This window comes from Panthera onca, chromosome C1 (assembly GCF_046562875.1).
Source record: "Panthera onca isolate mPanOnc1 chromosome C1, mPanOnc1 haplotype 2, whole genome shotgun sequence".
NCBI lineage: Eukaryota > Metazoa > Chordata > Mammalia > Carnivora > Felidae > Panthera > Panthera onca.
The window spans coordinates 193038252-193324264 of record NC_138346.1 but is presented as its reverse complement, the minus strand read 5'-3'; the positions used below and the strand labels follow the sequence as shown (position 1 = coordinate 193324264).

Genomic DNA, 286013 nt, shown 5'->3' with positions numbered 1-286013 from the left:
CAAAATAAATAAAAAACGTTGAAAAAAAAAAAAATTAAAAAAAAAAAAGAAAGTAACCGAGACAGGCTCTGGGCAAGTTACGCGACAGCGCATTGAGGTTCCCTCAGACTCAAGTGGGGACAGGAGATCTGGCCTCAGAAACAGAGTGGAAGTGAGGGGGTGGCGGGCCAGACCGAAGGGAGCGTGTGCGCCAGCCTGGACAGTTTTGGGGGGTGCCGCCAGAGCCAGGCCAACAGTCCTTTCTACCATGGCATCCCTCCAGGAATCACGTGGCAGTGTGAACAGAGGCCCCACACCCATTGCCGGGCGGCCCAGGGAAAGAAAAAGTCATTCTCAAGGACCAAGGGCAGTCACCGGGAATTTTCTTCCTGCCGAGACAATGCTCAATGTGGGAGAGGTGCCCTCAGCCTGCTCCCTGTCGCCCCAATCCAGGAACTGGGTCTTGGGTGATCAAAACCCAACAAATATTCCACGTGGCTTTCATTTGGAAGAACCACAGAGGAGAGCCACCTGTCCACCATCACCTGTCCACCATCACCAGTGGCCCAGTGCCTCAGCTCTGCTAATGGTTTAATTATATGTCTCCCTTCCAAGGGCCTGTGTCTGAAGTTGGAGGGTTCTGGAGAGAGCACGGGTTGGGTGTGGCCTCGTTCTGAATGAGCTGCATTGCCTCCCCAAGCACTGAAGGGCTGTGGTGCTCCATGGCAGGTCCTCCCTTCCCCTCCGCTCGGGGTCTGCCTGGAAGAAGTCCTTCCTGCGTGGGGACTGGGTGGCTATGGCATAAACTGGGCGTAGCTGTGAAGTGGACCCTTGGGTGTCCCAGGTGGCGGGGAAGAGTGGGGAGTGGTGGCAGCAGGTGCCCAGCTGTGGAAGGAGGTGGCTCCTGTTGACATGGCTGACCTAATGTCTGAAGCGTGCAGAGATGAGAGATGGGAGGGAGCTGGGGAGCACTGACCCTGGGAACCCCTCCCCCCAGTGGCCCCATCGCAGTCCTCCAGCCGTCCTCTTCCCTCCCACCCTCCCGCTCTCCCTCTTCTCCCAGGGGCTCAGGCTTTCATTTCAGCTGCAGCGATATCTGCTCAGGCAATCGTCTCTCCCCGTCCTCTTTCCTCTGGCAGCTTGTCGCTGTTCACTCTGCAACCAGGACATATTTAAAAGAGAGAAACTTTAAATTAAATTTGGGAGAGTTTAAATGAAAGAAAACAAACCCTCACTATTATCACAGGTAAGAAAAAAAAAAAAAGCTTCTGGCTCCTGGTGGAGAATTGCGGGCTTTCCTTCATCTTGGAGCCAGGAAAAAAGAAAAAATCATGAAGTTTTTTTTCCTTTCCCTCACCCCCCTGCCACCCAGATGCCAGGTTAATTGAATAGGAGGCCCGTCTGTATCAAAGCTGCAGAGTACCAGTCCAGCTCTGGAGGACAAGGTTCCTCCTTGCATGCATTCACGCAGGGCTCAGAGGCTCTGCAGGGTGAGAGGGAAGAGGGTTCTTTGATTTCAGCATCCTAGGCCTCTCCTTGTGGGGAGGGGAGGTGGGCTTGGAAGGAAGGAAGGAAGGAAGGAAGGAAGGAGGCAAGCTTGGCCTCCACCTGTAGGCTACCTGGGCCCGGGAGGGGAGGGGCTATCCTCATCATCTGGGTGAGGGGCACCCCGGAAAGCCAGGCTCTAATGGGCTTCCCCATGTGCTCATCCCTGTCCAGGGTGCTGCTGAGGAAGCATGAAAGAAGGGGGCAGGTTTCATGGATCGCTCCATTTTTTCCTGCACCCATGGCCTTCCCCATTCCCGGGGCGGGGGGGGGGGGGTGGTGGAGGCTGGGCTGGAGGACAAAGACATTTGTCAGCACCGTGCTGGGATATGGAGCTTGACCATGCCAGGGATAGAGCTCAAACCTTCCACTAGGTTACTCCTGTCTCTTCCTCCCTTGGTTCTAGGCTCTTGGGAGCACAGACCTCTTGGGCTCATCTTGGATGGGCATCTCTAGAGCATCCGATGTAGGGAGACGATCCTGAGGCTGCCTCTCCCCGGCAGGACAGGGGGTGCGTGGTCAGGCTGGCTCTGCTCCGGGCATTGGGAAAACTGTTCATCCTCCTCTTTTTTCCACATCTCTTTTCCTGTCTGTGGTGAGATTTAGGGGGCAGGGATTTGAGGTGCGAATGCGGCAAGACATGCCAAACGACACTGTTGGACCTGTTCACTGTTGTCAGCCTCGGGTTGGCCTGTAAATGGACTTCGCCCCCTGGGCCCCCTGCAGTCGGTCCTCCTGGGCCCTCAGACGGCAGCTGGGGTTTGGGGCTGAAGTCTCAGTACTTGGGGAAACCCCTCTGTACCCCCTCTGGCCTAGCCTATGGTGACAGCTGGCTGCTAGGGGTTCAGAGGCTGTGTCTCTACAGTCCATCTGAAATATTAGTTCTTATGACGTGAGCACCCACTACGGGCCAGGTTCAGTCCTAGGAGCTTCACTGACGTTGTCTCCCCCTTTGTTATGGAGGGAAGTTTATAAAACATAAACTAGGTTACAAACACATTCCCCTATGTCTTTTAAAATATTTGTCAAATTTATTTTACAGATCGCATTCTTAATTCATCTGAGATCTGGTTTTGTGCATGATACGAGCTAAGAATCTACCTTTATTTATTTTCCAGATGGCGATCCAATGAACTCAACGTGACTTACTTTTTCTTCACTTACTTTTTTAAGAGTTTATTTATTTATTTTGAGAGAGAGAGAGAGAGAGAGAGAGAGAGAACATGCATGTGTGAACAAGCAGGGGAGGAGCAGAAAGAGAGGGAGAGAGAATACCAGGCAGGCCCCAAGGTGTCAGCACAGAGTCCAACATGGGGCTTGAACCCATGAACCATGAGATTGTGACCTGAGCTGAAACCAAGAGTCCACGCTTAACCAACTGAGCCACCTAGGCACCCCTTTCTTCCCTTATTTAAACGGCCACCTTTATCTTATGCTAAATTCATGTAGCCTTTACTTTAATATGCATTTATTGAATTCCTACCCTTTGCCAGGCATTATTCTAGGCAGTGAAGATACAGCAGTGGACAAGACAGACAAAAGAAAGCAGAAAAAAAAGCAGAAAACAAAATGAAAATGCAAAATTCTATGATCAATTTTGACAACAAATACAACTGGATTAAATTTCACTAATGTAAAGCAAGAACTCTTGGTGTAGATAAAAAAAATGTAAACTTAATTCTATTCTAGTCCAAGAATAGTCAAATAAGCAAGAGGAATCAAAAAGAATGCCCAGACACAGATCCTAGCACTTAAAATAATTCAGTTGGCCAAAAGGTGCCCTTTAAAATGTATGCTTAAGGATGGATTAGTTAACACATGACCTTGGGGCAACTGATTAACTATTTGAAAGGGAGAAAAGTTATATCCTCTACCTCACTGTTATCCAAATAAATTCTAGATGGATATGTAGCTTAAACTATTACATTTTATTTTGTATTTAATTTTTAAAAAATGTTTTATTTATTTTTGAGAGACAGAGAGAAAGAGCGTGAGCGGGGGAGGGGCAGAGAGAGGGAGACACAGAATCCAAAGCAGGCTCCAGGCTCTGAGCTGTCAGAGCAGGCACAGAGCCTGATGTGGGGGCTCAAACCCACAGACTGTGAGATCATGACCTGAGCCAAAGTCAGATGCTTAATCGACTGAGCCACCCAGGTGCCCCAAAACAAGTGCATTTTAGAAGAATCAGAAGGAAATAGGGGTGAACTATCTGATTTTGTAGTGAGGAAGGTATTTCTGGGCACGGTTTTTTGAAGAATGCAAAAAGAGAAAGAATGACAAATCTGAAAACATAAAAACCAAACCATTCTGGAGATCAAAATATCATAAACAAAATTAGAAATCAAACAACAAACTAGGAAGAAGTATTTATAATGTATACGTTAGGTGAGGTGAATCACTCTTACAGATCAATAAGAAAATCTGAAAACCCTATTAGCAAAACAAGCAAAGGACATAAATAAGAAATTTACAATAGAAAACTACAAATAACCAATAGATATATGAACAATTTCAGCCTCATTAACAATAAAGGAAATTCAAATTGGAACAATGAGACCTACGGTTTGCTTGTTAACTTAGCCAAGCTTTTAAAAAATCATAGTGCTTCAGGCTGGCAAAGGTTTGAAGGAAAGGAAATTCCTCTGCTCTATGGTGGGAGTGTGAATTGTCACAAACATTTGGAAGGGTAATTTATTTATATGGATCAAAAGCTTTAAAACGTCTAGACCTTCTGATAAAAACAATTCCATTTATAACCATTTCTCCTAAGGAAATAATTAGAGATGTGCACAAAGATTTATTTCGAAGGAGGTTCGTGGCAGCATAGTAGGCAATAACAAACGGATAAAAACAAACAGAAAAATAAAGATAATTTACTTAGGGTCCCCCCTACGAGGAGATTTGTTGAACAAATTATGTGAGACTCGTATGAGGGAATGCGATGAGGTCATCAAAAATCACGCTTCCAATCATATCTAGTTTCGGGGAAGATGCCCAAGATATAGAGTCAAGTGGAGATGAAATACCGGACTGCATTGATTGTATGGGTGATAAATTTCCAAGTAAGTCTGGTCAGTTACATGCCGCGTCTCTACTTCCGCCCACCCCCAACTGTCTGCTGCTTCTTCCAGGTGCTGCTCGTTTGCCCAGCATGGTCGTCTCTCCTGGGGTCTCTGCCATTACCCAGCATAACAGCTTTGCTGGGCACTGCCCCACTCGCTGGCACCTTTACCATCCACGGGCTGCCAGCATCTCCAGCCAGACCCACCGTCAGTGCGTTGGAATCACCCGGTACCAAAGCCTCGTTGGGACTCTGGAGTTCTAGAATCCCAACCTGCAACGGCTGGATGAGAAGAAGAGTTGATTGGCTCACCACCCATGGGAAGTAGAAAGATACACTTGGAGTACAGAAATGACAAGAGCTGGGAGTTTGACTGCCTTCCCAAACCTCCCTACTGCGTCTCTCCCCTCTGCTTCTCTTGGTGCATTGGCTGTGTTGTCTCCTTCTTCACACTGATCCCTCCCACAGGGTAGGAGAGGTTGTCACCAATAACTTTGAGGATCACGTGGCTTTGCCTTCAGGTAAAGACTGACCCTTTACCCTTAGTTCTGATTTGAAGTTCTCAGAGAGGATGCCTGGTTGGCCGGACCTGGGTCGTGTCCTCTCCCGTGTGGCTCTAAGGTTCCCTCCTGGGATTGACATCTCCCTCTTGAACTACAGGATTGGAGTTGGAGACGAAGCAGCTTCCCAGAAGAAGGGAAGGGGGGCAGGCAGACGGAGTATGTTAATGTCGCCGAGGTCTTAGGGGGGATTTTAGTCGAGTTACTCTTTTTACTTTTGCTTAAGTTCCCTCTCTCCTTCCCAGGACCATAGACAGGAGTCCAGGGGGCTGGGCCGTGGCCAAATCATTCTTCAGGCTGAGGCTCAGAACTCACACATTATCACTTCCACCCACCTACACTGGCCTGAGCTACCCAGATGCCCACGGCCAAAATCAACTGGGTGGGTATGATCACATCATTCTTTTTTTTTTTTTTAATGCTTATTTAGTTTTGAGACAGAGACAGAGAGAGAGAGAGAGAGAGAGAGAATGGGGGAGGGGCAGAGAGAGAGGGAGACACAGAATCCAAAGCAGGCTCCAGGCTCTGAGCAGTCAGCACAGAGCCCGACGTGGGGCTCGAACACATGACCCGCGGTATCATGGAGCCGAAGTTGGCGCTTAACCGACTGGGCCACCGAGGTGCCCCAGATCACATCATTCTTTATTACTTGTTTTAAAGTCACCTTGTAAAACTACAACCATATACTACTCTACTCTCATGACAATGGCTAGAGCAAGCAAACAAACAAAAAGCCCCGAAAAACAAAACCCACAGAAACCTGACAATACCAGGTACTGGTATAGACGGAGAGAAACTGGGAACCTCATGTATTGCCAGGAAGAAAGCAAATTGATACAGTTCCTTTGGAAAACCGTTCAACAGGTTTTTTTTTTTTTTTTTTTTTTTTTTTCGTTTTTTATTTATTTTTGGGACAGAGAGAGACAGAGCATGAACGGGGGAGGGGCAGAGAGAGGGAGACACAGAATCGGAAACAGGCTCCAGGCTCTGGGCCATCAGCCCAGAGCCCGACGCGGGGCTCGAACTCACGGACCGCGAGATCGTGACCTGGCTGAAGTCAGACGCTTAACCGACTGCGCCACCCAGGCGCCCCTCAACAGGTTTTAATCAAGTTAAACATACACTGACCATACGACCCAGCAATTCTGTCCCCGAGAGAAATGAAAACTTACACTAAGCTAAAGAAACCAGATTCAGAAAGGCTTTCACTCCGTTTATAAGACACTCTGCAAAAGGGAGGACTATAGGGACAGACAACAGAGAACGGATTTTAAAAAATGATTTACAGCAAAGGTGGGCCTTTCTAAAAACTCCTTTTGTTTCCTTTGGTGAACTGTTTTTGTTAGAAGCCTCTTCTCCTTAGCCTAGACTGATCGGGCCACTGTTTTCTGTCACAATATACTGTAGAGCCTGTGGGGCTTGGAGTTAGCCTTTCTACTATCAAAGGAAAAAAAATTCTCTCTACATCTAGTGTTTAACCGTAATCAGGGAGGGTGGATTTTCCTTGGTTCTACTCAGTCTACTTGGTTGCAATTTTTCTATCTGAGTTCAAACAAGGTCAGTCCCCAGCACTGCTTTTCCGGTCCGTCATAGCTGGGCCTGACCCAGGCCAGGGGAGCAGGTCCCAGACTCAGGGAATCCAAGTTTAAGAGATGATGGGTGGCGTCTTCAGTGCGGCTTGAAACAGAACACCAATGGGAGAGGGGCCCCGGGACAAAGGAAGCTCAGGCTCCAGGTGGCTAGGCTAGGTGACAGCGAAGCCTGAAGTTGTAGCCTGAAGGGGGCGAGGCTGAGGGGCTTCAGACGGGGACAGTTGGTCCATCCCCTGGCCTCGTCCCAAAGAAAGGCCAGGAATGAGGCAAAGGCAGGGCAGGGGGTTGTTATCCAGGCTTGCCAGCCCTTGGGAACCACGCCCCCACTGCCCAATTTCCTCTGTAATTGAAACCCTGCCTCCCCCCACCTCCCCCACCCCCCACCATGAGCCCCACACGGATCCTCAGCAGGTAGAGGGTTCACAGTGAGATTTGTGGCTAAGAAGGCTGCATGATTCTGCAGAGATGAGCTCCCCAAGGCAGCGGATGGGCTGGGCTGGTGCCCCTGGCTCCTTCCTCTTGTCCCTGAAATGATCTCTGGACAATCAGTCAGTCACTCTCTTCCACCCCCCGGTCTGCTCTGGGCGTGCAAGCAGCCTGCTGGTCTCCCTGGGGTGACTTTGGCTTGGAGGCTGGCATGGGGCAATGGCAACATCAGGGCTGAGCCAGGACTAGCGTGGCGTCCCCTCCCCCATCCCTGCCCCAGATATAGAGCTCCTCTCGATTACAGCCATGACTCCCTTATCCCTGGATGCCTCTCACTTCCCTGGATCAAGCTTCCAGCTTGGCCTGGCTGGGGTGTGATCTTGGGAAAGTCCCTTCTCCTTGGCTCAGGGGTCCTCTGTCAACCATCCAAGGCAGTGACTGGTCCTGGGAAGGGAACTGAAGAGAGCGGTGGTGGGTCTCGAACCCAGGGAGGGTCACCTTTCCCCACTAGGTCTGGACTGAGCTGAGCTGGCCTCTGTCTATGGGGAGAGGAGAAGCCAGGCAGAAAACTCTCTCTAAGGGACCTTCTGCGTGTGTGCTGAGTCTGTAGATTCAGAGAGGCCACATCCCATAGCGGGTGCAGGTTACTACGCGTGCAGTTTCCCTTCTGTTATCCTCGGACCTTCTGCGGAGCCTTAGTAAACATCCCAGACTGGTCCCCAATGTGCTGCAGGAAATGACGAAAGAGTCTCATCTCTGTTTGGGACAGAGTGGGGCCCTGTTTTTGCTGAAGCCCCCTCCGTGGTATGAGCACGGGCAGGAAGAAGGAAGCCTGGCACCCCACAGCAGGGGTGAGGTGAAGGAGTTTGCACAAGGGACTCCAGGGAAGCTGGTGGTGGGTGTGTGCTGGGGGGACGCCCTGAGCGGCACACTGGGGGCATTTTGAGGCAGGGGAGGCTTTTGTGAGGGTAGGTAGTGGCTGACGGTCCAAGTTACTGCCATTTAAGAAGTCCTGCGAATGGGGGGGCACCCGGGTGGCTCAGTTGGTTAAGCGTCTGCCTATTGATTTCAGCTCAGGTCACGATCCACAGTTCGTGGGATTGAACCCTGAGCTGGGCTCTGTGCTGACAGCATAGAGCCAGCTTAGGATTATCTCTCTCCCTCTTTCTCTCTCTCTCTGCCCTTCTCCTGCTCTCTCAATAAACAAATAAACATAAAAAAAAAAAAAAAAGAATTCCTGAGAGGGTGACCTCCTTTTGCAGTCCAGCTGAGGAGGTGGGGACATAGTGGCAGCAGAGGGAAGGGATATTAAGTGGCTCCTTCAGTCTGGGAGGGGAGGGGAGGGGACACTTTCCAGAGGGGCCGCTGTCTGAGTGGATCTCAAAGGGCACATCAGGGAACATCTTTGTTCAGACACCTTTGTGTCTCAAACTATTTCCTTAGGGCAAATTCCAAGAAGTGAAATTGCTGTGCCAAAGCATAGGGGCATCATATTCTTGCCTGCAGTAACAGAACGCCCTTCAGGCTGGTGTATCTAGACTAAACAAGTGTGGGCGGGCGGTGTAGTAACTCACCGCAGTGCAAAAGCCCAGAGGGTAGACATGACTTCCGTCATGGTGCCATCTGGGTCTCAGTCCATGTCACTGGGGGCTCGTTCTCTCTCCCTTTGCCTCTAGCTCAGCTCTCTCCCGGGACCAGCCCTGAAACTCCGGCTCGTATCCCGCCAGCTCAGCCATTGGCACAAAACGAGGATATCTCTTTCCTTTTCGGTCCTTGCAAGTCCTGGGCTGAGTCTCATTGGTGTCCCTGAATCAGACACAAAAGGTGGGGACATGACACAGTGTCTCAGTTGCCCCGAGTCTTGGATGGCGCGCCTATCCCTGGGAGCTGGAGGTATTGTCCACCCAAACCCAGAGTGGACCCAGAGTGAGAGAAGGGGGCTTCCCAAAGGCAAGTCGGGATCCTATTACCAAAAGATAACAGGAAAAGATTACAGCAAGCCCCACAGGTGTCCACCACGAGCAGGGACATTGCTAACCCTCTCAATATTTCGTCAAAATTTATTTTAAGCAATCCCTCAATGGCCGTAGAGAAACCGTTGGAGCAGAGGACCAAGGAAGGCCAGGAATCCTGGAGAGAATCCTTTGCTCCACGTGGGTGGAAAACCACTGCATGGCAGGAGTGTGGCCAGACATCCTTCTCACTACCGGCAGAGAACTTCTATCAGAGTCAGGGGGTCACAGTGGGCCTTGGTGGGGAGGGGCAGGGGGGCTTCCGGGGAAGGTGGGGCTTGAGACTTGAAGGAAGACGGATAAGACGGGAGGGGAGCTGTTTGTAGGGAGCTGAGCAAAGCCCTGGAGACCAGGAGAAAAATGCACAGTAACTCCAGGTGGCTGAGTGTGGCTGAAGGCTCGAGGGGTCAAGACAAAGGGAAAGAATGAGGAGGGAGGGCCTTGCCAAGGGGCTTGGACTTGACCTGGGGCCACGGGAAGGCAGTCAAGACTCCGAGCCGGAGAGTGAATCTCGCAGACGTGTGTCAGGCTGCTCAGGCTGCCTCGACAAACCAGCCCGGCTGTTTAAACAGCCGAGAGTTTCTTGCAGTTCTGGAGACTGGGAAGTTCAACATCAGGGTGCAGCCAATGCGGGTTCTGATGAGAGTCTTCTTCCTGCTCGCCTGGGCACCTTGGTGTGGGCACAAGGAGACAGAGGTCTCTCTCTCATGTTCTTGTATGGCCACTAATCCCATCGTGGGGGGCCCCACCCTAACCTACTCCTAATTACCTCCCACAAGCCCCGCCGTCAAATACCGTCATGGTGTGGGGAGCGGGGGCTTCGACATATGAATTTTAGGGGAACACAAACATTCAGTCCATAACAGATGGTTGGGGTAGGCATGGAGGGACTGGTGTCCTGTGGAAGCTGAAGGGTAATACAGGGTCACACACCTGAATTCCCCCACTTTCCCCCTCCTGTGTCTGTCCTGTCCCCACCCCCTCCCTCTCTCCCTCCCCCTCTCTCTCATTTTCCCTCTTCCCTTTGTCTCCTTGGAGGATGGGGGAGCTGCCTTCCCAGAAATAGAAGTTTATGGGGAAGTTTATCCTTGGCATGAGAGACATTTGCCTCACTCCAGAAAACCCCCGGTAAAATAAATCTAATTAAATCTGTTACTGTTCACAGAGACTAGTTTTGTGGGCAATTGACCTGTTTTATTTATTATGTAAACCATCATGAAACCCAAGCTCCATATTATTTATGCTAATGGAAGGGAATAGGTAATAAATCCCGCCTGAGGATGTGGGCAGACCAGATGGTGTGGTGGCATGTTGATGGCTGGTGCCGGAGGAACCCGTGCCAGACGTCACTCCCCACCCCGGGAGAAGGGTTGGGGGTGCCGGGAGGGGGTGGCACGGAGTCCTGGGGGCAACCTCACCCTCAGCAAATTGCGAAGTGCTAATGAGAACGGGGTGGGGGGGCGCTTTCTGGGTCATCTCCCTCTCGGAGGAAACTCCAATCTGTGTTATATCCCTTGGGGGGGGGTGGGAATAAAAATAGATGGTTCTCCTCCTGTGTGCCGCGTCCCAGGGCAGGCACCACCATCTACACGATCGCATTGGATTTTCACAATAGCCCTGAGAAGTAGGTCTTATTTGCCCTATTTTATAGGCGAGAAGAAGAATGCCTAGTCTTGGAACCGGGGTTTGAGCCCGATGTGTTTGGCCCTAAGCCTTCGGTCTTTCCAGGGTACATGAGGATAAAACAGATCCAGGGAAGGAGGCAAGGCATGAACCAAGAGAGGAGAGAGGAAGAGGTACTCTCATCTGCCTCTGAGCTCAGGCTGGCCCTAGATCTTCAGGGGAGACGGGAGTCGGGGAGGTATGCGAGGATAAGTGCAGGGACGGTCCACGAGCAAGTGGGAGAGGAGAACGAGGGCAGCTGCCTCTTAGAGAAAATGAAAAGCAGGGAACTTACTTACAGCTGAAAGCTGCGAGCATCATCTGTTGGAAGAAAGGAAGAAAGGAACAGGATTCAGGAGGCAACGGAGAAGGCTCCGGGTTTACGGGAGCCTTGCAAGTAAGTGGAATTGGCTACCAGCCCACAGCCGCTCCTCCCCAGTCTGTGCCTCCCCCTGCAGGCAACAAACACCAGGCAGACACAGCGCTCTCTCCGGCACGTCGTCGTCGTACAAATTCTTGTTTTCCTTGCTTGTTGTGTGGGTAAAGGGGCCCAAAGAGAGGAGCTGCATCCCCAGAGTGGTTTGATTTATTTTCAAACAGATAAGGCACAATCAGAGGGATACAGAGGGGGAATGAAATCAGAGAACAAAAACATTGGGTTTACCGTGGGGGCAGTGGGAGGGGTTTCGACTAGCCGCGGGAACTTGAACCAGTCACTTAGTGTGTGTGAGCCTCCGTCTTCTCAGGGGACAGCAGTGCCCACCTCCAATGTTGATGAGGACTGAACAGGACAAGGCAGCATGGTGCTCCGCACGGGCGAGGTGCTCTCTGAGGTGGGTCTCGGGGAGGCACACTCTGAAATGGGGAGTTGTATGCGGGGAGTTCAGTTGGGGCTGTGGGGAGGAAGGACCCTGGACTGGGCAGAGGAAGGAGCTGGGGAGTGATGCGCTTGCAACAAGGCCTTGGCTCGCAGGGAGCTATGATAGACTCGCCCAGGATCTATAGGGTTCCCAGGTTACAGGACTAAAACTGAAAAAGTCCTAGGTGAACTGGGACACACGGGTCATCCTATGTCACGGAGTTGTCCCGCCTCTGTGGCACAGGGGCTCGACCTTTGTATCTCAGTGGATGAAGGCTATCTCCAAGGAGGGGACTTAACTGTGGACAAGGTGACTCCCTTTGGCTGAGATCAGTTTCTGGAGAGGGACTTGGCTGTGAGCCGTCAGTTGCCCACACTACAGCCAGTGGGGGAAATGAGTGTCTTGTCTGTGAAGGTGACATCTGAGCGGCACACTATAGTATCCACTGCCGCGGCTCGGTAAATGTGAATTTTCTCCTCACTGCTCGTGATGGAGGTCAGGGTAGTTTCTAAAAAAATTCTCTAAGGTGTCACAACTGGCATCCACTGCCTGCCATATGTTTTTCTCTCTTTCTTTTTAAAAATCTATTTCTTTGCGGTCGTCCAATTTGTTGGCATGTAATTTCTCATAATATTCTCTTAGAATCCTTTGTATTTCTTCTCGTTTCTCATTTTGACTCCTCCCTCTCTTTTGATGAGTCTGGCTAAAGGTTTATCAGTTTTGTTTCTCTTTTCAAAGAACCAGCTCCTGGTTTCATTCATCTGTTCTATAGTTTTTTTAAATCTCTATTTCATTTATTTCTGCTCTGATCATTATTGCTTCCTTCCTTCTACTGGCTTTGCGTTCTGATTGCTCTTCTTTTTCCAGCTTTTAGGTGTAAGGTCAGATTGTTTGAGATTTCTTTATTTGTTTCTCGAGGTAAGCTTGTATTGCTATAATCTTCCCTCTCAGGACAGCTTTTGCTGCATCCCAAAGATTTTGGACTACTGTGTTTTCATTTTCGTTTGTCTCCATATATTTTATTTTTTGATTTCCTCTTTGATTTCTTGGTTAGCTCGTTCACTGTTTAGTAGCGTGTTATTTAACCTCCATGTATTCGTGTTCTTTCCGTGTTTTTTCCCTTACGAATGATTTCCAGTTTAATATTGTTGCAGTCAGAAAAGGTACATGATATGATTTTGATCTTCTTGAATTTATTGAGATTTGTTTTGTGGCCTAACATATGATCTATTCTGGAGAATGTTCCATGTGCACTTGAAAAAGAATGAGTGTTCTGCTGTTTTGGGATGCAATGTTCTGAATGTGTCTGTTATGTCCATCTTGTCTAGTGTGTCATTCAAAGCCACTGTTGCCTTGTTGATTTTCTGTCTGGATGATCTGCCCATTGATGTCAATGGGGTGAGCCACTGCCACCTTTAAGAGCTCAGGAGGGCTCCTCCAGACCCAAGCAGGCTCCGTGCTGACAGCAGAGAGCCTGACATGGGGCTCGAACTCTCTGAAGTTGGACACTTAACCGACTGAGCCACCCAGGTGCCCCGGGATTAGCAGATTTAAAAAAAAATTGTTTTTCAATGTTTATTTATTTCTGAGAGAAAGGGAGAGAGAGCACGAGCAGGGGAGGGGCAGAGAGAGAGGGAGACACAGAATCTGAAGCAGGCTCCAGCGCAGAGCCCGATGCGGGGCTCGAACCCATGACCCACAAGATCGTGACCCGAGCTGAAGTCGGAGCTTAAACGACTGAGCCACCCAGATGCCCCAGCAGATTTTTTAAGCAAGATATTCTTTTGCTTTTCTCGTGGTGATTATTTTTTCCTTCCTCTAGTCTGGGAGTCCCAGACTATCTTCAACTCAGATAATTAAAATAATTAAAAATTAGTAACAGTTGACATTTGTAGAGAACTTTCTAGTTGGTGTCCAGGCACTGTTCTAAGTGCTCTACATGTAACAAATCAGTTTATGCTTCCAACCGTCCCAGGGGTAGGTACAGTGATCACTATATACCATTGCAGAAACTGAAGCCCAGAGAGGTTAAGAATCTGCTAAAGGTCACAGTAAAATGAAGGCAATAAAATAAGGATACAAACCCAAATAGTTTGCTTCCAGAACTTGTGCTCTTACCCACTGAGCAACGACACCACTAGACTGGGATTGCCACATAAATTCAGACTTAGTCTGTTCCTGCTGGCAGTGCTGTTCCTGCAACCTTTAATAGTAATATTATTTTTAGGGGCGCCTGCGTGGCTCAGTCAGTTAAGTGTCTGACTTCAGCTCAGGTCATGATCTCACAGTCCATGGGTTCGAGCCCCGCGTCGGGCTCTGTGCTGACAGCTCAGAGCCTGGAGCCTGCTTCCGATTCTGTGTCTCCCTCTCTCTCTGCCCCTCCCCCACTCACGCTCTGTCTCTCAAGAAATGAATAAACGTTAAAAACAATTAAAAAAAATACTATTATTTAAAAAATATAAGGGGTGCACTTTGCGGGGACTCACCCTGTTATCAGACATCACGCTAACTTCTTCGCCTTTGTCACCTCTTTGATTATTTTCACAATCCTATGAAGTAGTCATTCTTATTATCCTCATTCTATAGATGACTGTCACTTGACCCAAGGTCACAAAACTGGTGGGTTACTTACTACAGAAGTAAGTTCTGGTTGCTTACTTCTGGGTAAAAGACTCTCACAAAATTGGTGGCTTAAAAGAGCCACCTTTTTTTTTTTTTGTATCTGACTATTTTGTGGGTGAGGCACTCAGGCAGGCTTCAGCTGGGTGATCCTTCTGCTCCACGTGGCATGGACTGGAGTCCCTTGAAGGCATTCAGCTGATTGCTGGGCTGGGCTAGAGGGTCCAAGGTGGTTTCTCTCATTTGTCCGATGTGTTGGGAGGCTCAGCTGGACCCCTTTCCTGGCCCTAAAGCCTCCCTGGCCCCTCCACACAGCCAGGTGCACCCCTTATGTGGCAGCTTGGGCTCAAGAATAAGCGTTCCAGGAGGCAGGAAGTGGAAGCCGCCCAAGGCCTGGGCCTGGAAACTTCCAATGTTCTCCATTGGTCAGATCCATCCCAGCTCACCCAGATGCCAGGGGGAGGGGACTTGGACACCCCCATGGGAGGTGGGCCAGAGAATTTCCTGCCACCTAAATCTCCCACGGGGAGTGAGTCTGTCTATCTCCCACATCTTCCTGCCTTCCTTATCTTGCTTCTCCTTTCCCTGTGATTCCCTCACTTTAAGACACTGGTCGGCCAGCAGACTCTCCTCCGCCTCCAGACCTCTGAGAGTGGCCTCCAGGATAGGGCTGTTCGGCTGGGGGCAGAGCCAGCCTGGGTCAGTGCTGCCGCTGGCTTGGGAAACTCCACTCCGGTCAGGTCCTCGTCATCCCCGTCTGCCTCAGGCTAAAGTCCTGCAAGACCCAAGGTGCCTACTCTGCACCTCACCCCTCCGCACCCCTACCTTGTACGTTGGCCGCACTTCCTTTTACCTGGGAGGCTATAGGGCTTGGGGTGACTGTGGCCATCTTAAAACCGTGAGAAGCCTGAGAGGGGAGCTGCTCAGGAGAAAGTTGGTGGGGGAGAGATGCATAGAAAACAGGGGAGGAGAGTGGACAGAGAGGGAGAAAGAGGATGAGAGGAGAAGGGGAGGGGAGGGGGAAGTTGAAGGAGAGGGGAGAGAGAGGGAGACAGGGAGAGAGAGAACCAGGACAACTGTCTGAGATCTGGATCAAGTCATACCTGAAGCTTCACCAGATTCATCCCGCTCCTCAGCCACATGAACCGGTGTATTCCCTTATGCGTTTAAGCCAGTTTCGGCTGGAGTTTCTGTCGTTTGTGACAAAAGAGCCCCAGTGATGGTGGGTTTGCAGAGGATTAGCTTGGATATTCAGGCCTGCATAATGGTAATGCCTCTCTCCTCTGGGAAAAGAGCATAGAATTTGACTGTCTGGGCTGGAAAGCCCCAGCTCTGCCCTGTATATATGGGAACCCGAGGTCCAGAGAGGCAAGATCACACAAAAAGGGACTGACGTCTCTGGACTTCAGTCCAGTGTTCCTTCTACCACCGGAGATGCCTCAGCAGGGATGAGATTTCAGGGCTAGGGCTGGTCGGCGCAGGAGGCTGGAGAGCCACAAGGCTGATCCCTGATGACGTGGGGTGGACACCACATTTTCTTGTTTAACTCACTGTAGTCCAGCCACACTGGCCTGCTCAGTTTTTGGAATGTGCCATCAGATTTTGTATCAGGGCCTTTGCACATGCTGTTCCATCTGTGTGGAAAGCCCTTTCTACCCTCCCCTTTTTGCTTTCCTCTCTCTTTCTCATTTTTCAGGCTTAAATATCACTTGCTCAGGGAAAGTGATCTGAGAGCATGAGAGCAGGAAACTGGCAGGGGTCACACCGTGGTCTAGGCAGGTATGATGGCTGCTGGGGCTGGGATAATAGCAGCAGGGGTTGGATTCTGGATACGGTTTCAAGGTAGAGCCGGCAGGATTTGCCAACAAACTGGACACGGGGCGTGAGAAAAGCAGGCAATGGTTTTGGCCTGAGCAACTGGGTAATGCCAGTGAGATGAAGAAGACTTAGGAAGACAGGTTTTGGGGGAAGCCGGGGGTTATATAAAATTTGGAATGACTCTCGGGCAAACGGGGAGGTCCAGTAGGCAGTTACATATATGAGTTTGAAGTTCAAGGATGGGGTTAGCTCTGGACACATGCATTTGGGTGCCCTCAGTTTACAGAAGGCATCTGGGGCCACGTCCTTGGGTGAGGTTGCCGAGGGAGAGAGGGTGGAGAGAGGAGAGGAAAGGTCTAAGGTCCGAGGCCTGGGACCCACCAGTGTTGAAGGTCAGGACTAGCAGGGCGTGTGGTAGTTTCCCGGGTGCCTTAAAACAACAGAAACATTCTCTCATGGGCACAAGTTCAAAGTCAGGATGTCTGCAGGGCCGAGCTCCTCCCAGATGCTCTGTTGGGAGAATCGTCGCTTGCCTCTGGGGGCTCAGGTGTTCCTTGGCTTAAGGCTGCTCAGTCCCATGTCTACCTCCCTCTTCATGGGGCCTTCCCTCTTCCTGCCCTGTGTCTCCCATTCCGTCTCTCCTCAGGACACTTCCTGGATTTAGGGCCCATTGGATAATCCAGGATTATCTCCTCTCGTGATCCTTACTTTCATCTGCAAAGACCCTGTTTCCAAGTAAGTTCACATTCACAGTTTCTGGAAGGTGGACACATCTTTCGGGGGCACCCTTCAACCTACTCCAGGGGCATGAGCAGAGGGATAGAGGTGGCCAGATAGGGGAAACGAAGCGAGAGTGACTTCTGAGAAGCAAGCAGAGAAGATTTGTGGGGGAAAGAGGGAATGACTGACTGGGTCCCGTGCTGCAGAGGGGTCAGGATGAAGTGTGGGAACTGACCAGTAGCTTTGGCCCGTGGAGGTCACCCAGGGCCCATTATATGCCCACAAAACAGCCTTCACTGTCCCTTGGTCCCACGCCCAGAACTACAGAGTTATTTGTAGATGCCTACCTCTCCTACCAGACCGAGACTTCCAGAGGGGCAGGAACTATGTCTGTCTTTAACACTCCTGGATTCTCAGGGCCTCCTTCAAGGCCTGGCACATGACAGAGCCTCTGTAACATTTTTAATGGATTCCAGAGGTGGAGGCTGGGAAGGCCTGAGGGCTGACACCCCAACCGAGAGCAGAGTAGGCAAGGCCAGCCGGCCATTTTGCACAACGTCTGCCCGTTTTCAAGCGATCTGACCTTCAGGACCTGCTCCCGGGGTGCTGACAGTCAAGGGTAACAGACCTCAAGGAATAGTCAAGAGCATCTGGGGATCCCCAGGGACCCCCAGACCATGGGTTTCCAAACTCTCCTGGAGCAAGCCTAGGGCTGCTAAGGTGCGAGCTGCCTCCCCAGGGTGAGGGTAGAGACAAGTACAGTCTCCCCGGGCCCCAGGGCAGGGTGTGAGACGGAGGGATGGGGCTGGAGGGAGCTGGAGGGCTCCACGGAACCAGCTGCTGGCCAGGCCTGGCCTGGGGAGGGGGGCGGGGAGGGGAGCAGGCGAGTAGGAGGGCTCCGGGCTCTTCCTCTTGCTGGATGGAAATTCACCCCAAATCCTTCCCTCACATCTGGGGCGTGCTGCCCACCCTCTTCAGCCCGGGTGCCAAATGCTAATCCTGGTCTGGGCCTCGGTAAGCTGCTGTTTAAATAGTCAGAGATTAGTTTTCAAATTGACAAATAAAGCCCATCTGGAGTGCTTGGAGCCGGCCCCTCCAGGGCTTGGCTGAGCAAACTCAGTTTAATTATCGGGTGCTCAGCCAGCAGGGGTGGGGACAGTTTGGGGTGGGAGGGTGTGGTGGGGGTGGGTGGTAGCATCTTCTACGTTAGATGCTGGCCTCTCGGAGGCAGCAGCCGGGCTCACCTCTGTCTATCTGTCCTAGCCCCTTCTGTCACTGCCTTGGGCCCTCAAGGGTCAAAAGACAGGCATGAGGTGGGAAGAACGCAAGGCCTCGCCGGTCCGGCCGCGAGGACCACCCTGATGTCCCTTCCCTGGCCGTCCGCGTTCACCTGGGCCCGTGTGCACGCCTCTTGGCTCGTCCGCTCACCCTTTCATGCATCTGTCAGAAGAGCACTGAACACCTACTGCTCGCCAGGCTCTGTTCTGGGCACAGAAGAGGGGAAGGCTCTGCCTCCTGGAGTTTTAGTCTAGAGGAGGGCAACAGATACCAGCCAAGCGATCACACAGACGAGTATTCAGTCGTCGCCTGTGAGATGTGCTCGGAGAGAGGCGGGCGGCATTGGGGCTTGCTGCGGTCGGCAGGGGTGAGGCGAGGCTCCCGAGGAAATGGCATTGGAGCTGAGACTTGAAGGGCCGTGGGGAGTCAGCCAGGTGAGGGGGATGAGTGTGAGCTTGCCCCGTGGTATTTCAAACACCGGGCGCCCAGGCCCCCAGGGGAGGGAGCATCACATCCTCGTGCTCCTGAAAGAAGGCCCATGTGTCCGCGGATGGGGAGTGACTCAGGCCAAGAGGAGGTGGGAACAGGAAGCAGGGCGGCCACCCCAGTCTCTGACCCAAAAAGTTGGGGGACCCTTGCGGGCTTCAGGCAGGTGCACGGGGCTTACACCTTTAAAAGATGGTGCCGGCTGCAGTGTGGACACCTCCCTCCCGGCTGCCTGGGATGCCGCCCCACCCACTTTACCCTGGGGTGGGGAGAGCTCATTTAGAGCCAGCTTGGCTCTCCCCTCCCCCTGTCTTCACCCACCACAGAGGCTGCAGGCTGCTGTTTCTTGCCACGTCTACGCTCCCTTTGGACTTGGTCTGTCTTTTCAGTGCCCACCTCTGTGGGAGATAAATGAGGAAGGAATGAATGAACGACGGAGGGAAGGAAGGAAGGGAGGGAGGGAGGGAGGGAGGGAGGGAGGAAAGAAGGAAGTCTTGGCTCTACAATGAGTAAAGACGGTTCCAACCGAGCTCGGGCCCTCAGATTTGCCCACTCTTCCCTTTCTTCACTCGCGGACCCTGCACAGACATCTGTCATCTCCCCCAGCCCCTGGGAAGTGGTGGTGGCCTGGCAAGCATTTACCAGTGTGCTCTTCAGAGCGGGGGAAAGAAGGTCTGATTGGTGGCATCTGCTGATTTCCGGAAACGTGCCCACCACGGCCAGCTTCGCTGGAAGCGGAGTCAGGAGGGATGCCCGCTGCCAGCGCTCAGAAGCTGTATGAGCCGTTCCCTCCCGCCACTGTCACAGGAACCTGGGCACGCAGTCTGATCCAGCCCAGCTGAGCCTCAGGCTGATGTCTTCCGGGCCCAATGGGGAACTTGGCTCTTCTGACTCCCCCTGGCGAGGCTGAACCCTGTGCCCGGCTGCTCCCCCTTCCCTGCTCAGCTGGCAGTGGGGAGCTCCCCATTTAAGATCTGCATGTCCCGGCTCAGACTCATTCCCCTTTAACATCCGGAACTAGGACCCAGGGCTCTGCGTGGCAGGAAGGCTGGAACTTGGGGGACACAGTCCTTGACGCCCCCGTTTGTCCTTCTCCCAAGTTTGCTCCAAGTCCCGGCGGGCAAGACGGTGGCTGGGGTATGCTGGGGGCTCTTACTCACCGGCGTCTCCTTGCAAACAGCCCTGGGGAGCCCAGCCAGGATCCAGGCTGGGCCTGGACATACACACACGTGCCCAGTTGACCAGCACTCTGCCATCCTTCAGGACACAGAGGGGAGGTGGCCCATGAGCTGGGAAGATGGCAGTCGGCACAACAGAAGTGGGGCCAGGCTGGGCGGAGGCCAGGGCTCCCTGACGGGTTTGCTTTCTGCCTGGTGATTACCCATTACCTCCCGTCAGTGCCTGATAAACCGTTATCATGGAATTATCCGCCGCAGGCTCCGGCATCGGTATGAAATCCATTACTGTCCGTCAAGCCCTGTGGCTAATGGGAAAAACCCGGCAGCTGCCCGGTGTGCCAGGCGGGGCTCGGACAGATCCGTTATCTGTCTATTACTTCAGCAATCACACCTCGTAATGGAATCTTGGATGGGAAATGACAAGAAGTCCCAGGATGTGTCATTCTGAAGGGCGGCCGGTGGGCGGGGCTGCCTGGCTGGCTCTGGAGTGAGGAGTGTGGCAGGGAGGTGACCCGAGGGGTCAGCCCTAGTGCCAGCCCCTGAGCTGGGAGGAAGCCCTTGTGGCTCGGAGCAGGGGCGCGTTACAGAGATACAGAGCCAGCTAAACATGTCGGATAGAAGGCTGGACGGACAGACAGACTAACAGACTGGGGCGGGGGGTCGCAGGCTGAATCCTAACACGCTGGAGTCTGTGCTTCATTCTGTCCCTATTAGCCCCCCTCTGCCTGGACTGAGCGCCACCCTGGCCCACGTTCAGGGATCAAGCTCTACAGCAGCTGGCAGGAATGTGGCACCAGAATCAGACAGGTGGGTCTGAAGCCCAGTTCCAGCACTTTCCGGTAGCACAGCCTCAGGCAGCTGACCACTGCTCTCTGCCTCAGTCCCCTTACCTGTAAAATGGGGCCAATAGCAAAGTAATGGCAGCTGGCTGATATTCTGTGTGCTGGGTGACCGGGGGTCATCCCCCATCTTGTCCCTCCCCGGGTATGACAGCCAGCGATGGCCGCGGCATAACCTCGTTAAGCGCGCCGACTTTGGAACCAGCCAGAGTTGAAGTCCGGGATCCTGCAACCTGACCGTAGGCCCAACACTTCATTCATCCACTTCTCCCATACCTCGTCTGTGGAGTGGTCCTAACGGTAAGTACCTTGCAGTGCAGTAGATGGGACTGTGAGAGACACCATCACTTGTAAGACCTCACTTCCTCTTCTCCCCCTGCTCACGCTGAGCCAGCCACTCTGGCCTCCCTAGTCCTCAAACACACCAAGTTCACTCCTACCTCAGGGCCTTTGCACTTGCTGTTTTCTCTGCCTAGAATGTTCACTCCTACCTCAGGGCCTTTGCACTTGCTGTTTTCTCTGCCTAGAATGCCCTTCCCCAGATCTCCTTCGGCCGATGCAGAGCTTCACCACGTGTCACCGTCTCCGTGAAGCTTTTCCCAGCCACCTGATCTCAAATGACAACCTCTCCCTGCGCCCATTCCCCACCCGCCTGTCTACTTTGTTTTCCTCCCCAGCAGCTGCCACCACCTGACAGCCTATGTATTCGCAAGAGCTGATTGCTCCCTCCCTCTAGAATGGAATCTGCCTGAGGGCAGGGAGTGTTGTCTCGCCAGCACCCAGGGGAGCAGCTGGTCCAAAGGCCTTCACTAAATGTAAATACGAATGAATGAATGATGGATATAAACACACAGCTCGCCAGGAGATATTGGAACTGCCACACTCTTGGCGACCCTGCTTTGTTCACGTGCGTCCTAACTTTTTCCTCCCTCCCCCTGGCCCTTCCTCTTTCTCTTCTTGCCCCGTAGAGTCCGTCGTCCACACAGCAGTTGGAGTGGATTTCTTAAAACACGAATCAAGGTATACATTTTCCCCTGATTAAAAGCCTCCCGTGGACTCCCATTGTAACCAGAATGGATTCCAGCCCCTTCCAGGCCCTTCATGCTCTAACCCTGGCAACCTCCCAAGTCTTCCTTCTCGCTCGGGCACGCTGTCCCGCCTGTACCCTCTGCCTGGACCGCTCTTCCTCCAGTTCCCTCCATGGCTGGCTCTTTCCCATCACCGGCTTCCTGTGCAGGGAGCTATTTCCTAGACACCCAGTCCAATCCCTTCCTTCTTTTCTTCATGGACTTACCGCTAATTGGAGTTCTCTTTATTTATTTGCTTCATAAAATAGTCTCTCCCCCACCAGAATGTAAGTCCCTCCAGGGGAGGGGCTGATTTATCTAGTTCTCTGCTGGAACCCCAGTGCTCAGTACATGTTAGGTTATGGAAAGAAAGAAAGGATGAAAGAAAGGAAGCTAAAGAGGCTGGAAGGGCGGGGGGGGGAGGCCTCCTGATGACTTTGCATCTGACTCTCATCTTCCTCTTCTGCAAGTTCTGCTACGATCCTGGGGGCTCAGCGGCCACATGGACAAGCAGTCCAGCACCTGGCCTCTGTCATAGGGGCCGTACCTCGGGTCCTCTCATTGCTCAAAGCAGATGCAGTTAAGGCGTGCCTGGGTGGCTCAGTGGGTTCGACTTTGGCTCAGGTCACCACCTCCCAGTCCGTGAGTTCGAGCCCCGCGTCGGGCTCCGTGCTGACAGCTCAGAACCTGGAGCCTGCTTCGGATTCTGTGTCTCCCTCTCTCTCTGCCCCTCCCCTGCCCCTGCTCACACTCTATCTGTCTCTCTGTCTCTCAAAAATAAATAAACATTAAAAAAAATAAAAAACAAAGCAGATGCAGTCATATCTGGTCTACCCTGTGTCTTTCTACAGCCTCCTAGTCTTTCGGTGTCCTTTTCAGTATGTCAGTGGAATTAGCTGTGTGATCCCGGGAAAGTCACTTGCCCTCTCTGAGCTCCTTTTCCTTACCTCTGGAATGGATCTACTGATCCCTGCCCTGCAGAGCAAGGCAGCAGGGAGCGTGTTAATGAGCACAAAGTGTTTCTCCCAGTGCCTGCGCTGGCTCCTGCCCCCGGCCAGGCTGCAGGTGCACACTCCACAGGTCCAAGGGGTGTGACCCAGCGGGCTGGCTCAGGCCCAGCAGAGAAGGCACAAAAGTGCTTGACGGAAAAAGGAAGCCCAATAGCAGGTCGGGGCAGGGCCAGCAGGGCAGATCAGAGTGCGGGTGCTTGAGACCACGAGCACGGTGCTTGGACTGAGCGCCCAGGGCAGTGGTTTGAGGCTTGCACTGTGATTCTCATCCCACGTTACAGATGAGGGAACTGAGACCCAAGAGGTTAAGGAAGCGGTGTAGGGCTGTGGGGAGCCGAGCTGGGAACCCAGGCGGCGTGGCTCCAGAACCTGGACCCTTAGCCGCGTCCTGTTCACGTGGCACACAGGCACACCGGGGGGCCCCCACGCGTGCACACCCAGACCCAAGCACATGCTCGCACCTGCCCAGTCGCGAGAATTCCTTTGGCCCTAATTTGCCCCCCTCCTCCATATCCCTGAAGTGTCACGTTGGGTGAATTCGCGGAAGCAGAGCAGGGACTGTGTGCGAGGAGCAGCGGGGGAGCACTAAGCAGCCCACCGGCTCCGCCAGGCCCCACGGAGACTCCGAAACCCAATTAGCAGTTTTATTAAGGACAATTGGATTAGACACGTCTGCAGCCAGCGTTTGCTTGGCTTGAGCTGGGGGAGTTTATTCATTTTTCATTAGCGTGTCTGCTCCCTGCTCCACTGTCGGTCCTTGGAGCTGGCTGGCTGGACACCCGCCCTGGCTGCTCTCTCCTCTCACCTCACCTCACCTCCTCTCCTGCCTCCCACTTTCCCCGCTGCTCCTCTCCAGCTCCCCAGGACAGCACCTTGCCTCCCTGGGCCCCCAACCAGCAGAGAGGGCTCCCGGCCAGTCTGGGGCTGGACCCAGGACAGGGGAGCCTGCGGGACTGGACTCTCTCCACTGTCCCCAGGCCTCCTCCATTGCCCTTGAAGCCGAGAGGGGACTTCACACGCTGGGGCCCCTGCTCCCTGCAGGGAAATGTGCCGTGCACATGACCACGTCTCCTGTATTATTCCCTCTGGGCTTTCGTACTTGCTGATCGTTCTGCCTGGAGGCTTCTTCCCCAGCTCTTTGCACGGCTCCTTCTTACCTTTCAGGTCTAAGCTCATATGTCACCTCTTCAGAGAGACCCTCCCTGACAACCCTACCTCAAGTGACCTCCCCAGGTTGTTTTTTTGTTTTTTGAGAGAGAGAGAGAGAGAGAGAGAGAGAGAGAGAGAGAGAATCCCAAGCAGACTCCACGCTGTCAGCACAGAGCCTGATGTGGCTCATGAAACCATGAGATCATGACTGAGCCGAAATCGAGTGTCGGACGCTTAACAGACTGAGCCACCCAGGCGCCCCTCCCAAGTTATTCTTTCGATCATCACCCTGCTTATTCATAGCTCTTATCCAGGTGGAAATTATGTGGTTTTGCATTTCTCGGATAAGTAAAATAATCCTCATGACAAGCCTGTAATGGTCATTCTCATCCCCATTCAACTGCTTGGGAAACAGAGGCACAGAGAGGTTAAGTAACTTCCCAAGGTCACACAGGAGGTTGGTGGTGGAACCGGGTGCGAACCCGAGTTCGGTGATGGCAGAGATATTACCCTTTCCCCGCCCTTCCCGCGGACTCTCTTCTTCGTGAACGTAGGGTCCTGAGGTGACACGCGCATACCCAACGTCATTCCAGCCCCGCATGCTGGGGATCCCTGGGGGATGGGGGAGTAGGCCAGCCGCCTCGCCTCTGTGCACCTAGCCTGTCAACCCCTCCAAAGCAGAGGTCAGGCAGGCTGTGGCCCCAGGTCCAGGAGGGGCAGCCACAGGCTGCGCGCCAGGAGGCTTGACCTCATCCGGCAGCAGTATATTCCCTCCCGCTGCAGATATTAATTTGGGGGTTTATAGAAAAATCCATACGATGTGAGTTATCCAGGGCGGCGGTCGCAGGGAGAGGCACAAAATCAATAGTGAGAGATTGTCGTATTCTGTGGCTTCTGTAAACGGGGCTGGCGGGCCACTCAGGGGTAGGTGCAGGCTGGCCGGCCCCGCACTGCTGTAGCCTGTGGCCCCAGCCCTTGGGGGGCGGGGGGGCTCGTCTCAGCGCCTGCTGGGGCTGATTTGTATTCTCCCTCGGCACTGTCAAAGGACTCGGTAAATATTTATTAACACTTCTCCGCGGGCAAGAGCGCCTCCTTGGCTCCCTCCTCTCCCTTGGCTGGGCCACTTGACTCCATTTGCAAGCTCAGTCCTGCTCCTGGCCATGTCGTAGCTGGGATCAGACATTCTAGAGCAGGCTGTCCAACAGATATATGAGCCACAAAGGTCAGCCATGTGTGTAGTTTCAAATTTTCTGGTAGCTGTGCTGCAAAGGGTAAGAAGAAACGGACAGAACTGAATTTGATACTATATTTTAGTTAGCTCAGTAGATCCCAGGTATCAGCATGTAATCAAAATTAAAAACCGGGAATGAGGCATTTTCAATTGTTTCTGTCACAGGAGGTCTTTGAACCTCGCCACGTTTCAAGTGCCCGAAAGTCACACGTGGCCACCGGGTTGGACGGCTCAGTTCTAGAGAGCACTGAATGAGATTCACGTCTATGCCCAGTGCCAACAGAGCCAGGCCCAGGGTGGGTGTGGGGGACTGAGCGGACAGTGGTCATTACGTTGTCCGTGAGATATTTCCAGTTCTGGGCACAGGATAGGACGGGACTCGTCCAGCCCGTAAGGGTAGAGGCGGTCACGTGACTTGCTTTGGCCCGTGGAGCTGAGTGGATGTGGGACCCGTAATCTCCAGGCAGGAGCTTTAAGAGCCAGTGTGCAACTCGCCCTGCTTTCCTGTCCTCTGCTGAAGTGACCAACAATGCTCCAGATCACCGGCGGCTGCCCTGTCAACCTGAGCCTCAGAGTGAAAGGCCAAGGACCCAGATGATTTGTCAAGAGCCCCCCCCCCCCCCACCAGCATGAGCAAGGAGTAGATTTTTGTGTTGAGGCCCTGACACCCTGAGGTTGTTCGTTACTGCCTCGTGTCCTGGCCAGTCCTTGCTGGCACCGATGGATGGAGGTACGGAAGACTTCATTCGCCCATCACCCGGCAATGTTGAATGAGTGCTTCCTAAAGCCGAGGGCCTGGGGGTGTCACAGAGACGCAGTCAAGCAAGGACCCTGCCCTCCAAGGGGACCCAGGCATTAAAGAACAGCTTTCTCAGGTATGCGTCTGGTAAGAATTGAGACGCACAATCTAAGAGGAATGTGAGAGGGGCGCCTGGGTGGCTCCGTCGGTTAAGCGTCTGACTTCGGCTCATGTTGTGATTCCACAGTTCGTGGGTTCGAGCCCCGCGTCGGGCTCTGTGCTGACAGCTCAGAGCCTGGAGCCTGCTTCGGATTCTGTGTCTCCCTCTCTCTCTGCCCTTCCCTCACTCATGCTCTGTCTCTCTCTTTCTCTCGAACATAAATAAATGTTAAAAAAATTTAAGAAGAATGTGAGGAGCAATGAGACACTTTACCTGGGGAATCAGGAAGTCTCCGCGGAGCAAGAGATTCTTAAGCTGGGTGCTCGCACTAGGGGGAAGGAGGCAGGTAAGGGGATCGGGGTGGAAGCACTTTGTTGGTCTTGGGAACAGCACGTGTGACCCTCCTGAGGTCTCAGGGAGAACCTTCCTCCCCCGCTAGGAAAGGGAGAGGAACCGTCTACCCCAGAGAGAGCAACCTTGTCCTTCTGTCCCCTGCTCCTTCCTCCCAGCTCCGATCGAGGGAGCAGGAGACACTCCTGTGTTGGGGAGCCTGGAACTTGCTCCATTCGGCCCTTTCCCCTCTCACCGGACTCACACAGGAATCTGAGTCTGGACATGGGAGGAAAGAAGGAGCTATACGTCCTTCCCTCAAACCTCAGCGGTGTGTTTGACGAGATGGCCCAGTGCCAGGGGAGCAGGTAGTGGAGACGAGGGCAAAGGGGCGGGTGGACAGGGGTCAGGTTCTGCTCAGCCTTGTCACCATGGTGAGGGTTTTCAAACATGATCATATTTGTGTTTTCAAACGTCCTTCAGGAAGGAGAATGGATTGGAGGAATCGGGAATCAGGAATCTGTGCTTCGGGGGGCTTGCGACAGGCGGGTGTCCAGGCAGGTGAGCGTGGTGAGCTGGGCAGGGGGAGGCCACGGGGATGGGGAGAGGGGGTGAGCCTGAGTGTGGTATCGGGAGGTAGAATTAACAGGACTTGTTGGTGGACGGGGTGTAGGGGGGTACACATGAGTCCCCAAAATGCAGGTTCAGTGCAGGCGGTTCGTCTTGATAGGCCACCCGTCTGTCTACAGATAGGCTCTTCTGTCTACACCGCCTTCTCTGTGTACTAGAGCTGGTGTTCTGACCCCCATTTGTCTCATCCCGGTGGGAGGAGAGGGTTGTCATTTATGCTTTCTGGAGCCTCGGTAGCATCCCCAAAAGCATCCTGTTAAAAATTAAAAAAAATTTTTTTTGAATATATTTATTTTTGAGAGAGAGAGAGAGAGAGAGAGAGCATGAGTGGGGGAGGGACGGAGACAGAGAGGGAGACACAGAATCCAAAGCAGGCTCCAGGCTCCAAGCTGTCGGCACAGAGCCCGACGCGGGGCTCGAACTCACGAACTGTGAGATCATGACCTGAGCTGAACGGACGCTTAACCGACTGAGCCACCCAGGCGCCCCAAAACTTTCAAAAAGGAAACAGATATGTATGTTTTTCAAGTCAGGGAGTTTTACAAAATGCTGGGTTCCAGATCTCGTGCCCAATGCCCTTGGTGCTTCACAGAAGATACCCCCCTGAATGCCAAGGATATTTTATCACGACGTGACAGGGCTCAGTGAAAGGTGCCCGAATGTGGTGAGGCCAGACATGTCACACAGCTTGCCGCTCACGACCATGTGACCTTGGACTAAGCACCTAAACAGAAGAGTGGGACGTGAACTTTGCGTCACACAAACCTGGGGTTGGAGCGTGACTTCCCTATGCACGGTGTGATCTCGGAAAAATCGCTTAACCTCTCTGAGCCTCAGTTTCCCTATCTGTCAGATGAGAGCAAAAAAGAGCTCCTCAGGGGGATCCCGGCACGCGGCTCGGGGTGCTAGGCACGCCCTGTGATGGGTGGTGACCTTCGAGGGGGCAGATGGGTGGAGGTAACCCAGAGACACGGGCCACGGACCATTCTGGAGGCTTTAGAGATGGGCTTGTCTTCCCCTCCCCTATCCTTTCTCTTCCTTATCTGCTTAGCATCCTTTCCAAAACTCACGCCGCCACCCACCGCGGAGGCACAGGATACGTCCCGTGGAGAGTGACCCACCTCCACCTCTGTTCCCGGCTGATTTCAGGTCAACCTGTCTCGGTGTTTTGGTTTTTTTTTTTAATTTTTTTTTTAACTTTTTTATTCATTTTTGAGACAGAGAGAGACAGAGCATGAACGGGGGACGGGCAGAGAGAGAGGGAGACACAGAATCGGAAGCAGGCTCCAGGCTCCGAGCCATCAGCCCAGAGCCCAACGCAGGGCTCGAACTCACGGACCACGGGGATCATGACCTGAGTCAAAGTCAGACGCTTAACCGACTGAGCCACCCAGGCGCCCCTGTCTCGGCGTTTTGACACCACCCGATCGAACCTCTTTATTTGCTTGCAGCACTGTGGGTTTTTCTCACCAAGTGTTTACTGGGTATGTAAAATATAATCACAGCCTTATGAATATGAACTAGATTATTTTAATGATGGCAGGGTAATTTAAAACTTAAGGGCAATCACATTTCCCAGCCATCTTCTGGTGCTTTAAAAGCACGAGCGAGTGGTTCTGGAGAGCCGTGGTCTCGCACGTCTGCCCCTCAGCAGCATCCCTGCTCCAGCCCGGTGTTACAGTTATCTGATTATTGTAATTGATGACATTAGGAATAAGGAATGCGCACAGAATAATACGGGCGCCTGTCATGCCAGAGTGGTTTTATTCATTGTCAGAGAAGTTCATAAAGTTGAAAGAAGCATCCACGTGGGTGAGGGCAGCACAAAGCGTGTTTCATCCTTTCTCAATTTGTGAATAAGACGATTAATTCCTGAAGCCTATTTTAACGGACGAGTGAAGTAAGCCCTGTACAGCCGCTCCCTCCTGCTTTGTACCCCAGGGAGTTACTAGCTGTCACCCAGCGTCTACGGGAAGCCCCTGCCCTGCTTGTCCACAGCCACCTCCGGGGCCCCTGCCTTTCTTTGTCCCGAGCCTCCAACTTCTGCGTTCCTTGTCTTTTTTTTTTTTTTAATTAAAAAAATTTTTTTTAATGTTTATTTTTTTTGAAAGAGAGAGAGAGAGAGAGAGGTACAGAGCACGAGTGGGGGAGGGACTGAGACAGAGAGGGAGACACAGAATCGGAAGCAGGCTCCAGGCTCCACATATGGGGTGGGGTGGGGTGGGGAAGGAGAGGAGAATTTCTTGATCAGCAGCACGTAGAAGGCATCGAGAGTGGAGGTGAGGGAGGTGCCTAGGAATCAGGAGAGACTCTAGGTCACATGGCGGTATGGTAAGCCACCAGTAGCCTCAGAGATAGAGGGGTGTGGACAGCCGCAAGGAGATGGGGTGTTGGGCCACCTCGTGTTCCTCACCTCGAAAGTGGCAGAAGCGAGAGTCACGTGGGTCCAGCCCGTTGACCGTAGGGGACCACACCCAGGCTGCCCCTACACCCCCATTCCCCTTCCCTGATCCTCCCGGAGCCACGTTCTGCAGGGTGACTGCAGAGTCCCAGCTCGGGGACACGGTTAAGGTAACACGATTTTCCTCTCATTCCTGCTAATTTGCTGCTTCTGCTTAAGCTCGTAAAAAGTTTCCCAGCAAAACCATTCCGGCCTGAGTTCCTGCTGGAGCCCGCTGAGTTGCTGTAATTAAGCTTTGATTAGCCAGCTATAAATTCCCTTTCGGAAGCCAGCACGGCCCTTGGAGGGCCTCAGCAGAGCGTTCAGGGCACGCGTGCCCTAGAACTTGGGTCAAGTTGCCCAGCAGTGATGGTCAGCGAGAAGGTGGTCAGGCAGGGAGACAGGGGGCGGCCTGCTGGGGCTGAGACAGGGACTGCCGTGTAAAGACCCAGGCCGGCCCGCCACCTCCCGGACGTGGGACAGCGGCGGGCTGGGGTTCCAGGCTCTGAGGAGGGCGACTCCGAATGGGAGGCCCCGGCCAAATATATTTTTCTACCGCCGCAAGCTTGTTGCAAAGTCGGTTTTATGGATGCACTAAACCTGCCTTTTAAATTATCGTCAAGTGTAATAAAACGGCAGAAAATCGTCAATTTTCCTGAGAATGTGAGTAAAGTGAAAGTTAGTTACATGTCGGCGTGGGAACTACGGTCCAGCTGTGTCTATGATCGGAAATTAAGCCCTGGAAGCTTTGCGGGAACAGCTGTTTGGGGACAGAGCAGCCAGGCTTAGACTTTATTCAGAGGAGGTGAGGAGGCAGAGAACCGAGGTTCCTGCATGGCCGCACGCTCACCAAGAGGCCAAGGAGGAGGCAATAGCCAAGGTCCCCACCTCCCACCACCGCAGCCCATCGGCTGCCAGCCAAGAGCCAAGAGAGCGTAAGACAGTCTATGAAACAGGGAGTGGGCAGTGGGGATGCTGTGTTTCGCGACCGGTTCCCAAACCCAACTCAACCCAACCAACCCCTGATGAGGTACAGGCATTTGCCGAGTTCCACGGTATAAATACGCCCCATGTCGAAGCACCGATGTGATGTCACTGCCCTCAGAATTGGGAAGAGACCCTCAGCGACACACCCTTATACAGTGTTTCTGGGTTCGGTAGATGTGAATAAGCTCATGGTCACGGATGAGGGTCAAATAACGAAACCTTGATGAAGGTTGAGCATTTATTACCTTCGCTCATAACATAGTTTGTTTAGTTGTTGGTTTACAGAAGTCAGTTTTTTTTTGTTTTAATTTTTTTTAACGTTTATTTATTCTTGAGACAGAGAGAGACAGAGCATGAGCAGGGGAGGGTCAGAGAGAGAAGGAGACACAGAATCCGAAACGGGCTCCAGGCTCCGAGCTGTCAGCACAGAACCTGACTCGGGGCTCGAACTCACGGACCGCGAGATCATGACCTGAGCCGAAGTCGGCCGCTCAACCGACTGAGCCACCCAGGCGCCCCTACAGAAGTCAGTTTTTAATGATGGCTCAGTTTAACAGCCGACTTGAACATTCGAAGAAAATTAACTATGGGCCCTGGCCGGCCGGCTCGAGCTCTCTGCCGCACCCCGCAGGGAGCCGGTCTGGGAGCGCCCAGCGGGAACGCCAAGTCTCGAGGCACGGCCACGGCGTCTTGGGTCTTGGTGTTGCTCACTGTCGGATCCCTGCCACTGAGCTCAGTGTTTGGCGCTCAGTAAATGATTCCAGAATTTACGAATAACAGGTGGCAGGAAATGTTCCTTGCAATGCGTTTTGCAGTGGCAGGACTGATTCAAAGCCAAATAGCTCTTCTTTCCTCCATCCCAGAGCTGTCGGGAGACCTCAGCAGCTATCCCTTCCTCTCCTCCCGCACCCCCATCCTTGGCTGGGGTCGGCTCCCCTCAGGGCAGCTAATGCTATGGAAAGAGAGTGGACTTGGGAGCCAGATGCCTGGGGCTCAAATCCTGGCCCCAGCTCCTTCCCGCCGCGTGACCTTGAACAGGGTGATGATTTCCCCGAGGCGCATCATCAGATCAACAGAAATAATCTCTTCTTCCTTCAACAAATATTTATTGAGCACCTACTAGGTGCCAGGAGCTCCCGTGAGTGCTGCAGGCACTCAGAAGAGCAGAGCACAAAAGAAAAGGCAGACATGTGTACTTAGCAACCGTTTATAAAGCATCATAAATTGTGATCATGCTACAGAAGGAAAGGGAATGGTTTATGAGAGAGAACCGGGGGGGAGCATGGTGTAGAGGTGGTCAGGGACCTCTAGCGAGGGAACAGCATGCGGGATGTTGGGAGCTTGTCCAATGGCAAAGGGGTGGAGGAACATTCCAGGCAGAAGGAGCAGCAAAGACCCAGGTGGGCAAGAGTGGTTGGGAGGTCTAAATCGGTATTGCGGATGCCTGGCATACGGGAGGAGCTCAGTACACATGCCTCCCTTGCCCTCCTCCCCGATTCCGATTCTCAGTGAGTCCGAGGGGGCGGGACAGCGACTTTCCCGGACAGGAGGCGCCAGCCCTGTCCACCAGCTGGAAGGGCCAGGGAGGGAAGCTGAATCTCCGGGGACAGGGCCCGGGCTCTGGATCCCCGCCATCTGTCCAGTGAGGGGGTGGGACTTCGGGCCCAGAGAGCACTGCCGGTCTACAGAGTCTGGGCGGGGTTCTGAGGGTGGGCTTTTCAGGCTGGCTGTCGTTGAGAGCATTCCGATATCTGTGTGTCTCCAGACCAAGAGCACATGTGCAACCTGTTTGCTTTTGTTTTGTGGACCCACCCCAACCCGCCAAATCCAGCAACAGATCCCGTCTCCTTCTGCTTTGGCCTGGAACCAAATTCCTTCTAGTAACTTATGGTTTGTAGTTTCTATCCCGACCCTGCTCTGAATTTGCCTGTTCTCATTTCTCCTTCCCTCAATGTTCATTCAGTGTATGTATTGTTTGAAGCCGCCTTGGATTCTTGATTTGACTGTGGTAGGAGAGATTGGGTAGGGAAGGAAGGAAGGAAGGAAGGAAGGAAGGAAGGAAGGAAGGAAGAAGGGAGGGAAGGAAGCAAAAAGGGGAGAGAAGGAAGGAAGAAGGGAGGGAGGGAAGAGAAGAGGGAAGGAAGGAGGGAAAGTAGGAAGGACGGGAAGAGAGAGGGAGGGAAGGAGAAAGGAAAGGAGAAGAGACAGAGACGGAGAAAGACAGAGAGAGGGAGAGATTGAGAAATGGAGGCACAGGGAGAGAGTTTATTGTGGCCCACCTCAGGGACCTTCCAAGAAAGCCAAAGACCTGGATCAGATGGGCCACTCTTACTCTAGGTGAGCCCGTTCCGGGCTCCTGGAGATGCTAGGCAGAGCAGGAGAGATAGAAGTCTCTGGGGACACACAGACCCTATATTCTAATGTCCAAGGTGTCTTGAAGACACTGCTGGGGGTGGCAGTATGGGGGTGGCACTACTGGGGGTGGCTCAGCATTTCTGGACCAGCAGCAGATTCCTGAGCGGACTGGCCATTCCTGGTACCAGGAGTGGGTGGGCAACCTGGGCTGGGTGTGGACCTGGTACCCTGTGGACTGAGCCTCTGTGGCCCCATCCCCACCTGCCCTGGGCCCAGTGGCACCACCGAGATGCTGTGGGCAGAAGCCGGTCCCTGCAGCCTGGACCTGCTAAAGCAGCCATTGGGTGTGACCCAACCCTGCCTCCCGTGGCGGCTGCCTGGCCGTCTCCTCACCTCCTGGGCTCAGCCACCACCCTCTCAGGCCCTGCTTGAGTCCGGGGCTGGGCTCGGCCCCCAGAGTCCTGACCTTGTGGTCCTGAACTGACCCCAGCCCCCGAGGGACGTGTCCTCGGTGCCCCATGCTCTTTCCTTCCTGAGGGATCTGATTCGTTAGAATTCTGTACAACATGAGGCTCTCGACCAGTCCCCCACCTCCTGTAGTAGGTGAATAATGGCTCCTCGGGGATGGCCTCATCCTAATCCCTGAACCTGTGCCTGTTGCCTTGTATGCCCAAACCGCCTCTGTAGATGTGATCCCGTTAAGGGTGTTGAGAGAGGGAGATTATCTTGGCTTCTCTGGGTGGGCCTGATGTAACCACAGCGGTCCTCGTGAGAGGGAGGGAGGAGGGGATGACGACAGAGCAAAGGGACAGAGGGGAAGGGCTTTGGGGAGGCCCTGCTGCTGAAGGCGGAGGAAGGGGACACAGGCTGAACAACGTGGGTGACCTCTGGAGAAGACAAGGAAGTAGATTCCCCCTGGAGCCACCGGGCCAAACCAGCCCTGATGAGACCTTGACTTCAGCCCCGTGAAGTCACGTCCGACTTCCAGCCTCCAGATCTGTAAGAATATGCGTTGGGTGGGGCGCCTGGGTGGCTCAGTCGGTTAGGCGTCCAACTTCGGCTCAGGTCATGATCTCACACTCTGTGAGTTCAAGCCCCGCATCGGGCTCTGTGCTGACAGCTCGGAGCCTGGAGCCTGCTCCGGATTCTGTGTCTCCCTCTCCTCTCTGCCCCTCCCCCACTCATGCTCTGTCTCTCTGCCTCTCTCAAAATAAACATTAAAAAAAAAAAAGAAAGAAAGAAAATGCATTTGGGGTTTTAAAGACCCAAAGTTGGTGATAGTTCATTAGAGCAGGATTAAGAAAATAAGAGACACACACCCAGCGTCTCACCTCCACCTCTGGCCTCTGAGCCTGACCCGCCAAAGGCTCACCTCCAACAGCTGGCCTCTAGGGATCCCATTTAAGCTCTCCCTTCTAGGTCCTTCTGCCAGCTCTGCCCTCTCAAGGCTCACTTCTGACCTCTGATCCTTGAGGCTCCTCTCTGACATCATACTCCCCCAAACGCACCTCTGATTGCCACCTCCTACGGTCCACTTCCAAACTCTGGCTTGCCCCCACAGCGTCACATTTTTACCCCAACATCTGGTCTTGGGGGCAGACCTCCAGCCTCTCACGTCCTGCGCTTGCCTGGGGCCTCCCCTAGGTGCCCCGCGGGCCAGCATGGGCAGAGCCTTGTGTGTGGATGGCTCTCAACCCCTTCTCCAAGGGTAGAGCGAGAGGTGGGTGGAGGGGGCCATGACTTCCGGTGACCCTGCCTTCCCGGGGTTTTATACGGTCCAGTGGCTGCATCCACGTTCGCACCAGAGCAAGTGGTCCAAGGGGGAAACATTCAGCATTTTCACCAACCAGGAGAAAAGAAGTGGCTTATTTTGACTACATGATGGATTCAACCAAGTGGTCAATAGGTATTGAGCTGAATTGACCTGAATAATCTAATAATAGCCAGGGCGACTGTGCATTGAGGACTAATAGGTCTGATGTGTCAATTAATTTTTCGTCTAAGTCCCGTAGTGACCTCCTGGAGAAGTACGATTATTTCCCTCTTATTACAGGGGGGAAAACTGGGGTTCAGAGAGGTCATGGGACTTGCCCAAGGACACACAGCTAGAAGATAGAAGAACCAGGATTTGAACCCACCAGTGTGGTCCTACAGTGCCCATGCTCTTCACCCCAGTCTTAACTATTTCCTCCCATTTGAGCCCCCGTTTCCCCAGCTGTAGAAAGGGAATAGAGACAGTACCAACCTCATGGCCCGGCATGTGGTAACTGGACTTGATCTGGGCTCTTGAAATGACAGGGGATGACGGTGCTGTTCTCTTAGTCTTTGATGCCAAGACCAGACTGGGCACTGATTGCCTCTGGGTCCCCAGGGACCCCCCTCGCCTCGCCCGGAACATGCCATTCCCTGGGAACAGCCACACGTCTCCCACGGCCTCCTCTGGGTTTTCTTTCAAGAAAACCACTCTGTGCCTGCCTGCCTGGACGATGTTCCTTGTGAAGTGCTGTTTGTCTCAGAGCACCGAGGAGGAGGGGGGTGCTGCCTGCTGCCTGAGAGCTGGCCCACTAATCCCCGAGCACTGACAGTTCTCTGTGCGCTCCCGCCGCCCCTCCACTTCTCAGAAATGCTTTTTAAGTGGCACATCTGTTTATGTGTCCCCTGTGCCAACAGGGCACCAGGACTGCGCACGGTCCGACTTGCAGCCATCCCGAGGTGCAGAGGCAGCCTCCGTGGTCCTGGGAGATGCAAACGCTTAGGGCAGAGGTCTTGAGGTGGGGACTCGGGTACTAGATCACGTAGGGGGCCCTGCCGACAAGCTGACATCTACGGGTACGGAAAGGCCCCCCCTCACCAAAATTCCTCCCCGGTCCCAGTCTTATCCAGTGTCTCGCATCCACCCCCCCATCCCCCACCGCCTGCGTGTGTGCCCTTCCAGTAAAGGGCTGAGATCCAGAGGGCAAGTCAGAATACAAATGTGGTATCTAAAATGAGTGAGGGGCACCTAGATGGCTCAGTCGGTTGGGCATCTGACTGTAACTCGGGTCATGATCTCACGGTTCGTGAGTTTGAGCCCCGCATCAGGCTCTGTGCTGACATCTCTCTCTCTCTCTCTGGAATCTCTCTCTCTGTCTGCCTGTCTGTCCATCTCTGCCCCTTCCCCACTCCCGCTCTGTCTCTCTTTCTCAAAAATGCACACACATTAAAAATAAATATAAACAAATAAATAAATAAATAAAAATGGGTGAGATTAGTAAAGCAGGATCTGGACTGGACCTGGGTCCCACTGAGGGAGGCACTGAAGCAGGGTCCACAGCCCTAGCTTAGGGTCAGAGGTGACCCAAGCATCCGCGTAGCCCGAGTCTGCCTCCTACCAGCCCGTGACCCGGGGCCAGCCTCTTAATGCCGGCCTCACCTTTCCTCTGGAGCCGGTGGTGGGATCCGTCTCGAAGAACAATGTGCAGATCGCATGGGAGAGTGTACATCACGGGTCTGTCTCTCTGGAAGTGACCAGCCCCAGGCTGAGACTTGGGCACGTGAAATTCACATTCCGCCTACCAGAGACCCAGGAGTGCCTGACCGCTGCTTTTCTTAGACGGAGCCCTTGAGCATCAAAGCTAGGGAGGACCCCCCCCCCCCCCGCTCCCCGCCCCTGAGATCTGTAGGCTCAACCCTCTCATTGCACAGCGGGGCACACTGGGGGCCTGGACAGGACGAGGACCCTCCCTAGGCCCTGCAAAATGCCGGCACATGGCCTGGACCTTCCGCTTCCTCTGTTTACCGGCAGAAGGTCTGGTTCTGGGGTTAGCCAGGGAGGGTATCGGAGAGGGACCCGGAAAGCCAGAGGAGCTGCCCAGGGAATTCAGGGATCTGGTGACTTTTGGAGGGCCCTGCCTCCAACGATGAGCTTTCCTGGAGATCTCAGTAAGAAGCTCTTCCTTCATTATTCCAGTTAGCCTCCAAGGAAATAAAAATATTTCACTCCTTTGACACGGTTTTTGTGCTATTTTGCTTTTACAACCATTCCCTTTTAAGTGCATTTAGTTTTAAGCTCCTCAAATCCTTTTTAAGGACATGGGGATAAGACTGCAATGAATGAAGCAATAAATAGAGAAATCCAAAGGGTTGCGAGTTTCCTCTTCTTCCCTGCTTTGTCTCTTGCTCTCCCCAAAGCTGGGCCCGGTGCCCTGACAACCACCAGATCTGGGCCGATCCCTCCAGGCAAGGGATCAAGGTTTACCCCAGGGCGCATGGCTGTATCTGGGCACGGGTCCGTCTAGCTGCTCAGCCTGGGACAGCCCCGGGTCCTGGCCAGCTCCAGGCCACCCCTGGACCTTAGATCTTGTTTCTTGGACCCCTGTTTGGTGTCTGTGTCAGATACTTTGGAAGCAGAGCATGAGATGGGGGTCTGAGGGTGCATAAGGGGTTGAGGAAATGCTCTCCAGGCAAGGGGAGGGAGGCAGCAGGGGCCTAGCTTCACACTGATCTTGCTGCCGAGCTCTGGAGCACAGATAGCATTGTGGCTTGGACCCATCTTAAGGACCCGGGGAGGCCTCTGCTCGTCCACGTTGTAGGTGACCGGCTGTGAGCGGCTCCAGGTGCTGGGAGATGGGGAACATAACGCCCTGGGTGAGGAGGTGCCTGTAAAATACGCCTAGAAGCCATTACCAGGTGATACCCACAGACGCAGAGGAATGAGTGCACCTTCTGGGTGATGGCGAGCCGGGCAGGGAAACTTCACCTACAGTGGCCCAACAGCTCTGGAACGGGCCTCTGTCTCTCTCTCGCCAGGCTTCTGCTTATGCGCGGGGGAGGTCTTGCTGTGGGCCACACCCTGTGCCGAACATTTCATATCCGTCTCGGTGCATTTTTCTAAGACGCTCACAAGGCACGGCTTCTGAGCACTTGCTTGCTGAGGCGGCTCAGAGAGGTTGAGCAATTAATCCAAGGTCACACAGCCGCTGCAGGGTAGAACCAGGATTCCAATTTAATTTCCAAAGACCATATGGGCATTGTGTTCTAGTCCCTGCAATTGTTAGGTCTGCGAGATTCTGCTTTGTGGGACCTTCCCAATCTCCTGCAGCCCGACGGCTTCGCATCTCCTAAATAGTTTCTCCTCTGGGTTGCTGCGTCCTCTTCACACACCGTCTTCTCCCACAGAAGCCACTCATTGCTGGTTTCTGGTTCCCTGCCCTTCACCCCGTGCAGCCTCACATATCTGCCCCCTGCCCCGACCTCCACTATCTCCAGAGCCCCACGTTCTGCCAGGAGCAGGAAATACCCGACTTGCCCGCAAACGACATCTCTCTGGGGAGGGATCCCGTTCTGTCACCACTGTCTTTGCGGGCACCTCCATCAACACAGATCTTCCTAAAGACAACAGACATTTATCCCTGACAGCCAGAGGTACGACTGTAATCAGATGCTGGAGGCCTGGATTTCGCGTTGTCAACAAACTGACGAGGCCTCTTCGATCAGTGAGTGGAAGGGGGCCGGAGGAGAGGGCTGGGGAGTCAATCAGAGATAGCCTGTCCTCGGCAAGAGCCGTTTCTCCTGGGTCAGGGCTGAACTGCGGCCACAGGGGCCACGGGGTGGCTCACAGGACACGTGACGGAAACGAAGGGGGGAATGTGGGGTCTTGAGCACGGTGTCAGCCGGGTCTAGGAGAGCCAGCGGGATATGGGGGCGGAAAAGTATGGCGGAAGGTGTTACCGGGGCTCGCCAGAGTTGTTCTTCCCTTCAGCCCGGCTAGGTGGGGACACACTACTACTCGGTTGGCCGTTAGGGACAGTTATGGGTCTGGTCTATGAGATGCCAGTGGAAGGAATGTGTGTCACTTCTAGGTTGAGGCAGTCAAGAGCGCTTCAATGACCCTTCCATCCATTTATTCCTCTGTTGAAGCAATTACAGAGAAGGAGGCCTTCTCTCTAATTGTAATGGTGGGGCCACACCATCGAGTCAGCCCGGATCAGCGATTTTCACAAGGGAGGACAGCTGTCTCAGAGGGCGGCCGGACCACAGAGAAAGAAACATTGTCGTATCGAGTCACCACGCCATCAGGGCTGTCTGTTGTCCCGGCATAGCCCAGCCTGGCCTGACTCACACATTTATGATCACCTGCCGTGTGCCAAATACGTGGTAAGTGCTTGATGTGGATCCTCTCTCTAAATTCAGCACCTCACCCTCCAGGAAGGACCCCGTTGTCAGTTGCCTCTGATGGACGAGGAAACTGAGGCAGAGAGGGATTAAGGGACTTCTGCACGTTGTCCCACAGCTGGTAGATGGCAAGCTGGAAGTCAGGCCCGGCCCTGTGTGATTCCGTATCTGGAATTCTTAACACGAAAGTCCCAGGGAGGCCACTGTAATTCTTCTGTCCTTACCGAGCTCAGGGCCCGGGGGAGCATGAGAAAGCTGTCCTCAGAGCATCGCAATCATTAGCAGCGTTGCTGACTGGGGTCTGTCCAAGGCCACACGCACATGTGTCTCTGCTCCCATGGTGCTCGAGGTCTGGTGGAGGCACGAGCCATGCCAAGTGTGGAGGCTGGAACGAGTAGTGTGTGTGCACGTGTGAACGTGAGAGGGTGGGACAGATGTGTTCCGTGAGCAGACTGGCCTGGCTAGTCTGCCGGAGGAGGCAGTGTGCTGAAGGGGAGGGTGTGCCCCAGGCCAGAGAGCAAATGGAGCCCCCCACCCCCCGCCCGCCCCAGCCTCTACTGGTGAAGTGAAGGCGTTGGGCTTACTGGGGGGTATGGGTCTGCCCTATATCCATCAATCCTTCCCAAGGGGAGCCGGTGCCATCAAATAAACCTTGTGTTTAGGAGGCAGGGGACTATACAAGTGTACCTCTTCCTGTTTCTCGGACTACAGGGGCTCATGACAAGCCCATCTGTGGACAGCGGCCCCACCTCCACCCCTGGAAGGCAGCGAGCCGCGGTGTGTGGTTCAGTTTCAGCCCCTGATGAATGGAAGGCTGAGCCCTGAGCTGGGGGGAAGACAGCACGTAGAATAGAAAGAGGCAGACAGATGTGGGTTTAAATCCAGCTTTGACGACTTGCCCCCGAGTGACCTTGAAAAAGTCTCCATATTTTCCATCATCAATATCCTCATCTGATAAGTAGGATCCATCACTTTTCCCTTGAAGGCTGCTTGTGAGGACTCACTGGCATGAGGTGAGTTTTTTCTCCCTCCCTCCTTTCCTACCCTTTCCAGAATGCTCCCTCCAGCAGCCCCTGGGTGACCGGGGCCAGGCCACAGGTCCTCTCTGGTGGGGGGTGGGGGGCTCACCTTGGATCCAGCAGACTGGACCATGGACGAGGCCTGTCCCGGAGGGTCACCTGGGGCCCAGCTGCAGGTGGCCCCTGCCTTCATCTGGAAAAGAAAGATCAACTTGAACATAAAGTACCCCCAGCATCTCCCAGCATTATGTTCCCAGAGGGAGTTTGCAGGCGGAGTAATGTATGGCTCCATTTTTAGATGTTGCTGAATTCCATTTGCCGGAGATCTGTGTTTTATTGCCGTATCAGTGTTTCTAAATTGCACTATATTTTCTTAGCTTGATGGGAATTTACAGCACCCGGATTGGAGCGAAATTGGGCTCTCCCCGAGGCTTGGAAATCACCGGGGTCGGTCGCTACGGCCTCTGCCTCCCCCCTCGGACTGTTTCTGCTAATTATTCATATTAGGAAGAATCTGAATCTGAGAAAGGACACCCGGGAGGTTCACTCGGTGAGACGTGTTTGAAGGCTGGGAGGTCTGCGGCGGCTCCCCGTGGGGTCTGGGGTGCCCAGATGAGGTGGGAGGGCTGTGGTGCAGAGGGCTGAGGCGGAGACGGATTGGCGGCTGGGGGGCCGGGGGGCTGGGGAGGGCCCAGCATTTCCCAGGAGGCACTGGACATTAGGTTGACAGCCCAGATCACAAGAGTAACAAAGCTGCACGGGGAGCATCCCCTTGCTGGGTCTCCAAGCACTTCCACGTCTTCTGGATTCTTCTGTGAGGAAAGGGGGACAGGGATTACCAGCTCCATGCTACAGATGAAGAAACTGAGGGCTCAGGGGACCAAGGCACGCAACAGAGCCGCGATCAGAAGCCAGGGCCGTCTGAGCAAAATGGTGTTTATTCTCCCCTGCACCCGTGGTGGGTTTTGGCCCCTCTCCGTGTCCACGCTGGGGGCTTGGAAGGGGTGCTCTCGTTTACCGAGCCTGCTACGTGACAGGCACAGCACTAAACATTCATGGCATCATCTCACCCGGCCCTCCTTGAGGTGGGTATTACTCAGCCCGCTTTAGCAGAACAGCCTGGGGATGTTAAACCACGTCCGCGAGCTCACACGGCGACCCGTAAGCGGCCAGGCTGAGATTCAGCCCCAGAAATATGTGATTCCAAAGCTCATTTTCAGCCACCTTGCTCCACTGCTTCTGGTGACACCAGCTAACACAGCTCCTGCCGCTGTAGGAATGAGTGCCCCGACCGTGGGGTGGGAATCCTGATGCATTCTGGGAGTCAGATGGCACTGACATTCAGCGGGCTGCAGGCTCGCGTGAGGAAGGAAGGCCGGCCTGCTCGGGCTGCACCTGCATTTGCAAATCACAGTTTCCCCCGGCTCCAGCCTCCCTGTGTGAGGCAGTGCCACTCCGGGCGTGGGGCGGGGAGAGGACCGAGTCCCCGCGACCCAGCTGCGGCCTGCAGGAAGTTCTGGCCTGTTTTTCTGGCAGGTCCTGGCAGTTTGTCTCACTTGGCAGTGATCCTCTGTCTAAAAGCACGTCCGACGTTTTGTGCAATAAAGTTAATGGACTTCTCCATCTTAGAGCAGCTGAATTCTCTTGGAGCAGATGCTGAGGGTTATGGATGTTCTAATTAGGACGCTGCCTTTGGCACTGAGGAGAGGAGGGGAGGCTCGTGACGTTGCACGTCCTGCGAAGATCCCCTGCCAGACTGCTTTCCCGGAGCTTGCCAGGGCAGACACACTGCGGCACAGGAGAGAGACATTCCTTTCCCCTCCCGTCTCTCCCTTCCCTTCCAGCACCAACATCCTCCTCCCTTCCAGAAGGGACCAACGGGCCCAGGCGGGGTGGCCACGGCCTCTCAAGTCTGAGGAGCCACCAACAGGGTTTTAGTGTTGCCATCAAATAAAACTTACAACCAAGTTAATCTGACACATTTATTGATGTGCATAATTGTTATTGGACTGCACCGCAATTAGGCATAAATGGTAGGTCGTTCCTGTGAGCGACTATAATTAGTAATTCTCATTTTTGGCCCAATCAAGTTTGGATTTTTTTTTTTTTCCCCTACAAGTGTAGAAGTTCCCCAGTGTCTGTAAACAGCACGGGTTCTTGACTATTTTCTGATTCACTCATTCGTTGATTCACGTACCTACTTAGCGAATCTGTGCAGCAGAGGTCCCGCCCCGGAGGCCTCGTGCCGATGCTTTCTGGGTGGCTGTGGGTGAGTTGTTCTACTTTTCTTGGCCTCCGTTTCCACATCTGTAAAATGGGCATGGGGTCTGGAGAGTGCTGGCACAGTGCTGGGTCTGGAGTTGTCGCTCAGCTGGCTGGAATGTCTTCTTCTTCTTCTTCTTCTTCTTGATTCATTTTTATTTGTAATTAATGACATCTTCTCCTAGCAAAGAAAGATACCAGCACTAAGAGCTCTCAAGCTTTTGGTCATCTGATCAGAGAGGGATTCGGAGGACAGAGCCGGCCCGTCCCCTGGACTTCGCAGGGAGCTGCAGGCAGGGTGTTACGAGAGGGCACAGAGCCAGTGACACTTGGGTTATGGCAACTGCCCCGATGTCATCGTCACCCACAGGTGAGCGGGGGTGAGAAACTTCTGGTTTTCCACATTTCTGCATTTTTTTTTTTCGGTCTCACCACTGCCCAGACCTTCGGAGATGTGGGGCCAAGTCAGACCTCCCCAAGGGGGAAGGTGCCCACATAGGGCGGGAGGCTCTTACTAAATGCTGGGACCTGCCTCTGCCCTAGAGGATGCACTACCCGAGTCCTCAGTCACCTGAGGCTGGATGAGGGAGAAGCTGATTACAAGTAAAGGTTTCGGGCCAGAGGGGCTGGGCAGAGGGGGGCGCTCTCTTGGAGGGAAATCTGGGAGCCCACAGAGTCCTGAGGAGAGTGGGTACTCCCCCGACACACTTCACACTGGGAGAAGTGACCTGGAAGACAGGCTGGAGCGGGCAGGGACTGCGGGGCTCTCGGTGAGGCCAAAGCTGCCGCAAGGAGCACGGGGAAGGCCAGGGCAGGGCGCCAGCAGGTGGCGAGGCCCCGGGGGCTCCTTGAGCTGGCGAGGCGAACAGCCCTGGGTGAACTCTGCGCTGCCACTGAGTCACCGGAGCTTGGGCAAGTTACGTGGCCTTTCTGAGCCTTAGGCTGCTCGTCTCTACAAGAGGGTCACAGGACATGCGGTCGGTGCCTCGCATGTGTCTCCTGCCTTTACCACTTCCCCAGAAATGGCCCGGTTTCCTACCCCTGTCTCTTGCATTGCTTTCCAGGAGGCTTCATGCTGCTGCAGAGCCCATCTTGCTGACTGTGGCGTGCCGGAAGCACCTGGGATTGACACCCCGGGGGACTAGCCTGGACCAAAGGCTGGCATATACACACTCCTGCTCTCTCCCCCTTGAATGGGAAACTGGGAGGCATGTTCCATGCTGCTCCCAGAGGTCCGTGGCAGGGCGAAACCCCAGTTGCCTTCCTCTTTTCCCCTTACATCCTGCTGGGCGCTTACAACTCACTATTCAAGGGCCTCCAGCTGTTGAGGAACTGGGGACAGATGCCCGGAGCCAGGCTGAGCTGACACTTACTTGGGTCTTCGGAAATAAGGGAGCGGGGAAGCCCGGGGATAGAGGCAGGACGTGGGGGCTGCTTTGGCGGGCACCGAGCATTCCGGGGCAGATCGGATGCTCTGAAAGTCATCTCCACGGGACCTCCTCGTCCCAGTTCTAGTCTGGAGGCCGAGGCAGGCAATAAATCCCCTCGGTGGAGCTGGTCCCAGCATGGGCCACCCTGCAGAAAGGCTTCATCGGCGGCCTCATTTGCATAAGATAATGAAACCGCAGTAAAAATAGTAAAAGAAAAAATGGCCTGGCAACTTTGTTTCCATAATGACAGATGCTTCTTAAACACTCGGCTTCTGTTTCCCAAGGAAGTGCCATCAAGGCCCCCGGGGGAGCCGTGTGTCCCTGCCGCCTGATTCTCGGAATGGTAACCTGCAGCTCGAGGAGTGCCCGGGCTCTGACCTCCTCCTGCTCCTCGCTCACTCCAGAGGGACCCGGAGGGGACGGAAGTGGAGAAGGGGAGGTGACTGAAAGGCAGAGAAGGACCCCCACAAACAGTAAGCCCGTTGCCTGACACCTGGCGAGTACTTTCATGGGAAGCCTTTCCTTTCTTTGTCCCATGAGCAACACGAGGCACAGGACTGGGAACCAAGGGCATGAGCAGTCCCAGGCTGCCCGCTTAAACCAAGGAGGCAGAGGGGACTGAGGCTTGCCTCTGATTCTGAGTCCCTGGGTCCTGCCATGAGTGACAGGAGGCCTGTGCCACAGGAGACGGCAGGAGAGAGAGCGGGTCTGTGACCTAGAGGGTGGTGGGGATTGGTAGCAGCCAGCTCGACGGGTCTCAGATCCCTGTGCTCCAAATGGGGCAAGACAACCAAGGTCAAAGGAAGGTGAGCCCTTAACATCAGGATATAGTTTTCTGGGATGGGACTCTCCGAGGCATAGAGGCCAAAGGATCTGCTTTTGGCCCGGGATCTGCTTCGGGACCATCTGGACCCATCATCTCCAGGCCACCAAGGCTCTGCAGGGACTGCATGAGAAGCAGACATAACAACCACCAACACAATAATCACGATGATGATGATGATGATGGTGATGAAGAACACAATAATGAAGAAGTGGGTTGTTCCCCCGGCTCAGAGGGAACATTCTTGTATAGTCCCACTTGGCTAGGAGTATATTGGGGGATTTCTTGCCATGCCACCGCATTCCCTCTAAGTGCTGAGGACAGAGGCCTGGTCCTGATTCAGTGAGAGAGGGCATGGCCAGAGAGGGTGGGGAGAACGGGGTCTGAGTGAATTCACAGGGTACAGCTGGTGCTTTGCTCACGCAACTTGGCCAGTGGGAGTCACCTGGGTGCTAAGGACACCTGGGTGTCCTTACGGAGGGGCTGAGAAGGACCTCTGGGGGGCACATCCCTGCTCTGGACTCCTGCAGATCCCCTGGGATCCACTCCCTGGAGCTCGCAGGTTGGCAACTGAACGTGGGCGCTCAGGCAGAAACTGAGGGTCCCCCGACATCTGACTCTGTTTCTGTCTGGTGGTTCCTCTTCTGGTTACCTCCTCGTCTTGGAATCTTTGGCTTAATTTGGGAAATGGTGGAGGGGGAGCAGGATCGTGTGTCCTTCCAGATGTGTTGGGTCTTAGACTGGGACCCAGATCTTTGCAATGAGTATTTGATCATCTTTGCTTTCTGATTCCTCTGTGTCTGGGCTCTTGGCAGGTTGGGGAGGGCTCTGCTCATTTGTTACTTTCCTCCACCATAAAAGCTCTCATTGGTTGAGTTGTACAGGTATCACATAATACAGGCTCTGCTTCCTTCCTTGGGGAGGGAGTGGCGAGAGCCCTCTCTGAAGGGACAAAAACAGCACTTCCTGCTCTCGGGGTTGAGGTGAGGAGGGAGAGACAAGGCCTAGTATCATTTGCTTGTCTCCTTGAGACAGGGCCATGGAGAGAGCTCAATGCCCAGGAGGGCCAGCCAGGCAGAGATGGGCTCTGAGAGGTAGAGTCGGGGGCTCTGAGAGGCTCAGCATATAGTAGACCTTAGTTCTTTTCTCTCCTTCCTCCTTTTTCTTAGTGAAAATTGCTGTCACTTATTGTTGGCTTATGTACTATGTCTGTGCTAAGTACTAACCATGCTTTTTCTCATTTAGCCTATACGACCATTCCATGAGGGGTGGTTTTCATGACTATGCATTTTAGATGAGGAAACTGAGGCTCAAGGATGTGAAGTTGCTTGTTCAAGGTTACACAGCTCGTAGGTGGTAGAGCTGGGACTCACACACAAAATATTTAAGTCTGTGAATGGATGGATGGAAGGATTGAGGGTGGTGGGCAGGTAGATGTATAGATGGATGGAGTAGTTGATGAATCGGTAGGTGGGTAGAAATGTGTTCACAGGAATGGGGATAGATGTGTGGATGGATGCGTGGATGGATGGATGGATGGATGGGGGAATGGATGGATGGGTAGGTAGATAGATACATGAATGGATGGATGGATAAGTGGGTAATCTACCTGTTCCTTCACCCTCAATGTGGGCTTCATTCCTACCCGGTCTCTTCCCTCTCTCTTATCCAAGTTATCCTACTCCTTGTTGGACCTGGAGTCTACCCTGAACCCCAGTGTATTCACTCCTAGGCGATGGACTTTACCTCTGTCTCCCAATGATAGACACATATATTTCAACCCAGGGCCTCTACCTACCTCTTACCTGGCTTAGACCCAAAACCTCTTCCTGGGTTGTGGCTGTGGGCTAGACCAGGAGCCCACCGGGTCCTGGCCTCCTCTCCATTCTATAGGGATTTCGGGGACCCTGGATTGGCACTTTGTCAGCTGACGGAATAGGAGGGTGGATATTTTAGGAGGTCTGCCCAACCCACGTAGCTTTCTTTGGAATTCTGGGTGCTCTCAACCCTCCTAAAGCAAAGAGCCTGGGTACCATGATTATATTATGAGACCCTTCACTCCCTCTGGCCACAGTTGATTGGACCACAGGTGACCAACGAACCAGAGCTAGTCTAATAATAGTCATTCTCCAGGGAATTAGAAGGGGGACACCGAGATACTGAGTCAATGGTGGTGGACATTCGGACTGAATGTATGGTTGGGTCTGAGCTGTGTCAGGTTCTAAGGCAAGTAGTAAAGGAGATAATAATATATGTCAAGAGCTTAGCATAGCACCTGCCACGTAGGAAGTTCTCAATAAATATTAGGACTTACGATTGCGATGGAGAGCATGGAGGGTTCTGGATGCAAATCAGTCTCTACCAAGTCGATTTGCATGAGCTGTGGAAGGCAGAAGAGAGGTGGAGGCCACCTTCCTGCCCCCTTATGGGCTATCTCTGTCGTGGAAACGTGAGAGTTTTCCACACTATTGCTTCCCAGGTGACGAGAAGCATCGTGATGGGGCCAGGGGTGACAGCAGCTTCCTGACCCAGGCTTTCTGAGCCCTGGATTACAGCTCGGGGTGTGACCTTGCAGCTCTAGTCCCAGAGTCTCCCTGGATAGGTCTGTTCTGTGTCGCTCTGGGAGCCACTGGGGGCCCAGCTGGCCCTTACTCCCTCATCGCTTCCATTGGTTTTGTACACATCTGTGTTCAATCCCCTCCTGCTTAACATGTCCTGTCCTGAGCCCTGGTTATATGTACGGTTTCCATCTCCTGAGAGTAACTGACTTACAGCTGCATTATTTCCACTTTGAAAAAGCTCAGGCAAGACCTCTGACTGGTCAGGCTTGGATAAGAGGCCCACCCAACATCCCCAGCTGTGGCCAAAGAAGCAGGGTCACATAAGGACACAGTAACTCCCAAGGTAGCTACGTGGATGGTGATGAGTTCGGGACAGATGTGCCCACGAGGAGACAGAGGTCAGACGCCATGAAGGACAGTCACCACACCCTTCATATCTGAAATAGGAACCAGGGGCCTGGGCTGGAGCCCCCCACCTGCTCACCACTAGGGGCTCCTGCCGGGACACAGTCAGTCGGGGGTGAAAAGGACATAGCTGCCCAGTACCCTCTGGTTCGAAAGAGAGAGAAAAGCAACAGAAAACACACCTCAAGGGGACCCTGTTTTCTAGAAACATGTCTTTATTTAAAATTTAAAACCATATTACTTCATACAGCAAACTGTGCACTTTAATATATCACAGTGTCTTAAAAAGGAAAATAATCAGATTTGTTTGGAAAGTTATTTACATCAGCCTAGAATGATTGGCAAGTAACACAGTTACTATGAAACCCAAATCGTTACAAAATGTTTACAAAAAACTATATTCATAGAAATTCTGCATGTCCACAAAGGGCATCCCCTGAATGGCCCAGAGACCAGTGTGTGGGAACCATGTTGAGTGGGAGAGGGGGGCATCCAGGCACTCTGGTCTGGGTGGTGGGACAGGCCAGGGGTCTCACATGGCGCTGTCTGGGGGCTCAGCCCTGGGGCGGGGAACCCAAGTCCCCGACAAGGGAGGCCCAGCCAGGAAGTCGGCCCAGGCAGAGATGGGGTGGGGGTTTGGAGCACAGTGGCATGAGGGCCCCTGGAGCCAGGACAGGCCCCTCCTCGGGGGCCAGATTCAGATGTGCTCTGGCGGGGCGGGGGGCCCAGAGGCAGATTAGTGCACACCAGCCTGACGCGTGGGACCCGAGCAAAAGGCGGGCTGTTGACCGCACGGAAGTCCACTCTAGTACCTTCTCCCTTGCAGACTCCAGAGGTGCTCTGACCGGTGGCAAGGGCAGGACCACTAACAAAAAGGCTGGCATTATGTAGAACAGGAAGACCCAGGCAGGGCAGGGCCGGAGGTCTGCAGGTATGGTGGTGGGGGGGGGGGGGGGGGGCGGTGCTCCCGGCCGACCGCCCTGCAGGGGGAGGTGTAGACAGGGAGAGGAGGCAGACAGATGGCGTGGGCTGTGCTAGGGCCAGAGGGCCTTGCTGGCTTCTCATCTTTCACCGGGTGTCACTGCACCGTTCGCATCTCTGGCTCCTCGGTCACTCCCTAACAGCTGGTCTCTGGGTCAAATGGGTCTGGGGACATTGTCTGCAGTGGGACAAACTTGCTGGCATGACTACAGCCGCTTCCCCGTATCGGGAGGCCCCAGAGTTTTGATCTGTAAAACAGAGACATACTGCAGGGTGGTTTGAGGTCTTCTGTTCTAGAAGGCAGGGGATGGGGACAGGGTCCATAAGTAGGGCACTGGGACATTGCACTGGCATGCTGACAGTGCCTCTGGGGTCATTCTCTCTGAAAAGTGTTTTTTTCCTAGCTGTGAACTGCGTCTCTGTGTGGGGGTGAGAATCTGAGGCAGAGGCCTTCGCCGCCTAGAATGTTCCAGCCTTTGAGGGTATTCCGGGTGGAGCCGGACACATGCCCGGCCACCGTGACAGGTGGAGGTCCCGGGAGCCAGGTCCCGGTAGGGCATTACTCCTCAGGCACAGGCCGTAGACACGCTCGGACTGACACAAGGCCTGTCGGTCTCTCCTGCCCTGCCCCCACCCCCAGCAGAGGCTGCCCGGGCAAGGCTCACCTCCCGGCCACAGGGTCCTCTTCTTCAGGGTTTGGAGCTCTGATGTGTGCTCCCCATCCCTGCGGGGCTCTCTGCGGCCCCTGCCCCAGGTGGCCTCCATTCCAGACTTTGCTGCTATCGCCCCATCCCTCACCTGGTCCCCACCCATACTGGCTGGGTTATGTACACTCTGTGTGCAGACGTGCAGGGAGGGGTGCGTATACACATGGGCTACGGGTCATATATACACTGTGCATATATATATACATATATATATACAGCATATATATATATATCTTTTTACATTCATATATATATGGTACAGAACATTAACCTTCTACCAAAAACAGTTTTGTGACGTCACATATGGCCTCAGCTCTGAAATCTTAACTCCAGGGCAAATCCACGACTGAAAAATGAGAGCTCGATTCAAACTGGCATGGGGACAAAGGGCAGGGCCCTTCTACGGCGGCAAGCAGCTGGGCCCCTTCCAGATGTGTCCACTCAGCCTGGGAGACTGTTCTGGATGCGTCTATTCCAGACCTGTCCACAGAACTGGGCTCATTTCTTGCATCTGTCCAAGGGGTTGGTCCGTCCCAGATGTTAGGTCCTTACAGCTGTTCGTCCAGATCCCTCGGCCCTTCCAGATGGCTATCCACACGGGACCAGTCCAGACATGGGCCAGAGTTTGGCCACCTTCCAGATGTTTGTGCATACATCTGAGAAAGGCTTGGGGAGGGACCGGCCTCATGCTGAGCCATGAAGCAGCAGCTTTGCAAAACTCCACACAGCAACCCCTGGAAAAGAAAGCAGGGAGGGAGCCTCTGACTGTTCTCCGTGAGCATGTGCTTGGGTCTGTCCCTTGCTCGCCTCCGGTGTAAGGAGGGGAGTGACTTCTCACCACGTGGAAACCTCATCCGATGCTGCCACACCCCTCCCCCATTCTGGGCCATCACAGTCTGTCTGCCAAGTGCATTGGGGAGGAAGCCGGGATGTGCTCTTCTCGTTGAGGCAGTCTTGGCCGTGAGGTGGGGGTGGGGAGGCCCTCCAACCCTCCAGAGACTCGGAGTCAGCTCACCTGCCAAGAGAGCCTTATTCCCCTGGAGAGACGCTCGCAGAGTAGGGCCGCCTGATGGCAACAAAGCTGTCGGGGTTTTCTTAACTATCCACAGCAGAGAGACCAGGAACGGGTTAAGGGGAGAGAGAGAGGAGGAGAGCTCATAGTCCCAAATCCCCAGGGTGGCTGGGGAGGGGGTGGCCCCTCAGTTTGGCCAGGCTGAGCAGGCTGAGAGGAGGCACTGGCATGGCGGGTGGGAGACGCGGGTGGAAGGTGGGGGTCAGTCTTCTGTGAAGGGAAGGCGTGTGGGGCCAGACGAGGGAGGTCCGGCAGGTGCTCGCGCGAGTCCCGTCTTCCGTGCCGTTAAAGCCAGCTTTTACGCTTCCATGGGCCAACCTCAGTGCCACCGTGTGTGGGCATGCCCACGGGCACCTTCTGCAGCCCCGGGGTGCACCTGCTGGCAGGGCGGGCCCAGTCTTGACTTCCTCTTGGTCCGCCTCCACGGGAAAACCTTCTGCCCCAGAAGTGCCGCCCGGCACCTCTTCTGCCCTGGGAGAGACGACAGCTCACGCTTGGGCAGAAGCGGTTTCCACTGCACTTTGAACACAGGGCTGGCCTCGACGCCAAACAGAGGGCACCAGCCGGAGTCTGCACATTCGCCGCACACACAGACATAAGGCTTGAGTGGGAGGGGGAGTCGGGCAGCATTGTCACCCCAATCATTTAAGTACTTTCTGGGGGAGGGGGGGTTCCTGATGGAATGGTGCCTCTGATGCCCACGACTGTTCACGCCACCGATGAAGCCTCTTCCCAGCCCATGCCACTTCTCTTTCTCCCCCTGCCAGTCCACATATGCGCGCGGCCCCAGAAGCACACGGCACGTTCATGGAGCGTCATACGCAAGAGCACACGATGTCGACAGATCCTTGTGACCGACGATCTCTCCCCCACAACAGAAGTGCAAATAGACCCTGGTTCCTTGCCTTGCTGATTGTCCATCTGTGCTTCTGCTGCGAGCTGGGAGCACACGTGTGAGTGTGAACACACGTGTGCGAGCATGTTCCCCCCAACACTGAGAAACTCCAGTTCCGCATGGCTTCTTGCATACATGCACTGAGCTGTGCTGGCTGTCTGTCTGCTTCTGTCCTCCCTCCTGCTCTCTGCTGCACACACGAGCCCACGCACACACCCACGTGCACCCCTTGATGACATGGCTTCTCCTTTTCAACATTTGGCGATGCTCCGGGTTCTATCCTGTCCTCCAACCTCTGCCACTGGCGCATAAATGTGCACGCACGTGCACACACACACACACACGCACACACATAAGCATACCCACTTGTGCACGCGTGTACACATATGTATACTCACCAGAACCCCATTAAGACATGGCTTCTTCTGTTTTTACGTGTATGGGGCTCTGCTGCTTGTCCAGATCTGTCTCCCTCATCCCAAATGCACACACATGTGTGCACACACACGTCAGAACCCAGGGACTGTGTTCATCTCGTGCCCTGGACTCTGTTAGACGTCCAAATCTGTCCTTCAGCCCCAGCCCCTAAAGCTCACGCACACACAAAGATACACATATATGCACGCACACACACACTCCTACACATGGAAGCTCACGACAGCATGGCTTTTCCTGTCATTACGTGTTGGCGATGCCGCACATCCAGCTCCCTTCTCCCGCCTCCCAAGCGCACAGCCTGTTGGAGCTGCTGGGATTGCGGGAGCCAGCTGGTCTGGTCCTGCAGCTTCACAGCTTGGAGGAGGAACAGTATTAATCACGAGTCAACTGCACTCTCCTGCTTTGGGAGTCCCTGGGGGGTGGGACTGGAGGTTACCCTTAACCCCGACTGAGAAGGCCCTCGAGATCTCAATGGAGCTCTTCCCTAACCAGACTCCCCGAGCAGAAAAAAGACAGAGGAGGAAGGGCGGTGACTAGTGTCTTCTGGGTCCCTGTCCGGAACCTCCAGCCCTCCCTCCCCTGCTCAGAGACTGCCCTCTGCCCTCAGCAATGGGAAGCCCTGCTGGCCCCATCATGTTCTCTTTAAGGACACTTTGCTCCTAACCCTTCCACGTCTCATTCCTTTTCTAGAATCGTAAGACTTCTAGAGCATCCATTCTACCTAGCTGGAACCCACAGATCATCTGGTCCACCCGACTGTTACCCCATCTGCGACTATTTCTTTGCTGTACCCCCCAACCCCACTAAGTCCAAGCTGCTCTGGACAAGAGACTGGGGCCAAGATGGCCTGTGTCTCTGTGTGGGGTCTTTGGTTAATTATCCAGGAGGCAGCTTTTCTTTCACCGTTCTTGGGGCCTCTACGAGCTCTGATATTCTGTCCCCGAAAACTTTCTTTTACTGGGGAGCATCTTTAGGTTTGGCAAGCCCAGGACACCAAGAGTTCTTTAGGGACCGTCTGGCTTTCCCCATCTACCCCAAAGTTAGCCTGTGCAGCAGGACTGTGATCCTTCTTTTGAGGAGGGGTGACGACGTTCACTTCAACCTAGGCTTCTCTTCTCCTTCCGAGATGACAGAAGGAGGTCAAGGTCAATTGGCCAGGAATGGAGAGTTGCTGATGAGTAGATGGCGAAGCGCCCAAGCTCTCAAATGCCACTAGGGTTTAGAAAACAGCCCAGTGACCAGCAAAATGAGACCCAATGGCTCAAGGGCCTATGGGATTTCCATGGAATCCATTGTTCTTCTGGCTTCAAATACTGACTGAATCTCTGGTCATCCTTTGTGAGAGATTCAGGGGGGCCTCTATCTTCGGGCCAGGAAGAAAATTTGCTCTGACCACTCCCCCCCACTTTATACTCCTGGAGACTTCCTTGAGGAATGGGAGCCACTGGACATTGTCCATAAGAATTCAAGATGGCGGCCTCTGTGCATTCTCCTCTCTCCCAAACCGCAAACTCCTCTTTTTCTCTATGGGGCTTTCTGCCTTCAACTTTGCAAAGATGGGGGCTGCCTGAGACCAGGACTATGTGAGCAGCCTCTGAGGGTGAAGGTCTTCCTTCTGCTCAAGACGTGTGGGGTGGCCATCCCATCTTCAGCTCCCAATGGCTGCCACACTACAACCCTTAAAGTACCCAAGGTTTGTCTCTGGTCTCACGGTCAAGGCCCAGGAGGCCTGGGCTCATGGGGAAAGAGTGGCAATATAAGAGCTGTTTCTCATTTTCTTTGGCCTCTGCAGGGCCGTGGTAGAAACTTCTGACTGTTGAGGAGAATTGAGGGGCAGGTGAGTTTGGCCTGAGAGGCATGTGCTTCCTTTGGCCTTGGCTGTCTCGGCTGGCAGCTTTAGAAACCCACAGAAGAAATGAGAGGCAAGTGGGGGCCTGCTGGTCTCCTGGTAGGTAAGGGCAGAAGGCTCCTGGCCCAGCAGGCAGGCAACGGCCCTGGTCCCCAAGCCCAGTGTGGGCACGGGGGAGGTGCCTTCCAGTCTCCTTTGCTTTCCTCTGCCCTGACCCCAGGCCTTCGGTCCCCACCCCACCTGTGCTTAGGGGAATACAGGGGCCAATGGTGTGCTGCAGGCCATGCTGTCCTTGCCCGGAAGCCGGCGATCGTTGAATGTGTGCATGTTGATGACAGCGTCTGTCTTGACCATCATGGGAGGCTGCGGCTTGTGCTTGACCCGACGCTGGCAGGTGAGGGAGAAACGGATCTCATCGGCTACGGTGCTGCAGAAGGAGCGCTGGGGTGGGGTGGGAGGGCAAGGGGCACATGGGTGAGGCTTGGCCTTGCAACCCCAGCCAGTGCCTCCCTTTCCTCCCCAGGCTGTGCCAAGGCTGCCTGTCTCTCTCTCACCTTCAGGCCACCCACCCGCTGCCCACTCAGGATGATCAGTTTGTGGGGCAGCCTACAAAGCATTACATTCTTGTTTGGAGACTAAGGGAGATAGGCCAGGTAGTATCATCCTATCCCCATTTCACAGAGGAGCAAACTGAGGCTCTGATTGGCACGTACCTTAAAGTTTGAGGAGCTGACCTGTCTGATTTTTCTCCACTAGATTCTGAGGGCAGGAACCAAACCAGCCTCATCCGGGTGAGCCCAGCTCTGGCCCAGAGTCAAGCTTAAGAAACACCCGGTGAATGTATGGGTAACCTTTCCCCTGGGAGGGCTTCCAACTGAGGGGAGAATCACTGTGCTCCCACTAGGGAAAGTCCAGCATGTTTCTCAAGGTGCGCAACTGGGAGGTGGGTCCCTGCAAGGCAGCAGGGTGGCAGTGGCTTCTGGCCTGGGTCCCTCATGGGCACCCAGAAGGGAAGGCAAAGGTACAGCTTTGCCTGCAGGTATCTGAGGGCAGTGGCTCCTCTGAGCCCAACAGACGGAGGCTGTCCTGTGACTTGTCTGGCAGACAGGGGGCGCTGTTGATAGCTCAACTTCTGCATGAGGTCAGGGTATTAGCACACCCAGGCACCTGTGGGCGGCCGGTGTGGTGCAGGGGAATTCCGAATTCTGGCTCTGCCTCTTACCCGCTTCCCCTCCAAGCTTCCCCTGTTCACCCACTAAACACAGAATAGCCTCCCTCTTACCTCCCTTATTCATTCTGAAAATATTTATTGCGGGCCTACTATGTTCCATGCACTGTTCTAAATGTTAGGCATACAGACGTGAAAAAGACAGGTCTCAGCCCTCAGGGAGCTTACGGTCTAGGATGTGATAGAAACAGGTAATAAACTTGCAAGCAAATAAATCACTTCAGGGAATGGTAACTATCTCTAAGAGAATAAACCAGTGGAATGGGATAGAGCTGGGCGTGGGGGCAGGTGGGGAAGGCTACTTGAGTGGTGGCATTTGAGCTGAAACCTGAATGGCTAGAACAGGCCAACGACAGGGTGCTCTGGGGCAAGAGCATTGCAGGTGGCTGGAAGGGCATGTGCAAATGGCCGGGGGCTGAACTGTGTTTGGTGTGTTAAGGACTAAAAAGAAGGCCGATGTGTGTGGAGCAGTGTAAAGGGGTTCAGTGTGAGAGGGAGAAAGTCAGACAAGTGGACCAGGACCAGGTCTTGTAGGCTTTTGGTGCAATGTGGAGCTCATGCCAATGGAATTCCTAAAGAATTTGGTGGTTCTTTTTTAATGTATTGTAATTTTTTTTAGCCATTCTTTTTTATTGGATGTCAAGGTTTCCCCCCCCCCCCCACCCCATTCTTCATGTGACAATTAACACTTCCGTGAACATCCTTGTAAATAAAACTGCATCTACCCTTGGCCACTTCCACTGGGTGCATTTCGAAAAGTAGAAATTCACTGTCAAAATGTGTGGCCACTTTTAAGACTCTGTCCAGACCGCGAAGTTGCCTTCCAAAAACGTATCCGCTTGGACTGATCCCAGCAATACGGGAACATGTCCCTTTCCTCCTGCCCAGGAGAAATGCGACACCAAGAATGATCTTTCCCCTTCCTCTTTGCTGACTCTGGCTTTCTGATGATAAAGGGCCCTATTTCATTTCTGATGGATGTAAAAAGCGCCTGTTTTGAATGGTCCCTTCCACACAGGACTTAACTGCAGTCTCCTTCCACACTGGCCCTATGTCCCTTTGAATTTCTCTGTGAGAGGGACCTCTGTCCAGCCCTCAACTCACGTGCACATTTAAATCACCCTATAAGTACGCTTTCTTAAGACACCAACGCCAGGCTCTGCCACAGACCAATTAAAACCGTCTCTGGGAGTGAGGCCAGGACATTAGCACTTAAAAAACTCTCTCCCTGTGATTCTAATTTGCTACCAGGACCCAGAAACATTGCTCAACCACACTTGAATTAATCAGATGGGTTGAGCAGACTTCTCCTGCATGTACACTTGGGCCAGACCTCTTAACATTCTTTTCTTTTTTAAACTTTTGATTATGGAAATTTCCAACTATATGCAGGAGAGGGAAGCGTATAATGAATCCCTATGTAACCATCACCCAGGTCCAACAATTACCATGGAGGGTTTTGTGCAGGGGAACGACACGGTTTGAATTAAGTGTGAAACAGGGCACTAGCTGTGTACGGAGAGGGGATGGGAGCGGGGAGGCAGGAAGGCCAGACTGGAGGCTGTCGCACGGTCCAGCTGGAGGCGAGGGGGCTTGTCCTGGAACGGAACAGCAGTGGTGGGAGTGTGTGCTCGGAGTCAGAGCAGGGGTGGGGCCGGCGGGCCTCCTGGTCGGGGGTGGGGGGGTGGGGGGAGGCAGGGTGGGCTCAGATACCCCGTGCGCTTGGGAGGCACGAACCCAGCTGGAACCCTGTCCTCCCTTCTCCCTCCCGTCCCCGCGCAGGTCCCGGTCCTCGAGGCTCACCTGCTCTCGCTCCGCTGTTTTGCGGAGCTTGTACACAAACTCGCCCACGGCCACCAGCACGGACAGGACCAGCCCAGCGGCCAGGACGATGAAGATGCCCCCGATCTTCTGGACGCCCAGGGCGCTGGCCTCTTTGTTTTCCTCCTCGGGACACCCGCTGCCTCGCCACCACTTCTCCTTCATGATGTGGAGCTTGTCTTCCTCCTGCAGCTGCAGGATGGCAATGGTGATCTTGTCCCGGTACGGGGAGCCTGCGTGGGGGACAGGGGTCCGGCTGGCAGCGGCATTCGGTGCCGTGTGCGTTCGCCCTGCCGGCACCCTGCTCGGTGCTGGCCACCATCTCCATAGGCTCACAAAAGCCCCTCTTTGAATGATCTACGGTGTTTGGGTGGGAGAAACGTCCTGATTTGGGGTGGGGAGTTTTGCCTAGGAGTCCCTGTCTCCACAGGCCCCTGGAACACACGGTGTATCTGGGCTGCATCAGCAGGGGAAAAGTCAGGGAGAACAGCCATGACCTCTGAACGGACCCCCCCCCCCCCACCCCCGCCCTGCCTCACCCCACCTCTGGGTTGGCCCCAGCTCTCCTCTGCCTAGGCCCCGGCTGACCCCGCGAGGTTGGGACGTACTCCTTGGTCTCTGGACTGAAGAAATGCCACCTTTTTAGATTCGGTGGGATGAGCTGGGAGAGGGGGCAGAAGACTGTGTGTGTGGGTGGATGTGGGGGCCCTGCCCATCCTCTGTCCCCCAAGCCCCACTCCTGCCTGCAGCCCCTCGCTCACCCATGGGTGTGCCAATGCCGTAGCCCTTGGAATCGATGAGGCCCCCGATCTGGGTAAGGTTGCAGTTCCTCTGGGTGACGTACTCGATGGTCGTGGACTCCATGAGCAGCGCATAGTCGGCCGTCAGGGTCCTCTGGATGCCTTCCTCGTTGTTCTTCACCAACGCCGAGGGCTTGCTGCTCATGAAGGCCCACATCTTCTCAAAGGTGGAGATCTTGGATTTCTGGGCCACGAGGGGAAGGGGGGATGCACACAGTCACCGAGCACACCGGGGGCCAAGTACCACACGCTGTACTTAACAGCGCTGTAGCCGCTGAACCCTGTCTACGGCCCTCAGAGGAAGGAATGCGACCCTTTGCTCAGACGTGGATACTGAGGCCCTGGGAGAGGAGGTCCCGACACACACAGCTGGGGAGTGATGAAGCCGGGATTCAGACTCAGCCCCCCCCACCCCCCCCACCCCCCCACCTAGAAACGCCTGGCTCTTTGCCGTGGCGCAGTGGTTTTCAGACTGACTGTTTTTTAAGTGAGTTTCCTTTCTCTGACATGTATTAAAGGTTTACATGTGCAGGCCTTGTTCTAAGAGCTTTATCTGCGTTAACTCGTTGATTCTCCACGACGATCTGAGGAGGCGGGTACTACCCTTGGCTCCGTTCTACAGAAACGGAAGCATGGCCAAGTAACTTGCTCAAGGTTAGTAGCAAATTTAGGCTTCGAACCCAGGCTATCTGGCTCTAGAGTCCATGCTCCTAACCACTGAGCTTCACTGCCTCATAGAAACCTCTGTGAGGGTAGACAGGGAGAAGTGGATGCCAGTGAGGGCAAAGCTTGGTGGGTTCTGGCCTCCCCCCACTTCCACTGCAGCCAAAGAGGGCTCCCCCTGTGTGCCGTGTTCCAGGGGAAGACGAGGGTTTGTCTGTTGTGCTTCATTGAGGGGGGGGGCGAGAAGTGGGGGCAGTCAAAGCAGGTGGTCTGCAGGCCCTTTATCTCCTGTGATTGTCCCCAGAGCATCCCGGGCTGGACGCTGCTGTGCGAACACAGCTAGCATGGCTAAGATCAGGCCTGGTGGGTGGGCAGCTGTGCTTGCCCCGGCTGGCTGGGGAGACTTAGAGAAGGTGTGGGGGGCAGGGAGAGGGGGCTGAGGTTGAATGTCCCCTGCTGCCAAGAAGAATGGGCAGATCAGGCTGCACAGCATTCCTGAGTTTTCTCAGGCAGTTACAGCCAGCCTGCTAGCTGCTCCCAGCGGGGGGAATGGCCCTGCCTCCAGGGTCCCCAGGGGAGCAGGTGGCTCTGTGGGCCCCACTGTGCCCGGCCGCTTCCAAGTCTAGCTGTGCCTGTCTGTGATGTCAGCCTGTCTCACTGGCACCCGGCCCAGCTCCGGTGTGCGTGACAGCAGGGGTGTGCTTGAACAGGCTGGTGCAGGGCCGGGGGGATGGGGAGGGGATGGGAAAGAAGCTGTGTTTGTCAGGAGTCAGGGCGGTGGGGGCAGGGGCTGGGAGGAAAGTTGTATCTACTATTCTGCGGGGCCTTCTGGCTCTGGTAAGGGCTGTCCCCTCCAAAACTGGCTCCTGGAGGCCCAAGCATGCCTAGGGGAGCGGGGTGCCCCAAAGCAGCAGGCAAGACCCCACTCCTCCGGGCCTGAGGGCACCTTCCCAGAGAAGCAGCCACCATCCCACCTGCAAATATACCTGCCTCAAAGCTGAGGCCCTTGGTGGGTTCCATTCGAGTGGCAAGCTGGCTGCTCCCAGCAACCCAGCCATCCGACTCCCTATTCCTGCTTGCAGCTACTCCACCATCAGCTACTCTGACCTCCTCAACCCTTGTCTCCAAACCCCGTGCTCTCCAGCTACTCCATCTCGCCAGCTACTCTCCCCCCTCAGCTCCTCCTGCGCCAACCCCCCCCCCATGCCCTCTCCCGACTAGCCATTCTTGCCCTTAAAAGCATTCCTTTTTCGAGACTTTCTGAGTCCTCAGGCATTGCTTATCTTCTAGATAATTTCTGGCATCCAGACTCTCCTTCTCTGGCTCCTTTTATCCCACAGGGCCTTTCTCACTCTGCCCAGGTTCACTGTGCTAGGAAGCTTCTATCTAGCTCCAGAGATCCCCGTCCCTGGTACTCATGCCCTTGCGTAATCCCCTCCCCTTGAGTGCGGACTGGACTACTGATTTGCTTTGAACTCCCCCTGCCCCCACCACGAGTGATGGGATGTCACTCCTAAGATTAGGCTCCAGGAGACTGGCCCTCTTGCTCCCACTCTCGCTGGCTGCTCTGATGGCAGCTGGCCGCCATGCGAGTCGCCCTGCGGAGAGGCCCACGTGGCCAGGAACAGAGGGCAGCCTCTAGCCAGCAGTGAACACAGAGCTGAAGCCTTCAGTGCAACAGCGCGGGAGGAACTGACTGCTGACAACAACCATGTGAACGAGCTTGGAAGCGCAGCTTTGGGACGACTGTGGCCTTAGGCAACACCTCGACCGCAGCCTGTCACAGTCCCTGCGCAGAGGACCCAGCTAAGCTGTGCTGCTTTCCGACCCACAGTCGGTGAGATCGTAATGCCATTGTTTTAGGACACTCGGTTTCAGGTAATCAGCTGTCCAGGAAAAGGTAACAAATACACTCTCTCACCCACATATGCCACAAGCTACTGCTGTTCCTCAGATTGTTGTTTTTTTCAGATAATCAGTTCCGATGATTCCTCTAACCAGGTCATCCAAGTCCAATCACCCCTAGTGCCAAGTATACATGCTCCTCAGATACTCTGTCCTCATGGTCATTATAACTAAGTACTATTATCCCATCAGTGGCTCTGGAACCTCAGCTTCTTTTCCATCTCAGTCTCTCCTGCTTCCAAATTCTCCTTCCATCAGAGGTGGGAACCAGGTGTTGACGAGACCATCAGGGCTCCCCTTATACCTCTTAATGCATGAATCCATCTATTCATCCATCCATCCATCCATCCCTCCATCCTACCAACCATCCAACCAACCATCCATCCAACCATCCATCCATCCATCCATCCATCCATCCATCCAACCATCCTTCCATCCATCCATCCATCCATCCTTCCATCCATCCATCCTTCCATCCATCCATCCATCCATCCATCCATCCATCCTTCCTTCCATCCAACCAACCATCCAACCATCCATCCATCCATCCATTCAACCATCCATCCATCCATCCAACCATCCTTCCATCCATCCATCCTTCCATCCATCCATCCATCCATCCATCCATCCATCCTTCCTTCCATCCAACCAACCATCCATCCAACCATCCATCCATCCATTCATCCATCCATCCATTCATCCATCCATCCATCCACCCATCCACCCACCCATCCATCCGTTCTTTTATCCATCTATCCATCACTCAACCATGCATCCACTTCTCCACCTCACCCATCTTACCCACCACTCTCCCATGAAACCAGGCATCCATCAGTAAATCCCAAGTGCTGGCAAAAGTAACTTGACAACGAACCACTCAGGAAGCCCTGCCCCACTCCTTCTGTCTCAGAAAGAGATGAGAACTCATCCTCATTCTGCAAACTCCTCCCCGCATCCTCCCCCAACACCTTATTCCTTCTTTCCACAGCAAGTCGAGCAGAAGCAGGCTTCTGCCATCAAAACATATGTTCTTTCCAGTAACACTCCACCATAAATGGAGACAGAAATTTCTTTCGGGGGTTGTGTGTGTGTGTGTGGGGGGGGGGGGGGTGTTGAGGCTGAAGGCCTTCAGCCTCAAAGCTGAAGGATTACAGGGAGGGAGCTGGTAAGAACACCAGGAAGCTAGGGCCTCTTGAGAGGAGAGGTGACAAAAAGGCGTGAAGACGGCTGTGATGCTGATTTCAAGAGGTTCAGCTCTCCCAGTTCCAGTGTCAACAAATTCTCACCTCCAAACTTTAAACAGGTGGTTCTGAAATCTGCCTCCCTAGAATGGCCACTGGCTGTGCTTCTGTATTTTGGGGCTCCCATTTTCAGATGCTCAGCCATATCCACTCATGGTCTCTGGCTCCCCTTAAATTCCTTCCTTCTGTCTTTCAGGGATTCTGTGATTCCAAGGCACAACTCTGAAAATCTCCCTTCTAGCAGGCCCATCTGAGGCAGGGAGGGATATAGCCAGGGCCCCTCCTGGAGTCTCAGGTCGGAGCTATGATCACCACCCCAGGGAACGGAGACCCGCACACCTATGGCTCCCACGTCATCCTGCCTGTCCCAGCTCCAGTGGGAACCTTAATAAGCATTGCTTCAGGGCCAGTCACCCAAATCAATTAATGGAATCGTTTGGAGCAGCCAATACAGGGCGACATGCCAGGACGGAGAGGCTTTTTTTATCAGTAAAATTGGCAAGAAAGTAAGTTTCAGGCTCACGACTTTCAATTCCAGCCTCCTCAAAGAAGTAAATTGATTTTCCCCAACTGAAGATACTTAATCTTGAGAATTTAACATTTCTGTACAAGAAAAATGTATATATATATATATATATATATATATATATATATATATATAAATTTCAAAGGGAGCTGAATCCCAGGGAACAGGTGCAGAGAGGCAGAAGCGATGTGATTCCATGCGAGACCTTGGGTATTTTCCATGTTGGAGAGGAGACCTTTCCTCAAATTAATTGGCTTGCTTATCCCTGGGTGTGGAGGCTTTGGCAGTTAATCATGTCTCCTGGATTATTTCCTTAGGGACCAGGCGGCTTCCCGGAGTCTGCTGCTTCTGCCCGCCATTACATGTCACCTCACCAGGACAGACTCACGGACCCTCCAGTCTAGCGGTCACCCTGCTGTCCGCACATGCCCCCTGAGGCTTGCCTGGGAAGGCGGGGGCTGCAGGCTGGGGATAGAGGCGGCAGGAGGGGTCAGCTCTGTTGCATGGACTCTGGTGTCATGCCAACCTTGGTTCAAATGCCAGCTCCTTCTGGGACCACAGGCAAGTGATGTCACACCTCTGAGCCTCATCTTCCACCTCTGTCAAATGGGGGCTGGCTTAGCACAGGGCTGGGTCCCTAGGAAGTGCTGGACAAGTGGATGACATCATTATTGCTCTTTAAGGCTAAGTTCTCTCATCTGGAAATCGGGGATAATAATTGCTATAATGCAGAGTTTCTATAGAAAATAAATGACGCAAAGCGCAGGGTAGGAAAGCCCGGTGCTGACGGGGGCCAGGGAGGACGCTGTAAAATAAGTAGGAAATGCTGAGTGGAATTGATAACACTGGAGAGATTGATACTTGCCTTTTGGCTCCCACAACTGGTGCTCAGCGAGAGAGCAGCTCAGTGATGCCAAATCTTTCACATTTTCAAGAAGCTGGAAATGTGAATTTTTTAAATGCAAAAAGCTCTCAATTTTAAAATGCTGGCAACTAACATAAGAAAATGCAAGCGATGTATGGCCCCCAAAACTGCATCTGTGGGCTGAAGAGGCCTGCGTATCTCCAGTTTCAACAACAAACAATAAACACAGTTAACACTTAGGGCATGTATGTTCCGTGTCAGCTACGGTTTTAAGCTGTTTACGTGAATTATCCCACTTAATCATCTCAGTAACTCTGCGAGATGGGTACTGTTATCATACCCATTCCATAGATGAGAAAATGAAGGCACAGAGAGGTCCTCAGGAACAGGAGTTTTCAGTCACTTCCCCTCATCACTGGCCCAGCCCTGCACCTGTCCCTGCCCCTCTGCCTGCCCTCTCGGGATCTCTCCTATTCTGAGGATCTCGGGGCTCCTTCTGAGTTCTTAGCTCTGTGCGGAGGCATATGACCATCCCGTGAGAGGCACCAAGGTCCTTCACAAAGCCCACAGACCCAGGGGAAGGGAGATTCACCAGGTGTCCGCTGGCTGGTCCCTCTCCAAATCCTTTGGGGACTACGGGGCAAAAGGAGAAAAGGGTCTGGTCTGCTTCCCAGTCTTCTGGGTCAGCCAACCAGAGGAGCATCTGACTTGGGTGCTTCTGCGTCCAGCACTGGGCTAACCACTGTACGTGCGGTAGCTCGTTGAGTCCTGTCGCTGAGTGCCGTCTGGTGGCAATCAGTACCCACGTCGTACAGGTGAACAAAATGAGGCTCAGAGAAGTAGTGACTTACCCAAGGTCCCCCAGCAGAGACAACAAGTCCTGGGCGGTCTGACTTTAAGACGGATGTGACTGGACAGGGCCAGGCTGCACGGCACCGAACCTCGCCCGGTCCTTGCGTTTTGGCCCTCCGACCCTCCTTCTGCTTGAAGGCAAGACTCTGACCCTGGACAGGCCGGCAGATGGGTCAGGAGAAACTGGAGGCTGAGATAGGGTGAGGCTTCCAGCTCAGGGAAGAGTCAGCTGAGCGGCTGGAAGGTGGGGGGCTGGACAGAGGCCTCTCCAGGAACTCTCCAGCCTCCCTTGCTACAGCAGGGCAGGCCTATACAAGAGGGAGGGGCTGACGGTGCCAGAGCCCCAGGGAGCCTGGAATTCTTGGCCCCCAGCTCTGGTCTCTGCCCTGAGCGGCTGTCTCTCACACGCAGTCCCTCCCTCTGCGATGTGCCTGCCTTGCGCCAGCACCAAAGGGGGCTAAATCCTCAGAGAGGCTGTACAGCTTCTCCTTTCAGAGCTGCCCAAAGAACACGCTTCCCCAATGTTCTTCTTTACATTTTGCCTACATATTTTTACAGCCAAACAGTGCTTTCAAAGACTTCCTTTTTTCATCTCCTAATTAATTTTTATCTTCCCAGACGGAGGGAGGACAGCACAGGAGACGCTGTTTGTGATGTCTGCTGCTCCCCGACAACTCTTCAAATGCAATTTCCTTTGGAATGCCGGGGCGCCTCGAGCCGCCCCGTCTCCCAGGCTGCAGGGTGGGCGCGGGGCTCTGGCGCACCCCCTCCCCTCCCCCCCCCCCCCCCCAGCCTGGCTTCCCGCTTCCCGCTGCTGCCTTTGGACAGGAGTGGGTTCTCTCCCTGGAGCTCTCCTCTCAGTCGGGGCGGGGGGAGGGCGCTCTGTAGGAGCACACGAAGTTCCCCTGCCCTGCACCCCAGGATGTTCAGGGAGCCACCTGCTCAGTTCCTGCCCTTAACACGTCTCCTGCACCTGCTCGACTTGGCTTCTGCCTCTTTTTTTTTCCAAACTCTAATTCAGCGACGGCATCTGCTCAACGTGTATCGCTTGAACAACTACGCGGGATGCAGTGGGACCGTGTGGACTGGGGATACGTAGGCGCACTGGCTGCGGCTCTGCTCTTCCCCAACCGAATCCCAGACCGTGGCTGACTCCTTAGAGAAGCCGCATGCACACAGCGACAGAGAGCACAGCCCCTGGCGCCAGACCGCAGGGGTTCAAATCCCTGCTCTGCATTTCATTAGCTGTTGATCTTAGGCAAGTCCGTGTGAACTCAGGCCACTTTTGAGCCTGCTTTCCTCAGGGGCAGAATGGGAGATGATCACAATGGTCTCTACCTTCCAGAGTTGTGAGGAGGACACACACGGATACAGGCCAAGTGCATGGAATGTTGCCCGGCACCCAGCGAGTGCTTGATAAATGTTACTATTATCGTCGACCTTGCTAATGTCTCCTAGGCTCCCTGTGTCTACTCCTGAAGCTGATCCCCATCCGACCCTAGCGCCATATTCACTCACAGGCAGGGGAGAGGGGAGGAAGCAAGCTTGTCCGGGAAACTTCTGGGTGGGTGTTGGCTTCTACCTCATCATCCGAGGTAGGGTAAGGGTCCCCATGTTCAAGCTCCTCTCAGCCTGGAAAGCATTCCCACTGCCGTTGCCAGAGAAAAGGGAGCCTGGGCAGGAAGAGCTGCATTTGGATTAAAGCAGGAGGCAATGTAGGGGCGCCAGGGTGGTTCAGTCGGTTGAGCGTCCGACTTCGGCTCGGTCATGATCTCGTGGTTTGTGGGTTCGAGCCCCGCGTCGGGCTCTGGGCTGACGCCTCGGAGCCCGGAGCCTGCTTTGCATTCTGGGTCTCCCTCTCTCCCTGCACCTCCCTGTCTTGCACTCTGTCTCTCTCTCTCTCAAAAATAAACATTAAAAAAAAAGCAGGAGGCAACGTAGCCAGACATCCAGAGGAATTAATTGGTGATCAGGAGAGCAGGAAAGTGGAGTTGGTCCCGCAGGAGATGCGGAGTTGCTGTTTCTGGCCGGCGGCCCTTGTGAGCATGGGCCCTCGTGCCCCAGCATTCCAGCTGGGTGACAGCATCTGTGTCCCTCCCCCGCCCTCCTTGCTGCACTGTTTGCAGGGAAGGTGCGTGAGGGTGGAGCAGGCTGCCGGGGGTGCTGCTTGATGCTGAGGACAGAGGCTCGGCGGGGAGCTGGAACTACGCTCTTGGAAGCCAATCTGAGCATCTTAGCGTGGAGGGAGGCAAGGGCATCCAATCAGCAGCAATGAGCCTGCACCGGCCTTATTTATGCCGCTTCCCTTTGATCGGGAGCCCTGCTTAGAGATGGGCTCATGTGTAATGCATGAGAGATGCTTTGGCACAGTCAAAGGGCTGGGCCACAGCCTGGGGACAGGCACGAGCAGGCACACTCACACCAGCGCGCGTACACACACACACACGTATGCGTGAACCATCACACGCACATGCAGACACACACATGCAGTGGCTATGAGGCGCACACACATGCACGGACCATGACATACACTTGATGACACACGCACACAGACACACACACGTGCAGGGGCCATCATGCACACATGCAAGCTATGACACACATACATGCGTGGGCTGACACAGAGGTCCACCCCCCCCCCCCCCATGATCACATTTGTCTAGACACACCCACGGGGACTTGTAAGCAGACACGCGCACACATAATCTCCATGCACACACACGTAGACATTCTGGCATATACACCTGTGTACACATCCACATGCCCAGACCACAGACATACACGCACGCATACGCTCGCCCATACGCCCACAGATATATGCAAACGCTTATGTCTGAGCACCAAGATGCACATAGACCTGCACAGGCAGACTTTGTACACGGGCACCTGTGTGCACCCATACGTGCCTAAATGCATGTTTATGTGTACCATATACTGTGATACACACACGCAGGCACACACATGCTCACATACTGCCCACACTCATGAACACCTACACGGGGTCCCAGAGAGCCCCCAGCATGCCTGCGATGACACTTTTATATGTTCCTCGCACCAGATGCATGATAGTGACCTCTCAGGAAGGCCACATTTGCCTCTTCTTGGTGGCAGCAGCGATGTTCACAAGGGGAGCCCTTTTCCTCTCTTTCCTCTTCACTAAACATCTGCTGTCCCTCAAGGAGGGACACAGGGGAGGCCAGGGTAGGGGCCAGTGCTGGTGGGGTTCCAGGAGGTAGAGGCTTTCCCTCCCTGCCCTCTCCTTCCTTCCTCTCTCCTCCCTCAGGCCCCTCTGGAGGCTCAACTCATCCCTCAGAGGCTTAGCGTGGAAGGACCCAAGAGCTGGGGGGATGGGGAACCAGGGCCCAGGGTTCCAGACTGATTGAGAGCAAGTGACTAATTAAATGGATGGATGCCTAGACCTACAGTCCCCGAGTTCCCGAATCCTAACCATTTCTGAGAAACCCTTAGAGTAGTGGTTCTCCAAGTGTGGTCCCTGGACCACCACCAGTGGCACCTGGGAATGCCTTACACATGCACATTCGTGGCCCTGCCCTAGCCCTACAAAACCAGAAACTCCGAGCGTGGGGTCCAGGAATCTGGGTTTTCCCCAAGCCTTCCAGGTGATTTGGATGCATATTCCAGTCTAAGAACAAACGGCCTGGAACGTGGGCTTTGGAGGAAGGCAGACCTGGGTCCTTCAGCTCTGAGTTCTTGAACGCCCTGCTTAATCACTCTGAGCCTCAGTTTCCACACGGGCAAAGTGGAAACAGTTGTGGTTCCCACCTCACAGGCCTTGTTCTGATGATTCAGTGAAGCCAAGCCGCTAGTCTGGCCCACTGTGAGCTCTCGGCGGTGGCCGCTGTTGTTGTTTTTACTTTAATTTCCAGAAGAACCTTTACTGGTTCTCAGGGTCAGTCAGTCTCCTCCACCATAGCTACTCTGGTAGAAGGTGGAAACCCTGGGGGAACCGAGCCAACACCCTACAGGAGGAGCAGGGAGGCCATGGCTGGATGCCCCTCAGGACAGTGACCGTAGCAGGTGGCAGGGGCTGCATCCGGACACCGGCATTCCAAGAGTGTAACACGCTAAGAAATGTTTATAGACGCCTGTTCAAGTTTTAACCTCCTCCCTTCCTTGGAGGACGTGCCCCCGGCCACGCTCTCCGTGGTGGAGAGCTCACCTCCAAGTGCAGGGCAGCCCCTTGGAAGATGGAGGTCATGAAGACCCTAAGCCAGGCGCAGGGAGCCCACTGCCCCGGCCCCCGTTTGGGTGTCCCGGCCACGCTTCTCCTTCCCCTTTTCCAGTCTCATCCTCCCACCTGTGACGATTTAAGAGAACAGCACATTTACCCTGCCTGTCCCAGGGGTGACAACGTGTACTGTCTGTGCCGGGACCAGCTCAGGTGGCCACGTCATCAAAGCTCCCTGAAACCAACTGGTCTCAAACAGGCCGGGCCTGAGCCCCCCGGGGTTCCTGGCCCATGGATTCTGTGCAGTTAGGGAAGGACAGTGAAGGGCATGGGAGGGTCAGCTTGTGGTGCTGCAAGGGAGGGGGAGGGTCTCACCTTGAAGAAGGTCATGGTGGCCCCGTCTTTGACAGCCCCATACTCGATTTTGGTTTGCTTGGCCAGGTCATCAGCAGAGTCGATGGGAGATTCCATGCGCTCCACGGTCAGAAAGGCGGCCAGGTTGGCCGTATAGGAGGAGATGATGATGAGCGTGAAGAACCACCAGATGCCGCCGATGATGCGCGTGGACAGGGCTTTGGGCATCAGTTCCGACCCTGGGAGAATGGAGAGGGCAGGCGGTCCCTGACAATGTCTAGGGCTGCTCAAGTCCTCTGGGGCCCAGACTCCACTGATAATCCAGTAAGAGCTGAGCAGCTGAGTGCTCACTGTGGTCTCTAGACCAGCAGCCTCAGCGTCACCCAGGAGCTGGTTAGACGGGCACGGCCCCAGGCCCCTTCCCAGGACCTACTGAATCAGTCATTGAGGGGTGGGGCGCCACAGTCTGGGTCTGGTGAGCCCTCTAGGGGATCCTGGGGCGGGCTAAAATTTAAGAACCATTGTTCTAGAACAACACGCACATGCACACCATTTCACAGGCTTGTCAGCCCCCTGCGGTCCCAGGTTCCGAGTAGAAAGCCCTGGGTTCCTGAGTGAATCATGCTCCTAACTCTGTGTGATTATGCCAGACGCTTTCCCCCTCTGGAACACTGCAAAGCACGGAGAATCGTCCTTCCTCTGTCCCAGCCTCGCACAAATAGTGCGACAGAACTGGAGGAGAATGTGTTGGAAATACAAGCGGTACACAAACACAGGATTGCCGGGTGGTGCTTCTCAGGAGGAGAAAATCAACATTTTTTGAAGCTTTTTTGCCGAAATAGATCACTCTTCCTCCCTGACCTTGGGTGCGGAGCACAATTTAGATGAAACCTTCTAACTGAAGTAATTAACGAGGCAGCTTTCAAGAGATTTAAATAGCAAGTGACTCCTGAACTTCCCAGAATGTTTGGACCTGCAATCTGAAAAGTGTCTGCTTTGATATGGATGATTTTTTTTTTTTTCCTCAAAGAAATCACTCAAAGGAGAGTTTTTCAAATACATAACTATTTTTCTCCCTCCTAATCAAAACCTCGTGGGGAATACATCAGGGGCCCATGCTTTGAATAGCAGCTGGAGAGAAGCTATTACTGCATTGAGGGGCTTTCCAGGTCTTTCCCAACTGTCACCGAGAAAAGATAACGATGGACAAAGAAGCAAGGTGAGGCTTCAGGGTACTCATTAATAGTGAGGACTGAAAGAGACACTTCCGTCAAAAGGCGCCTGTCGCTTCCCAGCTCTGGAGACCACTGTGAGCTCTGAGGCTCCCTTCCCCACCCGGCCACACCCAGCCTCATCAGATAGCTCCCAGCTATGGCGAGGGCTGCCCCCCCAAGAGGGAGAATGAATTGTTTTCCTTGTTTCCTTCGTGGACTCCGCCAGGCCCTGCTGGACCCCTACCGGGGCCCCTGAGCTGGCCTCTGTCGTGGCTGGGAGATCGTTCGAGTCGGGGGCAGATTTCTCTCTCCTCTTCCTCCGTTCTAGTGCCCAGCACAGGGCTTGGCACGTAGCGGTCACTCAGGACACGCTGGGATAATACCATTCATTTCGCATTCGCTGATCGAGGTCTACTGAGGACCAGGATTTGTAGTGGGCCTCTCGAGCACACACAGGTGAGCGAGGAACAGAGAATTCTTGCCCCTAGGATCTCTTTCCCTTCCTTGCCCCCTTGTCACCCACTGCCCCGCAGTGGGACCCTAACATAGGCAGAGACTTTGGTTCCACATTCCCCCAACACCTCATTCCCTGAATTAAGAGGCTTTAGACATGTGACTCGACAGGCAGAAGCAAGGAGCACGTGGCTCCTGGCCAGCAAGGCTGGCTCGCAGGGCGGCGGTGGTGGGGTCCTCCCCGGGAGTGTTTCCTGCCTGGGGGCTCCTCTCCTTGCACACGCGCTTCAGCCCGTGGCGTGTCTGCACCACGCTCCTTGCAGCCCGTGCAGGTACTCTGCTTTGTGAGACGTCTGAGCAGCTGCTGATCTGGCCAAAGGGGAGGCCACCAGGCTGGCGACAGGTGCGGTACACCAGCCCCCCCTACTCGAGAACACGGAAGAAAACGGTATCCTTCCGTGCATACCGTCCCTGACGCGCTCAGGCTAATGTCCCCACCTCAGCCAGGACCCTTCCGGTTCCCAGGCTCCCCAGGGCTGGGTGGTCACCAAGTCCTGTCCCTGCGACATCCTGAAGTTCTCTTGGTCCATCTTTGTGCTCCACCCCCACAGCCACGACTCCAGTTCAGGTCTCATGCTTTCATTCCTGCAGTGACCTCCCGCCCTGCCTCCCTGCCTCCAGTCTGGCCCATTCTCAGCTCAGCTTTGCTCAGCCAGAGTCTAAGGTGGCGAGGCCACCGGTGGGGCTGGCCCCCAGAAGCAGGATGCTGTTATGTCCACTGCAGCTAGAGCGGGAGAGGCTAGGGATGAACCCTGCACGCCACGGGTGGGCTGGCTTATCTGCTTTCGCCTCAGACCCTGAGCCAGTTCAGCCAGGGACCCGAGACAAGGGTACACACCTGACTATCCAGGTGTCTCCAACCTGCTGGCAGCTTAGCAGGTCTGAGGCTGCCCTGGAAGGTGGGCAGGCTCTGCGGACTCAGGAGAGGAGGTACCCCCTCCTGGAGAGGAGGCCCCTGGGGAGAGGCCACATACCTTGCTGCATCAAGGACCCCATGCCGAACCAGAAGCTGTTGAGCAGAGTGAAGTTGTTTTCCACCACCTCGGAGCCAGGGTTGCAGGGATGTGCATCGTACCACTCGTAAGGGCTGAACCTGCAGCAGGGAGAGGGGAGCGCTGGGGCGGAGCTGTGGGGAGCCGGCAGCGGGGGAAGGGGCTGCTTGCTTAGCAAACGTGGCCGCGCTGCCCCTTTAACTCCGATTGACTTAGTGTTCTGCTGGGGAGGCAGGGAATGGGAACTCAGGGCCATTTTGCTTCTCGTTCTTTATTGTTAATGCCCTTTTCTGGCTGTAAAAGTAATTCAGCAGTATCTCTTAAAAATTAAAAGTGCACATGCCCTTCAACCTAGCAATTCTGTGACTCATTATCCAGCCTAGAAAAAACTCCCATACACGAGCATAAAGAGGGTGTTTATCAAAGCATTGTTTGCAATAGCAAAAACTGGAAACAGCCTAAATGTCCTTCAACAGAAAAATGATTAAGTAAACTGTGTCAGAACCATACTCTGCAATGTCACACAGCTGATGGGAGAGAATGAGAGATGTCTAGATGTCCCGACAGGGAGAGTCCTTCCACACATGCTGTTGGGTTAAAAAAAAAAATAGATGATAAAAATACGAACAATATGATCACATTTATATAAATAGATTCCTAAAGACACAGCCCTACACCTCTTCACATACATGTGTATACAAACCCATTGGAAGAGTCTGGAAAGATTCCTGTCTAAAAATATCAGTGTTGCCCTCTGGGGAGGGGGTCAGAATGGTGGCAGGAATTTCAGGGAAGCCTGTTGCTTTATATGGATTATATTAATTTTTAAAAATAAGAATTGGTTTTTCTTTTTTTTTTTTAATATTTTAATGCTTATTTATTTATTTTTAATTTTTTAATATTTATTTTTGAGAGAGAGAGAGAGAGAGAGAGAGAGGTGAGTGGGAGAGGGGCAGAGAGGGAGACAGACACAGAATCTGAAACAGGCTCCAGGCTCTGAGCTGTCAGCACAGAGCCCGACGTGGGGCTCGAACCCACGAACCGTGAGATCATGACCTGAGCCGAAGTTGGACGCGGAACCGACTGAGCCACCCAGGCGCCCCAAGAATCGGCTTTTCAATTACTTATGTACTTAAAATGGAAAAAAAAAAAAAAAAAAGAAGCAAAACATGCTCTTCATAAAATATTCAAACGGTCTAGAAGAATACAGTGAAAAAGTGAAAAGTACTGGAGGGTTCCCACCCCCGGAGAGAACAATGTGTTACATAAGTGTTCAGATTTTTTCGCTCTGAATCTACAAATACCTGTATGACAAGAAAAAAAATTGTTACTTAAAGCCCCCCACTGCCTTCTAAGGAAGAGAAGTCCTGATTACGGAGGGATCTTTGTTTATTGCAAAAGGGTTGCAGTTGAGGAAGTGTAAAGCCGGAGGAGGCTAGAGTCCTGGGGGCGGGGAGACTGAGAGCCCGTGGAGATGGTCCCCAAGAGGCTGGCGTGGCTGGCGTGGGGTAGGATGCTGAGACGAGAGACCCAGAAGGAGAGACGTGTCCAGGGGAATTTTGTTTTGTTTTTTAATGTACGATACGCTTTAAGCATGCTGTTGTGACTTTTCCAGCCCCCTCTTTAAAAGCTTTAATGAATTATGCATTGATTGCCAAAGCTCACGTGAGAAGAATTTTGTCCTCACAAGGTGGGAAGATCCTACACGTGTGAAATGTTAAAGAGAGGCTTCCAACCAAGACGGGGATATTCAAAGGCAGTGGCCACAAACTGGCTAGGGGCTCTAGAAATCCAGAAGGAAGAGACTGAAGCCCGAGGAGAGTGGAGGCAGAGGCTGCTGTGGGAAGGTTCTGGGGAAGAGACCTCTGGAGAGCCGCGCATTCAGCGGTCCCCGGATCTCCCCGTGAAGTCTGGGGAGAGGGGTTCCCACGGGACTGCCGGGGGGAGCCCGGCAAGCGGCTCTGTAACGAGGTGGACCGCCGCCTGGGTCCATGTGTGTGTGGCTGAGGTGTGCCTCGTGGATGCACGCAGGAGGGCAAGTCCCTGCTGCATGGCATTGGCCTGCGTGCCCAGACACAGCCAGGTGTAAGGACCCTGGGCCAACAGGGCTTCCCTGGACCAGATGGGCCCGGCTCCACCTTGGGTCCTATCCGAGACGGGCAACAGGACCGTAACAGGGAGAAGCCACAGGGCCTGGGCTGTTGCAGGGCTGGGTGCTGAGTGGGGGAGCAGGCCGACCGAGGAGGCACTGCCCAGGCGGGCCCAGGTGCAGGCGAGGGGAGGAGTCTGATTTGTGAACAAAGGTAGAAATGTCTAGAAATGTCGAGGACTATACTGGACTCAACTTTCTGATTTTTTTTTAAGTTTGTATTTATTTATTTTTGAGGGAGAGAGAGTGAGAAGGGCAGAGAGAGAGGGAGAGAGAGAGAGAGAAAACCCCAAGCAGGCTCCGCACCATCAGCACGGAGCCCGACCCAGGGCTCGAACCAACCAACCGTGAGATCACGACCTGAGTCGAAACCAAGAGTCGGACACTTAACCAACGGAGCCACCCAGGTGCCCCTCAACCTTCTAGTTTCCGAATTGAAACAGTGTTTGTGGTTGGAGAGAGACCTAGGATTTCTGAGACCTGGGAGTGGGCCAAAAAGTGGCAGGCCCCGAAAGAACTTTCACCGAGGGCAAGGACAGCCTCACCTCTGAACACACTGGGAGGTGGGGGGTGAGAGATAAAGATGATTTCTGACGAGACCCCACCAGTCCTGTGTGCCCACATACACGGTACCTGTGATACTTTTTAAACACACAAAAAATCATACCATAGTACTCCCTAAAATCTGGATTTTCCACTGAATAAGTTACCAGCCTCTTTCCAGATCAGTTCTTCCGGATCTGCCTAACTCCCTGTAATGACTTCATAGGTGCTTTTAACCACCCCTCTGCTGACGAGTGCCGGCAGTCCTGTCCTCTGTGAGAATGCACACTCCCTCCTTTCCTGTCCTTCTACCTCTCCAGGCATGAAGCAGAACATTGTGGTGGTGGAAAAAGGCCTTAGTTAATGCCTCGACTCCTGGTGCCCGACAGACACAGGCCAGGCCACTTTACAAGACGGACGGTCGTGCGACTCAGCAGAGCAGCCCTGAAGTGGGCCTGGGGACCTGCCCACACTTCACGGACCCCACCTCTGGGGCAGCTGTGTCCAGCTTTCCAGCAGCCAACGTGGAGCGGTCTAAAGGACACAGGCCACATGGGAGGGGGGACAGAGGGCCACCTCTACCCTATGGATGTGCTGGGCTTGACCCTGACAGTGTTGTAAAAAAATCAAGTTAGTGGCTACCTATAGAAGTCATGAGCTGTCCGTTGAAAAATCTACATGTGTCTCTAAAAACCATGAACTCTGTCCTTCTGGCCCCGCATTCCTGCCCAGTGCCGTCTGCTGGAGCCCAGAGAGGCTGTCCTCCCCAGGGGAGCGTCCTCCAGTCTGCTTCCGTCTCTCCCCCTCCCTGCTTCCCTCCCTCTAGCTTCCTGTCCAGCCCCACGGGCACCTGTGTTTGCCACCCGACTCCAAACTAACAGGCCTCGCTCTGGGACCCAACTCTGCAAGAAGCTTTCTGACCTTAGGCACCGACTTAGCCGCTCTGAACCTCGTTTGCTACTTCTGCAAAGTGGGGAGAATTACACCCACTTCCCTAGACCTTTGTAAGGATCAGACGGAAAGGGTGTAACATGTGTGTTACCTAACGTGCCAACTGTACGATGACCCTGTTCGCGGCTCCGTGACCAGGTCCCTTGCCCCTCTCCTGTCCTGTCATTCCAGCAGCTGCAGAAATCCCATCTCTTCCAGAAAGTCTCCCCAGCCTAACCTTGGCAAGGGGGCCCCTTTCTTCCTCGCCGGGAGGCAGGTGGCGAAAAGCAGGCTGAAAGGCCAGGGGCTGGAGGGGGACTGGCCGCACACGGAATGGGCGGAAGGAACGCCAGAGAAACTGGCCCTGTTTTGCAGGGGGTGGGGAGCCGAGAGTGGGCTGGAGCTGCTAAAATTATAGTAAGAGCTCTGGAGAGTGGCTCCTGCTTTCAAAGGCTTGTTAGGCCATTAGAGAAAGAGGCGTGATAAAGGCCTCTCCGTGGCAGGCGGGCTGGGCAGAGCAGGCAGGCGGCACCGGCCAGCTGGCAGCCCAGGGCTTCCGAGGCAGGCAGATTTCATCCCTCACATCCTTCCCTTTGGTCTCTCTCTGTGCGGGAGGAGGGAGCGAAAGGGAGCGGGGTGGGGGGAAGGCTTTCAAAGAAGACTCCGGAGGGGGAAGGAAAAAAAAGGCCAAAACACCAAGTCCTTGGATCTCAAATTGCCTCTCTAGAGAAGCCCCTCTTCGCACCTCGTTAGGATTTAGAGAAAAAGGAACCAGGGCAGGGGCTGGGGCCGGAGCCTGGAAGGAGGGGGCAGAGGGCTCAGGGCCTGGGAGCTGCCACCTTGGGGCAGGGGCAAAGGACAAACGTCCAGGTGGTCAGAGATGTGGGTCACACATAAAGCACCGGGTGACCAGAGTTCAAATGCCCGATGTGTCACTTATTGCCAGGATGGCCTTGGCAAACATGGGACCTCTGTGAGCCTCAGACGTCTCCCCTTCATGGCAGACTGAGAGAATCACTTAAGACAATGGCTCTAAGTTCCAGAGCACGGTGCTTGGCAAACGCCAGGTGCTCAGTAAACACCAAGCTGAACCTGCCCCCTAGTGACCTCCTCCCACCAACCACCATGGACCATCCAGTGCACCTGAGTCTGTCGTACTGGGTGCCTGGCCCAGGTGATCAGCTCTGGGTGATGGCTTAACCCGCTCCCAGGGCCTGGGATACACCAGTTGCCTCCCAGTCATGGACACAGACTAGAGTAAGGCCTGGGGGAGTCATGCCCAGGGGGCTATGGAATGTTGCTTGAAGGATGTAAAGGGATCTGAGCCTCAGCAAAGGACACAGGGACAGGCAGCGCAGTGGCCTTAAACGTGGGCCTTCTGTGTGAAGGACTGAGGATGTAGGGACCAGTCTGGCTCCCTAAAATCCCAACCTTGGGCCAGAGCTCTGGCCAAGGCATTACCCTTACCTGGCAATGACAAAGAGGACACAGCTGACACCCAGGTAGGCGAGCAGCACGTACATCCAGATGTCTGGGGACAGTGGGTTGAGGAAGGAGAAGACACTAGGGTTGGTGCCATTGGGTTTTCGATACAGGATGCTCACACCGAGTGTCATGAAGGGCTTGGAGAAGTCGATGGCCTTCTCGCGGACATGGGTGATGGTCAGGGGGGCCACGGCCAGATCTGCCTTCTGCAATGAGACAGATATGCACAGACAGACGTAAGAGCCAAGCCTCAGACTAGCAGGGGACAGACACCTCTTCCTGGAGGAGGGAGGGTAAGGGAGCGGAATGGAGCCTGTCGTCTGAGCCTTGGGTCACTTGCCCACTCTTCAGTTTCAACTTTTACTAACCTTTGTCCTGCGCCAGGCCATGCCCAGCATGCTGGGGAGACCACGATGAATTAGACTTGACCCCCGTTCTCCAAGAGCTCTTGGCCTCCAGGAAGAGGACAGCGGTATCGACACGCAGAGAACGGAACCCTATTAAAGCTGTAACCCATGGGGGTTCATTCTCAAAATGGGGTTTTGTCAAATAAATATAGTTCAGCAATCTACAAACCTTCAAAAATAGCTCCTGCTCTTTCTCTGTGACTTTCAAACATCATGAATCCACAAGCAACCTTATTTGAATCTGTTTTCCTCTCCTTTCCACATCTTGACTGCTTCTCTCTGTTCTGGATATTCTGTACATCCTAAGAGCCCCCGAAGACCAGTTGGGCAAAAATAATACCCTCTTTGGAAGGAGAGATAAGTCCAGAGCCCTCTTCCATAGGGGAGGGGAGGGAAGAGAGCAAAGCAGAGGAAGAAAGGAAGGGGGTGGGGAAGGCTAGGAATGTTCCTATGTTGGCCAATTTTAGCTCACCACAATTTTAATGAGGGTAATAATTAAAGGTCTGTCTCTTCGGTCTGAGCTTTTCCTGATTAAAAATCTATAATCCCTCATTCTCCCACCTTTCCAGCCTCCACCCCACTGGTCTCCTGCTATGTGAGACCCCATGTAACTGCTTCCTGATGACCACATTCCCTTTTTCACCCTCCCGATTTGCACACATTGTGCCCTATTGAGAATGCCCTCTCCCTGCTGTCTCTTACCACCTACGATTTTTCTTTGCACAGGCTACCTCCTCCAAGAAGCCCTCCCTGATAGCCTCCAATTCTAAACTCCCATGAAGCTTGCTCTGCCCCACGGTAAGGTCCTAACCTGCTGAGGTTGAATGCAGGATGTGTGGCCATGTGACTTTCTGTCTTATCTGCCTATTTACCAGTGAGTTCCTAAGTGCAGCTGGGACTGTAGCTGATTTACTGCTTTGTTTGTCCATTCCCAAGCCCCATCTCAGCCTCTAGAATATTTGTTAGTTAATAGTGTTTTCCTCTGGGAGGGCTCCTGTGGCTATTTACATATCAGAATGTAAATCAAGCTATCACTTCCCTATCTCAGGTGTGGTCAGAACAGAGAGGGAGCTCGGGTCCTAAAGACCAGTACTAACGACCTTTTTGCAAAGGCGGGGTGGCTGCTTCTGAGATCTCTTTCCAAGGCAATGTGTCTAGGCAGCCACCCACTGGCGTGGCCCAGCTTCATTCATTCATTCATTCATGCGCTCATTCATTCGTTGTATGAGCTCCGCCAAGGACTAGGGATGCAGAGCTCAGCCAAACAGACATGGTTTCTGGGCTTACAATCTGGTGGGGGAGATGGACATTATACAAATTGTTTCCTAAATGGTAACTGTTAACACTAACTCTGACTTCACCAATCCTAGAACAGGAACGAACAACCAAGTTGAAATCAGATTCAAGGAAGGGAAGGCTAATCTGGGTAGAACCCCAGCTCGTAAAAGACTCTGCAGGTGCTCCGGGCTGGGGGCGGAGGGCAATGACGAACACACAACCCTGACGTTGCAACCCCCATGATTTTCCTTTCAGTGGCAGCCCCCTCAGCCGATTATTGACATTTGGAGCCCAAGGGTTCAGCGAACCTTGGAACCTGGGACAGACAGGGAGGAGGAGCCTAATACAAAGGATGTTTCATACTGGGACCTTCCTTTTGTAAGTGTCTGAACGCGTGAGTCGGAACTTGCCTAGCTTGGAAGGCAGAGGAAGACGAAATGCTGAGTGGCTCCCTGGAGCCCTGTCAGTCCAGGGTGTGTACAAAGGAATGCAACGAAAGGAGAGAACTATCAGGGAAGGTGCAGAGTGAATAATATGTGTCTTCTCAAGACCTACTACGCTCCGGTCTGGGATGCAAGGCTGAGCCGGAGACCCAGCTCCCGCTCTTACGGAGCTTCCTGTCAAGTGAGCCCCTGCTGGCGGATGCTGCTGGGACTCAAAGGGGTGGGGGCCAGGGTGGGGCATGCTGGAAGGTTCCTTTCGGTGCTCGTTCTAGGATCCTGTATAATGTTGGCATGACAAGAGTGTAGTGGGCTTCTGATTCTAGAACTTGGCTTCCCCTGGCCCCAAACCTTCAAAGCACATTGCTTTGAGGGGCTCTGCTCTGACTCCAACATCATCGTCACTGCTCATTTGGAGCTGGCCTCTGGGAATGGCCTCTGAGGCTTGGAGTGGGTTCCTGGCAAGAACCTCAAAGTCGATGGTGCCAGTCTTCCTTTGGCTTTGATGGCAAGTTGGATGAAAGGGCTAGTGACTGGGGATCACGGAACCTTCAGGATCTTCCCACCAGCCTCCCGTCCTCCGGCTCTCGCATGCTGGGAGGCGGGCGTCCACGGCATTCTGTGCTTACGGCAGAGAGTCAGCTGGTCAACCTGTCCTTCCTCAAGGGGGTTTTGATGTGTGTTCTCCCTTGGGGCTTCAGGAAAGCTGGTGTTGCGGCCGGAAACACTACATTTCACCGTTGGTTACGATTTCACTGCTAAAAGGCATTATTTTGTCCAGCTTCCCTTGAAAGAGGGGAACAGATGTCAAGCCTCTGCTGTTTCAGCTCATTACTCAGAACGAAAGGCCCAATCTTGGCAGGCTCTTCCCACTCGTGCCAGTTTTCTTTGAGGATGGTTGGTAAAATCGTGGGCTGTCGGAGCTGGATGAGAGACCTTCAGAAACCTCGATTCCAACCTCTATTTCTCATGGAGGGAAACTGAGGCTGCAAGAAGGTCCAAGGCCCTTGCCCTCATATTCACAGCAATCATGCCCTTGGCCAAACCAAACCTGACTTGTCCATCACGCTCATTGGTCTTACGAGAGATCTGTTGGTCCCATCTGCCTGAGGACCTTTCCATACCTTTCCTATACCTCTGAAACGGGCCGGACAACCCTTCCTGGGCATTACGTCATCCCCATAAGCAGCTTTCCCTTACCAAGAATCTGTCAGGACGCACCTGGCTCCAGCCTCTCCTACTCTACGCCATACTTGTGCGCGGCCACTTGTCGCCATTTGCTCCACCGTGTGTCCAACGACCAGAACTGAAGGCAAGAACCACTTACCCAACTACAGCTCCACAGTCTGGCCCTTAGCATCCCGCCCTCTTGGCTGCTGCTTGGATACTTGCCTCGTACCAGAAAGTGAAACCAGGGGAACCCGGCTCCGGGAACAGACTTGTGACCGTGGTCCCACCTCCGGCAACTTATTGCTGATCAGCCTTCTCTTAAGCCGGGGGTCCTCCCCAGGGAAGGATCTGCCCCCTGAGCCCCAGCTTGCTCCATGTGTCCGGTATTCCGGTTGGCACCTGCCTCCTCGCATTCCCAAGTATGGTCTCCATCAGATTCCCCACCTCTGTGCTCAGCCTCTTGGTTGGGATCCCCCAGGATGTCTTGTTACTCAGACTGTGACCTGCCCAGTTAAAACAGTAATGACCACGGTCATTCATGGATGATTCCTATACACCAATCATTGCAAAGCATGCTACATATACTTTACTGCCTTATATGACCCCCCCCCCCCCCCAGCTGCCTCCTGTGGCGGTAAATGTTATTACCACATTCTAGATGAGGGCACTATGGCTCATTCAGGCTAGGAGATTGCTTCGACCTCTACTGGTCTGAGTGGCAGGTGGTGTTTCCGGTACAGTAGCGAGCATAGCTGCCTTCCAAGCAGGTGAATGGCTGAGCCAGTACCTGGACCCCGTTCACCATGACCTCAAACCCCAGTGCTTTACCACACTACCATGCAAGTCACGCGTAGGGGGTTGAATTGCGCGCGCCCTCCAAATACGTTCAGGTCCTCGTCCCTAGTACCTGGCAGTGTGACCTTACTTGGAGATAGGCTCTTCCCCCCCGCCCGCCCGCCCCCCCACCAAAATAGTGTTTTATTACTGCCACTGATATTAAACGGCATCAGATAAATTGCTGGGAGAGTGTCTGGGGCTGTGCAAAGAAAGGACATACTCTCACTTCCCCAGAGATCTGTTTCCGGCTCCTGCTGGGTGCCCCCAAATTCATCAGTGTGCCTAACAGCCGTTCCCGAGCATGTGGCACTGGGGGTGCTAATTAGGGAATGGCTCCTGGCAGGCGCCTGTGTTTATCTGGACTCCGCATCACAGTAGTTCAGATGTCCCCAGCAACACTCCCCAAGTGGTGTAAAACTCTCATAATACCACTGCTTACCTATCAGAATAGCCAGAAAAAAAATATTGATGATACAAGTGTTGATGAGGATGTAAAGCAAGTGAATCCCCCGCGCCTCCCCCCCCCCCCCCCCCCCCCCCGACTGTTGGCAGGAATGCAAAGTGGTTCATCCGCTTAGGTCACCAGCCATTAGAAAAACACAGAACTCAGGAACAGCTGAATGGAAGAGAGGCACAGGGCAAGGTAAGTGGGAAGGGGCACGAAGCTCCCATGTCCTCCCTTTCTCTCAACATGTGCCCCCTATATCTCCACCCGTTCACCGACCTGGAAGCTCCGAAAACAGGGTCTTTGCAGAAGGAATCAAGTTAAGGTGAAGTCAATACCGGGTTAGGGTGAGCTCTAAATCCAATGCCTGGTGTCCTTATAAGAGGAGGAGAGGACACACAGGGACACACAGAGGAGGCCCCGTGACAATGCAGGCAGAGACCGGGGTGATACAGCTTCCAGCCAAGGAATGCCAAGGATGGCCGGCCACACCGGAAGCCAGTGGGGAGGCGTGGGACCCATTCTCCCTCAAAAGGGACCAATTCCGGGGCGCCTGGGTGGCTCAGTCGGTTAAGTGTCCGACTCTGACTCAGGTCATGATCTCGTGGTTCGTGGGTTTGAACCCTGCATCGGGCTCTGTGCTGACAGCTCAGAGCCTGGAGCCTGCTTCAGATTCTGTGTCTCCTTCTCTCTCTGCCCCTCCCCTGCTCGCACTCTGTCTCTCTCTCTCTCTACCTCTCAAAAATAATAAACATTTTTTAAAAACTAAAACAAAAAGGGACCAATTCCACCAACACCTTGAATTCCGATTTCTGGCTTCCAGAACTCAGAACAAATTTCTATTGTGGTCATTTGCTGTGACAGCCCTGGGTCACTCCTACACCTGCCACTTAGATCCCGGGCAGGATGCACGGAGCTCCTTCCACCTCCCCATTCAGATGAGCATTCCGCTATGGCTGGGCCCACCCTGCCCTGTCCTGAACGCGGGTTCCATTCCCAGAGACAAGAACTTGACTCTGGCTCCTGACCATACGCGGCTTTCACTGGGTCTCCCCAGGGTACACATTACATCGGCTGGTGGGGGCTTCTCAATCCTATGGCTGCAGGAACCTGCAGATTCACCTCCACTTCCCTCCAGATGCTTCCATAGCCACCCAAGAACACCAGTCTCGCTCCTGCTACGCATGCAGGACTTTCCCCCAGGGCTTGGCCTGTTGGCTCCCCGCCTATGTATGTGGTATCCATAGAATTCACCTTCCATTCTTTTCTCAAAGTGATGTTTCTCCATCTAGAATTTCCCCACTCCCAATCCTACTTAACGTATGTCAAGACTCCCCTCTGGCCCTTAGGATAAAAAAAATTCTTATCAGGGGTTCCTTAAGCCTTTCGTGGCCTAAGACAACTTTCTGTCCAAGAGAATCTTCTGCAACAGTGGGAAAGTTCTATATTTACATCGTCCAATATGGTAACCACTAGCCACACCACGTGGCTTCTGTAACTGAGGAACAGAATCTACACTTGTATTTAATTAATTTTGAATTAAATAATTTTAAAAATGGATTTTAATTAACTTAAGTTTAAATTTAACTAACCCCAGTGGCTGGTGGCTACTGAGTTGGAAAGCGTGGACCTGGTCCTCCCTGCCTCTCCGGCCTTTCCTTACCTCATGTCCCCTCGTTCGCTTTCTACTGGCTTCTTTCAGATCCCCCCCCCCCCCCCCCGCCAACGCATGCTCTCTCTCACCCCAGGACCTTTGCACCTGTGCGTTTTTCTACCTGGAACTTCTTTCTCCACAAGCTCTCTGTCTTGCTGAAGTCTACTTCTTCAGACCTTAACTCCAATATCACATCCACAAAATCCTCACATGACCTCAGGTCTCCCTGGTGACTCCTCTCATGGCATCAGGTGGGTTTTTTTTTTTTTTGCTCCTAGCACTGAGCACAGTTGGGTTTTAGAGGGACTGGGTGATTTCTCCCCTCCTGGACCATATAAGCTCATGGGAGCAGGGCTTGAGCCTCTGTCCTCGCACCACACTACGCCCCACGCCTAGCACAGCGCCTGGTTCAAAGCCCGCGGATGGTAGAGGTCGTGGGGCCGAATGATTGTGGATGTAGAGGAGAGACACCCAGCAAGCACGTCCGTAGCATCTGCTGGCGGCTCCCAAATTCCAAGCTGAAGAAAACAGTGCTCCTGGAACAGCCCTGGACAGGAGCCTGACAACGAACAGCCTCAACAACCCAAAATCGGAATAGAGGGCAAACGGTGCTGGTAGATTCTTGAGTGTCGACGGATGGGTCAACCACTACACCTGTAATTCACATGCAGGCTTCCTGAGCCTGTGGCGGCCTCACCGCCTGCCCACGGGGAACGCGGCCTATGCCTCTCCCTGGCCTGGGAGAACTGCTATCTCTGTCTCCTTCAGGAAGGAAGGGCGGGTCTTCCCCGTTTCAGAGCCACAGGCGCCCCAGGACGGACACTGCTGGAGCTCCGTCTCCAACCACCGGTTCCTCTCCCCCCACCTCACAGGGCCCCGAAGGTGGCATCAGCCCAGACAGGCCTTGTCTTGCAAAGCCCGAGGAATTGGGGGCAGTGAGCCCCTCTCCCTCCACATGCCGCTAGGTCCCAGTGATGCGTTCCCATAGCCTCCCATGCGGCTCCCCGGTGCCCTTGGCACAACTAAATTCTTATCTGTGAGTCACCGTTTAACACCTCACTCATCTGCAGGTACATAATCTCCAGGAGGGCAGGGACTGAACTGATGTATCCCCCACATTAGCACAAAGCCTGGCACTACGAAGAAGCTCGGGAAAGTTCTTTGGTAAGACGGAGCAATGAAGTACCCCCCAAGGGTCCTGACCGACCCTTACCCCAGCCTAAGGGGCTGAGCTCTGGCCTCAGTTTCCCTAATCAGTACCCCCCTTGTCCCTGAAGCCACATGACCCATGCCAGTCGGCCTGGACCCTGCTCCCTTGCCTGTCTTTTTCCAGAGTTAGGACTCTGCTCCCTGGACCCCGGCCCTTGATGGGCCCCTTCCTTCTGGCCTATTCATTGAAAGCCCTCACCTGTCCTCATGGCCGTCCTCAGGTAGGTCCTAGTGACCATCTTTAGTTTTCCATCCCTCCCTAGTCATTGCCCGGGACTTCATCAGCACTGTGGCCACTAATAGCCTGGGAAAACCCAGATATATCTAAAGAGATGGGGACGGGTGCCATGTAGACGTGACTGAGGGATCACGTACCCATGCTTCACACACAGGCCTCCGGAGCTGCTGGGCGCCTGACAGTGAGAAATGAAGTCTGTGCCTTTCCCGGGCCTGCGAGAAGGGCCCGATTCCCACCTCCCAGCAAAGGCTGTCCTGCGTCTGTCTTTTAGGACAACTCAGTAGGTGTTCCCCGCTTTGTGGCACACTGTGGGGGATGAACCACACCTGCATTCCCCCCTCTAAGAGAAGCCCCCTTCCCCATGCCCTGCATGACCCCAAGGGTGGAGACGCTGGCATCCTCAGTGCGCCCCCCCCCCCCCAGGTAGGTACCCCCCCATGCCCTGGATAACTCTTCCTCAGTATCTCTTCCTGACCCTCATGCTCACTCAAGACCATCCCGCTGTGGATGCTGCTGCAGGGGCCTGACTGGTTCCCACGCCTGCTGTGCCAGACCCGGAAATGCATGGAAGTCCGGAGCCTGGGGATAAACCTGTTCCCCCTTCTCCCTTCACCCTGAGACACCCCCGGCAAGGCCTTCCTAGGGTGCCGACTCGGAGACTGGGCACACTGAGTGCTGACCGGCTCAGTGCGGAGCCCCCGTATGGCCTGTCCTGCTCCCGCTCCACTTCTGTCCCTCGCTCTCTCCCTGGCCCCCCAGCCCTGAACTAAATAGTGGCATCTAAGCCTCCGTCTCAGGCTGTGCTCTCCAGCAGCCAGGCTGAGACCGTGTTCCATAAGGTTTTGTGGAATGAAGGAAGGAGCGGGTGGCCCTCAGTAGGGGGTCAAGTATGTCCCTATCGCTCCCTCTGACCTTTGTTTCCTTCCAGTCCCCCCTCACCCTGGCCACCTGTGCCTTGACCACTCTTGCTTCTGGCTGTCTGGACGCTGACCTCCTGCCAGGCTCTTTTCCAGGTCTTTCCCAGGTTGCTCTCTGCTGGCTGAGTCCTGGCAGCTAAGAGTCCTTCGGTGAATCTCAGTGTGGTCCGGGTCCTTTCTGCGTCCCTCACCTGTTTCCCTGCTCGTTCTCAGGCAGATCCTGAGCTTCCCCAGAAGTCTTCAGTCATTGCTCTGGGCAACCCGGCCGCCCTGACAGGAGTCCACCTTGGCACTCTATCAGGAAATCCCCTGCCCTCAACTGTCCTGTCCCATCCAGGATTCCACCTGCCTCAGGTGAGCTCCCAGCATGCCTTGCGCTGGCCAGCCTGAAGGAGGCGGTGTGGCAGAGCCTTTCCTGGCCACACGAACAGGGGCCCGGGGCCCCTTCTGACACTAAAACACGTAAGCCAGAACTAAAATCCGGGTTATTGGCTGGAAGGCAGGGGACACAGGGGGTGATGGGGTCACAGCCTTGCTTGACGCCTGACCGTCTGCTTGCACAGGATGGGAAGCTCAGTGGTTATGACGCCACAGCCATGTCTCTGGGGGAGGCGTGCAAGTCCACGTGCTCATTCGCCGGCCCCTGTTCTGTGTGCCCAGCCCATGCCAGGCACTCGGGCAGCAGCCCAGAGCAGTTCATCGGGCACTCGCTGTCTGGAAGAAAGGTCGGGCGGGGGAAATGGGCACTTGCGGCTATGCCCTCCTCTTCGCTCTGCACTCAGCACTACAGGGGGGCACAGGGGCTGTCTGGGCAGTGCTATTTCTTTCACGAGGGCAGAGACGACAGGCCGGGGCTACCCATGACTGCTCCTTGTCTCCATCTGGTTCTATCCCCCATCTTGGTCCAGCCCCATCCGTGAGCCGGGGAAATCTCCTTATCTGCTGTAGGGAGATGGAAAGACTTAGAGAGAAGAGAACTGACGGCTCCCTGTGGCCTGGAGGGCATTTACGAGTTCCCTCAAGGCCAGGCTCTGCTTCTTCTCTGCCCCACCCATCCCCTCCGATTCCAGGGCTGAGAAAGGCAGCCAGGACAGGATTTCTGGGTCTCTGAGAAGAGTTTGCAGGAAGTCAGGCCAGAAGCGTGCAGGAAGCCCACGCTGAGGGCTGACCCTGCACCCTCAGGAGATCTCAGTCGTGCCAACTCGCGGATGCTGCTCGTTCCTCTCCTTTGACCTCCCTGCCTGCCACTTGTGCCCCTGTGTCCATGCTTTTCCAGCAGCCTCTCTGCCTTTGGCCCCTGCCACCCGTGCTCCCCTGGTTCTCCTTCTTCCTCTCTGGCAGCTCGGGCAACTTTTTTTTTTTTTTTTTTTAATATTTATTTATTTTTGGGAGACAGAGAGACAGAGTGCAAGCAGGGGAGGGGCAGAGAGAGAGGGAGACACAGAATCTGAAGCAGACTCCAGGCTCCGAGCTGTCAGCACAGAGCCCGATGCGGGGTTCGAACCCACAAACCGTGAGGTCATGACCTGAGCCGAAGTCGGACGCTTAACCGACTGAGCCACCCGGGCGCCCCAGCTCCGGGGTCTTATAGAGTCCTCCTTTTCCTCTCTCCTTACACTTTCGCGCTGTTTAGGTCCTGCCCAGGTTCCCATCTCTCCTCTCCCCAGCGGTCCCACCTCTGACTGTCTCCTGAGGTTCCCCCTCACCCCCCGAGGCTGTGCTGATGACCCCCAAAACTTAGCCTCCCGCCTTGCTCTGTCCTCTGAGGGCCCAGCCATCTGGCCAGCCACCTGCTGGGACCCCAACCCCAGAATGATCTCTGTACCTCCTGCAGTCCTCTATTTTGCCAGGAGGCTCTTCACTTGGGAAAGACACTGCCACCTTCCCAGCTAGAAATTCACACCTCGTCCTGGTGCAGAACTCCTCCCTGTCCCTCACCTCCTTCACCCAACCATCCGCCAATCTTCTCGATGCTACCTCCTCACCTCCATCCTGTGCCACCCACCTCCCTCCTTTTCCATCACCGTGCTTTCCTTCACCCAGGTCGCAGTCACAGCCTCCAGTACCAATCTCACGTGACCCCGTCACTCTACCTCTTCCAGCCGTGCCCTGTAGTTCTCAGCATGAAAATCAAATCCCTCCGTTTAGCACTCGAGACTCTTCAAGACTCGTCTCTTGCCCCCTTCTCCAGAGGCCGCCTCTCTTCTTGGATTCAGACTCTCCACACTCTTGAGAGCTCTGTTTCCACTCTCCAGCACGATCCTGGACACCGGGTGCCGGGACAGAAGCTCTGGATGGCAGGAAAGGCCAATGCCCCAAGTGAAGTAAGGGGCTGATGCCTTCGTGTGGGCCTCAGTTCCGCGTGAGTGAGTCTAATCGGTGTGAGTCAGTTTCCTGAGGCTATTTGGATGATCCAGAGACTATCAGATCCCGGATCGCTGTGGCCCACCAGGATGACCACAGCTGAGGGGCAGGACCCTGCCACCACCATCATGTTCTTCCATGTCCACACTTTAGACAGCAGGGCTGTCCCCGTAGGAACGCTGATGAGCAGGACAGCTCCCAGCTGCTGCCCCATTTACGAAGCGCCAGGCACTCTGCTAAGCATCTTTGGGCTGTATCTCATTAAATCCTCCTACAGACTCGGGGAGAAAAGGCTTTTTTTTATTATTATTCCCATTTTACAGATGTGGAAACGGAGGCCAGAGACGTTGAATATGTGCTAGACTCGGAATGTGAAGTCAACCTCTCTCGGATTCCAAAGTCATTAAGACACCCGGGAGCAATTTAAGGCATGGACGGGAGCAGAAGACCTTCAAGAAAGAGGAAATGACAGACAGCGGGCAGTGAAACTGGAGAGAGCGACAGTCTGGGAGAGCTGGGGTGATGGATGGAGAAATCACGGCTCTGTCCTATCGTGTCTGTTGCTTGCCCTGGGGGAGGAGGCGGGGCTGGGGGAGGGGAGCGTGTCAGCAGGAGGGGGTCGCACCCCGCACATGCCATCTTCCCCCATAACCCTGGCTCCCTGGAAGGCCGTGTGGCATGGGACAGAGGTGAGCAGAGTGTCAGAGAAGGACTGAAGTCTTGCTGGTCAGAGGTTCCACCCAGGGCCTCCAAATGGGCCTCGGGGGGCAGATTCTTGCAAAGGCGGGCATTCATCACTTTTACGTCTACGTTCAGATCCCTAATAAGAAAGTAATAATATTGCCAAGCCTTTACCACGCTATCTATGAGCTAGCGAGAAGACTAATTATCTGACGACACTAATAAATGGTTATGATGTTATTAAAAATGGCACCAAGCTAGGATTTATAGGCTCATCAATTGTAGGGAATCGGGTTTAACAAGGTCCCCTGCATGTCCCGTCAGGGCCCGCGCCTTGATGGATACTGGGCTGCACGGAGGCCACAGACGAGGCCCCCTCTTTTCCCTAGCTGAGGGTCAGCTTACAGAGGTCTGGTTGCTGCTGGGTTTTTCTGATCCACCCCCTTGCAAACGCTCTCCAAAGCTCTGGATGCCGGAGATGCTGTGACTGAGGAGGCTGGCACCAGCCCAGCTCACTTCCACATGTGGCCTCCGCTCTCCGTGTGACCCCCTCTTCCCCCGCAGCCCCGCCGGCCTCTGCAAATGACAGGCTCAGAACCCACCGGAGGCCCCACGTTCCAGAGCCCCACTCACAGAGCAGGAGTGGGGGAGCTGATAAATGGAGATGCCTCTGGGGCCTGCTGACTAATTTCCATAATAATTATAGTTATTACTAATAATGGTGACAACACCACTCCCTTCCGTTTATATTGAATTCCACAATCTAGGAGTGCTCCCCTACCAGCTCTCTCCTCCCAGCCACTCAACACGCTGGGAAGAACGCAGGGCAGGTATTAGTATTCTCACTGTTGAGTTAGAAAGTGGAGTTCAGGGACACAGAGGTACTTCCTGAAGCCCCCTCCCCCGGCCTCGAAGGAATAACCACAAGGATAAAGATGAAAACAAAGCAAGTACTGACATAATGCACATGGGTGAACGTAGCCCTCCCGACAACCTATGGGGCTGGTTCTGTTACCATCATTCCCATTTTACAGATAGGGAGACTGAGACATAGAGAGGCCAAGACGCTTGTCCAGGGCACACAGTAGCAAGCGGCAGAGTGGGAATCAAGCCCAGCCCAAGTTTATGCCCTTTACCCATTACAGCCTCTCTACCGGCCTTCCACAGGAGCTTGATTTCCTGGGGCCTAGGAAATGATGCCAAGGTAAAGCTCTTCGGGAGCCTTCCCACTCTGAGCTCCAGCTCCCTCCCTTCCAAGTCTCCAAAGTCCCTGCTGGGCGTTCCTTTCAGCAGGGGCAGGAGGGGAGAAGAGTGACAACAGTCCCAGAGTCCCAGCAGCTGGTACTTTTCAGGCAAAGGTCTGAAGCCTACCTCTCTGCCCTGGCTCCTGCCACAGATGGCTCGTTGCAGAGGTTGGACAGAGCTTCAGAAAGCAGAGAGCCTCCAAAGATTTTGTCGCTTGGAAATCCCAGCTCCCCCACTTACTAGCCGTGGGTCCTCACCTCTCTCTGCCTCAGCTTCCTCATCTGTGAAAGGGGTGGTGATAACAGTACCCACCTCACGGGCTTGTTGCGAGGAGAATTGAGAGAAGGGATAGAAGGGGGTCTGGCATAGGTTAGGGCCTTGCATACGTTAGCAGGTCCTTGATGAGCAATGCCTCTGGAAAGCTGAGGGCCCCTGGCTGGAAGGCAGGCAAAGTTTCTTACGTGCCAGCTGAGCCTGTGCTAACGGCTCCTCACTGAATTCCTGCAACAAATGCAGAAGCTTTGGTAGCTGTGGCTTACTCCTATTTTAGACGTGAAGACACTGAGACTCTGCGAGGTTGATGAACTTTCTCATCCCACACCTATCAGGTGGTAGAGTGGGGATCTGAACCTGTTCTATCCGACTGCAGCCCGGGCTCCCGACTTACTGCCTCTGACAAGCCTTCCTTTTACCGAGGGCTTGCCGTGGGCCGCACCCCGTGCCTCGTACCTCCCATCCCGTGTCACAATAATCCCACGAGGAAGGGAGGATTCACGCCCATTTGACGGATGAGGAAACCACTTACAGAGGTCCCCTGACCTGCCCCTGTTCACACAGCTGATGAGAAATGGCACTCGACCCTGGGGGCCCCTGACTTCCCCCCACCTCCCTACCTTGTGGTGACCCTATACTGTGGCTTCTGTCTTCCTCCCAGGGTCCCATGAACCCCAGGCCCCTCCCACCAGCTGCTCCTTTGCCCCCCAAAGCTCTGCCTGTCTGCTTCCTTGGGTCACCTCCCCGTTCGGGCACAGAACTGCCCAGCTGGGCCTTGCCTGTCCCTTCATACAGCCCTCAGCTGATGGATCTAACTCCGTGCCCTAGAGTGTGGGAAAGTGTCTTGCATGGGCACCTTGCCTACATGGCTGGGGCATCCTCTGGTCACTCTCAGGGGAGCAGGAGGCAGTGAGGAGCTGAGGCATCCCTCCAGAGCGAGCTCACCAAAGTCACCAAAGTGGGGAAGGCTCGGTCAGATGGGAGGCAATACATTGGTGCAGGGCAACGTCTGGGACCCGGGGAGTGTGAGCAAGGCAGGCCCAAGGCAGTTGGGTCCTCCCCAAGGTCACAACCTTTGTCTCCATCTTCCCTGCTCCCCGGAGCCCCCACCTGCCAGGATGCCCCACCCTGATGTGTATGGACTTGGCCAAGCCTCCCAGGGGGTGCCCTCCCACTTACATGGTCGATGAGCTCCTTGATCATGCCGTTCCACTGGCCCTTGTCGTCCTGTGCCCCGTACTTCCCATCCTCCACCAGCCGGATCTCATAGGAGAAGCCGAGGATGTGGGCCAGCTCCTTCAGCAGGTCGATGCAGTAGCCCTCGAAGCGGTCATTCCCAAACAGGGTCCGGTCGGACTTCCGGAACATGACAAAGGGCTCCTCCTGCAGGGACAGATGGGAGAGGGGCTGACTAAGGCTGAGTGGGCTGGGGGGAGAGCTCAGGCTGGAACTTCTGCTTGTGCGTCTAAGAAGCCTTGTGGGGGGGCCAGGGGGCTTAGAAGAATGGCCTGTTAAGTCAGGCCAACACTGTGCCTCACAAATAGCCACCTTCTAGCAGTCCCTGGCTCGAGGTGGACTAACTGTCCGCTGGTCACAGAGCTAGTAGGTGGTGGAACAGGCATTTGGACACAAGACGATCTGATTCTGAATCCCAGGCTCTCTGCTGCACCATCCATGAAGGCCAGCGGTTCTCAAAGCGTGGTCCCCAACCAGCAGCACCAGCCTCACCCAGGAAGTCCTCAGAGATGCACACTCTCCGGCTCCACCCAGACCCCTGGCCAGAAGCTCTGGGGTGGAGCCCAGGAATCTATTTTAAGACGCTCCCCTCCAGGGGATTCTGATGTCTGCTCACCCTGCGGCACGAGGCTCTCCGTCCAGTATCCTCCGACTTCTCCCCCAAATACCTTCTCAAGCCCCCCGATGCCTCTCTCTCCTTCAGAGGATCTCAGTCTCCAGCATTAGGATTTGCTGTGGAGAGCCTAGCACGCAGCCCAGCAAGGGAGTGCTCGACAGACAGCGGCTGGCATTGCCTCCTCCCACCTTGACCTCACCCTTTCGGGGGTGGGGACCCACGATCCCATTTTACAGATGTAGTAACGGAGCTCACGAGGACAAGTGACTGGTGTGAGCTCGCCCTGCTGGCACGGAGAGGATATGAACTCAGGCTCGTGTGGCCCCAGAGTGTAAGCTCTTAACCGCCTCACTGTGCCAGAGGCGCTGAGCCACAAGGGTGCCTCTCCCTGGTGGGCACGGGGTCCCCGGAGGGTAGCTTGTAGGGCACAGGGCCCCCTATCCCTTGTCAGGCTCCCTCCCTGCCAGGCGATGGGGAGCCGCAAGGGACTTAGAATAAGGCACAATTCTTATTTAAGAAACAAACCCCTCGCCGCCCTGCAGAGAACTAGAAGAGACAGGACAGACAGTGGAAAGTAGCCGTTGATTGACCTTGTCCAGTCTGAGGTCCAGGAAATGAGGAACCATGGGCTCTGCTGTGGCAAAATCCAGGCGCACAGCACTGTCCGGAACCCGGGTCAACACACAAGTGTGTGTTTCCACTGGCTCCATCCACCCAGCTTCACTGACAAATCCCTGTCACCAGGCTGCGGGAGACAAGCCACCTCTCAGCAAACTCAACGTTTACTGAGCTCCTACTATGCACCCGACACCGCCTTAAAGTCTCTCAAGGGTTGTTTGAGGCAGGCCTCACAGGCTTGCAAGACAGGTGACATTATCCCCATTCAAGAGATGAGGAAAACTGAGGCTCAGGGAAGGTCAGTAAGTTGCTCAAAACTTACTGCAGGAACTGAACTGCAGTCTGATAGAGGCTAGCTCCAGTCCTTCATGCCTGTGGTCTCTTGTTGGGCCTTAATCTTCCCTAAAGCCACCTCAGCATCCCCACCCCCATGTCAGAATGCCTCAGGTCTTTAGCTGACAGGTGACACAGTAGCTGACAGAGGGCACGCGTCCTGGCAATCCCATGTGCACATGCCCACGAGAAGGCACACGCCCGATTATGGAGGTGTCTTACCATTTTGTCAACCAGAGTGGCTATTCCTTTGACACTGTGGGCCCGTGGGGCAGGGTGAGCAATGAAGTCCCCAGAGGACTCCCTCACCGGAGAGTCTCAGAAGCAGGAACCCACCAGCAGCCTCTTACCGGGCTCCCGTGGGGACAGGTGGCCCCGATTCTCTGGCCCTGTTCCCCCAGCACTGCTACCTTTCAAAAACCCCACCCCAGCACTCATTTACTCTAAATTTTCAACAGTCCTTCGGGATGCCTCACAGAAAGGATGGGGGGAGTGTGGGAAGCCCCAAAGGGTTCCCGCCTCTCCAGGGATTCTGAGAAAACCACCTCATAGCCTAACTGGGTGAACACTGGGTCCTTCAGCTAGACTCCATGCTGAATCTCCGAATCTCTGTGGCTCCTATCCCACCTTACAACCAAGTAGGCAGCTCACAAGGTCGGAGAAGAGAGCCCAGGTGGGGGCGGGCAAGGTTCTGGGGCTACTTGGAGAGAAGGGGGCTTTGGTTTGGGCACACATTGCCATTGTGCAAATCCGTCTCTGGGAAGGTGCTGCCCGAACCCTGGCAGGGGGCCTAGTGAGTGAGAGTTTCAGTCCTAACCTCTCCTTTTGCTTGGACATTCTTGTGCAGTGAACAACGTGCACCACTGTACCTGGCGGTGCCCTGATCTCAGCTCAAGGGAAGAACTGGAGAGAAGGTACTAAGAAGGTACTATCTCCCCCAGGGGAATCACCAACCACACACTGAATCCTGGGCACAATTTACCTCCTTCTGTAAAATGGGGATAATAATGGAACCTACCAGACAGGGTCGTTGTGAGGATAAACGAGTCAATCTGCGAAAAGCACTTACAACGGTGCCTGGCAAATGTAAGCTGCCAATATGACTTATTTATTTATTTATATTAATATCATTACCTTCTCTCTGTGTGCCGGGTAGTCCATTACTGCAGTGCCCTTTCCAGCCTAGAGACCATGCCCAAGGTCAGCAAAGGTTAAAAATCATAGCTGGCAGCCGAAAACCATTTCGGAAAAGGTCCCCGAGATAGCTCACTTCCTGACCCTCCCTCCACGCCCCTCCCTGGGCCTATTCTCTAAAATTAGCACTTCATTTGTGAAGCCACCACAGCCCCAGAATCTATACATCTCCATATAAATACGCTGCCTTCGGAGCAGCTGTAAAATGCCATTAATTTCGGGAAGTGCTTTGCGGATGGCATACATATTTAACAGCCAAAGCCCAGAGCATTAAAATGGTGCTCGCCTTAGTAATGTGTCTCTAGACCTGCAACATTTCCTAGGGGGTAATTCTGAACTCCGCCAACTACTTATTCATGGACTATTTCACAATTTATTACTGGAAATGTCCAGACAGCCAATTCACAAGCTCTCTCGGCTGCTAATCGATTGCTCAGTGAAGGTGCCCTCAATTTCATAACTTCACGCTCTTCTATTGCTCTGGGAGAACAGCCGTAGGAGCGGGGTAATATTTCTCTTCAACAAGTCACAGGAAACAGGGGTCCAGAAAAATAACCTTTGCCGACTTTTCGTTGCCAGGGCTCACTTAGTCTGGTTTCTCTCTGATCACTTATACCAACGTGAGAGCCGGGCCTTGTGGTCAGTTTTTCCCGGCGGCAGGACCTGTGGAGTTGGGAAGGGGTCGTTTGGGGGGGGGGGGGGGGCAGGGGGTGGGGGGAAGGATCCAGGGTGAGCTGCCGGGTATCAGCATTCCCAAGCCCCCTTCTGACACAGGCAGTGTTAACACACACCTGTATAAGCATGCACACCTGTACACAATGCCACGGGCACTAATACACCCCATTCTCGATGTCCTGTCTGCCTAGTCCTGCTTGGACACAGAAGCTGAAGGCCCTGGATCCAAGGCCTCGGTTTCTGCCTGTTAGAACCAGGACAGAGCATTAGGAGTCCTCCCGGCCCAGCAGGTGGGGCCCGGAGGGGTCCCTGGCCTGGGACGGTTCTCCCGGCCCACACCCTGGCCTCCCTTTGCTTTTCTCCTTCTCCTGTGGCCCAGCGCCGTGGGTCCCGTCTGCCTGGGAGTCTTACGTGGGCCCAGCGTGCACAAGGCACAAATACAGCCATCGGTGTGTATCCAGACACCCGGGTGTAGCTGGTCCAGTCCCACACCCACACACGTACCCACAGGCACGTCAACACCGCTGCTTCCTTCAGCAGCCCAGAGAACCCTGAACCTTCAAAGGCAGGGCCCCCAGGAGTGAGTCAGGTGCGTCTTCTCCATGTGTGAGCTGAGGTTGGGGCGGATGAATTTTTCAGGAGCCCATGCAAGAGCAGAACCAGAGCAGAAGCCAGGGCCAGGCAAGGAGGGGGCGGGAGGGGGCGAGTGAGGGCAGGCTTCCAGGCTCTTGCTGCTGCAGTTTTGACCTCAGGCACGGGAAAGGCCATCTGCAGCTTGGAGGGGCTGGGGGTGGGTGGGGGGAGTGGAGTCAGGGCTCTGTTCATCTGTGTGTCCAGGTTGAGCCACGCTTTGCTCCAGGTTCCGGGCTAGGGGAGGAGAGGAGGCAGGTTTAGGGGCAGCCCACGGGGAGCTGTGGCCCCTCTGCCACACCCAGATTCCAGGAAAAAGAAAGAAGAGAGACCCGTCTCAATAGGGGTCCAGCCCTGTTCTCTAAGGGGAAAGTAGTTGGATGCTCCTGAACTATGCTCGGTACCCGCCTGTCACTCAAAGTGCCGTTGCCTGGACAACGCACTTCCAGGCCGGCTGGCCCACCCCACCCATCAGTGCTCTCAGCGGGAGGTGCTGGCCCCGCTTTCACCAGCCAAGCAAGGTGGAGGTGGGGGCTGGGTTTTCAGCCAGAGCAGCTGGGGCTGGGCCACCCTCCGCCACTGGAGTAGCTGTCCCAAAGAGAGCACCCCCCCACCCCAGACTTCCTTGCAGACTAGCGCAAAGGCCGTGCGCCACATCATCCCCTGTCCCCATCAGGGATACTCCACAGGCTCTCTCTGCCATTTCTCTTCCTCCAGGAAAGACTGGGCTTCTCTCATTGACCCACAGGGAGAAGCAGACCCTACCGACCGTCCATGAGCTCGGGGCAGTGGGGATGCAGAGAGCAATCACGGGTCCCCCCCCCCCCCCCCCCCCCCCCGGCCCCCGCCTCAGTCCATGTGAGTATCTGATACTGCAGGATGGGGTTAAGATGGTTGGTGGGACATGCCCTTCGGGTAGGTCGGTAGCTTTGTCAGAGGTCAAGGCAATAGGGGCCAGGGGTGGGGAATTACCATGATGTCAGGCCCAGGAGCTCAGACCTTGGGCACAGCGGATGAGAAGGTGGTGGTCGGGAGCTGCAGTCTGACATATCGGTAGGAGACTAGAACTAGGAGGGACGCCGGAGGTCAAGGTCACAAACCCTAAGGCCTCCAGGGGCCGGCCAGGGAACAAGGAGGCGAGAGGCAGCTGAGTGTCAGCAGTGGGTAGTGGTGGGGTGCTGTTGGATGCAAGTTCCAAGTCTGTAGGGTACCCTGTGCTGGAGATAACCTCTGTGGTCATGGTCAGGGGTCAGTCTTCAGAGAAGTTCAGGGCTCAGCTGGGGACAGAAGCAGAGGTTTTCTCTACAACACTCTGCATACTGTACTAAGCCTGAGCTCTCTGGGGACCGGATGTAGAATCGGTAATAGTAATTAGTAACAATAGCAGCTACCGTTTGGCATGCATTTATATGTATTAACGTATTTGTATTAATTACCCAACAAATTACAGAATATAAATTATTCATTTATTGACTTATCTTCATGAATCACTCCGCCTCTCAACTCTATGGAGTAGACACAGTTACCACCATCTCTCTTTTTCAGGTGGGGAAACTGAGGCATGGAGCAGTCAGGCAGTTTTCCAGCGTCACACGGCTGGATAACAGTAAAGCCAGGGCTCAGACCTGAAGGTTTGTGGTCTTTTTTTTTTTTTTTTTTTTTAACATTTATTTATTTTTGAAGGAGAGAGAGACAGACAGAGCGTGAGTAGGGGAGGGGCAGAGAGAGAGGGAGACACAGAATCCAGGCTCTGAGATGTCAGTACAGAGCCCGATGCAGGGCTCGAACTCACTAGCTGTGAGACTGTGACCTGAGCCGCAGTCTAACGCCCACCGACTGAGCCACCCCGGGGCCACCGGAAGGTTTGAGCTCTTAGCCATCACAGTCTTGCCCCGGCATCCTGGTCACACTGCATGACCCAAACGGCTGCTGGGCTACTGTCTGCCTGAGACGACAGACGGTGGGCCAAATGGAGCTGCGTGCAGACTAGGGGCTGAGACGGGCTTCTCTCCTTCCCTATCTTCCTGGGTGCCTGAAGGCCAGTGCGACCCTGCGGGTGGAACTTCCGGCAGGGGACTGAGCGCATCAGGTAGGGGGCTTTGCAAGAAGCTGTGAGTGCTGACAGAGAAGGGCCTAGGATGTCTGCTGGATCCTGCCTCTGCTGGTGTAGACAAATCCTGTGCACCTTTGCGGAAGGGTCTTATGCCCTTGAAATCAGGCTGCTGCCATTTTAATAAAATTCACGCCTGTGGTCTTTCAAGTTGTGTGTATCCTGTATCCTGCTGGTAGATTACCTCTAGCTGGTCGCTCACTTGAGGGCATTGTTTTGTGGCTGAATCATCTCGGCTCACTTAATCACCCTTCTTCCCAATCTCTTAGAGCACACCGGTTTTACCGTTTTTAATCTTGCCTTGTGAAAAGTGTTTTATTTATATCTCACATTTTATGCAGTTCTGTTTTTAATCTTTTACCACCTTTTTATTATTTTATTTTTCCCCTTTTAAATTTTAGCTTTGTCACACTCGTATCCTTTTGCTTTCTGACATGTGGTTTTACATTTTTTACCTTGTCTAGCTGGAGCCGTTAATTATTTATTTTAATTTCTCGTCTTTCCTGATGGCTTTCCTTTTCATCTGGTTCCTTATTTTCATTTTTCTCATTATTATTTTCCTTTTAACCTTTGTATTTTGTTCCCTTTCAACTCTCTCCTTTTCTATTTTCCTTCCCATCAGTATCCCTTCAATTGCTCATCTGTCTTTAATACCTTTGTTGTTCTTTTTTATTTGTTTCTTTTTATTCTTTTATATATACATATATATATATATTTAATATAATTTTCCCTCATTCCTGATCAAATCTTTTGACTTCCTGGTCTCAGCAGTCTGATTTTCATATTTAAAAAATATTTCTTTTTTAACGTTTATTTATTTTTGAGACAGAGAGAGACAGAGCATGAGCGGGGGAGGGGCAGAGAGAGAGGGAGACACAGAATCTGAAACAGGCTCCAGGCTCTGAGCGGTCAGCACAGAGCCCGACGCAAGGCTCGAACTCACGGACCGTGAGATCATGACCTGAGCCAAAGTCGGAAGCTTAACCCACTGAGCCACCCAGGCGCCCCAATTTTTATATTTTTTTGGTTAACAACAATTTAATCAATAAAGGCAAGCAGGATGTACGGTGTTGGAGAAGATGCCTGGGGCAGGGGGGTTCATCCCCAAACCTGTGGGGCAGGTGTCTCCCCAGCCCTCTCATCCTGGATCCGGCTCTGTCGGCAGTAGGTCCAGAACCAAGGTTAGGACTCCATCACCTTTAACATGGATCCTGTCAACGGTCATGACCCTGAAGACTGGAGGTGAGACCCACAGGCTATAGTTGCTCTCTAGAAGCTGCTGGTGTCCCCATGTCTGCTGCTCACTGGGAGAATGGGGCTGAACTCCTATGTCCCTTCCTGCCTGGGGGTGTCCACCATTTGGCCACCAAGCATACGTCTGGTGAATCACACTAGAGAGAGGACACAGGACCGTTCATCGGGGCCTGGCTCAGCTGCCTCCCACGGGAAGCAGGTGGGGCCACCCCATCTTGGCATCATGGAAGGTCCAGTGCCCAGCCCTGCTCCCAGGTTCCATCCTGGGGCAGCCTCATTTTATCCAAGCCCTTCAAACCAGGTTGAGCCCTCTTTTTTGTAGAGGATTTGCTTTTTTCATATTGTATTTATTGTATCGTATGGTATGTGCTTTAATATAAGGACAAGCTCCCTGAATCGTCCTCAAAAGGTCTTTGGTCAGGATCCACCAGGCTGTGATCAGGCTACCTGTCCCCAGTGTGGTCCAGCTTGGGTCCCCAAGAGCAGTGCCGTGTCTCTGAAAGGGTGGGCCCTGAGTCTGTGGATGCTCTGGAGGCCTTCCAGAAGGGGCCAGTGCAGTGGAGAGGGCACAGCACTGGCCAGTCAAGAGGCCAGTGGCGGGGGTATGCCCTTCTGCCCACCCTGAGCTCTAAGGTGCAGAGAGCCTGGGAGATGCCAAGAGCCACTCCTTGGGTCAGAAGAAGGAGGCGCTATTCAGTCCTGGTGAATGGAGGGAGGGTGACATGTAGAGTGGCCACAGAGGAGAGGTCTCAGGATGGGACACCATGTACCGTGGCATGTGTGTGGGCTCCCGGCACCCACTGGGCTCTCTGGGTGTGGCCACAGTACCCACCAGAGCTGGGGGGACCACTGAGAAGGACCTTTTCCTCGGGAACTGAGGTAAAGAGGTGGACCCTCAGTCCTGGTGCAGAGGACAGGCTAACCTCTTTCCTTCTACCCCTTCGTGGTTCGTGCTTGGGCTCAGGGGTGGGTGGGGGCAGGGGGATAAATGCAAACACACAGGTCTCCGAAGATCGGCTTCCAAGCAGTTCTCAGACGGGCACGAGGACCAGCCCCCTCTGCCTTTGGGAAGAGGCCTCTGAAAGCCACCCCCTGGGCTCTTTGGCCTGTGGCCACAAGCAGAGCTGCTGTGCTCCAACTGCCGAGGGCTTTCTGAGGGACCCTCAGGGCTTCCACCTCCCCCATCTTCCAGCCTCGCAGCAGCCCCCTGAGCGGTGTCCGGTCTGGGCTGGGTGGGGCGACGGAGGGGCCTCTTCAGCCCGTCCCTGGCTCACACAGTCCCTCCCACAGGGCTGCAGGCTCTTACCAGCACGGTGGTGACGATGAGGGACCTGTTCGTCAGAGAGTCAGTGACATTCGGGCCTCGGCCTTTGGCGACCTCCGTGATGTTGAGCCCCTCCGCAGGACTCCACACCCCAACCTGGATGGACAGACAGACGGAGAAAAGGGGCTGAGTCCTCAGACGGCCAACAAGGCCATCATCTCCTTCCCATTCTTGGTGAGCATTGTCGTCACGGCTGACAGGCTGTGAGCTAACTCCTGACAACCTTCTTGCCTCCCTTCTTCTTGGAGGAGGCGCCCAAGGTGTGGAGTCTCTTGAATTCCATCACCTCCCCCTTGCTGGCTGGAGGGGAAAATGCAGAGGAGAAGGGGAGTGTAAAAACAGCCCAGGGACCTCAGCCTGGGGTGGAACAGATACACTAAGAAATCAGGGGTCCTGGGTCAGGGCCAGTCCTACCCCAGGACAGAGCCACTCTGATCCTGGTGGGCCTCCTTCCTCCTGGGGAAGACGCGGGGCACCCAGCTGCTCACTCACTGGGTCTCTGCCCTGGTGCCACTTCCCGGGGCCAGGACACCCTCCAAAGCCCGGAACAGGGTCTGGAGCAAGGGGGATGTTCACCCAACATTCTCGGACTGGGTTAATGGGTGATGAGATGTGTCCCATGCAGGAAGGCAGGCTGGGCAGGAGCTGGTCTTTGGCAGACCAGAGAGCGGAGGGCCCTCACTGCGGGCCTGGTTGCTGCTGGGTTTGAAGGCAGTTTGCTTTGTGGTTTTACTTCTAAAGTTGGCGGATATCCTGGCCAAGGTGGCATAATCTGTCTCTCCACGGTGCCCTAGTTGCTATCAGGCCTGAGGCTGGAGGACGCCAGGGAAGATCAAGTTTACCAATCATTGCCTCGGGCCTCATGAAGGTCCCACTCTGCCCAGCTCCCCCGACTCCCCTTCAGGTCCCCTCCCTCAAGGAAGGTTTTGGCATGCCCATTGTGTCCTTGGCCTAGCTGGGGGGCACTCGGGAAACTTAATCAATTAAACAGAGAGGCCAAATGCAAACATCCCATTAAGAGAGCTGTGCAAAGCAGATAGCAGACAGACATGTAATTATGCCTGGGTAATTCTGCCTTAATCCTCCCAGAGCCACCGGCTGGAGCTGGCTGGATCAGCTATGACCCGGCTTAGCAAACAGAAGTGATGATACAAGAGGCAGGGCGGCTGTGTGGGGACTTAGCACCCTCTCCAGGCAGGATTTCTGTCCACGCAGACCCCCTAGAGCCAAGAGAAGAGACAGGCAGACCGCCTCAAAGTGGGCCCAGCCCATGAGGGGTCCCTAGCAGTACACCCGGGTGCCCCATACACATCTGTCCAGTGATTCCTGAGCAGCTGGAACCCTCACCCCAGAAAGCACCTACTGACTTCCCACTGCATGCCTGGCTAGATCCCGGGAGTCCTGGGGAGGCGAGAACACTTAGGACGGAGGAGGACCCAGCCTCTACAGGCTGTCTGCCCACCACTCCCTGTGGCTGTGACCGGGAGCCTCTGGAGGAGGCAGGTCAACCTTTGTCCGGGTATATCGTAGGAGGGCTTTTCTTGGGTGTTAGCTATCGTCACTCTGTCCTTGGAAGAGGGATGCTGTGATAGAAGGCTCAGATGGAAAGAGCTCTCATGATCCCATTACTCGCGTCTGCTGCGGGCATGGGAGCGGGTCGCACGGGCATACGTGGGTCTAATTGCCATCCTTAGAATTTTAGGCCATCTCCAGAGATGGACAGTTGAGAGAGCAAAAAGGAGATGCCACTTGAGTGAAAACCACTGCAGCAATACTGCTGGAGAAGGAAGGTCCACCCCCTACCCTCCCACCCCCAGGCACTGCCGGAGTTTAAACAGGAGCTGGCATACCGCCCGGCGAGACCTTGTGGTGCGAGTAGGTTGGACCAACCGGTCTCCCTGATCTTAGGAGCAGAGGCCACAGCGCCTGTCCCTAAGGGACTGACGCTGTATGCAGAGGAAAGGTGGCGTTTCCCTGGCCACCCCTGCACAGGAGCCCCCATTAGTCTGTGGGACACTCAGGAGTGGGCGGAGTAAACTTGGCCACAAGTTGCAACCCAGCCAGAGCCACGTCTGTGCCTGAGGGAGCGACCCCAGGAGACAGAGGCCACCTCCACAGCCAGGGCCATCACTCAGCCAAAGGAGGGGCCAGAGGGAGTGGGTTTGACTGCACCACAGGGAATGTTCTGGGGCCAGTGGAGGCTGGGCATGGAGAGGCAAGTTGGGTTGTTTCTCGGAGAGCCATAAAAGTCCAAGTCAGGGGCTGGAGCTTAACTCGGCACTGGTGGGGGAGACCATGCTGTGCTTTGGGAAGCTGTGTGTGTGTGTGTGTGTGTGTGTGTGTGTGTGTGTGTGTGTATACACTGAGCATGGCTGCAGGCTCAGGGGTGGAGGTGGAGAGGCCAGGGCTGAGTGTTAAAACAATCCAAGGGAGGGAGTCCTGATCAATGGCAGACAGGGGTGGAGAGGAGAGGAATCTAGCCATCCTGAAGTCTCAGAGGCATCCAAGCTGGCCCCTCCCCAACTTCCAGGTTTTTGTTCACCCCACTCCCAGGCTGGTGGGAGAGGGTGTGGCTGACCCCCTGGTCCTGAGGTCCCAGGAATTCGGAGAATTAGGGCTAATGTTGAATCTCCTCCCCAGGCCAGCAGCCTGACTGGACAGAATATGCAGAAGGCTCCCAGGGAGAATTGGCCTCATTTACAAACGTCTGATGGTAGCCAGATGGAGGCCCCAGAAGGGCTTGCTTTCTCATCAAAACCCCCTGAAATCATTGAGACCTTAGAAACCAAGAGTGAGATCAGAATTCATGTGCTTCAACTTCTCTCTAAGGATAAGAACCAACTGCATTTCCCAGACAAGCAATCATATTGCTTAATCTTTGCTTAAATGCCTCCAGTGACAGTGAGCTCACTACTCCCCAGGCAGCCACCCCCTGGTGGTTAGAGTTTCTGTTACCCAAAGTCGGGTCTGTCCCTCTGCGCGCCGCCCCCGCCCCAGCCTTTCATGACTTTTTCCAGTTAAGCATCCCCGGTGGCCCTTGCTCACCGGGCGATAGCCTGGGTGTCTGCCACGGCCAGGCCACTGGGTTCTGTACCCTTCCAGTCTGACCAGGCCTCCATGTTCTCCGAAGGGCCAGGGCACAGGCCATGCCAGGTCATGTCGAGCCCCCAAGGTCTTGTCCCCTCCCTCTCCTGAGCCCACACACCTTCTCCAGGCCGTCCTCCTTCAGGCTGATGATGTCCAGATCAAAATCTGTCCGTAAGCCACTGGTTTTGTTGAAAACAATCCGTCCAGTTAATCCTTCCCATTGAGCCTGCCGGAAGGGAGAGGGCAGAGCGGCAATTCCTCGGGCTCATAAATCATCATTCGGTACAACTGTACAATGCTTCATTTTAATTACTCTTTGCACTGATACTGTTCCCCCAAGACCATGATTAATTAATAATCACCTCCATCATTGCTCGGGCTGTGGTGCGAGCCAGCGATTTCCATAAATTCTATTATGCTCTTTAGCCAGCTTTACATTTGCACCTTCTCGTGTACAACATCGATCTCAGACGCACTCAAATGAGCCCCCGCCTTGAAGCCAAAGAGGAGGGGAAGCCCGTGTCAGGTCCCCAGAGAGGGGCAAGGAGGAGGCAGGCGGGCGGCTTGGGGCAGGTGACACCTACCCAGAGGTGGAAAAGCCAAGGGGCCGAGCCAGCCCTGGCGGTAAGACCAGAGGCTTGGAGTAGAGCAGGAGGAGACCGAGAAGTCACCCCCACCGCCCCCGGCCCCAGCTCCACGAACGTCAAGGTTAAGAACTCTGGGGTCAGAATGCCGGGTCCAACCGCAGTCAGCTGTGCAAACTTAGGAATTCTAGGTCACCTCTCTGCCTCAGTTTCCTCATCTACAAAACAGGATTCATAATTGTACCAAAACGCCACGGGGGGGTGAATGGAGATAAAGCCCATAAAATACTTAGGACAGTGCGTGGTACCACCCGAGCCCTTGAGCTCATGGTCACTTCTGTGTATTGTCATTAACATCGTTAACACAGAGAGAGATGCAGAGAACATGCAGGACCCAAGCTGAGAAAGTCCCACTCTTCTAGATCAGGGGTGAGCAAGCTACAGCTGGTGCCCCATAGGCCTGCGGCCTGTTTTTGTAAACAGTTGATTAGAACACAGCCACACCCATGTATTTACTTATTGTCTTTGGCCGCTTTGGAGCCGCTGCCTCAGGCCTGGATAGTTACAAAGAGACCATCTGGCCCACAAAGCCCAAATATTTACTATCCAGCCCTTTGCAGGAAAGGTTTGCTGACTCCGTTCTAGAAAATACCTTTCCTGTGGACCCAATGCATCCCTGCAAAGTACTTCACACCGCTCAGAGCATGTAACCTCCACAGCAACCCTGCAGGTGGGCCAGGTGAGGTCACGATTCCCATTTTACAGACCAGGAAGCAGGCCAGGAGGGCCAGGCGCATCACCCAAGCTCCCAGAGGGGGTCAGAGCTCCGCGCTGCAGCTGGGGTCCCAGGGCCCCACCCCTCAGGCTGGAGCCCCGTCCTTTCTCTCCCTTCTCCAAGGAGGTAGGAGGCAGCCAGCACACGCGTAAACGCCCCAATACCAACGGGCTTTCTGTGTCTGGGAGAACAAACCCATCCATCCTGGAGGTCCTGGGAACCAAGGGAGGCTGCAGGCTGGAGGTGGGGGAGGAAATCTGGAGCTCACACAGTCCACTGGGCTGGAGGAGGCTGGGGAAGGAGGTGCCAGAGAACATGGGGGCGGGGGAAGGTCTGATTATGGAAATGTTTGCTTTGCCAAGGTGGTTCCCAACCACACTGGGGTCATGACCCCCTGCAGGCTCTGAAAATGGCCCCAGGGCCTCTCCCTGGCTGAATGTCCCTGGCGCACACACTGGCACTCAGAACTGGACACCCAAGTTCATGGGACCATGGATCCCAGGAGTCCAAAATAAAACCCGTGGGCTCTCCAAGCATTTGGGCAGCTCTAAGGCCCCAAGGTAAGTGTGCAGATGAGCCAGCCGGTAGACCGACCGAGGCAGAGGGACGGGGCTTGGAAGGGGTCCGGGAAGCTCTAAGACAAGTTGGACAGAATGCGGGCTTTGCACAAGTGATCCAACCTCTCTGAGCTTCAGCAAGGGGAAAATGATCTATTTCACAGGTGTTCAAAAAGATGTATAAAGTGCTTAGCACAGTGCCTGCCATCTACGATCCCAGCTAAGTGCTATATGGTATTATTTCTCCCTTGGATTATAGGGCTGGTGCTTAGCTGGGAGGAAGGCTGGGGGCTTGGGCCAGGGCCTGAGGCCTCAGTAGAAATCCTGTCATAGAGGGCTAACTAACCCCCTTTCCTGAATGTGCTTTGTCTCATCACAATCCTGCCAGGTGGGTGTCACTGTCGCCCCCATTTTAGGATCATAGACACAGAGGCTCAAAGAGGGGCTGAGCTATAGAAAGCTGCACGGGATGGTGCTGCAGGGCAGAATCCGGGTCTGCAGGAACAGAGTTGAAGAGCGTGGGGTCACCATGCCCAAGTTCAGTGGGGGAGGCTTACAGAGCCTGGGGGGCTGGAAACGGGGTTGGGGACAGAGACTAAAAGATCAGACAAGGTGAAGACCACTGTTTATAACTTCACAGGGAGGCTCAGCTCCCCTCTGGCTGGCTGGCTCCCCCCTCCTCTGCACCCTCAGGCTATCTCCTGGCCCCCAGGGGAAATCACAGCAGGTGCCTTCAACCTGCACTCGGAGCGGACTGAGCGCTGAAGAAGCTTCCCCCTTGTCAGCTCTGGAGGAATTAAATGCCAGCAGGGGGGCACGGACTGTCTGTGGGCGGGTGGGCAGGGCCAGGGCAAGGAGCCACTGGCAGCTCCTCCCCGTGACATTTCCCGGCCTCCCCGCCCCTTCCAGCCACCGCTCAAGACTCGCTAAATGAAAGATGCTTCACACGCTCTGAACTCCGGCCTGGTATTTTCCAGCTCCTCTCGGAAATGCCAAGTCTTTAAAATGATTTACTGTCACGCAGTCAGAGAAGGAGACGGGCAACTTGGAAATGGTCTGAGGGAAGACTTGTGCTGGGCTCAGGCAGGGCACTGGGGTCCCGGTCCCGGGCAGAGGTGGCACTGTGGGCCAGCCACACGGCTGCTCGGGGCCTCCATCTCCACCGCCCTCAAATGCAGGTGGCACAAACGTGTTTCTGAAAGGGCTCTGTAAGGGTGTGAGTGGTGAGGGCCACTCACTGGGGCAGCGGCCAGGAAACAGGAAGTACACCGGTGTGGGCCAGTCAGCCCCAGGAGGGAGAAGGGGCCCCTTTCTACGGGGCGGGTGGTGACGAATCTGCTCCCTGTAGGGTTTTGTCACTGAGCCTCAAAAATTGCAACGGGTGAGGGGTAGACAGGGTGGAGGTCCCTGAAGCTATGTGGCCCAGAGATCCTCGTGAGCTGGAAACTCAGCATGGAGAAGAACCCATAGTCATGGCAGTTGTGAGGACAGTAACTGCAGCCAATCTGTTCAGCATCTGCTCTTGCCACGCTCTGTCCTGAGTGCTTCACCCACACCATCACCCACCTCATCCTGCAACAACCCTAGGAAAATCTCCAGGGTACAGAGACAGAGCTGAGGCACAGAGATATTCAGTAGCTTGTCTAAGGTCACACAGCTAAAAAGTGGTTAAGCTTCAAAGCCACTTTTGCTTGGCTCGTAAGGGTCCCAGGGTCGTGGCTCGGGTCACCGACCCCCTCACGCTGGCCTCTGACCGCTCCGTCGGAGGCCTGCCGAGGAAGGAGGCACAGGGGGCTGAGAGTCGGGTCTCAGAGTTCCCCGAGAACAAGCCGGTGATCGCTCAGGCCAAGCAGGCCTGCTCAGGGCTGGACAATCAGACTTCCTCTGCAGTTTTGAGGGGCTGGATGAGAAGAGACCATCATGGTCTTCTTATACCAAAATATCCGACACTGGATGGACCCCCTTCGAGGCATGAGGGAGCTGGTCCCAAGGACTTCGTGCCTCCCTCACCATGATGGTGGGGTGACATCTGCCAAGAGAGGAAACGGACACTTGGGGACATCTAGGACCATGCGTGAAGGCACACAGCTGGGAGAGGCAGAGACAACTCCACAGGCATGTGCATCAAACTACAGCCCGTGTCCCGTCCCCATTCCTTTTAGCGCTGTTCCCAAGTGGTGGTGGTGACCTCGGGACTTGGGGGAAAGCTAACTGTCCACTGAGAATAAGGTGGTGGGTCTGTTACTGGCCCTCCTGGAGCTGCCTTCCTTTGCACGTGGGATTACATTCCTGAATGCAAGGGCTTGCTTCGTGTCTGCCCCCTCCCTAGGCTGGGAGCTCTGGGAATGCGGGGGCTTGTCTGTCTCAGCCCCACTGGATCCCAGTGCAGGGTTCTGCGCCTGGCACCCAGCGGGCCCACCACAATCAGCTGCTGAATAAATGAATGAGTGCTCAAGGCAGCCTGCCTCATTTCTGGTCCACTGTGATTGCTACAAAGAGATCGTCTACACAGCCCTCCTGGAGGGCTTCCCCCCGCCGCACTCCATGCTGCCTCGACGTGGTCACTCCCTCTGACCCAGGATAACCCTGCCCGGATCTCGTCCCCAAGCGGTCTTCCTCCACCAGTCACTGGGATTTGCCTCTGCCCACGTCCTGGGCTAGATGCTTTGCGTCCAGTTTCACACGGTCTTCTAAACAACACGGAGGTAAGGACTCTTAATGCCCATTTTACAGTCCAGGAAACTGAGAATCAGAACGTTAATCCTCTCACCCGAAGGCACACAGCTAATCGTGATGCAGCCAGGATGCCTGGCCCCGGCCTTAGCTTCCCCCGCCTGTAAAATGGGAATGGTAAACTGCCACCCACAGCTTACAAGGACAATGGTGACGGAGAGTCCTTCGAAATTATCCGTTGGCACTACGTGTTTCAATGGTCATCTGAATAGCAGGATGGATTTCTGCTCTCTGGTTCCTCTGAATCAGCCCCACGGATGGGACTTCTTCACAGCCGCTGTGATGCCAGGAGAGCAGAGTCCCAGAGGGCCCACGACACGAAGAGGAGTTTGGATGGCTGATTATGATCTACCCAGCCTCCTCTGCCCTGGCACCGCCCTGAGCCCTTTCCACACGGGGTCTCATCTCCACTTCACAGCATCCCTGTGACTGGGCATGCTTCGTACCCCATTTTGCAGATGAGCCAATCAAGGCTCAGCAAGGTTCTCTAGCTTGCCCAAGGTCACACAGCCCGAGGCAGAGACCCTCATGTCTTGCATCAGAAAGCCAACGCAGGTCCTGCTGACCGTGCTGACCGCCCACGGAGAACCTCCTACACGCCAGGGCCTTTGCCTCTCAATCCCCCTGTAAGAACGAGCCCGTCAGGCCCATTTTCCCCCCAAGGAAACTGAGGCTCAGAGAGGAGAAGCACTGAGGCTGGGTTTGTGCGGACCGGAAATGGGTTCTGCCTGACTCCCACACCCGGGCCTTTGCTCTGCAGCTCTGCTGACCCCATGCTGATCCCCAGGGGCAGTGGGGGGAGGCCCTGGCTGGGGGAGGTGCAGGGGAACACTCACCTCCTTGATGAAGTTCATGAAGCGGCCGCCAAAGCGCCAGGCCTTGTGCCGATGGCACTGCAGGGAGTTCACGGTCATCTGGGGTGCCCGCTGGTAGCACACGGACACGATGTGGACGGCGTCATACAGTAAGGCCGCGTCAGTCTGCAGGGGAGGGCCCGGGGCCTGCCTGAGAGCAGATCCCAAGCCCCGAGAGTCCTCGGCCCAATCTGCTGTGTCCCTTTTCCCCTCCCTCGCCAGACACGAGGGGTCTGGGTGAGGGAAAGGCCCACGGTGACCCCGTCCACGCCCCCAGCGAAGGCCAGACTTGGGTGTCCCTGCTGTTCCACAGACACTCAACTCCCACCCTCTGCAGCTCAGACCTTCTCCCTCTAGGCCCTCTCACCCCATCCCACCGCTCCTGCTGCTCCCCTAGGCCCTGCCCACACCTTCTCCTCTTCCCGCTCCCCAGCCTTCGGCTGGTCACAGCCGAGGGTCCTTATCCCCGCGCTCCAAAACAATCCGTTTACAAGCCTCCACTACCACCTTTGGTGTGGGACTGTGTCTGATTCCTTTGTGTTCCCAGAACCTAGTCTAAGGTCTGAGGAAGGGAAGTGGTGGGAGGGGAGAAGAGATAGGGAGGATAGAGCGAAGGGAAGAATGATGGGAGGAAGGAAGAAAAGATAGAAGAGGGAAAGGAGAGAGAAGGACAGGGAAAGGGGAGACCCCGGATCTGACCCGCCTGGCTGGAATACCATCATCACTCCGTCCAACAGGCCGGACTCTGCCCGGGGAGCCGCCTGCAGCCTCTCCATGGACCACTTCTCCACGATGGCCGAGACATGGGGGTTGTCCACGTTGAGGATCCGGAACCCTGTCAGGTTCACCCCTGAGTAGCGGTAGGGCTCCAGGTCTAACGCATATAGATCCTTGACGGAGAGAGGTCCGAGTAAATAACGGTGTGGCTGCTGTAAGCTCCACCCCCCCGCCCCCCACCATCCCACACTCAGAGCCCCACCGCCCAAGGCTGCATCTCCCAGCAGAGCCCTGCTCTGCAGGGGGGAGGCTCAACGGTGACGGTGACAGAGCACCTGCAGGAGCACTGATGTGGAATTGACGGGAACACCCTCTGCCTGCTGGCCGACCTCACATACTCACGGCCGGACCTCTGGCAGGTGGCTCAACCAATTTCTTCATCTATGGAATGGGGACTGTGGCGCTTTTATAGGACCCGGTGCAACAGGTCACATAAAGGCCCAGCCCAGAACATCACAGGAGCTTGGTAAAGGCCATCATGGTCATTCCCAACGATGGGGGAGCCCCCTTTGGGAGCACAAAGAGCACTGGGTCTGGGCATCTCCAAGTTACCCAGAGGGAAGCCCAAGGGAATTATTTTATCTGCCCCCAAAAGACTAGTTGAAAACAGTCCTTTCTAGAGGTGCCTGGGTGACTCAGTCGGTTAAGCATCCGACTTCAGCTCAGGTCACGATCTCGCGGTCCGTGAATTCAAGCCCCGCGTCAGGCTCTGTGCTGACAGCTCAGAGCCTGGAGCCTGCTTCAGATTCTGTGCCTCCCTCTCTCTCTGCCCCGCCCCTGCTCGTACTCTGTCTCTCTCACTCTCAAAAATGAATAAATGTTAATTAAAAAAATAATAAAAAATAGACTAGTCCTTTCTAGCTTTTGCACAGTGAAGGAAACCATCAACAAAATGAAAACACTGAGCCGGAGAAGTACTTGCAAACTATATATCTGACAAGGCGTTGATACCCGAGATATATAAAGAACTCCTACAACTCAGTAACAATACCACCACCAAAAGCCAAAACCAGATTAAAAATGGGCAGTGAACCTGAAAACACATTTTTCTAAAGAAGACATCCAGATGGCCAACAGACACATGCAAGGGTGCTCAGCATCACTCATCATCAGGGAAATGCAAATGAAAAACACCGCAAGCCCTCACCTGGCACCTGTCAGAATGGCTAGAACCAAAAAAATAAGGAACCACAAGCGTTGGCGAGGATGCAGAGAGAAAGGAACCCTCGTGCACTGTTGGTGGGAATGCAAACAGGTGCAGCCACTGTGGAAAACAGTATGGAGTCTCCTCAAAAAATTACAACCAGAACTACTCTATGATCCAGGGGTTCCACTTCTGGGCATTTATCTGAAGCAAACAAAAAACCTAATTTGAAAACATACGTGCACTCCTGTGTTCACTCCAGCATGACTTATAGTAGCCACGATGTGGAAGCAACCTACGTGTCCATCGACAGCTGAACGGATAAAGAAGATGGTGTCTACACACAGAGGAATGTAAGTCAGCCATAAAAAAACAAACAAAAAAAAAGACAAAATCCTGCCGTTTGTAACAACGTGTCTGGACCTAGAGGGCATTATGCTAAGTGAAGCAAGTCAAACAGAGAAAGACAGATACCGTATGATGTCACTTACGTGTGGAATCTAAAAAGCAAAACAAAACAAATGCACAGACACAGAGAACAAACTGGTGGATGCCAGAAGGGGAGAGGGGTGGGGGTGGGGGGACGGGCAAAATAGGTCAAGAGGATTGAGAGATACGAACTTGCAGCTATAAAATAAGTAAGTCACGGGGACGTAATGTGCAGCACGGAGAATGCAGTCAGTTATACGGTCATGACTTGGTATGGTGACAGACGGTCACCAAACCTACTGTGGGGACCGTTTTGTAATGTATAAAAATATTGAATTGCTATCTTGTGCCCCTGAAATGAACATAATATCGTAGGTCAGTTAGAATTCAATAAAAAAGAAGAGTCTTTCTGCTTGGGACTCAAGAAGTACCTCTGCCTTCTTCTCACAAGCCAGGCCTCTCACCCTTGCCTATGTCACAAGCCAGGCCTCTCACCCTTCGCCTCCTAGGAGCAGCTGGCCGACAGTCAGCCCGTCTGTCCGTGGCCAGGCCACATCCGGTCTGGTGCAATGGGTAGGCCCTGGCCGAAGGGCCAGGAAGACAAGCCTCAGTGCCTGGAGCGGCCCAGCTCCGGCCCCTCCCTGCACTCCGGCTCTGTGGCAAGGTGGGCCGGTGAGGCGAGGAGGCAGAGGGGTTGGCGGGGGTGGGGGAAGGGGGGCAAGCCAGGCATTAAGAAAAAGTGGCAGGTGGCAGGGACAGGGAGGTGGCAGGTGGTAGCTGGAGGAGCAGAGTTCTATCCTGGTAAGCAAAACTCCCCAAACTTGGAAATAAGGCGGAAGGGAATGTCGTAGGGAATGTCGTAGGGAAGCATCGCTGACCAGGCCCGTCCTGGATTCTGTGATGCTCTGGGAGAACGCACCTGGGCCTGACTTCACTCTCAGCTACTGATTAAAGGCCCAGACTCAAGGCTAACTTGGAGATCTTTGCCAACTGGAAAGATAAACCCCAATGTTGTGGTTTATTGCCCTGTAGGACATTAATTCACTGAGCTGTCTTACTCTGTGTTTTCCCCTCCAAATAAAAACTCAATCCCTCAAAAGCTCTTGGAGACAGTGTTGCCATCCTACTGGTTCCCTTGTTAATGAACGGAATCCATCTTTGATACGTGTTTATCCTATATTTGCGTGAGTCATTTTTTTACTTTTTGAAAATGTAACACACTATGATCCTCTAGAGTGGCCCCTTCCTACTAGAGGAGAAACTGCGTCCTAAGGTCCTCCTGGCCAACTGCCTATCCTTTTCCATGCTCTGCCCTCATCAAGCTGCCTTCTGTCCTGACCCCGGTCCATCCTCTTTCCTGGGTCCCTCGACTCAGACCCTCCATCCTGTGCTGGGAGAGCAGCAGGGCACCCCGTGGGCTGTACTTTTCTCTGCATGGCCACAGCCATCGGGAATAATACCCCAGCCCGTCACAGTCCAAGCTTCGGTTAACTCAGTGGTGGCTCGAGGAACAATGAGCCCACGGAGCAGGTTATCCACATGGTGCTGGCGTCCTCCTGTCTCCCAGATGTCCCTAATTGATGCTAAACTCCTGCTGCTTCCGCTGCACCCCCAGAATGGGCTTCTTCTGGGGTGCACTCTGTTGGTTTCCCCTTTGAAGGCTTAAGGGGTAGGGAGTAGCGGGGAGGTTTGGCACAGACTTGAACCGAGCAAGAAAAGTCAGTCCTAGCCTTGCCCAAACAAATAGGGTGCTGATTCTCGGCCAGGACTTGGGACGGGGAAGGGGTCGGGTGGGAGCACGAAGCTGGGTCTTCAGCAGACGAGGGGGTCTCGCTGGGCTGGCCAGAGGGTGCCTGCCCCAGTCTCAGTGGGGAGCCCAGGGTGGGCACTGCGCTCAGCCCTGATGTGGAAGACATTGTCCCATCTCAGTAACCCCCTGCGAAGTAGCTGTTTAATCGTCTTCTCCTTTTACAGATGAGGAAGCAGGGTCAGGGGCATCAGGCGATTCGCCTGCGGTCACGAAGCTCTTACAGGGCGGAGCAGAATTCGGACCCGGGGCCGTTTCAGTGGTGTGTTGGAGCTGGCTCCCACGGGTCTGTGGGAGCTAACTGTTCGCACTTCCTCCTGTCCCTGTGCGGGTCCAGTGACATCACGTTGGGAGCTTAATACCAGCCACAGTGGAAGTATTCACACCAAGGAAATCAGAAGCACTACAAGTCCAGGGTCATCCCCCTTCCCCTCTGAGAGCTGGTTGTACATTTTTGTCTGTCTTATTCAAAAATTCCCGGGCTTTACTGTCCCCAGTGGTTGCCAAACACACAATATGCATCAGGATGGATTCTGGAGCTTTTGGCGGGGGGGGGACGTATAAGCCATGGACAGTCTGGGGTGTGGCCCCTGGTTGTTGGGAGGTGAGGGGCAGACAGGAGTCCGGTCCTTCCCGCCTTACCCATCTTGGCAATAGAGAAACAATCACGACGAGCTAATAGCTACGAGCACCTGTCAATCTTACACCTCAGGCACCACTTAATTCGCATCTCCACCTTACACAAGGAGGGTGTTGTTGGCACCCCATTTTAGAGGAAGGAACTGAGGCACAGAGAGGTTAGGTTTCACCGCCGGGGAGCAGTGCAGTCAAACCCAGGAAGTCTAGCTCCCGAGCCCTCCCTCTGACCTGTGACCAGCCCTCAGTCCACACAGCACATAGAGGGGTCTTTCTGATGGATCAATCCACCCCCCTCACTCCTGTGTTTATGGATCCTTACTACCTTCTCAGAAGAAAGTGCAATTCTTTAGTTTACAAAGCTCTCCACCCCGCCAGCCCCACTTATCTTCCCACCCCCTCCCATGTTTGTTTCAGGAGCCAAACCACTTTCGCTCCCCTTTTCCTTTCCTCGCTGGCCCCCATCACACATCTCCTCATCCCTGTGCCGGCATTTGTGCATGTTCTTATCCTCTGGCTGGAATGTCTCTCTTCTCAACCCTCTTGGGTGGGCTATTCTCTGAGATCCAACTCAAGGGGCACCTCTTCCAGGAAGCCTCCCCTGACTACTCCTTTACACATGCACAGCACAGTGGGTCAGGGGTGCTTCTGCTCTTACCCTGGGACCTCTCGGCTTTCACCCCTATGATGACAACTATCAGTGTCTATGTCTGTCGCCCCCATGCACCTGTCACCCGAAGTGGAAAGAAGGGTCGGCCAGCTGAGCCGCTCTCTGGACACCCAAGCAGCACTGGGAAGAGCCTGGGATCAAGACTAGTGTTTCACATCCACCTCTCAGGGGGAGCTCTCAATGACGGTGGAGGTTAGGAGCAGTTTGGCAAATTGCCTGGGGAGGAGGGACAGACCCTTAAGGAGACTGCTTCAGTATCAACAGATCTTCCCCAAGTCGCCTCTGAAGAAGGCAGGTAAGGGAAGATGAAGCACTTTTGTTTTGCAGAGTGGAGAACGGGGAGTTTGGGGCCCCGAGCTGAACTGCTGGGGCCCCGGGAGAGAAGCTGAGCTCTGCCCCCAGGGGGCGCCCTCCTCACGCCGCCCCTGCACAGGCTGGTGGGGGCAAGGCACAGCCTCCTCTCTGACACAGCGCTAACCTAATATCGAAGGCCTGAAGGATTGCCAAAGCATCAGCCTAGGGCCTCCGTGACTCAGGGGGAAGGGGGCATCTCTGGCCCTGTGGGGGCCTGGATGCTGGTGGCATCGGGCCTTCCAAGCCTACAAGACGTAGCATGTGGTCTGCTGACACTCTGAGCCTGGGAGGGAGCAAGCTGGGGTCACTGCTGGGGTCACCTCCCTCCCTTTCACCCTGAGCCCGGGGTACAAAGTGTGGTAGGACCCCTGGCACCAAATGTCCCCACTCCTGTGACGCGAGGGCAGTGACGACGGGGCGCTGCTGAACAGGCCTCTTTGTCCGGCTCCGATTTTTGGTCCAAACTGCCCCTCGCCGAGACCCCAGGTGCCACGCACGGCGAACCGAGCGCAACCTTGCCGCTTGGCAAAAAGTTGCTGTTCTCGATGCCAAATGTTGACACGCCAAATTCAGTGTCGACGAGGGACCTTTTAGAAACATTCAGCATAACATAATAGACTAATTCATTAGCACCCCATGGGTCTGACTGGGTAGAAGCTGAAGCTCGGAAAACATTGCCTTAAGGAATGACAGATGAAAATATTTTTCCCATGATATAACTGTTATTGCCGGGAAGTGGCATTAATTGTGATTGCTTATCTATTAATTTATTATAATTCTTCTTCCACCTCCAGGCTTTTACCTACACATGACATGTACCAGGGGCTCAGCTGGGGCTGATTAACGCGGGGTTATCTGGGAATGGCTCAAAGCTGGCTGGCGCAGATACTGGCCGCTGGGGTAATTAAAATGTCTTCTGCGTGAAAGAAGCGAGTTTGGAGAATTTTTTAGAGGCAAGGAGTTGGTGACGTGGGTTTGCTAAGGGGAAGGAGAGAAATGGCAAATGCCACTGCCCTCCCCGATACAGCCTCGACTGACCAATGGGCAGCAAAGAGGCGGAATCACGAGGCCGACCCTGAAGCCAGCGGGGCCGGGAGGAGGATCCTGGGGCTGGAGCCGGAGCTGAAGCAGGACATGGGCTGGAGCGGAGGGACCCGAGGGACACGGCTGATGCCCTGGCAGGCAGGCGGCCGGGGGCAGTTGGGAGACACGCTGGTTAGAGCCCCGATACACGCGCGCTCACCTACTCGGCTGCAAATTGCAGAACTCTTTGTACGGCAGGGTTCCTCCCTGGAAAGATCGACTCTCCCTGCTCCTCAGAGAGGCCCAGGGAGCACGGGCAGTGGGCTGGAGAGACCGTGCACCAGACCGGAAGTCAGGAGCCACGGCCTCCACCACCGATCCACTGTGAGACTCTGGGCAAGCCACTCAACCTCTCCGGTCCCAGGTTTGCCCATCCATCGACGGGGAGCAAAAACTCTGCCGTGGAAAGAGGAAAACCAGCGATGTGGAGAAAGGGCTTTGGAACCTGTGAGGTGTGGGCAAGGCTGGGATTTGTGGAGGCTCCATTTCCCCTCGTTAGTGTCGACCACCGTGCCTGGACCATGGCTGCCGTGTGCGGCCAGGGGAGGCCAGCCATGACGTTGTGCGGGTTTTCAGGGCGACAGGACTCCACAGGGACCTTTGGAGCTAGACAGCCCCCAGCTGGTAAAGATCCAGGCTCCGCTCCCTTTCTCGCGAGTGGCCGCTCTGAGCCTTGGTTTCTACTCTCCTGTAAAATCGGGACATCGTTCCTCCCTTGGAGAGTTGTTCTGAATTTTGCATGAGATGGGCGATGCTGAATACAGAGAAAACACGAGCAATTTAACACTTCTGTAGTACTTAATTAAACATCAGGCACTCAACATACTCAATGCTCTGCGTAACAATGCCATGAGGTGATGCGGTTGCTGTGGCCATTTTGTGGATGGGAAAATGAGGCACAGAGAAGTGAAGTAACTTGCCCAGGGAAGCGGAAGAATCTCGACTTCTAAGTCAGGCAGGCTGGCCCCAGAGTGCACGGTCTTCACCGTGGCTATGACAAGGGTCTTGGTAACTTGACTGATTACTTTCTACTTTGTACTGTCGTTATTCATTCATTCAGGCATTAATGGCCACCTGCTGCCTGGCCAGGCACTATCTGGGCACCGGAGATGTACAGGTGAACGGGTCGCAGTGCTTGATCCTTACGTGCATGAAGGGAGCCTGTCAGCTGGTGGGCTTTGTGTTGGGTCCACCTCTGCACACTGTCTCCCACCCAAGTGCCCTGCTCAGTCCGTGGGGCTTTGAGAGCATCTGTACGTGGCTGCTGGACAAGGGAGTAAACGGATGCTTGAATTAAGGAAATGAAAAAGAGAAGTGGACACTGTCTGGGGCCAGAGGAAACCCCAGGGCACTCCCTGCCCTGAGCCTCCCTCTAAGACCTCTAGCCTCGCCCCCAGGAGGGCAATGGCATTAACGTAAGGAAACTGGGGTCACTAGGGAGGTGCCGTCTCCAGAGTGTTGCCTGAAAGGTGGAGTCAGGCCAGAGGGCAAAGGGCCCGGACGTTGGTCTCCGCACCCCAGGAGCCCAGGAAGGGGTGCACGGGGCTGCCATGCCAGGGGACAGGGCCTTGGGCCCCTGGGATGTGCCCACCACACCTTCCCAGCCTTCCTCCTCTGCCTCCCTCCGGGCTCCAAACAGAGGTAAAAACATGGGAGACCTGGTGGCCTCATCCTCCAGCCTGCAATGACTTTCCAGCATACAGCATGGCATGGAAAAGTCAGCTTGGGTGGGCAGAAATCCAGCAGGGACTTGCGGGAGAAGGTGCCTGATCTCGGTCTCCAGTTTCCAGGATCCCATTCTCCCAGCGTGACTCCTGGCACGTCCCCAGGTCTGAGCTCTGGATCAAGAGAATGTGCAGGGTGGCCCCTGAGCTCTGCCACGGGCACAGGGTATGTGGGGGTGCAGGGAGGGGAATAAGAAATGGTGTGCTGGCGAACGCTTAATAACCAGCTCTTAGGGGAGGGGAGGCTAAAAACTGTCATTTGTAGTCTTTGCCAGCTCCTGTGGCCCGAATATTCCTTCCACCATGACTGACTTCAAGCCACCTACGTGCTATCGCTGAACGTGGATTTGCGAAGAGATGAACACAACGGGGTCTGGCAATCAGCCAGAGCGAGCCAGCCCCAAGCAATCCGGGGAAGCACTAATGTGCCTCTTGCCTTTTGCTGATGTTGTTCTCTCCTGTGGAATCCCCTTCCCCTCTCTCCTTGGTGAACTCCTACTGATCCTTCAAGAACAACGTAAGCATCTGCTTTCTTGCCTCGAATTTCCCACCTTCCATCGGCCCCTCCGTACCTGGTGTCTCCCTGCACTGTGCCCCACGGCCATCTGTCCAGGCCTGTGATGGCACGAGCCTGCCGAAGGACCTAGACACGGAGGTGCAGACCGCACAGGAGGGGAGCTCCTTGAGGCCAGGGCCTCAGTGCCAGTCGTCAGGAGAGACTCAGCGGAGCCCAGGTGCTGGGTAAGGAATGTTATCTGGGTCCCGGATGGATGAAGGAACACAGAAGCCTGCCGGGCTGATGCAGATGGCAGAAGCTCGTTTCAGTGACAGAACGGTTAGCCATGCTGTCACTTGCCCCAGAACAAGGCTGGATGGAACAGTTCCCCCAGGGCCCCTGGGAGGTGCAAGGGTGTCTGGCTCCACGCAGGGCGGCTGGGTGCTGGGGCCCCTTTGGCACGGGGATCTCTTCATTCTGCTGATTTCAGGCCACAACTAATTATCCTAATGGGTTTAAATGGCCCTAAATGTTCTCGGAGTTTGGACAGGACCCATCTGGAGCCTGCAGGTGGGCTGGGCCAGCTGACAGTGAGTGGGGAGACTTCGGCAGGGATGCTACAGAAATCCAAAGTAGCAATGCCTGTTGTTGTGTGAGGCCTGAGACATTCGAGGCGAAGCGTGTGGGCTGGGAGGCCGGGGTCACCATAGTAAGAACAGCTAATACTTCCACAGCTCTTTGCACGAACCAGGCAGCGCTCTCAGCATTTTACTTAATCAGCACATTTAGTCCTCACAACCATCCTAGGGGGTAGAGGCCATGATCGTGCCCATTTCGCAGATGAAGAAACCGAGGCAAGGCTGTGGCTGGTAATCAGAGGGGCTTGTGTTCGCATGGGCAGGTCTAGACTCACTGCCCTGGGTCACAACACTATGTCACTTCTCAAAGTGGGCGGGCCACAAACATATCCCTGTGCCCCTGCCTGGGCCCACACCTAGAGCCTCAGGAAGCAAGGCCATCGCGAATCTTCTCTAGCTGCAGCAACTGTCCCCACCAGGCTGACCTTGCTCCCAGGGGGTCCCACCCCGACCCGTGCCATGACCCAGCGGTACGTTACCAGAGTGGTGAAGATAAAGTGGTAGTACTCCGTCATCATGCCCATGGCCATGGCCTGCGGGAAAGCAGAACGTTAGCAACTTGCAGGGAATGCCCGAGAAGCAGCCTCCCCACTTCCACTCCAGTGGTGAGGACTGGACGGACTGGTGGCGGGGGGTGGGGGTGGGGGTTGGGAGAGTCTGGCTCCTCGCAGGGAGGGGGCTGTTCTCTGAGACCACCTCCCCAAAGCGACAACGACCGGCTGGTAGACAGCGGCGGGTTTCACACGGGAGTGTCCGGGAAAGTCACCTGGGACAGATTAAAACGCAGAATCTTGAGCCATACTCTGCAAAGATTCCGAATTCCGCAGGGCTGGGCTGGGCCCGGTAGTCTGGCTTTTCAGTAAGCATCTCGGGCCTGCCACACTTAAGAGAAATGCCGCCGGGATCAGCCCCAGACCGCCTCTGCCAGTGCCCTGACTCCACCCGGCGGAGCTCACCGTCCTGGCTCCAGAGAGAGGTGTGGGAAAGCCCAGCCCCCACCAGCCTCCAGCCAGGCCTCAGGAGGAGGGGCTGTGGTCAGGCTGAGAGCCTCCCAGGGGGGCCGAGACAGCCAGGCTTCCCTGGTCCAGCTGACCACGAAGCAGCCCGCACGGCTGGAATTATTACCATGTACCATGAAGCCTGCATTGTATACATTTATGTATTTTATTAGAAACCTATCATCTATAATAATTACCATAATGCATTTTCTGCAAAGATCTTCTGGGCCCACAAAGTGCTCTGGAGGAATAAATGTCACGGGCTCAAGTCCACTTGGAAAATGTCACTCATTCTCTCGCCCTCTTGGAGATTCACAGCCTGCTTCAGCAGGTTCAAGGCTCAGAAAAGGCTTCAGTAAATGGATGTATTTACCTTTGTGGGGTGCAGTGTATACCTGCTGAGCACAAAATCTCCACTTTTAATTCTGGATGTTTTCAAGTTAGGCAGATGTGGGGAGTAAATTTCGACTTTCTGGCTGGATGACCTTGGGTCCATTCCTTTCCCCCTGAGCCTCAGTTTCCTCACCTGTAAACTGGGCGTGATAATCCTTGCCACCTCCCAGGGTGGCAGTGAGGGGCTACATGGACACAGCACATAGTAACTCGGCGAACCGGGGTCGTGACTGTCTCTATTACTCCGTGATAGAAGGAAGCGCTGGCAGGTGCCCCGGGAGGAGGGTTAAGGGACTGCTGGGGAGCGTGGGTCTCCTCCATTGTGACTTTAAAGATGCCCCACACCGGGTGCCGACTGTGCACCGGACCCTGGGCTAGACTCTTTCTTTGCCTTGTCTCAACAGAATCCTCTGTCACCGGCTGAGGTAGGGATCGTTGGCTCCACGGACAGAGGAGGGGACGACCCCGGGGTCCCTCGCTCTTGGGCGCACAACACCCAAGGGCAGAAGCAAGATTCAAACCCCCAAACGAGCTATCTAACTGCTGTGTGAAGCAGCCTGGGGGAGGACAGAGGCGGCCAGAAGGCTTGGGCACCCCCTTGGCAAGGCCCAACTGGAGGCTGAGACCGGAAACCTCCCACCCCCCACGGACTTGAAAATGCCCCGTCCCCAGCTCAGCGCCCATCTCCCTGCACTCCGTGTCTCCCCCCCGACCCCCCACCTGCCTCTCGCAGGGTCATGAGTATAGAGCCCCACGGAATGCCTCCTTGTATCACCAGGGACACGTTCTGGGACCATATAATCGCCTTTTACACAGAGCACTGGCTCAAATTGGAGTGTTTTGGGTTTCAGCTGCAGCACCCTCCAAGGGGGTTGTAGGCGATTTCGTTGTTTATTTCTTAGGCAGCTGGCAGACACTGCTCTTGTTCCCAGCATGCCATGCCAGGCTGCGTCTGGGAAGGAACAGAGGCCCATCCGGGACCGAGAGCCACTTTCCTCCCCCACTGTCACTGCAAAGAGGAGCAGATGGTGCGGGGAACTTCAATAAACCTAGTGATAGGAAGAGTAACACCAAGTGCTGTGGGCTACGGGGAACTCATCACGGAAGAGGCGGTGAGGCACTCCTGGGGCTCTTCCCGCGACCCCGAGGCCTCTCCGTGCCTCCTGAAATGTTCTGTCCTGTGTGGCTTCAGGCCCTGCGCGGCACCCCCTGACCCCCACCTGCAGTGATGGCACCGAAGCTAGCATTCTCACAGCACCCTCCGGGTGCCAGGCTGGGCTCAACCCTGGTCTCATTCCATCCTCACACCAAGCCAGAGCTTAAAGACCGCACTGCGTCCCTTTTGCTGCTGCTCGAACGGGCTTGCAGAGGCCGGTTCCCATCGCCAGAAGGAAGCGGAGCTGGGGTCCAGCCGAACTCTGGCCGGCGTCACGCCCGAGTGTGGGAAAGGGAAGGTGGGGGGACGTGGCAGGCAGATCCCGACCATGCCTTCCATCCCTCCGGCTGGCCCGCATTCACGCACCTGCTTGAGGATCTGGGCGGCCATGATGTGGCTGCAGTCGAAGATGATGCGGAATTCACGGCCCCGCTTCATCTCCTTGAGTAGGGGGCGTGAGTCATCGGAGTCAAGGGGGAGCTGGCGGATCTTCAGGCGAATGTTGTACCTCGATGGGGCCATGATGAGCTCCTGCAGTCGGATGAGCCCTGGGAGGCCCCGGGGTGCAAAAGACACATGTGTGCACACAGGTATACACAGCTGCGGGCATCTCGGGTGTCCACACACGCCTGCGGCCACAGGTCTGGGGACACACACAGACGTGGACGCGTGGCCCACAGAGATACGTGCATGTGCACAGACTCGGTTATGTGTCCGGACACAGGCACCGGGCTGTGCACACGCAAACACATGTTTACATGGACATGCGTACTTTGATACGGACATATGCCTGGGCTTGTTCACATATGTAAATAAGGGCGTGTGCAGACACAGAAACACATACGACACGTGCAGATCCAAAAGTAGGCACAGAGAGACAGCAAGTTCCCACTGACCACACCTACCCGCTCCTCTCTAAACTAGAAGGGGGTATACAGATTTACGGAGCCCACACCCGAGACCACCCCTCTTCATCACCCCACCTGCAACACTGGGAAGCGTGGGACCTGCCTCCAGAATGTGGCACAAGTGGAGCCTCCAGGCTCCTCTGTACCAACTACTGTTGGGACTGTATAAGCCTACGTGGTATTTGTGTCCCCCAACCCAAGGACAGGCTACCTCAGTAAACCCGACCCGTTTTTTCCAGGCTCAATGGAATCGCTTCCTCCGGGAAGCCTACCCCTACTGCTCTGTCGAAACAAAACACCCCCTCCTCCAACCCGGTGGCCTTGCCCTCAGCACCTTGTCTCACTCCCCACCCTGGGTCCCCGCAGCCTCGAGCACAGGGCCTGGCGCTTAGGTGGTGCTCAACGCAAATTTCCATAATTGAACTGACTTACTGTTTTTTGGTTTTTTTTTTTTTTTCTCCCCACACTGAAAAATCCATCCTCCACCTTGGCATTTTGCGAAACCACTTAATCTGGGGACTTTCAGGGAAAACTGAATGTCACTTCCTGGAGACAAATGGCTTACTTAGGTCTAATTAAGTTCATTTCCGTAGCTATTTCAAGGTCCGTTCTTGCTGACTCCCCTCTGTTTAGCCTGGGAGCAAGCCTGCTTGCTGCCCTCCGTACCTCTCCCCACTGCAGGGAGGGGCTGAGCCAGCAGGGGCCAGGGTCCCAAGTAGGCCATCCCCTCTGCCCACTAGGCTCTCCGCCCACAGTCAGGGCTTAGCGTCTGTGTCCTAATTGTGCTGTCCACCGGCTACAGGCCATTCCCCCTCGACAGTACTGGGGTTCTCCTCTGGGGAGCAACTCCACCTCCATGCTCTCACCACATGACTCAGGAGGGATCTACCCCCAGCTCTAGGGGCACAGCATGCGGCCCCAGCCTGGCCAATCAGCACACACATTCCTCCAGGCATAGGTACGGGCCTAGAGATGGGTATGTGACACCAGCTGGTCCTATCAGATGACTTCCAGAAATGGTGCCTCAGCAACTGGTAAGAGCTACCCCCCCTTTTCCACTTCACTCCAAAGAGGGAGGAAGTAACTCTGGGCATCACCACACAGAACCTGAGAAGGATTCCAAAACCACAGAAGTCAGGACAAGTAAGTCCTAATGATACCCATTTGAGCCTCTGGATCAAATAGTACCTGAAGCTAAAATTACTCCTGAACTCTCCAGTAAACACAGCCAACAAAATCCACTCCTCCTGTTTTGTTTGTTTGTTTGTTTTTGCTTAAGCTAGTTTTCTCTGGATTAAAGTTTGCAATCAACTATTTCAGTGTCCCTTGTCTGGACAGAGTCCCCCCACACAGACAGCCTACTTTGAGAGCCTTCCAACAGAGCATCTGGGTTTCCAAATGCATTTCTGATACAAATGCCTAGATCTGGTCAGCCTCTCCTCTCCATTCCTGATGGCTGGTCACCAGGAAAGCAGTTTGAATGGTATCCATCGTTCCCCTCTGCTGGAAAGGACAGAGATATATCCTTGTGACCTAAGCCTCCCAAGGAGCTCCCAAACAAGCGTTGCCATGGCCATGGTCATCAGGAACCCCGGTCTCCTGGAAGGCCGCAGATCCAGGTGCATGGGCTGGCAGAGGGCTCTGGCATCCTGGAATGATCTGGATCAAACAGGGGTCACAGTGCTTCCTAAACTTGATGGGGCACAGGAACAAGGGTATCGGTCGATCCTCGCAGAGGACAGAGGGGCCTCGAGCCCCTCTGGAACACACACCCAGCCTTACCCTCCCTCCCCAACTAACCCCAGAAATTCTCAGTTTGGGTGAATGCCGCTGCCCGCTCACACCTGTTACCCTGCAAGCCTCCGAGTTTTCACTTTGCGCCCGCTCGCTCAGTGTTCAGAGTCATGCCCAGCTTCGGTAGGCAGGCACGTGGGCTTTGGGGATCCAGGACATGAGGACGGGGACAGCCTGCATGCTGGAGCAGAGGCCACCAGGGTCTACCTGTCAGCCAAGTGCATTGCCCCGTGTAATACACAGTGACCCACATTCTCCAGCAGCAAATGTCAGACCTCCTTCTCATCAGCGTATTCCCAAAGGAGACCAGAGGCTCGTCTCAGCGCCCCCCACAACAGAGGATGAGGCTCTTGGCTTGCCCAAGATGAGCTTTTCTTCCTGGCTGCCTCCCTAATCAATCTCTCTCAAAATATCTGCAGTGAATCATGGTTGTTGGACTCATGCTTTTCACTTACAAAGCACTTCTGCATATTCATTACCCTATTTAACCATCTCCCTGTCCTAGAAGGCATGTAGAATAGAGACTTTTCTTCCCAACGTTACAGACGAAGAAACTGAGGCTCACAGAGGTCACGTGGTCTGCCAAGGTTTCGCAGCATGCTAGCAACGGGATCAAGATTTGAGACTCAACCTGTTGGCTGGCTCCTACAGTGGGGCCCTTCCCTCCACCCCAGGTTTTTCCAAGACCCTTCCTTTCATTCTCGACACCAGTTTGTCTCTGGGTGCAGATCAGGTTGTGAAGGCGACCACCTGTCAAAGGTCACGGGCCAACCCTGTTGGTTCCTGTAATAATCACTCTTGAATATTCTGTAACTGAGGATCTGGCATCCCGAAATCATGCGCCAAACTAATGGCCGCACTTGTCTATGTTCCTACTCTCCCTCTGTTTCTGAGTACACAAGGCTCACATTATAAACCCCAACATCTGTGTTTTGCTTCCTGCCCCACAGAGGATGTCTCCGCCTAACAAATCCCACCTGTCGTACTATAGGCTACATTAGGGTAATAAAATAATTAAAGTCTCCGGAGTAAAAAAGGCTCGTGCCCATGCTTTCCGCTTGCTCCTGCCTCCTGACGGATCCGGTGCTTCTCCATGAGGCTCTGCGTGCCACGACGTGCCCCCTCCTGCTTCTAGGCAACTGTAAGAACTCTTCTCTCAATGGCATTGACCTCTCTGCGTCATCAGTTGGTCATCCGCATCTATGGGGTCCCCGGGTACATTTAAAAAGTGTTCTCCCTTAGGGAGCCTGGGTGGCTCAGTCGGTTGAGCGCTCAACTTCGGCTCAGGTCATGATCGCATGGTTTGTGAGTTCGAGCCCTGCATCAGGTTCTGTGCTGACAGCTCAGAGCCTGGAGCCTGCTTCGGATTCTCTGTCTCCCTCTCTCTGCCCCTCCCCCGCTCATGCTCTGTCTCTCTGTCTCTCTCTCAAAAATAAATAAACATGAAAAAAAAAAAAAAAAGAGTTCTCCCTGCAGTAGATTGCATTGGTGACCCTGGTTCTTCACCCCTCCCTAGAGGCACACCTCTGGCCACGTAACTTTGCAGTGACCTCCAACTGTGGGCAGGTGACCTGCCCCACTAATGACACTGGACCCAACCATGTAACCTGTGTTGGCCAACGGGGTATTAGCAGGCATTGGACACGAGCCGCTCGAAATGGAACTGCACGCTGGGTTTGGTCTCTTGCATCTCTGCCACCGTCATGACATGTCTGGGCTAGCCTGCTGGTGGAGGAGGGGCCCGTTGCCCCTGTCATCTCCGCCAAGGCCGGTTTACATCAACCGACCGCCAAATGACCCGCAGGCATGCGAGTGATCCAGCTGAGACGAGCACGACCGCCTAGCTAACTCAGCCAACCACTGACCCTGAAGACTCGTGAACTAAACAAATACTGTTTTAAGCCACTCCGTTTTGGGGGCGGTTTCTTACACAGTGTTATTGTATAAATATTGTAGAAACTGGTGCACTGTGCCCCCTTCTAGGTGGGCGAAGAGAGCCATGATTTTGTTCAGGGGGCAGTGCGCCAGTCCCAAGAGGTGACTGGTGATTGGTTAAGAGCCAATCAGTGGCTGGGGTGCCTGGGTGGCTCAGTCGGTTAAGCGTCCAATTTCAGCCCAGGTCATGATCTCACAGTTTGTGAGTTTGAGCCCCGCATCAGGCTCTGTCCTGTCAGCACAGAGCCTGATTCAGATCCCCTCTGCTCCTCTCCCCCTCTGCCACTCATGCTCCCTCTCTCTCTCTCAAAGATAAATAAACATTAAAAAAAAAAAAGAGCCAGTTAGTGGCAATCTGTTTCCTATTTGAACATGCTTAGGGTAGTAGCATCTGTCCAGACTCAGCGAGCTGGACAGATGGTCTGTTGGAAGGTTCTGAGACAGATTTTCCTTCTTGGTAAGAGGCATGAGTCACATTAAGAAAAATCCCGTTGGCTCCTACCTCTTTCCTTCTACTTCCTGGGGTATCATCACATGAGGATGTGATGGTAGGAGCTGCGGCAGCCCTCTTGTGACTATGAGAGGGAAAGCCAGGAGAACTGCAGGGATACTGACCCAGCGTCCTGACTCTGTCGAGCTGTTAAACCAGCCCATCTCTAGACCTCCTGTCAGTCAGATAACGAAGTGCCTATGGCTTGAGTCAGTTTGAGTTGAGTTGTCTGTTACTCCAGCCAAGACATCGGAAAGCACAAAGCCCCCAGAGCAGATATAGCCAAACCCTGCTCTTAAGTGCTTCCCGCTCCGGGGCTTTGATGACCCACAAGCTGACGTTTTGAAATATCCTGATTCTGGGAGCATACCTCTTACCACCCACTAGTCATCATCAAAGTCAGAACATTATTTGACCGAACCCCTAGTACCCATTGTGTTCTTGACCGAACCAGCTACGCCACGGACTCCCCCACGTTTTGAAATGTTTGTTAAGCTGAATGGAACCAAATTGAAAATCAAGTTGAACTCAACTAGGCTGCTCTGACTGCTCTGTGTCCGTGACACTCCAGCTACACCTTTTCAACATCACTCCGTTCACATCCAGTTCTTCCCTTCCCCCACCGGCCCCAAGCTCTCTTCCAAGCAGCCCCTCGAATCCAGGCCTCCTTTGTTCCTGCCTGGATCAATCCGGCCACCTCTGCTTGTCTTCTTGTTCCGGGCTCTCCCTGCAATCCTCCCTGAGCATGGCCGTCACAGCCGCCTTCTAAAACTCTGCTTTCATTATTCTACTTCTTTGCGCAACAACACTCAATGGTGTCTTGGCTGCTTCCAAGATAAAGTCTGAACTCTGAAGCTAGACAGCAGAGACCTGGCACAGCCTGATATGCTCTGTTTATCTGACCTTTTCCTCCCACCCTCCAAACGTGAATCTTCTCCCCCAGCCAGGCCCTGCTCTTGAGAAAGCTGCGGTGCACGTCCCGCCTCCTCATTTTTGCTGGTGCTGCCCCCGCCTCCTGTGATTGCCCTCGCGACTGCTCTCCCCGTCCATCCACCCTCAAGGCCTAGCTCACGTCTCTCTTTCTCTAGTAAGTCAGCACAGATTAGCCAAGGCCACAGGGCCTCCTCTCCCCAGGGGCCTTGGCGCTGACTGTATGTACCTGTCGCCGGATTCTTAGCTCTGATGGCCTGGAATGACCAATGACCTCTGGGTACGGACTCATGCCCCTATGATATGATTAACTCCTCGAAAGAAGATGGGATCACCACATCCTCATTCTTCTTCCTTACCGGTGCCCAGTACTCTCTTCTTGCAAAATTTGATTATAACTTATTTCCTCTTGATTTTTCAATTCGATTTAGTTCAGTTCAGTTCAACAAGCACTTAAAAACATTTATGTTGTACCAGGCCCTGTGCTAAGCCCCAGAGGCACGCAAGGCTCATGTCCGGACAAGGAAGCAGGCTCGAAGCCACACTATCATTCCCAGCAGTGTGCTAAGACCGATCGTCTACAGGGCTGCCCAAAACATTGGCGGGGACCCGGAGCCAGGTGCCAGTGCCCCTTAAAGGCAGACGCCTCATGCTGGGGGCACTGAGCCGGGGTGGGGTGCCCTGCCCTCCAGGATCTCCTGTCTGGTACTTTGGGCATAGCAGGTAATCAACAGATGCTCGTAGAATCCCGAGTTAAATAGACAGCTTTTCTGAGGGATTCTCTCCCTATGATTCCCACACCCCATTAGGAGGTAATCAAGAGCTGACATAGAATCACAGGCAGCAGAGAGCTGGAGGGCTCTTTCCAGGCTGGATGCGATAGCTCTCGACTTGATATGTGGGCAGAGAAGGGCCAGATGGGTTAAGTGACTTGCCAAGGTCACTCTCTCTTAAGAGGCCAGGCTAAGAAATGTCTCGGGACTCAAGTCTTTGCAATGAGAGAGGAAGCGGGGGAACAGCTATTGAGCGTCAGAGCCGGCACGCACGCACGGGCCGGTCCGAGTCCCGAGCTGGGTATGTTTGCTGCAGGCAGGAATGTGAGCCGTTAGCACGCGGCAGGTCAGGCGTGGCTGGGCAGGGGTGAGTGCAGCTGGTTGGTGGCTGCTGAGCGCAGACCTGAGCAGGCTGCAGGGGTGGAGGCAGGAGCGTGGGGAAGGTGGGAGTGTGGCTGGTGAGCCCGAGGCTGCGGGGGGAGTGCAGGGGGGAGTGTCTGGGTGACTAGATAAGGCTTAGGTGTGACTGTGGATCCTCCTCCGGGGACAGCTGAGTTGGGCGAGCAGACAAGAGCCTGACCCTGGGGCTCCGCCCCCCTCCCTCCCCGCCCTCAGCCCAGCCGGGCCCGGCTACCCACCTGTACTGTCGTCATAGACCACGGTGGCCGATCGCCACTTGAGGTACTGGACCAGGTCGAGGATGGCGTGGCTGAGAGAGGCGTAGTCAGGGTAGAGGTTCACGTAGAAGGTGTCCTTGTTGTCCAGTGGGTGGTGCTTCCAGCGGAGCTGAATGTGGGGCACCTCCAGGGCATTGCAGATGGACTGGACTGCGTTGGTGCAGGAGCCCTGTGACGGCCCGAAGATGGCCACCACCCCCAGCGCCAGCTGGTCACAGGCTGCGGTGGAGGGAGGAGGGGAGACAGGGAGCAGGGGTCAGTGCCGGGCCTCGTCAGGCTGCAGGGGGTGGTGGGGGGGGGTGCTGCGGGCATGGGGACGCAGTGATTTTGATGATCCCATAAACACGCTGGAGCCCTCGAGGGCGGATGACCGAGGCTCTCTCTGAACCTGTCTCCTCATCTGGAAGCCGGGGTTGCAATCGCCCGGGCTCAGGGGATCACAGGAAGGGGGGGCGAGATCACACGCACAGGACCCTCAGCACAGCTTGTGAAACAGAGATGGTGATTCCTTTTGACGTTATCGTCACTCCGTTGGGCACCCCCAGCTCCATACCTGGTCCTGTTCTGGGTGGTGGGCGAAGGCTGAGAAACGGTAGGACGAAACCCCTCCCCGCTGGGGGCTGTTAAGCCTCCAGCCCCAGCCTGTTCCCCGAAGTCCAAACGTGCACGTCTCACCTCTCCCTGGACACGGCCACGTGAGTGTCCAAGATGCATCTCGGACCTGACGTGTCCCAAACGCGACTCCTCCTCCCCTCCCAGCCTCCCAGCTCCACCACCCCAGTGCCTTATGGCCCGAACCCTGGTTTTGCCCCAACTCCCGTTGTTCTCTCCTATCCCACATCCCAGTTCATCCCGATCTTGCGGCTCCACCATGGGGATGTTTCGGAATCTGACCGCCTCTCACCACTGCCACTATCCGCTTCGGCTTGGGTTACTGCAGGAGCCTCCTCCCCGGCCCCAGCCTCCTCAGGGGCCCGCCCTGCCTTCCTTCCTCTCACAACCTAAGGTGTTTACATTGCTCTTTGAGTCCAAAGGCTCTAGTCTCACCCAGTCTGAAGCCAAAGTCCTTCCAGTGACTGATGAGGGCCTGCTTGCTACACTTCCTCCCCATCCCTGACCCACTCCGGTCCCCATTACCACCCCCGCTTTCCTGACTTCATCTCCCATCCTTCTCTTCCTCCCTCACAACACTCAAGCCCCACTGGCTTCCATGATGTTCCTCAGACATGCCAAACACACTCCTGCCTCAGGGTCTTTGCACTTGCTGTCCTTTCTGGCTGCAGTGTTCTTCTTTCAGATATCCATATGACTTCCCCTCACCCCCCCTCAGGTCTTTCCATCTGTGTGGCCTTATTAAAGAAGCATCACTTGCCAAACCTGTAATACAAATCCCCATTCAGCCATGGTCCCTAAACCCCATACCCTGCTTTGTTTCTTTCTTTAGTAAATGACCACCAGAAGTGGTAAATGACCACCACATTTAGTAAATGACCACTCATTTGCTGACTTTCTCCTCCCACCAGAATGTAAGCACAAGGCAGCAAGGGCTTGATCTATGTTGTTCACCGCTGTCTCAACAATAAACAGTACCTTCATAGTACCTAAACAGTACTGAACACAGTACTTGGTCTGAGTACGTGCTTCCCAGCATCTGCTGAGTGAACGTGTGTTGAATCCCTGCCTTCAAACAGTTTGCTTTCTTGGGCGGGGGGCCAAGAGCTCAGGCAGGCCAGACGGCCGATGCTTCTGGGGAGGGCAAACATTGGTGGGCACAACAGAGCATTAAATGAGCAGCCTCGGGGCAGCTGCAGGCTCAAAAGGGGGCATAGGCTCACGTAGGGATTGTCTCTAAAAGATCCCTACAGTGGGAACTGTCAGGGGCAGGCAGGGAGAGGGCTCCCCAGGAGCCATTGCCCTCTCTTCTGGCAACTGTCTCTGATTTTTCTTTGGGCTCCATTGCCTTTTCCACTCCCAAGCCATGAGGGTTAAGGCAAGTGCCTTAGACACTGGCCTCCTTCAGGCCACAGTCATTGGTTTTAATGGCCATGTGACCAGTCAGAGCTAATGGGATGCCATGAGACCTCACGCTGAGAAGGTAGCACTCTCCTTCTGCAATGGGACATGGTTGGGTGGGGAGGCGAGAGGGGGGGTAAGATCTGGAGGTGCAATAGCCACCCCGTACTCACAAAGCAAGTACAGTGCTTATCTGGGGACAGAGTCATCAGTGGTGGTGAGCAGAGCCAGAGAGGACGAAATAAGAGCCCCTGATCAAGTGGAATCTTGGGCTTTGGTTATATGAACCAGTACGCTCTCTTCTTGCTCAAGCCACTTAGGATTTGGTTTTCTGTCACTTGCAACCAGAGGAGCCCTAACCAATCCATCAATAGAGCATCACCAAGCCTGCAGCCACAGGACCGATACTGCATGCACGCATATGAACATGTGGTACATGCGGGAGGCGAGACACAGCGCCTAAGCATCGCTGCACAGGGGGCTCAGACATGTCCTGGCTGCCCCAAGGGCCTCTGGGAATGACCTACTGTGCTCAGGCCACCCCTGGGATTTGCAGAGCCCCAGACGAGAGTACAAATGGAGGTCCACATACTATGTGGCCAAATATTTAAATGCTGTATGTTAAGTCAAGCTAACAAACTGTCACATAAAACACACCCTTTCCTTCTACATTGACAAATACACCTTCATAACAACCTGGAAAGTCAAGTGAGAATGGAGACTTCCCATAGGCAGTGATGTGGGGGAAGGGGGGGCAGCTCCCACCCTGCCCCCTCTCTTTTATTGTCGGCTCCACCGTGAACCATAAGGGGTCCTGCACTCTCCATGTGCACACCCCGCTCCCATGTCCAAGCTCCGTCCACATCTGTGCAAACAGCTGCCCTTTGCTCACCCCTGGAAAGGGCCCAGGCGTGTGATCGTGGCAGTATGGCTGTCCCTCTGGAGGACAGCCCCAGGAAGAGGCTCATGCAGGCCTGGACATGGGCTCAGGATCAAGTGGGTAGGAAATTCAGCGTTCTAGATACTTCTAGGACTAGAAGGGCAGGGCCCAGGCTTCTGGCAGGCAAGTGCGCTTGGTCCCGCTAACCTTTTGTTCTGGAAGGAGACACTGACCAGAGGAGGGTGAGGGCAGCCCCTCCAAAGCACAGACCCAGGGACCCAGAGAAAGGGGCCTCTTGCCTGGGCTAAGGGTGGTACCAATGGATCCAAAGATATAGGGTGTGGTTTTTTTTTTTTTTTTTTGAAGTAGGCTCCACACTCCATGTGGGGCATGAATTCACAACCCTGAGATCGAGAGTTGCATGTTCTAGTGACTGAACCAACCAGGCATCCATCCCTAGGGAGGTTTTGAATTGATCAGAATGGGTGGTCTTCAGGGTACTTTTTCCTCTTCATGAACATCCACTCCCTTCTCTCTCTCTGCCTCCTGGGACCGGGATGTATTATATAAAGTACTTATTCCCCTGAGATTTGTATTTCCCTCAGGAACACTGGAGAATGCCACTTATGGCGCAGGTGAAAGATACAGCACTCTGCGGGGTGGGGGGGGGGGGTGAGCCAGTTATTGTCAGGAGTCTGCTGGAACCACCTGGAATGTGGGACAGGGCAGCCTTGGATGGGAAGCAGCAGGGCCAGCACAGAGAACATCTCCTGGGTGATCAGGGCTCCTCATGGCCAATGCCAGGTGCAGGAAAAGATGCCCAGTGGGGCACGTGGCACCTTCCCAGTACCCCCCTCCAGTTGTAGGACTGGGGACCAAGTTGGGAAAGCACTGCTGTTCCCTGCTGTTCCCACCCTACAGTCAAGAGACCTTGGGCGGCGCTCTGTGTGAGATTAACCAACCCCAGGGATAATAAATCCTTCAAAAACAGGAACCCGGGTTTGCTGGTGTCCAATTTCAGGAAGTTCTCCTTTTGAAAAGGGCTTTCGCCCCAAGGAGGCCATGCTCTGTCCTATACACTCACTGCTCGTTCATGCTGTTCCTCTGCTCTCTGGGTGTATTGAGTGTCTCTTCGGCCACTCTGTCCCCCTGAGAGCAGGTGCTCCCTGAAAGAAGAGACCATGTAGGAGTCCCTTTGTAGCCATGGAGGCTGGATACAACATGAAGGAGATGGTGACAGATGTCCAGGCCTGGTCACCCCCTCTTGCCCACAGCTCGAGGCTGTGAGCACTCTATAAAATCTGTTGGTTTCTCTCATGCTCTGCCTCTCACCCCAGTTTTGAACCTTCTAGCTGTCCTATGAAGTCCCTGGTTTCCACCTGTCTCTACTCTTTTCCTCTTGTCTCTGGGACCCTCTAGTTGATAATTTGGTCACATGACTAGTATGTTTCATTGCCTCACTATCACCTCCAAGAATCTGCCTTTTGGATTTCCCCCTTTGACCTGTGCCTGATACTTCCTAAACCCTCACCCTCACCCAGCCCAACCTCTTAGGTCATGGCCCCTTGCCCAGGCCCAAGGTCTAGGTATCCTGTTTGACTGAGGCAGGGGAGAGTGTTATAATGCAAGTTATGATTCTGCAGAGGATTATAAGAGCGATCTTAAAAAAAATTAAATTAAAAAAAGAGCAATCTTGAAGGAGATTCTGATTTCGACATCAATTGTGAAGACAATGATAAAGGTAATAGCAATGAGAGTTGTCATGGTGAAGACCATACTGTGTGGCTGTTGATGATCGTGGCGATGGCAGTGGCGAAGATGGAAAGGATGATAATGTTGATATTGTCACATGATGGCGAGAGGATGATGACAGGATTGATGATGATAAAAATGTCAGTGCTGTGGCAGTAATGGTGATGACGATGGTAGGCATAATGACGGTGATACAAGTGTTGCTGAGAGAGGAGGTGATGACAATTTGACAGTGATGACAGGAATTGTGGTGATGATGTTGGTATTGACAAGACTGGCGATGACGAAGATGCTGACGCCACGACAGGGATGAAGATGAGGAGAAGGATGACAGTAGGGGTGGTGATGTTGTCAAGGGTGCGAATGGAGGTGATAACAATTCTGATAAGATTGGTGCTGACGAAGATGTCAACGTCATGACTGTGACGATGGTAGTAGGAATGATGGCGATGATGTGGGCACCGATGCGATTGGTTCTGACGAAGATGTCAACGTCATGACTGTGACAATGGTAGGAATGATGGCGATGATGTGGGCACCGATGCGATTGGTTCTGACGAAGATGTCAACGTCATGACTGTGACAATGGTAGGAATGATGGCGATGATGTGGGCACCGATGCGATTGGTTCTGACGAAGATGTCAACGTCATGACTGTGATAATGGTAGGAACGATGGCGATGATGCAGGCACTAATGAGATGGGTGCTGATGAAGATGTCAATGTCATGACTGTGACGATGGTAGTAAGAATGATGGCGATGATGCGGGCACCGATGCGATTGGTTCTGACGAAGATGTCAACGTCATGACTGTGACAATGGTAGGAATGATGGCGATGATGTGGGCACCGATGCGATTGGTTCTGACGAAGATGTCAACGTCATGACTGTGACAATGGTAGGAATGATGGCGATGATGCTGGCACTGATGAGATTGGTTCTGGAGAAGATGTCAACGTCATGACTGTGATGATGGTAGGAATGATGGCGATGATGCGGGCACCGATGTGATTGGTTCTGACGAAGATGTCAACGTCATGACTGTGATGATGGTAGGAATGATGGTGATGATGCTGGCACTGATGAGATTGGTGCTGATGAAGATGTTGCTGCCTGGCAGTGATTGGTGGTGATGGCAGGTGCTGATGACGTCAAGAATGGAGGTGAAACCACTGTATCACTGATGGTGATCACAGTCATTGTGGTGACGGCGCACTGGCATCTGTAGTGGTGACAATGGTGGTGGTAGGAAGACGATGGCTATACGGGCTTCCATCCTGCCAGAGATGCGGTGACTACATGTCACTGCTGGGTGGCAGTAAGCATCAGTTCTGCCTTTCACCCATTTCTTCTCTTTGGCCTCTCTCCGCATCCCTTTTTCTGTCCTCTCCACGTTCCTTTCAGCTTCTGAGGATCTTCCAGCCTGGAAGAGCACTGCTGCCCCCGAGGGACCAGGGCAGGGGTTACAGCAGCGGCAGCAGCTTTATCCCCAGATGTTTCCAGGGCAGCAGCCAACTCTTGTTCTGGCAGCCCTGAGCACCCACTGCAGTAATTACATTATTTGTAGCTTCAATTTGGAATCCATTTTCTGGTCATTTTACAGTAACTCAGTGGTTCACAGTCATTGCGGGAGTCCACAGCCTGAATGCAGCCCCCCTCCCCCTCTTTCCATGGCAATTGTAGTTATAGCACAAATTATCCCAATCAATTTGTGTCTTAAAAGGAATTGAGCAGCCCAGAGAATAAGTGACGGCAGAGGAGCCTGGGGAGTGCTGGGTCGATTCCAGGCCCGCTCCGGTCAGGCTTGGAAGAAAACACAGGCGCTCTCTGGGCTGCTGGCTCGGGCACCGTTTGGCAGTCACTCATCTTTTAATTTTCCACAAAACATTTAAAAATAAAGACAATACATGAAAGTCCCTCTTAATGGGGAAAAGGCCTCTTGGGCCTCATGTGGAGGGAAGGACTAATTCAAACAGAGCTGGCGGGCACACAATGCCAGGCTCCGAGCCTCTGCGCCCGCTCACCCCGCGGGGCCCAAGGTGGCTGGATCCAGCTGTGATGGCAGAGTTTATCATTACCAATCGGTGAGTTAGAATGAAGCCCAAGGTCATCCCCCAGAAGAGTCCTAACGATGCTCCTGAGGACTACCTTTTTGAAAACCAAAGATCAAAAGAAAAAATAAAGATCACGGAAATCAGGGGTTCCCTGAGAAATGGAGAGTGACTAAAGGGGAGCACGGTCCAACCACAGAAATGCCCTCAGGGTCAGACACGGGTGGTTCCAACCACAGCAGGGGTCTATCTTAGGTACATTATCGGAGGGGCATTAAGGGAAAGTGATGGCAGAGAGGGTCCTCTTCAAAAATGTTTTTATTGAGGGGTGCCTGGGTGGCTCAGTTGGTTAAGCGACCGACTTCGGCTCAGGTCACGATCTCGCAGTTTATGAGCTCGAGCCCCGCGTCGGGCTCTGTGCCGACAGCTCGGAGCCTGGAGACTGTTTTGGATGCTTTGTCTCCCTCTCTCTCTGACCCTCCCCACTCACACTCTGTGTCTGTCTCTCAATAATAAATAAACGTTAAAAAATAAAAAAAAAATTTTATTGAGATATAACACAATACAGCAAAGTGTAGAGTCAAGGCACAGACTCCTATGAAATTTTACATGTAACTGCACTCACGTAACTACTGCCTGGATCAAAATATAAAACGTTTCCAACACCTAAGAAGGTTATCTCTTCCCTTTTCCAGAACACACACTTCATACTCCTCCCTCCCCCAGAGGGGACCACTGTTCATTCACTCAACGTTATATCTGCAAGGCTCATCCATGATGTTTTGTGTAGGAAGAAATGTTTTCTTTTCTTTTTTTTTTTATTGCTCGTTCAAATTCCTTTGTATAACTATACCCCAATCTGTCCATTCTCCCGTCGATGGACCTTTATTTCCCACGTTTGGCTATTATCAATAAAGTGGCCAGGAACACTTCCAAACAGCTCCCCTGAGAGGCTCCACCAGTTTTCACTCTCACCAACACTGCGTCGAAAAAATAAACCTCAGCTCCTACCTCTCACCGTGCACAGAAAATCGATGTAAGACAGATCATAGAGCCAACTCTGAAAGACAAAACAACAGAGCTTCTAGAGCACGGGAGAAAACCTTCATAACTTTAGGACAGGCACATATAGAACCCAAAGCCATTAGATGTAATGGAAAATATGGATAAATCAGACTTCTTCAAATTAAGAACTTTGTTCCTCAAGAGACAGTAAAAAGGCAAGCTAGCTTGTGGCACCTCTACGCGGTGCGTTAAGTCCCACAAAGGACTCCTACCCGCCCTACGTAAAAGACTCCTACAAGCCAATAAGAAAATGACAAGCAACTCCATTTTAAAAGTGGTTGAAAGCCTCAAAAATCACTCCGGGAAAGAGAAACTTCAGATGCCCTATTAGCATATGAAAAGATGCTCAACATCTCCGGTCACCAGGGAAATACAACGTACAACTCTAATGAGATATCCATCACATGAACCACCAGAAACAAAACTGACTTCACCCGTAGTGTTTGTGACGACGTGGAGCGATTGCCACTGCCATCGGATGCCCAAGGGGTGGGTGCTGTAACTTGGAAAGCTGTCTCGCTGACCATATGGCATCCTGTGACCTCGTACTTCTAACTCCTGGGTGTCTACCCACCAGACAATGTGCACACTTGCGTGCCACAAGACATCTACCAGAACGATCAGGGCAGCGCTACCCTGTGGGCCCAAATGGAAGTAACTCGAATGTCCGACAATAAATTGAGTTTTCAAAATTGTGGTGTGTTCATATAATGGGACACTATACAACAATGAAGAAGAGACTCCTGCTATATTCAACATCCTAGATGAATCTCACAGGTATATTATACACGCTGAAAGTACACACTGGTATTCTATTTACGAGGAGTTCAAAAACAGGCAAAACGATGTATGGCACCAGCCGTCAGAACAATGGTTCTTTAGCACAGCAGTGAAAAGACAAAAAGGTGGGTAATCTAGCAGAAGATATGGACAATGGTCACATAATTACACACACACACACACACGCATATCCATGGATCAAGGTTGTGAAAGAAAAGTCCAGAGTTTTATGAGGTGAAGACTTGACCTGGTTTGGGGACTTGGGGAAGGCTCCCCCGAGGACCTAGACAAATGGCAGGGCAGAGGTGGGACAGGGGAAGGGCATTACAAGCAAAGAGAACAGCATGTGCAAAATCCGTGAGGTGGGAGGAAGCATGGCACCCGGAGGATGGCAGGTAGGGCTGGAACCCAGAGGCCGAGGGAGCGTATGGCACAAGAGTGGCTGGAAGGTCACATTTGGGCTAGACTGGACAGACCCCCCCTTGGGCTCTGATGATTTGGGGGAAGAAAAACAGGACACGCCATTCAGGCTTTTAAGCCAACAAGGCATGTGGTGGGGGATGGTGTGTGTGTGTGTGTGTGTGTGTGTGTGTGTGTGTGGCTTTGGTCACTTGGATCGGTCTGACTGGACTTCCAGAGCTGGGTGGTTCTGTCTCAGGCCTAGTCACCCACCACTTGGCAGTTCCACATAGTTTGGGACTCTAAGTTCCTGCTGGAGGAAGTGCCTCAGAAGGCTCTGGAGTTCTGCCCTGAGCTCAGTGCTGGCTGGGGAAGGCCCCTATGCTGACTCACAAGTGTGCTGCTAAAGAGCTGTCATATTATTTTAGTGATTTTTAGGAAAAAAAAACGAACAGAATACCCAGCCTAGCCCTTTGGGGTCTTTGTGCCCACGTGAAACTCTGTTCTGATTCCAGGCATTTGTTCTATGTCCTCACCTTTTCACTGAGGAGTTTTGGTTGAGTTCAGTTACTTTCTAGCTGGACGAGGCCAGGCAGAGGATGCCAGCAGGAACTCTCAGTAGGGAGGTGGATATCTGACTGCACGGCGTTGGCCACAGGGCACGCGGATAGAGAGCTGGGAGGACGCAGGTAGGGAGGGGGGCATACCAGCACAGGGAGAAGGGTGATGGGCAAAGAACCACTCTTCGAGACTAACAGCATGGGGATGCTCTAGTCTGTCTGCAGGTTGGCTCTGAGACTCAAGGCAGCGGTCTCAAAAATGTCAGGGAATCGTGCTCAATGTCAGGAACCCTGGGCCCTTCAGCTCACAAGGCACGGAGGAGCAGGGAGGCGGGACAAGACCCAGGAGTGGAGAAAGTGCCTGTAGATGTGAGGCCCCTTAACCTGACGACTCGGCGGGTAGAGAGCAAGACAGCCAATGTAATAAGAGCAAAGTCATGCTAGACACTGTTCTAGGCGCTTCACAGAAGCGTGTCCACTTTGCAGATGAGAAAACTGAGGCACAGGGTATTTTGTTCAAGGTCACAACTAGTATCAGCGTGGACAAGGTGTAAGGCTAGGCACTCTGGCTCCAAGCTCACGCTACACTGCCTTTCTGTGTTAAGATGTCTACCCACGATGGGGCTTTGGAAAACAGAACCAGCATCAGGAAGCACCTTGGCAGATTTATACCTGGGAGCCCACGAGACCATGATTAGCTATTGGTAACCCCTTAGGAAGACCAAGGAGATCTTCCCAAGATACATGAATGATGCTGTCCCTAAGCTTAGCTGACAGCGGGCCTGGGTAACGATGCTCAGACTTCCACGCTCCATTCTCACATCATTCATTCATCTATTCACTCAATAATTATTTCATTGAGCACTTACACTACACACCAGTCTTTTAGGTGCCAGGGCTACATCAGCTACCAAGAGAGAGCCTTCCTTTCAGTAGTGTTGGAGAGAAGGGGAAACACATCAAACACACACCATCATTTAGCTACAAATTGTGATAAGGGCCTTGAAGAAGAAAAGCAAAGGGCTATGATGACAAATTATAGGAAGGATGACCTTGTCTTTCCTGGGAGTGAGATTCCTTAGGCCTGAGATTTTATAAATAGAGTTCCGTGGACATCTAGGGATATACGGAAGCTATTTCTAGAGTTGTTTGAGCCTCTAAGTTCATTTCAGTTAAATACATGTGTGTGAGTGTGTGTGTATAAACTATATTTTTAAAACAGTAACAAGAAAAGCGTATGTGTATACTCAAATGTGCTATACGACGCACTGGGAACTGTGAGCTCATTCAGGTATTGGCAAGTTGCCTTGTTTTTGTTTTTTGTTTTTTTTTTCACCTGAGAATGTTGGAATAAAGTTCTCCAGTCATTTCTGTGCAGTTACAGGAACTTATTGTGAGTGTGTCACTAATAAGGAAGGCTGCAACCCAACATTTATTTTGTTTCTTAAAACTCAGGTGTGGGGAAAGCTGATTGGATTTACTAAGACCTATTTTTATGACTTATAATTTTCTTGTTACTGTGAAGCTAAAATAAAGCATGGAAATGTATGGAATGTCAAACTTAAAGTTTTACCCACAGCCTCTGGGGTGAAATCATTGTAGCCATAGAAGCAACTTCATTGTTTTCAGTAGGTCTTTTTATGGCAAGGAAGTGTTGCATATTTGAACTTATACATTATTTGTTTTATAGGTATTTTAAGTATTGTTATCTGGATAAGATTTCAATTAAAAAAAAACAAGTTTGAAAATGCCAGCTTCGGTTCAAAGATGTTGGGGATCTGATGCGACCTCTCCAGTCCCATCTCAGACCCCCATTCCTCATCCTCCCCCTGCTCCCATGGCCCCTCATTCCCTCATGGCACCTGCCAGTGCCTGGAAATTCCTGATGGACACCTGGGGGATGACACAGCCTAAGCTGAGCTGGGAATGAGGCAGGACCCCAACCCAGACAGAATAGACTCTAAGCTTCAAGCCCACCAAGAGCTCTGGCCTATTTTCAGGACCCTGGATAGCAAACAGGCTCCTCCTTTATCCCCAAACCTGGAAGACAATACTCACCCTTTTTGGTGGCCTCGAAGCTGTCGTGAAAGTGAATCCTCTGGATATCATAGGTCAAGGTTGTGTTGGGCAGCAGAGTCCTATTCCTGTTGATGATGTTGGCAGAAAATCGAAAGGCATGCTCCTCAGCATTCATGACCTGGGCGTTGGGGCCATCTGCATACTCAAAGATTCCTCCTGCGAGAGAGAGGTAAAATCATGTGTGCTGGGGAAGGAGGGGCATGCTAACAAAGATGTTTGGCTCAGAAGGTTTTATGGGCAAGATTTTCCCCTAAAAAAATGTTCAACAATATCCTAGATAATTCCTATACGTAGAAATTGTGCCAGAGCATAAGAAATAGGAAAATTCTCCTAGTTCATTTCACTCAGCCAGGGACTGGGAAACAGAGCCAAATAAAATGACCAACTTATTAATACCGCTATGAAAATTTTCAACAGAGTGCTTGCCAGTAGAATCTATTAGAATGTGACAAGGATAACATGACCAGGTAGAGTTATAGTCAATATAAAGAAAGGGTGGTTCAACATAAAGAAATCTATGAATATCATTCCATTACATCAATAGTTCAAAGGAAAAAAAAGAACACATGATCAACTCACAAGATGCAGAAAGGCATTTGATAAAATCCAATAGACACTGCTGTTAAGAACGCTTCATAAACTAGCACTAGAAAAGTCACCGCCTTGAAACATCTTTAGCTCAAATCTGCCTTCAATATCACACTAATGGTGAACACTAGAGACATTCCCATTAGAGAAATAAAGGAGGGATAAAGATCCACGCCACACCATTAACCAACAAAATAAGAAAAAGAATTTAGAGGCACACGTCTTGGAAAGAAAAAAAATCCTTGCAAATGTTATAAATGACTTCCTACAACCCCTTAATCCCCCAAAACAAACACTAGTTAAGAACTAGTAGGAGGGTCGAGTTAGATGATCAGTTAGCATAAATTAACACCATTTCTCTATATCACCAACAATCAGTAAGAAAACCTAATTGCAAAAGATCTCCTTTATAACATCGACAAAAACATTAAATAACTAGTAATAGAGCAAATAAGAAGTATGCAATTTCAGCATTAAAAATGACAACAACACTACAGTAGGGAGATATAACAGTAAGTTTAAATGACAAGGCATGTTCTGTTCCAGGATAGTTAGGCCCAAGAATGGAGGTGTCAGTTTATTCCAAATTAATTTTTCAGTTAATTTAATGCAACTCCTATCAGAATCATAGAAGGGTTCTTCTTTTACTTGACAAGATGACTGTCAAATGCATCTGGAAGACTAACCGGGAGGTAACAGCCTGAAGAGAAGAGAGGTGATCTATACTGCCAGATTTAAAATGGATCATAAAAGCCAAAATAATTAAAAACATGTCCTAATGGCATATGAAAATACAGACAGATCAACGGAATGAGATAAAAAGCCCCCAGAGAGAGATTTAAGTAGAGATGAGTATTTAAGACATGACAAAGGTGGCCATTTCCAATCAGTAGGTAAAATATAAATTATTCATTAATTGTGCTGAGACAATTATTCCATTATTTGGGAGAAATTTAAGTTAGATTCCAATCTTAAGCCATATATCAAAATAAGTTCCAAGTGGATTAAAGATTAAATAGCAAGGAAGTCAGGGAAGGAAGGAGGAAAGAAGACAGTATAAAAGTACCAAAAAAGAAAATATAGGTGAATGTTACACAATATTGAGGTGGAGGAGGCCTTTCCAGGAATTACAGTAAAGTCAGAAACCATAGGAGAAATATGGATAACTCTACAGAAATAATATATATCAAATAATAATCTATCAAAACTACCATAAACAAAATTAAATGGCAAACATCGAACTTGGAAAAATATTTGTAACTTACTTGGCCGTATAAAAGTTGATGATCTTATTTAAAAAAAAATAAACACTTAATGAAAAAAAACCCAAATACTCCAATAGAAAAATGTGCAAAGGATAGTTCCCTAAAGAAAAAAAAAATGACACGGGGCACCTGGGTGGTTCAGTCGGTTGAGCATCTGACTTCAGCTCAGGTCATGATCTTGTGGTCTGTGAGTTCGAGCCCTGCGTCGGGCTCTGTGCTGACAGCTCAGAGCCTGAAGCCTGCTTCAGATTCTGTGTCTCCCTCTCTCTCTCTCTCTGCCCCTCCCCCACTCATGCTCTGTCTCTCTGCCTCTCTCAAAAATAAATAAACATTGAAAAAAAATTTTTAAATAATACAAAGGAGCTGTTAACGTATTAAGAAATGTGTATCCTCTCTAAACATCAAATAAACTCCATTTCAACCATCAGTGAGATACTATGTTTTGTCCATCCCGTGGGCAAACACAAAACAAATTATAACACCCAGCTTTGCTGAGTGTGTTTAGAAACAGACGCCTGCCTAACTTTTGGTGGAAGTGAGAACTGGTACACCCCGCCTTCCCGGTGGCTACCAGAAAATATCAAAAGCCTTAAAAATGCTCAGGTCTTTGACTCAATACGTTTTGACTCAATTTCTTTGGTTTCTAGGAATTGACTCTGACAGCAATGGTGGACACACCAATCATGCGTGGGGCAGGGGGTCTTGAGACGTCCAACACCAGGGACAGAGTCAATAAACCACAGTAAGCTGTATATTTCCATGTCATAGCAAAAATTTAATGATTTGGAACCTCCCACGACGTAGTTTTAAGTGAAACGCAAAGGTTATAAGGTGCAGTGTGATTCCATGTCGGTAGAGGAAGAACGGAAGGAAGGAAGGAATGGAAGGAAGATGAGGAATTTCTACTACTGACATAAAAATAGGAGATGTTTTCAAAACCGCACAGGTGAACGGTCCCATGAGGTAGATTTCTATGTTGTTCTTCGTGCTTTTCTTTATTTTCCAAATGAAGCTTTTATGTTTTCTTTCTTCACTCCTTTAAGGAACCAACTTTATCAAGGTATGATTTACATTGAGAAATTCCACAACATGCGCCTTGTTTTAAGTGCATGGTGACTTGTGGTGAATGTACTGACTTGGGTGGCTACCGTCACAATCCTGAACATTCCCGTCACCCCAGTAAGATTCCTTGTGCCCATTTAAAGTCAATCATAGTTTCCGCCCCCAGCTGAGGCAAGCACTAATTTACTCTCTGTCTCTAGAGATTCCTCTTTTCTGGACATTTCCTATAAATGGAATCCTATAAATGGAAGAAGAAATAGGTGGTCTTCTGTGTCTGGCTTCTTTCACTTAATATATTTTTGAGCCTTACCCATGTTGTAGGGTGTCTCAGTACCTCATTCCTTTTGACTGTTAAATAATATTACTTTCTACAGATGTGCCACAGTTTCTTTATTTGGGTTATTTCCATCATTTTGAAATTTTTTTTTAAAAGTTTTTCTTAATGTTTATTTATTTTGAGAGAGAAAGAGAGAGAGCGTGTGCACGCACTTTGGGGGAGGGGCAGAGAGACAGAGACACAGAACCCGAAGCAGTCTCCAGACTCTGAGCTGGCAGCACAGATCCCAACCCGGGGCTCGAACACATGAGCTGTGGGATCATGACCTGACCTGAAGTCGAAGCCTGAGCTTAACCGACTGAGCCAGCCAGGAGCTCCTGAAAAAAAATGTTTTAAGTGAGTATTTTAAGGGGTGCCGGATGGCTCAGTTGGTTAAGCATCCAACTTCAGTTCATGGTACGATCTCACAGTTTGTGAGTTCAAGCCCCGAGTCGGGCTCCGTGCTGATAGCTCAGGGCCTGGAGCCTGCTTCCGATTCTGTGTCTCCCTCTCTCTGCCCCTTTCCTGCTCACACTCTGTCTCTTTCAAAAATAAATAAAATTAAAAAAAATTTTTACGTGAGTATTTTATGAAAAGATGCTTAATGTCATTCATCATCAGGAAAATACAAATCAAAGCCACACTGAGATGCCACCTCACACCGGTCAGAATGTCTAAAATGAACATATCCGGAAACTATACATATTGGTGAGGATGTGGAGAAGTGGGAACCCTCTTGCACTGTTGGTGGGAATGCAAACTGGTGCAACCACTCTGGAAAACAATATGGAGGTTCCTCAAAAAATTAAAAACAGAACTACCTATGACCCAGCAATAGCACCGCTAGGAATTTACCTGAGGGAAACAGGAGTGTTGATGCATAGGGGCACATGTACCCCAATGTTTAAAGCAGGGCTTTCCACAACAGCCAAATTATGGAACGAGCCTAAACGTCCATCAACAGATGAACAGATAAAGAAGATGTGGTTTATATACACAATGGAATACTACTTAACAATGAAAAAGAATGAAATCAAGCCATTTGCAGCAACGTGGATGGAACTGGAAGGTATTATGCTGAGTGAAATAAGTCAGTCAGAAAAAGACAGATATCGTATGTTTTCACTCATAAGTGGGTCTTGAGAAACTTAACAGAAGTCCAGGGGGGAAGCGAAGGGGAAAAAAATCGTTACAGAGAGGGAGGGAGGCAAAGCACAAGAGACTTTTAAATACAGAGAACAAACTGAGGGTTGATGGGGGCGGGGGAGAGGGGAAAATGGGGGATGGGCATTGAGGAGGGCACCTGCTGGGATGTGACCGGGTGTTGTATGTAAGCCAGTTTGACAATAAATTATATTAAAAAAAAATAAAGCGAGTATTTTAAAAAGTGGATAAATAAACCTGCACCCCTGCCTCAGGCCTCCAGCAGGCTTACGATTTGTAACATGTAGTGTGTATGCACGTGAGTGTGTGTGGGTGTGCATAAACGGGCTGGGCGCACGCATAAAACAAGACGAGAAGAACTGTACCCCAAACCGTCAAGAGGGGTTCTCTCTGAGTGACAGGATTATGGGTGACTTTAATTCCCTTCTTTGTGTTTTTCTGTACTTTCCAAAAGTTCTACAGTGAACATGTGTTATATTTCTAATCAGAAAAGCCATCATGTGACTGTGTGTATGTGTTTAAAGGAAAATAAATGATCAAAATACCATATGATCTGGTAATTCTAGGGATTTTAATTTAATGCTGGGGAGTCAGCATTTCTAGGGATATAAATTTAGAGTAAGTTAGAGACACATAAACACATTTATGTACAAGGATCTTCTTGACTATGATATTGAAAAAAATAGAAACAATTTAATGTCCCAAAGTAGGAAATTACTCAATATATTAAAAGCCAGCCATATGGCAGAACAACTTGCAGGCATTAAGAGTCAGGGTAGGGGCGCCTGAGCAGTTCAGCTGGCTAAACATCTGACTCTTGATTTCAACTCAGGTCATGATCTCACCGTCGTGAGATCAAGCCCCACATAGGGCTCCATGCAGAGCGTGGAGACTGCTTGGGATTCTCTCTCTCAACCCCTGCTCTTGCTCGCTTGCGCTCTCTCAAAATAAATAAATAAACATTAAAAAAAAAAAGAGTCAGGGGTGCCTGGGTGGTGGCTCAGTCGGTTAAGCGTCCAACTTCGACTCAGGTCATGGTATCTCGGTTTGTGAGTTCGAGCTGTGCTGACAGCTCCGAGCCTGGAGCCCCCTTCGGATTCTGTGTCTCCCTCTCTCTCTGCCCCTCCCCTGCTTGTGCTCTGTCTCTCTCTCTCAAGAATAAATAAAATACTAAAAATAAAAAATAAAAAATAAAGAGTCAGGGTATAGGATGGCATGATATGGTGCCCAGCATTTGCTGCAAAACAAAAGGGGAAGGGTGAGTGTGTGTGAAAAGGATACAAATGGGGCATAAAGGTGAGGAGTTGCTGATCATTGGGGCCGGATGGTGTCTGCAGATGCTTATTACTGTTCTCGTAAAAACTCACGAGACTCAGACGGAAACCTAGTAGAAATTAAACAGCTCATCAAGGAGCCAGCGTACAAATAGAGACAACATATAGCCTTCCTATATATCAACAATAAACCGTGAGGAATTATAAGGAAAAAGAGAGACCCTATTCACAAAGGCAACAATAAGAAAATAAAATACTTTACAATAAATGTGCAATTCTTATACCAAGGAAACCACAAAACTTTACTGGGGGACATAAAAAACTGGAATAAATGGAGAGGCATAACTTTCTCCTGGAAGAGAAGGCTCAATATTGTAAAGATGTCAGTTCTCTTCAAATTAATTTATAAATTTAATGCAACTCCAATTAAAATCAAAAAGGACATACCAGAAGGGCATACACGAAAATGTTAACAGAGGTTCTTTCTAGAAAGTAAAAAGATAATGGATTGCTTTTGCTTAGTGCTTTTTTTCCCCAAGTCCTCTGCACCAAGCAAGAGCTTTGGTAATAAGGAAAAAGCTTTAAAAGAATGCTCTTAAGGAATACTTAATGTTATAGGAAATGCTCATTCTTCACCCCCCACCCCACCGAAGCAACAAAATTATATTACAGTTTGAAATCTATTTATCAAGGTAAAAGCACATTATCTATATTTACAGAAAAAAGACTGGAAAGATTTGTACCAACATCTGATCGATGCACATCTCTGGACAGAAGGGGCTTATGGATACGTTTCCCTTGCTCTTTGTATTATCTTGATTTTTCTAGGTTATTCACAATAAATATGCATTTTTTTGTATTTGAACATGTAAAAATAAAAAAAAAATGTATCAAAGAGAGCCTGGGAAGAAGTCCGGTCACTATAGATCCCATCCCAAATGAGGGTCAAAGGTCATGGGACAAGGAGCCATTTCCTAGGGCTTCACATCTTCCCGGCCTCTCACATCCTGGTGGGGAGGAAAGGAGAGAGGTTGATATCTCACAAGGGTGGTGACACATCTCAGGCACTGAGACCCCAGCCTTGGGGATATGCGATTCAGTTCCATAAACAACCACCAACCTCTACCACATGCCTACCTGTCACCGGGTCCTAGGACACCAAGAGAAGTTGCCACCAGGCTCCTGCTTCTCAAGGAGTGCTTAGGCAACAATAAGCAGAAAATACCCAGCACCTGTGTGGTGCTTAGCTGTTGGATATAAAAGCCATCTGGAAAATGGGTACATACTACCAATGGTTGACCATGGCAAGGAAGAAAATGATGTAACTAAATGCACGTCACATGGAGAGAATTTAGCTTATGGTAATTCTTTATTTTTTTATTTTTTTAATGTTCTATTTATTTTTGAGACAGAGAAAGACAGAGCATGAGCAGGGGAGGGGCAGAGAGAGAGGGAGACACAGAATCCGAGGCAGGCTCCAGGCTCTGAGCTGTCAACACAGAGCCTGACACGGTGCTCGAACTCACAAACCGCAAGATTGTGACCTGAGCCCAAGTCAGACACTCAACTGACTGAGCCACCCAGGCGCCCCTCATGGTAATTCTTAAAGGAAGACACAAACAATGCCATTTATTTATTTTTTAATTTTTAATTTTTTTAACATTTTATGTATTTTTGAGAGACACACAGAGACAGAGTGTGAGTGGAGGAAGGGCAGAGAGAGAGGGAGGCCCAGAATCCGAGGAGGCTCCAGGCTCTGAGCTGTCAGGACAGAGCCTGACGTGGGGCTCGAACTCACGAACCGCAAGATCGTGACCTGAGCTGAAGTCAGCCGCTTAACTGACTGAGCCTCCCAGGTGCCCCCAAACAATGCCATTTATAAAAACAAAATGAATTTTAAACTTCCACGTTTTAGGGCAGAGGGTGGCAAACTTTTTCTGTAAAGGATCAGATAGTAAATATTTTTGGTTTTGTGGGCACGATGGTCTACTCAACTTTCCCACTGTAACATGAAAGTGATGGACAGCATGTAAACAAACAGGTGCAGGTGTGTTTCAATAAAACTTTATTTACAAAAACAGGTAGCTGGCTGGATTTGGCTGGTGGGCTGTATGTAGTTCATCCCCTCTTCTAGGGAAGGGCAGCCTTTATCTTAGAGGTAAAAGGACTTCAGGGCCCGGATGGAGAAGAGAACACTGTGATAGTACTAAATTGCCGGGCAAAGAAAAGGAAAGATGCAAGGTTGAGTTCTGAACCAGGAGGATGGGAGAAGGGCCCAAGAGGAAGGGAACAGGCATGATGTGGACCCAAAAAGGGAGACAGGAAAAGAATATGACTCATGGCCAAAACCAGAGGAGACCAGTATGAAATCCTTCACGGCAGGAAAGAGTTGTGGTAGTACAGTGATGCCCGGTGCTTAGTTTTCTGTGAGCCTGCACTGTGCTGTCACCTCCCTTCCTTACAGGAGCCCTGACATTTAGTAGAGTTGCCCGCAGAAAGTGGACACCAGCTTGTGCTCTTTGGGGGAAGTGACGAAAGGTGGGCAGCGCCCAGCACAAGGTGAATTGGGCAGAAAGAAGATAAGAAGTAGAGAAGGTGGGAGAGAGAGAAGAGAAGTTGGAATAGGAGAGGTTCGGAGAAACTGGAAGCCCTGGAGGATCCTCAGAGACACGGCGTGGAAGAGGCGGCCCCTCCCCTGCTCCCAAGCAGGGGTGCAAGGATGGGCGTCATTCTACTTGAACATGTAAGGGCAAGGTGATCCCTAAAGTTGAATGTCTCGGGACACCAAGGCAGTACGTATCTGGGTACAACACAAAGGTTGAGAGAGCAGGTTCTGGATGTAGCAGACCCGGGTTTGAATTTTCCCTTCATAGGGTGCCCTTTTCTCTAGAGAACTGTTCTCAGTTGAAGGGAGCCACTTTGCCCAAGAGGTTCCACCACTCATCTTGGCCCCGGGGACAGTCTGCAGCCACTGATAACTCATGAACACTGGGGCTCAAAAGTGTGGTCCCCTTGCCTCAAGATGGGAATAACTGTATGCATGTATGCAAGAGCCCGCCCCCCCGCCCCCGCCCGAGCACCTCCATATTGCATCTGGCAAAGGCCAGATCTTACCTGGGCCGTATCTTTGCCTAGCCCGGTCTGCTTCTCTACCCTGATTTGCCTATCCCCCTACAGAATTTTCCTAAAGAGCTCTCTTCCCCTCTATCAACGTCATGCATCCCAATCTCTGCCTCAGGCTCTGCATCTGGGAGACCTGATCTAAGATGGGGGTGACATTACTCCAGAAGAAGTATCAACCACACTTTACCTTTCCATGCTTTTGAAGGAAGGGAAAAGGGGCACCGAACCTCATCAATTGATAAACCATCAAGGGTTCTTCTACCCTCTCCCTACTGGGTCCTCTTGACCCCTTTCCCTTTTGTGCAGGGGGCTTCTACAGACCAGGGAGCTTTGGGAGCTCAGAGTCTGATAGGGTAGGGCCCTGACTCAAGCTCCGCCCCATGGAAGAAAGGCTGCTTTGGGTCTTGGCTTCTGGAAAGAGCACCCTGCCCCACTTAGATGCAGTTCCCCCATTCAATTGGCTCCCCTCCATTTTCTCCCTTCCCATACATTCCTCATGATCGTTATTTAAAGAGGCTAATAAGTAGGTTGGCACCATTGATTAATGCATAATCTTAATCATGATTGCATAGTGTAATTGGCATTAATTTGAAGAGCCAGTTCATTATGAAAATAATTGTCACTGCTTTCTGCTTTAATAAAATGGAGCAGAGACACCAGGGCTGCTGAGAAAATGGTGTGTGTGTGTGTGTGTGTGTGTGTGTGTGTGTGAGAGAGAGAAAGAGAGAGAGAGAGAGAGGAGAGATGGGTTCCAGAAGATGTAAGCAGGGGTGGAGCACAGCTGGAACTGGAACATTTTCTTTAAACAAGATCTTGAATGGAAAGCTACTGGGTAAAAAAAAAAAAAAAAAATAATAATAATAACAACTAATGTGTCAGAGATGATGCTGAGTGCCTTCCGCACTCTCCATTTAGCACTCACAAGAACCTCTACAACCCATTAGATAGAAGCTATTACTGTTCCATTTCACACAAGAGAAAACTGAGGCCCAGGGAGGTTCAGGTTATATTCAGCTGTTATTAACTACTGTGTAGTAACTTCTCTTCTACAACCAAAGCCAGCTTGTTAGAGCCAACTGTGAAATTTTCAGAATTTGTAAGTGAGCTGGCAGCTTGAAATCAGCCATGATGAAAGTATTTACACCACGGAAATAAGCAGATGCTACAAATTAGGACTTTTTTTTCTGGAAAGTGTGCTTCCTAGCACACCGCTGCCCAAGCCTATTTCCATCATCTGGGCATTTAAAGACTTGGTGCCGTGGTTCTAGAGAAGGCTCTGTAGCCCCCAAGGCTCCACCAAGCACAGCACAAAAACCACTGCTCAAATCTACCCTCGTCTGCGGAGTGAAAGTCAGGGCCAGGGGTGAGGGAGGGGGGGATTGAAGTGAGCTGTGCCCACCGGAATGAACCTCCTTCTGGCTCCTTCTACAACAATGTGCTATTGTGTTTTGAGAAACACTCTGGATACCCTAAGCAAAAATGCCCACATTAAAAGTTGTTTTAATGTGTATTTATTTTTGAGAATCAGAGAGACAGAGAACAAGTGGGGGAGGGGCAAAGAGACAGGGAGACAGAATTGGAAGCAGGCTCCAGGCTCTGAGCTGTCAACACAGAGCCCAGCGCAGGCCTTGAACCCAAGACCTGTGAGATCACGACCTGAGCTGAAGCCAGACGTTCAACCAACTGAGCCGCCCAGGCGTCCCAGAAATGCCCATATTTTTAAGATTGCTTTTTCTGTCTCTGAAAACGTGCCCAAATGGTGGAATTTCCCTGCCTCCCAGGTGAGCCTGCTATGGTGGCCTGTGTCAAGCTGAATGGGACCTCAAAAACCAGGAACAAGGATTGTCATGGCTTCCTTGCCAGGCCTCATCCTTATAACATTAAGGGCAAGGGCCCTGGAGGCACCCCCACCCCCCTAACACATATTCTTTCTGGTCAGATGGACCTAGAAATACCCTGAGGCACAGGTCTTAGGGCAAACGATAGCACAAGGCTGAGTCCCTTTGGTCAAGCCCATGACCTCAAGACTGTCTAGGGCTAGTCTGGAAACTGTTGAGATTTTCCTTTCTCTTGAACAACTTTGTGCTCCCGAATTTGGCCCTTGCAAAAGCAGCCCAGCCCTGAGTGGGGTGAGCCTGGGAGACTCAGCAGAGCCTGTGCTTGCCTCCCCCGTCTGTCTGGCAGCAGAGTCCCAGGAGACACTCATGTTCCCAGCACCAGGCCCAGGCACTGTCTGTCCTCCGGGGCCTGAGTCTGCTCTTTTTTTTTTTCCTAGTGTGCTTTGTTCTTTTTCTGAAGTTTCCAAGGTGTTGTGGAGATTAATTGAGACGCTGATCAGCGAGATTGTTGCTAACAGCCTCTTCCTGGGGCCCGCCTCCCTGTCTGTTCTGATCAGGGCTTTCTCTTCTCCCTGCCAGGGCCCCTGCGGCTCTGTGCAGCCTGTGGGTTGGAAGAACCAGGCTCTGTTCTCTGCTGTACCTTGGCCAGCCCTTAGGGGACCCTGACAGCGCTTCTGAACTTGCTTTTGGGCCTCTCTATGCTGTTGTCTCAGCAGGAGGAGTCAGGGGACACGTTGGCTGGCTTTCCCCGCTGGGCCTAATATGTGGTTTGCAATAGGCAAGCAGTGCCCAGCATAAAAGGCCCAATGATGGGCTTTCTGAGGTCGTGGGCAAGGGGGGAGGGGGCAAGGAATAGGCGTGTCTCCCCTTTCATTTGTTCGATCATTCATTCGTTCATTCATTCTTTCGTTCCTCAAGCAGTTTATTGGCTACAAGTGGGAACACGGCTGTGTGCCGGTCACTGTGTGAGTCAGCCCGTGGCTGGACACCCTTCCAACCCTCCAGGGTGTTCCTCCAAGGGGTGAGAGGAGGAACACCCATAAAAAACACTACATGGGTAAAAACTCTCCATGTGATAAGAATGGTCAGAGAGCTGGTGAGGCTCAGAAGGGTGCCATGGAGGTCTTCACGGAGGAGGCAGCATCTGACCTGCTCGAGCTGAGCTGTGGAGGGAGTGTGGCAGGCTGCAGCAGGTAGGGAGACTGGCCTGGGGCGGGCACCGTGGGCATGAGAGAGTGCGAGGGCGGGTGGGACCCAGGCAGGAAGGGAGGACTGGTCAGTGAGGAGGGGCCGGAGGGAGGCAGGGTCTGAGACAGAGTGCGCCAAAGACACCCCCAGAGTCTGGATGAGGACGGAAGTACAGTCAGGCGCGTAGGTGCTACAGCCAGATAGCTGGGTTTCAGCGGACCCCACCGCTTCCTGGCTGTGTGACCCTGGGTGGGTCCCTCACCCCTCTGGGTCTCTGTTTCACCTTCTGAAAACAGGGATATTAACAGCACTTGTAACACAGAGCCATTCTGAGGCCTAAATGGCATAAATCATCAAAGGCACGCCGTAAGCCCTCGAGAGGGGCAGGAAGTTACTCTCACGAGGTGACAAGGAAGCCGGGGAGCACTTAGCTGAGACAGAGGCATCCAGAGAAGCAACAGATTGGACAACAGGATGTGCGAGGCCCATAGGGTCCCAGGGGAGGGGCTCCTGATTGAGTTCCGGGGCCTGGTGGCAGTTGTTTTAATTGATCCAGTGATATGCGGAGCTTTGTCTGTACAACTCAGGGACACGCAAGTCAAATATTGCAGAATCGACCGTGTCGGGAGGATGGCTGGAAGGCTCCAGTGCCGCCCAGAGACCCTGATGACCGATGGGCTGTCATCAGGCAGAGGAACAGGAGCTAGAGCTGCTGGGGACAGGGCTGGGAAGGGGGCTGCTGCGGAGGGGTGCGGTGAGCAGACAGTGCCCTTGCCGGAGGAGCCAAAGGAACAAAGACCTAGAATCCTTGAGAGGCTGGTGGGGCCGGCCTGCCTCCCGGAGGCGCTGAGCTGTGACACAGCCCACCCTCGAGCACCCATGCCCACAGCACAAAGACCGGCCCCTAGCTGGCATCCCGGCCCAGTCCGACCTCCCCCAGCCTCAGCCCCTCCACACAGCATGTCCTCTGTCCACATCACGGAGGCTGCCGGTCTGTCCGCACCTGTCCGTTCCAGTGTGCTCTTCCTCCGCCTGGGTCACCTTCCCTTCTTCCTCCGTTTCATCCCTCCAAACCTGGCTCCCACATTTCTCTTCTGAGCCTGCGGAGCAGACACTGTCCCTATGCCCTTGTCCCACCCAAGGGCCACCTGTAGACACTTCCTCTGCTTTCTGGGCAGAGGTCTGGGCTTTCTGTATCCGGGATATCCTCCGGTAACGGTGCAGGCATGGCCAGTGCAGGCCATAAGAGCCAGGGCGTTAGGAATGCTGCAGAACCTCTGCCCAGAAGACATGGGGCAGATGAGTGAACTCGTTCCCTTGCCCCTTGGGGGTGCAATTCTGAGGCCCACTTCTATAGTTTCTCCAAGGGCCCCGGCAGGGCTAAGCGCCAGTCGTCCACAGTGCCCCTCGTCCCACACGCCTGGGATCACCTCCCAGATAAAACTGCTCACATGAGAACCTTTGTTGCAGGGCCTGATTTTGGGGTCCCCTACTAAGACATCCTCCCTGAGCTCTGAACTCATCCTCTGTGGGTAGGCTCACACGTGTTACAATGCGTCATAGGCTCCTCTCCCTCTCCTTGTTAGGCTGTGGTCATCTGGAAAGAGGGGAACACACCTCAGTCATCCTGGCATCCCTTTCCCTCCCCCAGTCCCCAGCACATATCTATCACAGAGAGGATATCAAGACCCATTTGTTAAATAAATGCATTTGTCAATGCACATCTCACACACACACACACACACACACACACACAGAGCTCATTTTAAAAAGCTAATTCTAGTTCAGGATGTTAATACAGTTCAGTGACAAAGCAGAAAACATGCAAATATCCTTCAGACCACCTGCCAAAAGATGCTCAGCCAGGAGGCCACCCGGGTCCCACAATTTCCCAGCTGCTCCCACCCCAGCCTGGCAATGATTGGCTCCTACTAGATGAGGAAGCTTCAGCTGAGGTGTTCTCAGGACGCATCCTTCCAGGCCCCTGCCCCCTGCATGGATGGCCAGGTGCCCTGTGGCTGGAGGCATGGCTGGTGGCAGCAGAGAGGGAACCCGGCTCTCCCTGGCTGGGCACCCCCACCCCCGGCCACCTGCTCCGCGGTGGTGTCAGCCTATGAATGGCAGCCCCACCTCCAGCGGCCCCTCAGCGCCGGCCTACACACCCACAGCCCTGCACGGAGAATGCCAGGAGGCCCAACTGAAGGCCGCTCTGGATGTGGAGTGGGCAGAGGTGAGGGGCAGGAGGAGCAGAGGCCGGGAGATTAGTGGAGGAGAAAGGAGCAGCCCGTTCTGCATTATTACTCCCATCCTCATCTGTTTTAAATATCAATTGCTATGCAGGTTAAATACTTATTCAGATGCCTTTTAGCTTAAAAGCAAGCTAATTGATCTCTGGAGATCCTGAATGAACAGTGAAGAAACTGCACTAATTATAGAATCAACTTCCACTTCTCTATTTTGTTTTGTTTCTTCTCTGACGATGGCTGTAGGAGTGACAGGGGCCTGGTGGGGCAAGAACGCACGCTGTTTTCATTAGGCTGCAACAGTGAACATTGCCCACAGCCACTATACACACACACACACACACACACACACATGCATGCACACACACGGACGCACACACACGTGCATGCATACACACGTGGACGCATACACACACGCATGCACGCACATGGACGTGCACACACGCATATGAGCGTGTGCACACACACGGATGCACACACGCTCACATGTACACATACACAGATGCACACACACATGTGCATGCACGCACACACGGATGCACGCACACACAGACGCACACATACATGGATGCATGCACACACACGCACACACAGATGCACACACAGACTCACACGCGCACATACACATGCACACACACATAGACGCACACATGTGCATGCATACACACATGGATGCATACACACACACATGAGCGTGCACACACACATGGATGCACACACGCTCACATGTACACATACATAGATGCACACACATGTGCATGCACGCACACACGGATGCATGCACACACGGACGCACACATACATGGATGCATGCACACACATGCACACACAGATGCACACACAGACTCACGCGCACATACTCATGCACACACACATAGACACACACACGTGCATGCATACACACATGGACGCATACACACACATGCACACATGGACGTGCACACACACACGGATGCACACACGTGCACATCTACACATACATGAATGCATACACACATGTGCATGCACGCACACACGGATGCACGCACACACGGATGCACACATACATGGATGCATGCACACACACCCACACACAAATGCACACACAGACTCACACGTGCACATACGCATGCACACACACACGTGCATACGGGCGCACACACACGGACGCACACATATGGGCATTCACACACACACGGACGCACACACACACTCCCATGTACACGCACATACACGTGGATGCACACACACACACACGGACGCACACAAAGGGACACACACACACACATGTGCGCACGTGTGGCCCCAGACTCTGGGGTGAGCTCTCCCAGGCCAGCCTCCTGGCTACACCTCTGCCAGGTCCAGGTAGGAGCTCTCCAAGGTAGGACCTTAAGATGCTGAAAATACCAGTATACTTCACCTGCCATTGGCTGGAATCCAATAAAGTTGTCCACCCTCAACCCACCTACCCTATAGGCCCTCCCCCCACAACACCCCCAAAATAAAAAACCCAACACAAATGCTGTCAAAGCGATTTCAGAGCCACTTCTTGCTCAGAGACTCTGATTTCATCTGGGCTCCTGGCTCCCAAAGTCTTGCTGGCCTCCTAGAACTGGTTGGTACAGAGCAGCTTTACCCTGGCACCCCTCAGGTCCTTCTTGGGGCTCCCTGCTCATCTGTGTTGGGGGTGGGGCAGCTGCAGCCCCAGGGTGCCTGGACCTTGTGAGAGCGTGCCAGCCTGGGCTTCCTTTCGCTCTCTCTCCCCCTGTCTGGGTTCTGACTCCAACCACCGTGCTGCTATGGGTAGAGAATGGGTACTTCTGGCTTGGCTGGAGGGCAGATTATGTCCCTGCTATTTCAGTGAATCAGGAAATCGCAGTTGGTGCGCAGGGAAGCTAGAAGTTAAACGAGATGGAGAAGATTCCTTTTCTGCAGGACTTCTCTGGGCATTTATTCTGCTCATGTGCAGCCTCAGAGACGGGGGTAGCATAAGCAACATTTCCCAAACTTACTTGACAACTGTGGAAACCTGTCTTGGCAGAGCATCTCACTGAAAACACGCTTTGGGAATCGCTGCGTTACACTGCTTTGGGCAAAAGTGGTCTTTATTCCCCCTCTCCGAGATGTGAGCTATTTGACATCCAGAGCTAGACGCTTCACAACTCAGTCTGCCCCACATACCTGGCCCTGAACACCACAGACACACAGAGAGAATGAAGAAAGTATGACAAAGTATGACAGTGAAAGCGTTCGGTCTGCTTAACACCAGGGGCCCAGTGTGACAATTTTTTTTTTTTTTTTTTTTTAACCGGACTGCTTCCGGGACACTAGCAACTGGTTGTTTTAACAGAGCTTGGAGGTGTGACTACCCTGCCAGGTAATGAGCATGTGTCTGTGTGTGAGCACACATCTCACCTGGGCGGGGACACAGCAGGGAGGGAAGCACATAGAGCCAATTCATCAACCCAATTCTTCGTGCCTCTCTCCCCAAGGGGTTGAGATAGGAGATTGTCTGAATTATGATCATTAGCAAATGAGGCTGCCTGCATCTTCACAAGCTCTTGGCTTGTGCAAAGAAATTCCAGGCTCATACAAAGGAATTCCAAGTGACCTTGCCCTCCACCAACTTGACTTGACGGATAGAGCCGTTCATCCACTCCGCCCTCCCTTCATTCAACACTCAGAGAGCACCCTCCGTATGTTAGGCACCGGATATACAGCAGCTAAACAGTAAGGGGGACCTTTATCTCTGCAGCACCTTGTTTATTTCCCCAAAGATCTTAATGCAAGTTGCAACTGATCTCCAGGGGCACCTGAGTGGCTCAGTGGGTTAGGTGTCTGACTTTGCCTCGGGTCATGATCTCATGGTTCAGGAGTTTGAGCCCCGTGTCCGGGTCTATCCTGACAGCTCAGAGTCTGGAGCCTGCTCAGATTTTGTGTCTCCCTCTCCTGCTCATGCGCTGTCTCTCTCTCAAAAATAAATAAAAACATTAAAATAAAAGAAATTGATCTCCAGTATCTGTCATCTAGTTTATAGGATGCCACCACCAGAACATCAGCTCTTTGAGCACACTGAGCCAATATCTCACTATCTCTCCAGTGCCTAAAACAGTGCCTGCTACATAGTAGGCACTCAGCAAACGCTTCTCAACTATTACTGAATGTATGTGAAACATACAAGTCTAAGCAAGCATGAAATGACTGGCCAACAAAACTCCACAGGGATAACACATGGACAGTGGCTTTTAACCAGTGCTGCTGCCTCAGGTGGCAGAAGGGGATGCCACAAAAAAGTAAGAAAGCTTACAGGTGCATCTGGATCAGAAAGCTGAGCACTTCTTTCCAAGAGCCAGAAAGATGTAGAATCCCCTCTGGTCACAACGACTCAGAAAGCCCAAGGCAGTCCCAACAGGCGGGACAGCAGGTGCATTCGAGAGCTGGAGCAAAGTTGCAATCTTAAAATCTGCATGGACTGTCAGCACTCGTGGGGAAAGAAAGGAGCTTGAATTTTAAAAATACAGGATTAAAGACACCATCCACAAAACTCCACACTTTGAACAAATGCAAAGACAGAACTTTCTGCATAACCATCTGGTGTGGATTAGCTGGGGGACCAAAAGCAGTTCAGGAGTTGGACTTACTAACAGGAAGGAGAATCACTAATAGCTACTGAGCCTGTGTTCTACGCCTTCTCCACTCATTAGCTCGTTTAATCCTCACAAAAACCCCATGACAGGGATTCTACTATTATTCTCATTGTTTTCAGAGGAGGAAGCGGAAGCTCAGAGAAGTCAGGGATTAGTCCAAAACCACACAGCTTCTGCATATCCAGGAGTTATGATCTCTTCTGGTTTGAGTCAGGAGCTTAAGACTGCAAACGGCACACGGGTGATGAAATTGGGCATCTAGCTCAGAGCCAAGGTACAATCTCCTCCGAGCCTCATCTGAGAAAGGATCTCCCGTGGTAGTTAACATCAGTGCCCACAGAGTCCTTAAATCTGGAGCTTAGCGCTCCTAGATTTATGTTTAACTATTTAGGAAACACTGTGTGGTTCTCATTCTACAGTACGGGTTCAGTCATTTCCAACTAATTCTTTCTTAGGGCAATGCTTAAAAGGTTATAATTAACAGCAACAACAACAAACTTCAAGTATTTCCAAGCAGAGGGAATTAGGCCACGAGAATAAAACAGTGGACTCCTGTCTTCCAAAAAGATCAAGTAAATGGCCCTTCCAGAGCAGACCCTGTCCCTGCCCAGGTGGGCTGCCTGTTGTCCTCACCCAGGAGAGGGGTGCTCTGCACCGGTCCCGAATGCTGTCACTTTTGATGAGAGACTGGTAGCCTCCAGGCTGTGGTCGAGGAACAGGCTTTTGTAAGGCAAGGATCTCTGTCCTGTGACCTGCCTTCAAGTCCGCCATGGTATCTCTAACCCAACGTCACCGAAATAAAACACAGCACCTTCTCCCCAAATCTGCTCTTTCCCTGGCTTCTTACCTCCAGGAAGGGCATCAGCGCCCTTCAGTGGTCCAGACTAGAAACGTTGGTGTCTTCCCCTCCCACCCCGACCCCCTCCTCACCCTTCAGTCCCCAGATGACTCTGGGGTCCGTCTGGCACTGCCATCTTCAGTGCCACCTTCCAGCTCATGCCCTGCACCAGGGCACCAGCCTCCCCAGGCCCTCCCTTCCCCCGCCCTCTCTCTTCCCAGTTCCCCCTCCTTTCATCTCCCCAGTGGCCCTCAAAGCCCAAACTCAATGGTGCCAGGGCTCTCTGCCTCACACCCTCCCTGGCTTCCTCCTGCCCTGAGGCTCAGGGCCCCAGTTTTCTTTCTGATTTTCGATGTCTTCCTAAATCTGGCCCCATCTATCTTTCCACCTCATCTCCCACTAAACCCCTCCCTGCAATGCGTAGTTTGGCACATCAGTTTCTCAGCACGCCCCAAGAACTGCCACACCTTTATGCCTTCGCTCCTAACATTGCGCTTCTCATTAATGGTGACAAAGCACTCGATCCTTTCTCGTGCACCAGATACTAGGCCAAATACTTTATGAGCCTCACCTTGTTTAATCAACATCCCTAAGTGTTGGATTCTCACTACATAACTAATCAGGAAATTGAGGCTCAGAGAGAGTGTAACTTCCCTGCAGCTCACACCTGAAACCCAGGCGCCCCCAGGTATGTCCTCCCCATTCACCACACTGATTGGTCTGACCTGGAGTTTGCGTTTACCTGTCGCTCTTTCCGTGTTGGTCCCCCAGCTGGACCATAGGACCTCCAGGGGACGTGTCGTCCAGCGCCCAGCGCAGTGCCCACATACTGAGCGGGCGGGAATAAAGCCCACATCTTTGTCCCTGGGTGACTGAGAGCTCAGAGCGGCCCTTCTCCAACTCACTGACCCCATACAAGCAGTCGTTGCACACCTACTATGTGCTAAAGGACCATTCCAGGCACTGGGGATACAGTGACGATCTAAGCGAACAAGGTCCCTGCCTTTGGGGTGCCAACTTCCTTGTCATAAGAACCACAAAAGGAAAAAACAGGGTGAGATCATACCAGTGCCTACGGGGTACTGGTTTTTAAGACTCTCCCAGAGAAGGTCCCTGGTACCTTCTTAGTGTAGGGGAACAGAAGAATGGATAAGTCCATTGTCTCCCTGGGTCGTTCTCCCGGGTTCCCTAAAGGGGGAAAGGATCAATTAAATAATTAACAGGATGGATGATGCCTGCTCTGTTGTGGTAAATACAGAGTGCATCAGGAATGAAAATGGCCAGGAGAAATCCCAGTAGGGTTCCTGGAGTAGGTGATGTTTAGCCTGGGCCCTGAAGAATGAGTAGAAGCAGATGGAACGGGCAGCAGGACAGCAGGGGCGGAGCATGACACAGCCTGGTGATTTCAGCAAGTGGGCCGGGGCTAGTGTGGTCGTGCACGGGCCCCCGGCTGGCAGGCCATCTCCCCCCGGCATCAGGTTTTCTCAGTCCCTGCCTCGGAAAACCACGCTGCCTCGAGGAACCACTGCTCCTTTCTCTAGCACTGCTGTGCTCTGTTGCCAGCTGAACACCGCATCTCCCAGTAGGTGCTGGGTCGGCCAGGGAGCCCAGCACTGGAGGACTGGAGAGTTCAGTGGGAAAACACAGCACCCAGGGCCTCCCGGGTCCTGTCTGCTGCTGGGAGCACCCTCATCTTCAGGAGGGAGGCACATGGCACAAGGCAAAGGACTGAACACCCCCTCTAGCTGGACAGCCAGCTCTGCCCTGGCCAGCAGCAGAAGCATGCAGGCTGCAGCACCGATGCCCAGTGGATGCAGCTTGGCTCCCAGTTCTCAAAGGCAAGGCCTATGTCCCCCTGCCTCCACCCCCACGCTGCCACACCTCGCTCAACCCTGCAGAGGCATATAGGACCACAGCTGAACAGCGCTGGGGGGAATCAGGGAGCTGAAGCACCGTAGTCCCTGAAGCTCTCCTGTGCCGCTGTGTGCCCCAGCTCCGGGAGCTCATCTTGCCCTGCCTGGCTCACTTGTCGAATGCCTCAGTTTCCCCAGAAGGACAGGACCACAGTGGTCTGGAGTCAGTTTGCCAAGTGCAGTTCACACCCCTCACAGCCACTAACCAGCTCACCTCCTCTGCCTATCAACTGGTGCCGCTGAACAGGTGAGAGGAGATGGTGTATATAAAGCCCTTGGCCCAGTGCCTGGGACACAATAGACGCACCTGTGGCCTCTGATTCTCCCTCTCTGTTGTTCTCTGCCCAAAACTTGGAACAAGGCCAGCTCCTGAATTTACAGTCCCTGGGTCAGCCCCACCTTTGGCCATGCCCAATCCTCCGGAGCTGCCGTCTGCTCTTGGGATAGACTTTGGGCCCTTCGGCCCATCTAGCACCCACCCCTTCTCCTTGCATCAGGTGGGCCTGGGCCCTCCCATCCACCTGAGGGTACGGAGGGGGGCAAGTCTCCCCAACTCCAGGCCAGTTCCCTGGGGAGGCCGAGCCCAGGCTGACTTCTAAAAGGGAGCTCCGGCTGTCCCAAAGCCATTCCCCATGCCCGTGCCTGAGTTTTGCTCCAGCCAAGGCCCTCATGCTGCTTGCCTGGTAATGGTTGGGGAAGTGAGCTGATGGGCAAAAAAGAGGCTCCATTTCTCTCTGGGACCAATTTGTGAGTTTTCGGCAGCAGCTCTAGCTCTCCCGTTTCTGCCTCATCTCTGCCTGCCTGCTGCCCCCACTCGCTCCGCTGGCTGGTAGGAATCCGAAGGAGGCCAGAGAGGTGGGACTCACCCTCGGCTGGCCAGCCAGTGGAGGAAGCAAGTGCCCATTGGAGGGGGGGGGGGGGGAAGGAGGGAACCTCCAGGGCACTGGGAGGCCAGAGAGAGGCTGAGTCCTGTAGGGAGACACCAATGCAGAACCACCCGCTCTGGCACCCACCCTCTGCTCTTGAAAAGAGGCCATGTCCGCTAGCTAGCGATTGGGAGCACAGTGTGGGGGTGGCTGGAGCGGGGTTTGAGCTCCGCCCCTGCTAGCTGATAACAGGACGGTAGAGTGGTCACTCAAACCCAGCCGCTCTGCCACGCACAGGCTGCAGGACCTCAGACAAGTCTGTCAAGCTCTGTGGGTCTCCGAGTTCTTACTACAGATGTGGAAGCGGATCTTGCTGGCACATAAGCACGGTCAGATACTCTGCTAACAGGATTGTCTGTGACCTTGTGACGTTACTTAGCCTCTCTGAGCGGTGTCTCGATTTCCAGGCTTTGTGAAGACGCAGCAAGGTGCGGCTGGTATGCCCCTCAGCAGAGAGCCTGGTGCACAGAGAGCCCTGGATAAACAGCAGTGACTGTTTTGTATTTTTTTTTCTTTAATTACCATATTTCATTGATTCCAAGTCACACTTTTTTTCCCTCCGCATTTTAACATCCATGAAATGGAGATGGGTTTGCAATAGATGATAAGAAAGCACTGTGTCATAGTTTAATTGGTGGCATATTTTTTTTCTTTCTTAGGGAAGTACATAAAATTATGTATCTTACAGTCAGTGGTGTTTTAGAATTGATGAAATCGGGGCAGACCGAGGCAAGAAGGAAAGTTCTGAGGACCTGGCCCTGCTGTTCCTGAGGGTATCCCACCTGCCCTGGCCCCTCCAGGCTCCCAGGGACAAATCTCTCTGGTCACCTGGGGCTAGTGTTCCCCCTCAGCCCACCCCTCTTCGACTTCTTCCTTACATCTGCCCACTCTTTCTTCTTGGAGTGAGGTCAGTGTCCTTCTGGGCTCTGTAAGAGGGTGAGGCCTGTTTTCCCAGCACCAGGCTGCAGGCAAGAGCTGGCTGGTCAGGCAGTGGATATTCACAGGGATCCAGTCCTTATCCGCCCACTAGGAGGGAACACAGTGGCTTTGCCACCCTCAGGGTCCCCAGCACCGTGGGTAGACGGGACGCAGACCTGAGCGGGCTGAGTACTAGTCCCAGAGATGCAGGTTCAGAAGCGGGACAGCACGCCCAGAGCTCTGGCTGCATCATGGTTTCTGAGGAAGGAGGAGAAAGCCGAGAACCCAGGAAAGCCAAGATGTAGGGGAGGTCAGGTGGTGGGTCTGTCCTATGGCTGGCAGGCCCCCCCGCCGCCCCACCGCCAACCTCCTCAGCCAACCAGCAATCCCAAGCATCTAAAGTTGCACGGCTGCCTCAATAGCTCCCACCCCCTTCTCGAACCTTCCATGACCCAGTAACTATATGCTTAGCCTCCGGCCCCACAGGAAGCTCTGATTGGCTGCTGCTCCTCCCCTTCCAGCCTGGTGGGTATTTATTCTGAACATCACTCCTGACTCCCCCAAGGTAATTCAGGCTTTCAGCCTTTTTGGGATTGGTCCTGATGCTCGGGACCATGAGCTTACTCAAGGAAGGAAACCTTATATGGAGCACCCGCTCTATGCTTGGCCCTGTGCCTCATCACACAGACTTTCCCACTGAATCTTTCTAACGGATCCAAGAGGTGGTCGGGGAAACTGAGGCTTGGGAGGAGGAGCTGCTTGCCTGGGAAGCAGCTAAGCTGCACTTAAAAGCTCAGCTCTGTCTGTTGGCATCTCCCAACATACACTCAACAGTAAGCAGAGATCCAACCTCTCCCGTAACCCAGAATCTACCAACAAAGCGATGATCAAAGGCAGAGAGATGATGTTTTTCTGGAGCCTGGGGTAAAAGGAAGGCCATGCTGCCCGCTGCAGCCTGGGAGCCCATGCCAGGCACGGAGCAGTACCCCCAGCCCTCACCCTTGGTCTGCAAAGCCATTAAATATGCAGAATCTCATCTTGTTCCTGGGCAGCCGAGGGCTCTGAGTCATGGGAGGTGACATTGCTCTCCAACAGGTAAGTTGTTCAACAGATGGGCAGTCGAGTGGCAAAGAAATACATTATTAATGTTTCTGGTTAAATTAACTGATTAAAACCACCCCAGGTAAAAATGTACGTATCAGCGCTTTGCCCACAGCAAATGAGGAATTAATGGAATATGGCTGCGTCTTTGTAATGAAACACAGACAGGGGATGTCTGGAAAGGTTCTCTCTCTTCAGCAGCAGCAGCAGGGGGTGGGGGGTGGGAGGCCTGATCCATCTGTTAAAGGGACCTCAGCTGATTGGCACAGGGGCAGCAGGGAAGGGAGAGACCCAAGGGGGCTTCCTCTGGCTCACAGGAAACCTGAAAAACATAGACTTTTTGACCCCTGATTTGCTGGAGCCTCGGAGGGGAGGGAGTCAGGGCAGAAGCAGTGGGCCACTCCAAGGACAGGGGGCTGCAAAGGTGGAGAACACTGCCTGGGAAGCAGGACCATGGGATGGGACTCCAGCTCTGCCCCTAGAGACTACACAAGCCAACTTCCTGGCAGGGCCTCAGTTTCCTCACCTGTCAATTGGGGAGGAGAATGAAACCATCTTCGATGCTCTCTTCCAGCTCAGCTTCTTTCATATCATGGGCTTCTAGAATAAATCCCAATGTTCACCTTGCCCTCACCCTCAGCAGATAACCTAGTGGGGAGCTGAGCCCCATGTGGGGTGCACCTGGATATCCCAACCCTTGAATGGCTTTTGGAAAATCCCTTTTTTGACACAAGCACAAAAGGGTACTCATATGTCTACGCAGCTGGTAATGTGCACATGCATATACATACACGCACACACATGCGCTGGCTGCCCCATTCAGGCATATGTCGGCATCTAGGACCTACGCATGCAAACAAGTGTGCACACAGACACATACAGGCTCAGAGCTCCCACACATGAGTGCATACATGTGCACACACAGTTGCATTAAAGGTGAAGCCTTGTCATAGTCCTGCACGGACAGGAGGGTCTCGGGCACACATGGCTTGGGCACATTTCAGAAATAGCACTGGGGGTGAGGGGCAGGGATGTCATTGCTGGGGTGGAGGACCAAGGGCCAGTTTTCTCATCAACCATGATGAGACCATGATGAGACTCATGAAACCAAATAGGTTTCATGCCAGGGTTTCAGGAGTTCCCAGAGGCCATGACCCAATTCAGACAAGAGTGAGGTTTTGCATAAATTAACCAGGTAAACACATTCCTACTAGGGCTTCCCCAGATCCAGAGACCTGGAGCAGCTGGAGACCCACAGCCCCAGTCCTGGCTGCACCTGGAATGAAGGGGGTGGGGGAGCTGGTAATGTGCCTCCCCCCACTGCCCCACCCCGCATGCATTCATCAGGAGCTCTCCGAGGTGCTGATGGCTGAGGCTTGGGGAGATTGGCTGAGAGAAGTTGTTTTTCTCCTCCCTGGCACCTGCCAGCTTCAGGGAAGGGTGGGGGAGGGTGGTGGGGGCGTGGGTTGGGTGCAGAGCCCCACTGTCCTATCACTCACCCGGCCTCCAGATGCCACGCTGGGGGAGCGGGAGGGAGGCATGAGCCAGAAGCCTCCTAATGACTCCCAGCATGAGAGGAGGCCTGCCAAGGGGGTCAGTGCTGGCATCGCGGTATCATTAACTGTTTACCCTGAGAAAGTTCACACTTCTCGGAGGCCGCGCTCGAGCTGTCAGAAACACTGCACGCAGCGCTCACAGCTCTGCCAACTGCACTCCCCAGGGCCCGGCAAAACAAATATTTAGTAGGCGCCTGGCTCTGGAGCACACGTGCACACACCTACTCGCACAGGGCACAGCATGCCAACACACAGATACAAACATCCACACAGACTTATTCCCCAGACATGTACAGAAACCTAGAGGCACGCTTACCATCAATACACAAACAGATACCCACATGTAGACCTACACACACAAACCCACATCCTCGGGGTAATAAGATAACTCCGTAGGTATTGAGAACCTACCACGAACACTGTTTTTGGGCAATTAGTATGCACTATCCTATTTGACTCTCCTGACAACCCTCAGTGTTCTCATTATCACACTTCTATTTTTCAGATGACAAAATCGAGGCTCCAGCAGGCCAACCCCACGGCTAGGGCTCTTACCATCCACTGTGCTGATACACACCTGCCCACCCGAGGTACATGTGCATCAGACACACTCACCCATAGACATGGACACACAGGCACACACAGAGGCAAACTTGGGCTACACGTGTGCATTCACAGAAATGAACTCGCCTGTACATATGCATGTATACGCGCACACACACAGCACAACCATCTTCCCCCAAGCTTACGTATCCTCTGCCTCAGCGCCCCTCAGGGCCTGGACACGCTGCTCGAGAGAGCCAGTTCGTGCCTTCTGAGCCCTTCTCCCATAAGCTGTCCAGATTCTGGTAGGGTGAGCTGGCTCGTGTCAAGAACAGTACTGGCAGCCATCGAGAGAGTGGGCTTTGATTGGGAGCAAGTCCAGATGGTGGCGGTAAGCCCCAGATGTTGTATGGAAACAAACAAGCCTGCTGAAATTGGGAGCTCAGCTTCAGCCTGGCCCTGCACTGCGGTCTCCTAGAGGCAGGAGTTCTGCTGAAGGTGCAGTCAGTGTGACTACTACTATAGGCCAAGCCTGGCATAAGAGCCTAGTGACATATGGGGAGGGCTCAGCTTTGGAGTCTGGACTTCTCCAGAGCTCTGGGCAGCTTAGCAAAACATCACTTGGGTCCTAGTAGCCCCGGGGAGAAAAAGGGTGTTCAGTGCTGGTGTGGCAGGAGCCTGGCTAAGGAACCCTAAGCATCGCCCACAGTCTCGGTCCACACTGGCTTGGTCCACTCAGGAACCCCAGGCCTGACCTGTTGCCTCCAGGCTCCCTGAGCACTCTCGGATTCACCAGATCTCTACTCTGATTCCCAAGGTCATTGCACAATGATTTGGCTGGTCAGTGGGCAGAGATCTCGAAGACCACGTGGATTCCTGAGATCACAGTGATTCCTAGGGCCAGCCCCAAGCACTCCTAGGGCCCTACTTCCACTTTAGGAAGACCCAGCTCTGCTGTCTGCCCTGGCCCTTTGGGCTCCTGACAGAAAGGCAGGCCCTGTGAGCAGTGTAAACTTCCGGACTGGATGGTTAGCATCACAGAGTGGGAATGGGGGGTGGTCACGGAGGAGATGGTGGTATGTGCCTCACCTGAACTTGGTAATATGCATGCAATGCACACACTGGGTGCTCCTCCTTCCTTCCCTCTCTCTCCTTCTGTCTTCTCCCCTGCCACCCCCTTCTATGGAGCAGGATCCCCCAGGCCTGTCGACAAGGAATCTATTAATGTTTCCCAGGCCAGAGCCAGGGTCTCCCCACCTCTCAGACTCCCTAGGTTTTTATATTCACTCATTTTTCATTCTCAAGAAACTATCTTATTAACCCAACCCACCCCCTGATGAGGTAAGGAACTGAGTTCCATGGGTTCTCCTGGGGAATTTGCGTGAAGAGAGGTCATAAGCCAAAAAAGAGAACCTGTAAGAGGAGACTTTGAGACAAGGAACTGTAAGGAAAAGCTCCTTCCTAGAGCTCAGCAGACACATCTCCCTTCCCTAGGTACCGCCTGAATTGCTAAGCAAGGAAAACATACACAAATAAAGTGTCATGTCCTGACGTTTGATAATTTAAGTCGAATGTTGAAGAGAATCTGCTAATTACACACAGAGCTGTGTTTGAACACCAAGAGACAGGCTCTGGGGAAGCAAAGACCCCCATTCAAGAGTGCTAACAGCCACACAGCCCAGGGCACACAGACAGACTTGTCTTTTGAGGTTAAATTAAAGCCCACGTTTCATTTTTGACGCAACCCAATTCTTCTGATTTTCTCCTTCTACCTCCCCAAACTGGGGCCTTAAGTGGAAAAGATGCATTGAATAGCAAATGCAAGTCAACAAATATTATGACATGCTGTTCATCACAAGCCCTAAATATTTAATGGTTCAACTTTATGGGCTTTTCATTTTGTTTTATTTTCTTTTTTGCCAGACACGATGAATTTAGCACTAACAGGCCCCGTGCCATGGAACTGCGGGTGCCCTAGTTTGCAAAACGAATGAAGCGAATTTGTCGAGGTATTTGTGACCTCAGTCCGCTCAGGCCCCATCACCTTGTCTCAGCTCTGCCCAGCCGGCATCTATACAAAAAATAAAGAGTGAGATCAAGAAAGAGAAGGGGAAAGTGGGAGGCAAGAACGGAGAGGGTCGTAAAGTCTCCATCGGCCAATTCATTTCTGTTTAATCCACCTCCGCGCCGCAGAAAACTCCTTTGTGGTGATGAGACCAAAGGTCGGTAATAGATTTCAACAGGTTCCGAGAGGCTGTTGACTGCTTGAAGCGGAGTGGGAGAGTATAGGCTCCCCGAGAGGTAGGGGGAGAGAGATAATTGGAGACCCGGAGCCCCAGTTTGCCCTCTGGTTCCTGATTTCACGGATTTAAAAAGAAAAAGAGATTGTCTAGCATTCTGCCTCCGGAATTGCGTGTGAGAGGGAGAGAGAGCAGAGGTGGGGGCACCAGGCCTCGCCTGGAACCCCGGGAGCTGCTCGCACATGGCTGCTGTCCTGCTCAAAGCCAGCAGGCTGGGAGGGAGGTTCGGGCACCCCCGAGCCAGGCTGCTGGTTGGAAACTGCCTCTGGAGACCGGGAAGGCCTCGGAGTCATCCCCGAGACTCCTTCAGAGCCGTGGCTGGGAGGAGAGGCAGCCACCCACTTGTGGTGGGGAAGGTAGAGGTGAGTGGAGGCAAGGGCTGGGGGAAGCAGATACTGAAGTGAATTTACCAGCTGTTCTCTGCAAAACCCCTCTGAGTGTGCAATGCAGCTGGCACAAGACACGGAACTCCCACAGCCACAGTCTAGCCCACAGTTCCCCCCACCTCAGGGATGCAGACTCCAGAGACCTAAGCAGCTTCCCTATCATCACTCAAACCTTGCACTGTGGCTCCCCAGGTGAACAAAGAAGGGCGTTACTTGGTATATTCCAGATGTGTCTGAACAAACATGGCAGTGGCATGGAGTGGCAGGAGTGATGAGGTCACTGCCTGCCACCCAAAACACAGGCTACCGGCCCAAGGCTTAGTACAGCCATCTGTTCCTGTGCGTGTAGGGACAGCCTTGTGAGACATCATTCCAATGGCAGGCCGAGCCCAGCCACAGCCTTTCTCCCAACCCTCTCTGGTTTCCTATCACCCAAGAAATCTAGCCTAAACTTCATCCTGGCGAAAAAAGATACCCCAAACCCACGTCTTCAGCCCCATTCCCTTATAGTCTCTGCTTTGGCTGTAGTAGGCCACTCACTGTCTCCAGTTATATAATAGGAAAATGCTCTGATGGAAGTAAGGGCAGGATATTCTCAAGGAAGCAGATACTAGGGGCACCTTGGTCAGCTTGGGGGGTACGGGTGTCAGAGAATTCTCCCCAGAGGAAATGCACCTGTGTTGAACTTTAGGGAATGAATAATAAACATAATGATGACAGCTCACGTTCATTCAATACCTACTACGTGCCAGGAGCCAAATCAGTGCTTTACCTACGTTATGCCACTTACTCCTTAAAATATTCCCTGTGGGATAGACACAACCAGTATTAGTTTGAACTTGCAAATGAAGAAACTAAACCAGAGAGGTAAAGAAAACCTGCCCAAGGTTATCCAGCTTGTAAGGGACAGAACTGGGCTTCCGAATCAGGCATTATGACATCTGAGCCCTCACTCTAACCTCCCTGCTAAACCCCACTAGACTGAGCCTTTGAAGGCAGGGGCTGTAGGATTCATTTCTGCACTCCTGGTACATAGAATGGGTTCCAGGAGAGATGAGGTATCCGTGAATGTCGCTGGATGGATGAATGAATGGATGGATGAAATGATGGAGCAGTGAATGAATTCAGATGTAATCAGAACACAAATAGACCCTGAGGTAACAAATACGTGAGATTACAGCACATTAGTACTTTAGTACATTAGTACATCAAACCTTCCATTTGTCCTAGAACAGTAGTTCCCAGAAAACATTCCAGGGGGCACGAATTCCTGGAAATACAGGCACAAAACGGTATCCATAGCCATGCGAGTTTGGAGGGCTCTAGGTTAAACAAAGCTAAACAGGCTTCTTTACTTTAGGCCTTCTTAAGTTCTTTTGGTTGGTGAGCATCTCCTGGGACCAGAGCCCCAGCAAACAAAATTTGGGAAGCACCACCCTTGAGTCACATGTTTTGGGCTACAAGGGAGGGTGTACTCGATATATATTGCCGTGTAAGAAATATTCCCCAAAACTCGGCAACTTAAAACAACAATCAGTATGATCTCACACAGTTTCGATGAGTTAGGAATTCAGAAGCAACTTAGTTGCATGATTCTGGCTAAGGTTCTTGCGTGAGCTGTAGTCCGGATGTCAGCCAAGTCATCTGAACGCTTGACGGAGGCCCAAAGACCCAACACGGCACACTCATGGGGCAGGCAAGTTGGTGCTGGCTGCTGGCATGGGGCCTCAGTTCCTCACCATACGGATCCCCCATGGGGCTTGCTCAAGTGTCCCCAGGCTATGGTTTCTCAAGAAGGAGTGGTCCCAGAGAGCAAAATAAAAGCGACAATGTGTTTTATGGCCTCGCCTTAGGAGTCACAGACTATTGGGACCACCACATTTTATTGGTCTCACAGGGCATCCCTGATACAATGTGGGAAAGGAATGCATAAGGGCATGAACACCAGGATGCAAGGATTACTGTGGGGCCTTCTTGGAGGCCCGCTGTCCAGATGGCCTTCTGACCTAAGCTTCTGGAGCTTGGTGATAGGCATGTGTCTCCTCCTTCAGGTCTGCAGGTAAACACAGACCTATTTTCAACTCACACAGCCATGCCCGGTGACCAGTTGGTTTTTACACTGTGCTGCCATGAGCTGCCTCGCTTGACCTCCTAAATCTCTTGACCTTGTGGAATCATAAATCCCACGTGTCAGAGCTAGAAGCCATCCAGGCCTAACTCAATTCACGGGTAGGGAAACGGAGGCCGATAAAAGCAAAGAAATTGTCCAGGGTCACAGAGAAAGTTAGTGGCAACCCATGGCTTGCAAGTTTTGTGTTCCTTCTCCATCACACATGCTTGACAAGATGCACATGTAAATCCACTGGCCAGAAATTCCAGGGGTGCTCCCCATCCCTACTGAAAGCCTTGACATTTCTGCGCACCTGACCACATGGGCCAAGGGTCCAGGGAGCTCCAGGCCAGGGATGGTGTGAGTGGAGGCTTTACGGAGGTGGGGGTACACCTGATTTCTGAGCAACTCCACTATCACCATCCAAGGGAATGACAGGAACTAGGGGCTTTCTCTTCAAAGCCTACCTCTTGAGACCCACCCTTCTCTCCAAACCCAAGCTCAGCCAACCATCCAGGCCGTAGAACCAGGAAGAACGGAGCGTGAACACGTGACATGCTTGCTGACCCTGTATCTTTGTCGTGGCTTGGATGTGCACAGCAGACTGCCAAGAATGAGGTCCTTCTAGGCATGGGGCCTGCCCTTCTGGTCAGTCCCAAGTGGTTGGTTGAGCCGGTTCAGCAGGGTCTCCCCTCCACCCAGCTGTTGGGACTCCAGGTACCTGTCACAAGTTTCCGCAAGCATGTTCTTGAGATGACTCAATAAATGCAGGATACATGGAGAAAAGTCAATAAGGAGCAAGACTGAATCAAAACGGAGACACCTGCCTGCCCTCATTGGTCAAATATGCTCCATCTCGGCTCCCATCCCCGCTAGAGAGAGGCTCTAGCTCAAAACCTCACCCTCCTCAGAGAGCTTTCTCTGACTCCCTTCTCTGAGGTTTCATCACCGTGTTCTTCCTCATGGTGGGTCCTGTTTGTTCCTTCACAGTACTTAATACATGGTGTGCTCATCCACGTATGTATTTACTTACTGGTTGTCTATCTCCCTTACAAGACTGCAAGGATCACGGGGACATGACAATGACTATTTGGTTCCCCACTCTGTCTTCAATGTCCAGCACAAAGCTGGCACTCTGCAAATGATTGTTCTGGACTCAAGAGAAGAGTGTTTCCCTTTGCCATATGCAGGATGGCTGAGACATCTGGAGGAGAGGCCATCTTCCTGGTCATTGGGACCAGATGAGAGCTTCTCCAACTCACTCCCATAGAGAGACTGTGCATCCCCTTCTCTCAGGGTCTCAGATGCTGTGTCTTTGGCATTTGACAAGGAGCCCTGCCTGTTCCCCAGCTGACCCGCTGAAGCCCAACTTGCTGACCCTGGTCTTGCCAGCCCCCATATCTCAGGAGTGGGCTGCCCATCTCATATTCATCCTGTCTTGTCCCAGCTGGATCATCCAGAATTTCTGCATCAACCCTTCTGCCAGCCTTCTCCTCCCTCTCTATCCCCCTGAGACAGGACCCATCTCAGACATCGATGCTTGCTGGGACAGCCTGGATTCATCACTCTCTCCCTTTCCTGGATGAACCTGTTCTATGCTTGGGACTTCCTTGGGAGCCAACATCCCACATACCTACTGACCTCTCAGTGGGTTCCTCCCTCCTTCTCCGGGGCACAGAAGGCCCATGGACTGTGAATTCCTGATGCTGACAATTTCTCATGATCGACCTTCACTCTAATTTGACTGATAATAGTTTCTATATGATAATCTAATTCTTGTTTTCATTTTTAGCAGGTATAGAAAGCTGACCTTGGGTTTTGGGTGGTGCCCAATCTCTAGAAGCTCGGTGAATGCCACTCCTAAACAAGTGAAGTTTGTGGTCTGCTCTGGCCCTTGGGTCTTGGATTATATCACTGTCCCCTCCTCCACCACGGGAAGGGGTTAGAAGACACCCGAGCACTCCCGAAGCCTTCCTTGCTTTTCTTTATCCATTGGTACCAGAGACACTTGGAGCTCATGTCCTTTCCTTTCTGAGGTCACAGTCAGAGCACATGGAGGCAACATTCCCAGGGTCTTTCTTTCCAACAAAGGGTCAGCAACCATGGTGACCACTTAATGGCCAGAGGCATTAAGAAGTTTCTTGGCTTAGGGGAGCCTGAGTGGCTCAGTCGGTTAAGCTTCCGACTCTTGGTTTTGGCTTAGATTGTGATCTCACCGTTTGGGAGTTCAAGCCCCACGTCGGGCTCTGTGCTGACAGTGCAGAGCCTGCTTCTGATTCTCTCTCTCCCTGTCTCTCTCTTTCTCTCTCTCTCTCTCTCTCTCTCTCTCTCTCTGACCCTCCTCCACTCACACGCACTCTTTCTCAAAATAAATAAACTGAAAAAAAAATTTTTAAAAGAAGTTTCTTGGCTAAAAGAAGATGCATACTGTTTCCCAAACTGCCACTTTGCATCTACCCACTCCCCCTTCCTAAAGGCACTCTCCTTTTCTTTTCATTCTGAATGGTTTTGAAGAAGAGAGGCAGGTACATCTGGTCACCCTTGCAGGTACACCTACCTGCAGGCAGCGCCTGCCTGTGAACACCCTGAGGCCAGGCACCACGTCTGTGTGCTCACCATTGCATGGCTAGCCCGGTGCCTGGCACATAAATCTATGCGAAATGAACGTACTGGGATAACGGAGGGGGGAAGAGGTCACGGAGATCCCCAAATCACTGCTAACACTAATCACCAAAACGTGCCAAACAGCACACTTAGCGTCAGCTGATTCGGTTACAATCCCGTCCAATATGTAGAAACACATTTACCATTCATTCCGCAGTCTGTTACATTGTCTGTTTCTATCTGAGCTATCTTTTTTGTGTGGGAATAGAGAACAAAGCCTACACTAACACGGTTTGTCACCGAGCAGGCTGAGCTATTTGCTTTCTAAACAGTCTGGCAGCCGGCACAGGCCGAAGCGACTAAGCCCAGCAGCTTCTGGGGCTTGATTTTGGGGGGCGGCCCCTCCGCCGCCAGTGCTGTTCCCCCACCTCTCTGCCGGGTGAGCTGACTTTACTCAAGGTTGTCAGACCTCTCAGTCCGGAGGTATTGCAGCGAGCCACTCATGACTGTATTTGCATCAATGTGGCCACTGCTCCCCTTCAGGCGTGCTGCCTGAATGGACTGCTGGTGGGGGGATGTTGCCTTGTTGCGAAGAACACAATGTGGACCTAAAGAGATCTACGTAGCTCCCAACAGTAGGTGTCTAAGAGAGATGCTATTACTGATAGGCTATCAATCTGATTATTTTACCCCATCGTTTCCCTTATTATTACGTGTTTTCCCACGGTTCACCTGCAAGCCGGTGAACCCACCCACAGACAACCGAGTGACGACACCGTGATCAAAGGTCAAACATCTGTCTCCGCGTGCTTTGGCTGGGTCGAGGCAGAAGGCCTTCGTGTGTCTTACACTTTTCTCCCACATTACTTCCAAGTTCAGAGGCAGCCAAGTATAGGACAAGGGGCACAGGACTGAGAGTCAGAGCTCACCAGCCATGCCTTCTCCTCCGTTTCCGCGACTGAGTGGAGGAGGTGAGTCCTGACTGTGTGGAGGGGCCACAGCGACTCCTCCCCTCGTGCTTCTGCTTTCTCCCAGAGGAAGCAGGAGCTTCCACTGGGGCTTCTGGCCCTCCTCTGCCCCCTCCGGACACCCCACTGTGGGATGGGAAATTGTTAATCTGAGTAGGGGTGCCTGGGTGGCTCAGTCGGTTAAGCAGATGACTCTTGATTTTGGCTTGGGTTGTGATCTCATGGTTCATGGGCTATCAGTTGGGATTCTCTTTCTCCCTGCATGCACACACTCTCTCTCAAAAAAATGAATAGATACACATTTTAAAAAGGAAAAAAAAATGCTAATCTGAGTATTCCAAGTCCACTGGGCCCTACTTCCAAGTGGGCAGGGATATATGCCTTAGGGGTCAAGACCTGAGCAGTAAGGGCCCAGAACTGCTCTCGGGTTCTCATTTCCAGTGTCTCTGTCTGTGAGTGGATAGGGAGGGAGGGAGGGACAGGTCTTCCTTGAAGGCCTGGCCATATTTGGTGAATGCGAAATGAGGGGGAAGTCTCACTCATTCAACAGATATGTACTGACCCCTCACCATGTACCAGGCAAAGTCCCAGTCCTTGTGGAGCTTATAGTCCAGCGGGAGGAGAAGGAAATAGCAAGTACATATATATGTGGGGATGGGAATGGGGAAAGTGGGGGAGGGGCAGGACTGTTTCTATAGAGAGACCAGGAAAGCATTCATCAACAAAGGTGCCCTTTCAGCAAAGATCTAGTTCATGGTGAACCCATGCTGGCTCCAACTGATCGCTACTTACTTTTCCTAAGATCTCGGTAACTGTAACTCGGAAACTGTAACATTTTATGAACCGAACCTGAGATTTTTCTATGATCACCATCAAATGCCTTGGAATGTACAGACTCTATCTTTGGAAAGCACTATGCCACCTCCTGGGTTCTAACCCCTTCCTAGTGACTCGTCAGTCTCATGGGGACCTCATCTGTGATCTTCTGTGCCCTGGGGCAGAATTCAGCCAGGACAGCTGAGTTGTTCTGGTCCGGACAAGCACAGTATGTTCTCGTATTTTCTTCACCCATCTCGGGCTTTTAGCTCCCTCCCATCAAGGCTCGCTTTCCTCTCTTCAGTCTGAGGATGATTCCCTTTGACAAAGAAGAATAGAGAGGTTCCTCTTTGCATTATTTATCTCTCCCTGTGGCCAAAATAGCCCCATTCCCGTGTCTGGGATCTGTTTGTAGTTTTTAATATTTTTTCCCCGAGACTCAAGTTGCCAGGAGAGCACACTTAGGAAGTGAGAACAAGAAAAGCGCACGGCAACAGCGTTTTCCTTTTGAATTTCCAGAAAGCAATCCGAGGGAGTCGGGGGTGGCGGGTCTCAGAGCACACCATCAATTTGCGGTTAATTGGTTTAGAATTCATTAACCACATTTTCCTGCCTGCCTCTGCCTGTCTCTGGAACGGTGCTTGAGTTCCCCGATTCTTTGAGTTGCCAAACTAATAATTCACCTACTTTATTTCCTGACTCGCAGTTAGTTTGTTTTAGTCTAAATAATGCATATTCAGCTTCATTAGCATATATTTGGATCATTTCCGACTTGAATGTATTCAATCCCATCAATTTACCATTAGCGTGATCATTCAGGAGGGAAGTTTCCATATCTTTCATGCTTGTTCAGTCACTCTCATCTTTACTGGGTGTGGGGGCAGGGCCAGGGAGAGAAGGTGGGGGAGGGGCCGAGGGAGGGGAGGTGGTCTTCCCCAGACCCAGAGCTGCCGCAGGCGCTCCAGCTCATCCTGGATTCAGAGGACCCCCTGACTGTAATCCAAATGAGGTTGAGAGTGCTGAATGCTCCTGTCTGCCCCGGGGAGATGAAGACCACAAAATGTGCCCAAGGTCTATGGTGATTCTGAAGAGTTTCTTCTCTACCCAACCCGTTCTCTGATTCTCCAATGCCAACCGATCTCCCACAATTCAGTGCAGTTCTGGCAGTAACTACCCAGAGTTAGTACAGACGCTACAGGATAAGGGCTCCGTCCCACAAGGCTGTCTCCACTTCAGATGACAGTTCCAAGTCCTAGGCCACCTGAACTTTTAACCCATTGGCGATAAATTGGGCATTCCCACAACCCCCCCGCTCAGGTGCCATAATTTGCTAGAATGGCTTGGAGAACTGAGGAGAACCGGTTACTTACATTTACTGGTTCATTACAAAGACTACAACTCAGGAACAGCCAAATGGAAGAGCCACACTGGGCAAGGTACAGGGGAGGGGAGGGAGCTGCCATGCTCTTCCTGGGCATACCATTCTCCCAGCACCCAATGCGTTCACCAATCTGGACTTTCTTGTCAACCTCATCATTGGGGGTTTCATGGAAGACTCGTTATGTGGGCATGATTAACTGAATCACTGGCCATTGGCGATTGAACTCAATCTCCAGCCCCTCTCCCTTCCCAGGAGGTTGGGAGGTGGGACTGAAAGCTCTAAGACTCTAATAAAGGTTTAATCTTTCTGGCAACCAGTCCCCATCCTGAAGCTATGTAGGTCCACCAAGAGGCACCTTGTTATACCAAAAGATGCTCCCGTATCACCCTTACCACTCAAGAAATTTCAAGAGCTTATAGGAACTCTCTGCTAGGCACTGGGTACAAAGAACAAATATCTTTCTTATTAAGCCACAGTGACTTTCTAGCCAGGTAGATGAGTGCCCAGGATTAGATATCCAGGGGCTCTGGACATTCAACGTGAAATCAATAATAAGTTTCTTTAGAGAAATGTGGTATTCATTCATTTTCTCAGTATTTATGGACCCCCCCCCCCCTACTATGCGCCAGGCACCATGTTAGACACTGGGTATACAGTGGCAAATAAAGCATCTGTGAAGACACGTGAGTGTCGTGGAACTTGCAATACAGTAGTGGGGACAGGCATCAAATATACCTATGTGTATGTAGGGTCAAGTTACTCTAAATAAGCTAGGGAAATCAAGACCTTGAAGGGAAGGTTCCAGATAAGGAAGAGAAAAAAAGGAGGTGCAGGAGCCAGGAAGAGGAGGCAGGAGAATGGCAGCCCAAGAGGAGGGAGAAGAGAGAAGCGGCGGCTGCCGTAGGGTCGGAGCTCTGGGGACAGAGTGATGCCGAGGAGAAGACACTTTGCAAGTTTTTGCTGGGTGACAGACCGCTGGACTCCTGTTCTGCCCCCCCCCCCCCCATTCAGTGTGTGGTGCACACGTGCAGCTTAGCACAACGATAGGAGAGGCTGCGGGGCATCGGCGTGGCACTGGGTCAGATCTGTTGCCTCTGCAGCTTTCACGTGTAGTTACAATTTGTAATAAATTCTCTTGTGGGGAAATAGGTTCAAGAATTCCTTATAGTTATATAAATGGGTTAGGAACAAGCTTAGGGCGGAAAGCTGACACCACAGGGCAAAAGTGCCCGAGGTGAGCTAGCGAGATATTATAATGGGACCACAAATAACTTGTTATATCACCTGCAGGAAATTACTTTCCATTTGACGCCTATATCCTATTGTGCTGTGATCACAAAATCTATTTGCCTCCCAGACTCTTTGCTTCTTAAGCACAAATGTTAATAATTACTGTCTGATTGTTTTCCTCACGTTCACCACGTGTGTAAGATCTTGAGCGCTCAAAATACGGAGATGAAACCCCTGTTCAGGGGCTCTTGTTTCCTCCTGGACATTAGCCTCTCTCGTATTCAATTCGGCATCCGTGCTCTTGCTGGACAAGAGAGAACTCCAGACTCACAGTCTGTGACATTCTCTGAAAGAAAAAATAGCCAGGAATGGAGGTGGAGGAAGGCTTTCTCTGAAGACATGACATTTGCGTTGAGACCCAAAGGACAAGGGCTAGTCGAGATGAATGGATGGAAGAACATTCCGTCAGAGGGAAGAGCTCTGTGAACCCCCTGAGACAGGACATCAGCTGCTGCCTTAATGGCAGCAGGGACTCTAGAAGGCAGGTGTTATCTCGCTCCACTTTGTGTGCACGGACAGAACTGGACTCAGTTTTGAGACCCAAAAGTTGATGCTGGAAGATACAGACATTATCAGCTTGTTCAAGAACTGAAACAGCCATCACGGCAGGGGCAGGAAAAAAACCCCACGGGCTCAGGAAGGTAGAAGGTGAGAGTCAGAAAAGTGTTTGGGTGGCTGGGAAAAGAGAGCAATCAATGTCCTGGGAGTCTGCAAGCAGGAGAGCAGAGGCCCTGAGGCAGGGCAGGCAGAAAGGCCTTGTGGACATGTGTTCAGGTTGCGCACCAGGAAAGGAAGGCTCCCCCAAGCCCGGGGCAGTGCCAGGAAGGGAGCGGAGGGGCAGCCCTACAGGCTGGATACAGACTCTGGCCCAGGGTAAAAGAGCCTTGCTTTCTTACCACTTGTGTGCTTGCAAGAGACGACCATGCCAGTGTGGTGGGCAGGGCAGAGTCAGAATGCACAGACTGGGTGAGAGAGCAGTAAGGGCCTTGGGTCAGGAGTGCGCGAAACAGCAGGATTCCCAGTGGAGGGAGTGTGTGCACGAGCAGGAAGTCAAAGGAGAGAGGAAGTGCTACTTTGTCAGTAAGCGTCCTGTGCACCCCTATTGCTTCCCCTCTCTATACCTTCCCTGCAAGTGTTATACTGAACAATATAACTAGCCTGAGACACCTAAGGGGGGACTTTCTGTTTCTCCCCCATCCTGTCACCAGATGAGGGGCATGTCACAAAGCCAGAGGCGTCGCACTGTGAATCGGATGGAAGAATGTGAGCGAGCTCGAACAACGGACTAACTCTAAAAAGACGAACTGTCCCGGGAGTACACTGAAGCCACATTCCTAGAGCACAGGGCAGGATGGGGACACAGCTTAGTGACGCGCCCTCAAGTGCTCAACAAGCCCAGTATGAATCAGCTCCCCAGGAGGCTAAGGACATCAGTTGCCACGTTAATGCAAGCAGGGACTCTAGAGGGTGGAGGGTGCTATCTTGCTCCACTCGGCGTGCACAGACAGAACCGGACTCAGTTTTGAGATCCTAAAGTGGATGCTGGAAGATACAGACGTTATCAGACCTTGTGAGTTATTCCTCATCGTGAGAGGACTGTCTCAGGCCTCACTGATAAACTCCGTCTGAGTTGGTTGTGACTCAATGAAACAGAAATCTTGGTGGGGAAAAAGGACCCGAGACATGCCCTACCCTTCACATCCTTACATGATTACAGTTGGGGTAGAGGTGGGGAGCAGAGATGATCGAGGCCCAGTTCCTTGGAGGACAGTCCCACGGAGTCTGAGGAAGGGAAGAAAGAAGGAAGGGAGGGAGGGAGAGAGAAGGAGGAGGAGGGGAAGAGAGAGGGGGAGGGCAGAAGGGGGGGAAGAGGGAGGGGGCAAAGGAGTGGAGGAAGGAAGGAAGGAAGGAAGGAAGGAAGGAAGGAAGGAAGGAGTGGAAGGAAGGAATGGAAGGAAAGAAAGAAGGAAGGAAGGACAGAAGGAAGGAAGAAATGGAAGGGAGGGAGGGAGGGAGGGAGGAAGGAAGGAAGGAAGGAAGGAAGGACGGAAGGGAGGAAAGGAGGGAAGGGAGGGAAGGGTTCTCCAAAGCAGCCCCTTCCAATTGCTATCACTTCAGGTTTATAATGACCAGCCAAGTTCCATAGCTATTCATTGCCACCCAGGGGCCACTACACCCATGAACTAACCCGGCTGGAGGACAACGCCCTTATGCAGTCAACTTGGAGGGCCCTCAGATAAAGGCTGGTCAGGCTGCATTGAGTGGTCCCCAAAAGACACCTCCACCCTCTGCCAACCTAATGTCCCCGCAGGCCTTCCAAGTGTATACACATTCTTTTACTAGTAAGTAACATGGACTGGAAGGAGAGAAGAGCAGGCGCACAGGACAATCTAGAACTGCACGGCAGGCAGTGTGGAGGCAGAGGGTGCTGGCTGAGACTGGAGGACAGGGCAGGAAGCAGAGGGTGGCCCCGTGAAGTGGAAAGTGGTGGGCACCACCTCCTGGGTCCTCCGTGGCTGCCTCTAGCCCAGACCAGGCGGAGGGCTAGGATGGGGAGACGAGACCCGTTCTGTGCCAGACAACGGGGCTACGCACTGCACTGTTTTCCTTTCCCAGAAAGAGCATTGCCCACTCCAGCCCCCCCAAAGCCCTGAGCTGCATCATTGGCCACGAAGCAGGGTTTGGAAGTGATTAAACAGTAAAACCGGGGCTTGCTGCTGCCAGGGAAGGAATTGATCATGTCAGTCAGGAGCTCCGTGGTGCCTGCGTTTCTGTTCATTGGAGAAATGTGTTTTTAGCCTGGGACTGACTCTCGAAGTTCTTCCTGCGGAAAGGCCGGGAGACGAGAAACGGTCCTCCTGTGTCAGTCACAAACTGGAATAATTTCGCCCGCCTCACCCCATTCTCCCAGCAGCCAGGTCTACGTCACCCCCACCTGCCTCCTCTTTTAGGACAGCCATCCTCCGTGTAGCCCCCACCCCACTCGTGGCCTGTCTCTGAATGGGGACTGCTGTCCTCTGACCTGAAGAGTAACTGCTTGAGGGGTCAGCAGCCAACCCAAGCTTAGCCAACTGTGTCCTTTCCCGGGGTCTTTCAAATGGGACGTGAGGAGAAAAGGCAGTTTTTTCTCCTGACATAACACGCTAATGAACAGAAGCCTGGAGTTTCCAGAAGCTAGGGTTCTGACCTCGTGGAGAAGCCAACCTGAGAGAATAAAGTTGACTCACAAGAGCGGGATGGGAGCCAGCGCAAGATGGCAGGGGAGAGGGGAGGGCAGAGAGATTCTGGCTGTCCCTAAGGCTTCTGGCTGTCCCTAAGCTTAAGCCAACCCCGCCTTCCCGCACGTGGCTACAGGAGCCAAATACGCCCCTACTGGCATGTCACCTGCCTGGCATGTTGCTGCCAGTGGCCGTCAAGGCCAGGCGTCCCTGTAACACACAGCGCACACATGAGGGGGGCATGAAACGCTGATCGTGCACCTGTGAGGGGAGCCTGTGGGGGAGGCACACCCCCCCCAAGGGAGAACGTGACCCAAGTGGCGACGTTCACAGTCACAGCAAGGAGCTACCAAGGAAGAAAGTCTTCCCCAACGAAACCACGGAAAAGATCCTGCCCTTGGCTTTGTGCGTTTGCCAGGCGAGGACAAACCACTCCTGCTCGTAGCCAAGCGGGGGCCATGCGACACGCGGCAGCTCCATCCCAGCTCAGACGAGGCACAACCACAGACACAACCACAGCCACATGGAGAACAGAGAGTCCACATGGGAGGGAAGACGGGCAGGAGGAGCGACTCAGACGGTCGGACGCAGTGTCTCCGGTGGGAGTTCGCACCCACCCCTCTCGGAAGAAGAAAAGATGTAGCACCACCCCTACCTCCGTCAGCCATAGTTGCTGTTCATAATGCCTTTTAAGGTAATGACTGCCATCTTCATAAAGCCAGGGAGCCCTTTGCCCCATCCCACCCCCACACCTGCCTTAACAATTGCAAATGGGGGCGGGGGGTGGGGCGCCCGGGGGGCTCAGTCGGTTAAGCGTCTCCCTTCTGGCGGTCATGATTTCAGAGTTTCTGGGATCGAGCCCCGTGTTGGGCTCTGCAGCTGGCAGCACGGAGAAAGTATCCTCTTTCTTTCTGCGCCTCTCCCTCTCGTGCTGTGTCTCTCTCAAGATAAGTACATCAACTTAAAAAACTGCAATCTTCTGGGGCACCTGGGTGGCTCCGTCGTTAAGCGTCGGACTTCGGCTCAGGTCATGATCTCACAGTTCACGGGTTTGAGCCCCACGTCGGGCTCTGTGCTGACAGCATGGAGCCTGGAGCCTGCTTCAGATTATGTCTCCTGCTCTCTCCACCCCTCTCCCACTCTCTCTCTCTCTCTCTCTCTCTCTCAAAAATAAATTAAAACGTTAAAAAAAGTTTTTAAAAAATTGCAATCTTCTAAAAAAAACCCTAATAATTGCAACGAGGATTCTGTGCCCGGAATGTCACTTCTTCTTACAGATGGGGGGTAGGGGGTGGTCAGGGGTAGAAGAATTCCATGTGACTCAGAAAAGGGGACAAAAACACAAGAGCAGAGACCAAGCAGGAACTCCTGGAGAAGAACCTGCGCCACCAGCCTCTACCAAAGCCGTCGCGGGCCATCCCTGCGCGGTCATCCTTGCCGCACCCGGAAGCGTGTGCAAGCGAGGCCCCTTGCAGACCCTCCATGACCGCATCCCACTTGCGGAGTGTCTACCCCTGCTAGACTGTTCTAGAAGCTGTGCACATCGCAGCGAGTAAGACGCACAAGGCCTCTGTCCTCATAGACTTATGTGACAGGCAGGAGCACACGCAGTAAGAAAGGGGACAAATGAAGGAGCAAGGCAATTACAGATGTAAGAAACGTGTGAGACCCTCTCACATTCAGCAACTCCTGGAGAGGAAACACCGGCCTAGAGAGGGTAGGAGGCTTGCCCTAAGCAGCAGCCCCAGGGGATGAAACCTACCCCCCCACCCCCCACCCCCGCCAACTGCAGTCTCCCAGCTACTGCCCCACCTCCATTCTGTGGCCCTGGTCGCCCCACGGACGCCCTGTCATTCTATCCAGAAATGTCCGATGCTCTTTTTGGCAGTTCTTGGGAGCACGCCCTGCTGGCTTAAGTCCCCAGTGCATCTGGCACACGGTCGACCTGAAGACACACATTTGCTTTGCCAGGGACAGTCTCAGTTACACCTGTTGTCCTGGAGTAATTATGAATACAGCCCATTCTCACGTGCAGAAGCGTCCAGGTTTCAACAACAAATTATACGCACACCCCACCCCACCCCCATCTGTGGCGTACCTAAGCCTCTGAATCTTTGAAGCGTCTTGGTGGAGAACCGTCTAAGTATTTGGCACTTTCTCCAGATGTTGGACAAGGCGAGGAGCTCTGCTGAATTCTGCCCCAGGAAACCTTGGTGCCCACCTCCCTGGATATCACTCAACCTTTGAGGCTTCTCTTCAGTAGGCCTTCCCTGTCTGGTCCCACTCCTACCCCCGGCTATGCTTTGCCTTGCCCATTAACCCTCGCCCCTGCCAAGAATTTCTCCTAAAGACAGGGCTCACAATGACCGCAAGAGAAGCTTCTGGAGAGAATCAGCCATGCTCTGGGAGCACGGGAGCATCATCAAGTGTTTGCTAAACTGAGAGGAAATACAACACCCTTGGGTGAAATATATCTCACAGAGGAATCTGGAGTTCTCAATTTGACCCAAACATACATGCAATTTATTATTTTTTTAAATGTTTATTTACTTTTGAGAGAGAGAGAGAGAGAGTGCACAGTGGGGGAGGGACGGGGCACAGAATCCAAAGCAGGCTCCAGGCTCCTAGCTGTCAGCACAAAGCCTGACATGGGGCTCGAACTCACAAACCGTGAGATCATGACCTGAGCCAAAATCAGATGCTTAACCAACTATGCCCTCCAGGTACCCCATACGTGCCATTTAAATGCCCTTTCCTCCTGAGAAAACTCAGTGATATCTGGCATGTGTATCAGACCCTGGCCTAATAGAGCCCCTGATGTCCCGAGTTTTGCCCTCAGGAGCATCTGGCTTCGTGACCCTCGGCCCTCAGAGCTAGAAGCCTCGTCCTGCCCCAGCAACGACAGGTGTGGGGCAGGTGCAGGTCTCTTGGGATAGAATGATCAGCCCAGCGGGGACACCAAAGACCCCCGCTCTGGGGCCAGGATCTCCACAACCTGGGAGGGAGGTCCTGAGCCGGGGAACAGCCGTGCCTACCTGTGTAAACACAGTACCTGCTGCCAGGCCCCCTCCCCACAGCCCAGCTGGCACAGCTGGGGGGCAGCAGGCGGCCTCTTCATGCAAATTAAATAAAACAACCTTTTTATCTGTTGGCTGATTCCCTCTTTTGAAGAAATCAACTACAAATTCATTTTTCGGGAGAAGCAATTATGATGATGGATGGAATGTCAAAGAAAGGGAATCAAACAGCAGCCTGGAGGCCCAGGCTGGGGGCTGCCTCGTGGGGCAGGAGCGTGGGGATAGGATCCTTTCAGCTCCCATCCTTCCTGGCTCTCCCTGCCCCCCTTCTCCCTGCCTCAGTTCTGCGGGGTTAGGATGATGCAGAAAGGGCCCTTCCCGCCATAGCTAACAAACAGCCTACTTTGGCTGTGGAGGAAGAGGTCAGAAAAGTCACGGTAAGGGGCATAGGCTGTAGCCGATCAATCGCGAGCACTTATTGGGCCTGGCACTTTCCAGGTATGACTTCATTTAATCTGTACACTTGCTCTGCAACATAGAGATTAGTTTACCCATTAAAAAAAATTTTTTTTTCACGTCTATTCAATTTTGAGAGACCGAGAGAGACAGAGTGTGAGCAGGGGAGGGGCTGAGAGGGAGATACAGAATCCGAAGCAGAAGTTTACCCATTTTACAGATGGAGAAACTGAGATGCACCTGGCAGCCTGGCTCAAGATCATGTAGGTAGAAGGGGGGCAGAGTCAGAACCCAGTCTTCACTCCACTGCAATAGAAGCCCTTCTAAGAAAAGTAGGTTTAGCTCAGAGCCCTGGAGACCAGACAGCCCACTCCTCTCTCACCCACCCTGCCTCCAGTTTGCCCATGGAAATGGAGGCTGGCTTAAAGCCACAAGGCCAATCATTGGAGGAATCCATACATTCATTCGACTGATAATTACAGTTTTAGGCACTGTTCAAGAATGCATGAGCTCCAAGTTCACAGTCAAGGGCTTCAGCTGCCCTAGCCTGTGGGTTGACAGATTTGGAAACAGAAAAATCCCACAGACTTGATAAAGCGCCCCCCACCCCAGGGGGACCCCAGCTCCATGCATTATCTACGGTCTCAGCAGCCCTCTGTGCCAGACAGGAGGACACTAAGGGGCGATAGTAGAGAGAAGCACAGGAGCCCCATGGTGCCATCCCAGAGCCAGGAGCCCCTGGCACTCAGGGAAGGGCCAAGCTGGTGGCAGCGTCTGCCAGCCTGTCATTTGGGGGGAAATCCTTCACGGAGATGGGTCTGGGCTCCCACTTCAAAGGCTCCTCCAATAAAGACCTGCTAATTGTTTGAAACGAATTTTCAGTGAGGTGTGAATTCTCGCTCTCCAAAGCTCCAGTGAGTTCCAGGAGAGCTCAAGCTGGAAGGAGCCAGGGAGGCTGCTCCCCTGCCTGGAGGCAGAGGGCGAATGGGGTGGCGGGGACCAAACCCTATCCCCATCATTCCACCTGGGGGGAGCATTGATGGGGCACTTGCCATCCCAGAAGCCTTGAGGTGACAGGCTGGGAACTGTTAGCCTGGAGGGCAGCTCTCCTGAGAGGGAGGTGGAGACTGAATCTTGAAGGCTCAGTGGGCTGAGGGCTTGGGGCTCACTGCAGACCCCACCTACCTTGGGGTGACAACAGGTTACCCAGCTATGAAGTTAACAGCTAACAATTCCGTGAAGCTGCGTAGCAGGCACTGTTCCAAGTGCTGTGCGTATTACATATCCCTTCTCATCAAGTGCTCATGGCAACCCACGAAATAGGGACTATTATTTTGTCCCTGTTTACAGATAAACACGGAGGCGCTGAGAGTTCACTGTCCTCTGCTAAGCAGAGGAGACAGGACCGGCCCCTAGGCGCTCAGTCTGTGCTCAGGACACAGGAGAGGGAGCCAAGAGAGCTAACACACACGGAAAGTAAACGACGGTAACTCACCCTCCCTGCCTCGAGCCGGGGCCCCACCCGGGAGGTCAGGCGAGGCAGGGAAACTGAGGACCGTTCAGAGGGAAGAACAAAGGCACTGGAGTCCCACAGATCTGGGAATAAATATCTCCCAGCCAGGTGACCAGGGGAAATGAATTAGCCTTTCTCTGACTTCATTTCCTCATCTCTGAAATGGAAATTACGATACCTACCAGCAAGGTTATTTTCAGGAGCTGAGATAATCAGGCACTCCCATGACCATGAGAGCGAGGGTCTCCTTAAATTTTGTGCCCGAGGCACCTCATTAAGTCTCTCCCCAGTCCGGGCCCTGGAGATAATTACATGTTAAGAATCTGGACCAGAAACTTCCTGGCAAGAGTAGACGGTAAATGAGCAAATGAATAAAGGAAAAATGAATGACTAGTAGCCGCGTTAACAATAGCTACTGTTCACTCATTCATGGTCTAGTCTCGCCAGGCAGGCCCGTGCAGGACAAGGGTTGTGGGGCTCTAGGAGGAGAAGGCACGTGCCCTGTCCTCAAGGGGCCTACCATCATCCTAGGGTGGAGCCAGCAATGCCCATCTCTGGCTTGTGCTGCCCAGCCAGGGGCTGGTCTGGTTCAGGCACCGGACCCACCCAGTCTGACTGGCCCTGCAGGTACCTGCCAGGTCCCTGGCTGCAGGGAAATGCTTCACTCGCAGACAGAGAGCCGAGCTGGGCCTGTAAGGTGTGGCGGGGTTCTGGGGAAGGTGAGGTCATTGCCCTTCAGGGCCTCCTCACCAGGCTCTGGGCCGGCTCGGGTCCCACATCTCACACCGGGCATCCGAGCAAACCTGGGGACTGCCGCGGCGGCTTAGGACCCTATCCCTTTCTACCTGGGACACACACAGCTGCTCCAGACTGGGAGCTCCTCAAAGGTCTGCAATCATGACTTCTAAATCCACTCCCCCACCCCGGAAGGAAGGCCTGGGACAAAGACGGGAGTAAAGAACAACTTTCCCGGGGCTATAGCTCTGCTAGTGAACAGAACCTCTGGAAGGCACGGGTGAGTCGGGACACCTGAGGATCATCTAGAAGGCAACATTAGAGACGGCAGAGAGGCGTCCTTGTTGGAAGGCCCTGCAGGCCGAAAGGGTCACAGGCCTTCCCTGGATCTCTGCAGCACCCCCACACTTAGGGATCTGGGGGCAAAGCAGGAAATTGAGGGTTGCAGGATGTCAGGGCAGGGGGAGGGAGGGAGGGGGGCAGGGGGAAGAAAGGAGGAAGGGGAGCAGGAGGGGAAGGAGTGTTCTCAGGCTGCAGAGCACCTGCTCCCAGGATGCAGGTCTGAGTCCACAAAACAAAAGGGAAGACAGATGGGGCCTCCGAAGTTTCTGGCCGGAAGTCTCCAGCGCATCGCACCTCATCCTCCGCCGCAGCCCCCTTCCCTCCCATCCTCTTCCGCTGACTTCCACGGGCTTCTGAGTCAGAGACATGTGGCTGTAATCAGTCTCGTGTCCGTAAAATGGGAGAACAACGGCCTTGACCTCTTAAGGCTGTTCCAATTGGCAGTGAGGCAACGTCTGCAGAGGGCTCAGCCTGTGCCTGGCAGGGGACACGGGAAGCGCTTCGTAATCCGTGGCTGGCACCACCTTTCTATTCTGGCCATTAGCAACAGCTTGAGCCGACCTCAGTGTCCTCTCCAACCAGAAGGGTCGGCTGCGGAGCCGAGGGCCAAGGCAAATGGCACGACGGCAAGGCCACCCAGCTTCGCCAGCCTATGGGCAGGTGTGCCTGGCTGTCCCCACCCCCTGGCCGCTGGCCACACTGTTCATTAAGCAAATGGCCCACAATGGCCAATGATCAGTGGAGCACGAGGGCGGACGCCTCTCCCAAGTCGACCTCATCAAAGGCAGGCGCTGAGCTAATTTAAAGATCTAAGTGGAACATATTTCTCCTGATGCAGCAGTTTCAATTGACTTGTATTGTCTCCAAATAAACACTGGAGTCACAGCAATTAGTTTTCTGGACAGGGCTCCAGGTTAGGGGACAAGGGGCAGCAGAGCGGAGAGGGGCTGGTGCGAATGGACTGAGATGGGGCAGCTGGGGCGGGGGGCGGGTCTGAGCCCTTGGCCTGGGCAGGGGTGCGCTCTCGGGCCTCAAGGTCCCCAACAGGGAATGGAAAAGTCCAGGCGCCCATCCCAGGCTTTCTGAGCCGGCAGGGACTTGTGGTATCATGAAAACTGATCCTGCAACATCATTTAGACTGAGACTTTATGCAACAGATAGGAGGACACGGGGGACCCAAGAGACGTTGTGGATGGCTCAACGTTGTCATCAGGGCCTGGGCTCCTGACTCGGGTATTTAATACACAGCCCACATTCCCAAGCATGTTGTAGCTCCAAAGGTGCTTTTGGGGTTTAAAATCTCATTTAGGGGCGCCTGGGTGGCTCAGTCGGTTGAGTGGCCGACTTCGGCTCAGGTCATGATCTCACGGTCAGTGAGTTCAAGCCCCGCGTCAGGCTCTGTGCTGACAGCTCAGAGCCTGGAGCCTGTTTCAGATTCTGTGTCTCCCTCTTTCTGACCCTCCCCCGTTCATGCTCTGTCTCTCTCTGTCTCAAAAATAAATAAACGTTAAAATAAATACATACATACATACATACATACATACATACATACATACAATCTCATTTAATCCACACACTGGCTCTGAAAGGATGGAATTTCTCTTCTCGCTTCAGAGTTGAGGAAACAAGCTCAGAGACGTTAGGGGACTTGCCCAAGGTCACACAGCTGAGTGGCAGCTTTGGATGTTCTGTTCTTCTTACCACTCCGTGCTGGATGAGGATGTGTGTCTCATTCCCCTGGGTCCCCGTGGATGAAGCCCTGTGCCCCAAAGAGTCTTACGTTATGGAGTACCCTGGTTTCCCCAGGGTGACAAACTCCTGGACCCCAAGAAGCTCCTGGCGGGTGGCAGAGGCAGAGGTGAAAAGCCAGGTATAGGTCTGAGGAGGCCAGAGAGTGAGAGGGGAGGGCAGAGCTTTGGGATGCAGCCAGGATATTGGCCGGGCCTGCGGGCAGTGGGGAGCCAAAATCCCCATCATGATAGCCCAGGCCAGGCCAGGGACAGAAGCCAGATCTGCCTCCCTGGGAAGCCCTGACACCTGTGGCCTGAGGCTGAGAGGCAGGGCTGCGCCCTGACAGTAAAAATGGGACACCTGTCCTTTGCCTGAGGGTACATGGGTCCTGGGGGCACTACACTGCAGGCTGGGGGCACGGCCTTGGGCGCACACAGCAAGGAGTCTGTGAGTGCCCGCTGGGCTTGCTGCAGGGAGACTTGGGCCAAGAGCCTGCTGCACGCTATGGAAGGGGCACTGGCTGCCTACCATCTCCCCTACCGGGTGGCCCAAATAGACACTGGGATGAGCACCTCCTCAGGAATGACTTGAGCAGATCGGCCTGATTCCAAACCACACACACTTTCCCGAAGGAGGCTCTGGGACCCGAAGGACCTGCCGGGGTGAACGGCCTCTCGCGCGGCTAACAAGTCACAGCGATAATAATAACAACAACAATAACAGCAACAGCCAATGCTGTCTGAAACCTTATTCTGTGCCAGGCCCCATGCTAGCACATGCATGTTCTCATTTTACAGGGGAGGAATCGGAGGCTCAGAGACGTTAAGTAACTCACCCAACGTCACACTGCTTGTAAACAGCGGAGCGGGGACTCCAACCCCATTTTGTCCAGCACAAAACCCAGAGCACTTAGCTTCTCCTGATATTGCCCACAATCCATCGGGCGTTCAGGAGCCCCACAAAGACCCGGACTAGTTGATTTTCAGGATCTCCTCCAAGAAGGTTGGCTCAGAAGGGTTAAGGAGGACAGAGGAGAAGGAGAAAGAGACACATGTAAGGCCAACAGCAAGATACTCCTCAGGATTTGGATTGTGGAGTCTCCAGACTCTAGGGAAAGGCACTGGAGGAGGAGAGAAGAGGGTTTGGATGGGGGTGGGGGGGTGGGGGAGAGAAGCAGGAGGAACATCCATTTTAGAAGGGACCTGCCCCCTCAACCCACTCCACGGCCTGGTGTTTCTGTTTCTCATCGAGGGGTCCCCACTCACCCTCATCCGCCTTTTTGCTTTTCCTCTTCCTTCAACCTCAGACAACCAGACAATTCCGCTGTTAAATGCCTATAGCACCTGCCACCCGGCTCTGTCCTCCTCCACCTGGAGCTGCCCCCCCATCGCTGGCCTCCAGTTCCGGTGCACCCCCCCCCCGGCCCCCCACCACAGCCCCAGCTCTGCCGGCTTCTTCCTTCTGAGGCTCTGATTACGTCCCTCCTCTGTTCAAAAGCCTTCAAAGGCAGGCCACTGGCTACAGAGTCAAGTCCAAGTTCCTTATACTGGTGTTCAAGGCCCTTCCCAGTCTGGCTCCCACCCCCTGCGCTCCCTCCCTTCTGTCTACCTACTGGGTTCTCTCCCTGACACCTCATGTGCGCTCCCCCTTCTGGGATTCGGGTTTTGGCTCAAATGTCAACATATCATATCAGGTTACCGTCCAAAGGAGCCCACCCGTCTGGTCCGGTCTTTCACGCCCTCACCCTAAAGCTTTAGGTTTCCCTCAAAACACTATCAACAGCTGACAACCAGTATACTGGATTTCTTTTTAAGTTTTTAAAAACGTTCTTATTTATTTTTGAGAGAGAGAGAGAGAGAGAGAGAGAGCAGGGGAGGAGCAGAGAGACAGGGAGACAGAGAATCTGAAGCAGGCTCTATGCTGACAGCAGCGTGCCCGAGGCGGGGGCTCGAACTCATGAACCGCGAGATCATGACCTGAGCCTGTTAGAGTTTTGACCCTCCTGCCCCGCCGAAAGCAGGGATGGTTTAATCCGTAGCCACAACATCAGGGCTCAGGGCAGTGCCAGTCTGTCCCAGGGACTGGTGCTTGCTGAACAAACGAATGACAGCCCTGTCCCCCCACACTCCGTACTCTCTGCTACAGCAATTCACGACACCACAGCTGGCCTCACGGGCCCAACCCATGCTCTATCAGTCGCCTTCGTACTAAAGCTCAAGTGGGACATTTGATCCATCTCCCATGCGTCTTCCTCCAGGCAGCCCCCCTCCTTTAACCGACCTCACTCGGTCAGCCATGTGATAGACTATTTCTGAAGGGCTAATCTTTCATCACTTGGCTGTAGGTTCCTTAAATAAGAATGAAAGGCCTGTGTCTTACCCACCCTCTTCCCCCATACAATACCTGGTAACAAATCAGGTACATCCTAGATACTCAGTAATTATTTCTTGAGTGTGGTATAGAGAGAGAAGATTCGACTCAGCAAGCATTTTTTCTGAAATTTATCTACTCCCAGCCAAACTCTGGGTTGGCCGAGGCCCTACTATGTGCCAAACACCATGCTGCATGACTTCTACTGTGTGCCAGGTCCCATACGAGGAGGGACCTCTCATGTGCCAGGTTCTGTGCCAAGAAATCACCTCCTGTGGGCCAGTCTGAGTCGGCTGAAACCCTACTGTGTATAGATCTGGTTTGGATGCACTCCTGTGATGGAAGGTAGGGGCACATATGTACCTGGTTTCCTGCTGAGAGTGCACCTACTGTGTGCTAGGCCCTGAACCAGGCACCGGGGGCCACAAGATAAGTAAAACTCAGCCCCTGCCTTCAAGTGCCTCTCAATCAGCCCGAGGCGAGCAGCAAATGGGGGAGGCAGGGGAAGGAGGAAAGCACAGGGGAGATTAATAACAACTATTTATTCTGGCAAATTACGAGTGCATGTAGGGCCATCTGTGCACATAGCTCCATGCCCACTCATCACCAGCACGGCCCAACACAGGAGCCCAGCTCGGCTCTGGGGGACAGCCTGGCCTTCCATCAACTCGTCACTGCCTGGGACAAGAGGCACCCGGCCTCCTTGTCCAGCTGTCCAGCCCACTGCCACCAGGTGGACGGGCCCAGAGCGATTCTAAAAATACAGCCGAGGTCCGGCGCAGGCGTGATAAGGGTGCTCCTCCCTCCCGCCAGAGCTGAGGTGGCCGATCCCTGAGCTGGAAGATGACCAGGGACCAGGACACAGAGGGTAGCTCCCAGGGATTCCTTGAGGATGGGTCAGGGCACCGCTGGGCGGCTCAGACTGTTTAGGAAGGAAGGTCTGGCCTCTGGGGAGGCTGCAACAGGCCCAAGGATGAGCTCACTGAGGGGTGAGCTTGGGACCCAGGGAAAGATCCTTTCTGGATGTCCAGCCAGCAGCACAGAGCAGGCCCCAGAGCCTGCCGGCTTCCACTGGAAAGCAAGAGACGAATCTGCGCTCCTGCCCCAGAGACCTAAATCTTTCTTCAAATTAGTCTTGATTCTCACATCAGACTGAACCTTGACTTTAACCCCATTCTGACCTTTGATCCCAGCTCTACACTGAGCCCCAATTTTCCTTGGCTGAGGCTCCTGGGGGACCTCTGTCTCCCTTGACTCTAAAATAGGCAGGCAGATGGAATCCTCCTGGAATAAAACAATCCCATGAGCCACACAGGGCTTTGAATCCTAATGGTCTAGAAAGAAAGTGAAAGAACATGTATTCAACAATAAAATACTACTACTCCCACTACCAGCATTTGTTGACCACTTGTTGTGTATCGGCAACATTTTAGGTGCTTTGCATGTATTAATGCCTTTATTCGTTATAACAACCCCATTTTACAGACAAAAAAGAGAGGCACACAGTGGTTAAGCAACCTTCCCAAAGACGCATAGCTTGTAAGTATCAGAGTCAGGATTCGGATCCAAGCCACCCGACACTATGGCACCTGTGTGTGCCCCCATGATCCCGGAGTTGTTCTAAACATGCATTAGCTCTGGCTTCAGTATTCACACGTGCGCGTGCACACACACACACACACACACACACACACACTCTCTCATTTTCTTTTTCAGAACAATGCTACAGAATGGGTTTTATTACCCCAGTCCTAGCGACGTAGAAGTTGGAACTCTGTAAGGAGAACTGGCTTGCCAAAGATAGCTCAGCTGAGACCCGATCAAGTTGGCATTCAAATTCAGATTTTTAACTATATTCATTCCTGCTTACAAAATACGTGCGCATAGCATAACAGAAAGAAAAAAAAACTAGCGATACTTCCAATTGCCCTTCCATCCAAAAAATCACTGTTCGTATTTTGGTACAGGTCCTTCCAGTCTTTTTCCCATCTATAAATATAATATTTTTTCAGTAAAGTATTCCCCCCCCAAAATGTGGGTGCTGCATGATTTCCTTGACAAATCCTAACAATTGGGCCCCTAGGTGTTTAAGCCCATCCTCCCACACTCCCAGATAGATAAGATTTCCAGAAGACCAAACTAGAATGGGCTTGGCTGAGTCAGTCTGGCTATGCGGCCAGCAGATAGCACAGAGCAGGGACACGCCATGCAGAAGATGCTTGGTCCAGCTGGTACCCTTCCTCCCGCTATACAATTTGCTCTGGTAAAGGCGAGGGCCTCCATGAGATTTGCCTGTTTATTCTATGAACTATCTTTTTTTAAATGTTTTCATTTATTTTTGAGACCGAGAGAGAGACAGAGCATGCACGGGGGAAGGGCAGAGAGAGGGGGAGACACAGAATCCAAAGCAGGCTCCAGGCTCTGAGCTGTCAGCACAGAGCCCGACGCGGGGCTCGAACCCACAGACTGTGAGATCATAACCTGAGCTGAAGTCGGACGCTCAACCGACGTAGCCACCCAGGCAGGCACCCCTATTCTACGAACTATCTTGATGAAAACTTGATGTTAGCCCCGCTGCAAAACACAACTGGGGCTTTGGGGTCACAACTTGCGGGAGCAGGTTCTCATGAATGATTGTGCACTCTCACTTACCAATTACATACTTATCCCCCTGGGATATCAGGGGCCCGTTAATGCTACAGTGACTGCAGAAGGTCTGGGCTGGGGTATGGCGGAGCCTCAGTTCGGGCTGGGATCAGAGGTTTTTCTCAACATTAGCCAGCGCAGAGCAGAACAGATGTACTCAGACCCAGAAAGAAGACGTCCCAGGGCAGGGCCCAGAAAAGGAGAAGGTACGGAGCATGCGGCTGGGAGGAGGTGGCTTTACGAAGGAAGTGGCTGACCCAGGAGGCCAAACTGCTCGGGCTCACCCAGCACTCCCACAGTCGAAGCTCACAGCTGTGAGGCTGGACACAGGAGTCCTTTGAGGGTCAGTGCATGCAAGCAGAGAGCAGGACAGGGGACTCCGGGCTCTGCAACACCCTCTGAAGGTGGGTCCCTACCAATGCAGCCCTGCGTTCAGGGTCAGGAAGAGTGGACCACAATCAAGGACGCATGCAGGAAAGGGACAGCAAAAACCCGAGGGTCCTTGGGCCAAAAGCAAGGACACATGGAGGAAGGGACAGCAGATACCCGGGGGTCTTTGTTTCTCCTTCTTTCTCCTTTGTCTTCTTCCCACTGCACACCTGGGGGTGGCCATGTGACTGCTGGGGGGCCAAGTGGCCAGAGCCCAAGGCCCCCCTCCACCACAGCATGCCTCTGTCCTACTTACTTACGTCGGCACCGCCGATGCTGGTCTCTCGCAGATTAATGAGGCCACGGCTGAGGCCCTGCACCAGGGGGACTGGCCTTGTTTCTAGGTGACCAGGCACTTGAGCCTAAATTAACTTTGACTACCCTTTGTGCTCTCCCCCTTGGCAGGGTGGGAAGAGAAGTAAAAGGGAGGAGGCGGAGAAAGGGAGGAAGAGGAAGAAGAGGAAGGGATATAAGGAAGGGGGCAGGGAGGAGGAGAGGAGGGGAGATGAAGGAGGGGAGGAGAAGGGAGAACCGGGGAGACACTGAGGGCGGGAGGAGAGGGAAGTAAGGGGGCAGGAGGCGGGGGTGCAGGAGAGCGGTGTCCCGGGGCAGGGAGCCTGTGAAGGCCCCTGCTCCTCCCACTCCACCAGACAGCCCATCTAGGATCTTGGTAAGGTGACCTCTCTTGTGAGGGGGAAAGGAGAGGAAAGGGAAAGAAAGGAAAGGAAAATGAATGTCCTGCCAATTAGCTACCTCGGCAGATGTGCTGTCAGAACAGGACCAGGCCCTTCACTTTACAAGTGTGGAAGCAGGTTTCCTGAAGTCATGGGGGTGGGCAGTGGTACACAGTAGAGCCCAAGCCTCTTGACTCCCTGTCCAGTGCTCTTCCTGCCATGCAGCATGGACCACCCAGTGAGGAAAGCCTACTCCTCCCACAAAATCCTACTCAGAGGGCCCCTCTTCCAGGCAGTCTCCTCAGGCCCCCGAAGTCCTCTCCCCTGCCAGCCCGAGACATCTCCCCGACAGCACGATTCATCCCCTCTGTGTCCTGCTTCCCAGCATAGAATGAGAGATGGACAAAGTGAATGAACGAACGAGTGAATGAATGAATGGAGTTAGGCTTTCAGGTCAGACAAGACCTGGGTTTGAATCCCCACTCCACCTCTCATTAGCTGTGACCACTGGTGAGTTGCTAAGCCTCCGTGAAACTCCGTTTTTTCCTGGCGCTTGGGTAGCTCAGGCGGTTGAGCGTCTGACTCTTGATTTCAGCTCAGGTCATGATCTTACAGTTCGTGACTTTAAGCCAGCGTGGAGCCTGCTTGGGATTCTCTCTCCCTCCCTGTCTGTCTGCCCCTCCCCTGCTCACTCTTCTCTCTCTCTCAAATTAAATAAAAAACTTAAAAAATCCCCTCAGTTTTCTCATCTCTCAAATGGATCCTTCACAGGGTTGGAAAATCAGTTACACAATGCAATCCCTCATTCATTCATTTATACACTTATTGAGCACCTACTGCATGCCAAGCAGGCTCTGGGATGGGCACTGGGTAACTGACAGGGAATCAACAGACGTGGTCCACGCCCTCCTAGGGCTTACGGTCTGGCAGCAACAAAAAGTGTACGAATGAACAACTATTTGACTACAGAAGTGCCAGGAAGGAAAAAGCCAAGGTGTAATGATACAGAGTGGGGAGCTGGGGAGCCTAATTTGCATGTGGCCATCAGGGAAGGCCTCTTCAAAGAGGGACCGTTTAAAGCCAAGATCTGAAGGCCCGGAAGGAACCCAGCCAGGTGACGGGGGAAAAATTCCTCCAGGCTAAGGGACCAACATGTGCGGCACATTGTACAAGCCAGACGACAGGGAGCATCAGTGTCACCACCGAAGAGTCCGCACTGTGTCCTCTGCAGGAGCAAGCAGGCTGGCCCAGGACCGCCTGGAGGAGGAGAGGAAAAAGGAGGAAGAGAAGGTGGTTGAGTGCCCTCTACGCATCCATTCATTCAGGACACGTTTGCCGAGCTCCCCGACTATGCAGACTCTGTACCTCTCTGCCAGCACTGGGGACACGGTGGGGGTCAACCCCTGACACAGCCGCAGCCCCACAGCCCTTGGAGAGGAGGAGGTCTCACTGGACACCAGTGAGATAGATCATCTACAGTAAGCAGGCCACCTGGGTTCTGGAAGTGCTGAGGGGTGCCTGGCGTGATCAGAGCAGGTGGCAGGAGGACCCCACCAGGCACATCTGGGGGCAGAGGGGAGGGAGATCAGGAGAGGCCGACCTGAAGGGACGAGGTCGAGTTGAGATCTGTGGAGGAAAAGAAAGTGGGTCCAGCGGTCGCCTGGTGGACTGAGCAGAGATCTTGGGGCTTATTCTCAGAGCGATGATGAGCTGTTGATGGCTTTTGGGGGTGGGGCTCCAAGACTGAATCTGTAGATACCACATGTGGAGCAGAGGGAGAAGTAGGGGCCAGAGCACATGCAAGGAGAAAGGCCTAGATGGCACTGACAATGGTTCGGGGGCGGGGGGGCCGTAGAGAAGGAAACTGATCTAGGTACACTTAGAAGATGAAACCTACAAGACAGAGTGATGGACCGGCCGGGGCAGAGGAGACAGGCAGGAGTCAGCGGTGATCCCGCGGGCTCCCAGCTTGTGGACCTGGGCACCTAAAGGTGCCATTTGCTGTGAGCTGGGGGCTTTTGAGGCGTCCAAGTAGAGACACAGAGCGAGGACTGGGACCCACAGGTCTACAGGAGTAGATATTCACACGGGTTTTATTGGCTTAACAACCAAGTGTGGCCCTGGAAGAGCTTCCCTGAAGGGAAAGTACAAAGAGAGAGAACAGCTTGAATAAGGAATGCTGCCCGGGGTGGGGGAGCACATCCAGAGGCTAGAGGACGCCAGGGACGGTGCTGAGGACACCTGGGAGCCACCACAGGGCCTCCCTTTCCCCAAGGGGCTGTCAGTCAGCCCCTGGCCTCCCTCTTCTGCGCTGGCTGCCAGGCTCAGCTCTGCTTGGGGAAACCTATCGTCCCGAGGATGTCCCAGAGGGCGAAGTCTGATGCTGCTGTGTGGACACGAGGAGGGCGAAGCATGCACCTTCAGCTGGGGAATCAGAAGAGAATCTGGGAAGAGGGGCTCCAAAAGAACTCTCAAAGCCAGAGGGCCTCTCCACACTGACGTGGAGGGAGGGAGTGTCCGCTGGGAAGACCTGGCCGTGGCCGAGCACTCGTGTGTCTGGCACGCCTTACATCCTTAGATCCCGGCTCCAGGCTTGCTACTGCACCAGCCCGACAGGCCCTGGGGTGCGAGGCTGGACCTCCTCCTGCCCGCGTCTCCCAGGGCCCGGCACATAGCCAAGGACCTGCGCCAAAGAGGTTCATGGGTGCCCTTCTGTGCAGGGAGCCACAAGTGAAGGCAGAAACCACACAGCTCATCTGAGGGAGGAGTGGGAGGGAAGCCCGGACAGCCTCTCCCTGAAGGCAGGTGGTCGTTTCTGCATAAGCGGTGGGAAACTGCGAGGGTTTTGAGCAGCGCGACACTGAGTGGTATGTGGGGACCTCCAGGACGCTCAAGGGTAGGGAGGGGGCCTGAGGCTGGAGAGCGGGAAAACAGGTAGGAGAACCCGTCTGTGTTCCCAAAGACAGGTCCCCCAGGCTCACCCTGATCAGCGTGAGGAGGCTAGGAGCGGGCTCCTCTCACCTCCACACACAGGTCCAAGCACACATGTACGCAGAGGCACACGTGTGTACATCTGCGTACCTACGAGGACACGCACGTGCGTATACACATCACAGCCGGAGCCAGACAGACACGGAAGCGCACACAACGGGCCTCAAGCTCGTCGACTTGTTGAGACTTGGGTGAATGTGTCAGCCCACCAGCCAGCAGCTTCCTCTCCTAAAACAGCAGCAGTGGGTGAGTGACCGCCCACCAGGCTAACGGCAGGGCCTGGCACGGCCGGCATCAACCCTGCCAGCAGGATCGGGAGGGGCAGGCATGGGACACGGGGGCACGGCCCGACCCGACCCAGCCTTGGCCGTGCTTCTCCATCCTTGAGCAGCACACAGATATGTGGACAGGTGCACAGAGGCGGACAGAGGCATGAAATACACACGGCACCAAAATATGCAGAAACACAACTGCCAAGTCATTAGAGATCTTTGAGTCACCCATACACAGAGGCACAGACTCACGGCACACACACTTGCACACAGACAGACCTCCAGAAGGTGCACACACACGCACACGCACATGCATACATACACATGCTGCCCAGATACACAGAGACACGGGTAACAGGCACATAGGCTGCACCCGTACCCAAATATACGCCGAACACGCCATACTGAAGCACTCATGTACGTGGGCACAACAGCAGAAGGCTCATAAACACCCTGGCACATGCTGTATAGACACAGATGCATCAAATACACCAAGACATTTAGGACTAAAGACACACACACACACACACACACACACACACACACACACACACACCTTGCACATGTACACACAGGCACTCACACATGCATCCACAGAGTGTTCGCTGACCTCCTGCTTGAGGGTCCCCCTCCCCACTCCTCCCTCCTGGCCAACAGGGCCAGGATCCAGTGTCACCCATGTGGGATAAACATGGCCAAGTCCAAGGCCCCCAGGATGAAGGCTCAGCATCCAGACTGACTGCTCCGAAATGGGAGGTAAGAGTGCCAGGAACCAGATTCCAAGGAGTCTCCTCCTCTCCCAAGCTGCCAATCTTCCCTGGGGAGCAGGGCCCCAAGGAGCTCTGACACTCGCCCTTTCCACCATCAGCCTCTCCTCTCCCCACGTAAGTCAGCACTCGGCTGAGCTGAGCTGGGGCGGCCGAGCTGGGGAGAAGCCCGAGGAGGAGAGGGCTGGGGCAGGTGCTGGCGGGTGTGATCCCTGGAGCCAGCAGCCGCCTTGGCTCCAGACTGGGCAGAGGTGCTGCGTAAGCACAAGCCCAGAGGAGGAAAGTTACTTAGGAAGATTAAATGAGTCAGTGTAGCATCTCACCAACAGCCATTTAAATGACTCAAAGGCTCGATTGTGAAATGGCCACAATTTACTGGGACGGCGACGTTCCAAACGCACACAAGAGAGGGGAGGAAATGCCACTAACTCCTTCCGCGCCGGCCTGTAGGCAGACAGGCTTCTGTCTTTGGGGAAAGGGCTGCCCAGGGCCATGTCCACCCCCGCACCACTCCCCAGCCAGCACGCTGTATTGCCACCTTTGCAAGGCATCTGTATTGCCACCTTTGAAAGATTCCTACGGGAGCCTGGCCCTGAGCGCCAGCATCTGTGGGCAGGTAGAGGGAGTGCAGAGCAGAGCTGGCACTCAGGTGAGCAGAGACGGCTGAAAACAGCTCTGGCCCCAGCTGGCAACGGATGACAAGAGCGGCCAAGGAGCGCGTGACTTCCATTCTCTCCACTTCGGTGTATTTTGAAATTTTCTAAAATAAAGGCTTTGGATCTCCTCTCTTAGAGATAATACTTGTTCATCACTCATTCCCATAATCACACATTCATTCCCTCTGTCAGCTGCTCGGGGGCCCTGCCCTTGGGGAGCTGCATGTCCAGCGGGGGAACCTTCTTGTGAGCAGACTCACCTGCCTCACTCCGGGCACAAGAAGAAAGACACCCCGCCCCCCGCCCTATGCTGGAGCTGGAGGCTTTGAGCTGGTCTGGGGTGCCGGGTGGGCCACACCTGAAGAGCGAGGGGGTGGGGACAGCTTCACATCCAGAGCGTCAGTCTGGCTCCCTTGGGGACCGGCTGCCATTTGCCAGAATGGAGGTGAGGGAGCAGTGAGATGCAGCGGGCAGGGGGCTGGCCGGCACAGGGGAAGCTAGTCTTTTAAAGGTAAATTGCTGGCTGGGTCCCTTAAAAGGTCTGGGCGCTTGGCACAGGGCAGGGGGAAGGATGGCGGGAGGGGGCAGGGGAGGGAGGAGGGCAGGGGAACCATTACGCTTTGAGCACCACGCAGTGCGCCAGGCTCCATGACAGACACCACCCCTCCCCCACCTCATTGACATTCCCGGAGGCAGCGAGCGTGAGGATGCCCAATGACAGGTGTAGAAACTGAGCCTCTGACAAATAGGGCCCAGAACAAAGCTGGGTCAGATCCTGAACCCGGGGGTACTGACTGGGGCTTGTACTCTGACCAAAGAGGAGAGGGTGACATTTCGGGGAACTGTCTGGGGGGCAGCAGTGACTCTGCGCGCTCCGTGAAGGCGGGGACCCCAGTGCCTGGCATCTGCTCGATGCTTGATAAATACTGTCGAGCGCGTGCAGGTAAAAGGCGCGCGAGGGGACTGGGGGTCCCTGGAGAAGGAGGGGACGCTGAGGACAAGAGGGAGGTGTGTGAAGGGGCTTGGCTGGCTGCACAGTGGCCTCGGGGACTCTGGATCCACTCCTGGGCTGAGCCCAAGCTCCTCTGGAACACATCAGAATCTGAGAAACAGGAGAGCAGGGAGGGTGGTCCAGAACCTCCTGCCGGCCCCCCTCCCCTCCCCACGAGCACCTCCAGGATTCCTACTACTGAGCCTGGCTCCTCAGGGATCACTCCCTTCACCCCCCTGGAGACCCCCCGGACACAGAACTGCCCCTCTGGCCCCGCTTGGCCAGCCCTGCCGCCTGTCACAGCAGCCCCCCTCTGCCCCCACCCAGTGATGACCAATTGTTCCCAGGGAGTGGAGCCAGGCCTGGCTGGGGGTGGGGCACAATCCCCAAAGAAGAGAGGGTGCTGGGGCGCCTGGGTGGCTCAGTCGGTTAAGCGTCCGACTTCAGCTCAGGTCATGATCTCACAGTCTGTGGGTTCAAGCCCCACATCGGGCTCTGTGCTGACAGCTCAGAGCCTGGAGCCTGCTTCCGATTCTGTGTCTCCCTCTCTCTCTGTCCCTCTCCTGCTCATGCTCTGTCTCTGTCTGTCGCAAAAATAAATAAAAAAAAAAAAAACATTAAAATGAAGTCATGAGTAAATAGTCTATGGTCCTAACACATCTTTAAAAAAAAAAAAAAAAAAAAAAGAAAAGAGGGTGCTGATTTGGCCTTTATACCTGCCACACACACACGTCACTACCACTGCAGCTTTGGGGCAGGTCAGGGGTCACCCCAGGGCTGGAGCCGGCCACGCAGAGATGAACTGCCCTCAGCAATCCTACGCCCGGAATACCAGCTCTCCGATTATCCTCCTCGTGTTCCGCCGTTTTCTGCAGACATTTGGTGCAGCGTGTGCCTGTGCACAGAGGTGGGCCCTGTGCAGTGTGTGTGTGCGTGCATGCGTGCGTGGGCACACCTACACACTCATCCACGCTCGCACCCTGCCGCTGCTCCCGAGTGTCCCCCACCGTTCCCGCAACAGACCTGCCCAGCCCAGGCCTGGGTGGGGTGGGGGGGTGTTAAAGGGCGTGTAGAAGCAAGCAGGAAAGGGGCCCCGGCCTGAATTCCAAAGTCTGAAATAGCCCACCACAATTATCTTTGTTCTGACAGGCTGATTAGCATAATTATCCCATCAGAGGAAAGAAAAACAGGAGAGAGAGGATGAGGACAGTGGCAGACAGAGAGACAGCTCGGGGCAGACAAAGACAGCAACAGGCACCGGTACCAAGAGAGGTGGCACGTTAGTGGAAACAGCTGCCCGAAAGAGTGAGCCGGGCCGCCGGCCCCAGGCGGAGCCCCGAGGGGCCCTTTCCCTCCTCCGCTCCCAGGCAGGCCAGGCTGAGGGTGGGCTTCAGGGGCCCATCCGTAAACAGAAAGGGCTGGACAGTCTTCTCTAAGGTGCCTGCCAGCCCCGATACTCGTGCCTCGGGAGAGCTGGGATGTGCCAGACAGAACCATTTCTCCAAAGGATGCAAAAACCCTTGCATCAAGGTTGTCCTGCTTGAATTCGCGTCACACCTCCTTACTTCCCAACCTCTCCTAGGAAGAGGCCGGAATGTGCCCCCTCCTCCGTGCCAGGCCCAGCTAGACTCAGCAAGGACCAGGAAAGCCTTTGCTCTTGGACAGCTCCCAGCCTGACAGAGGAGGACAGAGAGACCCGGCCAGATGAGCTCAATACACTGTGATGGCTGGTCTCAGAGTCTGGACTGTAGATGGACACGGGGTCCAGGCTGTCAGAGGAAGGCACAGAAAGGTGTCTAAAGGAAGGGAGGCCTAAGGAAGCAGAGAGTGGGGGGTGGGATGGCAGGTGGTGGTGGGAACATCAGCCCTGGCCCTGACAATTCCGGACGTCATGATGAATAACTATCGCTCCCTCGCCGCCTACTACCCGCCTCTGAACCAGTTCACGCCTATTAGCTTCTCCTCCACAACCAGATAGAAAGATCTCTATGAGCAGGCCCTCTCCCCTTTGCCCCCTACACCCTCCACAGCCCTGGGCACACAGTGGGCTTAACAAATCCTCACTTCATGGGACGCCTGGGTGGCTCAGTCGGTTAAGCGTCCGACCTTTGAGGTCGACCAGGGTCAGGATCTCCTGGTTTTGTGGGTTCAAGTTCCGCCTCGGGCTCTGTGCACTGGCCGGCTGTGCGGAGCCTGTTTGGGGTTCTCCCTCTCTCTCTGCCCTTCCCCCACCTGCACTTTCTCTGTCTCTCTCAAAACAAACTTAAAAAAAATCCTCACTGCATGGAAGCTCTGGCCATGCCAGAAAAGGGCTGCAGGTGGCGGGTGGGGTCGTAGGCTCAGGCCTCTGTTCCCTCCCACTCTCTCCTCCAAGAGATTCAGGGACTCCCAGGTATGTGCTGCAGGAGGTCAGTCCCAGCCCCGATCCCACCTTCCAGGAAAGAATCAAACTGATGCTTCAGCTTCTGGGGAAAGGGCAAGGAAGGAGAAGGAGAGCCACACAAACCACCTGTTCTAGGAAAACTAAAGAGTCCTGAGCAGAGCCCTGGGCTCACCTGAGTAGAGGGTGATTAACCCTGAAGGGAAGCAGGGGGAGCTGGAGACAGCCTCAGCGCAGAGGGGTGGGGGTAGGGGGAAGGGAGAGAATAGGAAATGGAGAGAAAGAAAAAGAATGAACAGGACAACCGAAGAGTGAGAGGGATGCGCACACACAGAGGCAGAGAGGTTACGCGACAGAAAGAGGCAGAAGGTGAACACAAGTTACGAGAGAGGGGGAGATTTCGAGGCGCAAAGACAGGGACCAAGTCAGATGGAGAAAAGGCAATACAAAGGAAGGAAGGAAAGAAAAAAGCCAGAGAGGCAGAGGAGCAGAAAAAGAGAGGGCGATAGATAAGTGGCCAAAGATTATCCAGGGTGTTTGAAGGTGACCAGTGGGGTGGGGGGGGGGGGGAGTACAACAGCAAGGAGAGAGAGGGACGGAGGGAGACAGGACCAGTGAGTGCCAGGGAGGAGAAAGAACCAGCAAAAGGGAAGAGAAGGAGGAGAGTCTCTATCCAGGCCAGGCCAAGCCTGGGGTCAGAGTCCCAGGCAGGGAGGCCACGTGCCCAGCGTCCTCTACTCCATCTGTCTGTCCACAGGAGCTAGACCACAGTCTTCCACTCCGTCAGCCTGGCAGGTCTCCCTCGTGCCTCCTGCCCACTTGGCTCCTCGAGTATGTCTGGGGGAGGCGGGCAGTGGAGAAAACAGCTCCGGGAATAAACAATCTTGCTCAGCCTCCTGAGACCAGGACACTCAGGACGCCAGGCTGAACATGAAAGTCACACCTGTCACGCTTCCTGACGGTCTCCTGCAGGTCTGGAAGGAGGCTTAGGAGTCACATTAGTAACCACAATGTCGAGGAACACTTTCTACGTGGCAGGCACTGTGCTGAGCTCTTTCTTTTTTATTTTTTTAAATATTTTTTTAACGTTTATTTATTTTTGAGACAGAGAGAGAGATAGAGCGTGGCAGGGGAGGGGCAGAGAGAGAGGGAGACACAGAATCCGAAGCAGGCTCCAGGCTCTGAGCTGTCAGCACAGAGCCTGATGTGGGGCTCGAACCCGTGAACCGTGAGATCACGTCCTAAGCTGAAGTCGGACGCTCAACCGACTGAGCCACCCAGGTGCCCCTGTGCTGAGCTCTTTCTATGCATGATTTCATGGAGTCCTCACCAAGACCCTCTGAACCATGTGCCTTTAACCCACCCACCCCCCCTTTTGAACACCTGAGGCCCAGAGAGGTTCGGGAACTCGCCCAAAGTGGCACAGCCAGGAAGTCAGTGGTGGAGCAGGATCTGAGCCCCTGCTTTGAGTTTCTGTTTCTTGTTATCTATAAAGAGGAGCCAGAGGGTGCCGGCCTCTGTGCGAGCTCCCCACCTACTGAGGTTCAGAGTCCTTTAGGAAATGATCCTTCACGAGAGGCCCCTTCAGTCTCCTTCCTAGTCTTGGGATTGGTATAGCCGCTAGAGGCATTTCAGCTTTGAATGGCTGTCATTGACAAGGGCATCCCAAAGCATTCAGTGTGTCCAACTGGTCCCAGATTGCCTGTCAGCCCCAGTCAGCCCCAGGGATGAGGAACTGGCTGGTGACAGTGAAGAGATGGTGTAGAGTCAGAAGGCTTCTCCTCCTAAGCAGAAGCCCACCGCCCTTCTCTCAGCACATCCTTAACCACGGAGGCCCCATGGGTCAAACGAAGTATGTGGATGCAGGAGGTGCGGAGAAGCTGTGGGCTCGGCCTGGGCAGGAGGAGAGCTACCCCTTGTGAGTCTGTTCACAAAGCCAAGTGAGGCCCAAGACAGATGGGGGCGAGTCAGGCTGCTGTACCTCAGCCTTCTGAACGGCACTGAAGTCCTTCCCCAGACAGTACCCTCTTGTCTTGCCCAGAGAGAGGTGCTGGGTGAGGGTTCAGGATTTGTCAGAGCTCAGGTAACCTCTCCTGGAGGGTGCCCGTGAGCTCTGGCCTGGCAGCCTCAGTTAGTGAGGCTGATAAAGACCCCAAGGACAGGAAATCAGACCACAGGTTCCTTGTGACCCAGGGTTGGCCCCCACACAGTGATCTCTCCCCCACTTCTCTGTACACAGAGCTTCCACAGACAAGTTCAGGTCACTGTAACCAAGAGCCCCACACCTCTGCCCTTCTGATACAACCAGCATGGATGGGGGGATCCCCATGTGCCAGGCCATGGTCTAGGTGACTTCTCCCATGCCCTACCTTTATCGTCTCCACAGAAACCCTGCAAGGGAAATCTACTGATGCCCATTTGGCAGATGAGGAAACTGAGGTTTGGTGAGGTGACTTCACCAAGACCCCACCCACAGTGAGTAGCGTAGCCTGGAATCCGAGACTATTCATGTCTTTCCCGCTACACCCCGCAACTACCCCATGCAACATGACTAGCGCAGGCCCAACCAACAGCATCAAACTCAAGCCTCAAGTGCCACTTTGAAAAGTGAAGGCCCAGAGGGATCCTACGCAGGAGCCCATAAGGAATGTCTCCGAGCTGCCAGAACCACATCATAGCCCAAGCCCTCCGGCTGACTCAGTTTCCTAGGGAAGGAAATACTGCTCATTCCCACAGTTATAAGACACATGCTTGTTGATCCGATTAAGATTTATCCCATAGCGGAGCTGTAGGAGTGACAGCTGAATCTGAGGGCCCACGTGGTGGAGGGGAAGGCATGCACTCAAGACAGAGACTCAGTTCTCATCCCAGAGCCGCCCTCACTCAGAGTGTGACCTTGGGCAAGTCACTTAACCACACTAGACTTCTATTTCCTCATCTGTCAAATGAAGGAGCTGAATTATGTGGTCCCCAAGGTCCCCTGAAGGCTGAACCATCTAGGAGCCTGTGATTCGTGATTCAATTAAAGTTTACCAGGCTGCCTATCAGCGAATTTAATGACTCTTCAAAGTTGACCAAGGCAGGCAAAAAGATTATAAATGTAATTTCATTGAAATGAGGAAAAAATGAGAAAAAGCCAGCAAATAGCTTCTTAACACAGAGGCCACGCTTACCAGCATACAAGTGAGTCACTGCCTTTGCGTGGGGGGTTAAGGAGGAATGAAATTGGGATTCTCTGGAGCTCACGTGGGCTTGTCTTCCCAGAGCCTTGGAGAGGACTGGCCATAGCCACGGGGGAGGTGGGACCCTTGGGGTTAATTCAAAATGGAGGGAGAGGGGGAGGGAGGTCCCAGGAGAATGTGGATTAAGCCTGCCTGAAAGGGGAATTTATGACAACCGCAGTCAATTCTTCTCCATTTGACCCAAAGGCCTCCAGACTTGCTGGGCTGGCACTGAGAGACTCTGAGATGGTTTATATGGATTCCCAAAGGGAATTTTGGCCCCAGAGAGGTTAAAGGTCCTCTATGGACCCACAATTCCCTAAGAAACACTGCAAACAGGGTAATTTAAGCAAAAACACTATTTGTTTCCCGATTTACAAGCAATTACACATGATTTACAGTCTAGCCTGCCTCTTGCACAAGCAGCTCTGTAATTTACAAGACCATAAAGTCGGGGGCTCCCATGCTCCTGCCACCATAAATCTGGCCTGGATGGTGACTCGGGGCAGAAATGATTAATCTGCCCTTCCAGAGATGAGCCTTCACACTGCTATATTAGCCGGGAAGCATCATGCTGAGACGGCACTTCTCAGCCCCACCCACAACACAAGTTTTGCTGTGGAAAAGAAATACGACCCATGGTCCCAAGAGACTCTGGCCCACAGGGCACGCTGGCCAGTGAGAGGTGCCAGCCAAGGGGGCAGGTCCAGCTAGCTGTACGTGGATGCACCATATCTTTTGTCCTCAAGGGTCACCTGTGACACAGTAAGAAATATAGTATTTGGTCTCTCTGCCTCCAGTTCCTGCTAATATTTAGTCTTTGAGCCTGGTTCCTGGCACAGAGTTCCTAAAATCCTTGTAACTTCTGCAGTGATGGGGTGATAGGAGCATATTACACATAGCCCTTAAATCCTTTGGAATTTCCTAGGTGATAAGAGCATCTTTTGTTCTAATGAGGTGACTTTGGGCTGGTTCCTGGATGGGAGCTGGTCACCAGAAAGACCACCCCAGCTTGGAGCTCTCGGCCCCACTTCAGGGGCTAAAAAGACTGAGTTAATAGTCTATCATATCTACAGGATTAAGCCTTCATAAAAATTCCTAAAGAATGAGGCTCACAAAACTTCCAGGTTGATGAAAACTTCCATGTGCTGGAAGGGTGGTCACCAGGTCCACGGGGACAGAAGCTCCTGCACTGGGGATCCTTCCAGACCCTGCCCTATGTACCTCTTTATCTTGCTGTTTATCTACAACCTTTATCATATCCTTTATGTTATACTAAACTAGTAAATAAAGGTGTTTCTTTGGGTTCTGTGAGTTGTTACAGCAAATTACTGAACGCGAGGAGGGGCTTAGAGGAACCCTAACTTATAACCAAGTCAGACACAAGCATGAGTAACCTGGGGACCCATTGCTTGAGATTGGCATCTGGAGTGTGGGTAGTCTTGTGTGGGACTGGGCCCTTAATCTGTGGGAGATGATGCTAACTCCAGCAAGACAGTGTCAGAATCAAGTGAAATTGTAGGACTCCCAGTCTCTATCTGCAGAGAACAGAAGAATTGTTTGGTGCGGAGGAAAAACACCCAAATTTGCTTTCAGAAGTCAAGCACTGAGGGTAGAGGACAAGAGGAAAACCAGTGAGTTTTCCCTTCATTTTTCCAGTCTGCTCTCCGCAGACCCAGTCTGCCTCAGCTGAGGCAGCTTGTGGCAGATTTGTGATGTCTGAAGCAGGAGATGAGACCAGACAGGCTACCAGACGAGTGTCATACAGGCCAATGTTTGACCTGGACTGAGCCTAAAGACTTTGCCAAGCCAATAGGGCCCTTGAAAGGTTCAGCAGAACAGGCTTGCTTGGGCTGGGTCGGTCTGGACCACAGCCTCTTTGCCAGAACCAAGGTGGGGCTGGTGGGTCAGGACCAGGGACAGTTCCCAACAAGTCGGCTTGGCTGAGACTGGGGCTGACTGCAACCTTTTGACTGCCCACACAGTTCAGATTAGGCCCACCCGGGACAGCAGGGGAGAGAAATTCCTAGCTTGAAAGGCCAGGACTGAGAATACAGATCCTGATCTTTGTGGAAAGGGTTCATCCTCATCCACACCAAGAACCTTCTCTCCCTCACAAAGCTGGGTGTCTGTGGACACACATGGACCACTCTGGACACCACTGATCCCTCATGGATTCAGTGGCAGCTAATTTCCCAGAATCTTCCTCATCAGAACCTTCTTCCTGGGTAGAGACCACCCCACCCTGCCACCCCTGGTACTCTCCCCTTCATAGGGATTCTGACCTCTAGACGTGGGCCCAGGAAAGGAAGGAATAATAAGAGATCCGGATGTGGTGAGTCTCTCATTCATTCATTCATTCATTCATTCATTCAACAAATTGTCTAAGACTCACTGCTTGCCAGGGAAGGTTCTTGTTTCTGAAGATACAAGTATTTAAAAATGTATAGAATTTTGGTTTTCCTAAGGGGGAAGAGGACAAATAAGTTGATGATAATTATCACTAATGCTTATTGAACTCTAAGTATCAAGACTTGTGTTGAACCCTCCATAGACAGTATCTCATTTAATTTTCTAAGAAACCCTACGAAGGAGGTGTCATTATCATCTGGTCACACAGCTAGAAAGAGGAGGAGCTAGTATTTGAACTCAGGCAGCCTGTCTCCAGGGTTTTAACCTCTAGACAATGACAATACAGTTTTAATCTGCACAGTGATAGAATGGAAGAGGCCTTTGAGTTCGTAGAAGAGCCTTTCTGGTCCTTAGTTCTCTTCCCCAACCCCTGGTCCTCCTTCTCCACTCAGGCCTAAATCCTTTCTGCTGGGATCCACAAAGTCCTGAGAAGTGCTTCTGACTCGGTTGCTTTCCTCTGGTCTGTCCTGGCTTTCTGCTCCCATCTCCATGCCCAGCAGGACCTCACTGTCCCCTTCCAGGGATCACTCCACAATGCAGAACTCAAACCCCTTGAGAATGTAATTAGAAATGAGAGAGCAAAGACTCGGGGGTCATCTGTGGCTAGCTGGGAAAAGCCAAGACCAGGACATCGAGCCACAGCTGATGGTCTGGGAAAGTGGGAGGTGACAGAAGAGGAAGTAAAGAGGAAGCAGGATAGAAAACCAAGAAAGAAATCCAGTGAGAGCGACACAGTGGTGTAAGCAACAGGAAGGTTCCTTAGGCAGTGCCCATAGAAGGTATATGATGAATAGTGAAGGACAGAGGGTCAAGAAAATGCACTTTGGTACTGGATGGGCCTGGGTTAGATGCCCAACTCTGCCACTTACTGGCAGGTTACTTAAACTCTGAAAGGCCCAATTTTACCATCTGTAAAATGCAGCTAGTAAGAGCAAAAATACACCCTTCTTGTAAGAATTAACTGAGATAACAGATCTACAGTCCACAGTAAGCACTCAATTAATGACAGTGAGACTATTGATAAAAATGACATACTTATCCACTGAGCTTGTTCTGAAGGACCTGGCTCCCAGGCTCCTGGGAACAGATGCCTAGATTCACTTCCAGTCTCTCTATTGCACTGAAAAGCTGAGCTCAAAGAGTGCAGGCATTCTGTGATGGCACAGACCCCTCACGGCCCCAGACACCCCATCTGTATCTGTCTCTTGTAGGTAGGAGCATCCTCAGAAGCTTCCACCATGATCCATGGGAGCTCTACTACTCACTTCCCCACAGTATCACCTGCTCTTACGTCTTTCTCTCCATCTCTCTCTATGACCCTGTGTTTTCTGTTTTGTCTCCTTCTGTTCATGCTCTCTCTGCCTTTATTTTTCTCCCTCTCTCTTTATTTCTCTTCTCCCACATCCCCCTAATTACCACTGTCCTGCAGGGCAGGATAATTGGTGGCCATTGAGATTGATGCACGTTTCCATAAGGCAAGTCAGAAGCTCTCTGTTAAGGGTGACAATGGGGTATTCTCCCCCCAAGTATTGATACTCCCCCAAGAGCAAAGAACATTTTAACCTGTTTCTAGTCAAGCTTTAGACAGCTCAGAAAATATCTTCAGCTGCCTTTTTAAAGGCCTCTGATTTATAGACCCTCCCCCCTCTTACATACATGTAGACATCCCATGAGTCTACTTGTCCTGGGACATGGACACAGTAGGTGCATCCTCCTTTCAGCCTGAAACCCCCACCTCCCTATCTCCCCAACTGTAGCTCCATATGGGGCTGTCCAGGCCCTTCTGGAGCTCTTGCCAAGACATTCAAGCCAGTAGCTTGGTAGCAACATGCCCCCCTTTCCCAAGAGTGGGTGTTTCAGGAAAGGACAGCACCAACACCTCTACCCAGAATGCACTCTTGACTGTAGTTTGACAGTTGACAATTTGAGCAAACAGAATGACTCATTCTGAAGACAAAACCAAGACAGAGAGCCTTTCCAACCCTCTCCCACGGGAAGCAAACTAGTTAAATGGCCTCGTCAGAGTGCCCACTGTGGAGTCAGCTCCCACTCTCCACTCCCTCTGTTCCCCAAGAGGAGGCCAGATTAATGGAATTGGCTGAAAACGCCACCTTTGCTTCCCCCAAATTACTCTGGCTCCCAAGACAAAGTGTCCTTTCCAGAAAAACAGGTAAGCATCCCCCTGCTCATCTCCTCAATCAGCCCTTACTGATTCCCTCACCAAGAGTCTCCTTGGGAGCTGAGTGGATTGGGTATCCACCAATGGCAGACACCTGACAAGACAGCCAGGGATAAAGGGGAGGAGTGAACCCAAAGAACTCAGAGAGATCACCCCTGTCTTTGGCAACTAGCACAGGAGGTTGTATCCCATCATCTTCACCCTATACATCTCTGGGGAGATCAGTGGAAGGTGTTAACAAGGAGCATGGGACTTGTGTTTGAATCTATCGCCTGGGAACAGACTTGGCTTTTGTTTTGTTAGTTTTTTTTTTTTTTTTTGGAACAGTTTGCAGAGTTGTGATCTTGACAGATTGACCCCCTCACACACAATCACTAATAGATAGTTTCATTCATTCATCCATTCAACATTTTCTGGCACCAACCATGTGCCAGGCTCTGAGGCTAGGCCTTGGAGGTATAGAAATGAAAGCCCTAATGATGGAATTAGTCTTAGGTGGAGCTACGTGCAAGGTGCCCTGGAAGCCTCTGGTGGGGAAAGATTCACTACTTCTTGAGGATATCAGAGAGGACTTCATAGCTGAGGGACACAGGCCCAGGCACTAGATGGATAAGCAAGAATTCATCAAGGGGAGGCAGGAAGCTCACAGAGTTCAACAAAATCATGGGTCCCAGCTTCAGGCCGCTACACAGGTCTTAAACTCATCTAGGGCATTGCACACCCAGAAATCATAGCACTTTCCTGGGAACACCATGAAAACGTGGATGAATAGAACTCTATTGCATGAGCTAAGAACAATTCAGCTAACAGACATGATCATATAGAAACTAACACTATGAAGTAGTGTTAAGAAACTCCATCTTGACGGGGAAAACACATAATACCAATCTCACCAACAGCAGTGTGAAGGGGGAGGTCAACAGGCTGAAGAAGGTGTGATATCTCAAAACTGAACAGCCTCTGTTCATGTCATCTAGTACTACTTGCTGGAGATCAGTGTTGGCAGGCACCAAAGATTTAATAAAAAATGCACAAGAGTTGTGGTGATTCAGAATATCAACTAACTGCACAGTGTCCATGACTTGGGAAAAGAGCACTATGTTTAGACCAGTGGAGGCACTCTCTGTCCACGAAACCCCTATCCTGACCTAGGAGACTGTCCCCACAGTGTCCTTGGGTAGTGAGTGGAATCAACTCCCCATATAAAGAAGGACTGGCTTCCCTCAGGAAAATCCTTCCACACCTGAGTCTGGTTTTTGAGGCCCCCATACTCTGAGCCAAAATACATTTCAAGTCTTTTCTTCCACTAGATTACTCTCTAATCTAGCTGGGATGTTCTATTCACCATTCCCGTCACATGATATACTGTTCTGATCAACACAGAACTTAGCTCAATTCCAGCACATAAATTGTACTCAATAGGTATCCTATATAATGAATAAAAGGGTGAATGGATGGACGAATGGTTGGATAGGTCCTACCACCATGCCACTTGCTCTGCCTGGAACCCTTAATCCAAACCAGCTTACCCTTGAACAACTGGCTCATAAGATTTATCCTCCAGGACCCTTCCCTCACCCAGCTCATCTGATCACACAGTGGTTTTTTGTCTCTCTTAACCTCGGTGAGATATAAATCATGCCTTGATTCTGCAGAGTGCCCCTGCAATGTCTTACATTCTTCTTCATCTTGCAACCATTTTTTATGTCTGTCCTCCAAGTAGCCTACCACTATCACAAAGGTAATACCCTGTGTTATCCCAGGACAGTCCAGGATCACTGGGCAAGTCCCAGTAGGAACTCACTAGGTGGTAATATGAACATACCAGGCCCTCACTGGGGAGCCATGCTGAGCCCTGAGATGCCACTAGTCAAGCAAAGTATAATTTGCCTAACCCAAGCTCTGCTGCTGCATGATCTTGGCTGGCCACCTCCAGGACATGTTTGGTCTGGCTCTTCTGCAGCTCTTCATTTGGAGAACCCCCTGATCCTTGTGGTTCTGGTGGAGCCGTCAACCATAGTGCTCTCTTTCAGGCACAGAAAACGATTAAGTGTCCAAACTGGCCAATCAGCACTCTTCATGGCCACAGAGATCAACTACAGGACGGGCACATGAGTTTGGGCCAGCATAGGGGGTTTAGGCTAGAGCTAGCAGGGCAACATCTTTCCCGCACAAATGGAAGAAGAAAGCCTATGCTATAAAGAGAATGAGGCCACCACTAGGCCTCTCAGAAGCAAAATCAAGGAATGATCCCCTAGGTCTACCCATGTCTGAAGCCAGTCTATCCTGAGATTGTCCAATGTGGAGGGCCTGCCAATTCCTCTTTTACCTAAGATACTTTGAGTTTGGCTTCTAAAGTCAGGACAGTCCAAGGTAGATCTGAGCTCTCCTGCTGTACCAGGAGGGAGATAGAAGATGAGCAAATTGTTCAGCTTTCAGAGGAGGTCTGGGGGAAAGTTTATGTGTGGGTACGAGAAGCCTCCTGAGGCCCTTGGAGGCTCCTAGCCCACTCATTCTCTCTTGCCTCAGTCCCAGGCAGGCTCTTAAGTGGCCTCTCATGACACTTGGAAGCTCTTCTCTTCTATCTTTGTAGACCTCCACATGGGTAGCAGAGCGAAGGAGACCATTGCCTGGTGCCCCCTCTCCAGCAGAGTCACCACCACCACCACCTAGCTGACACCCTCCTTTCCTTCTGTTCTTCTTGCAGCCTCATTATGCAAATAGACTCAGTCATCACAGAGCCCTGGAGACACCCGTTTGGAAGGAGCAGGAGAACATCTCCAGCTTACCTCTCTGCAAAGTATGTCTGCGGCAGAACCACTCCCCAGGGCCAGGCACCATCTGTTGTTAGAAATCCCCTTTGCTAATTATTAAACTTCTCTGAACGGAAATGAATCACAGAGCCAGGCAGGAGGGGGCTTGAGGAGGCGCTGGCAATTTACTTAGCAGCAGTAATCATCCCAGCCGGGCCACACGCAGAGGCTCCTGATCCATCTTTGGCACGGGCTCCACCACGTGCTCAGCATCCCAACGAGGCCATTATTTTTGAAGGGGAATTTACAGGGCCTGGGAGCCCTGGGAATTGCCTATGAGAACCTCACTGGGGCTAGAGCCACCGTGGAACCCCTAAGAACCCCACCAAAGACCCAGCCCAAGCTGGAAGCAGACAGATCCTGCTGGAGTGGCCTAGACTTTCCTGACTTCAGCACCTTTGGAACAAAGTATCAGGTCCATCCGACCTCAGCCTGTTCCTGGATGAGGATATAATGCCCACTAACAAGGAAGATGAAAGGGACAGGAGTATACTCTTGAGAAATGAGGTGGACCCTACCCTAATGAGGGCTCTCACTACCTCCAGGGTTTCCTTCTGCCACTGTTAAGCGACCTTTCTCTCAGGCAAGTTGGGCCTGGTTATGTTCATGGAACCAAGATATGTGTTGGATACTAGGAAAGGAAACCCTCATGTCTTGGACATTTATTATGTTTCCAAGCACTTTGCTATGCTCTTGGTAAAGTCTTCTCATGGAATCTGCCCAATAACCATGAAAGACGGACATTATGATTATTCCCACCTAACAGACTAGGAAACTGAGACTAGCAGAGAAAAAAAAGTGATGTTCCCAGGGTTCTTCAGCTAGCTGGTAGCAGAGGTGGGACCCAGTCCCATGGAACTCTTTCCTCTCTGCTACACTGGAAGACAAAGGATATGGCTGCACACATGTATCCAGAGAAAGATATGCTGACACTGAGAGAACCACACAGGGGTCTGGCCTGCTCAGGTGGTCTCAGGCCCAGGGTATCACACACACCCCAACCTTGTTTAAATCCTTCCTAGGTTTCCCACGGGTCTTAGGAAAGCATACTAACATCACTGGGGGCACACTCAGGACTCTCCACAGTCTGTCCCTGCCCACCTCCATAAAGCCATCTTTCTGTTCCTCCTCCCTGCTCCAGCAGCTCTGACCTTCTGGAAACATGGCCTTGCAATGTCCGTACTCCAGGCCTTTATCTGAGCTGTTCCTTCCACCATAAACACCCTTCCCATGGTGTTTGCCTGACTAGCTCCTAATGTCTCTTCAGGTGAGAGTTTAGAGATCACTTTCTTTAGGGGCCAACCCTCTCAAAGCATAAAATGAAGTATAAGGAATGTTTTTAGATAACGCAGCAGACATTTACAATGCAGTGTGCCCCATCCTTTGGCACACCTGATTTCAGCACCGCTGTAGTGGACAGTTCCCTGCCCACATCCCACTTCAAGCACTGGGCTTCCCCCCCCACCCCAATTCTTTTTTATTATTTATTTATTTATTTATTTATTTATTTACATCCAAGTTAGTTAGCATATAGTCCCACAATAATTTCAGGAGTATATTCCTTAATGCCCCTTAGGAATTTAGTCCATCCCCCCTCCCAAAACCCCTCCAGCAACCCCTCTCTGTTTGTTCTCTATATTTAAGAGTCTCTTACGTTTTGTGCCCCTCCCTGTTTTTATATTATTTTTGCTTCCCTTCCCTTATGTTCATCTGTTTTGTATCTTAAAGTCTTCACATGAGTGAAGTCATATATTTGTCTTTCTCTGACTAATTTCGCTTAGCATAATACCCTCCAGTTCCATCTACGTAGTTGCAAATGGCAATATTTCATTCATTCTTTTGAATGCCGAGTAGTACTCCACTGTATATATATACACCACAACCTCTTTATCCATTCATCCGTCTATGGACATTTGGGCTCTTTCCATAATTTGGCTATTGTCAATAGCACTGCTATAAACATTGGGGTGCATGTGCTCCTTCAAAACAGCACACCTGTATCCCCTGGATAAATACCGAGTCATGTAATTCCTGGGTAGTAGGGTAGTTCTATTTTTAATTTTTTGAGGAACCTCCACACTGTTTTCCAGAGTGCCTGCACCAGTTTGCATTCCTACCAGCAGTGCAGGAGAGATCCTCTTTCTCAGCATTCTCACCAACATCTGTTGTTGCCAGAGTTGTTAATAGCAGCTATTCTGACAGGTGTGAGGTGGTATCTCATTGTGGTTTTGGTTTGTATTTCACTGATGATGAGTGATGTAGAGCATTTTTTCATGTGTTGGTTGGCCATCTGGACGTCTTCTTTGGAGAAATGTCTACTCATGTCTTTTGCCCATTTCTTCACTGGATTATTTGTTTTTTGGGTGTTGAGTTTGATAAATTCTTTATGGATTTTGGATACTAACCCTTTATCTGATATGTCATTTGCAAATATCTTCTCCCATTCTGTCGGTTGCCTTTTAGTTTTGCTGATTGTTTCCTTCACTGTGCAGAAGTTTTTATTTTCATGAGGTGAGGTCCCAATAGTTCATTTTTGCTTTTGTTTCCCTTGCCTCTGGAGATGTGTTGAGTAAGAATTTGCTGCGGCCGAGGTCAAAGAGGTTTTTGCCCGTTTTCTCCTGTAGGGTTTTTTTTTTTTAATATATTTTTTTTAACGTTTATTTATTTTTGAGACAGAGAGAGGCAGAGCATGAACAGGGGAGGGTCAGAGAGAGAGGGAGACACAGAATTGGAAGCAGGCTCCAGGCTCTGGGCCATCATCAGCCCAGAGCCCGACGCGGGGCTTGAACCCACAGACCGTGAGATCGTGACCTGAGCTGAAGTCGGACGCTTAACCGACTGAGCCACCCAGGAGCCCCTCTCCTGTAGGGTTTTGATGGCTTTCTGTTTTACATTTAGGTCTTTCATCCATTTTGAGTTTATTTTTGTGTATGGTGTAAGAAAGTGGTCCAGGTTCATTTTTCTGCATGTTGCTGTCCAGTTTTCCCAGCACCATGTGCTGAAGAGACTGTCTTTATTCCACTGGATATTCTTTCCTGCTTTGTCAAAGGATAGTTGGCCATTCATTTGTGAGTCCATTTCTGGGTTCTCTATTCTGTTCTATTGATCTGAATGTCTGTTTTTGTGCCAGTACCATACTGTCTTGATGATTACAGTTTTGTAATACAGCTTGAAGTCCAGGATTGTGATGCCTCCAGCTTTGGTTTTCTTTTTCAAGATTGCTTTAGCTATTCAGGGTCTTTTCTGGTTCCATACAAATTTTAGGATTGTTTGTTCTAGCTCTGTGAAGAATGCTGGTGTTATTTTTATAGGGATTGCCAAGCACTGGTCTCTGAGTCTATTTTCTTGAGCTTTGGGAAGGTTGCTGAACCCCTCAGCAACCACCAGGAAGTGTAGGGTGGGAGATAAAGCAGTGGGTGTTGAAGTCGCAGTTGTGCCCAGCTTTCCTGTCTTCCAATGGGGTAATTCTGAGGGGTGTTCTACTTGGTTCTTCAAAAGGCCATAATGGAACTGAGCCCCAACTGCCCACAAAAACCAGTTCATTATTTCATTGGATTCTATCCCCTCCCTCTTTCATGTTCTCTGCTCCTCCACTCTTGTTTCCTAGAAGTACTTCCCAAATAAACTGCCTGCACTCAGGTCCTTATCTTGGGCTCTGCTCTCAGGACAAAAAAAAATCACAGACAACTATCTTTTTTACTTTAATATTTATGTATATGTTTTAACATATATTAACTTACAAAAAACACACATCATACAGCCCAAAGGTGGAAACAACCCGAACGTCCATCACAGATGAATACATAAACAATGTGGTATATACACTCAATGGAATATTATCCAGCCTTAAAAAGGAAGAAAATTCAGATACAGACTACAAAACAGATGAACCTTGAGGACATTATGCTCAGTGAAATAAGCCAGGCACAAAAGGACAATATCGTATTATTCCATTATGTGAGCTATCTAAAATAAACAAATTCATAGAGACAGGAAGCAGAGCAGAAGTTACCAAGAGCTGGGAGGGGGTGATAATAGAGATTTTTTTTAAATAATGGAGAACTGTTGTTTCATGGGTATAGGTTTTTATTTGGGATGATGAGAAATTTCTGGAAATGCATAGTGGTAATAGTTACACAACATTGTGAATGTACTGAATGCCACTGAACCATACATTCAAAGATGGTTAAAATAATACATTTTATGTTATGCATATTTTATCACAATAAGAAAAGCTTTAAATTTTTTTTAAATACATAAATAACCCATGAAGACCCATGATTTCACAGATAATATTGCTGAGGACAACGCTAAGAAGGTAAGACTTTTTAATGTTTATTTCCTTAAATGAGAAGTAAACTATAGTATAGATGGCAAGCGGATATGGCACAAATTGTAAAAGTGGAACTTCAATGATCACCGTTTGGGAAACTCCACCCTAGAGGAAATGAAATCCCCACTGCCACATGGTCGCAGAGCACTCTCCCACTTTCTCCTTTTCAAAACACCCATTGCACCTGTAAATGCTTATTTCCTCTGATTCCCCCCACTGGCCTATAGGTTATGTGAGAGCAGTGATCTGTCTCTCCTGCCCCTTTCTGTATCCTGGAATGTAGCATGTGCAGAGTGTTTAATAAAATAAATGCTCAACTGAAAGGGACGGAATTAGACGAGGGCCTCCTAGGAGAAGAGAGACTCCAAAAGTGGACAAGATTCACTCTGGGAGCAGAGGCAGAAGAGCATCCCAAGCAGAAACCCAAACAAAGTAGGGAGACCTGCAGTGTCCTCTGTGGACGGTGAGCGGTCACGCTGGGCTGGCAGAGGACAGGTGGGGGTGGTGGTGCTCGGAGGGAGTGTGAGCTGGGGTGGTTAGTGGGCGAGGAGGATGGAAGGCGAAACGAGCCCTTGAACACCAACCTAGGGAAGTTGGGATGAGTCCTTAGAAGCCAGTGGGAGGGCTCCCTGCCTTTTCCCTTTTGCCAGAGTCTCAATTCTCAGCTACTTTCTCCCCAAGACAGAAGATCCCACCAGAGGATGGTCTTCAGGGCATCTGTGACCCTTCATACTGTAAGCAACTCATTATATGAATGTGCAGTTTTCTGAGGAAAGGGTCCATAGCTTCCATCAGATTCTAAAAGGACTTTGTGATACCTGAAAGACCTCTGGGTAAAAGCCAATTGGGTAGGGTCCCACACAACTTGTCCCTCACCCCCATGGGCTTTAGATTTCAGCAGGCGAGGGTGGAGGAGCTCGCCCAGTGAGCTCAGCCACTATCCAGACCTCATGGCCATCTGGATTGAGGACTGGGACTCAATGTGAAATCAACTGCATCTCAAGGGTACACTGCTGGTGGACGGGATGACAGGGTACTGATCCCCCTCCCCTCCCCATGGTTCCTCCCTCCTTCCTGGACTCAATCACAACCACCCCCCTCACTCCATATTAGCCCAGTCCCAAAGCACCAAGACACTCAAATGACCTCTTCTGCAAGCCCCACGTCAGGAGGCAGGAGAGCTGGCCAACCTCCTCCCCACTCACATTTCTCAACTATGTACCTTTTGCCAGAAGGGCCCCTGGCCACAGGACACACGACAGACATCTCTCTGTCCTGACCTCAACCCTGCATCTCCAGAATGGGCTCCCTCAGGCAGCCAGGGTCCTAAGGGTCTGAGTAGGTGTGACCAGCAGTAACTGTGGGTCATCCTCAGTTTGGTCTCTCCCTCCAAAAGCTGGCTCTCAGTCCCCTCCTTCCCTCAGGAAGCCAGTCCACACCATCCCTCTGGTGTGAGAATCAGGGAGACATGGTTTAAAATCCCACCTGGGCCATCTGCCAGTTCTGTGTCAATTACTTCCTTGTGAACCCTCCCCTTCCTTAGCTTTGAGATGAGGTTAACAATCCTATTCTCATGGAGCCCCTATAAAGCAACAAATGAAACTGTATCTGTCTCTCACCAGGTTCCACTGTTTTAAATGTCTGGTTCCCTTATATCTCCCTCTTGGACATACTTAAGATTCATTATGATACTAAAGGTCCTGAGAAGTTCTGCAAAAAAAGAAAAGAAGTCTGTCCCACTCTGGTTAACCCAGGACTGGACCATGAATCGCCGCATCTGTGCACAGCTGGCAGAGAAGCTCTGAGCTGGTGCATATAAAGACAGTTCACTCCCTGGCAGGCAGTAGATTCTCAGTTAGCAGGCTCTCTCTCCTCCCCAAACACTTCCCCCTTGAAGAGCCAGATCTGGAGAAAATGTATAACGAGCCACCCTCCCTCGTGAGGTTTTCTGTGACAGCTCTGAAGGCCCTTTCAGGGGAGGGGGCTAGAGAGACCAAGGCCCCAAGGCACAGCTTCCTGGGACCAGCTGGCGGATTCTGGGGAGGCCACCTTACCCTCTGAGGGGGGCGGGTGACTGCTGTCAGATTTGAACGCTTCCTAACTGTTCTGAGGATTTCTCTTTTGACAGCCAAGACCCACCCAGCCATTAGCAGGACTCCGTGCCCAGTATAGTGAGAAGAGAAAAATCAGTGAAAAGGAAACAAGCCAATAAAAAGAGTCCACCCACTGCCAGAGCCCCCAGGGCCCCTGGAGTCGCGTCTGGGGCGGGACCTGCACAGGCAGGACCTCCCTTGCACGGCCACAGGGACCCAATGGGGCTGCTCTTCGGAGCTCCCGGGCCACTCTCTGCACGTCCCGCCTCCTCCCTCCATGGTGTCCGCTGATTAAGGCAGTGTTCCCTACTACAGCATAAACGAATGCATTATGTCTTTGTTATGCTAATGTCACAGCACAACGCAATTTAAATAGCACTTCCAGAAAAATTAAGTATGTTCATTGACACAGTGAAATGTTTTCACCCTCGATGTAACCTTCACAGATTCTGTACAAAATCCATCAGTCAGTGAGCTATTCATTTGCGAATGCTTAGCAATTATTATGCTAATGCATCACAATGCATTACAGCAAATTCTCTGTAAGTGGCAGGAAGTGCAGCTGCCTGGTGCACACACCCCACCCAGATTACGGGGCATCTATCAACGTAGAGTCATCATTGCAACTTGAGTCCAACCACATTTTATGTCCTGCCTTCAAGGAGTGAACTTCCCAGGCTCAGAGACTGAATTAGTCAGCGCTTATTAACACATCCTTGGAGGTCTCCCAGCAAGGAGGTGTATCAGTCAGCAACTGCTGTATAACAAACCGCTCTAAAGGTTAGTGGCTTAAAGCAACAAGCAAGATCATGTGGGTGGTTCTACTGATATGGGCCAACCTAGACAAACCCAGGCTGGGCTTGCTTGTGTGTCAGTGGTGGGTAGGGACTAGCTGGCCCAGGATGGCCTCGTTCGATGACTGGTGGTTGGCTCACTGTCAACAGCGGCCGTGGGGTGACTTGGGCACCCATCTCTCATCATCCATAGGGCAGTAGCAGGATTCCAATGGAGAGAGAGTAAAAGCATGCAAAGAGTCTTAAAGTCTAGGCTTAGAGTTGGCACAATGTCCTTTCTGTCAAACTCTACTGGCCCAAAACAGACCACCTCTTGATGGGAGATTCTGCAGTCACCTTACGTAGATCAGGGATACAGAGAGGAATGAAAAAATGTATAGCCACTTGCCATCAAGCTACTGCAGGAGATGTCTGGATGGGTCAAGGACAGATGAACTGTTATTGGTTATGGTGACTTCTATTAACTCTATTTCCCCTCTAAGTGTGGTATCCAGCCCTAGTCTAACGGGCCAGTCATTGAGACAGTACTCTGACCATGAGGTTGGCCTGCAAGGAACCAGTCACACTCCCTTGCTGGAACCAGTGGCCTGGGCTAGTCAGCGAACAGGCCAGAATTAGGTCTTACTTTGGCTGGAGATCTATGTTCAGCTCTGGTCACCCAGAGCTCACAGGTTTTGGCTTCTCAGCACAACCGATTAAGCAGTCCGATCCAGAAGGCCTCAAGTTTGGAGCTCTGGTGCAGGAATTCTCTAGGTTTGGAATAAGCTGGTGATATGCCCGTCCCAGGCGCACCCTCTTCAAGGGGGAGGCGCCCCATTCATAGCGCTTGCTGCCTTGGAGACTGTATTTTGGATCATGTCTTCCTTGGACATAACCCATCAGACAAATGGGCAGGCACCTGACCCAAAGACAAACAATGTATGACCTGACTCATAAGGAAGAGTTGATCCAATCAGATTTCTTTCTCTTGGGAATCTGAACTAAGAAACACAGACAAGATTTGCTGGGCGGTGGCAGGAGCTGCAGACGAGAGACGATAAGGTGCGGTCAGCCCAGAGAGGGTATGACGGGCCACAGAGCCAAGTGCTCCACGGGGAGAACCTCTGGACTGCAGAGGGTGGAGAAAGAGGGAGAACAAAGAGGACTCATACATCACAGGGCTGAAGCCACACTGCCTGAGATGGGGTGGGGAGGGGGGGAAAGGGACCCAGATCGAGACAGAGGCTGCTTCCAGAGGCTACGGGATTCCAGGGAGGTGGGGTGACCAGGGAGATGGGGTGATGGGGCAGCCAGACAGGTCAGGGGTGACAGAAGGGAAGGTACAGGGAACCATCATCAGAGCTCCGTTTCAACGATGCTTTGAGACTCCTCATGGCCACAGTGAGTGGGGGATTATCGCTCCTATTTCACAGTTGAGAAAACGGAGCCATCGAGACAATCTGCCTAACAGCACCCAGCTTGTAAGTGGTCAAGCTAGGGAGTGCAGCCAGGCTCTTCTGACTAGAGTCGGCTTGCCACCTGCTCCATTCTACCTCTCAGAAGCCAGCCTAGTCATTCCTCCAAGAGATAATGGGGGGTGAGGGGCAAGTCAGGCCTTGAACTGAGTATTCTTGTTCATTCTTTCTAGGAGGGTATACAGGCTGCCTAGGGCATTCGTGCAGTGAATGCTTTTGAGCACCTACTATGCAGCAAGCATTGCTCTGTGCAGTGAAGACATGACATTGAACAAAGTCCCCTCGGAGCCTCGAGTCTTATAGAAGGGTCAGACAATAAACCAACAAATGGGAGAACGTAATGTCAAGTAGCCAATGACACTAAGCCAAGGTGTAAGGGAGTAGCATGTCTGCGTCTCCCTCGGGGGGAGGGGTATGCTGCAAACTGGGGCCGGGGGTGCTGGAGGGGGCACTGCAGGTGGTGAGGAGGGAGTTCTCCTCACCTCCCCAGGGTCCCTGACATACTCCTAAGTCCTCCCACTGCCCCCAGCTCCTAGATCCCACCCTTGCTGTCACCATCTCAGCCAGCCGTCACAGCTTAGGGTACCCCAGAAGGCATGTTTCCTACAGACCTTCAGGGCGGCATCCCCAACCTGTCCAGGTGAACTGGGTGGGGCGGGGGGAGTGGGCAGGTGGCGCCAGCGAGGGGCAGCTCCCTGGGAGAGGACTCCTGTGGTTGGTTCCCAAGCTGGCCGGCCAGAAGCACACGTGTGCTGTGGCTGTGGTCCCCCAGGGCCGGGGTCTCAAGTGTGGCTGCTGCTCCTGCAGCATCCAAGGGAGGCGGCCTAGCTCGGGCCGCTCAGAGAGGATGAGTGGGGAGCATATGGAGTCCTTGAGCAAGGCCGCTTGTCTACAGCTGGTCCCTGAAGGCCTCGCGTCTTCCTCACTCCAAGTGTGGAACTCAGACCAGACGGGGCGCCTACACCACCCTAGGGGTTTGTAGGGAACGCAGAACCTCAGGTTCTATTCATAACCCAGACCCTCAGATCTGCATAAAAGTAATCCAAGTGATGGGGCACCCGGTTGGCTCAGTTGGTTAAGCACTGACTTGGGTTCAGGTCGTGATCTCATGGTTCATGAGTTCAAGCCCCGCATCAGGCTCCACGCTGGCGGTGGGGGGCCTGCTTGGGATTCTCTCTCTCCCTCTCTCTGCCCCTCCCCCATTTGTGCTTTCTTTCTCTCTCTCTCAAAATAAATAAACTTAAAAAAAAAAAAAAGAAGAGGAATCCATGTGTTGAATTGGGAGAAAACTGCCTTAGGTCACTTTCTGAAGAAAAGGGTCTTCAGGGAGCAGGCAGGAGGGAACAGTGCTCTGTTCCCGGGCCCATCCATCCAAGTTTCTAGAGGGAGGACCCAGGCAAATCACTGGTCAGGGAGAATGGAAGGGGCAGCCCCAGGGCCGAGGGTCTTGAAGCAGTAGGAAGGTGAAGGGGAGGGGGAGAAGAGGTGGGGAGGGGGGGTCACTCACAGAGCTTCGAGGCTGGCAGAGGGAGGGAGCCGGGAGGCAAGCAGGAAGCGGGGGAGGAGGGGAAGGAGGAGAAGGAGAGGAGCGGCTGCCAGCTGAGCTGAAGGATGCCGGCCCACAAGTAGGGCAAGGAGCCCAACTGCAGCTCTCAGAGGGCTGCTGACAACTCCCCAGAGCCCCATCCTCTCCACGGACAATTAAAACCCGGCTGTCTCGGAGTGAGCCCTGGCGGCCCCGGGCCACCTGCTGCTGTGCCGGCTCTGGCTCCAGCCCTCTCCTGGTCCTGCTCACTCCTGCTCTCTCACACTGTCACACAGACACTCATTCCCTGCAACCCTTACAGCACACATCAGTGTGCACCCATGCATGTGCGCACCGAGGAGCAGGCGTGCTCTCCCCCACCCGTACGCTGATGGCTGCCGGCACTCCCAGAATGGCTGCCTCTTCTGGCCTGGTACGCGCATGCTCGCGCACGCGTGCGCGCACACACACACACACACACACACACAGCCCCCTCCCCGCGCATATCACATCCACACTGTCCCACACACACGAGAGAGTTCCTGCACACCCACACAGCCAGGATGTATGGATCCACACCCCGACACCTGCTGGGTCACATATACCGTTTCACGTGCCCGCTTTGGCTCATACCCGCATGTACACATGGCACACGCTTGCACATCCCTTCCAGCACTGGGGGTGGGGGACACAGCAACTCCAGGGAGCCCTGAGAGTTTCCTATGTGCCAGGTACTGTCCTTGGTGCTCTCCCCGGCTTTACTCCTCACTGCAACCCTAAGAAGTAGGGGCCCTGATCATGCTCATTTCACAGGATGTGGGTGGAGACAGAGAGGTCAAGGCATTTACTCCCATCACACGGCTGATACAGAGCAGAGCTGGGCCTCAAATCCGAGCTCTTGGTCTAACTGCTCCATCCATGATACTCACAGCAAGAAACCTTCAAAACTGAGGCCCTCCTTGACCCCCAGTTTAAATTAGATTGCTCCAACATATGGTCTGGGGGCACACTGGGCTATTCCTTGAAGTCAATGATCAGTTAATGATGTATTTATGGGATTCTTTAACTTTCACTTGTTCGCTCGACAAATGCTGACTGAGCACCTACCAGGTGCCAGGCACTCTACCGGGGAGGTCTCGGTCTCTCCCGCCACTGTCTACCCCACCCTGCAGGGTGCCTTCCACGGAGCAGGCACTGGATAAGAACAGAATTAGCTAGAAAGACAGACAACATAGCAGCCACACACTGTGGCATCTGCACACACGTGCACACGGGCGAAGAGCTGGGGTTCCAAGCCTCGCACGCTGGCAGCGCCACCCTCAGCCTCGGCACCCGCATGCCACCACCCCACCCGCATCCCCACAGGCGCACGGTCACACGCATAGACACACCCACCCACCCCCACACAGGTGGGGACCGAGGTGTGACTCCAGAAGCTTCAATAGCTGACAGAGAGGAAAGTTGTAGCTCAGGGCACCTGGCCTCAGGAAGTGACCCTCTCAGGCAGCCAGAGATCTCGCCCCCAGCTCTCTAAATGGCTACTCCCTGTTTGCCCAGACTCCTGGACATATGGGCTCTGGGAATCACGAAGATGGGCCAGTGTGGGTAATGAGGTGTTTGCGAGTGGGTGAGGGGTGGAAAGAGCGGTGGTGGCAGCTAGGAGGGAAGGGAGGAGGCAGTGAGTGGCTGCTGGGGTCTGCCCAGGGGTAAGGACAAAACCCCTCCTTTCCATGGCGTCCCCTCTTCAGCCCGGCTGAAATGGTGGCACCTCCGTGCCAGAATAATCCAGCCCCGTGTGCGCGGCCAGGGAGTGGGGCCCAGGCCAGGAGGGTTACATAGCACACATGGGAAGCAGGCCAAGGATTAATCAGGGTGCTCCAGGCCTCAGGGACATCTCAGGCAGAGTCTGGCACATGCAGAATGGGCAGAGGAGGGGGTGCGGGACAGTTGGACAGGAGGCCGGGACAAGCACTGTGGCCACAGGCTCCACAAAGCAAGGGCAGAAGGAACATGCTGGGCATGGACACTCAGAGCACCCCCAAACAGGATCGCCCCCACAGTGGACATTCAGCAGTGCTGGGGGCGCAGGCAGCTTCAGGCTCTGGAGACCATGCGGACAGCCAGAGGGGCAGAGAAAAGACTGGAATCCACAAGGAGAAGAGGAGGGAAAGCAGGGCCAGGGTGACAGCAGGCAGGGCCTTGTCTTCAGAGCTCTGGGGAGGAGAATGGGGGTGGGGTGGGGTGCCGCTCTTGCTCTGCCTTGTTGCCTCAGGCTCCAAGGCCGGCCAGGGTGTCCCTGCCCATCCCTAATAAAGCTGTCCGAAGTGCTGAAAACCTGCTATTACTCTGCAGTTGGGGCTCCTGGTGCACCCTCTCTACCAGCCACAACCCCCTCACGTCTGCCTGCCTCCCAGGGGCTGCCATCATTGACAGGGGCCTCAGAGCACTGTCCTCATGGAAAGCACCTGGACGTCTGGGGTGGAGAAAGCAGGGGCAGGCGTGGTGAATTTGATATGCATGGGCACAATGCCTTGCAGAGGCTGGGCATGCACATGGGTCCAAGTGCCTCGCATCTCCTTCGGCCTCCTTTGTCGCTGCTGATGAAAGGGGTGGGTATTGTCCATGCCCAAGGTGGCAGGGATGGGTCTCAGGTGTGGCAGTGGGATGAGCTTTCCTGCTGGGACAGCTCAGGGCCAGAGGAAGGCTTTGGGATCTTGGCTTCCTCCCATCAAATGGCAAAAGGCGGCTTGTCAGAGGCTGCACCCAAAGTTCCCAGCTACTGTCACTGAACTTCAAATGTACTCTTGCTTCCTGCCTTCTAGGCTGTTGTCCTGCCCCTGACCCCAGACCTCCTGCCACACAGCTGGAGTCATGCATGGGATCCCTTTCCACCTGCTGAGCATGTCCTACTTGGGTCCCTCCTCATCTGCTCTCCCTCCAAAGTAGGACCTCAGTGAAGGGTGTTGGCAGCCCCTCCCAGCTGAGTTTCCTCCCTGCTCCTCCCTGTGGTGTCTCTGCAAAGCTGTGGGGGCAGGGATGGTGGAGAAATGCCCTGGCTCCAGGAGAAGGTGGAGGAGGAAGTCCCCCTGAACCACAGCTCCCAGCCCAAGCGAAAGGCCCCCATCCTCCAGCTGAGAGGAGCTCACACCTACCTCCAGGGACCCAGACTCACTATCTTCTCCTCTCTGAGCTTCCAGGGAAAATCCTGAGGTGTTTGTCTACTGCCCAAGAATGCAGAGACATTGGAGAAGGCAGCCGTTTCTTGGTTCTGAATTTCGACTTGAACACAGAATACCACAATTCTTCAACATCCACCCAACAATTTGCCCACCCTTCCGTCCACCCACTTACCCACCAGCCCATCCCCCACTCTCCCTCCCTTTATCCCTGTCAGTCCATCCATGTATCCACCCATCCATTCATCCCTTCCTCAGTCCATCCATCCATCCATCCATCCATCCATCCATCCATCCATCTCTCAGTCTGCCTGTCAAACCATTCATTTATCCATCCATCCATCCATCCATCCATCCATCCCTCCCCCTCCCTCCCTCCCTCTCTCCCTTAGTCCATCTGTCTATCCATCTATCCATCCATTCACCCATCCACATCCATCCATGAATTCAGATCATGTTTCTCGGCCTATAGTTGTGCCACACCCTGGGCTCTGCGGACAAGAAAGATGAAAAGATGAATCAACACAGCCCCTGCCGTCAAGGAGCTCACAGCCTGGTCAGGGATCAGATGTGGAGACAGATAAATGGCAAGGCAATGTGATAAATACAAATACCAAGCTATGAACAGAGAGCTGTGGAAACACATCGGCCAAAGCCTGCAGGAGTTGGGGAAGGCTTGGCAGAAGAGGTGACATTTCAGCTGAGTCTTGAAGAATGAGTGGCAGTCTTCTAGCAGGAGATGTGGGGGAGAGCTTGTTCTGACATTCCTCACAAGTATCTTGTGACAGTTTTAGCTCCACAACTAATAACTCTGGGGTTCAAACTAAATCCTCCCCAGCCATTGAACTCGGACCTGATGCACTCATTTGAGACCTTGAACTAGGAGTTGGAGCCTCACAGAAAAGAGTCACTCACCCTTCCCAAGGACATAATCTTCCCCTGGAAATCCCAGCACCTTCATTCAGGGAGCTGTGCTCATGGAGCTCTGGCTAGCTGAGCACTCCCTCCCTCTCACAGAAATCCTGATCAAGGTTGAACTTGGTCAAGAGCACAGCCCGAAGCAATGCGCATGCCACGTCCAAAGACCAAGCCAAGCCAGTGGGTTGGAGAAGCAGAGTTCAAGGATCACAGCTCCCAGTTTATCAAGTGGGCAGTGGTACAGTTCAACTGCACAGGTGCCTAATAAAGTTTCTCCTAAAATCTGCCCCTAAGACAAGGAGTTTAAGTAGTTTCTTTGGGAGGTGATACCAGGAAATACGGGGGAAGAAAGGGGCAGTGAGGCAGGGAAGGGAAGGAAGCCAAAAAAGGGAGGGCTGACGAGTAGATTATGGCCAAGGACAACTTGAGCTCAATCTCACCGGGTTGTTATGGGGGACAGAACAGGCTACACCCCAGCATCATCCACTAGAGGAGCAAAGAGGCTGGGGTACTTCTCTTCCTATTCCTGTCCACCCCTGGCTGAGGGCTGCTCCTGAGGCACCAGCACCCCAGCACGTAGGCCTGGGGAAGGAGTCTCGGGTGCTCACAGCAAAAGGCTGCCAGCAGCACTGGAATGGTGAGTGCCCAAGGGACACAGGCAGGGGCACCAAGAGCTTGTGCCGCAGTGCCTGGGCCAGGACCCCCTCTGATCACGGCAAGGAGAGACAGGCTACCTTCCAGGAGGAGGGAAGTCTTCCCTTTCAGACACCCAAAAGAGATCTAAGTAAGCTTCAACTCTGAACAGTGATCAGTGACAACTCAAACAGATAAATGACATCCAGATGACAAGGGTCTGCCCTAACAGAACTCAGGCAGGCACGAGAGGCTCCAGGAGAGCGGTGCCAAAGAGCCTCAGCGCAAATGAAAACCCAAGCCTGGGGACCACCCCAGAACGGGAGCCTCCTGCTGGCCCCTCCCTCCTCCCCACCCCGCCAGCATCGCCATGGAGCCCACAGAGGGACCGCAGCAGAGCAGTGCTGTGCTCCACAGAGTTGCATCCCACCCACGGGGCAGCAGGAAGCACCCAGAAGCTTTGCTGAGCACCCAAGCCCGCCCAGAAACCCTGACGGCAGGGTGAGTAGAAGCCGTGGCCAGCTGGGCAAAGATCAGAGAGCCCCTTCCGTGAGAGGACTAGCAATGAGCCCGGACCTCGCGTGAGGGCCGAATAACTTCACTCTCGAGTGTTGCAAAGAGAAACTCCACAAAGTGCCGAGTCACAGAAAACGCCAAGATTCCTCACACATAGAATAATGAGGCAATAAAACTCAACTATAAAGTTAAATAATTTACCATAAATATCTAAAGCTCTCAAATTATTCTCTACATTAACTGCCTATGTTTAAAATGATCTTTGCATTCACTATGTCACAGATGGCAAAAGCAGACAAGAGAGTCCTTGACAACTAACTGCAATTAGCCCTTCCCAGCTGCGGTGATTTAAAGGCCTTTTCAGTTAAGCTGAATGAGACACCCGCGCTTTATAAATAAAGGCTTTACCAGGACTGACAATGAAGTATTTGAAACGCACAGGCCCCGAGCTGGTGGAGAGGGGGTGGCGGGGAATGTAGTGTCACCACATCCCTCCACGCCCCTCTACCCATCCCAGAGCCTCAACGCATGCGACGCTCAGACACACTCCCCCTCCTCCCCGCCGCAGCTCACATCCCCTCAACACGTCCCCCACTCCCACCCGCCCGCCCCCGACAGACATCCCTTCTCCCCGCTTCGCACTTCCGCTCGCTTCGTCCGCATTCCTCCAGCCGAGCACACGCGTGCACACGCATCCTCTCCCTTCACGCACATGCATACAGGTGTCTCCACCCCTGCCCTTGTACGCACATCCTCCAGCCCTTCTCCCCTTTGTGTGCACGTGCGCGTACACACACACACACACACACACACACACACAGCTGAGGATGTTGTGTGTCTCCAAGAAAGGGTGTCCGGGGTTAAAGACCCAGGGAGGCCCGTTGTCTCAGTGGTAGACCCAAGAGCCAGTGTTCGTGGCCCGGGAGCCCTCGCCCGCTATTCTGCTGGCAGAGAAGCATGAGCGCTCGGTATGCCAGGGAGGAGCTGCCCTTCAACAACACTGGAGCACCTTGGAGATGGGAGGCAGGAGGCGGCTGCAGCAGTGTGCAAAGGAGGTCAAGGTTTGCCTCTGACTGCCGCCGAGCGCTCCTCCCAGGGGCCTGGCTGGTTAATTGCTTGGAGTCTGGTGTGGCAGAGGGAGCTGTCAGCGAAAAGGCCCCTCTGAATCACATGCTCCGATCTCTGGGATCCTCCTGGGGAGACCAAGCATGGGCCCCCCACCACTTTCCAGCCAGGCCTCACCCACCATGCGGTGGACACAGGCCAGATCCCTGCCCGGCCCAAGAAAGCTTGGCCGCCCTCGCACCCACACAGTTTGGGGTCCACTTCTCTTCCCGCGGGTCCTGTGGGAACCAGAGTTCGTCCCGACCGCGCTCTTGGCCTGCGGGAGTCCTAACTCACAACCTCCCCCTCGTGAAACCCACGACACAACAACAACCACACGCCCCTCTGACTTCTTCAGGATACCATTTCCCCCTAAGCCTCACTGAAGTTCTATGAAGCAGACATTTACACTCATCCTGAATTTCCAGAGGGAGGCCCTGACATACAGGTAGGCTACGTAACTCCTCTAAGAAATTAGACCAAGTAGCAGAAAGTAAGGGCTCGACCCCCACAGCCTAGCTTTAGAGCACACACCTTGGACCAGTACACTCCAGCACAAGGCTCTCACTGCTCGTCTGCCAGGTCTCTGTCATGACTACAGCCCTCCAGTGCTCAGACCCGTGGTGCCCAGCCCCGAGCCCTGCTCAGCCCTCTTCAGCTTGAGGTCCAGTTTCTGAGATACGAGCCAACCCTGAGTCATGCCTGTCCTCACCCCATGCTGCTGTGTCCTCCAGGTCACCCCTTCTCCACACAGCCACATCTATACCATCCGGGTCTCCCAGCACCGGATCCTGCTTGACTTCCCAGCTTGGAAGGGCCCGTACCCCTGCACCTGGGCCAGCAATGTGCTCACACCCCGGGGGGTGCTGGGAGAAGTCCAGGAGTTGCTGGCTCCAGACTAAGGCCCCCGGGAGGACTGATGAGAAGTCCCAGAGAAGCATTTGGACTCGTGACGGGTTCCACCCAGACAAATTCCCATTAATTTGCTGTTTTTAATATCTGAGTTCCAAGGAACTGCCTGGGTTGGGGTCCCACTTAAAAAGGGGGAAAGCAAAACAAACTTCAGTTTCTCTAATGGCAAATATGGACATTGACAGGATATTCCGCTCTGTTAAGGGAATGAAAGACACCATTCCCTTGTGAGTGTGGATACAGTCACAAGGGGCTGCAGTTGAGGAGCTGCGGACATCTGGGCCCAGGACTCTGGCTGCCGGTGGTAGCCAGAGTTCCAGGGAGTGGGGAAGGCGATCCCCAGGACCACTGGGATCAGATGAGAAGGCAAGGTGCTTAGCTGGAGACTCAAGTTTGGGCCGTGCCCGGGGCCAGGAGCCTTCTCGAAAGGGGCAACGATCTGGCCTCCATAGTCTACGCGGGGGTGGAGACTGGGCCCTGGGTCCTGAGTCCCGACCCACCTGTCTATCCACCTGCTCCCCGGCTGCCCCTTCCCTGGTGTGTGAGGTGGGGGAAAGGGGACTATAGACTACCCTGAGCTGCCCGAGGCAAGTGCAAGGGTGCCAGAGTCAGCACCACCACTTACTTGCTGTGTGACCTCGGGCAAATCACTTTACTTCTCTGAGCCCGTCTTCTCATCTGTAAACTAGAAATAATAACAGCCCTCACCTCACCGAGGTGCTCATGCATATAAGGCACTTAGCCCAGCGCTGGAACCACATAGTAGCTTCATAAACATGAACTTCCACCGTTCTCTCTCGGACTCCCCTTCACAGGATCCTAAATCATCACAGGCCAGGACTTGAAGGGCCACAGAAACCATCAGCTTCAGTCCTGCATTTGACAGGCCCCGAGAGAGGCAGTGAGCAGCCTCAAACACACAGTAGTCAATGGTGGAGGCGAGACGCAAACCCGGGTCCCAATCTTCCCTCAGCGCCCCCGCTGCCCCGCTGGGCTCGGCTCCATAAGGAAGGGCTTTAGCAGCCTCCCGGCAACAGCCCTCACCTTACAGATGGCAAAACCGGGCCCCGCAGGAGAAGCGGTGTGCCGATCACTGGCCACACCACCAGCAAGGGGAAAGGCTGGCATTCAAACTCCAGTCTCTCAGGTTCCAAAAGGAGCTCTTCCCGGGAATCTGCCTTTTCCCGGCTGAAACTGAAGGTCCCTGGGGGTTGTAGTTTCAGGCCGTTTGCCTCTCCCGGCATCAGGCAAAGGCTCAGCCAAGGTCCAGGAAGCAAAAGGGTGAACACAGCAGCAAAGGTTATCAGCCAGGTGGCAGGGAGGGCCTGGGACCAGGGAAAGCCCCTGTACAGAGGCTTGGTGTACACATCCCGGTGTGACGGCAGAGGCTCAGTGGAGGGCGGTGTGCTGGGAACAGCACCCAGGGGAGAGAGGTCGGAAGGCAGAATAGATGCCAGGCATTTAGTGAGGCAGGATCCAGGGGCCTTCGTGGGCAGTGAGAGGCTGGAGAAGGGGCTGTGGGTGGGATGCTAGGGGGCCCCGAACACCCGCCTCAAGAAGCTGGACCTTACCCTGCGGGCGATAGGAAGCCATGGAAGGACTGGCAGCCGAAGAGAACCACGATCAAACATTCACATTAGGGAAGTCCAATTCCGGTGGCTGAAGAGCAGTGGACGGATCGGGTGGCCCTCCTAGGAAATACTGGTCCCGGCGGAAGCTGAGGCAGTGGTGACAGGGAAGGCAAGGAGGCACGTGTGTCCCAGACACGGGGAAGCAGAGACCAGTCAGGTGTCAAGGGCGAGGTAGCACACGCTCCTACTCGGGACTCGGTGGATGGCGGTCCTTGTAAGCGCCATCACGAGCAATAACCCAAACGGCTCACATTTGCAGACCGCTATGTGCCAGGCCCTGCTCTGAACACTCGACGTGCATTAGCTCAGCTGACCCTCACGACGTCATGAGGCGGGCGTACACCATGTTCATCCCCATTTTACAGATGAGAATACTGAGACACAAAGGCTAAGCAGCATCCCAAGGCCATGGCCAGCAGGTGGCGAGCCAGGATTCGAACCCAGTCTAATCCCAGGGCCTGAGCTCATGCCACCTCACTGCCCTGCAGCCCTGAGTTCAGAGGGTAAGGTCAGTGCTACACATGGCAAGTCCGAGGTGTCCCTGGGACATCTGGGTGGGCTAACAGGGAGAAAACAAAACAAAACAAACATGGGCCTGAACTTCAGGGGCAACGGGAGTTCTGGAGGCATCAGCACAGATGGGAGAGATGAAGCCCTGGGCGGGGGGGGGGGGGAGGGTGGTGGAGAGGGGAGATCAATGGATCGGTCATAGGGGAAAGCCAGGAAAGTGACCAAGTGTGGCAAATCCAAGGTGCCATCTCCATGGGTCCCACAGGAGACGCCCAGGGCCTCTAGCTGGGGGCAGGAGGCCGATGTGGTCAGTCCCCACATTACCTCCTGCTGGGTATGCGGCCTTGAACCAGTAGCTTAATTCTGAGCATTTGAGCCCATCTTCTATCAAGTGGGGGCGTTAATCATCCTCCGTTCAGAGGGCATTTGGGAGGATAAAATGCAACAGAACATTTAAGAGCCTTTTGTTAGCAGGAAATCTGATGGATATTAATAAGCACCCTCACAGTAACGGTGATGTGATGAGAGAGTCTTGGCAAGGTGTCTCCAGATGACACGTGTGAGATAGGGAGGGGGTGTGGTGGCCGTTGGGATGATTAGAAATAAGAAAGATTACCCCCCACCACCAGAGCGGCCCTCAGCCTGCGGGCCGCTTTGGGGATCACCCCTGCTGTAGAAAACGGCCCTACCCAAGGTCACGCCTCCAGTGGTGGCCTGTGTAGAGTAACTGATCGGCACAGGGGTGTACGGGCCACCGGAGGGCCACCCTAGCTCCACAGCACCGTGTGGGGTTTGTGGGAAGCAAGCACCCTCCCTAAGAAGCACCCCTCCGGGAGATCGCCAAGCCCACACCTGCACACCCTCAGTGACACAGACTCTATCTCCCTGGGTGGCCTAGCCCATCAGTGGACTGTGCCAGCCATTACCAGGCTCTCCTGGCAGGCAGCTGCTTTGACAGCTCTCAGGGTCCCACACATCGCCCAGCCGGTGGTCAACACCAATCAGGGCCACCCCCTTTTCCATTTCTTAGCTCTGGGACCTTGAACATGTTAGTTCACTCCTCCTGAGCCTCGGTCTCCTCCTCCATCAAGTAGACATGGTAACCCCTACTTTGCACAACTGTTAAGTGTTTCTTAAGATATTCGTGCATGGCCTAGGATGTAACACGGGCTGTGCCCTCAAACCATTGGCCACTAAACTTTCTCATTCCCAATTTCTCAGATAATTATACAAATGTCCAGGTTTCAGGGCGCCCGGGGTGGGGTGGGGGGTGGGGTAGCACAGTCAGTTAAACGTCCAACTTCAGCTCAGGTCATGATCTCACGGTTCGTGAGTTGGAGCCCCGTGTGGGGCTCTGGGCTGACAGCTCACAGCCTGGAGCCTGCTTCAGAGTCTGTGTCTCCCTCTCTCTCTGTTCCTCCCCCGCTTGTGCTCTGTCTCTGTCTGTCAAAAATAAATAAGCGTTTAAAAAAATATCCAGGTTTCAAGTTATTTTAAGCTGAGCAACCTTAAGCAAGTTACCCAATCTCTCTGTTTTATGATTTGTGGAGTGGCACCAAATCTCCTAGAGCCATTTAATCCACGGAACACTCGAACAGTGACTTGCATGCAGTAGGTTCTCGATACATGTCAGCTATTATCTTCAGAGCTCTTTCATCAGTGGGTGCCCAGAACTAAATGCAGTACCATTGGCTATGGTCTCTCCAGCGCAGAGCAGAGTGGCCCTATCACCTCCCTGGCAGATCCTTTGCTTTGAATGACGCTGTCCAGAATTTTTACAGAATGGGTCTTTTAAGCCATCACACACACCGAGCATCATCCTGAGATTCCCGGCAGAACACAAAAACAAACACAGAACCGCCTGTGAAACGTGCACGCACACTTTCCCAGCACGTCTGTGCCTTTTGACTCGGGTGGGATTCTGCACCTGTGTGCAAGGCGCCACCTTTCGCTCAGTTAGACTTGTTCCGTTTGGTTCTGCCGGTGAAAGCCCTTCACAAACAGAAGGGGGGAGAGAACCCACAAATGAGCCGGACAGACACTGCCAGTGACCTCAGCAGAGCGGTGGGAATGGAGAATGAGCTGCCGGAGACGGGCGGGGCAGATGCCCACTGGAGGGAGGAGTGGTTTTGCGAAAACCCCAGAGCCATCAAGAGAGTCATGAATGTTGCTGTTGTCATCCGTAATTGCAATTCCCCACGATTTCACGTTACAACGTGAAATTAACATCCTTATGCCTGCCACACCATCGGTAATAACAATTAATCATCATTGTTCATGGTGGTTTCATTCAATCCACCATTTCTACAGAAAGAGCAGCCATCGGGGGGCGCCTGGGTGGCGCAGTCGGTTAAGCGTCCGACTTCAGCCAGGTCACGATCTCGCGGTCCGTGAGTTCGAGCCCCGCGTCAGGCTCTGGGCTGATGGCTCGGAGCCTGGAGCCTGCTTCCGATTCTGTGTCTCCCTCTCTCTCTGCCCCTCCCCCGTTCATGCTCTGTCTCTCTCTGTCCCAAAAATAATAAATAAAAAAAAAAAAAAAAAAAAAAGTTGAAAAAAAGAAAAAAAAGAAAGAGCAGCCATCGGGCCCCTCTGTTTTGCATCTTGTGACCCCGCCAGCCCTCATCCCCGGGGGCTGCAAATGCTTGACTGTGGCTGGAAGCCTATCCATAGCTTGGCCAAGGCCCACGACAATGGCCTTATGTGAACAGTTGGAGGTCCCATCAGATCCCTTCACAAACGAATGTGAACAACACAATGCTGAGCACAAAGCTGTTGCCAGTGGGAGCTGAAAGGCCACCAGGTTAGATAGGAGGGAGAGGTCACGAACAACCATGTGCAAGTGACAGGCACAGGGGACCAGGAACTAAGTGTGAACACAAGCTCTGAGAGCTCAGAGAGTAGGGTGAGGAAGCAACGGGCAATCAGGAAGACGGAGCAGAAGCCAGGGAATCCAAGTGCTGTCTCTGGGGCACTCCTGTGGCTGAGGTCCCCCGACTTTGGTCCTAGATCCGAACCACTCCTCACCTTTGGCCCTGTCCTAGCGAACACCAGTTCTTTCTCTTTTACTGGGCCCTGTGCACAGGAACCTAGCAACCCGTACCTTACATCTGTAACCCAATGGCAAAGCCCCGTGGCACTCCAGCAGAAACCTCTCTGCCCGTGGACAGAACCGTTAATAAGTAAGCACCTTTGGGATGCAACCATTGGGCCAGTTACCCAGCCACCTAACTGTCCTTCTTAATATCTGGCTTCTCCATCTTGTCCACAAGGAGAGTTGAGGAGCGAACCCAAATCACTGCTGAATTCAGGCAAATGCAGGCCCCTGGTCTGAAGTTTAATGACTGTCCAGGAAAGCAAGTTCAGTCTGGCAGAATTTGGCCTCACACCTAACATGACATGGGGCACATGACAGGTCTTCAAGGAAGCTTGGCTTTTGGTTTATGGGCGTTCACAAACCTCAGCTTTAAGCAAGCTCCCCGACCTGTGGTTTCTGAAAACCAGTCTCCCTCTTGGGATCTGCCCCTCCCCACTCCCCCAGGGCTCCGTTGTCCTCTGTTTTCCAGCAGTTCAGGGATGTCCACGGTGCCTGGGCCACCCTGGGTCTGTCTGTCCCCGAGGTCTGGGCTTCCCCTTTTGGGCTGACCATCGTCCCCCTTAATGGTGTGAAATGAGTCCCTGCCACCCCGGGGCTCCCCCTCAACAGTTATTCCATTATGATGGCCGGTCCCTTAGACAGGAATTCCCGTTTATTGGACACCGGCCGTGGACCCATCTCTGTGTTGACATGTCAGGTGGATGAACTCTCCCAAGCCTCACGACCTTCGATCTAGGAAACAGCCACTGACAACCAACTCAAGGCCACACAGCGAGTAAGGAAGTGGCCAAACCATTACGTGAACCCAGGTCTGCCGGTCCTCAATCCTGCCTCCAGCACAGACTATGTGTGTGCCTCAGTTTCCTCATCTGAAAAGCCAGGGTGGCCAACACTTCCTGCCTCATGGGCTGTTCTATTCGAGCCGTTACATGGAAAATGTTTAACGCCACATTTGGCACGTAGTAAACACTCAATAAGTAACAGCCATTGTTAAGACTCACAGTTATGTTTTTCTACACATATGCTATACACACTGCCTTGAAGTCTCAGCATTTGACACTCCTCCTGGGGATGATGCAGTCCAGGAATCACATCCCTTCTGATGTGCCTTCTTGCCACCCTTGGAATACAACCACTATAAATCCAGCCCATCCAGAGAGCTCCATACACAATCACACGTTTCCTTAGGAGCCACCCCCCCCCACCCCTTCTATTTCCTTGGGTCGATTTGCAACTACACTGTCAGAAACAGGAGTCTGCAATTGTCCCAATTCTCTGAGCACCTCCCAGCCTGCCACCAATCAGTTCAGGCCATGGACACCTGCTCCTGTGTCTTCTGAGCTTCCATATGTCACTTGCTAAAATGCGGGCTGCATCCTCCTTGGACACCACAAATATAGAGCTGGTCCCCATCATGTCCCTTCACCAGCCGTTTTCTTGTTGGTGACAGTTTGGTCCCAAGCGGCTCCTCCGGTCACATTCTTTTTGTTCTGGGCGCTGGAACTGTCACCAGGCAAGTCTAGAACCGACCGGGAGCCCCGTGCAGGACTGAAGCTACTCCTAAGCTGATGTTGGGAGGTCAGGCTCTCCTGCCATCAAAACCCCTGACTCCGCATCAGCAGGCAGTAGGTACCAGGAAAGCAGCCCTTCTTTCTCCATGGCCAGGCCAAGGCCAAAGAGAGATTCTTCACGTCAGAACCCATGTGTCCAAGTCCTCCCTTTCCAGGATCTTAGGGAAAAGGTACATGAGAATGGCATGTGCAAGACAGGCCGGGTTCAAATCCTGGATCTTCACTTGTACAGCGTCACTGTGGGCCAGTCTTCCTGGGCCTTGGTTTCTTCACCCATAAGGTGAAGCTAATGGTCCACCAGCTTGTGGGAGGAAGTGAGATGATACCCACGGGGCCCATAGATTCTCAATAACAACTCCCTCTTCCAGGGCTGTTCTCTTAGCCCCTCAGGGACCACTTGGTGGGATGAGCAACGAACAGGCCTTCCCCACCATCCCACTTTGCTCCACAGAGTCTCTCAGGACCTGGGACTTTTAGTGCTAAACAGGAGAAGTCTCAGCAAAACAGGACAAGTGGGTCACCCTACCTTCAGGTTCTACTCAAAGAGATCTGGCTCCATTTTGTCCTAAGCCAAGCATGGAGTGGGAGAAAAGAAGAAGGCCAAGAAGATGTGAAGACAAGTCGGTTGTTCGGGCAGAGATGTGTGTCTGTGGGCTCCAAGGGCCCTCTTCCTCTCTGTTTCCCCATGAGACACTTTCCCGGTGCCCCGGACGGAGAACATAGTCTATCGCCTGTAGCTCCCTATTTTGTTAGAACTTGGTTTGAGAAGGGGGTGAAAGTGAATTGCCAGTGGCTGCCCAGCTGTGCCCGGGCTCCTGGCTGTCAGTGATGTTGGGGTGGCGCCTCCCTCTAGGACAGGGGTTCTCAATGGTGGGGGGCCATTTTGCCCCCCAAGGGGACACTGGGCCACGTCGGGAGACATTTTTAGCTGTCACATCTGGGGGGAGTGTGCTGCTGGCATCTTGGGGGGAGAGGCTAGGGATGCCGCTAAACACCCTTCAATGCACAGACCAACCCACAATAAAGTATCTGGCCCCAAATGCAGACAGTTCGGAGGCTGAGAAACCCTGTTCTGCGGCAGCCAGGAGAGGCTGATTCTGGGTGGGGAACTGGGTACCAAGAGTTCAAGGAGCCCATCCCTGTGTCTCTAGGTAACCGAGCTCAGCATCTGAGCCTCCCCCCAAGCAGGAAACGGAGTGCCCCCTTCCACCACGCAAAACCGGAAGTGGCAAATGTCAGCGGCTGTCCTGGGAAAGGGGTGGGGGTGGGGGGCAGGGATAGGCACTTTTGGCATGAGGCTGGCAAGGAGCAAGCTTTATGGCTTGTTCCGTTCAGAGTTTTAATTAAGCGTCTCAAATAAGGATTTAATTGGGTTGTAACAAGCCAGGCTATTGTATGCGAGAGAAACACCTGGGGATTATTAGAAAACATTTTTAAGGCAGTAAAGCTGCAGCAAACACTTGCAGTTGTTAAATCAGGAAATATAATTCCAGAGCTCAACGCCACGCGCAGCGAGGGGGAGCCGGCCGCAACCATACGGGGAGCCATGGAGGTACCCCTGCACAGGGGGACTCCGTCCAGAGCCCTTGCGGACTCCTGCCTCTCAAGCTACTTCTAGCGAAAACAAGAGTGGCCAGACCCTGCCTGGGAGGGGCCAGGGGTGACCGTGCCCATTGACTGGCCATCGCTCCCCCAACTAGAGCAAACTATTAATCCAAGGACCAGGATCTGCTCGGTTCCCTGGTGTAACTTCAGAGCATAAAGCAACACCTGGCCTACAGTAGGCACAGTGGGAGGAAGCAACGGTGTCCAGGCCCATCTTGTGGGGACCAAAGCTGGCCGTGCCACTCCCTTAAGCCCAGGTTTCTGACTGGAGGACCCAAGGGCTGTTGGGGCGCCTGGGTGGCTCAGTCGGTTGCATGACCGATTCTTGATTTTGGCTCAGGTCATGATCTCACAGTTCGTGGGATCGAGCCCCGTGTCCCGCTCCCTGCTGACAACATGGAGCCTGCTAGGGATTCTCTTTCTCCCTCTCTCTATGCCCCTCTCACACTCATAGTCTCTCTCTAAATATATAAATAAGTAAACACTAAAACAAATAAACAAACAGGTGGCTGTGAACCTGATCTGCATCTGGGGATGGAAGGCCCTGGCTGAACCGTTGCCCTCCTACTGATAAAGTGGCCCAACACCCCACCACGAGGGGCCCTCCCCATTGGCTTAACACAGGAACCCTTCCTTGACTGTGCCCAGTGGACAAGCCAGCACTCCATCTCACACCTGTTAGAGCCTGACCACGGGGCCTTGGAGCCTAATACTGCCTCCCCAGTAAGCCTGTGGTCTCCCTGAGAATCAGCCCCACGTCTACTTTATTCTCCAGTATCAGCAAGGACCTAGATGCAGACGGTGCTTGGCGTCTGTTAGGGGGACCCATAAATGACCAGGTGGTGGGGGTGCACGACCAGCAGCATCTTCACCGCACCTGTCACTGGCTGGACTTGCCACCACCTGGCAAGCACTGTGCTCAGAGCTTCCCTTGCACCGTCTCACCCAGCTGTCCCGACGGCTTTGTGATGGGTGCTTATTATCTCCATTTTACAGAGAAATTCCTCTTCCCCCTCCGCTGCTCTTCCCAAAGCTCCCCATTGGGCTGGTGGTGAAGGGAGCCCCTCTCCCAACCTGTGAAAGGCAGCTTGAATGTCAGTTTCCAAAGCAGTAATCGGGGCAAGGCAAGTCCCTAGGCCCCCGGAATCCGTGAAAGACCCCTCCTGCTGACGCCTAAGGGGCTTCTGAGACCCCTGCCATGTCCTTGGACATCCACCTGCAGCGTCTGCGGTTCCCATCACAGCTCTGCCCACTTCTGCTGAACTTCAGGTGTGGAGGGTGTGTGTGAGTGTGAGTGCGTGTGTGTGTGTGCGTGCGTGTGCTGGGGGTGGGGAGGGGAGGAGCAGGGATGAAGGCTGCTCTGGGGCATAGATAGGACATGGGGTACAGAGTGGAAAGCTCAGGTGCCTGAATTTGGGGGCCTGGGTGCATAAAGGTTGTGGGGGGGGAGGGAGAGTCAGGTACACACAGAGGGACCCAGGAATCGTGGAGGGAGGCTTGGGAACACAGAGTTGGGGGGCTGAGGTGCATGGTCTGGGGGAGGGGCCCAGGTGCACCGAGGCAGAGAGGCAGCTGCAAGGGCAGATGGAAGAGTGGGTCACTCTCCCAGACCGGGACCACACGTCCCTGTCTCAGAAGGAAGGAAACTGCAAGTCAGGAGCCAGGTGTGAGGGGCTGGTGAGCACGGGGGCAGGTAGAGAGCACAACGCTCAGCGTCTGACCTTCAGAGCTGCTTTCAGAAAAGGTCCTTTCTGGAAAGCACCCTGAGGGCCCAAATCTAAGTCAGTTTCCCCATTCTGCACCCAAAGGGGCCCGAGGCAGCTGGAGAGGGGCCTTGGGGAGTGCTCGCTTCACTTGTCCCACCCAGCCTGGAGTTTCCAGCCCCCCCCCCCCCACCAGTCCAGGGCACCGTCCCTTGGCTGGGCCTCCAGAAGGCACGCTTGGCCCACACCCAGCAGAAGGCATCTGCAGGGACGGGCCCACCCCAGTCCCTCGACTGTCTCCGCTTTAAGGCACTGCTTCAGGTCTTTGCTCAAACAGATTTCTCACCTAGGTCCCGGGGGACCCGGACCTCGATTTCACATGACCCCTTCCTTCCACCTCCTGGTCCTCATCCCTGTATTATTTTGTCTCCTAAACACCTCATATTACGAAGCACACTCTATAGCTTACTTCAATTACGAGGCTTGTGGTTAATGTCCCTGCTGGAATGTAGGCTCTGAGAGGGCAAGGAGTTTTGCTGTTCTGCTCTTTGCTCACTCTCCAGTGCTCAGGACAGTGCCTGGCACACAGTGAGCACTCCAGAAATACCTGCTGAGCGAATGACCTTCAGAAACCACCCACTTGATCTCTCAGCCTTCCTATCATTAGGGTTGGCAAGACAGGTGTTCCTTTTATTACTGCTATCATATATATGAGTGAATAATAATTACAGTGCTCACAGCTCACTTTATTGAGCACTTCCTATGTGCCAGGGCCTGTGATATAGCTCCACATGCATAAATCTAATCAATTTAATTTTCACGATTCTAGGAGGCTAAGTGCTATTAACCCAATTTGACAGCTGGGGAAAATGGACCTCAGAGAAGTAAGGTAACTTGCCCAAGGTCACACAGCCATGTGCCCTGTACCATGCTGGGTGCTCCACGTGGATTACATCATTTAATGCTTACCACGCTCTTACAAGGCAATAACTCTATTTTATGGAATAGGAAACTGAGGCCAAGATAAAGGCAGTGACCTGTCAAAGGTCACCCGGGTAGCAAGGTACACACACACGTCTGTCTGAATCCAAATTCAGCCTCCTTTCCCCCATGTCCACCTGGGCAGGAAGCTTCCCAGCAGAAGTGGGCATTCAGAGGGACATGAAATCAGAGTGGGCAAGGGGTGCCTGAGTGGCTCAGTCGGTTGAGCGTCCGACTTCGGCTCGGGTCATGATCTCATGGATCGTGAGTTCGAGCCCCACATCGGGCTCTGGGCTGACAGCTTGGAGCCTGGAGCCCGCTTCCGAATCTGTGTCTGCCTCTGTCTGCCCCTCCGCTGCTTGCACTCTGTCTCTTGCATTGTCTCAAAAGTAAATAAACATTAAAAAAAAATTTTTTTTTTAAATCAGAGTGCGCAAGAAGGTAAGCCTTGAAGATGATGGCCTAGATCCCAATTCCTTTCTTGGGTCAAAATCCCTGCGGGGAGTTCTTCCATCCCTGAAACCCACGTTCTGCGATCATCCACCAGCCCACACGGAAGGAAGCACTATGCTGGGCCCTGATTTCACTTCATCCCCAGCCAGGGAAGCCGGGAGCACATCCTGGCTGCAGAGGTCAAGGAGTAAATTGCATATGGCTGTCGCACCACCTCCTTCGATTCTGTCCATAACCATCCAAGGGGATTCTTGGGATTACCAGCGAGTAACATTCATTCCCAACGTAAAGAATCAAAACACCTTGAGATGCTGCAAATGTATGTTCTGCGTCTCCCACCCCCACTGCCCACAGTACTCAGAAAGATGAGCTCCCGCGGGCCCAGGGCTCCATTTTATCGTCACAAACCAGGAGTGGCTGTGATGGCCAAGTGGTCCTTCATCTGCCTATTGTCAGAAAGAATCGTCTGAGATCAATTGTTCTAAAGCAAAAAATCAATTGCATTTGGCAGTTGTCCTCTCAAATTTAACGAGTGTATATTCAATAACTCCATACAGCAGGGAGCTCAATGTACTTACTTGGTGGGGGCCAGGGGGGATGTCCTGCACCTGACTCCCCGGGCAGGAAGCCACGGGGCTCTAGCGCTGGCTCGCCCCAGGAGCATTACGGAATTTCTCCCTGCTCACAGAGGGGGGCCTGGGAAGATTGGTAAGGAAATCTCCCAGGCCTGGACCCTACACCGGGTACAGAACTGTCCATTGGTTCATTTGTGGGAAGAGACACGGGACTGGATTTGAAGAAAAAAACCAAGGCCCCTCTTTGCGTTAAAGTAAGAAGCTATGAGAATCTGGATAGGTTCCTCAGCCCCTCAGAAAAAGGCTTTGGGGGAATTTGAATCTCTCCAGAGGCAGAGTCCAGGACCGAGAGTTGAGTGCCCATAGTTTACTTGAGAGGTGATCTCGGGCTACAATGGTAGGGAGAGGAAAGTGAGGGAAAGGGGTAGCTAATAATGGATGCTTTATCAGCTGGGCTCAAGCCAGCCACCACGGGGGGGGGGACCTCTGGGAGACGGTGGGGAACCTGCTTCAGAGCTATCCCAGAGGAGGGGAGAGGGAGCAGGGGTAGTGATCTCCTGCCATTGGAGGAAGGTTCGCTCTGCCCTCCAGCTCCCAGTCAGAGCAGCAGGAATTAGTAAGCAGCCCAGACTTGCAGAGGAACCAAAGAAGAAGGTGGAGGGAGGGCACAGCCTAGGGAGGGCATAAGACAACCCACCAGGAAGAGGAACAAAATATTATCTTCTACCTACATTGATCTGGATTTCACCCATTTTAATTACTTCTTCCCACATATGAGGTATAAGGTACATAGTAGATGGACCTGGGTGTATCTACATACGACACATAAAGAATAAGCCACATTGATCAGGGTGCATGCTATACTTTGTTAGTAGTGGGGAATCATTATTAATCAGAGAAAAGCCTGGGGATCACTGCTCTCAATTACACGGAGCGGCCTTCAACCAAAGAGCCACCTGGATGTCAGATCTTGCCAGAGACGGTCCCATCAGCCGTCTCTCGCCCAACACAAACCCAAAGTCTGATGGAGAAAAATAACATTTCGGAGAATGGGCAGAAGGGGAGGCCAGCCGCCTATTCCTGCAGCCATTCCAGGATCTGTCCTTGATCAAGCTGTGCACTTGGAGCATTTTTTAGGCTCCTGGCTTGGTTTTGTCTCCATGAGTTTTGTCTTTATGGCTTCAGGTAACATGAAGAGCAGACAATAACAGGCCCAGTCTTAGGAAATCTGTTACTGCTGGGGGCGCCTGGGTGCCTCGGTCGGTTAAGGAAATCTGCTACTGCTGTCTGTTAGAAAGACTTTGCATCCTCAGCATGTTCCATCTAAAGCCCTGGATGACGGGGCACCTCGGTGGCTCAGTGGGTTAAGCATCCACTCTTGATTTCAGCTCAGGTCATGATCTCACGGTTCGTGGGTTCGAGCCCCGCGTCGGGCTCTGTGCTGACAGCTCGGGGCCTGGAGCCTGCTTCGGATTCTGTGTCCCCCTCTCTCTCTGCCCCTCCCCCACACATCCTCTGTCTCTCCCTGTCTCAGAAATAAATAAATATTAAAAATTTTTTTTAATGAGGGGTTAATAAAAGGTTTATTTTGCCCCAGAGATACTTAGGTGACCTTTCCGCAAAGAAAAGGTAAAACTTCTATAACTAACGGTGTTGGCCGCTAGAAAGCACAGAGTTAAAAATACATGGCCCCATTACAGCAACTGCAATGGACATTATGACTTAACAAGAGTATTTTAGCATGCTTCCAAGAAAACATTTTATTTCTAATTTATATTTTTCCTTACTCTAAATACTTAGAAAAATAAGTTAGCCACCTTATTTAATGTAAGTCTTACAAACAGCCTCAAATTATTTCCGTGGAATGAGATGGAGTAAGTTACCGATTCATTAATTAAAAATTAATTCTGGGGCACCTGGGTGGCTCAGTCCGTTAAGCGTCCAACTCTTGATTTCGGCTCAGGTCATGATCCCGTGGTTTGTGAGATCAAGCCCCACATCAGGCTCCGAGCTGACGGCGCGGAGCCTGCTTGGGATTCTCTCTCTCCTTCTCTCTCCGCCCCTCCCTCAAGTGAGCTCCCTCCACCTCTTTCTCGAAATAAATAAATAAACGTTAAAAAAAATAAAATGCATAAAAAATAAAAATTAATCCCAGCTGATGCCCCCCAACTGCACTTTTGGACATAAACATAAAACATCAATAACGCCCTCCTGCATCAGTGCCATGAAATTTCAAACACCGAGTCTGCCTTGCACATGAGAAAGAGAAAAAGGTCTTTTACTTACTTTATGTTCATAATATCAGCCTCAACAGGAGAAAGGGCTGAGCTTCAGGATCTGGAGCAGCAGGGTTCTGGGGTCTGGCCAAGAGGCTCCTGGCCCCCACCTCACTGCCCCTCCCCCAAACAGAATCACCACTGTGTTTTCATTTGTACCTTGAATCAATTCCTGGTCTTTCTGAGCAACTAGGAACCCACATGTCTCTCCAAATGCCTCTTAACCTCCTCTTTGAACTTCTCCTGGAATTTGTCCTTTTGGATCTCAAATAGACCCCTTCGGTGGCTCTTTGGTGACCTGGGCTGTTCCACTTCTCTGCTCCCTCCAAGCTGACAAATTCTGACTCCTGAGTCAGGCTCCACCAGAGGCCACCCTTCTGGGATGAGAGGGCCACCTACTGGACCCCCACTGGGGCCCCACTGGTTTCCCCAGCTCCCACTCTCTTCTGCCCAGGGCTGCCCCCAGTGGGCAGGGGAGGCAGGGGGGGAGGGAACTGGCATTGGTGCCTGCTGCCATCAGAACCCCCAAAGCCAACTTGAAGGAAGGGGGTGGATGAAATACCGGAGGGCTTGGCCCATCTGCTGCTTTCCGCACCCCCTCAAACACACACACACACACACACACACACACACACACACACACACACAGCAGGAAGCCTCAGCATGGACGCCTGCAGGCCAAAGGAAGCTGCTTTCCAAAATAAGCACTCATCAGAAGGGGCACAGGCAAATGCAATGGGGCAGAGTCACATGCTCCTGGTTCTAATCTCCGTTCCACGACCCACCCTCTGAGGGGCTTGGTCAAGCCAGGCACCTTCTCTGAGGCTCCATTTCCTTATCTATAAAGCAGAGATAAGAATACCGTTCTCCCTCATGGGGTGGGTATCAAATTGAAAACTGTGCACAAAAGGGCTTTGAAAAGGATAAAGAATCACACAAAGAAGTGGAGAATTGTTCCCTCTGAGAGCTAAGTGACCCCAGAAAAACCAGAGAAACACTGAGCTTCAGGATCTGGAGCGGAGCCGGGGTCTGGGCTCTGGCCAGGGCTCCCAGCTCCCACTCCCCCTCCCCTCCCCCCTACAAATCTCCACTCCCTCTGTTCACATGTGTACCCTTGAATCCACAAGCTTGGTCTTTAGAGAAGGGGCCTCCAGAGGTCACTGGCGGTCATCTGGTTCCTCCCCATGCTCCATGCCTGGTGTCCTTTTGCTGTCACTGAGCTGTAGAGGGGGGGCTGTGTGTCTGTGTGTGTGCGTGTGTGTGTATCTATGAATATGCATGTACGTGTATGTGCGTCTGTGCGTCCTCTGAAGACTTCCAATGGTGATTTCTACAAGTGACTCAGGCGTGGTGACCACGGTGGGGACAACCATTATCTGCACTGGCTGAAGCCCACATTTACAACACACTTACTGTGTTTAACTGGAGTCTCTTCATTTCCCTTCCGCACTGAGACCCCTGGATTGCCCCCCATGGATCTCGGCTCTCCGTATCTCTGGACGTCCTTCCCAACCAACCCAGCACTAGAGTGAGCCCCTGATGGAGCTGGTCCTTTGGCAGCTGGAGCCCTAACCCTGGTCTCTGGGCATCACACAGGGTTGCTGCCTTATTTCCTGGCCTTCGGTGCCAGTCTCAGACACCTGCCTAACAGTCTCTTCCCTCTAAGGACTGTCTCTCCAATGACAGCACCCCCTAGTCCTGGCCCACTTCGCCTGCTGCCTTGAACCTCACCTGCTTCCGGGACTACTCCTCTGAGCTCGGTCACTTTCTGGCCACATGGGAAGTCTGTGAAGCCCTGGGAGGCCATGTTCACTCGTCCTAGACCTCAAGGGTGTGCAGCCAAGTATAAGAGCAGATGGGGCCTCCAGAAAGCCAGCTAACAAGGAAGACGCTGGGTGTCTAACAACAGATGGTGTCAAAGTGGTAGACCAGGAGGGATCACAGGGGCTGGGCCACCAGATGAGGCAGGACCTGATCTGGGGCTTTACAGGGTAGAACGCAGGTGGGCAAAGAGGTGGGAAGGCCTGCCTGGCAGCAGATGGCTGGCAGAGCAAGAACACCACAAGGTTGGGAAACTGCAGATCACTGCATCATTCATTCATTCATTCATTCATTCAGCAAATATTTATTGAGCATCTACAGTATTCTAGGCAATCCTCAAGGCACTAGGCATATTGTGGTAAATAAAGCAGATGAAAGCCCCTGTTCGCATGGCATTTACACTCAAGGCGGTTTATGCCTGCTGGGTGAGGATGAAAAGGTAGGCAGAGGCCAGATCACGGAAGGCCTTGAATGCTAGGCTGAGGAGGTTAGGCTTTATTGTGCAGGCAACGCGAAGCCCTTAAGGGTTTTTGAAGAGGATAATATGACCTGCAGAGACATGCCAAAGACTGAGAATCCCTGACACGGAAGGTCACTTGCGTCAAGGTAGAGATGACGAGAAGGGCGAGGATGTGAGTGAGTGGGCAGTGAGACGGGGACTCAGGAGGCCTGAGGCTGGGGGAGCCTCCTCTGGAAAGCCATCTGTTCCCTTGGGAGTCTGTGGCCCTCTCTCCTGTCTCTAAACGCACACATGACAGAGCTAAGCATGAATCCCAGACCTCGAAGGGCAAACTCCAGCTGTGTTCATGGGGTGGGGGTGGGGGTGGGGGGGCTTCTCCCCACCCCCGCCCTGTCAGCCTTAGCTCAGAGCAACTTTAATAATGCAGTGGGGAGGAACTCAAAGGCCTGGCGAGGCCTAAATATAGCCAGGCAGGCCACGTGCAGAAATGCTCCCCTGAATTTACTTAAGAGCAGAGGTTGGCCTGTTCCACTGGGGACTGCACTTTGTTTCAGGATCACGCCAGCCAGGCTGAGCCTGATGGGTCCTCGGAGCTTTCTTTAAACACAGAGAAAACATTAAATGATTTTTCTGCAAAAGCCTCAGCATGAGAGGAGGCGGCAGCTAATGGAGGTTCGAGTCAAAGACCTTCCTGGTCAATGCCCCGCAGGACTCAGGTGAACTTATTCACGAAAAATCTAAAAATCGAAATCCCTCTGGACAAAGGGCAGCCTCCATGCAAACCAGGCACGTGGGTTACACGTCGGCGCTCTGTTCCCAGTCACCAGCAGGGGCTTCAGGTGAAGGAGGCGGGCGGGCGAGGCAGGCCTGAGCTGAACGTCCACGGGAGGTGGAACGAGTGCCAGAAGGGCCACGGCTTTGCCGCGCTGAGGACACTTGGAGGCGGCACGATGCTTCTCCGCTTCACAGGAGAGGAAACTGAGGCCGGGGAGGAGCCCAGGAACTTGCCCCAGGCCACACAGCAAACCGGTGGTGCAGGCAGCATTTGAACTCAGGTCTGTCACCACAGCAACTTCTTACAACCAAGAGGCTGTTCCCCAGCCCTGTGCCACTGGCACTGTGGCACGGGAAAGCCCACGTCCTCACCGAGATGATCCCGTACAGAGCAGAGGCCCCTGCTTCAGCCCAGTGGCATGCCCACTCTCCACCCCAGTCTACGAGCTGCCCCGAGTTTTGCCTTTTGGAGCGATCCCGTCCGCCTGCGGGGCCTCCCCCTTGCCGAGTCTCACACTTGGAGGCTGAGCACAGAGTCGTCCCAACTCAGCAGGCTCTGAAATGTTTGTGGCAGACACCATGCCAATGCTCCCTCATGTCATAACTCACTCAGGTCTCACGAGGAGGGAGCTACTTCCATCGTGCCCATTTAGCAGATGAGCCCGCTGAGGCAGAGAGCAGACCAGTAACTTACAAGGTCAGGTAGCCAACAAGTGACAGAGCTGCGAGTCAAACCACACAGCCTGGCACCCGACCGTGCCTCTAGTCACGGAGCTCAGGTGGCAGCAAGAGGGAGAAGAGGGAAGTCATTCGTACAGGGGAAACTGGAAAGCCTTCCGGAGGAGAGGAGATCTGACACTGGAGGATGTTGGGAAGGGCATTCTAGGCAGAGAGGACCAAAGGAGTGAAGGCGAGGAGGTCCGAGTGTGCGGTGGCATTTGGATGCCATCAGGCCCCGGCTGGAGACGGGAGTACAAATCCAGCTGGAGGTCACAAGAACAGTCCCCATACTGTGTGTATACTGTGCGCCAGGCCCGGGCCAAGCACTTTCAAGGCGTTTTCTCAGCACCGTCAACCACGAGTGGTTGGTCCAACAATTACTTCTTCACATTACAGTTGAAAAATGGCTGTCCCACGGGAGAGGTGAAGTGGCCCGGACCAGGGAGGGGGCTGAGCGCTGTGGGAGCCAGGAAGCCCACTCAGGCTTCTGAGGAGGGCGCCGATGGATCACAGCACTAATCCGGGCTTCACCGTGTGGCAAGCCAAGCAGGCAGAGTGGGAAGGTGGGAGGACCCCGGAGCCCCGGGACCCATGCAGCCGCCTGAGGGCTCAACTGCTCTTTAGAGCTCTGGGTCCCTCATGGGCCAGGAGCCTCAGAAGAGGGAGCCACTGTCATAAAGGGTGATGTGCCCAGCACAAGCCTGCCTGAGAGAAACAGCCCGTATCTCACCTCCACTCTCATTACATCCTCTGACTGCCACGCACATCTCCTCCTGGTACCCAGAGGGGCCGAGGTAAGGATGCTTTGCCTGCCATTATTATAAAAGGGACTTCAGAATCTCACGAGGATAACAGAGAAAAGTGAGAAAGATCAGCCTTGAGGGTCAGAGAGCTCTGGGTACAACTCCCGGCTCTCCCCCTTACCAAGCCGGGCAGCACTGGACAAGTATCTTCATCTGCCTGAGCCTCAGTATCCTCGTCTGTAAAATGACCACTCCACTGGCCCTGCGTGAGGGCTGAAATGAGCGTGTGACGAGATCAGCCAGGACACTGCCAGAGCACAAGGCAGATGATGACTAAAGAAATATCATGTGAGTGTATGGTTACTCCCAGTAAAATTCTTGTCAACTTTCCTAGGCATTTAAATTTTTTCATAATTCAGTGTTGGGGAAAATAAATGCCGTATTTTTTCCCCTGGCACTGCAAACCTAAGATCAACCCCAGACAAAGCCACCCACCTAGATGCAGCTTTCTGGCTATTCCACGCGTGGAAAGACACAGGCATGCGGGCAGGTCACGGTGAGGACCTGGGAATGGTGTTGGGCCAACGTCCCCCGCCCACTCCCTGGAGAGCTCTGTGCTCTCACCTCACCCTCCCCAGACAAGAGAGGGCCCAGCTTGCTTAGGTGTGGTCTGAGCTCCAGCATTTCTAGTGCAGCATGGTCAATGTTACAGTTAAGACCATGGGCTCTGAAGCCAGAACATCCAGGAATAAATCCAGTCTCCTCTTCTTGCTTGCTGTGTGACCTTGGGCAAGCTACTTATCCCTCTGAGCCTCAGTTTCCTCCTCCGTCAAGTGGGGATGCTACGATCATAATACTGACCTCAAGTCGTTGCCGTGACAATTAGTTAATGCATGCGAAATGCTAGACGGACGTGAGCGCTCAAGAAATACTGAGCAATTTATTATTTTTTAGGGAAGTTTTAGGTTCACAGAAGCAAAAAAAAATAAGCAGCAAACAGAGAGAGTTTTCATATAGCCCTGGCCCCACACATGTACAGCCTCCCCCACTATCAACAACCCCCGGCCAGAGTGGTACATTTGTTACAACCCATGAGCCTACACAGACATCAGACCTGGTGTTGTATATTCTGTGGGTTTTGACAAATGTGTAATGACACGGTTCCATTATAGTATCATCCAGAAGAGTTCCACTGTCTTAAAAATCCCCTGTACACCACCTTTTCATCTCTCCCTCCGTCCCCCCACCCCCGCTATCTTATTTTCATTTGATTAAGGAAAAAAATTTCCACATACTTCATTTCAGATTGCCTGAGTTGAAACGGGCTGAAGATAATGGCATGATGTGGACTTGAGATTTTTATCGCACAATGACAGCAAGGAGGAGGGGAAACTGAGGCGCAGGCAGGCTGAGTGACTCCCAGAGGGAGGCAGGTCGAGGCTGAGGCAGAGCTTGGGTCCCCACACTCCCCCGGCCCCTGGATTCTCTGTGGAGCCCAGCTCTGGCAGCCTCTCCAGGCACAAGCCCCAGGGGGCTCGCAGAGATAAGTCTGCATACAAATCAACTTGGAGGAAAAAGACTTTTTTTTCATTTTTTTTCCTTTTCATTTAAAAAAAGAATCCACAGGAACCGGGGCTGAAATGGCAATGTGTGTCTATGGCTGGAGGGGTGTGTGTGTGTGTGTGTGTGTGTGTGTGTGTGTGTGTGTATGCGTGTGGGGTCCATTCGTGCAGAGCCCATGTTACCAGAGTTCGGGGAAATGTCAGGTTCTTGGAGAAGGAGATTTTAATTAGGTTAGAGTTGCCTCCAAAAAGTCCTAAAATTAAATATGAATCCATAATGCATGGCATCATAGCTAATGGTATGCAAATGGGGCTGGGCCCGGCCAGGCTGAATCAGGAACTTGGGTGATCCCTGTAATTGGGAAAAATGTCCCCTGGCCTGCAGCCATGGTGCCTAGGATGTGGACTGGTGGGGGCAGGGGACAGGGGAGAGACAGAGCCTGGAGGGGGCAGCCAATGTCCCAATAATGAGAAGAGGAGGCAAGTATTGAGGCTACTGATCGGGGCCACCCCCAGGGACCAGCAGCGCTGGCTCCCCGACAGCGTACCTACCCTGGGGAGGGGGAGAAGCAGCCTGAGCGGCCAGCAAGCTCTGTACTGGCTTCTGCGGGGGCGGCCAGGTTTCCCCCACTGCGGGGCCTTCGTAAAGGGGGCAGCTGCAGCTGGGGGAGAAGCCTGCTCTGCCGACCCACAGATGTGACTTTGCGTCCTGCCTCCCTCACCGGCCAGCTGTGTGACCCAGACCCATCACCTAAGCAGGACCTCTCTTTGCTCAGCTACAAATTAGCGAAGACCGGACACCAGCCGTTCTATCTTCCAGAGCTGTCTGAGGGTCAGAACAAGCTGTAAATGTTTAGAGCTGTACAAAGGGACGTTTATTCTTTTTATTTCAGTGTTTATTCTTGAGGAGAATAAATAGAAGTGAACGTCTATTGAGTGCCCGCGGCACGCCAGGCACCTTCTCCCACCCAGTCCTGTCTACAGCCCAGGGAAACTGAGGCACAGAAAGCATGGCAGATGGGAAATGGTGGATCCAGGATCCAAACCCGGTGAGTCCAACTCAAGTACCTGCTACTCATTTAGCACCTGTGCGAGGAGCTCTTAAGATGCTCCTGGAGTGAAGGGGACAAGGTCATCCTTGCACAGGACAGCACACGTGGCCAGGAGACAGCCCAGGCCACTTCAGGACACACGATCCCTGGCTACAATGCGTGTAGGAAGCACCCAGGAGTCACCCACCTAACGGTGTGCTCTCAGGTGAGTCATGTGACCCCTCTGGGTGGCAGATTCCCCACCTGTCCCATCCAAGCATCTCCCGGGGGCTTTCCAACTCCAAAGCAGTACAATTGCAGGCAGCCCAGCACTACAGAAGACAGCTGGGGGCTGCAGCCAGACAAGCCATGGTCAGATTTCTGCTCTGAAATCCTGGGTGAGCTGCTTGGCCTCAGTTTCCTCATCTGCAACATGGGGTGGTTAACAGTTCTTGCTTCAGCAGTGTTGTGACAATTGGATGGGACAAGGCCATTAGCTTACATTCTTCGAGCTCTCAGGATGCAGCAGGTGCTATCCTGAGCACTTTACACATAGCTTTTAACGTTTTTTTATTTACTTATTTTGAGACAGAGAGAGTGCAAGCATGTGTGCGCAAGCAGGGGAGGGGCAGAGAGGGGGGAGAGGCAGAATCCCCAGCAGGCTCCGCGCTGTCAGGGCAGAGCCTGACACGGGGCTTGAACTCACAAACCGTGAGATCATGACCTGAGCCAAAAGCAAGAGTCAGACGCTTAACTGACTCAGCCACCCAGGCGCCCCCACATAGGAGCCCACTTAATCCTCACCAGCTTAAAGCAGCCAGCACTCGTATGGTGCTCGAAAATTCTAGGCATGGGGTGCTCGCTCTCAGTAACTCAATCTATGCTATAACCCGATGAGGTAAACACTTTTTCATCCATATTTTACAGAAGGAAAAACTGAAGCACGGAGAAGTTCAGAGCTGGTCCAAGGTCACGAGGCAGGATTTGAACCTAGGCAGTGAAGCCCCGTGTCTGGACTTACCATTAGCATGAGCTGCCACTTCATCGAATGCAGGAACCTGCCTTCCCTAAGCATATGCAATAAAGGTATTGTTATAACTAAGGGAGGCAGTGGTGAAAAGTCAACTCCCGACACCTGCCTTTTGGCAAGGACTCAGTAAGACTGCACACGGAAAGTTCCGAGCCCACAGCAAGGTCTCAAAACATGTCATGCAAACGAATGAATGAGTGAGTTGAAGGGAAGACCATGGATCTGTTGTGGCTCCTGGTTCTTCTAAGCAAGGAGGCTGGTGCTGTGACTGGCTGTCACTCCCCCCAGCAGGGCTGCTAATCAGGAGTCTCACAGATGGGAGGACACCCAGCAGCAGGTGGCCATGGGTACAGGGTGCCCTGGAAAGCAAGTCTCTTCTTGGAGGCTTCGGTAGATGGATCAACTCTATCCCGCCACGGAGGTCCCATGCCCTGGGCCGGAAGCCCCGCCGGTGGTCCTGGAATTCTCCACATCCTGTCCGGGGGTTCTGGCTCAGACAGTGGCCCCGGGAACGGTACGCCGGGAAGAAAAAGGAGACAGGAAATGGCACCAAGAAGTGGCACCAAGAAGGGAAGAGTGTGGAGCTCTTCCTTTGTGCGGGAATGAGCGCCGGGGGGACGCCGCCTACTGAGTTTTCATCAACGTAATTTATTGATCAGTACAGCTAACATGGCTAGTTCAGCGATTTTGTAAAAAATAACCGTGTGTTGGATGCAAGGAGCACTTTACTGGATTGTGGCGAGCGGGGCCAGGCAGCATCGCCCGTGTTTTATGGCCTTCTGGGAACTGGGCCCTGGCAGTTACGTGTCTGTGGCTTTATCTTCATGACACCAAAACAGTGGGATGGAAAGAAAAAGGATAGACCAATCTTCCAGATGTTTTGTCTACCCGGCAGCAGCTATCAAGACATTTCTGTGCAAGGTCACGACAACGCACGTGAAACTCTCGAGGCGGGGAGGAAGGGGATGGGCTAGGAGATGCCCAGGCCCAGAGTCGGGTCAGAAGGCCAGAGGGAAACGGAGCTTACTGGCCACCGACTCTTTCCCAGGCCCCCAGCCAAGCGCTTCGACATTTAGCACGTTACTCCACATTTACAGATGAGAAAAAGGGGGCTGGCCTCGTGTTCTTGAGTTGGCAGAGCGCCTACATGGTGAAGGAGTGATCCGCATTCAGACCTCAGTCAGGGCTTTCTAGACACCACCAGTGTGACTTTGAAGCAGTGACCTGGCCTCAGCGAACCTCAGTCTTTTCAGTGCCAACCGGGGAGCCTCCGTCCTGCCCTGCTTGCCGAACTCACTGCTGGGAGCATGGAATGGGACACAGACATGCACACTCGGCCAACTGGAGAGAATTCTGCTAACGGAAACGATGGACTCTCCTCCTAGAGTTCCCCCAAAGCACCCAGCCTGGACCCACACACTCACAGATGCTGAATAATCTATCAGTGGATTGAACCAGATGGCCTGGTGTCCCATCCTTGCGATACCTGGATGCCCAGAACAGTGTGTGTGCTCTTCCTCGAGAAGTGTGGGCCACGCGTGGGTGGCACACAGCCCGGCACCTGTGGGGCACCTGGGTGGCTCAGTCGGTTAAGTGTCCGACTTTGGCTCAGGTCATGATCTCACCGTTTGTGAGTTCGAGCCCCGCGTCGGACTCTGTGCTGACAGCTCCGAGCCTGGAGCCTGCTTCGGATGCTGTGTCTCCCCCTCTCCCTCTGTCCCTCCCCTGCTCGCACTCTGTCTCTCTCTCAAAAATAAACATTTAAAAAAAAAAAAAAAACCTCTTGTCACACGCTCCATGGAAGGAGCCAATCAGAACCTTTCCTGTTTAATGCCCACCTGTGTCCCCCAGAACCATTAGACTCCTAAAGACCTCCACCTGGAGTTCACTCCCCTAGATGCTGGGGATTTGCCAGGAGACATGAATCTCCCTGGAAGAGAAGCCCCGCCCCCATAGAGAGCCTGCCCCTCCGTGGATGAATCTCCCTGGAAGAGAAGCCCCGCCCCCATAGAGAGCCTGCCCCTCCGTGGGGTCGCGCTGGCTTTTCCATTGCTGCATCCAGCATGTGCTTGGGACAGGCTTGGGGGAGCCCCCCCCCACCGCCCCGGGCTGGGAGGAGGCGTCACTGGCCAAGAGCAGCTCCACGCGAGAATGTACAGAACAGTGAAGGCTGACCCCCAAAGCCTAAACGGGCCACAGGAACCAACGGTCTGTGGTATGAAGCTGGCCCATGCCTCAGACCAGAACCTGTGCCAGCTTGGGAAAGCCCAGAGACGACACCGGAACGGGACCTTGGCAAAGCCACCTCCCAGCTTCATCTTATGCCATGCCTCACCCCCACCCCTGCACACCAAGCCCCCGTGCTACAGAGAACTTCTTTCTCTCCTTTGACCATCCTACAATCTTTCCGACCCTCAAGGCCCTCACACATGCTGCTCCCTCCGCCTGGAACTCTCCTACATGCTTCACATGGCAATTCCTCCCCCTTCTTCAGGCCTCGGCCTGAATGCTACCTCCTCAGAGAGGCTCGCCCTGCTCCGAAAAAGCACAGAGTAGCCTCTCAATTATGTTCATGCCTAGCATTTGCTCTAATCCCTAACTGTGCGTGTACTGGCTTTTTCACTTGCTTACTGTTTGTCATCCGGAACACATTAGACAGGATCCCATGAAGAAGGGAATCTCGTCCCTCGAGCCAGCACCTGAAACTCTGGGCACATAGTAGGGGCTCATCCAGCATTTATTGAGGGAAAGGAAAGATGTGGGGAGGGAGGGGCGGAAGAAGCCAGGCAAGCAAGGTGAACTGCAGACCAGCTCCTGAGAATCAACCAGGATGGGTGTACTCCAAGCTAAGGTGTTCCTTTTCTGGCAGATTCTCAGACGTCTCTTCACGTGGATCCCATTTAGATGACCTGGTTCCTCTAGGAAGACTCCATCCAGTAACTCACTGAACCCCACTCTGGGCCAGGCTAGCACAACTTTCAGTATTTTACATATGGTGCCCATCCACCTATAGGAGGTAAACCACACCAGGTGGCCTCTTTGCTGAGCAGCTGGAGGTAAGTGGGGGGGGGGGGGGGTTGGGGGCAGAAACCATGGTGGGCACCAGAGTGAAGCATTCCCAGGTGAGCGTCTAGGATATCTGAACCTGCCACTCTGTGAAGTCATTCTGACCCCACCAGGTGTTTGAGAGCTTCTTTATCCTGGTACCAAACACACTTAACCTCCCTTTCTCCTCTCTGTCTCTGTCTCATCTCTTTGTCCCTCCCCATCTCCTCTGTTCTGAGTGCCTCTGTCTCAATCACTGGCTTCCTCTTCCTGACTCACTCTTTGTCTCTCAATAGGAATTCATCCACATTGGTTCATTCAAGGATGAAAACAGTGGGCTCAAAATAGAGTCTAAACATCCTGTTCCTGTCTTAGCATCAAGGGATCCTGAAGCCCAGGAAGATCCTGCCCAGATTCTATCAGGATTCTAGGTTCAGAAATCTGGAAAAATCCATACTCAGCAGTAACTCGTGTTTTCTCTAAGTATGCAGACACATCCTAGAGAAAACGGCTAAGGGCTCTGAAACCGACCTCCCCCCGGGAACCCGGGTTCTGCCACCTACTGGCTGAATGACCCGAGCCACACACAATTTCTTCACCTGAAGATGGGGATGACTGGACCATTTCACAGGGTCGCTGCGAGGACTAAAGAGTGAATACCCAGAATTGCTTCCATACTGTCTGGCATTGTAAGTGCCCAGTAAGTCCTAGTGGGAGTTTTTTCCCGGTCTGGGTCTATTAGTTCTCATCTTGTTTATTTGTTTTAAGTGTGAGCCTGCCTGCAGGGACAATGAGGAGAGGTAGTGCCGTCCACCCTGAGTGGGACACAGAGGAAGCCTTCTCTTCGCCACCCCTGGAGGGGCATGCAAAGTCACTTCCAGCTGGCGCAGGAAGCACCGAGCCCAAGGGATATGGCGTGTTGCATGGGGCCTCTTACTCCCCCTCTTTTGGTTCCAAGCTCCCAGGAGGTGGATGACCCTAGATCCGCTAATACGGGGGTGGGGCTGATGTCCTCAGCATGACCTACTCAGGACTGGGAAGAATGAAGGCTACTCCAACAGACTGTCACAAGAGCTATGCCTCCAATAACCTTGAGGACCACCGCACTTTCCAAAAGTCAAGACCTCCGGTTCCCACAGTGGGGCGGGTCTGAGCCCAGCCCTGGGAAGCGGCCCTGAACCATGGGCCCTGGAGACCTCCAGCGGGCGCCAGCTCCCAGGTGGTGTCGGGAGAAAGACACTCATGCCTCGTCCTTGCCACGATACCTACCACCATCAGCCAAGGCTATTCTCCCTGGGAAGGGACCCTCTTCCAGACCCAGATAGGCCAGATGTCTAGAATCTTAAACCGGCTGCGTCCGGGAGAGGCGACATTTACAGACACTATTCTAGACACAGCCGCTGATTCATTCTTTGCTAAGTCTTCCCTCTGCGGCCACCTCCTGAGTCCTGACTGACACCAGACAACCCGCCCTCTCACCGTAGGTGCCCCTCAGCCGCAGCCTGGCCAAGGCAAGGGCGCCCAGCACCTCATGCCTGCTGGAGTGCGGGCACAGCCTCTCCCTGCCCTCCCCATTCTCCCCCGACCCCGGCCAAGCAGAAATGGAGTCTGTGCAACCCTCCTCCTCTGCATCCCCAGAGCCCAGAGGCAGGCGGGAAAAGGGCGTGTGTCCGTGTGGCCTATTACCCAGGCCTGATTAGTTGCCGGGACTGTGTGGGCATGATGGGCCTGCGGCCACGGCGAACACCAGAGGGAGCCAGCACAGACAGAGGTTGTTAAAATGCTCCTGCAGGGGCGCCTGGGCAGCTCGGTGGGTTGAGCGTCCGCCTTCAGCTCAGTTCATGATCTCACGGTTCGAAAGTTCAAGCCCCACGTCGGGCTCTGTGCTGACAGCTCGGAGCCTGGAGCCTGCTTTGGGTTCTGTGTCTCCCTCTCTCTCTCTGCCCCTCCCCTGCTCATGCTCTGTCTCTCTCTCTCTCTCTCTCTCTCAAAAGTGGATAAACTTAAAAAAAATGTTTTTAAATGCTCCTGCAGAGCTCTGATGCCCCCACCACGTCCTAGTGCCTCAAAGACATGGTAATGCGAAGGGACTCACAGCAAATTCTCTGCCCAGCACACATTAGCCTAATTGTGCGTGATGCTGCCCTAGAGATACACAGCATCACTCAGAGCCATCCAGGCACCGAAAGAAGGAAAAGGGCCAGGAACATCCCAAGCATGCCACTGTCCACTGCCGGAGGACGTCTCCCAGAACTCCATCCCATCTGCGACTCCGGGATTCAGTCTGATCTGTCAAGCACTTATGAATGGTCTGCTCTGGGCCTCGTTTGGCATGGCTGCTGGAAATACACAGGGGAATCAAGCTGGGGCCAGGCAGACCGGTGTTCAAATCTGGGAGACACTGTCACTTACCGAAGGGGTCCTCCCCCTGGCTAGGGCTTAGATCCCTCCTCTGGGAAGAGGGGATAAGGGCCCCCATCTTCGGGACGTTGTAAGGGTTAAAGGAGATGGGAAAAGGGCTCAGCGAGCACTAGGTCCTATCATCACAGTAAATAAGAATGAGATAAGGGCCTTGCCTTTGAGAAGCTCCTGGCCCCCGTGGGGGTCAGGGACTCGGTGCCTGCAGGAGCCAACAGGAACCCAACGGGGAAGCAGGACCGGTGAGGGACAAATGTTTGAAATAAACGGCCCTCCTGGTCTGCGTCTTCTTCACTCCTGATAATAAAAACACAGCCACACAAAACATTTCACCTTTCCCTCTTAACTCCACAGCAAGAAGAGTACTTATGCTTTTACTGCATAACAGTAAATCGCCCCATCTTGGCGGAAGCTCTATAAAGACAGGTGGGGGCTGTGGCATGTGGGAATGTGGGAAAGGAAGCCGGAAACCCAAAACTTTATATAAAACATCCCAATTTGGGTATGTTGGCTAACTCAACCTAAGAAACTAATTCAACTTAAAATTAAATTGATGGGGGGTTGGGGGAGGGCAGAACCTAGAAAAAGAGATCAGAAGGAGAATCCCTTAAATTCTAGGCTAAGAAGTCTGTCTCCAAGAGAGTAAACCATCAAAAGATGTTGTCATGGGTGTTGTTTTAATAACAGGATAAAAAAAATTAACAACTAGTTGGAGGCAAACACAAGAGGTTCCACAAGCTTCAGCGTGAGCTCTGGGGTCACCAGGGGCATGATGGGGAAGAAGATCATTTCTGCACCCACAGGAAGTGTTATAACAACGGACGGTGCAGCAAGGCTCCGGGAGGCTCAGGGAAGGTTGTACCACTGCCTGGGTGTATCAGAGGAGGCTTCCTGGAGGAAGTGAGCCTATGACAGAACATGAAGTATGAGAAAGAAATGCAGCAGGAGAAGAGGGGAGGGCATTCAGGTGGAAAACACAGAATGCAGAAGCACGGGGTCAGAAACAGCCTCACCACCTGCCTTGAGCTGACAACAGGTCTGTGTGTGAAGAGGTGTTTCTGTGGAGTCCTGACTGGACTGGCTGAGGGAAGCGGCTGCCAGTGGCTGAGGACAGAGCAGAGCCAACCGGAGGGTGAAGCCCTGAACGATGGGAGGGTCTTCCAACCGACTGCCTCCCAAGACAGGGGGACACTGGAGGCTGTCCCTGCTTCCATTGCGGCTGCCAAGAAATGGCATTAGAGAATCGGGCGCCCTCGCTAGAAGAATGGGGGGTGGGCGAGGAGCAGGCGACAGGGGAGGGACCAGGCTAAGAAAGGCCTAGCCAGGGGAATGGAAGCAAGAGATCCTCGGGGATCCAGGAAGCTGGGAAGACCCCTTTCCCAAGCTTTTCCCCTCTCCTGACCCAGGCCACTCACCCCATTTTCTGCCTGAATCTGTACAAACAGGTTCAACAAATACTCCCTGAGCACCCACTTTGCACCAGGTACTGGGATAGGTCTTTGCATCCATTATTTAAACCAACAGCGACCATGATGATGGATGACAGCGATGATGTCAATTACCATCTCTGAATGCTTTTGCCACGTGCGTGACGCCAGGTTCTTTTCCTCATCTATAAAGTGGGGATAAAGTTCCTACTGCTCAGATTTGCTGTATTAAGTGAATGAATGTCAGGAAGATGCTCTTCGCGGTGTCTGACACACTGCAAGCCTCTAACACATCACGACTGTTACGTCTATGAGCACAGTAACACTGTGTTAGCACAGGAGGCTGGAAATTGAAACCACAAGGGGAAGCCCAGCCCAGCCAGATCTGTGTGGGGCTGTCACTCCCGCCCCTGATGCTGCAGTCCTAGGCAGCAGCGACCCCTGCGCCTGCCCTGCAGGTCAGAGGTCTCCCTCCTCCCACCTTCTGCCAAGGAGAAGGAGGGTTCCCTCCTCAGCGGGAGAAGGGGTTTCAGCTCAGCCACAGAGCTCCTTTCCTTTCTTTTTTTAATTTTTTTTTAACGTTTATTTACTTTTGAGACAGAGAGAGACAGAGCATGAACGGGGGAGGGTCAGAGAGAGAGGGAGACACAGAATCGGAAGCAGGCTCCAGGCTCTGAGCCATCAGCCCAGAGCCTGACACAGGGCTCGAACTCACGGACCGCGAGATCGTGACCTGAGCCGAAGTCGGACGCTTAACTGACTGAGCCACCCAGGCACCCCCAAAGAGCTCCTTTCTGAAGCCTCTCGGACAGGTTGTCACAAAGACCTAGCACTTGCAGAAGGTCTGACCCGCAAGCCCCGTCTGCCTGCTGAAGGAGACTGAGAGTGGCCCACCTGCCAAGGAGGGCTCATTGCCTTGTGCAGCAGGAGACGGAACTCACCTAGGGTTCCCCGGCCAACCCAGGAAACCATGAAATGTGGCCGGAGGCCCAGCTGAGCTCTCAGATGACCAGATGTGGTACCCATCGACGGAGGGCTCAGAAAACAGGCACATGGCTCTGGGGACGGTCCACTCACAGGTATTATGGCCTGGCCTCCAGTGCTCAGGCCTGGGGCAGAGGGAAGAGCCAGGCTTCTGAGAAGGGCCCTGGACACTTGGTCCCCAACTAACCTGCCATCTGCCCATCTCGCTGTCCTTTCTCACCTGGACTACTTTAACAGCTTCCTGATGGGCCCCCAGCTTCCACTTTCACCCCCATGTAGTCACACCACACAGCCACCAGGATGACTTTTCAAAGGTTGCTCCCTTTCTACAGTCCTCCATGTCTCCCCAGTGCCCTTGGGATGAAGTCCAGCCTCCTTACCTTGGCTCGAGGCCCACTACTCAGGCCTTATCTTGCCATACCCCCTCTCTCTGCTCTATTCACACTGGACTTCCTTGAGTTTTGTTTTGTTTTTGTTTTTTTAAATACAATTCTCTGGGTATTTGGCCACGTTTGACCTACAAAGCTGGCAGTTTCTTCTGGTTTAATTTAACACAACTGTCTGCCCCTTGGGCATCTAAACATGTTGCGCCCTCTACCTAGAACCCGTGACTCCCTCCTCCCCAGCACCTTCACCTCACTGCCCCTTTCTTCTCCCCCGGGTGTCAGCCCAAATGTCACTTCTTCAGGGAAGCCCTTCCTGGTGTTCCCCCAGGCAGCCTGTGCTTCCCTTCTATAACACGCTTTGAACTTGTAGTGACTCCTTGATGTCTGTCCTGCCAGAATGCAAGCTCCGTAAGGGCCAGAAGCATATCTGTCTTGCTCCCCCTTGTAGTCCTAGCACCTGGCACAGGGCTGTATGTGTTCACAGTATGTGCTCACTAAAGGCTCATGGAGTAAAGAGGTACTGGTTTGAATGAGCCAAAGCTCTATCCCAACCAGCTGTGTGACCTTGGACCCACCCATTCTCCTTTACACATCGGTTTCTACAACTGCACGAGAAGGTAATCGTACCTACCTCAGAGAGATGTGCCAATTACGTGACATCAGGAGTGCCCGTGTATTTGGAATTACACTGCTCAAAAATATCGACAGGTCCTTCCTGGGGCTGGCTGCAGCCACCACTCTGAACTCAGAGTTTGTGAGTTCGTGGAGTTTGTGTAACCAGGGCGGGCGCATTCCTTTCGGGGAGCTTAGAAAGCCTGGGGTTTTATAGCATCACGGCTGGGGATGCCTGGAGTTTCACGGTGAAAGGAACCCGGAGTCCCCTGGGAACATCCTTGGCCAACGTGTTCTTGATTATCTCCCGTACCAGGAAGATCACTACTCCCGACGTATCTTACTTAATCTTCAAACAGCACTGAATACGAGATGGCTGGCATTGAACCAAATTCTGTCTCCTTGGACCATCATCCCACTGGCTCCAATTCTCTCCACTGGGACTTCTAAGGCCAGGTTTGCTCCCCCTTCTACACTACAGCCTTCAGAGATGAAGAGAATGACAGCCCTTACCTTCACATCTCCAAGCTCTGGATTTTGACCTTCATCTCAGCCTCCATACCTGTACCACGGGGCCAGCAAGTGCTGGACCTGACTCCTCTCCAGGTGGGGCTGACACCAAACAGGAGAAAGCATTAGCATTTCTGCTCAAAGAGCGGGGCTGCGGGAGCCCCAGACCTTCCTTACTGCGGGCCTCAGAGCCAGACTCTGGGATCAAAGTCGCTCACAGAAAAAGCCACCTTCTTCCGGGTGAGTCAGGCTCAAAAGGCTGTCGGCCCTCTCCAGCCTCTGGGGGAGATTGATGCCTGCGTGGACGGATCGCTCCAATGTATTAAGTAGATACAGAAATTGATTATTCCATAAATCATTGTCTCCAGGGAAAAAAATCCCAATTTTTTAAAAAAGAAAATCTTATAAATCTGCCTGAGCCCATGTGAGGGACAGTGTAGCCATTTCAGCTTAATTGTTTGAGAGTTTCTTTGCTACAGCCCTAGAAAAGGAAGTCCCCGAAGCTACTGTTTCCCAATCTAGATGTTCCTTCCCAAACTCCACAAATGGCCATGTCATGTCACGGACAAGATGGATTTACACTGCAGCAGGAAGAAGGTGAGTCAGCCAGAGAGAAAAACTTCCACCGAAGGAGACAGACTCACTTCTTCAGAGACAAAAATCAGATACTAGTCCCTACCCCTACCTTTCCTCCTTACTTACACTTACTCACCTGCCCCATCTAGAAAATGTAAGGTTCCATTCTGACAAGAGACAGACAACTGGCCAAAATGAACCCTGACGGGGGCCCGAGGATAGGGTGTGACAGCTCAGGAGGAGGGGGCTCTCAGAACAGTGGAAGGAGTGATATGGTTTAGCAGCAAGACAAGTAGAACAGAGGTGTAAAGGGTGAAAGGGAACAGACATGGCTTCCCAGCTGGCTCTGCCGTGTGATTTTTAGCTTGTTTCTTCTCCTCTCTGAGCCTCAGTGCCCCTCCCCAGCACCCAGGAGAATGAGAAAGATCCAAGTGTGGGGTTCTGGTCCAAACTGCACGTATCTGATTGTTCAAGGAACCATGGCTATCACTGAAGGTCACCTACATGGACCTAGCAGGAGGCCACTGAGTTACCACCAGGTCCAGGGAGGCTGCTTCACGCCCCAGGCCCTCCACAAGTCCCTTCCCTGTGCACTCTGCAGTACACAGAGTGGACGCGCCACCCATGTTTGGTGAATCAGTGAGTCAGCCCAGAGTCCATGTGAAAACGACAGGAAATAAACACGAGATTACAAACAGCATAAAAATAGCCACATTTCCAAAGCAGATTTTTCTGATTCTCTGAACCCAAGCAGGAGCAGCAAAGAAACCAATCCTTTCTTCCTGAGATCTTTCAAGCCAGGGCTCCTGAAGAGCCCTGCTTTGTTGGTATCATAGCGCACTTCCCCTCTGTCCATTCCAGATCTTTCTGCTGTATGACTGAAAGGTGCCATCTTGTCTCCTACATCCTTGGAGCCTATTTACTTAAATGTCGCTCCGTGTTCAGAGGCACGTGTCAGTTCCTCGGAGTCTATCATCCAAATACTCCTAGGTTCCTATGCTCTTTGGCTTCTAGACCAGGTGTTCCGGCCAACCCAGAGTGCCTCGGTAATGGCCACAAACTACCCCTCTCTCAGAGGTATGCTGAGGCCACTCGGAGTGACTTTCTATCTAGGAGAGACCTTTGTCAACACCCAGGCCAATCACAAGGCTTCCCAGACACATCCAGGTGGTACAGCACCTGGTACTGCTGGGGTTCTTTGGGGAAAACCACAAAGCCGTGACACATTCCATTCCCATCACCTGAACGAAGAGTCGTTTTATTTACTAGCAGGAAATACGGCTCTATTATAGGTATGCAGGGTTCCACAACTCAGGAAATAATAACACACAAAATACTTTTAAGAAATCACATTTAGCAGGATAAAAATACATAACACAAGCCTACTTACCAAATGCAATGTGAAAGATGATGTTGACAAGCTGAGCAAAGATGCTTGGTATCGGGTGTGATATTTGACAATAGAAATGTTCACTCGTTTTGTCATCTGCTACTGCTCCCTAGCAGACAAGCTGTACAAGGCACCAAAGGCTTAGGCACAATTTATGGGGGGGGGGGGGGCGGGGGAGGGATGAGCAAATTCTATCTGTTGCCTTCATTTTTTTCACTGTGAATTGCTTGATTTGAACGACCACAAACGATAGTTCTCACTAGCCTACGTGTGCCTGCTAAACACCTCAGTCCAGTTTATGAACACCAGAATCCTAGAGGAATAGCATTCTGAAAAAGAATGCCTGTTTAGCAAGACCTTGCAATAACCACATCACCCCTGCCAGAAGAGTCAGCGGGCAGATGGCGCCCACTCACTACCCCAGCGCCTGACTGCTCTCCGTGGTGCTGAACACAGAGGTTAGGGGTGAACCTTAATCTCCCCGGCCTCGTGGGAACTTCATAGGGTGGATCTGTTATCTACAAGCCTTTCTAAACACAGACGAATCTGGTTTGTACTTCTCCCTCAATGTGGAAAAATGTTTTATCGGTCTGTTTTTCAGTATTACAAAAATTTAGTCTCTATCTCAAGACTGAAAATGTAAAGCTTCAAGTGTATGTGTGTGTGTGTGCGTGTGTGTGTGTGTGTGTGTGTGTGTGTGTGAGAGAGAGAGAGAGAGAGAGAGAGAGAGAGAGAGAGAGAGAGAGACTGAGTTTTCTTAATATAGTGGAGGTCAGAGACTCATGTTTTCATCTGATTTTCCCATGGCTTCCCAAGGGATGTGGCACAAATCATGTCCCCCATTTGGTCCTCAGTATCCTGATCTGTGATAGGAAAAGAATAGGGACAGGTACTGTACTCCTGTAGTTCCAACACTTGGGGGACCCCCAGTTGTGTTCTGGTTCTTCCATGGACTCAGAGATAGTCCAACAAGGTGACCTTGCCTGGCCTTCTTCAGCACTGAAAGATTTCCTGGAGCCACAGGAGGACACAAGGCTCAGGTTCTCTTGCAACAAGCCAGGGATTCAACCTCTCTGCTCAGCTCTCCCCCAGCCCTCAACCCCCAGGGACCAGCCATAATTCAGCTAAACCTGAGAGTTCACCCATATTTTATTTACTGATTCAATGTTACGAGACAAGTAAAATAGACGGCTGTCACCTCTATTAAACTGGGCAGGAAAAATGGCCATGTAGGCAACAGGCTCTTTCTGCCCATAATGTATCATCTGTTTCCTTGGGGAGGGAAGCAAGGAAGGGAGGGCATGGCCTCAGGGCAGAGCCGGGTTCTGTCATGCTCAAGAGGGGAAGCCCAGGGCCTCACTGCAAATCTGCCCTGGCCTCACTCTCAGCTACACAAATACAGCAGACCAATCAGCACAGTCAGGAATTGGGACCGTCACTTCAACACTTAAGTCTTCAGTTTCCCACTGATCCATTTAACAGGCTTGGGGTAATGAATGGCTGTTGAGCCACAACCTGGGAAGCCTGTGCTAGAGGAGCAAACCTCCAACTGGTCATTTCTTAAAATAACACAAACACATAGAAATATACACATTCACACTCTCAAGAACCCAGTGTGGATGATGCACTCAACCCCAGGGCTAAATGCCCCAGGCTGACTGTCCATATAGCCTGAACACCTCTGCTTTACACAAAGCTGGCATGTAGACCTGTTGTCTAGACATCCTTGCAGGAGTAAGTGATGTGGTGAAGACGGAAAACAGAGAGGCCTGACCTATAATTGGCCACAGTGTAAGCGGCACAACATCCCTGTCTAGCAGCTGTCCTAAGCGGCCAGCCTATTAAGGATGAGTAGCAGAAGTTCTCTTGCTGGGTTCAACAACCCAAGGGAGCTGCAGGGATGCTTAGGGGCAAGTGGGAAGGAGAAACAGGTGAGGTCAGGAAGACAGGAGGACCATGAGCCCTTCTTCAGTTGCTTCTGGAAACAGACACCTTGTGTCTCTCACGAGGAGAATCATCACGGTATGAACCAAACAATGGATATGAAGACCAATCTAGTCCCGGGAACGAAGGATCCACTCCCCTGAATATTCCAGTTCTGCCCAAGCTACTACGTGGAAAAAGTCTTGGTATAGAAGGTGTTGAATTCATGTGTCAGAACACCACAGACATCATTAGAACTTTGACTTTGTAGAAGGCTCTAACAATGCCTTTCATGAAATCTTGTTGACCAGATGGAAAAAATGTTGACCTGAGTAACAGGGCAGGAGTGTGGACTTCCACTCAAATGACTGTATTCATCAATGCATTCATTTATTCAACAGTTATTAATCACCTACTATGTGCCATCCACTGTGCTAGGCGCACCAGATGAAGTGGTGAGTAAGTCATCGGGGTCCCTGCTTATATAATAAGTGCTATGATAAGGGAAATACAGGGTGCTGTGGGGGCCCAAAGAAGTGGGCAGACATGAAGAAAAGCTTCCTGGAGGAAAAGACACGTTTGCTGAAACCTGAAGGATGACTAGAAGTTGTCTGCAAAGAATAACAAGAGTGGAGGCCCCAGGGTGTGAGGGAAGGCACGGTGCCTCCTGGGGACTTGGGTGTTCAGTATAGTGGAGCGCAGAGTGTGTATGAGGCAAGGAGGGATGCAGTATAGGTCTGCCAACCAGGGCATGTCATAAAGGGTCTGAAAGTATAAGGAAGCTAGTGGGGTTTTGAAGCGGGTTAAAGTATAGGATCGTGGATCCATGATTACCGAATTAAGCCAACAGACTCTGACGTTGGTCATTTCCTGCCTAATGCGTCGATGGCAGAAATAGCTGAAGGGAGGGAAGGCGGGCTCATCTCAGGCTCAGATGGCACGAAGCAAGGCAAACAATGGAAGAGGAGCCGCAAAAGCTACACTGTCCAGAGCAGCAATTCCCAGCCCCCACCGTAGTGTAGGCCAATAACCACTTAACCTGTCCACCACAGACCCCCCAGAGGGAGGCCAGGGAGGAAGAAGAGGGTGAAATCCATGCCTACTTCCTGAGGATGTTGAACCAGAAGCAGGCTCTGGTGGTCCAGGAACAACGAGCAAGAATAACTGCCTGAAGGTTCCATGGTGGGATTTACTGAGGATAAATGACAGGTCCTGCCTTTAGGCTCAAAAGATCAACTGCCAAAGGGAAGATGAGAGAAGTTATAGATCAGCAGCGATGCCTGTGAAAAAGACCAGGGGATCTCAAGAGACCGCCAGCTCACTCTAACTCGGCGAAGTGAAGTAGCTGCTGAGAAGGCTGAACTGGCCTGGGTTGTACAAGGAGACACCGAAGCTGAGGTCCGAGGAAGCCAGGCGCTCACTGGGTGTAACACACAAGCAGCACTGGGGTTAGCTTAGCTCTCAACGCCTGGTGGGAAGAACTGAGCATCTCTAATTGGGAGAAATGCCTTTACATTTCCGTAGGGTTGCATGGGAGGATAGGGAGCAGACCAGAACCAGAACCAGTGAGCATGGCTATTGTACCATAAGAGTAATGGACACCATTTGTTGAGTGCTTCCCATGGCTGTGGTCTAAACACTTCATATGCATTAATTCATTTAATCCTTATAACAACCCTGTGAGGCAGATACTATTATCATCATCATCATCATCATCATCATCATCGTTATTATTATTAGATAAATTTGCCCAAGATCACACAGATGGGAAGTGATGGAGACAGGCCTCAAACTCGGGCCAGCAGATTCCAGAACCTGTGAACTTATCCACATGCTAGATTGTAAAAGTGCATTGAAAGCTGCTCTTGTGCCAGGCATACTAATTCTCACAATGAGCCCACGCGGCCAAATCTATTATTATCCCCATTTTGCAGATGAGGAAATCGAAGGCTAAGTGACTTATCCCAAGTGCCAGAGCCTGGACGGGGGAAAAGGTTTAAGTTCAGACAGATGGATCTCAGAACCTATACTCCCAACATCCAAGTTCTATCGCCTTCCCTGGGACTGCAGGGAGACAAGTTTTGGGGAGGGAATTTGCAACAAAGATTGGAGTCAACCGAAACATTCGCAGTAAAGAACAAAAGAGGGTCAAAAGTAGTAAGCTTCTTATCTCGGGTGATGTTCAATCAGAGACCAGATATCCACCTATAAGGGGGGGTTAGGGGAAGGTCCCTCCAGTGACTGAGAACAGTGGTCCTCAAAGGGAAGTGCCCAGAGGAGCAGCATCAGCATTATCTGGGGACCTGTCAAAAGTGTAAAATCCCAGGTCTCACCCCAGACCTACCAAATGAGAAGCTCTGCGGGTGCCCAGCAGTCTGTAGTTTAATGAGCATTCCAGGTGATTTTGGTGCAAGGCTCCGTTGAGAACCAGAGGCCTAAGAATGACCCCTGGGGTCCTTTTCAGCCTAGATTCTGTGATTCTCCACCACAGATAGGAAGTGTGATGCGTGGAGCCCTGGGAAGTCCTTGGCTCCCTGCTCCTGCTTTTCCGCCCAATTGGGCAGGCTTTTTGGAATAGCATATTTCGGTTCTGCAAAGCAGATGCAGGAAGGCTTTGCAGAAGTCTCCCTCGTTCCCATATTTAAAGAGCTCATCCCTGCAGTTGTTCTGAGAACTCTATAAACCCCCTTCCATCGGCAGCCTGTCTGCATCAGTCCCTTTAATAGCGCAAGGCTTAATTGTCTCCTATGGATCGGAACCCTCTTCACACAAACTGGAATCTTAGCTCCTTCTCGCTCCCTTTTTTCCCCTGCCTTCCTTAACCACCATTCAGCATGGCACCAAAGGATTTGGAATCGAAGCTGCCACTCCCCCCGGATCTCACTCCATCTCATTATCTCCGATCTGTATGATCACCATGGGGACTCTCTCCTCCCCAGCTCTTGCCGTGGCCTCATTACTTGATGTCTCCCAGCAGAGCCAGCGGTCTCTATCCCCTGGGGCCCAGCCTCTAGCCACAGACCCTCTCTGGGCCATACTAGCCTGCCCAAGAAGCAAGACTGAGCTCTACATCCAAGAAGGACTGACAAGGATTCTCTGGATCAGTCCCTAAAGAGCATCCCACAACCAGGGTCTCCTCGGTCCTGAATACATGCAAAATGCATTTCAGCTAAAACACTGCACCTGGGAGGAAGAACCAGCACCCCATGGGCTGCAGGTATGTGATAAATAGCAGGCCAGGAGGAGTCTGGGAGCTGACACACAGAAGCATCCCAAAGGGCACCTCTCTCTCCCCCTAATGTGGTGGATAATTGTCACAGGCAGCTGGACCCTACCATTTCCACTACGGGGCATGTGGGTGTGTGGGCAATGGGTAAATAAATGCCAGGTATTGAGCGGCATGGAGTACTGGGCACCAGGGTTGGCACAGGGTACGCAGGAAGCAGACAGCCTCAGAGCTCACAGTCTGATGGGAGGGACATGGCCTCCAACCTTGGAGAATCCTTTCTCTCCCAGCATTTATTAAATATCAAGCACTGCGCAAAGAGCTTCATACACTTTATCATCTTTAATCCTCGCACTGACTCTGTGAAGACGATACTCTAAGGTTCGGCCACAGGAAATTTTTGCAGGTCAAAAACATCTGAATGTAGTCTCAATTAATCCCAATACTTCTATCTTAAAATGAGAAAACGGAGACCCAGGGGTAAAGTGACGCGTCCAAGGTCACGTGGCGCAGACATGTGAGACGCACGGTCTAACTCGGGTCCACCACAGTTCATCAAACCCAAGCCATGCCATTACATGTTGAGGTGCCAAAAAAGAAAACATCCTGTAGGCAACCCCAGCTATGACACGTGAGACATGTACTGACTTCAGAGAAGGGAGAAGGGAGAGGAGGAAAGTCCATCCTAGAATCAATGAAATATATTATTTGGTTCCCCCGCAAAAATTCATTCTGCCTCTTGGTAATGATGCGGGGGGAGCTGGCCTTACACACTCTGGAGCAGCTTCTGGCCTAACGGGGGAGGCAGGACACGCATGCACTAGAGAAAGCCCTAGACAAACCCACAAAGCATAACTACAGCCAAGGCCAATCAGCATTAGTAAACAAGGCACAGAAGTCCAAGGAAACAAGGAGGGGGACATGGGAAAGTGAGCTTTGTGGAGAGGGGAGGGCCAGGTTTGGAGTAAAAGGCAGTGGGACCCTGGACATAACTCCAAAGGAAATAAAATGAGGCAAGGCGGGGCAGAGTGCTCTGTGCTGCCTATAAAAGGTGGCCGACGGGGAATGAAAGCCAAATCAGAATGACCTGTGGTCCTCAAGCCCAACCCCTTGGCCCTCGACCCAGTGTCCCCACTCCCAATCACACTCAGGTAGGATTTCGTCTCTGGGGCACAAAGAGAAGCAGAAGAAAACCGACTCCATGAGCAAACACAGGTACTGGTCCAGGCCAATGAGGCACTTAGGGGCACAACATTTAAGGAAGCACCCGCTCTCGTGGTCAGTCGTGCGAATGCAGGGTCACCACTAGAGAGCCTGCTTCAACTCTGCTCCCTAGCTGCCTCGCTCACCTCACCCCGGTGCTGGCCCTGTGCTGGTGTCAGACCCCCCAAACAACAACAAGAAGAAATGCTGATCTTTGGACAGCATTTAAGCTTTTCTGGAAAGATGTCGTACCTGTTTGGCTCTGTGAGGCAGACAGTATCACCCCCATTTTTACAGAAGGGGAAACTGAGGTCCTGGAAAATACCATGAGCCCTCTGATTGTGCTTATCCCAAATCTGTCACCTCTTTAGGGGCTCTCAGCATGCAGTTTCCGCCCACTTCCAAAACAGTTCCGTCCCTGGAAGCCACCATTATTCCAGCCTCCTGGGTCCCCCAGAAGAAGGAACATGAGGGACAAGGAGAGTAAATTTGATTTTGCCTTTGCTCTTACAGAGGTGGCATGGGGAAGGGTGGACTGAGCAGCTCCTGCACCGACGTCCCCACACCCTACCACAGTGTCTTTTGACACAGCAACAAATATTCCAGGGCCCAGCGTCAGTGGCCTCTGATTGTCCACCTGTCTCAGTGACTGGCAAGGCAGGCTCTATTCGGAAGGGCAGAATGTGACTCTTGCTTAAAAATAAAATGACCATAAAACCTATTAGCCTGGAAAGGATGTTGGAAGGGAGAGGGGATGGGATTGGGGAGGGAAAGGGAGGTGAGGGGAAAAAGAAGAACAGAGAACAATTCGCGACCACCTTCTCTGGCCAGGTCACTGGCTGATGAGGACAGAGGCGAAGACGAGGCACAGACATGGAGCCCTTCCCTCATGGCTCTGATGATGTCTTTGAGGACAGCTCGTGGCTTCCAGGGGGACACGTAGGCTGGAGTCCCCGGAGCAGAAGGATTCCTATGGGTGGACCAGCCATATCCAAGGGAGAGTCCATCCTTTATTTCAGGCTTCCAGGGAAGCACTGGGCAGAGTCCAGAAGCCCGGACAAAGTGAGATGTAGTCAGTGTAAGTGCCTATTGGTGGGAGGGTGGGAAAGACCATCCGTCCTTTTCCGTCCAGGAAGCGTATCTGCCACACAGCTCATCAACAAGGGCTATCTGCTTCTGAAAACTGGCACTGGCAGGGTTAAATGTCACAGAACCTACAGAGCCACCTCCAACACAGGGCCAAACACACAGCCCGGCCCTGTGAGGACACACTCAGCTCCCAGAGCCGTGGGGGTGGGGGTGCTCCATTCAGCACCTGTGCAAACTGGTGGTGCTTCCTCGTCCTCCGCCCTCACGGACCGTCAAACACGCAGGACCCCTGCAGTCAGGCCGACAGGAGTTCTTATCCGTCTACCACTCACTGCCCATGTGATCTTGTGCAAGTGACTTTGCCAAGCTTAGTTTCCTCAACTGCAAAATGGAAATGATGCCCGCACGGCGGTGAAGGTTAAATAAGATGGGGGAGGGAAATGCAGCGGCATTTACTGAGCACTTACTATGCGCCCGCATTACTAGTCAGCGTGTGAAACACCGCGGTGCCTGGCACCTAGTAAGCGCTTCCTAAGTGGGGGTCATTGTTATTGTCGCATTGCTGTGCATTATTTTGATGTCACTCCCGACCCAGGTGGGGTCCCAGGCAGGAGACACAGGGATACCTCGACACAGGCACACTGCCCCCTGGTGCTGCTGTCGGGGAATGGGCACCTGGGAGAACAGCTATTCTGGCGAACAAGACCCAGCCCTGTCTGCACTAGGCCCTGGGCCCATCCATCCATCCAAAGCTCCAGCCCCATCACACCAGCCTCGGGAGGACCAGCCCTGTCCCCGGAACTTCGGTCCTCTCTGCTGCTGCCCAGCCAAATGGAGCACTGGCTCTCGCCTCTCTGCATTCCCTCTGGAGGGTCCACGGCTCGGGCTGAAGCCACAGGAGGCGGGGGCAGCAGTCTCTCACAGAATGGAGGAGGCTTGGCCTCAGCAGATCAGAAACAAACCCAGCTGCTGAGTACCACCAAGTCTCCTCTGACAAGCACACCCAAAGCAGCCTCTGCCACCTTCCCTGTACATGGCCTCGTGCCTCCCCCAAGAGGAGGGAGCGCTGTGATGTCCACAGAGGACTCTGTGCTTCCTGCCCCCTTGCGCCCCCCCACCCCGAGGGGGCTGTTTCCTAGAGCAGGGACAGAGAGTGCCTGCCGGAACAGGAGGACTCAGGGAGGCTCCCAGGCCCCAGAAAGGACCCTAAAAGCAGCCAAGCAACCTTGCATTCCTGAAAGGGTGGGGGGGATAAAGGGCCACCCCTCAAAGCCCTTTCAAAATAGCACATCAGGCTGGACTGGCTGTCAGGCCAGCAACAGGGGAATGCAAATGACCTTGGAGGAGCCTACTCAGGACACAGTGCCTGGCTCACCCTGCATAAGCCACCTCTAAAACCCCCAGCTCATCCTGATGTCAAAAGACTGTTTAGCGCAGTGCAAGGCAGGCATCACGAAGAAATTAAACTCCAGCTTTGAGGAAGAGGGAAGCCCGGGTTGACAGGAGCGGCTGGGCTGGAAAGTGGAGGCAGAAATTGCTCAAGTTAATGCCTTCCAAGGCCCCTCGGGCCACTCCCAGGTCTTGTCTGAAGCTATTTACTTCCAGGGGGGAAAGCCCTATTGATCTTCATTCAGCTCCTGTCTGCTCCTACAAGGCGGCAATGTTTCAGCGCATCACCAGTCACTGTAAGAAATTCCTCATTGTTTTACACACGGCTCCCAAACTCAGGAGACGAATGGTCAGGACCGTTTGGGTGAACTGATCGGAGACAATGAAGACGGGGCTGGTTGGGGAACTCTGGGGGAGGGGGATCTCATTCCCCAGGGAGAGACTGCTGTGACTGCCCGCTGGCCACCCCCGCCCGCCCCCGGCCCAGGTTCTGGGTCCTGAGGCTCATCTGTTCTGCTGTCTGTAGATGCTCAGAGAGTCCAGAGCTGAGCCAGTCCTTCCCTCTCTACCCCACCCCCATCCCCAACACATACACCTGCTTTATGTCTCTGCAGTCATTTGGCTCCCAACCTCCCCCTGGCTGGCTAGAGATCATCACCATCCACCAGGGCTCCCCAGCTGCCGCCACCACTGTCTAGTTCCCTTTTCAAGTTCCAAGCTGGCCCTCGATCCTACCGTATGCATGTAATACGAGGGAGCCTCGTGTAACCATGAAACCTACAGTGGCACAGACAGTCCCCACCGTCTGCACTAAAAGGAACTTTGAAGCCACAGAATATCCCAAACCATCACAGCCAATCCAACGGTGGTTTACAGATGGGGAAACAGAGGCTCAAGGTTGGGGGGAACGGTGTGATTTGACCACAATGGCTCAGTAAATGGGCAGGAGGGAGAGCAGAAAACCCAGGCCTCCTAGCTCCCAGCCTAGGGCCCCTCCACTTCAGCTTCTAGGTCATATAACCAGAAATCCAGGTTCCCACAAAAGGTCACTGAAGCCCATCTGGCTGAGATGATCCATGCATTAAACTGCTTCCCATGAGTTAAGACCAGAATCCATCCCAACAATAATAACGATGATAAGAGTAATAATAAAATGCCGAACAATATGCCTTGAAAACCTTCAATGAGCAACACTTGATAATCACACGCAGATACATCTTTCACATATTCATATAAAATAATCAATGATCATTTTTTCCCGCAGACTACAATCCAATTACTCTCTCTCCCTCGCTCTCTCCCTCGCTCTCCTTTGTTACTTGCAAACCATCCAAGCAATCAATGCCTTGACCTCTCCCTCTGATAGACACAATTACAAAAAGACAGAGCAATGCAATTCATCTATTCAAGACGGATTGTTTGAACACTCTGTCACACCGCTGAGCTATCCATCTCCTTGTCTAAGAGGAAATTTCAGCCCCCAAAAAAGGCACAAAGAGAGGGGGCGGGTACACTGCTCCCAGCCCAGAGAGCCCCTCACACACCTGCAGGAAAACCCTCTCCCAAGCTGGTGTTTGAGGATGCCTGCCTGCTGGAGAATTCGGCTCCAGGAACAGCCAGCTCAGGCACCAATCTCGGGAACCACAAAGCACCCAGCATACTCCCGAACCCCATTTCCAGGACCTCAATTCCTGCAGCCTCAGGCAGAAAACCCTGGAATCCCATGGGTGGATCAGAAAAGGGAGATGGTGGGGGACCCAGCCAAGGCAGTGTGTTTAGGTTCTGCATAAGTGTGTGTGTGTGTGTGTGTGTGCACGCACGCGCGCGCGTGTGTGTGTGCGCTCCCGCGCGCATGGGCCCGCCCATGTCCACTGTGCTTCTCTGGCCCCAGCTAAGGCTCCAGCCCGGACTCCCAAGGATGGAAGTTCAGCTCCCTAGGAAGCTCCAGAGAAGCCCAGAGGCCTCGGAGCCTTCCCATCTTCCATCTAAGCTGGCACAGCTCCGGCGGTCACGTTTGGCATCCACACAGCACCCCAGTCCTCGGGCTGGGAATCAAATGGGGCAGGGCTCTCTGATATAAATGGCTTGGGCCGACATGCTAATTAATCCTGGGGCTTAATACGAAGAAGATTAGAAGAGAGGAGGGCTTTGCCATCCTTAATTGCATTATTACAACATGAACCCAAGAAAGGGCAGGCAGGCTGGGGCTTCCCCTCAGAGCAGTGAAGAGCCCCCAGTGAAGTCAATTTCACAATAAGAGGGGGCAGCTAAGGACACACCATCCTGCCCCTCCTTAGCTCATCCTTCTGGGGCTGTCCTCACCTTCTCCTGACTTCCTGGGGCCCCAAAAACCTCCACCCCTGAAGCTAAGCTGGGAGCATACCCAGCTCCCCGCGTGCAGAGGAAAGGAAACTGCAAGGCGTGGGACGCGCACAGAGCACCTTTTGGGGCCCCTCTCCTTTCTCTCAAGGGCACTCTTCCACGTAGGCCCCCAAAAAGCAGGGAAGGAAGGAGGGAATGAAAGAAGTGCTGGCCCAGGACTAAGGTTGTGCCTGCCCCTGGAATGCTAACCAAACAGGGAGCTGGGGCAGGCAAAAGGGCAGATAGAAGACGTTGCTTGGCTTGCCAAGAGCAGCCTGGGCTGCAAAGGGTTAAGCCTGACTGTGAGGGATGTCCCGAGAGTCGCGTGCCTGGACTCCTCTGCCTCTTCTGCCTCGGGGTGTGAGTCTGCCAGGGTCCCGGGCATGGACTCAAAGACCCCAGCGTGGGCAGCGCTGAGCACCGCGCACTACCCCCACCCGGATATTGAGTTCCAGAGGTTGTGGTATCCAGGAGCGAACCACGAAGACGTACCCCTCAACCCCCCCCCCCCCCCGGATTCCTGACCACCTCCTAGGAAAACCTCAAGTACGGAAACCAAGCCCGACCTCGGTTCCCTGCATCCCCTCAAGCCTCTAGCAGTCCTCTCCTGGAGAAGAGCCACAAGGGGGGAAGGTGGCCCTGGCTCAGCAGAGCTCTGCCCGCCCTGTGCCAGATGCTGGTGGTGGCGCCTCGCGAACCCAGGAGGCCCAAGTCTCCGGCCTGGCGGCAGGCTCCCGCGTGGCCAGGCCGGGCCCAGCCCTGGCGGGCGCGGGCCTGGGCCCCGCAGGGTCTCCCGCACTGCCCAGAGCGCTGCCTACAGGGTGCCTGGGGCGACCACAACAAAGTTAAAGCCCGGAGTAGGGAGTCTCCGGCGAGAAGAGAGCTGAGACGCGGCAGCCCCGGAAAGCCGCGCGCAACCCCGCCAGCCGCCGCCAGCTGCGGAGGGATTTCGGCTAACTTTACAAACCGCTCGCATCCCTCCCGCCACATTCCCGGCCGCGGCGGGCAGCCTCCGTGGCTTCCTTCCCCCCCCCCTTCCCCCCCAGCGGCGAGGGAACGCAAGAGCGACCGGCCGGGGCTGCCCCTCCCCTCCCCCAAGCCACCGGGCTGGATGGGGCACCCCCGAGGCCGAGGGCGGCCGCCGGGAGGAGAGACCCGCCGCCCACCCCCCTTGCGTCCTGCGAAGCCGTCCCTCGCGTCCCCGCCGCGGCCGCTGGAGCTGTTCCCCAGGTGGGGGCGGGGGCCTGCCGGGAGCGAGGAGGAAAGAGAAGTTGGCGCCTTCCCCCAGGGTTCCCGCTCCGCGGAGAAGCCCGCTCCCAGAACTCGGTCTGTGGCCGGTCGTGCCGGCAGTGGCCGGGAAATGAGCCCTCCACTCGGGTTGGGGCTGGAACGCTTCGCTCCTCTCCGCCAGGTCTGGCCTCTCACGAGCGCTCCAAGGGCCCCTCGCCCGCCGCGGCCCGGCTGTCTCCTCCCCACTAAGTAGGGCCCGTGACCCCCGGCTTTGGAACTTTGCCCTGACCGGGCCGAGCTCCCGATGGTCACCCGGCCCCGGCGGCCCGCAGAGATCGAGAAAAATCTCTTGGGATCGCGTTCGTTGGCTCCCCATTGCCGCCCCCGCCCGGGCGCACAGAGACCCCCGGCTCCGGGGAGCCCTTACCGATCCGGATGACGTGGGGCATCCCGCGCGAGTCCGGGATCCAGAAGGCGCACACGAGGAGCCCGGCCCAGTATTCCCAAACCAGACTCCGGAGGCGCCGCCAGGGAGCGGTCATCGTTGGGCGCCGCCGAGCGTGCCCGGGGCGCGGCCGTGGCGGGCTCCCTGGGGCGGCAGCTCTAGGCGCGGGCGCGCAGCAGCCCCCGAGGCGCCGCCTGGCCCAGCTGCCCGGCTCCCGAGCGCCGCTGCGAGTGGGGGGCGCCCCGCGGCGCCGCGCACATCTTACTGGGGGGCCGCCCCGCCGGCGCCCGCCCCGCCCGGCTGCCGCCCACGGGTCGCCCGCGAGCGAGGCTCCTGGGCTCCGCCCGGGCTGCGCTCGGGCTCCGCTCGGACTCCGCTCCGGCTCGCGTCGGCTCGGCTCCCGCGCGGGCTCCCACCTGCCCCGGCTGCCGGGCGCTGGCGGGCGGGCTGCACGCGTCTCCGGCCGCTCCTCCTCCAGCCGCCGCCAATGCTATCGCCCGGGCTCGCACAAAGCCCCGGAGTGGAGTTGCACGCGCGCACACACTCCCTCCCAGCCCCCTCCCCGCGCCCTGCCTCCCGCCTCCCGCGCCGCCCGCCGCCCGCGCTCCCTCCGCGCACTCCCCCGCGCACACACACTTCACACTCACGCCCGCCGAGGCGTACACTCGCGCGCTCACACCTGCGCAGGGGGCGGGGAAGGGGACCCTGGACCCGGTTTAGGGGGACGCCCGGAGAACGAGGATTCTCCTCGCTTCCCAGATGTCCCCATCCGCCCTGCCGCCCCCAGTCCCTTCAACTGCGAGGGCACGGAGCCTGGGAGCCGGGCGTGGAGCAAGGGAGCTGGCACCGCGAGCTGGGCGACGGCGGCAGCCTAGCGGCCCGACCAGCTGGAGGAGACGCGCCCGCCGGAGCAGAGGGACGCGGAGCCCGCCGTCTGCGGAGTCTCGCCTTCCAGCTCCCACGCAGCGGGCGCAGGCTGGACGGCGGCGGCGGGAGACGGACCCGGGAACCGGTTTCCCTCCCTAAGCCCATGTCTCGGGGAGGCAGAGTTGGGGCTGGGGCTCCGGGAAGACAGAATCGACCACGCTGGGCTAGGGGAGCAGCGGGAGCTGGTGGCGGTGGGACGGCCCAGGCCAGACCCTGTGCCTTGGAAGGCAGGACTTGACGACGCCCGGCAACCACAGGGGTTTCGGAGGCAGATGGCTAAATCCTTAGACTCGGAGGGCATCTGAGATGCACCCTGGTACCTACTTCCCACCCGTCTTCCCCCAACTCCCCAACCGTGCAGGAGGGGCTAGTTCCCTTCCCCTTTCCTCCTGAGAACGAATAAAGAGAAACTGTCATTTTCTGTGGGATACAGCGAGACCCATGGGGGGACAAGCTAGAAAGGGTTAAAAAAAAAACAAACCTTGTTTATTAGCAATAATAAATTTTTTTTCAAGTGGCGCTGGGTGTCGAGGGAAAGGAAGGGCTGTGGAGCGAGTCTAGAGCAGGAGGCTGGGAATTACGCAGTTAGGCGAGTTTAATGACCTTTTTGACAGAGACAAAGCGGTGCCGATACAGTAGATAAATAAACGGATCTGTCACCGGGCAGCGGCTAGGCTGTGTGTGAATTTATTTTTCTCATTTAAATAACTTGATCTATTCCATCATTCCCAATACCTCCCATTTGCCAGCTGTCTGGTAAGAGCATGGCCCCCAACATCTGAAAAGCAAATCTTTGATTTTCTTACAAATAGACTATGAGTCCAGTTCTATCCAGCCCGTTAATTTCCCTGGCTTTTCTTTCCCTTCCGTTCTGGGAGTAGGGCACGTTGGCATTGTGTGGAGATGTGACACTGCAGCGTGGCCAATCGTGCCACTTGGAAGGGGACTCCCTCCCACCTGAAGGGAAGGCAGCCAGGGAGCAGGGAGGAGGATTCCCAGGGCTCTTCTTCTAAGAAGGGGAAGAGGTGTGCCGGGCTAGAGGCCATCCTCAAAGACCCAACAGCAAAGAGAGGTTACCGGCTTCCGTCTTTGCCCGAACTTTGGCCTTCCTCACCCGTGCGCAGCAGCGGCTGGTTTCCCCAGCAGCCACTGGAAAATGTTGCCCAAGAGACCAGAGGGAAGGACATGCAGACCAGAGCCAAAGAGGCAGCAACTGCCACCTCTTGATAGAGAGCAACGGGCCCCAGTGGGCACCAGCAAGGAGGAAGCGCGGGAGAGGGGAACCAGTGGCCCCACCCTCCAGGATGAAGGTGGACACCCTTCCCTGTCCCCTGGTTTAGTTGCTCCAAGAGGCCAGAAAGCCCAGGACCGGTCTCTAAGGAAGGAAATTCCAGTGCCCTGATGGGGAACGGAAAAGGGGTTGGCAGGACCTGAACTCAAGGCAAAGGATGCAGGGCTAAAAAAGCCTCGCCAACAGTGCCCAAGCATGGTTGGGCGGTGGGGGAGGAGGCAAGAGCCTGGATGCTAATTCTGTCTGGTTATCCTGCAGGCAGCCTCTTGCCAGGAGAGGGGTAGGGTGCAGGGAACAAATGGCCTGGCAAGGAAACTGTGGAAGCAGAAGGGGAGAGGTACGACTCCAGGGGATGAGCAGATCTGGACCCTAGACCAGAACCCTATGCCGGGACAGTGAGAGTGAAGAATGAAAGATGGGGGGCAGGAGAAGAAGGAGTAGCCTTCAAGAAAGCCAGCACAAGAGGAGAGGTACTAGAGAAGTGAATGGATGAAGGTGGAGGGGGAATCTGAGGCCCCCAGGGCACGCTGTGGCCCTGTCCCCTACAGCCCCCTGGCCAGGTCCAGGGAAGCAGCACAAGCTGGGCCAGGCTTCCTGCCGCATCCCAGAGTGGGCGGGTGTTAGCCAGCGCTGCAGAAGGAGGCTTCCCTCTGCTGCCACGTTGGCTGCGGTGGAAAACAGCCCCCAGCTGCAGAGGCTGTGGGGCTCAGGTCACCGGGCCCGCAGCCCCTCAGGAGCCCCCGGGGTCAGAGGGAAGCGGGCTGATGTGAGCTCAGAACTGGGCCTTATTCTGGACCTCGCTGCGAGCCATTTTGTACCACAGAGGTCTCCCCAAACTGACAGGAGCCCGCTCCCTTCCAGGCTGGGGAAGGGTGGGACGCATTACGTCAACAAAACCAACAGCAATGATAATAATGACTGCTAGTATTTATTACATGTTTTCTATATTCCAGACGATGTACTTACTCAATGTACCTTACATGCATCACTTCCTCTAGCCCTCTCCACAGCCTGCCAGGATAGGATCCCTGGGATTTTTACATTTTACCGTAAAGACTCTGAGCCTCGGGGAGGTTAAGAGGTTCAAAGTCACAAAGCTAGTGTGTGACCTTCCTCCTTCCCCCTTCCTCCCTCCTCCCTTCCTCTTTTTCCCTCCTCCCTTCCTCCTTCCCTCCTTTCCTTTTCCTTTTCTCTCCCCTTTCTTCCTCCTCCTCTGCTCCCTCCTTCCTCCTTTCCCTCCTCCCTCCCTTCCTCCCTCCTTCCTTTCCTCCTTTCCCTTCTTCCCTCCTCCCTTCCTTCCTCCCTCCTTCCTCTTCTCTTCCTCTCTTCCCCCTTCCTTCCCTCCTTCCTTCCTCCCTCCCTCCTCTTTTCCTCCTTCCCTCCCTCCCTTCGTTCCTCCTTCCTTCTTCCTTCCCTTCTTTCCTTCCTCCTTGCCTCTGTCTTCCTTCCTTCCTGTAATACTTGTTGGCCATCACTGCCAGGCACTGTGGGTGAGGACCCAGGATCCGCACGCAGTCTTATCTGCCTCTTAAGCTTGCAAGCTTGACCCTTATCCTGTCCTGCTTGGACTCAGCAGGGGATAGGCTCTAGCAAAAGGTCCTCATCACCTCCGCTGGAGGCCCACTGGGGCATCCGGCTGCTTGTAGAAAGGCTAAGAGTAGAATAGGATCTGGGCCCTTTACTAGAGCAAACCGGGGTGCCCCCAAACCTGCAGCCCTCTCTCCCTGTGGTGGGGCGCCTCTCCAGGCTGTCCTGCCACCAGCAGGCACCAGAGCTGGCGGGATCTCAAGCTGCATCTCCTAGGATTGGGAGCCGCCAATCCAGGCTTTTCGAATTGTTGGTAAACAAGTCTACCCACCAGCCAGGCCTCGGCTCCTCACTCCCCCACGAGGCAGCCAGCGCCGGATTTATGAGGCCTCCAAACCTCATTCAGACTAATGCAGCTTTTCATTCCAAAATAAAAGGGGCCGCTGTCTGAAAGGACAAGTGCTCCCGCATTTCATTAACATCCCCGAAAATGGCTGAGCTGGCCCAAGTCCCTGCCAGCGAGATTCATGTCTCCCACTGGCTCCCAGGTGGGGGTTGGGAAGGAAGAAACCCTAGACCTCCGGCCCCTCCCGGCCCCTCCCCGCTTCTGCTGGGGCGGGAGGAGCCTCCCAGGGGTGGCCAGGCTCATTTGGACGAGTCCCCTGTGTGCGCATTTTGTTTAGACCCATCCACTCCAGCCCTCAATCCCCCCACAATCATGGTGAGTGATGAGGCCCTGGGCTCGAGTTACCGAGATTCATGATCTCCGCTTCCCAGGGAAACCACGGAGCACAGGCTTGTGGCTGCTGAGTGCAGATTCCTAGCACTGGAGTGCCCTCTGCTGAAGCCTGCCTACCTTCATCTCCCTTCAGGCTGCCCAGCGGCGGGCAGGCTGCCGGCTGGGGGGGGGGGGGGGTGCTGGTTGCTGAAGCCCGGGCTCCAGCCCCTCCTCCAAGTGTCCCACTACCGGCCCTCCCGCCGCGGCTGTGCAGATCTGCACCGGAAGCCTGGGTGCCTTGGTGAGCGTGAGGGGACAGGCTACCTCCCACCATCTCACCCTGGAGGGGGCTTGGACCAGAAGCTGGTCACTGCCAGCCTCCCCTGATCTTTGCCGACTGCTAGAGCAGGGAGGAGGAGGGAGATGCCTTCCTCATACCCGGTCTTTACTTCGCAGCATTCTCTCCATGGCAAAGTTGGTGAAACCACAAAAGCCGAGCCTCTGCCCTTTAAGGGACACGGAGACTTGCCTCTGGGCCCAGGGACGGGAGACCCTCTCACCAGCCTGGGGCCTGCATCCTTCATCCCTATCCCAAGAAGGAAGGAGCACAGCAGCTACCAGAGCCCCCTGAGCAAGCCACAAGCCCCGCAAAGGTTGTATCACCTTAGATTTTTGTCAACAGTCAAGCAAGTTCATTCCCAGTGAAGTCAATTCGTGTGTTTATTGTCAGCTTAACCTGCTGCTGCGAGTTATTTCTCAGCAGTGAGGGAGACAGGTAGACAAGCCACCAGAGATATGTTATTTTACTGACATGTGCGTTTCAGTAGTCGGGATGCAGTTGTGGTAGAGGGTAAATGACACACGGGGATCCTGTTTGTATTTATACATAACGGAGTGGCCCCACTTCTGGGCTGGGTGCCCATGGGGTTCTGCTGCTGGAGGGAGAGGGGAGGAGGGGACAACTGCCCACAGGAAACTGTCACCTCCTGGGTCCCATGGGCCTGGTTCTGGGTGTGCAGATGAGATTCACTCGCTCACTGAAGTCACTCAGTCATTCCCTAATTTATTTATGCTCTCAGTCATTGGCCCATTCATTAATTTACTTACACAGTTCTTTACCCATTCATCCACTCATCCATCCATTCAGCCGTTCCCCATTCATTCATTCATTCCATCACTAATGACTCACTTAGACATTCACTCATTCATTTACTTAGTCATCTACCCTTTGCTTCAAACAGTCAGCTGTCCGCACATTCACTCATGTATCCAGCCCATTCCTCCATCACCCCCTCACTCCGTTACTCGCATCCACATCCACACTCGTTCCCTCCATCACTCAGTCATTCACGCACTGGGCGCCCACCAGAGCTGGCAGAAACCTGCCTGCTTCTCCTGTCCTCGGCCACTTTGCAGGCGGAGCCTCAGACACCGTCCAACCTCATGATACAGCCCAGTGTACCCCAGCAGTGTGCTGAGTCCCCAGTCAGCCCCCCAGGCTTCTTGGCCCCTTCAGAGCCCCCCAGTGCTCGTTTCTTTCACTGGATCACGAAATTCAGCCACCTTCAGAATTCAGCTCTCGCCTCTGACCCTGGAGATGGTCCGGGCAGTTGCCGTGCTAGCACATCAAAGACCCACAGAGACCCAGAGCCCAGGGCTGATGATGGACGTAATATCAGAGGTGCCATTTGGTGCCATCACACTGTGCCAGGAGCCACCTTGGCTTCCATTTGCATGATCTCTTTGTCCTTGAAACAACCCAGCGGGAGGAAATGGGCTTCGAGGGGTCAAATAACTTTCCCACGAATAACTTGCTGGGGGCACGGATGGCAGAAGCAAGCATGTGCCTTGGCTCAATGTGATAGGGAGAGAGGGATGAATGAGAAACTAAATGATACATGAGGGAGTGGACGTGTGTATGAACGAATAAATGAGAGAATGAGCAAATGAATGCATGAAGGAATGACGTGCGCCCAACAAATAAGAGGCTAAACTAAGCTTCTGACCCAAACTTCTGGACTCCAAGCCCAGTGCTCTCTCCCTTGTTTAACAATTGCTCCCCTCTACCACACCTTGACCTTGCAGGGTATAGCAAGAGGCGGGGGCTGGAGGGGGAGGTGAGGCAAACGCAGAGCACGAAGTAGAGTTTTCTGGAGGAGCGTGTCCCTCAGAGGCTGCGCGGAGCCATTCTTGTCTGCACCTGTCCCTCCCACGGGCAGGAGGCTGCCATCATCCTTCCTTAAAGAGAGAGAGAGAGAGTGAGCCGCGAAAATCCAATCACTGAGTGATAAGAAAATAAACAAGTGAACTTCTCCAAGTTTGCCAGACTTCCCTGCCCGAGGCCAGCTTAATTAAAGTTGATGTAGAATTTTAAAGTGGGAAAATAATTAGAGCAAGTGGTAGAAAAGAGAGAGGCAGGAAAACATTGTTTTGTTTTGTGTTTTGCTCCCTCGTAATTATGCCGCAGACTGTCTCTCGCATGGATCCCATCCCAGGTCCACCCTCCGCCAAGATTCCAGCAGGTGGTGCACTGTGTGAGCGTCGCAGGCACACCTGTGTCTCTTTGGCACACAGGTATGGCACTTCTCTGCCCGCAAGACAGACAAGGCGGCAGGCAGCCAGGCTGGGAGCGGAGAGGAGCACGTGCCCTCACACTCGGGAGGAGGACCCAGAGGGAGATGGGGACAACAGGCTGTTGGAATGCGATGCTGCCTCCCTGCTTCAGGTCCAGAGGGGAGCGGTCCTCACCTCTCCATGATGCCAGACCTCGGCTCTGATGCGGACACTCCCAGCCCCCGCCTCTTGGTGCAGGAGATCCCCCAGTAATATGGTCCCTATTCCACCTGGTTCTAGCGAGACATGTTCCTCTAGCAACTGCCTAATGTGGAAGAAATATTGATTGGTGTCTGTGTCCCAAGTAGGACTGGGGGTGGCCCAAATTCCAGCTGCAGGCAGGTGCTACAAATCAAACTCACCCCACATCCAAGCTCTCAGGGCTCAAGCGTGCCTTGGCTTTGTTGCTGTTCCTGATCCCTCGTCCATGGACAGCAAGGGCACAGAGGTGGTGAGCACCAGCCTCGGGCAGCTGGGCAGAGGCAGAGGCAGCCTGGGCAGAGGAAAGCCGCAGGCTTCTCTGGGGGAAGGAGAAGAGACAGATTCCTCAAGATTTCATTGAACAGAGCTGGGCAGGCCTGCTTCTCTGGAAAGTATGAACTCTGGAACCAGGCAGACTGACTTCACATCTGCCCTGTCTCTTGCCAGCTGAGTGCTGCTGGCCATTTACCAAATTTTCTTTGCCTCGCTTTCCTGTCTGTAAAATGGAGATAATCATACCATCTGCCGTGCAAGGTTGTTGCAGGATTAAATGAGTTAACACATGTGATGTGCTTAGCGTGGTACCCGCACACAGTCAGAGTGCACTGTACTTAGTGACTAACTTTCTCTGCTGTATGGATGCATTGAACCCCTGAATAGGCCCTGGGAGAAAACCGTCTTTCCTGCAAGGCTCCGGGAGGAAGCACAGTGTGTTTACACATACACACACACTCTCGCTCACACTCACTCGGGCCTTGCCGGGTTCCCCGGGGTGGGGAAGGGCTCAGAAGGAATGCTCTGTGTCAAGGTGGCCCTCTGCTCCCCTCCCCTGCTCACCGACACTGCATTATGGAATGCCCACAGAATCTGTGGGGTTGCTGGGGGTGGGGGTGGGGTCTCTGTTCTGTGGGGGACGAACTGGCTGCCATTGTGGGGCGGGAAGGCAACCTAGGACTTGTACCCCAAACCAGCTTCCAAGCTTGGAGATTTCTCCGGGCTCCTTCCTCTCCATCCCTACCAGCCTGGGCTGCCTCTTGGTCTTGACATTGGTGACCTGATCTCCCTGCATCTCAGTCCTGGATCTTCTCATCCCTAGGGGAATTCCCCAGCCTCTGGCCCAAGAAACAGTTCAGGAAATCCTATTTGGGAAGAGAACACCTGCCCCTCCCTCCCCATCAGAAGCTGGGAGCCTTCGGAAGCGTCAGGGAGGGCTCAGGTCCCCAGGCTGTCTCAAAAGCCCCGGAAGCCTAGTGGCCTAGCTGCTAATGCTGTTGTGCCTCCCAGAGGACAAAAGGGATGCAGCTAAGGGAGGCAGCAGGCAGATTTGGGCAGTAGCCTGAAGCTGGGATGGGGAGGGGGTGCTGGCTGCAGGAGCCAGCCTCCTGCTCTGTGTTATCTCGAGGCACCAGGAGGTCTGTGTGATGGAGAGCTGGGTTCTGCCAATCAGTTAATCCCAGTCTCCCACCCTCCACCTGGGTTTGGTTGGGTTGAATAGACGGGCTGGGCAGGAACAGGTGCCAGTGGCCACAGCCTCATTTCTCCGCTTTGGCTTTACGTCATTCTGTGGACTCTGCCTGCCGGGTCCCTTTGCTCTCAAGCAGGCACGTGTGTCCCTTGCAAGAACCAGGATGCTCAGAGATACCCAGAGAAGCCCAGAGAAACTCCAAGCAGCTTGAGGACAGATGGGAACCAGAGAACAAGGTTCTGATGCCCGTTCTCCTGGGATATGAGGGCATCTGACATGGCCCGCGGGATCTCCATGTCAAGTGCAAGAGGGTCCCTATGTGTTGGGTCAGGGGACTTGGGTCTTTAATGGTCGGGACTGAAGGGCAGGGGGCATGGACAAAAGTTCCACAGCCCATGGTGTGGCATTGAGGTCCATGCCTGCATCTACATACATACCACTGAGCAAAAAATAGAAACAACTTTCCAGATAATTCAAGGGAAAACACTTTTATACCAACTGCACTTGCAGCTCGTTCCAATACCTGCCCAGCTGTTCCCCTCATCCATGCCTTTATTCTTTTTCCCTGGCGACCCGCTGTCATAGGGAGACCAGGAAGGGCTGAGGTGACATGGGGAGGGCCATAGGGTCACAGGGGGAATCCATGGGGATAAATGGCAGAGACCAAGGGGCACAGATAGTGACAGGGGAGAGGCAGGTAGGGGCCGTGGGGTCACAGAAACGGACAAGGGTAACATTTGGAGAGTTTGAGGGGACAGATGAGAACTCGAGAGCCCACAGAGGGGACAGAGGGACAAACGAGGGGGTCATACCCAAAGTAGTCACATCCAAAGTCTTGGAACCCAGGCGAGAGTTGGGGAAAGACAGGTAGGAGTCGTGATGGCCCAGGGAAACCCGGAGGGGACAAAGTTGGGAACCCAAGAGGACAAATCACCCCTATAAGGAGCTCTCAGCCTTGAAGAACAGAAAAGCCACAGATGAAGCAGATGGCCAGAGGAGGAGGAAAAGATGAAGACATATCATCTCAAGGTGGCTTCTGAGCAACCAGGCCTTGAAGGCCAAGTTGAACACCTGCTCCTCCTAGGTTCTGAAGCCTTGTCCACACCCGCGCAGAGGAAGCCAGGAGTGGTGTGTGCACAGAGGCCCACTGCGTGCTAGGAAACCACCTACTCTGTGCCCCC

General features: G+C 53.2%; 1 protein-coding gene across 2 annotated transcripts; it reads right to left on the bottom strand.

Moving 5' to 3' along the window:
• Positions 1-47589: 47589 nt before the first annotated feature.
• On the bottom strand, positions 47590-277467 carry GRIK3 (glutamate ionotropic receptor kainate type subunit 3). 2 transcript variants are annotated; one of them, XM_060625294.3, is made up of 16 exons: positions 276073-277459; positions 138708-138884; positions 127110-127367; positions 120008-120189; positions 117574-117627; positions 108053-108226; positions 107319-107462; positions 101952-102059; positions 98729-98842; positions 89936-90139; positions 75581-75804; positions 70474-70592; positions 67794-68011; positions 57139-57361; positions 56360-56610; positions 47590-53769 (listed from the first exon to the last, which is right to left on the bottom strand). In XM_060625294.3, the coding sequence occupies exons 1-16, from the start codon at positions 276185-276187 to the stop codon at positions 53575-53577; spliced, it is 2760 nt and encodes a 919-aa protein (XP_060481277.1). In that variant the 5' UTR covers positions 276188-277459; the 3' UTR covers positions 47590-53574. The 2 variants fall into 2 exon arrangements, with proteins under 2 accessions (XP_060481277.1, XP_060481278.1); XM_060625295.3 differs by lacking the exons at positions 47590-53769; positions 56360-56610; positions 57139-57361; ... (2 more) ...; positions 75581-75804; positions 89936-90139 and adding an exon at positions 96971-97404 and having other exon boundaries at positions 276073-277467.
• Positions 277468-286013: the final 8546 nt, after the last annotated feature.

Coding starts and splice junctions, on each gene's coding strand:
- GRIK3 (XM_060625294.3), bottom strand. CDS start 276,187: ATGACCGCTCCCTGGCGGCGCCTCCGGAGTCTGGTTTGGGAATACTGG. Junction 138,885..276,072: donor GCCCCACGTCATCCGGATCG/GTAAGGGCTCCC, acceptor TCTCTCTCGCAG/GAGGAATCTTTGAGTATGCA. Junction 107,463..108,052: donor TGTTGGACGGAGTGATGATG/GTATTCCAGCCA, acceptor CCTCCCCTGCAG/ACTGACGCGGCCTTACTGTA.